Raw genomic sequence first — 279260 nt, 5'->3', positions numbered from 1 at the left:
ATACTTGTATCACATCCTGTGATGCTTCCCTATGTTTTATACTGTTTTATTTTAATCTGTGAGGAATAGAAACTCTATCCTCTATTCTTTTAATTGTTAAGGAATATAAATCTTGGAAGAGCTGAAGTATCTTTCTCTAAGATTCATAGCTAATTACTTTCAAAGTTGGACAACTTTAACCCCAAAATCGAGTCCATTCATTTCTTTATGGCCAGGAAACATTACCTTCTAAAGCAAATATACTAAGCTATACAAAATTATCTTCCTTTAGACCTCTTCAATAGAGAAGATCAATCAAGCCCTCTGGGTGGCCTCTACCTGGAAGGAAGAAGTAAAGGGCTTGGAGAAAAATTTTTGTTCAAAAATTTTTTCCAAATCTTTTCCCCAAACCTTAAGTTTATTTGTGGGAAATGAAAGGAAGAGTGAAATGCTGTGTTGGAATGAGAGCTAATTATGTCTACTCTCTCCTACTCCCACTTTTGCTTTGACCTACAAAGATATATTGCTTGGATTTTTCAGAGACTGTAATTTGCCTTACTGAAGGATCTTCATGCTGCTGGATGTGGGAAACTGTTTAAATAGAAACCAGTCAAAGGAAGTTATTAAGTATTACAAAAAGAAAATGAAGGCATTGATTAAACCTACTAGAGATTATTTGGGAGATAGCCAAATGTCAGAGGCCTGTGAAATAACACCAAGTGGTGTACTGAAAATATTCCTATGTCAATCCTTGCCACATACGGTTTACTCAGTGGCCCCAAAGCACGCAACATGGCTCATCTAAGTAAAGAGCTAGCCAAGATAATCTAATGACTTAAGAATCTAATGACACCATGTACTGTTTCTGATCCTACTTAGTTTTATTTTAACGGGCTTATTTTTATTTTTTCTTGTCTGTAAGTGCAGGCAATGATTCTCTACAATTGCTGGCTGAAATGTTTTTTAAATTATAAATTGAGGTTTATAAATATAGTTTTAAAATATTCTTTCAGCATGGTATTAATCATTACTGTGAACTTTTAGCTAAAGAGGATTGAACAAAAGAGAAATGAATGTTTCAACCACATCATCTAAGAAAATTCTCATCTAACTAAATAATTTTAAGTGAAACATTAAAATAAACTAGGAAGAGCATATTCTTTTGAAGATTTTTGGGACAAGAGCGTCTTAATTCTTTTTCACTATCTTCAACCACCTCCACTGTAAAACCTTCAAAAGAAATATGACTTTGCAGTGACTATTATCATAACCAGTCCTGGTATGACTGAACTAAATCAGTTTATATGTTTTTAAAACATCAATTCTGTCACTGTTGTTTATATTTAAATTTACTTTCCTTTAAAATATAATTTACATATATATTTTGATCTACTGATTTAATAGGGATATATATTTTTTATTTTTAATTATGAGAACAAAGATGCAAAGAAAGAGGACAAGGTAAACTTACAGTGGAAGGACAATCACTCATAACATAATTCTCAGAAGAAGCCCCGTTGCTGATATCTTAACTTTGAACTTTCAGCCAAAGAACATTAAGATAAATAAAACAGAATCCATGTATAATTACATTGTAATAGGGATATATTTCAATTGAAGTCTTTCAATAGCAAAATAATTCCTATCCCTTAGTAATTTTTGATCATTTAAAAAATTAAAACGTTTTGTTTTAGTTTTTAAAGCTTAAATATTTTTACAGACATCTGTTTATTTTTGACATGTAAAATGATAATTTATGGGTAACACACAACTATGTAACCATTAGAAGCATCAGGCAGAAAATAAAAAGGTTAATAGAGAATAGTTTAGAATGTTTATAAATGGCAGCATTGTTGATGAATGATGAGCAAGTTGGTGAATGGAACAAGATATAATATGGGAGGGATATAAGACAGATTGTGGGAGTTCTTATACACTATCAGAAACATTTGAATTGAGGATGCAAATTTTATAGTAAAATCAATTCATATTACACTAGCATTTTTACAGCACTATCATCTATACTGAATACTAAAAACACAAAAACTACAATTACCTGAAGATACTGGACTGTACAGATGTGTGGATAGTTGTGGAAAGATGTCAAGACTTAGATAAGAAGTGGCACAAATTAGGCTTTCTATTTTATAGTTTTTGGTATGAGAGCTGGGCATATTAAATACATAGAGTGTCTAAATCTCTGATTGAAAACATGATATCAGAGAAATAGTTAAGGAAATAAGAGTCTTGCCTTTCAGGCATCCAACCCAAGTTTGGTCCAGAGCACCACATATGTACTCCTGAAAACTACTGAGTCATTCCTAAATACTGACTCAGAAATAGCCCCTAAACACTACTAGATGTAACCATGTACCTAATTATCACCTCCCCAGCAAAGGGAAAAAATGATATATTGGCCTCATTTGTCATAAGAGAGTTTGAAGGAACTATAGTAATTAAAATTTGAAGGTTGATATTCAGTCATTATAGAGCTAGGAAACAAGAGTGGTAGTAAGATTAAAATAGAATTTGTGTATAAGAAATTCATGAATATATTACTCACCCTAAATTACACATACACAGGTCAGAATCAAAACATTCTATGAGGGCTCAATTGAGGAGAAATTGGAGCTTCTTCTACTCAAGAATGCCTCTTAATCTAAAGGTGGCTCACCATTTTTATTTCCAAGAGAATTAGAAGATAATTTTCAGAATAATGAGGGCATGGATTTTGTGAAAACTAACTTTTCCAAAAATTCACTAATCTACTCAATTCAGTTTAAGTAATTATAAGTAATTCCAATCAAATGTTATTTTTGAGAAAGGAGATAGTTACTTGTTGGATTCTCCTATCTTCCTGTACTAGGCTACCTGGCCTCTTCAAAGGGGAGGCTTGTGTATGGAACTCCTGGCTTGTGTGCTGAAATTCCTGAACCCGTTTTTACCCCCTTTCACTGTTTGAATTACTTCCTGTATTAGTGTTTGCTTCCAGACCTGTGTCTTTCCAGGTCCTGGTTTTGGAGCCTGAGGCTACCTTCTCAGATGGTGCCTGAAGAAGCGAATGGTGAAATGTTAATTCCATGATTTCTTAAGTGGATTTTATAAGCCTGGGTTTTTAAGCTTGTGTCTATTGGTTCAAAGTTGTGGCAATAGCTTGTTTTTTGATTCAAGGAACCTGGCTTTCCTCACTCAAACTGATACCTTTTTCACAGTCAAGATAAAAGATTTATGTAGTAATTTATTCTCTGGTGGCTCTGGTAGTGGTTTTCTTTGGGGTTTATTGTTGTTGTTGTTGTTGTTGTTGTTGAAGTTTTTTTTTTTGGAATCTTTTAGTTTGTATGTATGGTGAGCTGCAAAAATGCTGGTGAATACTCAAAACTTGGCATTAAAAGTTTCTGAAGAGCTTTTAATGCTTCTAAAAGGCCTATAAAGCCAAAAATTAGAAAGGCATATACAATGATCACATGTGGTCAAGCCAAAAGCTCTGAGGTTGGTGTTCCACTCCCCCTACTGGCACTAGGCCAAAAGAGTCTTTAATTGTTTCACTTGATTATATTGCTTGCAAAGTAAGAAATTTTTTAAAAATGATATGAACTGGCACAATCAGAAACTGAATCAGAAGGCAGATCTGTAAGATTCTCCCCCATTTTTTCTTCTACCAGGACCAAAGTCACCTTCCGGCTTTTCATGTTGACTTGGCCCTTCACACCTCATATTGGCCAGGCCTGGATAACCCTGGAGTAACAGGGACCAAAATGGCAGATTGGCCTAGGGAAATTAGAGATTGTCTAGAAATAACTGGAATTGCCTTGGCACATACTTGCTTTAGAGTGGGCTAACAAACTAACCTAATATAGCTTGGAAATCAATCAGCAAAGACTTCTTTGAAGGTAGTTATCTCTGCCTTGCCTTGTAACAGTGACATGATACCAGGAGACACATCAGGACATCCTAACTTCAATATAGAATATGTGTTAACAACAATATCTCTAGTTAATAAAACCTGACAGTGAAAATTGTAATTGAGAATCTTTCCTAGGACCTTAAAGAAAGACTTGTGGTTAGTCAAATTAGTATGCCTACAGCCTGTGGTTGGTCTTATGGCAGGATGTTTCCTGGGTAGGAATACCCTATTTTTAAGCCAAAAGTTTTTTCTTTCTATTTTCAACTTTTGCTGTCACCTATGCAAGATATTGCCAACACCTTTATTTTTTAGTTAGAGGCATCTGCCCTTTTCTTAGACCCATGCAATGTGGATTACTTTGTTTTTCTATAACATCAATTGGAGGAGATGTTTAATTAACTGGGTCCTACCCTACTCAGTATTTGTTCTCCGCCTCAGGGTGTGATCTAGTGCTGATTACAGGGTTCTACCTTACTTAGTAATCATTTTCCACCCCAAGGTGTGATCTGGTGTTTATATTACTAGGTTCCTCCTTATCAGTATTCATTCTCCATCCTAGGGTAGGGTCTGGTTCTTGCTAATAAAAAGCAGGATATCAGAAAGGGATTGGATTCTCCAGTCTTCCTCACGAAGCCACCTGCCTCTTAAAATTAGAAGACTTGTGTATTGGAATTCCAGGTTTGCATGTTGGAGTCCTAACCCATTTTTACCCACTTTCACTGTGGAGATTATTTCCCCTGCTTTGTCATTTGCTTCCAGACCAAGGTGTTGACAGGGTCCTAGTTGGAGCCTGAGGTTCCTTCTCAGTTACTGACTCAGAGCTTTGGTTTTTATTTTATTTGGGAAAATATCAGTGGTCCAAAACACCACTAGAGGTAATAGTCATCCTCTACCTTTATTTCCATAATTCCTTTTGCCATTGACTAAAAAGCAAGAGAAAAATCTCCTAGTCAAATGAGTTAGATTATGTGTAAGAGGTCTTTATTGGACCAATACATAATTTATCAAAGTCTACCAATTACAGCTTCTTAGAAAACATAAGGCAATCATCAGGTCTAACTTTTACCATCAGATTAAGCCCCAGCAAATTATTTAAAGATGAGCAAGCGCATAAGGTTTTGGTGTAGAGGACCTTATTAACATCACAAGAGGGCTGATACAGAGCAGAGAAAACCAGCAACAGTATTGACAATTGATAGTCTCAATGCCACAATGCAATGATGCAGTCTCTGGAGTATTGTCACCAGGTGTATGATTCAGGGAACAACTGCAAGGAAAAGGCAGAGAAAGAGAAGGAAATAGAACTACTCTCCCTATAATTTTCTTTTTATAAAGGAAATTATAAAGGCTTTTCTGTTATTTAAAGGCTCTTCCATATCTATTATTATAAGGGCTATTCCATATCTGTTTGATGATAGACTCAATTTGCCTTGAGAAAAATCCATCATGTTCTAAAGCCAAAATCTTTATCTAGAAATAATGTTGGTTGTAAAACTCAGTGTAGTGAGGGGTATTTGAAAATTAAGTAGCAATAAATTGTTCTGAAAAGTTAACATTGTAAAACTTCGGCCATCTAGGTGGAAAAAAATTACTAAAACTATTGATAATGAATTTTGTTTTATACTGAGGCTTAACTTAATTTCCAAATGAATAGTTTCCCTCTGGAACCATATAATTCATTCCCTATTTCTAAGATTATATTGTTAACCCCACTCAAGATTATGTCTTTATATATTATATCTCAGAAGACAAGAAGGCAATATGGCCAAAAGACAGTTTACAAAAGCATTACAAAAAAAAACTAGACTTTCTAGATACTGCTAAAAAAGTTTTAATTAAATTAGAATGCAAGTTAGATATTTTTGTCTTAATATTTCAGCTTTGGTGGGAATGATTTGCTTATAATAAAGACAAATGTTGCTGGTAAAAATAGAACTGTCCCTAGCCAGTTGATTTATGGCAAAAAATAGTACTTTCAAATATTTCTGTGGTCAAGATGTCATAAATAACTCAAGTATCATTTACTGAAATAAAATTTTTTTTGTTATAGTAATCTCTACAATTGAAATATCTACAATTCAAATTACATTAATAACTACTACACAAACCCTACTAGGTACTATGTGTTGCACCTAAATTATTTGGAATTTATAATCACAAGAAAGAGTATAATTTTCACTCCCACCATCCATATGAGAAATCTGAGGCACTGAGACTTGAAGTAACTAGAATTTGAGCGAGATTTTTTGGTCCTAGAACCCATTTTTTTCCACCTCTTTTGAAATCATAGGAAATATTTATTGACCTGTGAATATAATTTTTCCTTGTTCAAAATTATGTTTACATGGTTATTAAGTCTAATCCTACTTATTTGGAATGTAAGGGGACAACATACAGTTTGCTTACAATTTTCTCCTGACTCTGAGCTGAGATATAATTTCTGGTGGTATTCTGGAGACCATATGTGGTGCCAGTGACAGAAATCAAACTTACCACATTCAATTTAAGCACCTTATCATTTCTACTATTTCTGTAGACTGTGACCATATTTTGTTTATTTTGTGGGGAGACTACACTTGGTGATGCTAAAGTCTAACTCCTGATTCTGTCATTAAGAATTATTCCTGGGGCCCGGAGAGATAGCACAGTGGCGTTGGCCTTGCAAGCAGCCGATTCAGGACCAAAAGTGGTTGGTTCGAATCCCCGTGTCCCATATGGTCCCCCGTGCCTGCCAGGAGCTATTTCTGAGCACACAGCCAGGAGTAACCCCTGAGCACCGCCGGGTGTGGCCCAAAAACAAAACAAAACAAAACAAAACAAAAGAATTATTCCTGTCAGGGCTTGAGAAAACATAGATGGTATTAGGAATCAGACCCTGCTGCAAGTCCAAATGCCTTACCTGCTGTACTAGCTCTCCTTGTGCTTTTCTTCTTTCTTTCTTTCTTTCTTTCTTTCTTTCTTTCTTTCTTTCTTTTTTCTTTTCTTCTTTCCTTATCTTTCTTTCTTTCTTTCTTCTTTTTTCTTTTCTTTTTCTTTCCTTTTTTCTTTCCTTCTTTTTCTTTCTTTTTTCTGTTTCTCTTTCTTTCTTTCTTTCTTTCTTCTTTCTTTCTTTTTCTTTTCTCTTTCTTTCTTTCTTTCTTTCTTTCTCTTTCTTTCTTTCTTCTCTCTCTCCTTCCTTCCTTCCTTCCTTCCTTCTTTCTTTCTTTCTTCTTTCTTTCTTTCTTTTTCTTCTTTCTTTCTTTCTTTTCTTTCTTTGTTTTCTTTTTCTTTTTCTTTCTTTCCTCCCTTTCTTTTTCTTTTTTCTTTCTTTCCTTTTCTTTCTTTTTCCTCTTTCTTCTTCCTTCCTTCCTTTCTTTTTTTTTCTTTCTTCACTTAGGTTTTGGGGCCACACCCATTGGTTACTGGTTACATACCCAGGGTTATTTCTGGCTCTGTGCTAACAAATCACTCCTAGCAGACTCAGGGGACCATGTGAGATGCCAGGAATGAAATCTGGGTCTGTCCTGGTTTGGCCACGTGCAAGGCAAATGCCTTATCACTGTACTTTTGCTCCTGCCCCATGCTTTTCTTTCTTAACTCAGCATATTATATGTATTTCTCTGGTCCTTCATAGAGCAAAGAAAAAAATCAGACTATAGTTCAGGAGCAGTGAAGCAATTGAGAAATTTCTCCTATAAAATTCTTTTCTTCAGGCAACTTGTAATGGAACATGCAAGTGTAGTAGGAGAATTATTTCTGAATTGAAATTTTAATCCTGGATCCAAGGAATCAAAGCAATTACTTTTAATTTCTCTAAAATTCTTTTATATTTTTTGTAAGAGAGAATATTAAATTAGCAATGTCTAGGGTCCATGGCCCAAACACCAAAATGCATGCACCAGAAAACAAACTTATAAGAATTATCTCTGAGAACCACCTTCTAAAGTGTCAAGTGTGTGCATGTGACACTGTCTCAGTGAAAAAGAAGCCAGAATATTAGTAACCAGATGAAGCACAGAAGTATTTCATAAAAGCTACCTAAAAGGCTTTTTCTCTGCTGAGCCTGCCTACATCCAAGGACTATAACCTCTTCAGGACCCACACCTAGTAGGATGTCCCCACCCAACGCACATGGGGCCAATTCCTGCCATGATTGGGTACCCAGATTTATAAACCACAGCGGCCTTGCTCTCTACCTTTTCTCTGCTGAGCCTACCTATATCCAAGGACTATAACCTCTTCAGGACCCACACCCAGTAAGATGTCCCCACCCAACACACATGGGGCCAATTCCTGCCATGATTGGGTACCCAGAGACTTATAAACCACAGCGGCCTTGCTCTCTACCTTTTCTCTGCTGAGCCTGCCTACATCCAAGGACTATAACCTTTTCAGGACCCACACCCAGTAGGATGTTCGCACCCAACACACGTGGGGCCAATTCCTGCTGTGATTGTGTACCCAGAGATTTATAAACCACAGCGGCCCTGCTCTCTACCTTTTCTCTGCTGAGCCTGCCTACATCCAAGGACTCTAACCTTTTCAGGACCCACACCCGAAATGCGGCGCTCCACTTCACTTCGCAGCCGCGCTTCTCTTGTAACCCCTGAATTCCATTTCTGCACTTTTTTTTTTTTTGGTTTTTGGGTCACACCCGGCAGTGCTCAGGGGTTATTCCTGGCTCCAGGCTCAGAAATTGCTCCTGGCAGGCACGGGGGACCATATGGGGCACCGGGATTCAAACCGATGACCTCCTGCATGAAAGGCAAACGCCTTACCTCCATGCTATCTCTCCGGCCCCTATTTCTGCACATTTTAAGAAGCAATCACAGCCTTGCCAATGGAGTAATTTTGCAGTACACCCCCATATTTACAGAAATCAAGATGGCTCCTCTAATAATCTAAAAGTAGGAAACAAATAGGTATCCTCTCAAGGTTTAGAGTAGAATTATGGAAAATGTTCATGGAGCTCAAAAAAAAAAAAAAAGCATCGAAAAACTTGACTGGAGCAAAATTAAGCATCAAGAAGATTTGTCAACTGAAATTAGAAATTTTCACACAGAACTAACAGATCAGAAAAACTGAGATTAACAGGACCCTTATTCCTAGCCTGAGGAGTGCTGGGAGGCTTGGCAGGCCCCCAACCGTCCTTGTCTTTTTCCCCTGACTCCAGGCCTTCCCTGGGTGCCAGCTCAGATGGCCAGAAGTGGGTTCAGGTGGACTCTTATTGGTCCTCAGGTTCCCCCCTCCCTCTGTACTCCAGGGGAGAGGTGCATGGGGAGGAGGGCAGGCAGACATCTGGCTTCCAGTTTCTTCTTTGATTCTGGAGACCAGCTCTTGCCAGGTATGGAGTTTGGGGAGGCCCCATACCAGAGCCTTTCTCCCTAGCTGGGGAGTGCTGGGAGACTTGGCAGGCCCCCAGCCGTCCTTGTCTTTTTCCCCTGACTCCAGGCCTTCCCTGGGTGCCAGCTCAGATGGCCAGAAGTGGGTTCAGGTGGACTCTTATTGGTCTTCAGGTTCCCCCCTTCCTCCATACTCCAGGGGGGAGGTGAATGGGGAGGAGGGCGGGCAGACATCTGGCTTCCAGTTTCCTCTTTGATTCTGGAGACCAGCTCTTGCCAGGGATAGCGTTTTTCTCCCCTGGACTTCAGTTTTTCCCTGGGCACTGGTCTAGGTGAACTCTATAGGGGTCTACAGACTTTCCCCCTATCTCTCCCTACACTAATGGTAATGTGCTCTGGGAGGAGGGCAGGCTGTTCTAGCACTGATTTATATTGGGACAGTCAGTGGAAATTTTTTCTCTTTGTTTTCATATTGATAGTATTGTGTGCATATATTCTATATATCCATATTATCCATCTTGTATTGGGACCTTGATACTGCCCTATAAAGCTCATTTCTAATATTTTACTGCCTCAGTCCCAACCCTTACTTCCCCCCATCCTCCCATGTAGGTGCAGCTAATGACATGAAGCTCACCACATAGAATGATAAGTGCAGTTAGAGAAATAACTACACTGAAAACTATCAAAATAATGTGAATGAATGAGGGAAAAGCAAAGCCTGTCTCGAGTACAGGTGTGGGTGGGGTGGGGAGTAGGTAGATCTGGGAAATTGGTGGTGGAATTCTGCACTGGTGAAGGGGGGTGTTCTTTATATGACTGTAATCATACAAATACAATTATATTTGTAATCACGGTGTTTAAATAAAGATAATTTTTTTAAAAAAGCTACCTAAATGATAGGGTCTTGTTTTAGCAGGGGAAGAAAGACAGAGACAATCAGAATACAGGTAGTATTGCTAAAAGTGTCCCTCCTAACATCCACCTTTTCTCTGTGCCCCCAGCCACTTGACGCATGCCCCAGGCTAGACTACTCTTCCTACCTCTTCTGTGCCTCCCCCATTAACTGTGAAACCTCCCAGGACCCATCCTTTCTGAATGTCTTTTATCTAGAAGACTTGGATGTACATATGGTAGAATTAAAGGAGATATTTTTTTAATTTTTATTTTGATCATATTAGCTTACATATCTTTCACAGTAGTATTTTAGGTACATATTAACATTGAATCAGGGGAATACCCATCACCAAATTTGTCCTCCCCCTATTTCCGTTCCCTTCCTGCAACCCATATCCCCCACCATCACCCCCGGGCTGCTAGAGTAGGGGAAATTTTAACTAGTTAACAACTAGTCATAATGAATGCCAAATGTGATATCCAAAGCGAGTCTCTGAGAAACTCCTATAGCACACATTGCAACCCATTAGTGCCTAAACTGCCTGGATGCCCAGAGAATCCCAGTAGGAAGAGCTCTGTGGATGCAGGTGCAGGGTCACCTGACAAATAAGAATCAACAGCTATAAACAACCAGTTTTCCCAGCATGACTTGTACCAACTAATTATAAACCCCACTAATAATAAAAAATTGAAAATAATATAACATCTTTATTGGGTAAATGGCCCATATGTGTGACACACATGCATCAATAGACATAAAGATATAGAGAGTAAAGCACAATAATATGATTACCCCTCACTCTAAACATAAACAATTTTTTCTCAACTTTATGCTAATCCTACTGTCCATATTCTACTTTTACTCAGACATTAGCTAATAGCTCCCTGGGGTGCCAAGGCAGATAAATTTCATAAAATTATCTTTAGCTTATTACTCTTTTTACCATTCTTTATAACTTTTGAGCATCTTCTCTTCTCAAAGAGGACCACATCAACCCAAGAGAAATTTAGGTGTAAGTGGTTATGGTGATGGGGTTAAAGATGCAATTATACATACATGTTTATCTGTCTCATTGCCAATTTCTTTTATAATAACGTATTTGCAGTGTCAAAAGAATAAAAAATGAGCACTTGTATGTAATAAATATCAAATAAAATATTTGACTTTTGATAGTGTAAATAAATTAGATTGATGAAAAATAGCCATAGCAGTAAACAAAGGGCCAGCAACTGAAATGTCTGTATTCAATAGCAGATCTTGTGCATATCTCAAAACTGCTATTATAATGTGCTCAAGCTCACAATGGTGCACCATATATGTCCTACATTTTCTTCCCTCAATTATAATTGCAGGAAAAATGATTTATTTTATTCAACATAAACATTTTCTGGCATGTACAATTGCTTCCTGACACATACCACCAATAAGCAGAATGAATAGCTAATCATTGAATTATTTTGTTCTTTATAACAAGATAACATTGAATTATCTTGTTTGCTATATTGTTCTCTATATAGTTGGGAAAGGATATGGATAGAGGAGAGATTAAAGAGAAAAATAACTAGGGATTATGCTTAGGTGTACACATAGCTAAATATCATTTTAATGCAAAGTGAACAAAACAACTGAAAATAGACTGGGTGAGTTTTTTTAGATTAACTAAAATTGTTTCTATGAAACATCCCAAATTAATACAGTTTTTGTGTAGCATAAAAGAAGGGTCTTTGTGTATAATAGGGGTTATAATATTTGGCCTGGAAAAGGCCATATTTAAATTAAAGAGAAATAATAAAAGCCTTAAAGAAGCAACATTGCCAAATACAGAATAAGCTATGTAATGCTTCTTAGTTTATTCAACTTCATTCTTTTAGTTTCCATGATTTAGTTGACAAACTATTCCATATCACTTTATTTTATTACCCAGAGATTTTAATTCCTAAAATTTTCTTATTTCTAAAATAGGGTGCTAATTGAGTTGTTCATACTAGAACTGGTATGTATTTTAACAGGCTTAAAAACAAGGTAGAGAAAAGAAGAACAGCTGAAAAAAATTGCTCTGCTTCTGTGAATTTTTTAGATCCATATTTTATAAATTAAAGCCATGGAAAACTATCATGATGTCTAAATATTTTAAAAGAAACATTATGCTTCACAGAGGTCATTCTGGCACAGATGTTTGAACTGTTCATGTTTTCCTGAAAAATCCAAGACATCATATCCTTAATGTAATCTTTTTAAGATTTTAAAGTTAATATAATTTTAATTAAGGACAAATCAAATTCAAGCCTGTATTACTTAAATTAACAGCAAGATTTTCTTTCCTATAACTTAAAATTATTTATGCTGTATGGACAAATAAAATAATTTGAAGTAACAGTTACTTGGATCTAACTGCTAAAAGTATTAAGAGGTCAGGAGGAGAAACAATTCTGGCATATGTGCTAATCATGGAATTGATATTGACAAAAACTGCTAAAAGTATTTTCTGAAAAAAAAATTACAGGAAAAAAACCTACACTCCAAATCTTAATGCCCCAGAAAAATTATTTTCTTTTTTGAAATCCCAAACTAATGCCTGAACATTTCTGAATGTCTGCAAAGCAGTATTTATAGACAGGTCTTCTAGATCATGTTACGAATAAATTGACATTTTTGTCTCACCTTATTGGTAGAGGCCTTTGGATTGGTCCTCATACTGCCTTCTAATTAGATGTCTCTCAATTGGTTCCTTTGGTTTACCTGTTTAAAAAAAAGTTTCCTCATTGCCTCATCATCTAGCTTTTTCCCCTCCCTTTGGGGTGGGCTTTGTTTTTTCCCAATAAAAGCTATTCAGGTGGCCTGGAAGGGAAGCTGACATTTTGGCTTGTGGGTGAACAACTTGCACTTAATATTCTGGCCTGCTATGCCTTCCCAAATGTGTGTGGATTATTTCTTGCATCAGAGTTGCTGCCTGACCTGCGTCCTACCGGGACAGGAGCATGGGGGAGCATGGGAATCCCTCTTCTTCTCTGGGGATTGTGGAACGCACAACCCACCATTCAACACCACCTTATAACTATCCAATTCACATCTTCTAAAGTATAAAAACTTGAAATTCATCAACAAAGAATTTATTTACTTGCACATCAATAACATTTTTTATCTCAGATTCTTTCTCAAATTTCTACTTGCATCTAGTAGCCTACTCAAACCCTAAACCCAACATATCCTAAACCTAATAACTTTTCTTTTCTTATACTCTTCTTCCTCTTCAATTTTCCCAAGCTGTTAATGAAATCTTCATCTTTGTAGTTGTTAAGCTGAAAACTATCGGACATCACTGTATAAATTGAAGAAATGAGCGATTCAACCAGAAAAAAGTTTTCCTTTGTCAGAAACAGTGTTTTCCTCAGTAGAGAAAAGCAGTGAGATCAACTTCAACTCTTTCCTACTTTTTAGGAACTTGACAGAATGAAAATACACATGACCATAAATGGCAGTCCTGAAAACTAACTTTGAAAACATACATCCATTATACATGCATTATACATTATACATCCAAACATATATTATAATCTGCTGTCCCTTATAAGTTGGTGGAACAGGAATAGAGTATGGTCTTTTATTTTAGTACTTCTGACCCTTAAAGTTATAAAAGAAATTCTGATACAGATAAAAATAATCAAAATATGGAGATTAACAAACTAAGAAAATGGAAGATATAAAGAAGATAGGAATATAATGAAGAGTTTAAACGACATATCAAGGAATAGGATAATATTATGATTGTTAAAAAAAATGATAAAATGTTAGGAATGAATCCAGGGACAAGAAGGAATGCTGAGGACAGCGAACAATGTAATGGCTGGAGAACAAGAAAATACTGAAAATACTGAACTGTGTATGTGCATTTTTCCTGCACCAACATGGGCTATATTTTGAGAAAAAATTAGCACCATCAGTTTTGTCTCCAACTAGAAGTAATAGGTCTGGATTCTAGGGTCAAATAAAGCAATGAGGCCAGAGAGATTATAGATTGGTTTAAATACTTGCCTTTAAAGAAGGTGACCCAAGTTCAATCCTCAAGTGATCTAATCTATGAATATAGAACCAAAAGTAATCCCTGAGTGCTACTGGATTTGGCCCAACATTCAAAGCAAAGAAAAAATATAAAACAGCATTCTAGATGACTTGATAGTTGGAGCTAGACAAAGTAATGTCACATTTCCTGAATATGAAGATAAGCTCTGAAGTGCCTTGCCCAGCAGCAGCCGATATTTGACAATAATCTAGAAAGTCTGATGGAAAGGGAACTTAACAGGAAATATTTTTCTAAAAAAAAAAGGTCACACAACTTTTCTTTTTGAGTAAGTAGTCCTTGGAATAGTTATAGTAGATTCCACTTTCGTGTGTGTGTGTGTGTGTGTGTGTGTGTGTGTGTGTGTGTGTGTGTGTGTGTGTGGTGTTTGTTTTGTTTCTCTGAAAGGGATTTTGGTCCAAAGTTTTGTGTGTTTGGTTTGGGTTGGTTGGTTGCCTTTCTTTTTTTAATATCTGGTTCTGCCACCCCCTCTATCAGATCGGCTTCCTCCACGGCCACCACTTCTTGAGGCTCCACGGCTTAAACTGCCGTAGGAATCGTGGCAGAGGGTACCCCCTTTCCATGGAAGGGGGCCGCCCTCGGTCTTGTCTGCCAACCCGATTGCGCCCACTTGAGTAGAGATCGCTTCGGCTGCTTGAGTAACTGTCTCGGCTTCCACCATATCCATCCTGTGAGCTGCTGTAATCATCATAGCGACTGCTTCCACCATATGATGGCGGGGCCCTCCTGTGGGTGGAGCACTACGAGAGTTGCCATAACTCTCATAGGAATCTCTCCATCGCTATAGCCTCTGGATGGATAGTCGTCACGGATACTTGAGTGCCCATAGTCCCAGTAGGTGTAGTCCCGAGGTTGTGGCGCTAGTCCCTGGTATACCTGGAGCTCGGGTAATCTCCGCTGGGGTAGCTGTCTTTCACCGAGTAGCCATCATCCCTTGGGGACAGATACACGTCTCTGCGGGAATGGAGGGGTTCTCTCCGAGGGGAACCCCCATAGCTGTCTCTTCCTCAGGACACGGGAGCTCTTCCTCCCATTCCACTGCTGCTGTGAACTGGTCCTGAGGGAGCAGACCTTTTGGGAGGTGGACCATCACGCTTCACTGGAAGTGGCCCTCTGGAAGAGCTCATATTAAAATTCATCATCCATGTGCCCTCCACGTGAGGGTGGCCCCCTAGTTCCTCCACTGCCGCCTCTTCCTCCTCAAAGGCCTCTGGGGGAGCCTCTGCTTCTTGGTGGGGGAGGTGGACCACGTTTTCTACTTTCAAGAGATGGCTTGGTTGCTTGTTCTACCTTGATGGCTTTCCCATCTAAGGACTTCCCTTTCATGGCTCTGGCTGCATCCTTGGCATCTGCGGGGCTTTCAAAGGTGACAAAAGCAAATCCTCTGGACTTGTTTGTTTCACGATCTTTCATCAACAGAGCTTCCACTATCCGTCCATATTTGCCAAACACAGCTTCAAGGGCTTTCTCATTGGTTTCTTTATTCAGCCCACCGATAAAAAGTTTTCCCGGGCTATCGGCTTCAACCATTTTGCCCCTTGGACAAAGAAATCGAGAGGGAGTGGTGCTGGCTTCGCGTTGGTCCCAAGGAGCAGCTGGGTGCTTGCGAGCCACCTAGGCACGAGGGCGCACTGGCAGCTCCAAGACCCGGGAAAAGGAATCCGCAGCCAGCACTACTGGGCAACCTCAAACCACATTTTTTAATTGGAAAATGCCATTAGTTTTATTGGAGAAATGCATTTAACATGAATTTTGTCTTTATTTTTTATTATCTTATTTAATTTCCTACTGTAAGCCTACACTTTCAGTTTTATATCTGGTGCCTCAAGTAAGTATTTTGGTAAAAAAAAAAAAAGGCATGACACAAAGATTTAGCTCTTTTTCTTTCTCTTTCTTCTTTCTTTCTTTCTTTTTTCTTTTTCTTCCTTCCTTCCTTTCTTCTTTCTTTCTTCTTTCTTTCTTTTCTTTTTGGTGGGGAGCAGGCTAACATTGAATCTTGAGTCTCAAATATTCAAATCTAGTGCTCTACTATTAACTCATTTGTCCACCTCAAATCTATTTTTTAACTCGTTAATAGAAAAAATCTATATTTAGATTTTTTTATTCAAAATATCTCTTCTCTGCACCAAAATTGTATAAATCAACATTTATTTTTCTGAACTATGTTTTCTTTATTATCTTGGTCTTTTCTCTGTTTTCTCTATTTTTTTAATTTATTTTTCTCTAGTTTACCTTGGTCTAATATAAACTGATTTTGACACCACTACCAAATGTTTTAATGTGTGTACCTTCAAAATTCATCTAACTTTGTAACTGGGATATAGGACTGCAGGTAGGGTATTTGTCTTGCATGCAGCATACTTGGTTTCAATAACTGGGCTAACGTGAGGCCATATGGATACCAAAAATCAAACCTAGTTTGACCGCATGCAAGAAAAGCAAGCTACCTGCTGTAATATTTCTCTGACCTCCCTGCACATTTTTGAAAACAAGATAGGTCCCTGAGCCTTACGAAAAGTGATCCCTAAGTGTAGAGACAGAAGCAAGCCTGGAGCACCATTGCTGTGCCCCAACCTCCAAAAACTAAACAAATTCACTGCTATTCATTCAGGATACTTCTTCAGTTATTAAGTGCCTAATATATATGCATACATGAGTGTATAGTTATTTTTAAAGCATACAAACTTATAAAAATATTAAAGCAAATAATTTTATGATGCATTTATCAGTCCATTTTAGGCATATCCAGAGAAATAATACTCAAAATGAGCTACCATTGAGCTGGAGCGATAGCAGGTGCATAGGGTATTTATTTACCTTGCATGCAGCTGACCTGGGTTCAATCCCCAGCATTCCATATTGTCCCCAAATCTGCCAGGAGTAATTTCTGAGCATAAAATCAGGAGTAACCTCTGAGTACTGCTGGATGTGGCCCAAATAACAAACCAAAAAAAAGTGAGTTACCATTGCTAGTAAAAATGTTTAATCCACAGTACACATATTTAGCTTTTTTTAAGACCACCCATGTTTAAATATTGTAGAAATAAATGCATATATTGATTCTACTCATTACGTTATTCTATTTGTTATTATTTTTTGGAGGCCATACCTAGAGGTTACTCCTGGCTCTGTGCTCAGAAGTTACTCCTAGCAGGCTCAGAGGGCCATATGGATGCCAGGGATCAAACTCCAGTTTATCCTAGGTCTACCATGTGCAACGCAAATGCCCGATCTATTGTGCTATAGCTCTGGCCCTATCATTACATTATTCTTATAAGCATTAAGTTTATTATTTATGTTAAAAGAGTGTGAAAGCAATATGGACATTTCTCCAAAATCTGGAAATTGAGCTCCCATTCGACTCAGCTATTCCACTCCTAGGGATATACCCTAAGAACACAAGAATACAATACAAAAACCCCTTCCTCACACCTATATTTATTGCAGCAGTATTTATAATAGCCAGGCTCTGGAAACAACCAAGATGCCCTTCAACAGACGAATTGCTAAAGAAACTGTGGTACATATACACAATGGAATATTATGCAGCCATCAGGAGAGATGAAGTCATGAAATTTTCCTGTACGTGGATGTACATGGAATCTATCATACTGAGTGAAATAAGTCAGAGGGGGAGGGAGAGACACAGAATAGTCTCATTCAACTATGGGTTTTAAGAAAAATAAAAGTCATTTTTGCAACAATCTTCAGAGACAATGAGAGGAGGGCTGGAACTTCCAGCTCACTTCATGAAGCTCACCACAAAGAGTGGTGAGTGCAGTTATAGAAATAACTACACAGAGAACCACCATAATCATATGAATGAATGAGGGAACTGGAAAGCCTGTCTGGAGTACAGGTGGGGGTGGGTGGGATGGAGGGAGATTTGGGACATTGGTGGTGGGAATGTTGCACTGGTGAAGGGGGTGTTCTTTACATGACTGAAACCTAATCACAATTATATATGTAATCAAGATATTTAAATAAAGAAAAAATTTAAAAAAGAGTGTAACTCTCAACACCATTTAAAACAATGTATTTCGTGAACAAATCAGATATTCAAATCTTTTAATCACATTTATTTTTTTTTTGCATGTCATAGATCTTGTTTATCAAGTCCTATTTTATTTTGAGTCCCACTTAACTACAGCAGGAATAATTTCAACAAATATATTATCTCTGGCTAACAGTAACCACACAAAATCAGATGTATTTATATTATTTGCCCACTACTCACATGGCATTATTGTGCTAGGAAAATAGCTAGAGTGGTAGAGTCTAGACCAGGGGTCTCAAACTCGCAGCCTGTGGGCCATTTGCGGCCCTCCGTACAACATTTTGTGGCCCTGCCCTAGAGGAATCTTTTTTTGTTTTGTTTTGTTTTAGTTATTTGGGTCACACCCCCCAATGTTCAAGGCTTACTACTGACTTTGCACTCAAGGATCACCCCGACTTTGCCTCCTGTGGCCCCCAGGTAAATTGAGTTTGAGACCCCTAGTCTAGACCTAAAATTAATCCCCAGTAGAAAGTGAACTTGGAAGTGTTCAAGTACTCCCAGTGTAGCCTATATATTTTTTTTAAAAAATATATGGTTGTTGCCTTAGCCCCCATTATAGAGCAACTAATATATTCATTTCCACTCTAGATCACTGACTGACACACGAATCTGAATAAATAGTAGATAAACAAACACTGCATACTGAAAGCAAGTGAATGGAGAGAAATACTTTATTACTCTGGAATTTAGCATCATTTTAACTGTTCATTACTTTGGAATTTGACATCATCTTAGATGTTTTCAAGTTTCCATACATTCTTGGCACTTCATTTATAGTATCTGCACCTTCTTTAGAACCATCCTGTCCCTGAACTTCACCTCCCTGCTCTTCTCCCTGCTCTTACAGCTAGGCTTACCCAAAGGCCTCAAGCCTGTGTTGGAATCTCATAGCCTCATATTATACCATCACTTGCCAGTTGCTAATAGGGACAGATAGTCATCATAGATTAATTTTTGTACTTAATACTCTACCATCTGTAGCCTGAGTTCTTTCTGCTCAATGTTCATGACTAGTCTAATCACATTCATAGGACTTTCTTGACTGAACTCTGCATATGTCCCAGAAAATGAGCCCTCTCTGCTCAATTGTTCAAGATAAGCAGACTAAGTGAATCACATACTATACCTAGTTGTTTTCACACACCCAAATCCACACAAAGCTTTTATAATGACTCTAAAAGTATGTCAGAGCTTAATCTGAAATTTATATTATTCATATGTATAATCTATATATAAGTAAATTTTTGTGATCAAAACTAAATGCTAAGTACTATGTATTAGTGGGAAACAAGAGTTTTGTTTTTTTCTCTAACCTCTAAAAAGGAAAAAATTCCTCACTTTCTGAGAAAACATGTTATATTCATCTGGTTTTCACCCTTGTTCTTTCTCTGAGCTTAATGTTTCACATGTTCATTTTGGTACAATTCCATCTCAATACATCACCAGGAACACATGTGTTCCACTGGGACTTTATTCCCTGGAAGATGTGAATGGTGATGTAGATAACAGCATCACTGGAATTTAGAGGAAGTGATGCAAGAAAGAAAACTGTGGTGAAATAAGCAACTTAAAGCAACTACAATCAATCTTTTTGGAGTAATGTGAATGTGCTGATTCTCACTTCAATGGTAGTCATCAGCTGAAGCTGTCAGCAGAAACATTAATTAAATGGCAGCTGTTCTTTTACCATTTGTAGAGGAGTGGAGCAATGCTAGTTTCAAAATAGACTTCGAAGGATGAGAGCATTTTCAGTTCATAAATGACAAGAAGATCCTGATTGTACTGGGTTTTAAAAATTTATATTTGTAGTGAGAATAAGATGAGAGATGAATAATTGTGTCAAAGGTATGTGTTATACCACTTCATTTAAATAATTTTAATCTTTAAAGATGCACTATGTAAATTGAAACTATTGAGTGCAGCTTCATCTCAATTACATCGTTTAGTCTTAGTACTCTAAAGAAATATATTTTTATTTACACTATTATAAAAACAACATATGGCTATTAAATATGCAAGGAAGAGAAAAGATATAGCATGATTATTATTTTCATCTCCATGTTTTAAAAATTCAAGTCACTAGATTATAGAAATGAGGAAAGGGAAGGAGAGCTATGAAAGAGAGAAAGATCAAACAGGAAGTAACAGGGCCAAGGAGCAGGGGCCTTAGGCACATTGGCAATATATAGGTGTGATATATGAATAAATCACTACAACAGAGCCAATATTGTAACCAGGAGACTCAAAGTAGAACAACTAAACTTATAGATGTACCCATAAAGAAAGCATATGGGGTCTTGGTAGAAAGTTGATATTGGTGGTGAGACTGGTGTTGAAACTTTGAATGCCTGGAATCTATTGAAATAATTTTGTGAATCATCATGCTTAATACAATTTAATTTAAAAAATTTAGGTCAGGAACGGAGCGATAGTACAGCAGGTAAGGTATTTGCTTTGCACACGTCTGACCTGGGTTCAACCCTAGGCATCTCATATAGTCCCCTGAGCTTAACTAGGAGAAATTTGAACACAAAGCCAGGAGTAATTCTTGAGTGTTGATGAGTATTTCCTCAAAACATAAACAAACAAACCTTTGTTTGGGGCCTGAGCGATAGCACAAGGGGAAGGGCATTTATGTACTTTGTACACAGTAACCTAGGTTCAATTCCTAACATTCTAGAAGCTAGAAAGGAGTATAGCACTTATTTTCAATTAAACCAACCCTGCCTCAATCCCCAGCACTGTATATGATTTCCCAGACACCACCTGCAGTTACTACTGAGCACTTCAGGATTTGAACCAACCTTCTCTTTCTCCACTAAAAAATTAAAATCAAGGAAAATCAGGGATCTTTCAACATTCTCTAAGAGCATGAATTGCCACTAATTGGCCCATAATGAGTAACAGTGAAAGCAGCAAGGACCCAGCTCCAGTTTAATTGCTCAGAGAGCACCAAGTCCAGTTGCCTCAAGACCTTTGATACTGAGGGAGGGTGAGTTCTGCTGTATCTCTGCAGCACAGCAGACATATTTGGACTTTTTTCTGCTTGCTTCAGCCTAAGAACTGATTCTGTGTGGCATTCTTTCCTGAGGGCTTCTCTTCCTTGGAGGTGAGTCCATCTGACCACAAAGGGTGGATCCAGAGGAGTGAGGCTGCTCCACTTTGCTTCGCAGTTCACACATCAATCTAGCCAATAAATACCACTACAACACATAGAAAAACCCACAATACAAGCGTGACAATGGGGAAACAATGCAGACCAACACCAGGCATAGAGAATGAAGATGACAACTCTGATGACAGGCAACCACCTAGCTAGTCTCTCAGATATGGAGTTTAAAGAAGAAATATAGAGGATGTTCACAGAACTCAAATAAAGCATAGATTGACTTGAACAGAATACTTATAAGAATCAAGAGAATATGAAGATAGAAATCAGAAAACTCCAAACTAAAATAACAGGTCAAATAACAAGTCTAAAAAAACTCAGTAGACAAATTGAAAAACTCAATGGAAAGCCTCTCCAACAGGATAACAGCAGCTGAGGATAGAATTAGTGAGCTTGAAGATGAGATGCCATAACAACTTCATACAGTAGAAGAGACTGGATACTTAGAGAGAGAAGGACTGCTCATTCACTATCATGATTTCAGAAGAAAATGGTTAAGAGATTAAGAGTACAGGTGAGATATTCAATTTACCTGAACTCAAACCCAAGACCTGTCACTTGCTTTTTGGGATGTCTTGGACAACTCCCTCAGTCTCCTAATCTGTAAAATGTAGTATGTGTAAATGAATGCTTGTGGTACTGATAATACTGAACAATAAAAATATTTCTTAAATATAAGTTATTTTTCTGTTCATTATAATCATAATATAATCTGAGGCTTAAGAGGGTTTTGTAATTTCTAAGTGACATCTCTTTTCTCATACTAGCACTGGCTTGTACATTATGAAGCTGTAGAGTTCCTTAACATACATTAAAATCTTATATAGAACTTTATAAAATAACAAATACTTAGGCACACACCCAGGCAAACTTGAATCAGTACATTAGTACAGGCATCTAATATTTGTTTGCTTGAGGGCCAGACCCAGTAATACTCAGAGGTTACTACTGGCTCTGGACTCAGGAATTACTCTAGAAGTACTCAGGAAATCATATGGGATGGAAAAATTGAACCTGCATCAGCTACATGCAAGGCTAGTGCCCTATCTACTGTAGTATTTTGATAGCCCCCTGAATTTTTGTTGAAGTATACCAGGTGACTCTATCTATAAGGAGTATTAAAAATGACAAGATTTGATGATCTCATACTTTGAAGCTGAGTTTAGAATATAATGGATTCAGACCTCTTCCATTTTCTTCTGGATGCAATAATTTGAGACTCAGAACCTAAGTTCCTCCTTGAGTCAGACCAGACATAAAAGTATCAAGAGTAAGGGCCAGTGGTAGCGCATTTGCCTTGCCAGCAACTAAGCCAAAATGGACAATGGTTTGCATCTTGTCATCCCATATGGCCCCTGTGCCTACCAGGAGCAGTTTCTGAGCACAGAGCCAGGAGTAATCTATGAGTGCCACAGGGTTTGACCCCAAAACAAACAAACAAAAAAGTATCAAGAGAGAAGCCCTTACAGAATGTCTTATATAAGATTTGAATGAATGTGATAAATTATTTATGAATCCCATTTAAAAGGTACTAGTTTCAGAGTACTGTGGAAGTTGTATTGCCAAGAAAACTTAGAATAATTGAATAAGAAAAAATTAAAACTCTTTCAGAAATCAACCATTCAAACCTTTTGTCTCCAAAGAATACATTAACTCCTACTGTTCTTTGACACTACACCTTTTTTATACATAGAGAAAATATGAAAAGGGGGAAATTCTGAGTTTATCATAAGGAAGTTAAAAAAAAGTCATTTCAATAAGACAAAGGCCTTGATAAAAAATAGTACATCTTTATTTTTTATTTGTATTTTATTTTATTTTGGTCTTGGGGTCATATCCAAAAGCGCTCAGTGATCACTTCTGACTTTGCACTTAGAAATTACTATTGACAGGTTAAGAGGATCATAAGGGATGTTGGGGATCAAACCCAGGGCAGCCATGTGCAAGGCAACACCCTTGCCTCTTGTGCTATCACTTTGACCAAAAACAGTTGTACATCTTTGCCTTAATTCCATGCCACAGAACAAAGAGTTCATAGCAGGGATATTGTAGGCCATACACTAAGAAGTATTCTTATGTTTTTCACCATTAATTGGGTGTATATATGCTGGATATGAGCTAAAATGTGTTAGTAAAGTCATGGTTAAACAACTGTTCAAATCTCGGAACAAAATTTCCCAGAAAGTTCAAAACCACATACAATTTATTGTATATTTACTTCACTTAAAATATTTATCTTCCTGAGATATTCAATTCCATCACCACACACATGCCTGGAAAGAGGAATAATTCTGGCCATTGGCAGAATAAAAAGCAAAAGCATTATTTGTTCCATCAAAATTTTACCCTTACTTTTCATATTTTAATTTGGATTATCCCAGAGTTAAATATGATACAAATAAACAGAAACTTAAAGTGTCTGATAATCCAAATAGATAATTATCATAATTAAATAATTCTTTCGGGGAAAGGGATTTAGATCAGAAGTTATTCCTGGCTCTGTACTTATTACTGGCAGTGCTCATTGAACCATATATGGCAAATTAGGGTTGTACCCATAGAAAGCAAGTTCTTTTGTTCCTGTGTTATCTCTCTGGCCCTAATCATAACTCCTGATTAGTAAAGATAAACAAGTTAAACAAAACTTCTCATAGCATTGCTTCATAAAAGCAAACCACTGATGGAAAAGTGTCAATTTTTTAACTGTAAAAATTTCTCTGAGTTTGAGGTTTTGTGAAAGAACACTACTCACTCTCAAATAGACAACTGGTTAACTGAAAAAAATCATTGGGAGTCAATACGGTGCTTCTATAAAATGAGAAATCCAAGAACCTTTGAGAGATGAGAATTCTCCCTTACTCACTCCTCTCACCACTCCCTACCAAAGACATTTTTGAAAAGTGTTGCTACCAATTGCTGTGAAAGTATTTTTTAGGATTCCTTGAATACATTTAATGAACAATGCATTTTATATGTTACAATACAAGAATAAAGCTCTACACTATCAATAGATATAATAGATAAAATCCCCAATGGCACCAAAGGGGCTGACTACCTACAATAATAGTTTTTTTTGTGTGTATGGTTTTTGGGTCACACCCGGCAGTGCTCAGGGATAATTCCTGGCTCCAGGCTCAGAAATTGCTCCTGGCAGGCACGGGGGACCATATGGGGCACCGGGATTTGAACCTATGACCTCCTGCATGAAAGGCAAACGCCTTTCTATCTCTCCGGCTATCTCTCCGGCTCCACAATAATAGTCTTAATAGTTCATAAGAGTAAATGCTCCATGGTTTCCTTCATGTGTAGAATCAACTCAATGATATAGAAATTAATAACCACAGTTTCCCATCAATAATTGTGAAGAATAGCAAATATGATTATTCTACCATGCTATGCCTGGCTCTTCCTCACTAGCCATTGAACCATCTGATTCCTTTTCAGGACCCTGGAGAAGAACTCCAGGTGGCTTGTTGATTGTAAATCTTTGCCCTGGGTAGTTTTCAAATAACAAGGCAACTATTTATTTCATTAAAGCATCTCATGGTCATTCAAGTGGAGGTCTTCCTTGATCAATTGTCGATATTTTATGAAATTTGAACTATATAAAGGCAAATTACTTGGGTTGGAATTGTAAATAGTTCCCTCTGCCTGTCAGCAGTAATTGCTGAGCACAGAGATAGGAGTAGCCTTGAGCAAAGCAAGGTATGGCCTAAAAAACAAACCAAAAAATGAGAATTAAAATCTACCAGTAGGGAACTTTCTGCCTGTAAACCTCATCGTTCTAATAATTAGAGACAAATTGTTTCTCATAGTAACTAACCCTCATCCACTGTTGTAGAAATGTCCAACCTTTGAGGAAAAACACTATAGATGCTTATCAAAAACTAAGATTTGAGTTTCCATATAACTCAGCAATCTTGGGGCCCCAAAATTATATTTGTGCTCCTGTACTCATTGCAATTTTGTTAACAATCACCAAGACCTGGAAACAACCCAAATATCTAAGAACAGATGATACAATAAAAAACCTATATATACAATGACATAGTACTCAGCTATAAGAAAAAATAAAACTCATGAAATTTACTGCTATGTTGAGGTTATCATGCTGAATAAACTCAGTTAGAGGAGAGAGACAGGTACAGAGTGAATTCTCTTATATATGAAACACAGAAACACACAGTAAGTTAACAATAAATTGTCCAAAGCAATAGGATTGAAGAAATGGAATACAGAGCTAAGTTACAGGTCTGTGAGATGGGGTAAGAAAAGGGGTGGACAATAGTAATAAGAAAGAAATGTACATTAAGAAAATAACCCAGGCCGGGAAGGTGGCACTAGAGGTAAGGTGTCTACCTTGCAAGCGCTAGCGTAGGACGGACTGCAGTTCAAATCCCCGGCGTCCCATATGATCCCCCCAAGCCAGGGCGATTTCTGAGCTCATAGCCAAGAGTAACCCCTGAGCGTCAAATGGGTGTGGCCCAAAAAACAAAAAACAAAAAAAAAAAAAAAAGAAAACAACCCCATTCACATTAGTGCCACACAAACTCAAATATCTTGGAATAAACTTGACTAAAAATGTGAAGGAACTATACAAAGAAAACTATAAAACTCTGCTCCAAGAAATAAGAGAGGACATATGGAAATAGAAGCACATACAGTCCTCATAGATTAGTAAGATTAACATCATCAAAATGGCAATACTCCCCAAAGCATTGTACAAATTTAATGTGATCCCTCTAAAGATACCCATGACATTCTTCAAAGAAGTGGATGAGGCACTTTTGAAATTCATTTGGAACAATAAACACCCTCGAATAGCTAAAGCAATCATTGGGAAAAAGAATATGGGAGGAATTACTTTCCCCAACTTTAAACTGTACTACAAAGCAATAGTTATCAAAACAGCATGATATTGGAATAAAGACAGGCCCTCAGATCAGTGGAATGGGCTTGAATACTCATAGAATGTTCCCCAGACATACAATCACCTAATTTTTGATAAAGGAGCAGGAAATCCTAAATGGAGCAGGGAAAGCCTCTTCAACAAGTGGTGTTGGCAAAACTGGCTAGCCACTTGCAAAAAATTGAACTTAGACCCCCAGCTAACATCATGTATGAAGGTTAAATCCAAATGGATTAAAGACCTCGATATCAGACCCAAAACCATAAGATATACAGAACAACATGTAGGTAAAACACTCCAGGACATTGAGACTAAAGGCATCTTTAAAGAAGAAACTGCACTCTCCAAGCAAGTGAAAACAGTGATTAACAGACGGGAATATATTAAATTGAGAAGCTTCTGCACCTCAAAAGAAATAGTGCCCAGTATACAAGAGCCCCCACTGAGTGGGAGAAACTATTTACCCAATACCCATCAGATAAGGGGCTAATCTCCAAAATATACAAGGTACTGACAGAAATTTACAAGAAAAAAAAATCTAATCCCATCAAAAAAATGGGGAGAAGAAATGGACAGACACTTTGACAAAGAAGAAATATAAATGGCCAAAAGACACATGAAAAATGCTCCACATCACTAATCATCAGGGAAATGCAAATCAAAACAACTATGAGGTACCACCTCACGCCCCAGAGATTGGTGCACATCACAAAGAATGAGAACAAGCAGTGTTGGCATGGATGTGGACAGAAGGAACTCTTATCCACTGCTGGTGGGAATGCCGTCTAGTTCAACCTTTATGGAAAGCAATATGGAGATTCCTCCAAAAACTGGAAATCGAGCTCCCATACGACCCAGCTATACCACTCCTAGGAATATACCCTAGAAACACAAAAATACAATATAAAAATCCCTTCCTTACACCTATATTCATTGCAGCACTATTTACCATAGCAAGACTCTGGAAACAGCCAAGATACCCTTCAACAGATGAATGGCTAAAGAAACTATGGTACATATATGCAATGGAATATTATGCAGCTGTCAGGAGTGATGAAGTCATGAAATTTTCCTATACATGGATGTACATGGAATCTATTATGCTGAGTGAAATAAGTCAGAGAGAGAGAGAGACGCAGAATGGTCTCATTCATCTATGGGTTTTAAGAAAAATGAAAGACATTCTTGCAATAATAACTTTCAGACACAAAAGAGAAAAGAGCTGGAAGTTACAGCTCACTTTATGATGCTCACCACAAACAAGGATGAGTTTAGTTAGAGAAATAACTACGTTTTGAACTATCCTAATAATGAGAACGTATGAGGGAAATAGAAAACCTGTCTAGAGTACAGGCGGGGTTTGGGGGGGAGGAGGGAGATTTGGGACATTGGTGATGGGAATGTTGCACTGGTGATGGGTGGTGTTCTTTACATGACTGAAATCCAAACACAATCATGTATGTAACAAGGTTTAAAGAAAAAAAATTTAAAAAAAGAAAAAAAAGAAAAGGGGTAGAGAAGTGGAGTTTGGATGCTGAGGCAGGAGGTATAGAGAGAGAAGAGGAAACCCTGAGAAAATAGTAGATGGAAATGGACACTAGGTTGGCAGATCTGGTGCTGAAATATTGTATTCATTGATAATATTGTAAAATTGTAAATTACTTTTTACTTTTAAAATAAAGATAAATTATTATAAAAGAAAGATAAATTAATAAAATGGTTCTCACAACGTAGTTATGAGAAATAGATTCTATTCTAATATAATTAATTATAATCCATAAAAACTTCTTACCAAATGCCTAGTATGGAATAATCTCCAGTATATGCTAGCTATTATTATCATCATTAACATATACTTCATTATAGATAGACATATAATATATGATGACATATGCTATCATATTTATAGTATTATCATTATATTATAAATGATCTAAAATTGGGTGTTATTGATATGGTCATTAGTAGGCACATATTGTATACTGGAAATGATCTATGGAATAAAATGAATAAAGAAAATTGAAATATGGTTTCTAAAGTTGAGGCACCCTTGAAAAACAAACTGTAGCATATGGCTTTCTCAAAGATAAAACAGGTAACAGAGGGTTTGTTAAACCAAAAGATGATATCTAGGCTGGAGCAGTGGCGCAAGCAGTAGGGCACTTACCTTACATATGCTAAGCTAGGACAGACTGTGTTTCATTCCCTGGTGTCCCATATGGAGCAATTTTTGAGCACATAGCCAGGAGTAACCCCTGAGTGTCACCAGGTGTGGCCCAAAAAAACAAACAAACAAAAAAGATTATATCTATAAGGCAGCACATGAAAGTTAAATTTGTGTGTAAGGTCTTACCCCATCCAAATACCAGGCTGATCTTCAAGCATGTCACTTACTAAACAATGAAACACAAAGTGCCTTAAATATTTTCAGCATTACATCTCAAGACATACAGAATAACTAAAAAAAAAAAAAAAAAAAAAAAAGAACTGAGCTGACAAAACCCTTCCTAGCTTCCCCAATGAGCAAACCATCTTTATTTTTCCATTAGTGAACATCGTCATCACAGTAACTATAAGATCTGTAATCACAGAGTTGGGGTGTCATTTCCTCATGTACACAAACTACAATACTAAAAAAAAAATTATGAACTCAGAAATGCCTTTTCTTTCCTGTTGTGCTGTGGTACAACAGTATTAGAAACAAGACCTAAAATGAATTATATAAGACATAAATATGTGAAAGATATATAAAGAAAAGTTAAGTTTATTTATCTTTCTTTTTTTTTTTTTTTTTTTTTTTTTTTTTGGTTTTTGGGTCACACCCGGCAGTGCTCAGGGGTTATTCCTGGCTCCAGGCTCAGAAACTGCCCCTGGCAGGCACAGGGGACCATATGGGATGCCGGGATTCGAACCGATGACCTCCTGCATGAAAGGCAAACGCCTTACCTCCATGCTATCTCTCCGGCCCCAGTTTATTTATCTTTCTTACTGTATTACCTACCTACTCTGTGTGTCTGTCTTTATTTTTAAAGATCTTTGAAATAAACATGGCAAGTTGGCAGTAATGTAATTGCTTTTGTGATGTCAGAAATCCACTATTTTCAATTAGATTGTTTGACTTTAAAACTTCAGAAAATTATTTTTAAGTAGGCATCTGGCCAACTCTGATATGACATTTATTGTTCTCTTAATAAAATAAGTATAAGATAATTTATTTATTCAAAATAACCTAGGGATATGATAATTGTAATTATTAAAAAATCAGAAAAATATTATTTTCAATAGAGGTCTATAAGGTCTCAAGCCATTTATATTTTGGTGAAGGAGTTTTAAAACAAGAAAGCAAAAACTGAAGAATCCTAAACCTTTAAGTGCTCTGTTAAAGTCAGGTCATTTGAGTTAAATTCTGTATTTGTTCTAAAATTTCTTTTGAGAATGCCTTTCACATATGTGAGAAACATAAATCACATAATACAGTCCATGCTGACATCCTTTACCCAAAAAGGAAAAGCATTTGCAACCTCCTGTTGACATTTTAATTCTGCTGTGGTTTAAATAAGTTCTTAGGGACTAAAGTCCTGGTTAAATTTGTGTCACATCATCTATCAACTGAGAGTTTTTCAAGTACTCCAACCAGCTAGTTAAGAGCTAACTAGGGATGCTCAAGTCATGCTTGGCTTTAGTTCAAGTTCTTCCACATCTTGCTGTCAGAACCTTGAATTCAAACTGCCTTAATTGCTCCCACAGGGAAAGTTGTATGCTTGCAGTCTTTCCTCCCCTTTGATTAACTAAAGAATAGGACTAACCATTTAAGGAAAAAGAAAACATTGCCCTCCATTTATTCTCAAGATTTCTATGTATGTTTTCCCTTAAACCTTCATGTTCTAGGACCAATTAGGTTCCTAATTTTATGTCTTATCTTTTCTTCTTCTTTTTATTCTCTCATTCCTCCCAAAACAAGATTTATTTTTATAGAATGAAAAACACAAATCTCCACCTTATTTATTAGAAAATTGTCTTTACCACTGGGAAAAATAAAGTAAGAAAGACAGGAATAAAATCTAACTATAGCACATAATGTTTATAATCATTAAAGCTACTAAGAAACTTCCCTGTGTTTATTTATTCTTTTCTCACATTAAACATAAAAATAGTAAGCATCCCATAATATATAGGCACAGTTTTATAACATACACTTTTTTATTTGCCTTTGTATATACTTTCATGTTATGCTTAAGAAGAATTAATAGTATTAAAGGTGGTGAATAGTAAGAATTTATTTCCACTAGTTAAGATTCAGTGCTGGTGGGGATGTGGAGAGAAAGGAACTCTTATCCACTGCTGGTGGGAATGCCATCTAGTCCAACCTCTATGGAAAGCGATATGGAGATTCCTCCAAAATCTGGAAATTGAGCTCCCATTCGACTCAGCTATTCCACTCCTAGGGATATACCCTAAGAACACAAGAATACAATTCAAAAACCCCTTCCTCACACCTATATTTATTGCAGCACTATTCACAATAGCCAGGCTCTGGAAACAACCAAGATGCCCTTCAACAGACAAATGGCTAAAGAAACTGTGGTACATATACACAATGGAATATTATGCAGCCGTCAGGAGAGATGAAGTCATGAAATTTTCCTGTACGTGGATGTACATGGAATCTATCATGCTGAATGAAATAAGTCGGAGGGAGAGAGAGAGATGCAGAATAGTCTCACTCAACTATGGGTTTTAAGAAAAATAAAAGTCATTTTTGCAACAATCTTCAGAGACAATGAGAGGAGGGCTGGAACTTCCAGCTCACTTCATGAAGCTCACCACAAAGAGTGGTGAGTGCAGTTATAGAAATAACTATATAGAGAACCACCATAATCATATGAATGAATGAGGGAACTGGAAAGCCTGTCTGGAGTACAGATGGGGGTGGGGTGGGATGGAGGGAGATTTGGGACATTGGTGGTGGGAATGTTGCACTGGTGAAGGGGGTGTTCTTTACATGACCAAAACCTAATCACAATCATATATGTAATCAAGATGTTTAAATAAAGAAAATAAGGGAAAAAAAGATTCACACTAGCATGAGATTACCTTTTTTTGGTCATTTTATTTTTATCTGTTACTAGGTTAGTAAAACAAAAAAAAATGCTGAGAGAAGAAATAAAGAAAAATGAGTTTAATAGCATATCCTTCCATAGAGGAAGATGTCTCTATTGCTATATATTGCCCACTGAAGTTTGCTATTAAAGAGATACCCAAGCACAGTGTATAAACATACTTCATCCACATTGCAAATAGAGAAACCATAGAATAGACTATGTTGTGGGTGATTTCTTAGACTTTTAAGTACAGTTTCTGTAAAACAGCAAATATTGCAGACTGATATTGGCTAGTGTTCAAATTATATCTGCTTAGAGTACCAGCAGCAAAAATATGTCCCAAGAAATAAGGGAGGCACCAAGACCAAGACTACTAAGTAGTAAGCTAGGTACAGAGAGGACCACATATTATTGCAGCCCCGGGGGTGAGGGAGGAGGATATGGGAGGTAGGATGAACACGGAGGTGTAGGGAGGACAAATCGGTGATGGGAACCCCCCTGATTTTATGTAAATATGTACCTATAATATTATTGTCAACAATATGTAAACCACTACAATCAAAATAAAAATTATATTAAAAAATATGTCCCAAACTATGTCCAAAAATAAACAATACATTCCCTCATCTTTTCCTCTGATATTGAACTTGAGTTCATGTTCTGTATTTGGATCCAAGAATACTGTATGTTACAAACATTAAACATCTAACTAACTACATTTGAGGTAAGAAAGCAAAAAGTTAAAGCTTAAAGTTACTGAAAAGTCTACAGGTAACTGTAGGAATTCATTTACTCAATTACTTTCTAAGTGAGTAAATGATCTTGTAAGAAAGATGAATTTTTTTATTCTCACTTTACAGATAAGAAAACTGTGGCACAGTGCCTAATTTGGTCAGTAACATATCTAAATCCAGTTTTGGTAAACCTGCCTAGCTTTATCTGCCTCCTCCCTATCAATAGAGCTTACTTTTATTGTTCTAGTTCAACTTATATGCTATAGAAACTGTTTCATTTTTATCTTTATCATTAACATTATTTATAAAACATTGTTATGAAAATCTATAACCGGGCCGGAGAGATAGCATGGAGGTAAGGCTTTTGCCTTTCATGCAGGAGGTCATTGGTTCAAATCCCAACACCCCATATCGTCCCCTGTGCCTGCCAGGAGCAATTTCTGAGCCTGGAGCCAGGAATAACCCCTAAGCACTGCCGGGTGTGACCCAAAAACCAAAAAAAAACAAAACAAAACAAAAAAACTATAACCATTGCCTTCTGTTTCTCCATAGATCCTTTTGTAGATTTCACTTGCTGGGTAAAGGGCCTTCCCAGCATTACTCTGGGAACCTATGATCACTCCTGGTGAAACCTGTCATGTGATTCTGGCAACACACTGCATCATACCAGGCAGCACTCAGGATTATGCAGTGGGACTCAGGCCCTTATTTTCTTTTAATTATCTTCCCACCATTGCATTTACCTTTTTATTATTGTTATGTATATTTTAAATACATATTTTTTGGTTTTTAAACATTTTTTGTTTTTTTATAGGTTTTAGATATCACATTTCTAAAAGTTGTCACCAACCTTGTTTCTCTTAAACCTTTGTAATAAAGTAATCTCAAGCTAATGCCTCACAATCTATAACAGTGCTTTTTAAAGCCCACCTTTTTATTTTTTTTATTTAAAAATTTTTTTCTTTTGTTTTTTTTTTTGGGCCACACCTGTTTGATGCTCATGGGTTATTCCTTGCTAAGCGCTCAGAAATTGCCCCTGGCTTGAGGGGGATCATATGGGATGCCAGGGGATCGAACTGCGGTCCTTCCTTGGCTAGCGCTTGCAAGGCAGACACCTTACCTCTAGCATCACCTCTCCGGCCCCAAAATCAAATAATTTGTTTTGGTTTGGTTTCTATTTTTTTTGTGGGGGGGTCACACCTGGAGTGCTCAGGGATTACTCCTGGCTCTACTCTCAGAAATCACTCCTGGCAGGCATGGTGGACCATATGGGATGCTGGGATTTGAACCAATGACCTTCTGCATGAAAGGCAAACGCCTTACCTCCATGCTATCTCTCTGGCCCAAAACCCACCTCTTTAAGGAAATTAGATGAGACCATAGTGAAGATATTCATAAACAAATATGCATAAAATATGCATAAACAAGCTCTATTAAATCTTATTTCTTAAGGATCCTGTTTGGTGAAGAAATGCTCATCTTTCCAAAAAAGAAGAAAGAAATATACATTTAGAATTATTTTATTTTATTTTTACTCCTTTTTTTCTTCTCTCCTGCACTCCCCATCCTTGGTTTAGCATTAACTTAAACTTTGTATTTTCTCACTAAGGAATAAGTAAAAACTATGATCAAAACAAAATCATTGCTAAATTAATGTATCAAATTTTTCAAAATTTTTCATTAGGTGAATCTCTGAGAGCTTTTTGTTATTGAGTAGTAGACTAATTATTAATCTTCTTTGCCATCTTATAAAATTTTTCTTTAGTGAACACAAAGAATTGCTTCAAAATCATCCCTTGTGCTTTAGTAAAACTGCATATTTTATGAGAAATTTAAAATGAGAAGGGACTAGAGATATAATACTATGGATAAAGCACTTGCTTTGAATGCATCTGACCTGGCTCCAGCTCTGGCACCCCATATGATTCCCTAGGTTCCACCAGGAGTGATCCCTGAGCACAAGTGAGTATGGTACCTCATAAAAATAAAAATAAAAACTGCCATTCTAAGTATCTAGGGGAAAATGTAACATTGAATATTTAATGACATATTATTAATCCATGATCCATAAGTAAGAGGAACTATTTTAATTAAAAGAAAATACCGGGGCCAGAGAGATAGCATGGAGTTAGGATGTTTGCCTTGCATGCAGAAGGATGGTGGATCCCGGCATCCTATATGGTCCCCCAAGCCTGCTAGGAGGAATTTCTGAGTATAGAGCCAGGAATAACCCCTGAGCACTGCCAGGTGTGACCCAAAAACAAACAAACAAAAAATACCAATGATCAATTCTAAAAATTGAATCTGGTACAGATAGATGATAACATCTATTAATTTATATAACTAGTATTATAGTATTTAGAGGCAAGGTCTAGGGTATCACAAGACATGCATGTGCATATACAGTCTTTAGATAGCCACTTAACTCTTGAGTTAACTTCGTAATCAGGCATATAAGCATAATTATAATTACTTGTACTTTTCCTGAGAATAGTAAAGTTGTGAAATTTTTCCTTGAGAAAAATTTTAGATCATAATCTATTAATTAAGAAACCTAGGACTAATTAAAGGCAAAGTCCCTGCTTCATAAACATAGACTCATATCTTAGCCCCATCTCACATGCACAAAATGTAATCCCAGAGATATTTGGCATGCTTGATGCCACAACAATATATGTGATATCTGACACAACACAGCCACATATGTAAGTACCATAGCCAAGTGTGTTTCACCTCTGGTCAGTGCAAGAAAACAACAGCAACAAGAGAAAGCTAAGAATTTTTTAATCATTAAAAACATGTATAACTGCAGTTATAATTATGTTTTTTAAATAATTTTTAAAAATGGCTAGAAAATGCACTTAGAAATTGCATCTACAGAAATTGTGGCCAGAAATATTAATCAAATATTAATAACATACACAAGACTAAAATTATTAAAATTGAAGATCTTAAGACAAACTTAATACCTTTAATACAATCAGTATCTTTAATAATATAAACTTAATAACTTTAATTTATTTTTGAAGTGACAGAGGCAAACCTTATTCAAATGTGTCCTAATTCTAATAGAGCATTTTACTTGCTAAATACATGAAGAAGGAATTTTTTTATAAGTTACGGTCCAAAAAAATTATTGTACAAAAGACTCTGGTCTGGTCATTAAAATCTATATTGATGTTAACAGTAAAGGAGAGGCAAGCAGGATGAGATAAGCAGAAGGGGAGCATTGAAATATTTACTGTGTACCAAACAGATATATGATCACTAGTAGTAAGCTAGACACAGAGGGGACCACTTCTCTAACAGCCTGGGGGTGCTGGTAGAGGATATGGGTTGCAGGAAGGGAACAGGGTGGAGGGAGGACAAATTTGGTGATGAGAATTCCCCTGATTCAATGTTAATATGTACATAAAATACTACTGTGAAAGATATGTAAGCCAAGATGGTCAAAATATATAAAAATTTAAAAAAAGAAATATTTACGGTGTAAATGTTTAGGAAATGGTTCCAAGTCTGAAATATCTGAAGGACACTGGATAAGTAGTGGAAGCTAAGATTATCAAATTTAAGTATGGTAGGTTTTCAAAATGTCCAGACCAGGTGTTTGGCAGCAACTAGGAGTCCCAGAATATAACTGAAGAACAGAGATACAAGTGTAGCAATTTTTAGTTAAATTCATCCATGGACATGGATGGGCAAGATAACTTGGATGACAATGAGGAGTGGGAAGACAATGCATCCAGAAGGTGAAGAGACTTTATTGAGGTAGACGATAAGGCAATGAAATTTAGTGTTTATTGTGAATAAAAAGGATAGATTCCAAAATAATACAAAAAATATAAATGTAAGTATATGGAAGAACATAATAGTTATCTCAGAAAGCATTTAATGTTTATATATTAGAGTATATAATATAACACGAGCTATTCGTTACTTTTAACTTACAACCATAAGACAATACTCAAGCATTCAATTTATCACGAAATGCACTTTCTACTCAAGATCAAGTGCTATGCTCAGTTATCTTCATATTGTTATGCTGACGCCAAGAGACATGATATGTCTAGAACTAATGGTAGATTTTGGCCTAAAACATACATTTATAAGCCAACAATGTGACCCTTTCTAAGATAAAACTAGAAAAAAATGTAAAGCATTTAGTTCTAACTTTTTTTAAACTCTTATTTTTTTAATATGTTATTGGAACATTATGATTTACAAAGTTCTTCATAGTTGGGTTTCAGGGTCAATTCCACCACCATTGTTGATCACTCTTAAAATTCTTTTAAAACATGAAGCCGAAGTGGTGGCAAAAGTGATAGGGCTTTTGCCTTGCACGCGCTGACCTAAGACAGACTGTGGTTCGATCCTCCAGCGACCAGTATGGTTCCCCAAGCCAAGAGCGATTTCTGAGCACATAGCCAGGAGTAACCACTGAGCGTCATCGGGTGTGGCCCAAAAAACAAACAAACAAGCAAGCAAGCAAAGAACAAAGATACCTCATCTCTATTAAAATACTATTCTTTGATACCAAGTAAACTGAAGCAAATTTGTGTACTTTCTAAATTAATCATATAATTAAAATTATGAAACACATTATATACATAAGCTCAAATTCATTTTTATTAAAATGGGAATATTTATTGAAAAGTTTGGCATGTTCTTATTTGTCAAAAATTTGTTCAAAACACTGTTGTGGTGTCTCACCTTATTTTTTTCCCCATCGTCCCTCAAACCAAGGATGAGAGCCTCTAGAATGACTCTGCTCATAGTCGGCGTAGTAAATTTTTACCCTATTATATTACCTTTCTCTTCCTCAAACAAAACCACATAACTTGAACTTTCTAGTCCCGCCTCCCAATTGGAGGGGCAGTAATGGAGTCACCAAGACCAAACAGTTATAAGGCCACTAAGTAATAAACTCGACACAGAAGAGACCACACATTCTAGCAGCCCCTGGAGGGAAGAGTGGAGGATATGGGAGGCAGGATAGGAGCGGTTGTGGGAGGACAATTCGGTGGTGGGAATTCCCCTGATTCAATGTAAATATGTACCTGGAATATTACTGTGAACGATATCTAAGCCACTATAACTAACATAAAAATTATATTAAAAAAAGAAGACAGTAAGCAACAATAAAAACAGAAGAACAAAAAATTATAGCCAGATGCTTGCTAGCTAAAATAAAAACAAAAGATCTTTATCAGCAAAAAATTTGTTCAAAACAGATCTTGAACAAATTTTTAAGTTGACATAATAAATTCAAATAATTTCTTTTAAAATATGCATCTTTATAATCTTTGATGTACCCCTTAGATTAGAATATTTATTCAAATTATCATGTTCATTTAAAAGAATAATTTTCCTATACTAATCTCACCTAATAATCTTTCTATACTAATCTAGCCTACCTACAGACCACAGGTATCAATAGTATCCATATTACCAATAAAAAAAACATAACTTTTGTTAGTCTCAATGTGAATTGCTCACTCTAAGCAATTCTAATAAAATTACATAGTTGAAAAGGGAGAGACCATAATAACAGATAAAAGGAGAACTTTCTTCTCACTATATTAAACACAGATGCAACATAAAGGATTTTTCCTAATAAATTCTACTTGGATTTTTTTAAATCTAAACCTCTAAAAACTTTAATTTTTTAATCCATCTATGCACAAGTAATGACACCATTTTTTTTAAAAGAACACACAAAATAACATCTCCCTGAATGGTTTATATTCAACAGCAGTAATTCAATACCAGGTATATTTTGTCTAGTCAGAAGCATTTGGAATAACAGAACTAGCACAAGGTGTACTAGTGTAATAAGAGAATTAGGCAAAAGGAGAGGCAGAAAGCAGCAAATCATAAGCACAGCAATTCAAATACCATACAGGATATTACCCTGATTTACCGCACAAGTTACAAAGTTACTTTTATTCATTTAAAGTATTTTGCTCTAAGAAAAAATATTCACGCCATTGAACAGTCATCCTAATTGGGACAAGAGCTATGAAATAGTTTACTGTCATACTTCTGGTACCTTCAGAAGAATGAAAAAAGTACCGAAATGTTTAATGATGGCTATTAAAGCCACAGCAATTTTTGTATTTAAAAGGGGAATCAGGATAATACTGATAATGTTTCTGATTTTTTAAAATCATTCACACTGATTGCTATCAGACCCCAATGTGCTCTGTGATAATAGACTGTAACAGTAGGCATCATAGGAAACAAAAAATTAGAGAAAATAAAAATTTCCTGTGGAAGCAGAAATTTCTTAAAAGAATAAGTAGTTATTTTATCTTACCTGACAGCAGCCCGTTTAACCTCGGTTATGTCCTTTATAAAAGTAGCTTATCCTCTGAAGAACTCAGAGGCTTGTGACACAGCCTAAGAGAGACTGGAGTCCTGGAAAACTATCCAGCCCAAAAGAATACACAGGAAAAAGCTTTTCCCACTTTCTTTCCTAGGACTAGCCAATAGGCTGAAGTCATGCAGGAAACAGAGAGGGGAAAGCAACTTCTTCTCTCTGAAATCCTGATCAGAAATAGTAGGCTGTTGTATATCTCTCCCGCCCAGACTTTTGTTTTAAAGTTTTTTCAACTGTTGCTAGGTGTTGTTGGGTTCTGAGATTAGGTTTCTAGTCTTCGGCTCCCTTCACAGCACTGACAGAGCAATGACTTTGTTGAGGAGCTGAGCTCGCGAGTGCTATATTTAACCAGTGTTCTCAGCAAGTCAAGCCTGTCAACAGCTGAGAAGTTAGGAGTCCGCTTTACTCGGTTCCTGGGCAGCTGGATTATCAGTGGATACAGCTCTGCTCGCCCAATAAACAAAAAAAAAAACTGCAGAGAGACCTGCAGTCCCCTTTAAGAATTTCTGCACATTACAGATAAAAGTATTATTTGAAGCTCTAACTGCAGATTGTGCTTTGGGTCATAGATTTTTAAATCTGAAAGAAAAAACCACAGCAGCATTTGTCTTGGGCAGAGCATTTTACTAATGCAATATTATCCTCATTTAGACTTCTCAGAAAAAAAATTCTGAAAGTTTTCTGAAAATTCTGAAATTGTTCTGGAAAAGTATAGAGGCTTTTAAAGGTGCATCAAACTGTGAGGGAAATTCTCAGCAACAGAACACTTCCAGTTCTGGGGCTTTGTTTGTGTTTTTTTTTTCCTTATTGTGTTACAGTCATAGGCTGATAACCTACTAGGCTGGTCCTGCTTATTATTATACCTAAATGTTCTTAAGATACATTTATAGACATTTATAAATAGATGGATTTGAAATTATATGTTTGAAAGGAATCAAATGAAGAAGGAAAATCTCAGCACTTTCAAGCAAGTTATTTTGTTCAAAGAATAGAGACTGGTCAGAAAAATCAGGCAGAGAACTTGAAGTATCTCTCATTGCAGACAGCATTACCTCATCATTAACCCTCCACACTCCAAACCAGACAAGAGTCATTTTCACCCTGAGCTTCAATATGAAGGATATCTCATATTTTATTTGCTTTACTTAATCACATAAAATAGTATATGTCATAAAATAGGCTCTTTAGAGATTAAGATGGGGTGAGGAATTGTGTAACTAACTCATTGTTGTCCTCTTAATACATATGTGAAATTAAAAATAAGTGAAACATGCTTAAAGAAAAACTACAAAAATAAAAAAGTAAGTAATATGCATACACATAGAAAGATATACACACAAACACACACATGTATCATTTCTGGTTAGTCATGTCTGGTTCTGACAAAAATCCAATCAATGCTATTTTGAAAACTGAGCCCACAAGGAGATCAACGGAGCTTAAAGAACACTCCTCCCCACTGTTAGAGGTAGTATTCAGTGGGCCTTGTGGTGCTAGGGATAAAATTGAACTTAAGGCTCTCAAATGCAAAATATAGGCTTCTGTTTGTTTTGAAATATGTCCTTGGCCCAGAAAAAAGAATAATTGTCATATTAACTGACATGCAGGCAGAAGAGATAGTACATCAGATAAGGTACTTCCTTGCATTCTACTGATTCATGTTCAATCCTGAGCTTTGCTAAAAGTGTTCCTTGATTTTATAGTCAAGAGTAAACCCTGAGTATCACCAGGAAGGACCCAAAGCAAAGAAAAGAAATAAACAAACTAACTTCTAAAACTCTAATGAGTCTTTGAAAAACAATATACTCATGGTCCCTTAAAAAATGAATTCTGGGGGCCGGGAAGGTGGCGCTAGAGGTAAGGTGCCTGCCTTGCAAGCGCTAGCGTAGGATGGACCACGGTTCGATCCCCCAGCGTCCCATATGGTCCCCCCAAGCCAGGGGCGATTTCTGAGCACATAGCCAGGAGTAACCCCTGAGCATTACAGGGTGTGGCCCAAAAACCAAAAAAAAAAAAAAAAAAAAGAATTCTGGTAGAAAGTACAATGGTGTAGCTAGGCTATAAAATGGTTCACCATCACCAGAAAAAGGAGAGTATGGGAGATCATTATTTGAACAACCTTCTCTTCTGTACCATCATATGCATATATATGCAATAGATCTATGTTAAAGACATTTAAGCTAAAATGAGTGGTAGAACCTCACTTGTGGCCAACCCAGGTTGGATCCTCTGGCATCCCATATAGTCCCTCGTACCCCACTAGGAGTAATTCTTGAGCACAGAGCCAGGAGTTAGTTCTGAGTACCACTAAGTGGCCCCAGAAAAAGAAGACTGTAGGAATGTAACATTTCACTTCTCCTAAGTGTTCTTTGGGGGGGGGGGAGGGAGGGACTACCCAGCAGCATTCAGGGGGATTCCTGGTTCTGTGTGCACTCAGAAATTACTCCTGGAATTTGGCAGCCTTAGGGGACCATGTGGAATGCTGAGAATAGAACCTGGGTGGACCCTGTGCAAGGCAAACATCTTATCTGCTGTGCTTTCACTCCAGCCCCCTGAATAAAATAATAATAATAATAATAATAATAATAATAATAATAATAATAATAATAATAATAATAATAATAATAAAAAATAGGGGAGTCAATGCCAGCATGGGGTTAGGCAGGCCTCCGCCATGCCAAAGGCCTTCTTAACCAGGTCTAAGGTGGGGTGTGGGTTTGGGTGACCCCAGCACGTCTCTACTGCCTTGCTCTGGATCTCCAGGGCTTTCCCTGGGCCACATGCCTGGGCAAGCCAGCGAGGTGGGTCCCATGGAGGGACTTGAAGGTTACCCTAGGCTTTTCCACATTCCCCACCCGGCTCCTTAGGGAGGGTCTGGGTGGGGGCTTTGAACTTCCAGCCTCCCAGCTCTTGAAGCACCTCTTTCCTTCCTGGGAGCCGGGAGTCAATGCCAGCATGGGGTTCGGCAGGCCTCCGCCATGGGTTCTGAGAGTTGCTCGGTTGCACTAAAGCAGTCACTGGTAAATTTCTTACCAGTCTATATGTTCAAAACCGTGCAGGGGCTAGTTCCCCCATGCGCACAATATACTTTAATAGTATAAAATAATTATAAAAATAATAATTCTTGAATTATGTTTTTGTGTATGCAGAATGTCCATTTTGTACTCTGCCCTTTCTCACGCCCCTACAAAAGCTCATTTTTCTCTTTAACTCTCTCACCCCCTACCATCATTACTCCACATTTGCCCTTTTTAACTTTAGTACTGCAGAGTCCTAGTCACAGCTCAAAGTGGTGCACTGGAGTTAAACCCCCCCCCCACCAACTATTTCAAAAGGCATAAAATGGACACGTATGTTTTCAACATTTTGTGTGTATTTTCTTTGACAGCTATAGCTCTTGCTGAATATTTTCTTATACAGAGACGATTTACCCATTTTTTATCTTCTCTTTGTGAACTTTTCAATAGGAAATTTGTTAAGAGTCCCTCAGTTTAATGCTTATGTTTGAACCAAGTCACGGGTATTGTTGGACGTGTTCTTACTCCCCTATATGCACCGATAATGCCATGTGGCTTTATTTCTTGTTTGCATAGGCACATTAAAACGGGAAGTACTATACATACAAATAAGTTCTTATCTAATAGAGATAGGAGCACACAAATCTTGTAGTGCAATGGGACCTTACACCCTGAACATTGACTTAATGACCTGGCACAGGCCTCAGAGGAATGGACATTCTCCATTCACCCCTGATCTAGGGAAGCCATCTATGAAACATCCAAGGTTGTCTATAACATCACCTGAAAGCAATCCTCTACCAGGGAAGACCCTACCGCTGCTCTGACATCTATCTACTCAAAAAAGACTTCCCTTAATACTGAGAAGACTTAACATCAACAATGACCAGCTTATTGGACAGGGCTTTCTGCATTGCCCTTTAATTGTGAGGTGAAACTAGAGGATGCTCCACACCAGCCTGACTTTAATGTAGGATATGCAGATTCCAGGATCTTTAATACAGAAACCTGATGCCAACAATAGAGACTGCGTGAAAAATAAAATTGTATTGACACTACAGATAATGACTTGGATTGAACAAACTAGTTTGCCTGGAACCTAGAGTTGGTCTTATGCCAGGAAACTTCAGGGGTAGGGTCTCCTTGTATTTAGGCCAAGGCCTTTCCTTTCCATGTCCCCCATATTTTGGTGGGCCTATGCAAATAATATTTGCCACTCTAACACCATTTACTGTGCTCCTTTGACTCTAAAACTTAAAAATAAAAAAAAAACATCTAAATTTTGATGTTAACTCAAACTAATATGCATGTGCATGAAAATGTAAAAAAAAATACTATGCCTTCAATGTTTAAGGAGTCACAAAAACTTCATGGCTTTAGATTGCTTTGTGTACTGCTAAGAAATGTTATAATGTACTACGATCTGGAGACTTGTGGACAAAGTAATTGTACATGGGTTCTGTTTTATCTTTCTTAATGTTCTTTGACTGTAAGTTCAAAATTTAGGCTTCAGCAAGATTTCTTCTGAGAACTCTGTATATGGGTGATTGTTCTTCCCCTGTAACTTTACCTTATCCTCTTTCTTTGCATCATTGTTATCATAATTAAAAATAAAAAATTTAGAAAAAACAAAATAAAAGAGAAGCATATAAAAAATTTTAAATAACTGAAAGAAAATTATATAGAGATAATAATTATTTCTTCACTGATTATGCTGATATAGTTATTCAATAGAATTGTTTATTTCTTTTAAATAAAAAGCCAGTGCCCCCACAACTATTTTCTTTAATCCTTAAATTTACTGTCCATTATTGATAATATTTAATTTTAAAACAATATGGATATAGAAAACAGTACAGTTTTAATATAATTAAATACTTATAACCTTTGAAGAATAGTATTTAATTGTATTAGGCAAATGTACTTCTTTGACTCATATTCTACAAATAAATTTATCCAATTATAGTTTGATACCTTCCCTTTCATGAAAGATTATTCAGACAAATGCTTTTCCTAGATAATCCACAGAAGTAGTGTCATTAAAAACTATTAGAAATTTATATTTTGCTCTCCTCTTCTTTCTCCCCTCTCCTCTCCTCCCTCCTTTCCCCTCTCTCATCCTCTCCCCTCTCCCCTGTCTCCTCTCCTCTCTCCCCTCTCTCCTCTTCTCTCTCCCCTCTCCTCTCCTCCCTCCTTTCCCCTCTCCCATCCTCTCTCCCCTCTCCCCTCTCTCCTCTCCTCTCTCCTCTTCTCTCTCCCCTCTCCTCTCCTCCCTCCTTTCCCCTCTCTCATCCTCTCCCCTCTCCCGTCTCCTTTCCTCTCTCCCCTCTCTTCTCTTCTCTCCTCTTCTCTCTCCCTTCTCCTCTCCCCACTCCCATCCTGTCCCTCTCCCCTTTTCTCTCCTCTCTCTCCTCTCCCCTCCCCTCTCCCCTCTCTCCTCTCCCCTCTCCTTTCTCCCATCCTCTCACCTCCCCTCTCCTCTCCCCTTCTTCCATTCTCTCTCCTCTCTCCTCTCCCCTCTCTCCTCTCCCCTCTTTCCTCTCTCCTCTCCCCTCCCCTCTCCCCTCTCCTCCTCTCCTCTCCTTTTCCCATCCTCTCACCTCCCCTCTCTCTCCCCTTCTTCCATTCTCTCTCCTCTCTCCTCTCCCCTCTCTCCTCTCCCCTCTTTCCTCTCTCCTCTCCCCTCTTTCCTCTCTCCTCTCCCCTCTCCCCTCCCCTCTCCCCCCTCTCCCCCCTCTCCCATCCTCTCTCCTTTCCCCTTCTCTCCCCTTCCCTCATCCTCCTCTCCTCTCCCCTTCTCTCCCCTTCCCCCTCCTCTCTCCTCTCTCCTCTCCCCTCCCCCTTCTCCATCCTCTTTCTTTCTTCCATCCTCTCCCCTCTCACCTCTCTTCTCTCTCCTCTCCCCTCTCTCCTCTCTCCTCTCCCCTCTCTCCTCCCCTCTCCTCTCCTCCCTCCTTTCCTCTCCTCTCCTCTCCCCTCCCCTCTCTCTCCTCTCCTTTCTCCCCTCTCCCATCCTCTCCCCCTCTCCCCTCTCCTCTTCTCCTCTCTCCTTCCCCCAAAATAAAAAAAAGAGAATGAAAAAAAAACGAAAAAAAAAAGAAATTTATATTTTGTATACAATCAAAAAGGAACTTGTTTCTCAACCTATATTGTTAATGAAAGACTATTCTGCTGCATTCTATTCTCAGTTCAAAGTATGAACATTCTGATAACTTCTGATAAATTGACTGAAGCCTAATTTCCCATCTTCAAGAATGACTCATAAAATATCAAATATAAAATAATATGGATTAATGCTATGCATTAATAGCACTAATGATTATGAATTAATGGGAGAATGCAAGTGAATTAACAAGTAATGTACATTATCTCTCTAGCCATTTTGAAATCAAATGTTAGCACACTGTTCATGTTTAAATTTTTTTATTTTGTTTTTGGGCCACACCCAGCTGTGCTGAAGGGTTATGGCTGGCTCTGGGCTCAGAACTCGCTCTTGGCAGGCTCCGGTGACTATATGGGATGCCAAGGATCAAACCTGGATCCATATCAGCTCAGCAGCATGCAAGCCAAGCACCTTACTGCTGTACTATCACTGCAGTCCTCATGTTTATGATTTTTAAGCAAAATGTTCAATTTTTGAAGTAAAAACATCAACAATTAATGACTTTTTTTGGGGGGCCACACCCAGCAGTGCTCAGGGGTTACTCCTGGCTATCTGCTCAGAAATAGCTCCTGGCAGGCACGGGGGACCATATAGGACGCTGGGATTTGAATCAACCACCTTAGGTCATGGATCGGCTGCTTGCAAAGCAAATGCAGCTGTGATATATCTCCGCCCCATGACGGTTAATATAATAGTGAATATTAAATGAAATTAGGGGGGGCCGGGCAGTGGCGCTAGAGGTAAGGTGCCTGCCTTGCCTGCGCTAGCCTAGGACGGACCGTGGTTCGATCCCCCGGCGTCCCATATGGTCCCCCAAGCCAGGAGTGACTTCTGAGCGCATAGCCAGGAGTAACCCCTGAGCGTCACCGGGTGTGGCCCAAAAACCAAAAAAAAAATAATAATAAATAAAGTTTAAAAATAAATAAATAAATAAATGAAATTAGGGAGGAGCTAGGGGAAATTCCCCACAAATATGCCCTGTTTTTTTTTTGTTTGTTTGTTTGTTTAATGCCTATGTCTGAGATGTGAATATAAGTAGAGGTTGCAAATAATGTTTTCTATTTGTTTCCTACTGAATACCAAATAGCTATAGTGAGTGTTCAATAAATAGGAGTTATTGAATGACCAAATAAAAATGAAAATTATAGGAAAAGCAAAGGAACTATAGTACTCATGAAAAGCTTCTAGGGAGCCAGTATAATAATACAGCAGGTAGGGTGCTTGCCTTGCATATGGCTAGCCTGAATATGATCCTCAGTATGCTATGTGCTCCTCCAAGCACCTACAGGAATAAATCCTAGGCGCCAACCCAGTAATATCCCCCTTAGCATTGAGGGGTATGGCTACCCCCCAAAAAAAGTAAAAAAGAAAAAGTTTGTAGGTTCTTTATATAGAGATGGGTGATGGTGGGTACATACATATGCAATTATATAGGGGTTGGGGACCGGAACTATAGCTTTTCAGTAGGGCATTTGCCTTGCATGTGGCTGACCCAGGACGGGCCTAGATTTGTTCCCAGCATCCCATATGGTCCCCCAATCCAGGAGCCATGTCTGAAAGCATAGCCAGGAGTAACCCATGAATGCCACTGACTGTGGCCCAACCCCCCCCCCAACCAAGAAAAGAAAATGTAGGAGTTAAGAGGTGTGCCTTGGGCCGGAGAGATAGCATGGAGGTAAGGCATTTGCCTTGCATTCAGAAGGACTGTGGTTCGAATCCCAGCATCCTTTATGGTCCCCCGAGCCTGCCAGGAGCGATTTCTGAGCGTAGAGCCAGGAGTAACCCCTGAGCGCTGCCGGGTGTGACCCCCCCAAAAAGGAGGTGTGCCTTGCAAACGGCCCATTCAATTCTGATTTCTAGCATTGTATATGGTCTCCTGAGTACCACCAAACGTGATCCCTGAGCAGAAAGTCAGAAAGAAATCCTGAGCAGCATTGCATGTGGCTAAAACAAAATAAAACCAAACAAAAAAAGATTTAAAAAAATTTTTATACACTTGTCATCGTGATTGGGCTTCAGCTTTAGAAGATCGGACATTGGCCATTCACTCCTAAACCTTGGATCTTATCTATAAAACCAGCATGGTTTTTTTACACCAGCACCAGGAATAGGACTTCTACCAGAGAAGGTCTTAATGCTGCCCTCGCATCAACTTGCTCCAGAGTAGGTTTATATGATGCCCTTCATTGAGTACCAGAGACAAAAAATTATTAGACTTAAAAGAAGATAATACTTTTAAAGGAATATAAACTATTTTAAGAAAGAATATGCACAGTTCTGTATTCTCTTTAAGACAAATACATGATGCCTTGCAATAAATTATTAGCTCTCTACTTTAGAGATTCTAAAACTGCGTTCTGAGAGTATAATTTTGGTCTATGATTTGATAAGCAATTTTAAAATGTTTTGAGCTATGTACTTAGAACCAAAATTTCTCACAGATGTACCCAAACTAAAACAAAACAAAGTAATGTGAAAGGAAGAACAAAATCATTAGTCCTTAGGTAATTATTTGGTATCAAAATAATACTATGTTGCACTTGCCTTAATTAGATTTTACCAATTTAAAAATACCTGTATTTTTTATTAATTTCAATCTCTGTTTTGATTTTATAAAACCTCCCCAAGCACTATTGATTTTACAAACTTTAAGAAATAGTGCTAATACTTGTAATATGTATAATTATTCAATATTACAACAGCTTTTCCATTACAAATATAATAAACATGGTTCACATTTACTCTTATTTATAAAATAATTGAAAATACTATTTCCTAATAAGTTCAGATAAAAAGACAAAAGTACAAGTTTTCTTGCTTTTTGTTTGGTTGGTAAATTGGTTTGGAGCCACATCTGACTATTCTATAACTTACTCCTGGCTCTGAACTCACCCCTGATGGGACTAAGGGGACCATATGGAGTCCTGGGGATTGAACCCAGCTATAAAAGGTAAGAAACCTACCAGCTGTACTGTCTATCCAACCCTGAACAAAAGTTTTAAAAAGTTATGAGAGAACTGGTGAAATAACAAAAAAGCCGGAGCATGTGCCACACATACTTGAGACCCCAAGTTTGATACCAGCATCATATGGCCCCTCCCAACATCATTGGACCTGAGAAGCACAGCCAGGCTGAACCATATCAGGACTGTACAGTCAAGCTAATTAGCACAAGGACTAGCCTGCAAGCCCACCTAACACTGGTTGGTGAAACTCCCTGGCAAAATTATGCTAACAAAATTTCTACAGCTACATGAGCAAAATAAAAATTTAAGTGCAATATTAGACTTTGAAATTTTCATTTTCCCTGTTTATGTACAAAAAGTGGGTTGATAGATTCAGGGATATAGCTCCAAGAGAAGCCTCAAGTTCCATCCTTGTTAACTATTGGTGCCCTGATCACCACTAATTGTAACTTTAGTTTTATTTAAAAAAAAAAAGAGAGAGAAGGTGGCAATAAAATTTAATAACGGGGCCTGGGGAAATAGCATAAAAGCTTGGAGTGCCTGCTTTTTATGTCTATTTGTAATGTGTATAATTTTCTTGGGTTTTTTTGTTTGTTTATTTTGGTTTGGTTTGGTTTGGGTTTTTTTGGCCACACCCGTTTGATGCTCAGGGGTTACTCCTGGCTAAGCACTCAGAAATTTCCCCTGGCTTGGGGGGACCATATGGGACTCGGGGGATCAAACCACAGTCCTTCCTTGGCTAGTGCTTGCAAAGCAGACACCTTACCTCTAGCACCACCTCACCGGCCCCTAATGTGTATAATTTTAAATCCCTGTTGCCCCGCATGCCCTTAGTGTGACCCTAACAGTTCTGTTATTTGAGTATGACAGATAGCTTGTCTGCACTCTCCAGCCACAAGCAATTTCCAGTTACACCATATTCAAGTGTGTTAGCACTACAGTTTGATGTGTACCTCAGTGTTCATCACAGCTAAAAAAAAACTGTGTGAGCATAAAACTGGGAATTGAGGCTAGGCAAGGAGGGAAAGGAACTGTGAGATAACAATGAAGGGATCTGTGAAGTAGCTCTCCAACTGTAAAACAATGACTCTATTACTATTGTAAACTGACACCTTTTTTAAAAACTAAATTAATCACCTCAAAATAAAATTAAAATATGCAAATATTACTGTAAGGAATGTGTGCAACCCTTGGTCATTGTGACAAAAAAATATCAGCAAACTAAAGGTGGAGGAGAAATTTTTTAAGTGAGATAATTTATATTTAAAAGAAACTTAGTCCCAAAAGTAATTGCAGGATCATAATATGTGAATACTGATAGATCACAAGTATCTTTGTTTTAGTAGGTTAAGAAAACATTTTCCTGAATGTATTTCCTGCTTTTTCTCTACTCTAGAGTCACCCCCACACTTTCTCAATACCTAATTCTTAATTGTAATTTTTTTTTTTTTGCAGATGGCAGTTTACGGTTTTATTAGCACAATAACACGTGCCCAAAGACTGTCTACTCAGTTTTCTTTGCTGCGCAGCCTGGCATTGGGATTGGTGACTCTGATGGCCAGCTGGGCCGCTCTTTCCACAATTGCTTTACGGTTCTTGGAGGAGACATTGTGGGCGATCTCAGCACTGTAAGATTTGTTGCACATAAGAAGCACCTCAAGCTCCTTGACGTTGTGTACAAGGAACTTCCGTAAGCCACTAGGGAGCATGTGCTTCGTCTTCTTGTTGCTCCCGTAATCAATGTTGGGCATCAAGATCTGGCCCTTGAATCTTCGGCGTACCCTGTTGTCGATACCTCTGGGCTCCTGCCAGTTTCGCTTAATCTTGACATAGCGGTCAGACTGGTGCCTGATGAACTTCTTGGTCCTCTTCTTGATGATCTTAGGCTTCACAAGAGGTCTGAGGGCCGCCATGACTAGTAAGGAGATGGCAGCCACCTCTGTAGGCAGCGCAGGGGAAGAGCCTTAATTGTAATTCTTAAGTCACTTTTATCAAATTTCAAAAGAATAGGAAGGACATTTACTTTACAAGAATAGACGGGGGCCGGGCGGTGGCGCTGGAGGTAAGGTGCCTGCCTTGCCTGCGCTAGCCTAGGATGGACCGCGGTTCGATCCCCCGGCGTCCCATATGGTCCCCCAAGAAGCCAGGAGCAACTTCTGAGCGCATAGCCAGGAGTAACCCCTGAGTGTCACAGGGTGTGGCCCAAAAACCAAAAAAAAAAAAAAAAAAAAAAAAGAATAGACATAAATTAAAAAAGTAGTAATTGGGAAAATTATACAGAATTATGCATTTTTCTCCACCAAATTTGTATAACATACAACATATATGTCATTTTAGTTAATTCTCTGCCAGAGAGCAAAATGGGAGCTTTCTTAAAAATAGAGGGGTTAACCCAGACATAGTTCTTCACAACAGCTACAGGAACAAAAGCCCACCTGGGACATCCTGAATACTACTCGATCTCCAACATATGCCAGTTCTAATATGAGATCCTGACAACGAGGAAATTGGGAACAAATGGACATAAGAACAGGTTATCCTATCTTACCAACTAATGATAAAACAAAATTGGAAGACTTACCACACTATGGGCTCTGCAAAAGCCAAGAACGTGATCTATAGATGACTGGCTGATAGAACCATGACCAGTCAGTATGTATGCTGGGACCAACAAGAAAGCCCTAGTCTAGGTCTGTTCTACGTCCTGCATAACAAACATGACCTCCAATGTCAGAGTCCTGACTGAGGCAATTGCAACTGAACGGGTCTTCTGGAAACATAACGAAAGATGATATCCCAGGCTCCATCAGAGCTTCAGTGCAAGGACCAAGACCACTAGCCACAGAAGACAGATTAAAATGACATCGAGGAAACAGAACTTCTAAAATCACAAAGAAAGTCATCATCATAAATTCCACTCTTTGACCTGTGCACAGACTGAGATTTAGAGGTCTGTCATTTTCATTCAGATCTGAGCAGAAGTCTTCCATACGGCACAAAAACACCAAGGGGAGAGTAATGAACGTGAAAGGAGTCTATAGATAATCCCATGACAATATATTCCAAGGGTAGGGAAACCCTGTATCTCTTAGGCCAAGGGGATTCCTGTTTCAGATGACCCCAAGATTTACTGTGCCTATGCAAGGGGGGGGGGAGAAGAGACAAAAAAACACTAAATAATCCTTTTTTTATCTAGTTTTGATCGAATTCTTTGTTTTGGGGTAAATATTGAAGTAGTTGTCCATTTTTTAAGTATATATTTACATTTTCTTTCTTCTTTTCTCTTCTTCCTCCTTGCGCCTTGTCATATTTCCTATCTCAAGACCATGGCAACTATGTGGTGCATATTTTTATGGCTGCAGTGCTCACTGAATATCTTATTTGATTCCTCTTTTTGAACTGCTGTGGTGTTTCACCTTCTTCTTTTCCCCATCGTCCCTCAAACCAAGGATGAGAGCCTCTAGAATGACTCTGCTCATAGTCGGCGTAGTCTATTTTTACCCCATTATATTACCTTTCTCTTCCTCAAACAAATCCACATAACTTGATCTTTCTAGTCCCGCCTCCCAACTAGAGGGGGCAATAATGGAGACACCAAGACCAAACAGTTATAAGCCCACTAAGTAATTAACTAGACACAGAGGGGACCACGCATTCCAGCAGCCCCTGGGGGGAAGAGTGGAGGATATGGGAGGCAGGATGGGAGCAGTCGTGGGAGGACAATTTGGTGGTGGGAATTCCCCTGATTCAATGTAAATATGTACCTGGAATATTACTGTGAACGATATGTAAGCCACTACAATTAAAATAAAAATTATGTTTAAAAAAAAGAAAAAAGTGAAGTAAAAAAAAAAAAAGAGGGGTTAAGATATGTAATCCTGGGCCCGGAGAGATAGCACAGCGGCGTTTGCCTTGCAAGCAGCCGATCCAGGACCAAAGGTGGTTGGTTCAAATCCCGGTGTCCCATATGGTCCCCCGTGACTGCCAGGAGCTATTTCTGAGCAGATAGCCAAGAGTAACCCCTGAGCACTGCCGGTGTGGCCCAAAAACCAAAAAAAAAAAAAAAAGATATGTAATCCTGAAGTTAGGTAAGGCTGGTTTTATATTCCATGCATAAAAAAATAATCTGTAAAATTAATAAAAGAATTTAAGAAAGTTAGCAATAGCCCAACACCAGAATCTCAAAGCTTGCTGCAACTTGACTGGGTAGATTATGATATACATAATGTATATGTATAACACAATTTACAAAACTAAATCAATTTGTTCATTTTCCATTTTTGTGTTTTTCCATTTCTATGAGGTAATTAAATAACAAAGTTCAAAACTTTAAAATAAGGTCAGTATGTGACTCAGTGATAGAGCACTTGCATTGAATATGTGAGGACCTGGATTTAAGTCCCAGCACTACATGGTACCCAGAACATCAAGCAGAGAGTATCAGTTAAACACTCAATCCAGATGGCACACACACCCTTAATTATATCATGTGTGAGAATCCTCATCTTTGAAAATCTTTAGAAACATATATAAAGAAAATATTACATCTGGGATTTACTTTGAAACAATTTGATGTGGAAAAAGAAAGAATTGAATCGAAGTAAAAAAAAAGATTAGAACAAAGTTGACAACTAGTGAAGCTGAGAGTGAGCAATGTTATACAAAGCTCACTATTTTAAAACATGCTGTTATTAATAAAAATCTTCACAAATAGTATTTTAGAGTATACAATAAATGTGATTTAATTTTTATGTTAAGATTGTCATCTTAAAATACTTAAAAATATAAATTGAATTTATTTAGTCTTTAATAATTTTTACTTAGTTCAGTAATCATTATTTACAAAACTATAGATAAGTTTTACATTTTATTTGCTTAAAGCATTGTGATTTACAAAGTTATTTATACTTGAGTTTAGAAATACAATGTTTCAGCATGAATCCCACCACCGGTGTCAACCTCCCTCCACCAATGTTCTCAGAGTCAACACATTCTACCACCACCCTGTCCCACTCTAACATCATAACAGGCCTTTTTTAAAGTTTGGTTGATAAATTTGGGTCTTATGATTTTGTTGTTGTAGATTTTGTGATTTGAATATCTATTTCTGTCCTTCCTTAACACCACCAATGCACCCGAGTCTGCTAAACTTCTATTTCCCATTATTTTATATGCCTTTCTCCTCCTCCATTCAATTTCTTTCCTTCTTCTTTCTATACTCTGTGGCCAAGAGGATTCTAGACAATTTCCATTTAAGTCATTGCATTCCTTCATGCATTTATTCTAAATACACATATAATGATATAATCTTGTATTTATTCTTTTTCTCTGGCTTACTTCATTTGACATAATATCTTGCATTTATATCCATTTTGCAGTATGTTTGCATTATTCTCTGTAGTATCCCATTGTATATATGTATCACATCTTCATGACCCATTCATCATTTGACTCCAACTCTTAGTAATTGTACTGAGTGATGTGTTGTGCATATGTTCTTTTGAATTAATTTTTTATTTCCTAAATACCCAAAAGTAAAATTGCTATTTTATAAAACAGCTCTATTTTGAATTTACTGAGAACCTTCCATATTATTTTCCATGTGGGTCAAACCAGACAGTATTTCCACCAGTAGTGGATGAGAGTTCCTATTCTAATAACAGCAATTGCATAAGAGAAGAATATCAAAGGGATCCAAATTTGAGAAGGCAAAGTCAAACTATTTTTATTTACATAATCAGTGAGTGCAGTTAGGGTAGAGAAGGAACCACTATGACAATGATAGTTAGAATGACAAGGATAGTTGATCACTCTGAACAAGAGTGCTAAAAAGGAATAAATGATATATGTATTATATCACTTTATTAAAAATGGACGATACTTCTTTATTAACAATAGTGCAAACCACAATGTCAAAGGGGATAAAGAGAAGAGATAGAGAAGTAAAATGTCTTCAATAAGCAGGCAGGAGAGAGAGTGGGAGAGAACTTGGACAGGGTGGCAGAAAAAGTGCACTATTAAAAACTGGTGTACATTATATGACTGAAACTCAATCATGAACAATTTTGTAACTACAGTGCTTAAGTAAAGTAATTTTATTTTATATTTATATAGCTAGACCAGTTACACAATGGTAAAACAATCTTGGTTTTTGTTTGTTTGTTTAGTTTTGGGGCCACACCTGGCAATACTCAGTGCTGGCTTCTGGCTTAGAGCTTACTCCTAGTAGTGCTTTTGATAGATACTATGACCGTAATGTGGCTTTTAAAAATCTATTAGACTCATCTTCTTAGATAAGAGATGGGAAACTTTTCTTGTCAAGAACTGATAGTAACTGTTTTTCATCTTTTAGGATCGCATGGTATTTGTCATCATGCTTGAGAGTAGAGACAATGTAAATAAAAGTTAGAGCCTCAATAAAAAAATTATTTTAAAAACAATAAAGAAATTATCATTTAATTTAGAAAGGTAGAAACTGTAGAGAGGCAAAATGAAAGCAGTTACTTAAAAATAAAGTAATTTTAAAAATAGCCATAGACATGATTTCTAAATAAATAAAATAAAATCATAGAATACTAAAGTATTTATTAAAATAGAGGGAAATTTTCTGAAAGTTAAGTAAATATAGCAGTACAGGGCTAAAATGTTAGTACAAACTGTAGGATGCTTGCCTTGCATGCAGCAATCCCAGGTTCAATCCCCAGAATCTCGCATGGTCTCTGGTGTACCTTCAGGTGTAATTCCTGAACACGGAACCAGATATGGCTCACCCAGTACCTGATCACCACTGGTGTATGGCCCCCAAACAAACAAAAATAGCATGTACAAATAGAATTAAATGAATTATATGATCATTTTGGAAGATACAAATTAATATAGATGTGCAGAGATATAGATATATACACAATGTAAGTACTAAGATAATTATAACATAGTCCCTATTTTCCAAATGTTTTAAACAGTGTTTTATTTTCAAAACAGGAAGTAAAGTTATTTAAAATCATTTTTTATTTGAGTTATTTCAATGTTTTGTTGAAATAAAAACTTAAAAGGGGGAAACAAAAAATAAAGAAAAATATGTATGCTTGGGAAGACTTAAATTTTTGCTACTATTGAAGAAAATCACAGGTTTGTTTCAAGATAATATGATTATTAAATATAAATAGTTGAAATTTATCTGATGTGAGTCCTGCATTTTATTTTATCAATAGCATTTCACATAATTCTTGCTAATTGTTAAAAGTTTGCCATTTATTATTTCTCAAAATAAATTCAGATTCTTTTACTCTATTCTTTTTCTTTATTTTTTTTAAAACTAATTCTGCATAACATTGTATCATTTTATGTGGTTAAGTGACACTCTCCTGTAACATTTTCCTTCTAAGCCCTAGATTGTGTTTGGCTCTGCCTGGAAATTACTTTTGGAGCCAGGAGAAAATACCTTTCTCATGTACCTGAGAAATGCTTCCTGCCATTGTGCTGATAATTTTAAGGGATAGGAGACAGAGAAACACTGTTTGCACATTCCCAGGAATAGTTAGGAAATGACATCATTGAGTAAAGATATCTTTAAGATATCTTAAAGAGCCCTAGGCGAAAATACTACTCTGGTCTCAAATAGTGAGACCATTTTTATTTTGCTTTGGGAGTGGTTTTTCTAATAAGTTTATCTCCTCAAACCATTTCCTCTTCAAGAGATCATGTAATTTAATCTATACCACACCACCAACACCCCTCCAGATACCACACAGAACACTTTATTGCTGTCTCTGTCATCATAGTTAGAAGATATGAAGGCACTGCCCTTATTGACTTGAGAGGGAAAAGCAGGTTAACAGTACTACTGAGGGCCTGTATGTACTAGTTTTCATACACTAAAATTATTTTGAGTGATTAACACTATTTTCATCACCTGAAATGTGTTACCTGTTATAAACTTTATTTCTAGATCACCCATCTTTTTTTCAAATAATGATTTATTGCTTGGATTTTACATATAATACCAAACTGTTGAAAAACTAAAATTTGTAAAAAAAAAAAAAAATTTAGTGATTAGAAATGGGTTTTTAATTGATGATTTAATTTGTGGTAGTGAAGGAAAAAAGAAATATGAGGGGTTCCAAGATCAAGTTTTACTCCTTTATGTCAAAAAATATTATGTAATTTATTTGTATCTATATGTTCTATCTATATATCTGGAAAACAGATGCATTCTACTGTATATATGACTCCCAGCATTTGTCAAAAAAAAAAAAAAACACACACACATTTAGGCAAGCAAAATATATAAGTTCCATATTAAAACTCTAAGCTTCTAGCTGCTTTCTGATAATAAATAAATTAATGAGAATGAGAAGACAGGCTGTGAAGAAAGAGTTGATAGTGTGCATAATGCTAGTTGACACCTAACAAACGAGACTTGGGCAATATTAAACTATGTTCTGGACACACAATCACACACACAACCACAAATCCCATGTTGCCTTCATGAATTCAATACAAATGTGTTATAGGATTTACATAGCAAGTAGAAAATATTTCCTCAATATAAGGCTAAACAGAAAAGTAATTATTCTCGATTGAGAGCAGTGTTATCACCAACATAAAAATTACAGATACTTTTCAGTTGTCACAAGTGATCTTCTACTGAATCCAGTGAGAAGAGGCCAGGAATGTACCTAAACATCCTACAAAGAACAAAACCATTGCCTAAAATATACACTTAACTGACAAATTTAACAATAGTGCTGAGACTGAAAAATCCTAAGTACACTAAATATATATATATATATATATATATAAAATATACACATTATAATACAGATGAGAACAAACTTTTAGGCATTTTGAGTCTGGAAATAAAAATGAAAAGAGACACAAAAGAGAACTCTAAGAAATACACAGATGCTAAACCAGAGAGATGGTACAGAGAATAAAACCTTTGTTTTGCATGCAGGAGATCTTTGTTCAATCCCTGGTATCCCAGGGCACTGTCAGGAGTGATCCCTGAGCACAGAGCCAGGAGTTATCCCTGAGTAGTTCCAAGTAAACAACGAACACAAACAAGAGTGTTGCCATATCTAAACAAAGAACACAAACAAGTATTGCCATATCTAAACAAAACAAAAAATAAAAAAGTGTTGACATGTCTGCACCAAGCCAGCTCCAAAGACTCGTTCTGTTCTCAAAAGTTACATAAATCAAGCCATAAAAAATTATGGGCACACCTGCCATGCAGCTGAAAGCTAGCAATCTCAAGAAGAGAGAATGGGCCAAGTCCCCACCCTGTTGAAGCCACTCCTGCTACTCCCATAACCCACCATTTCACTTTGCCTGCTTCACCTACAGCACAGTCTCGCACACGGTGTGATGAAGCCAGACTAGCACAAACAGTTGAGCCCAGCACCGCACATAATGGGAGGAAGCCATACAAGCACAGCAAGATGAACACACAATAGAAGGAAGGGAAACAGGTCATAACAGCAATTAAATGCAACTACCCAGCAAAAAAGAGCACATCTCTGCCTGTAATAAAAGGAGGTCAGAATGATGCAGCAGAATGAGGAGGAGGTCAGACCTGTGCACAAAGAAGAGCACTCTATTTCACAGTTGTATATTTCTTCTAGTCAATGAGACATAACAAAAAAACATTTCACAAAACCACTACACTGAAAATGTCACAATATAGAAACAATGCAGAAACTCACAATGCTTGCAAATGAATATGTTAGTTCTAAAGTCCTGACATATACAGAACATCTAGATAGCTTCCCCAATAAAGACTTTAGACAGGAATTGTGGAGAAAGTTTAAAGAATTCAAAGAAACTATGGAATGAACTGAATAAGTATCAAATTAAGACTCAAGAAGATATGAGAGTAGGGCTGGAGCTATAGGACAGTAATAGGGCAATTGCCTTGCCCACAGCTGATTCAGGACAGACCTTGTTTTGATGTCGGGTATTCAATATGGTCCCCTGAGCCAGGACTATTTCTGAGCTCACAGCCAAGAGTAACTTCTGAACGTTACAAAGTGTGGCCCAAAAAGCAAAGAAGAAAGAAGAAAGAAGGAGAAGAAGAAGAAGAGGAAGAAGAAGAAGAAGAAGAAGAAGAAGAAGAAGAAGAAGAAGAAGAAGAAGAAGAAGGAGAAGGAGAAGGAGAAGGAGAAGGAGAAGAAGGAGAAGGAGAAGAAGGAGAAGGAGAAGAAGGAGAAGAAGAAGAAGAAGAAGAAGAAGAAGAAGAAGAAGAAGAAGAAGAAGAAGAAGAAGAAGAAGAAGAAGAAGAAGAAGAAGAAGAAGAAGAAGAAGATATGAGAGTAGAAATTAGAAACGTCAAACAAAAATAACAGTACTGAAAAACTTGGTACAAAAAAATGAAAATGCACTGGAATGCCTCACCAACAGAGTAACAGTTGCAGAGAATAGAATAAGTGAGCAGGAAGATTAGCTCCATAACTCCTCATACCAAAGAAAACTTTGGAAATGACCTTAAAATAAACAGAAGATGGAAAATATATTCTAAACAAATGAACACATGAAAATAGATTTCTGGGATACACTGAATAGAAACAACACAAGAATCATTGGAGTAACAGAGTTCAGAAAAAAATCCTCCTTGAAGAATCAACACTCACAGACATAATTGCTAAGAAGTTCTCAGAGCTGAAGAGTACATGCATCAATTCCTGGATGCCCTAAGTGTAGTAGCTAAAGAGAACCCACCCCCCAAAAAAGCACTCTAAGGCAGATCATAGTCACAATGATACAAAACCACAGATATACAGAGATAGAATAATGAAGCAGCAAGATAAAAAAAGAAAAGAAAAGAAAAGAAAACTACATGCAAAGAGGAATACTTAAGATTGACAGTAGATTTATCACAAGCACTTGGACTTCCAAAAGGGCAGTGGAGGAATAACAGACAAAACTCAATGAAATAAATAACTCAACAAGAAATACTTACCAGTCAGACTTTCAGTCAGATTTGAAGAAAGAATAGATAGCTTCAAGGAAAACAATAGCTCAGAAACTTTACAGACTAAAAACAGCCTTTAAAGAAAGAATGGAAGGATCTACTTTAAGGGCAAGGCAGACCCAACAGAAACACCAAACTCTGACACAAAGAAGACATTAAAATTCATGCAATCATCTTTCTCAAGATCAATAGTACTAAATGTACCCGCTAAGAGGCACAGAGTGGCAAATGGATCAAAAACTTATATCCAAATATTTTGATGCCTACAAGAAAGAAATCTTGTCAGGGAAAAATCACCAAAAGTCAAAGATAAACGCAAGCAAACACGTCCTTAAAATTCAAGCAAACAATCTCCTTAAATGGCTTGGGATGGCCATAATGTCAGGTATCATGGCAGGGACAGATACTTTTGACATAAAATGATTAAAGGACAGAGATTGTATATTTCTTAAAAATCAAAAGGATATATACACCAGGAAGAAATCACAGTCCTAAACATAGATTCACAGAAGGAGGAACCAGTAAATATACTAAAACAATTGCTGACATATTGAATAAAGACATCAATAACAATAAAATAATAGTGAGGAGACTTCAAAACTACCCTGTCACCCCCTTGATAGGTAAACCAGGCTAACACCTAACAAAAATACACTGGCTCTGAAGAAAGAAATAGAAGGTGCCTTAGTGGTGTGTGTGTGTGTGTGGTCTTTCCATCCCCAGAAAACTGGCATACATTATTCTTCCCCAATCACATGGCATATTCTCAAAGGTAGATCACCTGCTGCATCATAAAACATACCTCTAAAAAATCAAGGCGGATAGAAATTTTATAAACTACTTTCTCAAATCATTATGCATCAAAATAGAAGTGAATTACAAACAGACAAAAAAAAAACTTTAACACTGAAAAGTAACTATCTCTCTACGAACAACCAGTGGGTCCAGAGACTAAATGGAAATCAAAAGATTTCTGGAAATAAAAGTAATGGAGACACAAGTTATCAGAATTTGTTGGATATAGCAAAATGATATTAAGAGAAAATGTATTACTTTACAAGCACTCATCAGCAAGGAAGAAGAGGACTACATAATTAATATTATTAATATTATGGCACAGCTTAAAAAATTGATAAAGATCAACAAATTGAACCAAAAATTAGGCATACATGAAAAAATAATAAAGCTGTAGAATAGAAATTAATAAATTGGAAAGCAAAAACTACAAAGGAACAAAAAAAAGAAAAGAAAATGTTCTCTAAATAAATAAATAAATAAATAACTAGACCTTTAGAAAAAACTAAAAAGAGAGAGAGAGAAACTTAATAAACTGACAGAAACAAAAAAAAAAGATTACTACTGATACTAAGGAAATTTAAATAGAAATCAGAGATTACTTTGAGAAACTCTGTGCCACAAAACAAGAGAACCTGGAAGAAATAGATTAAAAATCTTAGACTTCTATAATCTCCCAAGATTTAATCAAGATTATCTGAAATATTTTTAATAGACCTATTACTATTTAGGATATTGAAAGGGTAATCAAAAGGCTTCCCAAAAACAAAAGCCCAGGCCCAGATGGATTCACTAGTAAATTCTTTCAAACCTTTAAAGAAAACCTACTGTCAATCATTTTTAGGTTTTTCCATAAAATTAAAGAAACAGGGACCAGAGCAGTGGCATAGAAGTAGGGCATTTGCCTTGCATGGGGCCGACCCAGGACTGACCTCAGATTCAATACCCAGGGTCCCAGATTGTCCCCCAATCCAGGAGCAATTTCTGAGTGCACAGATAGGAGTAACCCCCTGAACATCACTGAGTTTGCCCCCACCCCCAAAAAAATTAAAGAAACAGAAACTTTCAAATAGTTTTTATGAAGGGTGACAACACCCTGAAACCAAAAGTAGACATAGGTAAAAAAAGAACTCAACAACTGTGATTCCACCCCGGATTTACATGTAACTACCTGCAAGACCCGCCCATTCCTGGGATGGGTCTTGGGGAGCGATACTACATGTAACTTTACCTGCAAAGACCCCCCCATTCCTGGCCTTTGATCGAGGGGATTAGGGGGAATTTGTGAGCATAGAAGTCAGAGGAGAGACCTCCGTACGTGCCAGGGGCCTCTTGCCCCTGCCTTAGGGTAGGGGGGCCCGGAACCTGGGTCACTGACCCCTCTCCCCTTTCCTCTGGATCTCCAGGTGGGTTCTTGGGAGGACCTGATGGGGCACCCTGGGTTTTCCCCACTCCCAGGCCAGCTCCAGAGATTGGCTTAGGGGGTGGAGTTTGATCTGGGGGGTGGTTAGATAGCTACTCAGTTATACTCCAGGCTGTCACTGCAATTTCATACCAGGTCTACATGTTTGCAAAACCATCAGTACCCCCTAGATTTACACTTTCTTTTTTTTTTTTTTTTTTTTTTTTTTTGGTGCCGAAACCCGGGAGAACGAAAGATTTACACTTCTTAACTTCAGTAACACACAGTTCTAATCTCAGACCAAAGACATACAGTGGATCTAACAATCCCAGAACTATTTAGAAGGACATAAATTGAACACATATATCTTTTGAATATTTTATGTGTATTTTCTTTAACAGCTGTAACTCTCTATATATTCTTTCTACCATGATGTTTCTATCACTTGTCGTTCATCTTGTCTCTTCTTTGTAAGCTGTTCAGTAAGGATTGTTGGTGGAATTGTCCCTCAGTTTAATGCCTATGATTGAACTATGTCATGGAAATTGCTGGTCTTGTTCCTATTGCCTCCAGATGGGCCGATAAGCACTTCATAGCATTGATCCTTGTTTGCATAGACACATTAAAAATGGAAAACACAATACATACAGATAAGTTCTTATCTAATAAATCTCAGTACAATGTACCTTACACCCTGAAACATTGATATAATGACCTGGCAGCAGGCCTCAGAGTAGATGGGCATCCTCCATTCACGCCGGAACCAGGCAAGCTATCTACGAAACATCTAAGGTCTTTTATAGCATCAGCTGGAAGAAGTCCTCTACCAGAAAAGGACACTACCAAGGGTCTGACATCGACCTCCTAAAAAGAGACTTCCTTTTACACTGAGAAGACTTGACAACAATGACCTGCTTTTACAGGACATGGTTCTCTCTAGTGCCCCCTTAAGGGTGAGGTGAAACGAGAGGATGCTCTGCACCATCCTGACTGCAATATGGGATATGCAGACTCCAGGATCTTTAATACAGAAGCATGATACCAACAACAGAGACTATGTGAGGAATGGAGGTGTATTGCCACTACAGACGATGACTTGGATTGGACAAACTAGTTTGCCTGGAGCCTAGAGTCAGTCCTGTTCCAGGAAACTATCAGGGGTAGGGTTTTCCTTGTATTTAGACCATAATTTTTCTTTCTATGTCCCTTATATTTTGGTGGGCCTATGCAAACAAATGCCACTCTAACACCATTTTTTACTATGTTCCCTTGACTCCAATCCTTAAGAAAAACAACCCACTAAAACTTTTGAGGTTAACTTAAACTAGTAAGCATGTGCATGGAACTAGATAAATGTACTTTGCCCTCAATGTTTAAGGAGTTACGTAAGTCTAATGTCTTGAGATTATATTGTGTGCTGCTAAGAAATAGTATGTACTACAACTGGGGATTTGATGGACAAAGTAATTGTATTGTACATGGGTTCAGTTTTGTTTTTCTTAATGTTCTTTGGGCTGAAAAGTTCAAGGCTGGGATTATCATCGATGGGACTACCAAGGAATTCTGTTTATGGGTGATTGTGCGTTCCACTGTAACTTTACCCGTGTCCTCTTTCTTTGCATCTTTGTTGTCATAATTAAAATAAATAAAAAGTCAGAGAAAAGATGGCTGAAAGAAGTTAAGACTCAGGGCAAGCTGAAGAATGGCATGTGCTTAAATGGTTATGATATAGGCCACACACATGTGGGCCAGGACCAATAAAGATGGTAATCTCTCTGGGAAGCCTGCCTGGTGAGTGAGTTCTATACCAGCCGCTTTCCTGGACCCAGATACCCACCAGCTGAAGGGGGTTGCAAAGCCTGGATGGCAGAGAAAGGTCCCTCCATGTGTCATCCTAAGCTCATCCTAAGGACTGTAACTCTACAAACAGCAATATCCTTGATGAACACAGATATAAACATCCTTAATAAAATTCTAGCAAATGGGATCCAACAGCTCATCAAGAAGGTCATAGGCCATGACCAAGTAGGATTTATTCCAGAAAAGCAAGAATAATTTAAACAAACACAAGTCAAACAACATATATTAGTTATCACAAAGGAAAAATTAAAATCATATAATCATATCAATAGATGCCATAAAAACATTTGATATGGTTCAATACCCATTTATGATAAATACTCTCAACAAGATGGGAATGGAAGGAACTTTTTTCCAATACAGTCAAGGCCCATTTACCACAAGCCCATTGCAAATGTTATATACAGATGGGGAAAAAACAGAAAGCTTGTGCTTTAAAATCTCACATAAGACAAGGCTGCCTGGTCCTGCCACTTCTATTCAACATAGTATTGGAAATACTTGCCATAGCAATAAAGCAAGGAAAATATATCAAGGGTATCCAGATAGGGAAGTAAGAAATTAACTCTCACTGTTTGCAGATGACATGATACTATAATTAGAAAATCCTAAAAGACTGTTCCAAAAACCCTCTAGTAACTATAGATTTGTATAGCAATAGTGGGCAGGCTACAAAATTAACATCCAAAATACATATATACAAATAATGATAGACAAGATATAGACATTTAGAAAACAATCCCATTCAAATTAGTGCCATGGAAACTCAAGTACATTGGAGTCAACTAAAAGTTGAAAGACCTAGATAAAGAAAACTACAAAACACTGCCTCAAGAAATAAAAGAAAACAAATAAAATGGATACGTATACTCTATTCATGGGTTCAGTTTTGTTTTTCTTAATGTTCTTGGCTGAAGATTCATGGATGGGAGGGTTAACTATTAAAATGACAATATCCCAAAGCATTATACAAATTTAATAGAAAATCCACTAATGATATGCATAACATTTTTCAAAGAAGTGGGATCAAATACTTCTAAACTTCATATGGAGCAATAAGCCTCCACAAATTGTGAAAATAACCTTTAGAAAAAAGATGGAAAGTATCACTTTCCTCAACTTTATATTTTACTACAACATAATACTGATCAAATCTGCATGTTATTGGATCAAAGACAGACTTTCAGATGAATGGAATAGATATGAGTATTCTGAGACAGACCCCTGGCATACAATCAATTAATCTTTGATAATAAGACAAGAAACACAAAGTGGAGCAAGGAAAGCCTCTTCATAAAGTGTTATTGGGACAACTAAGGTTAGTCACATACAAAAGTATACTCAGAGCTTTCTTTTACACCGTGCACACAATCAAATAAAAATGAATTAAAGATCTTATATCATACCTAAAACTATAAGATATATTGAAAAAAGCATAGGCAATACTCTCTATGACATTGATGCTAAATGCATCTTCAAGGAGAAAATATCACTGTATAAGAAAGTGGAAGAAAAGATAAACAAATGGGACTACATCAACTTTCGAAGCTTCTGCACCTCAAATAAAAAAACAAGGGCTATTCACACAATGAGAGAAAGTATTCACCCAATACTTATTATATGAGGGACTAATATCTAATATATACAAGATAGAGACAGAACTCAACAAGAAATAAATCACTTAGCCCCATAAAATTCAAGAAGAAGAAATGAACAGACTTTTCCTCAAATAATAAATACATATGGCCAAAAAGCACATGAAAAATAATTCACATTCCTAATCATCAGGGATATTCAAAGAAAAACAACAATAGGATATTTCAATCCACAGAGACAGACACACATCACAAACAAGAATAACCATTGCATTGTGCAAATGTGGGGTAAAGGGGACTCTCAATCACTGTTGGTGGAATGTCTACTGATCTCACCTTTTTGGAAAACAATATGAGTATTCCTCAAAAAAATCTGAAAATTGAGCTCCTATATGATCCAGCAATACCACTCCTAGAGATATCCCCAGGGACACAAAAATACAATACAAATATGCCCTCTTCACTCTTATGTTCATTGTAGCACTATTTACAATAACCAGAATCTAGAAATAACCCAGGTGCTTGAAAATAAATGAGTGACTAAAGAAACTCTAGAAAATCTACACAAAAGAATACTCGAATTCAGCTGTTAGGAGAAATGAAATAATGAAATTTGCTTAATCATGAGTGTAATTGGAGATTATTATCTTGAGTGAAATGAGTCAGAGGGAGAGGGATAAATAAACATAGAATTGCCTTATTCAACTGTGAGATATAAGAAAAATAAAACGTGTATAGAAAAAATATCCAGATTCAATAGAGATGAGGGCCAGGAGGACCAGCCCATCATATGAAGCTTGCTAAAAAGAGCACTGAGTAGTTAGAGAACTGCACTGACAGTTACCATGACAATGATAGTTGCAACTTATAGTTCTGTACAAGAACTGGGTGCTGAAGTGAGATAAAGTGATATGTAAGGCATCTTCTCATTGATAATAGTCAATGAGACTATTGTCATAATGTCAGAAAAGAAAGAAAGAGAGCGAAAGAAACAGAATACTTGTTCTAAAGTCAGGCAGATGGTGTGAGGGGAGCAAAATGAGAGACATTGGTGGCATGTTAGTTGCACTGGTGAAGGGTGGTGTACATTCTATGACTGAAACACAAGTATGAACATTTCTCATAGCAAGGCTCTCAAATATTAAAATTATTTAAAAACACACAAACATTAATATTAAAAATATAAGTACAGGGGCCAGAGCAATAGCACAGTTTGTAAGCCATTTGCTTTGTACATGGTTGACCTGGGATCTATCCCTGGCATTTCTTATCATCTCCAGAGCCTGCCAAAGCACAGAGCCCATAGAAAACATGAATGTCTCTAGGTGCTGCCCAAATACAAAAAAAAGTTGAAATATTGCCACTTGCAACAACAAAAATGAAACTGAAGAAGTATAACAACAAAATAAAACTGAAAGAAAAATAAATACTGGGTGTTTTATTTATGTGTAGAAAATAAATAAACATATAAAAATAGATAAATAAAACCAAATATACATTTGGGTTTAGATTTAGAGTTAAGGGAAATCAAATAGTCTGTGATGAGAATGTTATTCGTACTTTGGTGGTGAGTAAAATACATTAAAAGAGTTGTACTACTGAAGTATAAGTTGTGTTCTAAAGCAGTGTTGCCTGGATTTTTAAAAAGAAGGGATAAAAATCAGTAATATAAGGACTGAAGCCCATGGCTTAATTCTTACAAAATAAAATAACTAAAGTATAGAATAACTAAAGTAAAACAAAATAAAATAAAAAAATATCTTATCAGTTATTTTCTGATTAGAGTGAGAGTATTTTATGTTACTAAAAAATAAGATTTTTATTTTTAAGAAGGGCACACCTGAAGTGATATTTCTAGCTTTGTGCTCCAGGTTCTCTCTGGTAGTGTTCCATGATGCCAGGGTCAAACTTGGGCTTTCTGCATATTAAGCTATCTCCTCAGTCACAAAATCAAGATGATCAGTACATACTTGACAAATCAGTACATACTTAAACAAGTTTCTTTTGTAAGATTCTGTCAAAATAATTAGCTCTCCAGAGGTCAAGCAAAAACTGACATTAGATCTAAAATTCTGTTGTGAATAAATCTGATTTCATACTTTTATCTTTGAAGGAAGAAAATATATTACTTATCAGTTTTTTATGTAAAAGATTTTCTTACTTTGCTATGTGTCTCAAACCTAAATGCAAGTCATAATGGTTTAGAGTAGAATTAAATGGTTTTCCAGTCATAGGCAGGGATTATTTATAGACCCCAAAGATTTTCCCAAGAGCATTCTAATGAGTTCAATTTTTTATTTATTATGTTTAATACCAAGCAGGAGAAAAAACTGCAACTCATATATATTGGTTTTGTATTTGATTCTGGTAATTTAATTTTAAAATGTTATCTCTACCAATGTCCATGTTTCCAAGAATAAGCAAAAAAGTACACATTACTGAGCAATAAGGAATATTGAAGGACCAACCAACAGGAAGCCAGATGGAGATTGTCTGTAAAAAAAAAAACCTTTACAGACATTATGATTAATAAGCCTAAATAAAATATCTGAAGCCTCTATGAAATGTTAAGAATAAACTATTGGGGCCCGGAGAGACAGCACAGCAGCGTTTGCCTGGCAAGCAGCCGATCCAGGACCAAAGGTAGTTGGTTCGATTCCTGGTGTCCCATATGGTCCCCCGTGCCTGCCAGGAGCTATTTCTGAGCAGACAGCCAGGAGTAACCCCTGAGCATCGCCGGGTGTGGCCCAAAAACAAAACAAAAAAAAGAATCAACTATTGGAGAACAACCGTGCTTCAAAGAGTACCAAAGCAAGTGAAGCACTATTTCATTAGGGGGCAAAAGAACTAAATCTTATACCTCTAATAAATAGTTTAAAAAGTCCAATGAGTTTAGAACATTTTCTATTAATCAAGTCAAACTACTTTTTTTTTTCTTTTTCTTTTTTTTTTTTTTTTTTTTTTGGTTTTTGGTTTTTGGTTTTTAGTTTTTAGTTTTTGGGTCACACCCAGCAGCGCTCAGAGGTTACTCCTGGCTCTATGCTCAGAAGTCACTCCTGGCAGGCTCAGGGGACCATATGGGATGCTGGGAATTGAACCACTGACCTTCTGCATGCAAGACAAATGCCTTACCTCCATGCTATCTCTCTGGCCCCAAACTACTTTTTTTTATTCCTCTAGATTTCCAAGACATCTTCAGCTGAAATTTGTGCTATACAACTGTAAATTCTCAGAAATACAGTGCCATATTGCATATACATATTAGACAAAACATAGGAAATATTTCTTAACATAAAGAAGCGATATGAAAATCTGAAAAGTTTAAAAAAAAATACCTTTGGACTCATCATATGAATGAAAGGTGGCTTAAGAAACTACACAGAGGGACTGAGAGATAGCTCAAGGGACTGAACACATGAAAAGTGCTTTGCATGCACAAGATCCAAGTTCAGTTTCTAATACCATATAGTCCCAGATCACCAACATGCGTAACCAGAAGCATAGATCTAGTATAAGAGGTTTGGCCCACAACACACACATACACATACATATGATTGGGCACAGACAAGTTTGCCTCCTCTCACTACTTTTTTCCAATATAGTTCTGAAAATAGAAGACATAGCTCTTAGGCAAGAAAAAAAAATATATCAAGGGCGTCCAGACAGGAAGAAGAACTCAAGCTCTCACTGTTTGAAGATGACATGATACTGTATTTAAAAAATCCTAAAATTGCTACTAAAAGGCTTCTAGAAACAAAATATTTGTATACCAAAGTGTCATGCTATAAAGTAAGCATACAAGAATTCATGTTTTTATCTGCAAATAACAAAAAAGAAGGTACATTTTAAAAATTCCCATTCATAATTGTGCCTTAGAAAATCAAGTGGGCCGAAGAGATAGCACAGGGGTAGGGCTTTTGCCTAGCACATGGTTGACCCAGGACAGACCTGGGTTTGATTCCCAACATCCCATATGATCCCCTGAGTCTGCCAAAAGTGATTTCTGAGCACTGCCAAGTTTGCCCCCCACCCGAAAAAAGAAAATCAAGAACCTTGAAGTCAACTAAAGAGGTGAAAAACCTATACAAAAAAAACCTACAAAATACTGCTTTAGAAAATAGAAGAGGACACAGGAAATGGAACCTATATCCTACTCATGGTATAGATTTAATAAAATCCTTATAAGAATACCCACATTTTCAAAGAAGTGGATGAAACATTCTTGTAGTTTATTTGGAGAAATAAAAGTTCATGAATAGCTAAAGCAACCCTTGGGAAAACATGATGGGAGGTGTCAATTTCCCCAATTTTAAAATATACTATAAAGCAGTAGTCATTAAACCAGATGGCATTGGAATAAAGATAGACCCTCATATCAATGGAATAGAATTGAATGTTTTGAGACTGAAACCCCAGTATATTCCCCATTATATAATCAATAATCTTTTATAAAGAGCCAAGAAATGCCAAGTGGAGCAAGAAAAGCCTCTTGAACAAGTGTTATTGGAATAACATGCAAAAAAATGAACACATGAACAAAGACCATGCACAAAGGTAAAATCAAAATGAATTAAAGGCCTTGATATTAGACCTTAAACTATAAGGTACGTAGAGGAAAATGCATGCCAAACACTACATGACATTGAAGCTAAAGGCATCTTCAAGAAAAAAAATACCATTGGCCAAGCAAGTGGAAGAAAATTGAACAATTGGGACTGCATTAAACTGAGAAACTTATGCACTTTAGAGGAAGGAAACAGTGAGTAGGAATCAAAGACTAAATGTGATACAATGAATGGAAAATCTATGCACCCAATATCCATCAAATAAAGGGTTAATGTCTAAGCTATATAACTTACTAATAGAACTTAGCAAGATAAAAAAATCTAACCCATCCAAAAATGAAAAGAAATGTACAGATATTTCAAAGAATAATACAGATGGCCAAAAAGAACATAAAAAATGCTCCACACCATTAATCATCAAGAAAATGCAAATCAAAACAGCCATGAGATATCAATTCATATCACAGATATAGTCATATATTCAAAGAACAAGAACAATCAATGCTAGCACGGATTTGTGGAGAAAGGGACTCATTTACTGCTGGTGGTAATGTCAGCTGGTCCACTCTTTTGAAAAAAGCAATATGAATGTCTCACAGAAAACTAGAAATTGAGCTTCCATATAATCGAGCAATACTACTTCTAATATACCCTAGGAACCCAAAAGCATCATACTAGAAAAGCCCTCTGCATTTCTATGTTCATTGCATCACTATTTACAATAGGCAGAATTTGGCTACAACCCAAATTCTTGATAACGGATGAGTAGATAAAGAAATATATCTAAAAAATAGAATAGTATCAGCTCTTAGAAAAAATAAAGTTATGAAATTTTCTTATGCATGAATGGATATAGAGATTATTGTGATGAGTAAAATGAGTCAAAGGGAAAGGGGTCAATATTTATGAGATATCACTTATTTGTGGGGTATAAGATATATGAAAGTTAGTATGTTAATAATATCCAGAGACAATAGAGATGAAGGCCAGGAGGACATGTCCATGGTAGAAAACTTGCCACAATGAGTGGTGAGAGTAGTTAGGGTAGAAAAGGGTCCACTATGACAGAGAATGACTCAGGGGTGGACAACCTAGTAGGCCTGAAGACCAGAGTTGGTCTTATGCCAGAGAACTTCAGGGGTAAGGTCTCCTTGTATTTAGACCAAGCCTTTTCTATTTCCTCCATATTTTGCTAGACCTATGCAAACAACAACAAATGCCACTCTCACACCGTTATTACTGTATTTTTTTTGTTTTTTTTTTGGGGGGGGGGGAGGCCACACCCATTTGACTCTCAGGGGTTACTCCTGGCTAAGCGCTCAGAAATTGCCCCTGGCTTGGGGGAACCATATGGGACTCCGGGGGATCAAACTGCGGTCCTTCCTTGGCTGGCACTTGCAAGGCAGACACCTTACCTCTAGCGCCACTTCACCGACCCCTATTACTGTATTTTTTTAACTCTTATCCTTGAAAAAAAGAAAGAGGGGGCCGGAGAAATGGCATAGAAGTAAGGCGTTTGCCTTTCATGTAGAAGGACAGGGTGGTTCGAATTCCGGCATCCCATATGGTCCCCCGAGCCTGCCAGGGGCGATTTCTGAGCATAGAGCCAGGAGTAGCCCCTGAGAGCTGCCGGATGTGACCACCCCTACCCAAAAAAAGAGAGGAGCTTACTAAACTTTCTGCTAGTGCTTTAGTGAGTTCATTGGTGATTCAATACTTTTCAAAAATATACTTGCTACTGAACTTTTTTTTCTTTTCTTTCTCTTCCATCTCTTTAGTTTTTCCTTCAATTTTCTATTTTTTTAAATCATGTTTCTTTTGGTCTTCCTAACAGGGGTCTTCGATGGCCCGCGGGCCACATATTGTATTTATTCCCATTTTGTTTCTTCACTTCTAAATAAGATATATGCAGTGTGCATAGAAATTTTTCATAATTTTTGTTTTTACTATAATCCGGCCCTCCAACAGTCTGAAGGACAGACTGTTTAAAAAGTTTGAGTACCCCTGTGACCTAAAACATATGTATTATGATCAGTTATGTCAACTATGTGATGCCTTTTTTTTTAAATAAATTTTTAAAAATCTCAATATATGGGTTTGGAGAGATAGCACAGTGGTAGAGCATTTGACTTGCAAGCAGCCAATCAAAGATGAATGGTGGTTTGAATCCCGGCATCCCATATGATCTCCCCTGCCAGGAGCAACTTCTGAGTGCAAACCAGGAGTGTGACCCAAAAACAAACAAACAAAAATATCAATTCAACAGTTTATACTTATCAGTAGACTACCCACACAAATGTACTTAAAGAATTTATTTAAATGGATTGCTATATTTCTTCTTTGAGGGAATGTGTATTAATTTATTATCCCCATTTTTTGATGGGGCTAGAATATGTATCTTGTTATGTTAGCACCTTGTATATTGAATTTTAGTCCCTTATCAGATGGGTTTTGAGTGAATAATTTCTTCCTTTTGTGGGGTGGCCTTTGTATCCTGGTCATTGTTTCCTGTAAGGTACAGAAGTATTCTCAGTTTAACATAGTTTTGTTTGTTAATTTCCGCTTCCAATTGTTTGGAAAGTGATGGTTCTTCCTTGAAGATTCCTTTAGTCTTAATGTCACAGTGTTTTGTCTACGTTTTGTTCAAAATGCCATATAGTTTCAAGTCTTTAATCCATTTTATTTGACCTTTTGCAAGAAGTTAAATAGAGATCTGAGTTTGCTTTTTTGCATGTGGCTGAGCGGTTGTCCTAACAACACATGTTGACTTTCCTTGCTGCATTTTGCATTTCTTGCCCCTTTATCAAAGATTAAATTATTGCATGTCTAGTGCTCATTTACTAAATACTCAAGTTTATGTCATGTTCTATGGATCTCTCCTTACTCCAATACCATGCTGTTTTGATTATTATTGCTTTCTAATACAATTTAAAGTTGGGAAAATAAAGGTAAGAATTTACTATGACAAATGATAGAGGAACTGACCACTTGAGACAAGAAAGAGGCGCTGAAAGAAGATAAAGTAATATTCATGGTGCCTCTTCATTAACATTATTGCAAAGCACATTTTTAAAAGGCAATGATAGAGAGAAATAAAACTTCTTACCAGAAGCCAGTTAGGTGTGGAATATGGAGACATTGGTGGTGGGAAAAGTCCACTGATGAAGGGTAGTGTACATCTATGACAGAAACTCCATCATGAACAATTTTGAAACCGTGGTGTTTAAATAAAGTAATTTTAAAAAATAATAAAATTAGTCATACTAGAAAATAAAGAAATGTATTCTAGTTGATACTATATATTATTATATAATATATATTATTATTATTAAAATAAAAACTGTTGTCATGAAAATAACACAAAATGAAATCAGGAATAAAAAAAAAAAACATAAAATTTCTTTAGTGAAGGAGTTTGAACATAACAGACATGGCAGCACAGTGAGCAGGGCCCTGTTCAGGAAAGGAAGAAACCAGATCAGCCTAAATGAGCATGACCCTGCCCTACCTGCATCAGAATGGACAGACCCCACAGTGACAAATCGGTAAGCTCGACCTTACCAGGAAGGGAGGAAACTAGAAAGGAGTAAAGAGGTGAATAGACCCTAAAGATGATGGCAGAATACCAGACTAGCACAGCAAGGAGAGTGCAACCCTGCCCACAACAGAAGGAGGCCTGAACTGAGCAGCAGGGCAAGAAGAAGGTCAAAGCACTGCAGCTGAGAGAGGCCATGCATTTCTTCTAGTCAGTAAGCCTTAGCAAAACAAAACATCACACTGCAAAGGTCACAATAAAGCAACAACGCAGAACCCCAACATGCTTAGAGAATGTAGATGGTAGTTTTGAATTTCTGACAAGTACTTACATAATGTAACAGCATACTGAAAGATTTAGACATAAAATTTTCAGACAAAACTTATTTTTATGAAGTTATTATATATGAAACTGTAGAGTTCCTAAAATAACTTTAATTCTTTCCCATTTACTTCCTTTTTAATACATGGCAGGGCATAAATTACTAAATTAGGGGTAAAATGAAATGAAAACACAAGACTAGGGAATCTCTAAATATATATCACAGAAGCATTAAGACATTACATAAACAAAAATATGAGAAAGAGGGGCCAGAGCAATGGTGCAGTGGTAGAGCATTTGTTTTGCATGCTGTTGACCCAGGACAGACCATGGTTTGATCCCCCAGCGTCCCATATAATCCCCCAAGCCAGGAATGATTTCTGAAAGCAGAGGCAGGAGTAACCCCTGAGGGTCACTGGGTGTGGCCCAAAAATAAAAAAAATATAAGGAAGAGCAAGAATCGCATTAGTAGGGTTCATGTTGCTGGAAAAAAATGGAGGTGAAACGCAACTTGTGTTCATGTATAAGTAATTTTGTGATGCCATGTCTATTAAAGATACCAGCTAGATTGTTTTCTTTCTATGACTAGCGATATATTTTAGAAGTTGAATAAAGCCACAAAAGGTACTACATCTCATATAAAAGAATAAAAAACATATTACAGAAATAACTAATAACCAGAGGAAACAGAAATAAAGAGCAGAAGAAATAATTTTCAGTAGAAAGTTTGCATGTTGGGTGGGATTGAGAGAGATAGGTCAGGGAAGGGAACACTAAGGCAATGGTGAAAGGGAAAGTACCCACATGGAAGCAGGTTAGGGGAGCAGGAAGGAAACTGGAGATATTGGTGGAGGCAAGTAGAAACTGGTGAAGGGTTTGATATTAAAAAATGTAACACCTTATTACTATATTGTCGGTACTTTCTGGGTCATCAGAGCTGCCATCTTCATTCTCTATGCATGCTAATTTCCTGCATTGTTTTTCCTTTGACACGTTTGTAGTGTGACTTGTGTTGCATGTAGTGGTGGGGTTCATGGGCAAGGCGATGTGCCAACAATGGAGGGATGCAGTGGCTTTTAAAGGCACTAGGCAGGAGATGGTACCACCTTAAGGCTGGGATCGCCTACCAGGCCAGTGAACCTTGATAGCATTAAATTTGCTGAAGTCTTCCTCAGCAGTCTCCCACAGGGATCAGAAAGCCCTTTAGAAATTTACAATTTAGAATTTTAGAATAGAATTTAGAATTTTAGAATAGAATTTAGAATTTTAGAATAGAATTTAGAATTTTAGAATAGAATTTAGAAATTTAAATAAAATTTTAGAATTTAAAATTTTAGAAATTTAGAATTTTAGAATAAAATTTAGAATTTTAGAAATTTAGAATTTTAGAATAGAATTTAGAATATTAGAATTTTATTTTTAATAACATCTTTATTTAAATACCGTGATTACAGACATGATTGTAGTTGGGTTTCAGTCATAAAAAGAACACCCCTCCTTAACCTGTGCAACCTTCCCATCACCAATGCCCCCATTTCCTCCCTACCCCACCCACGCCTGTATTCAAGACAGGCTTTCTACATCCTTCACTCACTAACATTGTTATGATAGTTCTCAGCATAGTTATTTCTCTAATTGCACTCATCACTCTTCGTGATGAGATTCATATCTTGAGCCAGTCCTTCTAGCCCTCTTCTCTGGAAATTATTTCAATGTCTTTTATTTTTCTTAAAACCCATAGATGAGTGAGACTATTCTGTTTCTATCTCTCTCCCTCTGGCTTAAAACTCAGCATAATAGATTCCATATACATCCATGTATAGGAAAATGTCACGACTTCATCTCTCCTGATGGCTGCATAATATTTCACTGTGTGTATGTGTATATAACAATTTTCATAGATTTTATCTTACTAAAATTTTTGTTAATAATTCCACCACCATTTTTCTGCAATAAGCAATATAAAATAAATTATTTTTTGCCTGCTAAGCGGGTAGGTTTAGGAGTGGGTGGGAAACTAGGGATAGAAGGAGTTATGCTGAATTAGCATTAAAACACTAAGTGTCAGAAACAACTGTATTAATATCAACTTTGTAAACTGTGGTGTTTAAATAAAGTAATAAAAAGGGAAAAAAGAAAATTTAACACCTTAAACCTAATCAATCATGAATAACTTTGTAATGTTTTAATTCACAGCAATTCATTAAGAAAAAAAACTGTAGGGGCCAGAGAGATAGGGCGTTTGCCTTGCATGCAGAAGGACGGTGGTTCGAATCCCGGCATCCCATAAGGTTCCCCGAGCCTGGTAAGAGCGATTTCTGAGTGTAGAGCCAGGAGTAACCCCTGCACACTGCCAGGTGTGACTCAAAAAAAAATAAAAATCAACTCCCCCCCAAAAAAGAACTGTATTACAAAAATGTGGCAAATTTCTAGGATTTACAAAAAAAACTTTCTCTTTTTGGTGGGGGGGGTTGTTTTTGGGCCACACCTGGCAGCGCTCAGGGTTTACTCCTGGCTATCTGCTCAGAAATAGAGTCTGGCAGGCACAGGGGACCATATGGGACACCGGGATTCGAACCAACCACCTTAGGTCCTGGATCTTCTGCTTGCAAGGCAAACACTGCTGTTCTATCTCTCCGGCCCCATAAAAAACTTTCCCCTTTTTCCAAAAATAATTGAGTTACCATCAGAAAATTCTCCCCAAACTCCCCTACAATTTGGTTACTATCTCAGGGCAATAATTTATAACTAATTTATTTCCATGTGAGCATGGAGATATCTCCATGTGAGCATGCTACTTAGTTTTAGGCAACAGGCATACTGCTTATCCACTCTTTCCCACCTAGATATAGCATATTCTAGTTTGACCACACTGTGCTCATAGATCACAAATAAAATAAGAAAGTAGGAGAATAAATCCCTAGATCAGACTTACAGATCTGTTCTATTGAACTCTAGATTATTATATGAGAAACTGTTTTTATTAAATGTTTTTTAGGATCAGTTTTTCACAATAATTTAGCCTCGGGACAATAAATCAAAAGATAAAATGCATTATACAGGAAATATTAAATATCTTATAATAATCTTATATTTTAATTATTTTATTTAGATACCTTGGGAACAAAGTTGTTAATAATACATTTGGGGGGTTGGTTACGAAATTGATCATGATTGAGTTATACAGTATACAATACCCTTCACAGTGCAAATATTCTGCCACCAATGTCCACAGTTTCCCTCTCATTCTTCCCTCATGAATTCTATGCTAGTTGTCTCAGTAGAAACCCTTCTCTCTCTTTCTCATCCTTCCTTTAATTTTTCTTTTAGATATTCTGGTTTACAATATTGTTACTTAAGGCATATCATGCATATAACTTTATCTCCTTTCAGCATCCAATTTTTGAACAGAGTGATCATTTCCAACTATCACTATCATAGGGGTTCCTTCTCACTCTACTACATTTCCACGCTATTTGTGGCATGTTTGGGTGGGGTTGTTTTTGTTTTGTTTTGGGACCACACTCTGTGACACTCAGGGGTTACTCCTAGCTATGCGCTCAGAAATCGCTCCTGGCTTGGAGGATCATATGGGACGCTGTGGGATCGAATCACAGTCCATCCTAGGCTAGCCTGAGCAAGGCAGATGCTTTTCGCTCTGCGCCACCTCCAGCCTCTTGTGGCAAGTTTTCTACCATGAATTTGTCCTTCTGGACTTCATCTCTATTGTCTCCATATGTTATTAACATTCTATATATTTTATATCTCAAAAACGAATATGATCATCCTATGTCTACGCTCTCCCTGTGATTCATTTCACTCAGCATAATACTCTCCATACCTATCCATGTATAAGCAAAGTTCATGACTTTATTTTTCCTAACAGATGCATAGTATTCATGTGTAGATGATATATGGGGTTTTTTTCCACTGTTCTTCAGCACATGGGTTGTTTTCAGATTCTAATTATTGTAAATAGTATTGCACTAAACATTGGAGTTCAGAAGCATTGTGTTTGGGGGAATATAGTGTATATTCCTAGGAGTGGTACTGCTGAATCATATGAGCTCAAGTTCTAGTTTTGAAAAATATACATATTTTTTTCGAAAAAGCTGGACCAGTCAACATATCCGCCTACAGATCATTTTTCCACATATTCATGCCAGCACTGTAGTTTTAGTTCTCTGTGAAGTGTGCCAGTCTCTGTTTTGGGACATGATATCTCATTGCTATTTGATTTGCAACTCTTTGTTAACTAATTACATGGAACATTTTTACATGTCTTTTGTTCATGTGAATTTCTTTTTGTTTGTTTGTTTTTTGTTTTTGGGTCACCCCCTGCAGCACTCAGGGGTTACTCCTGGATCAATGCTCAGAAATCATTCCTGGCAGGCTCTGGGAACCAACCATATGGGATGCTGGGATTCAAACCACAGTCCTTCTGCATGCAAGGCAAATGCCCTACCTTCATGCTAACTCTCCAGCCCCATCATGTAAATTTTCTTTATTGAAGAAATATCTGCTCATTTCTTCTTCCAATCTTGGATGGTGTTAGATTTTTTCTTGTTAAGCTCTATCAGTACCTGAGTATAAAATAATAAAGAGGCCCTTTGGATGGAGCTGGATGGTGGTGGATGGTGATGGAGGCCTTTTTCCTCCAGCCCAGGACCACGTATATCCAACTCCTCTCCAGCCGGTGGTCCCCAGCTTCTGGATAACGATGGGTAGAGAACTCACTCACATGGAAGGCTTCAGAAAATAACATATTTATTTGCCCTGCCAACATGTGTGGCCTATATCATAACCATTTACGCTGGATTCCTATTCAGCCCTGCATTGTACCATATCCCTCAGAGCTCTCCTGCTTCCTCCTCCATCCTTCATCCATTCAAATCCCCCTTTGCCCTTCCAACCAAAGACTTTTGTTATCTACCAAAGACCCCTCCCAAAAATGGGGGGTCTATTAGCAGGTAAGGTTACACAGGAGAAATGGGGGGTGGGGTTACATCTGCCCCCCTTTTTTAAAAAATAAAAACAAAAGAGCATAAGTTATTCTTTGTTTTCCAGCTTCTGCCTATAGCCAAAGGCAGATAATATTCCCATAGCCACAGGTTTAAAGTGAAAAATTAGCATATTAGCCTTTTCCAAAAACATAACTTTTCTGCAAAATACACCATACACTGTAGCATGAAATAATTAACGATGGGGCTGGATGGCGGTGGATGGCGATGGATTTCTTTTTGCCATCCCAGGCCACGTGGCTCAGCAACCCCATGAACCGGCGAGTTTCAGGCCCAGGTGAAACGCGAAATCACTCACTCACAGGCAGGCGTCAGGAAGCAACAACTTTATTCATGCCCTATCCACCACATGTGTGTGGCCTACTCATAACCTTTCAAGCATTCAGCCATTCTTGGCTAGCCCTGCGTCTTAACTCACTTCAGCCTTCTTCAGGGCCAAAGGAAACGGCCAAAAGGGCCGAATTCCCTTGGTTCCAGCCTTATCTATCTTTTCCAAGACCCCTCCCAGGAATGGGAGGGTCTTGCAGGTAAGGTTACACCTACTATTCAGTTCCCAAGACCCCTCCCAGAAATGGGTGAGTCTCAGGTACACTACAATACACCTGTAACTTGAAATTTTCTTAATGCTTTATACCAAGCACTATTCTGGAACTTCCTTGTTCCTATTTTTAATGCTATATAACCTTCTTCCTGGAACTTTCATGTTTCTATATCTTTTAATACTATATAACCTTTTTCCTTGAACTTTCATGTTAGTAAATAACCTTTTCCTACACACAATTACAAGATTATTTATACAGAATATACATTTTAAAAACAGGCTAATACATCAAAATACACAGTAAAACAAATTTGCAATTGAGAACATTAACCATGGAATACAATAAAGCACATTTAAATTGGCAAGAAAATGACTTAAATCAAGAGATACACTTGAAACAAAGTTAGATGCAGGCGGTTTGAAATGAAATTTTTTAGTTGGGCTTCACTATTATTTCTCCCCTTTTTTTTTAAATTTTTATACCACTGTAGTGTACCTGAGACCCACCCATTTCTGGGAGGGGTCTTGGGAACTGAATAGTAGGTGTAACCTTACCTGCAAGACCCTCCCATTCCTGGGAGGGGTCTTGGAAAAGATAGATAAGGCTGCAACCGAGGGAATTCGGCCCTTTTGGCCGTTTCCTTTGGCCCTGAAGATGGCTAAAGTGAGTTAAGACGCAGGGCTAGCCAAGAATGGCTGAATGCTTAAAAGGTTATGAGATAGGCCACACACACGTGGTGGCTAGGGCCTAAATAAAGATGATTCTTCCTGACGCCTGCCTGTGAATGAGTGATTACGCCGATCACCTGGGCCTGAAACTCGCCGGTTCATGGGGTTGCTGAGCCACGTGGCCTGGGATGGCAAAAAGAAATCCATCGCCATCCACCGCCATCCAGCCCCATCGTTAATTATTTCATGCTACATAATGGCGCCCAAACTCTGACCTGAATCCTGGACCCAAGAAAACAGCTAATATGGTAAGATTTCTGCGCTTCTGTTTCATTTTGGCTCTTTTCACATGGAGTCAGCCCAAAGGGTTTCACCACATAAAGCCATGTTCAAAGATGGCCGCAACCCCTTCTAGGGGCAAAAGGGCAACTAAAACAAGAAAGGTGGAAGATTGCATCACCTCCAGCCCAGGCCCAGGCCCAGAACTGACACTTCGTTACAAGAAACAAAAACCTCGGCCTGTACAAAAACTGATTAAAAGCTTAACTTGGAAACGGAGGAGAAAAAAGACTGTATTTAAAGTGAACTAATTTTCTGAAAATGACCTTTGGCTTGAATTTGGATTTCAACTTTGAAAACTTCGGACTAAACTTTTACAACTCTAACCATCCAAAAGCGCCCTGTAAAGCTGTGGCCAAAAAGCTGCAGTGGCTGTGGTGCTTCCAAAACTGCAGCCCGGAGGGGGAAAAGCGGCGAAAAGCTCCTATCGGCCCAGAAGCAGGAACGCCTCAGCTCAGCTCAGCTCGGCTCGGCTCGGCTCAACTCTGCTCCAAAAGCGGCAAGCCTGGAATCCACCCTCCAAATCACAAAGCTAAAACAGCGTGATCAAACCGGCTGCGAACCTGGAACTACGGAAGGAAGCCACGTGGTGAGATCAGCGTGGAACAAACCAGCATCTAAACTTATGATTTTAAGTATAGGAACTAAGCGGGTAGTCTTATATTTTACTAATAGTTGGTAATGGAATAAGTTTTAGTTAGTTAGTGGTTAAAAAATAAAAAATAAAGGGAGGTAATACAGCTTAGCCCATTTAAACATCTAATTTCTAACCACCTGCATCTTTGTCTTAGTCATTTTCTTTATAATTTAAATGTGCTTTGTTGTCTTTCATGGTTAATATTTTCAATTGCAAAATGTTTTACTGTATGTATTTTAATGTACTTAGCCTGTTTTTAAAACGTATGTTAAGCATTTATGCTGTAGTACTTGTGTATAGAAAAGGTATAGGAACAAAAGGTTCCCCCAATATAGTTTAAAAGTATAGGAACATAAAAGTTCTAAAATAGTGCTTGGTAAAAAAGCATTAATAGAATTTTAGGTTACAGGTATAAAGTATATTTTGCAAAAATATTATGTTTTTAAAAAGGGCTGGTATATTAATTTTCACTTTATTACGTTGGTGCATAAAAATATTAAGAAAAGGAGGAAATGTAGTGTACCTGAGACCCACCCATTTCTGGGAGGGGTCTTGGGAACTGAATAGTAGGTGTAACCTTACCTGCAAGACCCTCCCATTCCTGGGAGGGGTCTTGGAAAAGATAGATAAGGCTGCAACCGAGGGAATTCGGCCCTTTTGGCCGTTTCCTTTGGCCCTGAAGATGGCTAAAGTGAGTTAAGACGCAGGGCTAGCCAAGAATGGCTGAATGCTTAAAAGGTTATGAGATAGGCCACACACACGTGGTGGCTAGGGCCTAAATAAAGATGATTCTTCCTGATGCCTGCCTGTGAGTGAGTGATTACGCCGATCACCTGGGCCTGAAACTCGCCGGTTCATGGGGTTGCTGAGCCACGTGGCCTGGGATGGCAAAAAGAAATCCATCGCCATCCACCACCATCCAGCCCCATCGTTAATTATTTCATGCTACATACCACTACCTAATTGTATCCCATCACCAACACCAACTGTCCAGACATGTAAAATATGTGGGCTTCCCATTTTATCCCTTCACCTAAAACCATTTATCCAGACACTAGTCTTTTTCCAGGCCACTCACCACATGGCTTACTTCCATGGGGTCCCAGCCCCACAGCTGGGTCCAGGGCTGGATCTGAGCATGCCTGCCACCTCTGGCCACTTTTTTCGCCCTACAAACGGCAGGAGTTGGACCAAAGCGGCTGCATTAGGCGGGGTGGAGCAGTCTTTGCGCGGCTTTTCGCTGAGAGAGATTCACCAGCCGCTTATCCCCTCCAGGCAGAATTTGGAAGTGTAACTCTGTGCCTCTTTGGCCGTGCGTCTGGGTGTTCAAAGCTAAGGTCATCTAAGCCAAAGTCTGAAGTTTAAAAGTTCAAAATTCAAGTTTGATCTGATTCAGAAAATCAATCCATTTAGATAAACTTTTTCTTCCTGGTTCATTTCCAATCAAGGCCCTCCATCAATTTCTGAGGGAAAAGGATTTTCTGCAACCAAGTCTCAGTCCTGGGCCTCGGAAGGAGGTGATCCAAGTTTTCACCTCCCCTGTTTCACTGGCCCTTCTGCCCCCAGAAGGGGTCTCGGCCATCTTTGAAAATGGCTCCATGTGGTGGTCCAAGGTTTTGGGCTCACTTCAACTCAAAAGAGCCAAAATCAAGCACAAGAACAGAAATCTCACCATGATCACTGTCCTTTTGGGTCCAGAGTTTAGATCCATATTCAGGGCGCCATTTGTTGGGTCTCGTTTACTCCTTTGTTGATTGTTTGAGTATCTGCAAAGAACTCCCAGAATGAGAAATTGATTCCCATCCTCTTGTCCCCTTTTGGGGGGAGATCTTAGTATTATTTATCTGCAGCAAATAATCCACACAGACAGGAGGGTTAAGGAGTAAAAGGTTAGGTGAAGAGGGTCCTTTGTCAGCCTGCTGCATGCTCCAGTACCTTACATTATTATTATTGTATTTGATTTGTATTGAGTGAATAGTTTCTGCCATTTCAAGGATAGTTTATGTAACATAGTGACCATTTCCTTTTAGATGCAGCAGCTTCTTTATAATTTCTTTATTTAAACACCATGGTTACAAAAATTTGTTCATAGTTGAGTTTCAGTAATATAATGTACATCATCCTTCACCAGTGTAACTTTCCCACCAACAATGTTTCTTCATTTCCCTTCTTTCCTGTCCCCTGTTTTCAGAACAGACAGTTATTTCTCTTTCACACTATCATTGTTATAGTATTTCTTAATGCAATTATTTCTCTAACTGCTCTCACCTCTGGGGTATGTTTCATATCATGCTGGTCCTTTTGGACCACATCTGGATATTATTAACATACTATCTTTTATTTTTTTAATTCCCAAGATGAAAGAGACTATTCTGTGTTTATCATTCTCACTCTGACTTATTTTACTAAACATAATAGTCTTCATGTCTATCCATGTGTAGGCAAATTTCATGGCTTCATTTTTTAACAGACGCATAGTATTTCATTGTGTATATATAACACAGTTTCTTTAGCCACTCATATGTTGTCAGACACCTGGATTGTTTCCAAATTCTGGCTATTTGTAAGTAGTGCTGCAATGAACAAAAGAGTTAAAATGGCTTTTTTATATTATGTTTTTGTAGTCCTAGGTTATATCCCTAGGAATAGTATTGTTGGGTTCAATTTCCAGTTTTTTGAGGAATCTCCACATTGTTTTGCAGGAAGAATGAAATAGATGAGATTTCCACCAACAGTGAATGAGAGTTCTTTTCTCCCCACATCCATGCCAGCACTGGTTGTTCTTGTTTCTTTGTGATGTGTGCCAGTCTCTGTGGCATGAAATAGCTAGATATTGTTTTGATTTGCTCTTCCTAATTATTAGTCATGTGAAACAATTTTCATGTATTTTTTCCATCTGGATTTCTTCCATAAGGAAATGTCTGTTCCTATATTATCCTCACTTTTCATGGTATTGGATGTTTTTTTTCCTTGTAAGTTCTGTCAGTATCATGCATATCTTAAATATTAGCCCCTTATCTGATGAATATTGGATGAATAGTTTCTCCATTCTGTGGTTGGCATTTGAATCTTAGTCACTGTTTCCTTTGAAGTGCAGAAACTTCTTAGTTTAATGTAGTCACATTTGTTTATCTCTGCTTCCACTTGGTTGGCCAGTGGTATTTTCCTCCTTGAAGATGCCTTTAGTCTCAATGTCATGAATATTTAGCCTACATTTTCTTTGTTATAAAATCTATTGTTTCTATCAACTTTTGGTACAGTCTTTAGGATTTTCTAATTATAATATAACATGTTATCTGCAAACAGTGATAGTTTGACTTCTTATCTTGATACCCTTGATATCTTTTGCTTTCCTAATTGCAATGGCAAGTACTTCTAGTACTATGTTGTATAGAAGTGGCAAGATCAGGCAGACTTGCCTTGTGATAGATTTTAGGGGAAAGGAGTTCTGTTTTTCTCATTGAGTATAATATTTATCATGGGTTTGTGGTAAACGGCCTTGACTATATTGAGAAAAGTTCCTTCCATCCCAGTCTTGTTGAGAGTTTTTATTATGAATTTGTATTGGACCTTATCAAATGCTTTCTCTACACCTACTGATATGATCATATAGTTTTTATTTTTTCTTTTGTTGGTACTACATTGATTGATTTGTATATATTAAACTATCCTTATATCTCTGAGATGAATCCTACTTGGTCATGGTTTATGACCTTTTTTTTTTTTTTTTTGGTTTTTGGGCCACACCCAGCGGTGCTCAGGGATGACACCTGGCTGTCTGCTCAGAAATAGCTCCTGGCAGGCACGGGGGACCATATGGGACATTGGGATTCGAACCAACCACTTTGGTCCTGGATCAGCTGCTTGCAAGGCAAACGCCACTGTGCTATCTCTCCGGGCTCAGTTTATGACCTTTTCATGATATATTTGATCCTCTTTGCTATGATTATTTTGAGAATCTTTGCATCTGTTTTCATCAGGAATATTGGTCTACATTTCTCTTTTTCTGTAGCATTTCACTCTTCTTTTGCTATCAGGGTGATATTAGCTTCACAGAAACTATTTGATATTGTATCAGTTTGTTCAATTTCCTATAAGAACCTAAAATTTATTGACAATAGATCCTCTTGAAAGGTTTGAAAGAATTAGCTAGTGAAAACTTCTAAGTCTAGACTTTTGTTTTAGGAAAGACTTTAATTACCATTTTAATTTCTATACAAGAATAACCTCTTTCTTCCAAATTCTCTTATTTTGTACCAGAGGGTTTCTCAAAGTAATATCTGATTACTTGTTGAATTTCAGTAGTATCTGTAGTAATCTTTTCATTTCTAATTCAGTTTATTAAATTTTGGTCTCTGCTAGTGGTTTATTAATCTTGTTTATTATTTTCCAGAAAACTTTTTTTATATCTTTATTTAAACACCTTGATTACAAATATGATTGTAGTTGGGTTTCAGTCATGTTAAAGAACACCCCCTTTCACCAGTGCAACATTCTCGTAACCAATGTCCCAAATCTCCCTCTTCCCCACCTCCACCCCCACCCCCCGCCTGTATTCTAGACAGGCTTTCTACTTCCCTCATTCATTCATTCACATTATTATGATAGTTCTCAATGTAGTTATTTTTCTAACTGCACTCATCACTCTTTGTGGTGAACTTCATGCAGTGAGCTGGATCTTCCAGCCCTCCTCTCTTTTGTCTCTGAGAATTATTGCAAAAATGCCTTTTATTAGAAAACCAACTCTTGCTTTCATTGATCATTTATATTGTTTTTTATTTCCAATTCATTAATTTCTGCTCTCAAATTTATTATGTCCTTCTGTCTACCTAGGATTTATTATGTTGATCAATTTCCAATTTTTTAAGCTGTACCAATAAGTTATTCATGTCGGCCCCTACTTCCTTCCTGATAATGCTTGCAAAACTATAAATTTTCCTCAAAATACTACTTTTTCTGTGTCCCACAATTTCTGATAATTAGTGTCTTTGTTTTTATTTGTTACCAGGGACTTTTTTATTTCCTTTTTGATGTTGTCTCTGACCTACTGTGTTCAGTAGTGAACTATTTAATTTCCAGGTATTAAAGTTTTCCCTTTATGTCTATTTGCAATTTACTTCTAATTTTAGTGCATATTATTGAGAAGGTTGTTTGTACAATTTTTATCTTCTATGTTATAGAGCTATTTTCTATTGTCTTTTTTTATGCTCTATTGTCAAGCTTGTAGTCTTTTTTAGATATTGACCAATATGTCGTGGAGAAGAAGTTTTATCCAGTTTTCTGGGGGATAGAATAATCCTATATGTATATCTACTAAGCAACTCTCTTTCATTTCTCCCAATTCACCAGTATATTCTTGGTAGGTTTTAGTCTGGTTGTCTTATCAAAAGGTGACAAGGTGGAGTAGAAATCTTTTACTATTATTGTCTTGCTATTGATATCTTCCTTCAAATTTATCAGCAATTATTTTAAATATTTTGCTGGTTGGACACATATATGTTTAGGAATGTGATTTTTCTTATTATACCTATCTATTGATTATTAAGAAAATATTCGTATCTGTCACTTATGACCTTCTTTTAAAAAAAAAAAGCATCATTTTTAGAAACATGTTTGTAGTTGGGTTTCAGTTATTAAAAAAAAGTAGCTCCCTTCACCAGTGCAACATTCCGAACACAATAACCTCATCTCCCTCCTGCCCCATTCACTGTCTATACTCAAGAGAGACCTTATATTTCTTTCATCACTACCATTGTCATGAGAGTTGTTAGTGTAGTAATACCTCCAAATGAACTCACCACTCTTTATGAAAAGCTTATTGTCATGGACTCATCCTTCCAGCCCTCATCCTATGGACTCTGAGTATTATTACAATAATGTCTTTTACTTTTCTTAAAACCCATAGAGGAGGCCTTCATAGTTTTGATAGTTCATGGCATTACTGGTTTGTATAAATATAGTCAAGAAGTTTCCCTCTTTGTAGTGTGGATTTTTCCTCATACTGACAGGAAATCTTAAAAGTCAGCTAGGATACCTCAGAGCTCTCTTAATTGGTGGCCCAAACGGATAATTTTACAGTCTTATTTAGTTTATGCAAAAGAACAAACAAATATTATTCAGCTATTTAGCAAAATTCAAGGTGAAGGTAGAGAGAAGAACTATTTTTGTAGCTGACTGAATTAAATACATTCTAGTGGACTTAACCTAAAACTCACTGCTCTTATGTTATCTATAAGAAAGTATAATTACTGGTTGTACTAGTCTTATCAAAATAAATTAAAAACTATATGCTATAGTTAGTCTGACTAGAATAGTGAGAGCAAGAACTTTGCCAGGGAGATCTTAGGCTGATCAGGACAGTAGGAGAAGTGACTCAGCTGTGCTTTATGTGCTGTAACTGAACTTATTGGGAGTCTTAGGCCTTCTCTTCTCTGTATAGCAACACCTGTATATCATTAGAGAACTTTTCCTGTGACAATCTGGTAACATGTCTAAATACCGATACCTAAAATAAACCAAATACTAAACACAGATGTCTAAATATTCAGGGATCAAGTGTAATGCTATTCTGTTCTCCATTCACAAGATTGTACACTAATGGGAATTTCTTTCAAATACTATGAGACCAATCTCAGAGTTTGTCTTCCTTTTTCAAAGTTATATAATCTTTCATTGGTAAATATTTATTCACTTTTATTAAAGTTGGATATGTACTTTAAAGAAATTCTCAATACACCTACACAATAGTACAAGTCAGCAGTACCTCAACTCACCTACCAGTACTGCATTTTTTCTCTCATATTTTCTTCTATATTTAATTTATTTTATAGTCTCCTATATTTAATTATTTAATTATTAATTGTTTTAATATAAATTATTTTATAATTTATATTAATTATTAATTAGATGTCTAGATAAAATATGCCCATTTTATAATAAATTATTACATTAAAGTATAGAATAATTATTTTACAATTTTGTGGAAAGTAACATTTCATGAAGACCATGTAAAACTTGCAATATGTAGCATAAATTTTGTCTTCATTATTTTCTTATATTTTTGAATCTCCAAAATGATTATATACCACTCTCCTATTGATTACTTATAGATAAAATACATTTTAAAATGTAAATATATGAAAAATTTGTTTTGCCTCTTACAAGTTTGAAATGTATAATGCTATGATGCTTTGGTTCTGTTATTTAATTTATGTGTTGTATTCCAGAGAGATATCTGTTATCCCCAAAACAGAAAGGACATTTACTACTCTGGTGCCTGATAAAATAATATCCTCCTGTTTAATTGATATGATCTTTCTCAGAAGTTAAAATTGCACAACTCAAGTCAATTGCATCATTAAGAACTAAGGTATCGGGGCCGGAGAGATAGCATGGAGGTAAGGCGTTTGCCTTTCATGCAGAAGGTCATTGGTTCAAATCCCAGCATCCCATATGGTCCCCCAAGCCTGCCAGGAGCAATTTCTGAGCATGGATCCAGGAGTAATCCCTGAACACTGCCCAGTGTGACAAAAAAAAAAAAAAAAAAAAAAAAAACTAAAGTATCAAAATGTCACCCTTTCTTATAGGTAGGATCTACAGTACTTTGTCAACCTGAAGAAACTACAGAAGATGGACCTTTGCCCACACCTCCATTAATGATTTCTAAAGTGGTAGAATCTCTAGAAAAAATATGAAACAGGAAGGTCAGCAATGAAGCTGCCAGGGAAATAGAGGCAAGAAGAGCCAGGGTACTTCAACTAGCTAAGGTCTTTGATATCAATTAAGAAATTATACTATACCTATCTATCCCAGTGGGTGGGGAAGATTGTGGTTTCTTCTAGAAATGCTAAGTGTAAAAAAGTTAATACCAAGTATGAGTTAATACCAAGTGTAAAAGGCATTTCTCTTGGACCCAGTATAGGGAGAGCAATAATCTTTTTATTCTCTTCCCTCTAACAGCTATTTAAGTTGCAGGATGAAAAGAAACTACAGAAATAACCTGTCCTTGAGATTGGGAGATACTGGCTCAGAAGAGAAGGATCCTCTGAATATTCAGATGATTCAGCTTCCAAGGCAGAATGCAGACCATCCTGATGTTCCTGCTGACTGTGGTGACTACAAGACAACTGGCAAGAATTTACACCTGATTTGCTTGTGAACTTAGAAATTATATTAATTCTACAATGCCAAGGAATATTCTGGTTTTGTACTATTGAAACTCACCCATCTTTCCCACCTAGACTGATGATGAGCCTGGTAGCAAAGGTCAACCATGTCATGACTGAATATGATTACCTGTTAATAGCAGAAATGTTTCTTGCTATGTTATAGGACATATCTGCCCAATCCCCCGATTACCTGAGATTTATGGTGTGGTTGAGGAAGACCAAAATGTCTCATAAACTGTCAGCCAAATTGGTCTGACTAGTGAGTTTCCTATCTGCTTTTCCACTAATAAACATATACCTATAGGATGTCTTCCCACCAGCTTTCGTGTATTTTTAACTGGCCCAGAATGTATAAAAAAAAAGAGCTTTGAAGAAAAGCAAACTATCTGGGACCTTTGGAAAATTAGGGTAGCAAACTTTGGGTATGATAATCTTAATGACACATTTTTAGGAGGTGTCTAACCCCAGCATAATAGTTGACTGCAGAGAACATTATCAAGACAATGGAGAGTTTATTAGGAACTTTCCTAAGTGGTTGGAAAGTGGCTTTCTTTCCAGGCTGCAGTGTTCCAGCCTGTAGGCACTGATTTCAAGATTTATGATTGTTCTGTTTCATCCCAAGATCAACGTGCCAAAGAAGTAACACTCATGTTTTATACCTAAGAAGCAAAGCTCATAAGTCTAGTCATATACTTTCTACTAACTCCCTTATTCTAGGATGGTTTGCCCAGTTACTTTAGGTTATCTCCTCACCACAATTTGACTAAATTTTTCCCAAGCTTATTTCATTTAGTAACAGCTACTAATATAGTTTTATACAGAAAATGAGGACAACAATCAAAACCATTGAAATTCCTATTGAGGCTTGTTTAAATTTTCCAGATGCTATTCTAATGGGAAGAGCGGAATATCTTAGTATTACTCCATTCCTTGCTTCTTATAACATCTCCTGCAAAAAAAAAATTGTGTTTAACTAATTGTATTGACTCCTCAGTGTCAAATAAGTTTTCAATTTTCATACTGCTAAAATAACTGGCCTATGTTCTGGTCCCTGTAAAAATAGATAATTTTTGATATGATAACTCAGCCATCATAACTGAGCCATCAGACCTAAGAGATTTGTATCAGCCTTTAATTTTAGGGATTCCAGCCTTGATTACCATCTTTACATCTTTGGCTATATCCAGCATAGCTCTAGTTCAGGAAGTAAACAGTGTTTCTCATGTAAACAACCTCTCTAGGAGCATTTCTTTTGCCCTGGTTGAAGAGGAAACAATTGACCAAAAGTTAGAAGCAAAGGTCAATACCCTGGAGGATACTATCATCTGGCTGGGAAATGAAATCAGAACATTAAGACCCAAATGTCCAAGAGATTTCATTATGATTATAAATATCTCTGTGTCTCTCTTATCCCTACAATCAGTCACAACCATGGAATAAAGTGAAAATCCATTTACTGGGTATAAGACATCATAATACTTATCTTTACATAGAAAACAGCTTCGATAGACCATAACAGTTATCAGTAAGTCACACTTAGATATAATTGATATTGATCAGTTGGCTAAAGGAATTTGGACAAATTTACAGCATTTGAAACATGTCAATTGGCTGCATTGTTTAGTTATGGCCAGGATCAGAATGCTGGCTATAATTCTTGGTGCTGGTTGTTTTTTTTTTTTCCCCACTTCTTATCAGATTGATTTTCTCGACAGCTCGGAAGCTTAAAACTGAGATTGCAACTATTCTTCTAGAAAAGAAAAAGAGGAGATACTGCCTCCATAATTTAAGGAAAGTTAAAATCAGAAGGCCATCTGGGCTCCTCCAGCTCAGATGGTCAAGAAAAGACCTCAAAGAAAGATTGCTTCCTTGAAAAATGAAGGTATTATTTCTCAAGTTTAGTAATAGTTGCAAACAATAGTTTCAAATATTTATTTGGCCTAATAAGAATCTTCCTGCTGCTTTGCCAAGTATGTATATAGATGAGCATTTACTTCCAGATGACAAAATTAGTACACACAAATATGGCATTGATTAAATATGCTGGGAAAATCAGCATCAAGAGAAACAAAAATATAACTTTGTAATTCTCAAAGTAAAGTTAGTCTTTTAAAAGATGTTCTGTATCTTTAAACAGTTGCTTACTCAGATAAAAGGAGCTGCCGAATTTGCTAATCTCTTAATTTATATCAGAATTGACATCCAGGGTTGGAGTAAATAACCCTTTGAGATGTTAAAATTTGCATTGGATACCAAAGAAGCCTCTGGCTCAACTCCCATCTGTTTTTTAATTGGAGATTATCATTCAGAAGACTGTTAACCCACACTAAAGGTCTGTGAATTGTCTGTTTTGAAGAAACTTATAAATCAAACAACATGTTTTTACTAACAAGAAAGTACAATTTTTTTAAATTTTTTAAACTTTATTTTTTGATTCATTGATTGATTGTTTCTGGGCCACATCCAGCAGCGTTCAGGAGTCACACCTGGCTCTACACTCAGAAATCGCCCCTAGCAGGCTGGGATACCATATGGGATACCAGGAATCAAACCGTATCCCTCTCAGGTCAGCCTGCATATAAAGAAAATACCCTATCGCTATGCTATCTTTCCAGTCCGGAAAATACAATTATTTAACCTTGGAGGAAATTAGATGTAAGTGGTCTCTCACACATACAATTTATGTTTAAATGCATAGCATTCAATAAACACACAATTATGTTTCACCCCAACAACTGAGTGCGTCTCCATCATTCACCAAACCCTGCACCTACTTTTTGGGGGGACCCAGAGAATTCCCTGAAGTGTTCGAACAAAGAGATCATGGCAATCATTCATTTATGGGATATAAAAATAGTAGATAGTAGAGCAGGGGACAGAGAGATAGCACAACAATAAGGTGTTCGCCTTAAATGTAACAACCCAGGATTGACCTGGTTTGATTCCTGGCATCCCATATGATCCCCAGAACCTGTCAGAAGCGATTTCTGAGTGCCACTGCCAGTGTGGCCCAAAAAAATAAACAAACAAACAAAAGGCAGTACAGCAACATTATCCAGAGACAATAGAAATAATGGTCAGAGGTCCCGTTCAGGGTAGGAAACTTGCCACAAAGAGTGATGAGTACAGTTAAGAGTACAGAAGGGGACTAGTATGACAATGTTAGTTGGAACTGATCACTCTAGGCAAGAACTCAGTGCTGAAAGGGGAGAGAGTAATGTGCAACAACAATTGGACAAAAATAGAGAACACGGTGTCTAAAGAAAAATAAAAAGAGAGAGGGAGAGTAATAGAACGAAGCAAATTGTTTGGCAGGGGCATGTGGGATTTAAGGGAAATGGGGGACATTGATGAAGGGAAGGATGCACTGGTAAAGGATGATGTATATTGTATGACTGAAACCCAATAATGAACAACTATTATACAATGGTGCTTTAATAAAGCAATTAATAAACAAACTAAAAAGTAGAAAAATGACATGGGAGTCCTAATAGGGATTGCATTTAATATGTACCAACTTTTGGGAATTATTGCCATTTAAATGATATTAGTCCTCCCAATCCATGAGCAGTGTGCATTTCCATTTTCATCTGTCCTATTTCTTGAAACAGAGTTTTATGGTTTTCTTTGTATAGGTCTTTTACCTCCTCAGTATGTTGATTCCATGTTCCTTTTTTTCTGAAGAACATTGTGAATGTGATTGTTTTTAATAGTACTTTCTTCTGTTTTATTACTTGTATATAGAAAAGCCATGAGTTTTTGTATATTAATTTTGTAGCCTTGTACTTTACTATACAAATATATTGTTACTAGATGCTTTGTAGTAGATTCTTTAGTATTTTCTGATTATTGTTCCATGTCATCTTCAAAGATTGAGAGCTTTATGTCTTACATTCATGTCTGAATGCCCTTGTTATCTTTTTCTTGTCTAATTGCTATAGCAAGTACTTCTAGTATTAAATTGACTAGAATCTATCAGGGTGGGCAACCTTGTCTTTGTCAAATCTTAGAGAAATAGCATTGAGTTTTCCCCCATTGTGTACAATGTTTGCCGTGGGCTTTTACTAAGTGATTTTTAATATATTGAAGAAAGTTCCTTCAATTCCCTGCTTATTGGGAGTTTTCTTTTCATTAATGGGATCTTATCAAATGCATTCTCTGTATCTATAGTAATTATAGATTACTATTAAAAAGTAATTTTTCTTTTATTTATATGGTGTGTTATATTTATTTACTTGCATATGTTAAATCATACTTGCATGTCAAGAATGAATTCTATTTGGGGTGGTGTATAACATTCTTGACAGATTATTAGATTTTATTTCTAGTATTTTGTTAAAAATCATTTTGGGGGGGTTCTCTGTCTGCTGTTGGTACCAGGGTGATATTTGATTCATAGAAACTTGGAGTGTTTTTGACCTGGGGTGAAAATGGCTCTTAAGTCAAAGAGGGAGCTGCTACTGATCCTTCTGTTTGCATCAGCCTCCTGAGACTGTGTGGCTGGTTAGAGCACAGTGGGAATGGCTGGAGACCTGTTTGTCCTAGATCTTGGCGCTGCTCTCTCCTTCAGGTACACTGACCTATGGTGAAAAGTCCTCCTTGAGTCAAAGAGGAGCCTGCTGCCAGTATCTCCATATGCCCCCAGTTCTTTGGACTGTACAGTTGGCTAATAACAATCAGTTCTACTAAGAAGTAAATTGATTTTTCTTTTAGAATAGAAAATTTTACTAAATGTGTGCAAACAATATGCTAGTTTAAATGTGCTTTTCCTGAAATTACAACTGCCAGTAATAGCATTTTCATCCCTCAGTATTCTTCCAAATTTATGTAGGTATTAACTTAGTATAAAAGAGCTTCTATTCCAGAGAGAAATGACTGTCTCAAATATAAGCAAGGAATGGGGAAGGAAGAAAATGGGGGATGTTGGTGGTGGTCAAGTTGCACTCAATGGTGACAGAGAATGTACATTGTATGGTTGAAACCCAATTACAAACATGTTTGTAACCATGGTGCTTAAATAAAAAATTATTTTAAAAAATAGCTTCTATTATTATGATAAGCCTTTAGCCAACAAGCTATCTTTCTCAAACCTTTGTTGTAATAATTCTATAGTGTGTGCATTGTGCCCTTTAAGTTTTCCTATAGCACTAAATTAGGCACTCTGTGGAGACTGGCTTAATTGTGTACTTTGTTGATTGTCTTCTCTTGCTAATGCGTAATTCTTTTACTTCATTAACTTTCTAAATAAACTTGAAATGTATTTAGTGGGTCTAGTTCTGGAAGAAGCTCAATTTAAATAGCCAGCTACTTCATACTCCTCATCTCAACCTAAAAAGTTTTCCTATATAGCCCTTACTATCAGATAGTATGCTGTTTGAGGAGATGGATAAGGTCACAGAAGTGTTCATGGCTTACTTCTGGCAGACTCAGGTGATAATGTGGATTCCAGTTATCAAACCCAGGTCAACTGCACTAAGCAAAGCAACCTACCCTCTGGATTATCATTTTGGCCACCAGCACTATGCTATTTTTATGGATGAAAAAAATTAAAGTGATAAGATGGTAAGTTGACAAATGTCAATGTCAGGGTCAGAAAAAGTGTTAAGGCACTTGCCTTGCACACAGCTAACCCTGATCCCTGACACTGCAGACAGTTCCCAGAGCACTACGAGGCATGATCTTTCAGCACAGAGCCCTGAACACTGTTGGAAGTATTCTTACAACCCCCCTCTCCAATAACTATATCATTCAGAAGTTTTCTCACCTTCTCCTGAAGAAGTAGAAGACTTCTATTTAAGTATTAATAGATTCTTCAATAGTTGATAATGGAACTTTTATGATTGGAAAATATAGTTCAAGCATGTTAGACATTAATTCCACATTAATCTATAGTATCTGGTTTTTAGAAAATACTCTTGATAACACTTTTTTGTTAATCAAACATTTTTATAGCCTGAATTGTAAAAAGGCAGTTTTAGCAACATAAGGACAAAGATTAATTTAGAACTTTTAAAATTAATTGGATCCTGGAACTGGGGTGATATAGCACAGCAATAGGGTGTTTGCCTTGCACACGGCCTATCTGAGACAGATCCAGATTCAATCCCCAGCATCTCATATAGACCCCTGAGCCTGCCAGAAGCAATTTCTGAGTGCAGAGCCAGGAGTAACCAATGAGCACCACTGGGTGTGGCCCCCCAATATAATTAATCAGATACTTACAAGTGCTAATTCTGTTGACTAAACTTCATCCTTTAAATAGCCTACATGTATTTTATTTAATAGCATCCTAGCTCTACTCACTTTCCTAACAAATCTTGCATAGAGAAAATGATAGAGGTTGAATTACAATCCAGGTATAAATAATTCATAAGGCTCGATGGCTTAAGATTTTTATATTTGGGGCCGGAGAGATAGCATGGAGGTAGAGTGTTTGCCTTGCATGTAGAAGGATCATGGTTCGAATCCCGGCATCCCATATGGTCCCCCGAGCCTGCCAAAAGTGATTTCTGAATGTAAAACCAGGAGCAACCCCTGAGCGCTGCTAGATGTGACCCAAAAACAAAAAGACAAACAAACAAAACAAACAAACAAGAATTTTATATTTGTAATAACAGAATGGGAGAAAATATTTTTCACCGTCCAGCTGATAAAAGGTTAATTTCCAAGACATATCTTAAAAAGAAAAAAATGAGTAGAGGGTATGAACTGCAGCTTCCTCAAAAGAAAATATACAGAGGATGAAAAGATATACCAAGAAAAAAACTCTGCACCACTGATCATTGAGAATGAAAACCTAAACAAGAATAAGGTGCTGGAGCAATAGCACAGTTGGTAGGGCATTCACCTTACATACAAGCATCCTGGGCTCAATCTGCACCATCCCATATGGTTCTCCAAGCATGCCAGGAGTGTTTTTTGAGAGTAGTGCCAGGGGTTACTCCTGAGAGCCACCGGGTATAGCCCAGAAACAAGCACTAAAACAAGAATAAGATATCTTCTCTCACTAGTGAGAGTAGGACATATCACAAAGAATGAAAATAACCGGGGTTGTCATGAATGTGCATAAAAAGCAACTCTCATCCAATATTGGTGGGAATGTCAACTAGATCAACCTTTCTGGAAAATAATATGGATACTTAAGCAAAAGAAAATAAGTAGGAATTGAGCTTTCATATGAGGCAGCAATTCCACTTCTAGACATCCACACCAATGGCCTAAAAATTCTACTCAAAAAAGATATTTGCTCTCCTTTGTTCATTGAAGCTTTATTCACAATAGACAAAATATGGAGCTATCCAAATGTCCAAAAACAAATAACTGAATAAATGAACTATGATACACACACACACACACACACACACACACACACACACACACACACACACACACTGGAATACTGCTCAGCAACAAAAAATATGAAATCATGCAATGAGTCACTATGTGTTACTTTTCCTATGTGAGAGGGTGAGAGGTATATTTATGGTGCCAGATTTGAACCAATTTGGCTATTTATAACCTCTATACTATCTCTCTATTAAATATTTTCTAGTGCAAGAACTCATAAAATAATTATATAAAGTCCTGCAAAAAGAACAATCAAAATCTCAGAAATAGTTTTTCTATCTTTATTATACCAGCAATGAATGCTGTGCATTCTTTTAGATTTTAAGTTGTCAGAAAAAATTCTTATAATTGTTGTCACGCATGATCAATATAATTTTTTCAAATCACATGGAAACATTACAAGATCTTAGAGAAAACAAGTTTTCTGTTTACTTTTCAACACCACTAGATCCAAACATTACATTCCTAAAAGGATATGTAAAGGCACATACATTCAGCCCAAGCAACTGCATTCCTTTCTTAGTCTTAGCTGACATTTGTAGCATGGTATAAGTAAACAAACCCTTAAGGTCCCAAGCTGACATTTGTAGCATAGTATAAGTAAACAAACCCTTAAGGTCCCAGTGCTACTACAGAAACTAATGTCAGTTTGGACAGGTTGGAGAACACTAAAATTCTTTTTTTTTTTAAACCAAGTACACTTTTTATTGCTCCTGGAGTCTGAGGCCTGCTGCTGCAGCCCTGAGGTCTTAGAGAGAGGGTCAGGGTGGGGTGAATTCACTGACCAGAGGTGATGGGGCAGAGGCAGGGTTCAATCAAAGAAGAAAGAGAAAGGAATGATTACAAAGCAATATCTCTCCTACATGGCCCCACTCACTGCTCTGGTCACTCTCCTCACCTCCCCCTACCCACTTGCAACAGTCCAAGTTTTTCCATTTATATCTGGCATGACAGGGGGCTTGTCCAAGGGGCATAGCCAGGTTCAACTGTCATTTAGTGGGGATTATCCAAAGAGTGGAACTAAAACTTAAAAAAAAAAAGAAGAAAAAAAAGATTATTGGAGCCAGGAAGATAGAACAAAGGTACAAAAGTCTGACACACAACTTTGCATTTTTAAGCCCTGTTTTTGATCTCTGGTGCTACATGATTCCCTGGGCACTGCTAGAAGTAAATCCTGAGCACTGAGTCAGGAATAAACCACCCCACAGCATTTCTGGTGTGGTCCTACCACCATGAAACATAACACTGATAAGATTCAGAAATTGTAGTTACTCAGTTTCTACTCATATTGATGTCAGATTTTTATAGGGAACATTACATTACACAAAAACTGAAAAAGAATGCAATCCAAAATAATTTTTAAGCTTCATAGCAGACACAGTTTAGCTATACTCATATAATTTTATTCAGACTGACTACAGTAATAAAATTAAAATATACATATTAGAACATATTCTTGTAATTTGCTAAAGCATATAAAATTTTACATTTTACATACATATAAAATAAAAGAACTTTGCCTGTCTCCAGGAATATATAAATAAGTTTTCATTGGTGCAATGGTTCACATGGCATTTGGGGAGGTTAATTTTGAGGTGGTCACAATTGACAGTGCTCAGGAATTACTCCTTGTTTGGCACTCAGAAATTATGCCTGGTGTCAAACTATGACTTATGGGGTATGAGGGATCAAACCTGGGTTGCTTGCATGTAAAACAAACACCCTACTATCACTCCAGCCCCTCACATGGCATTTTATAAAGCTTACTTAAATAATAAAATATAAAAAATATATACACTAATTGTGTTCCTTCTTAAAATATTTCTGACTAGGGGCATAAAGAAATAATTCAATGTTTGTATACATATATATAGTGTATATATATATATATATATATATATATATGCTCGCAAATCCAGTTCCAAGTGTCATCATTTATCCAGAGAAAATAATGCTAGTCTGGCAGATCTGCTGTCTGTAGTTTCTGAAAATTTCTAGATTTTTGTTTGTTGAGATTTGAGGTTTTGAGATCACACCTGGCAGTGGTTGGGAGCTACTCCCAGCTTAGTTTTCAAAGGGCTTTCCTGATAATTTTCAGGGGACCATGCAATGCTAGGAATCAAGCCTGAATCTTGTGCATACATAATTTTCTCTCCTGTCCCCACACTTTCTGTGTCTAAGTACAACAAAAGTATGCAACTCTCACTAAGCACTGGAACTCAAAAAGGTAAGCAAGCCAGGAAGTGTGACTCTTAACATGTGTGTGTGTGAGTACAGCAACCTTCAATTGTATAGCCCATGACTACCCAGTGTGTATATCCCACACTCAGTGTGTATATCCCACAACTAGAGTATAACTCCCTGTGAGCAGATGTGCAAGTACTGCAGCTACAAGGCAAACTTTGGCAAGCTGCATAGTGAAGAAAGCAAGCACTTCAACTGATATATGACCCCAAAAAGCACCATGGTTAAATGTGTGGGTACCAGAATCAGACATGTGTGTGACCCCAGGTCATTGCAACAACCACAAAAAAAGAAAGGGAAATGAAAAAATTTAAATAAATACTTCCACATATCTAGATAAATTAATATTTAGACCACATTCTTCAGCATATATTTATTTTAATTTCACAATACTTAAAAATTATTTTATGAAAGACCTTAAATTAAGTTTTAAAACAAAGTTAAACAGAACTCCAGTTAAAAAGAACTCCAGCAATAAGAGAGAGCTATTGTGATTATGTTTATTTTTCTAATATCTATGGGTAAAAGGATACAATTTTTCACGTGGTTCTTAAAAATGCTTAGAGGAACTACTCACGTATGGCTCTCTACAGAAATCCCAATCTGACTGAAACTCCAGGTATGCTGGTATTTGGGCTGACATCATCAGGAATTTTTTTAGAGTGAGTGTGGGCACCCTCCCTCTGCTCTTCTTGTATTTCAAGATGCCCTCATAGCCAAAAACACACCCACAAAAGACAGTATCAGCAATAGAGCTTGGAGTTCCTGTTCCAGGCAGTGACATTTGTGACTGCACGACATAGTGCAAATTTTTAATGTTGCCATCCCCATTGAAAGAAAACTATTTAAATGTCAATGTGTATCTGAAGTCACCTAATATTCAGGAAAAAGAAGTAACAGAATAATCAACAAGAACTTATTAAACTTTCTGAGCACAGAGACAGGAGTAACACCTGAACACCACCAGGTATGGCCCGAATACCAAAAAAAAAAAATCAAATATTTCAGAAAAACAAAGTTGAGGGATAGACCTAAACCCAAAATGTAAAATACTAAAGTTTGTCAAAGTTGGATAATGAAGCATAAAATGTTAATTTCCTTTCACTTTTTCTGTTTTAAAATTTCACAATAAAGGCATAAAACAAGAGATTAACTGAATTCTAAAAGAAAATGATATGTTCTCAGGGCTGGAGAGGTAGCACTAGAGGTAAGGTGTCTGCCTTGCAAGCGCTAATCAAGAAAGGACCACGGTTCGATCCCCCAGTATCCCATATGGTCCCCCCCAAACCAATTTCTGAGCGCTTAGCCAGGAGTAACCCCTGAGCATCAAATGGGTGTGGCCCCAAAAAAAAAAGAAAGAAAAGAAAATGATATGTTCTCAATTTAAGAGAAAAATGAGCAATTCAAGTGAAAAACATGCATATATGTAGGGATAGAATTGTTTTGATTTGTGCATTAAAAGGATCATATTAGGTACCTTAAGTGATAGTATTATTTTGGCATGGATCTAAAAGTATTTGAGAGTGTTGTAAAAGACATGGAGAAAAGAGAACTCTTGTATAATTTTAATGGCAATATAAATTTATTTAACAGTACAGTTATTCCTTAAGAAATTAAAAATAGAAATTCCATATGGCCTTATTATTTATCTTCTAGGCATTTACCCAAAAGATATAAAAACAATAATTTGAAAAATATATGCACTTCTATGTTCTTCTCAGCATTATTTCAATACTTGAGATATAAATAACCTAAGTACCTATTGGATAAAATTAAAATAAAAACAGATGTTGTATAGGGTCAGGAATAGTGCAAAGAGCTGCAACTGCATCATCCCCTGAGCACCACAGGAAGTAGCTCCCAAACACTTTACAGGGAGTAGCTCCCAGCACTGCCAGTTTAGCACAGTAGGCAGTGTATTTTCCTTGCACGTGGCTGACCCAGGATCCCATATGATCCCCCGAGCTAGCCAATAGAAATTTCTTTTTTTCTTTTTTTTTTTTTTTTTTTTTTTTTTTGGTTTTTTGGGTCACACCCGGCAGTGCTCAGGGGTTACTCCTGGCTGTCTGCTCAGAAATAGCTCCTGGCAGGCACGGGGGACCATATGGGACACCGGGATTTGAACCAACCACCTTTGGTCCTGGATCAGCTGTTTGCAAGGCAAATGCTGCCGCTGTGCTATCTCTCCGGGCCCAGCCAATAGGAATTTCTAAGTTCAGTCAGGAGCATCTCCTGAGTTCTGCTGGGTACGGCCAAAAAACAGACAAAAAGAAAAAACAGAAAAAATAAAACATGAGATATGCATGCAAAGTGGAATACTGATTATTTTTAAATATAAAATATCATCATTTGTAATAATGGAAAAAAACTAGAGATAATAGGCTTAATAAATATTATTCAGAGAAAGTCAAGCACGTGTGGTTTCACTCATATGATAGACATATGAAATAAAACAAGTAGTCAAATCAAACAAAAATAAGTATTTAAATCATTGGATCCAATCAGAGGTTACCAGAAGGTAGGGGGTGCAAGGTGAGTAAACAAGAAAAGGAATAAATTATTCTGACCCCTATGACAATTTTTAAAGAAACAGATCAAACACTCCCAAAATTCATATGGAGTAATAAATCTCCACAAATAACTAAAGCAATACTTGGGGGGGAAAGATGATAACTTCATTTTCCCCAACTTCAAAGATACTACAAAGCAGTAATCATTAAAACAGCATGGTGTTGGAATAAAGACAGACACTCAGATCAATGGAAAAGACTTAAATATCAATTAATCTTTGATGATGGAGCAAGAAAAATGGAGCAAGGACAGCTTCTTCAACAAATAGCATTGGGAAAACTAGCCAACTAAATGCAAAAAGTGAACTAAGAGTTCTCTTTAACACTGTGCACAAAAGATGAATCAAATTGCAATAAAGACCTTAATAACAGAACTGAAACCATAAAATTCATAGAGGAAAATGTAGGCAGAACACTCCATGACACTGAAGCTAAAGACATCGTCAGGAAGAAACACTGCTGGCCAGGTAAGTGGGAGCAAAACAAACAAATGGGACTACATTAAACTGAGAAGCTTCTGTACCTCAAAATGATGACTAGGATACGAGACCTACCCATAAAATAAAAGAAACTATTTTCCAGTAACCATCTAATAAAGGATTAATATCCATGATATTAAAGGCATTGGTAGAGCTTAGCAAGAAAAAAAAATCTAATCCAAAAGTTAGGAGAAGAAATGAACAGACATTTCCTTAAAAAGAAACTTCACATGGCCAAAACACATAAAAAATGCTCCACATCATTAATTATTAGGTAGCTACAAGTCAAAACTACAATGAGATACCATCTCACATCACAGAGACTAGAAAACATCACAAAGGAAAAACAAAGCTAGAATGGATGCAGGGAGTAAGGGACTCACATTCACTGCTGATGAGGATGTCTACTGGGCCAGACTTAGAAAACAATATTTACATTTCTTAAAATACTAGAAATTGAGTGAGAGCACAGCAGGTAGAGAATTTGCCTTGTATACAACCATCCTGAATTCAATTCCTGGCATCCCATATGGTCCCCAAGCCTGCCAGGAGTGACATTTGAGTGCAGAGCCAGTAGTAATTTCTGAGTGCTGCTGGATGTGGCCCAGAAACAAAAACAAAACTATAAATTGATCCTCCATGTGATCCAGCAATACCACTCCTAGGAATATATCCCAAGGATCCAAAAAAGCACAATATAGAGAAGTCCTCTAAATTCCTTTCTTCATCACAGGGCTATTCACAATAGCCAGTATCTAAATACAATCCAAGTGCTCACAAAAAGATGATTGCAATATCATGAACCTGTTAGGAAAAACAAACTCATAAAATTTGCCTGTATAGGGGCCCGGAGAGATAGCACAGTGGCGTTTGCCTTGCAAGTAGTCGATCCAGGATCAAAGGTGATTGGTTCGAATCCTGGTGTCCCATATGGTCCCCCGTGCCTGCCAGGAGCTATTTCTGAGCAGACAGCCAGGAGTAACCCCTGAGCACCACCAGGTGTGGCCCAAAAACCAAAAAAAAAAAAATTGCATGTATATAGGTAGATATGGAGAGTATTATGCTGAGTGAAATGAGTCAGAAGGAGAGGAATAGACACAGTGTTGGAGGTAGAGGAATAGACATAGAATAATTGCTCTCATTTGTGGAATATAAAAATAGTATGGTAGGGGCCTGTGAGGTGGCGCTAGAGGTAAGCTGTCTGCCTTGCAAGCGCTAGCCAAGGAAGGACCGCGGTTTGATCACCCAGCATCCCATATGGTCCCCCCAAGCCAGGGGCAATTTCTGAGCGCTTAGCCAGGAGTAACCCCTGAGCATCAAATGGGTGTGGCCCCCCAAAAAATAGTATGGTAATAATCTTCAAAGATAATGGAGATGAGGGCTAGGAGGACCAGCCCATGGTAGGAAACTGCACAAATTGTGGGGGAGTACAGTTAAGGCAGAGTGGGGGCCATTATGATGATGATAATTGGAAATAATTGCTCTGGACAAAAATTTGCTGCTGAAAAGAAATAAATGATATGCATGGCACACCTCAGTAACAAAAACTGTAAATTCAAGTGTCTAAAAGGGGGGGGGAGAAAAACATTCATCAATAAGATGTATGCATGCAGCTATTCTTTGCAGTATTCAGTACAATAGCTAAGATTTGGAATCAACCTAGATGTCCAGCAACAGATAAGTGGATCATGAAGATGTGGTACATATATACAATAGAATAATACATAGCTATAAGGAATAAAGCAATCATACAATTTGCAGAAATATGGATGGAACTGAAAGATATTATGTTAAATGAAGTAATCCAGAAGAAGGATAAGCATAGAATAATACAACTTATATGTGGTATTTAGAATAACTACATGAAGAAACACAATGGTCTAATTGGTCATTTTCTTGAATACTACTGGCTCCAGAGTATAGTGAGGAGAAGAAAAGAAACTGAGTGGGTGAAAGAAACACAAATATGAAAGGACAGGGGCCAGGCGACAAGTGGTCTCAGGTGCATTGGTAGTGTTAAAAAAAGACATAACTAAATATCCAAGCCAAAGACAACAACAATGGAATCAAGAAACTCAAAGTTTACTATCAAAACTTAAAATGGGCCTGTTATACTGACAGTCTGGGGGTAATGAGGTGGTATGGGATATACTTGGGGAATATTAGTGGACCCTGGTGGTGGGATTTCCCTGATTCACTATATATCTGAAACCCAACTATGAAAGACTTTGTATATCACAATAGTTTTAATAAAATTAAAATTATAAGGAAAGAAAGAGAATGAGAGAGAGCAAGAGTGAGAGAGAAGAAAAAATTCTGCATTTTAGATAGGTGGGGACAGGGCAGGAGGGAAATTGGGGAAATTGGTGATAGGAAATGTGCAGTGGTGAAGGGTGTTGTACATTGTATAACTAAAACTCAACTATGAATAATTATTTATTTGTGAAAAAAAGTATTATGAACAACATTGTAACCACAGTGTTTAAGTAAAGTAATTTTAAAAAATGAGGCTGAGTACAGAGTACAGGTCTTTTGCCTTGCATGGGACCAACCTAGGTTTGATCTGTAGCACCCATATGGTCCCCTTAGTACTGCCAGTACTAATTCCAGAGTGCAGATCCAGGAGTTAGCTATGGGTACAGCTAGATGTAGCCCCAAATAAAAAAAATAAATGAGGGGCCAGAGTGGTGGCACAAGCGGTAGGGTGTTTGCCTTGCATGCGCTAACCTGGGACAGACGCCGGTTTGATCCCCCAGAGTCCCATATGGTCCCCCAAGTCATAGTCAGGAGAAACCTCAAAGCATCACCAGGGGTGGCCCAAAATCAAAAATAAATAAATAAATAATATTTCCCTGATTTACATTGCATATACCACATAGAATCGCTTATCAAAACTAAATCTAAACAATTTCATTAGAAAGTTAACACCTGAAAGATTTGCCTCATTTCTCCCAAACTTAACCATTTTATTTCTTGAATGACTATTTGAATATAAGTCCTTTCACTGTAATAAATCATAACCATGAGGCAGGAGAACTAGGACAGAGACTAAAGAATTAACTGACTTCAACTCAATCTCCTGCATGACAGAGCCCTTAAAATCCTTGTTTGGAGCCTTGGAGGCCCTTCTAGCCTTCGCAGGTGTGACTTCAGTACTTGGGTGGTGACCTAAATGATCCCTGGTTCTACAGGACCCAAGTAACACCACATTCCCAGACCATCACAATGGACACATAAGAATCATAGGTGTGATCCCTGGGATTTCTGAGGACTACTTTGGTGGCTTCCCCCACAAGTAATCAAATTATATTGACTTTTCTAAATTCTGTACATATTATTAGCAAAGCTTATATTTAAGATGGATCTTGAGGACCCCAGCACAATATTTTAATGTTTCTTTTTAAGATTTTCAATCTCTCGGGGGCCAGAGAGATAGCATGGAGGTAGGGCATTTGCCTCTCATGCAGAAGGATAGTAGTTCAAATCCCAGCATCCCATATGGTTCCCTGAGTTTGCCAGGAGCTATTTCTGAGCTAGGAGTAACTCCTGAGCACTGCCAGGTGTGGCCCAAAAACCGAAAAAAAATTTTTTTTCAATCTCATGATACTTTCAAGATGAGATTCAATTCAAATAAGTCTACGTATTTTTAGAGTCCCATGGAGATAACTAAGTAGAAGAAACTTGCAGCTGGGAGACAGAGATTCATCCCAGAACAACCCTACATATCTAAGTGAAATTTCAGGAGCATTTAGGATTGATTTCCTGAGCCACACAATATGTGATCTCTGGTGAACCACAAGCAAGTGTGTGTCTCCCATTTATTGCAGGAACAACAGAGGGGAAAGGGGGGAAATAAGATAAAATAAAATAATATAACATAATTATTTTAAAATTGTGCATAATGTAGACAAAAACTAAAAGAGAATATGAACAAATATAAAATTCTGGAGGAGTTAAATATTTTTAAATATTTTGTTATTATTGAAATAAAAGTATTTTCTAAAGGTAAGGTGCCTGCCTTGCCTGCGCTAGCCTCGGAGGGACCTCGGTTCGATCCCCCGGCGTCCCATGCCAGGAGCAACTTCTGAGCGCATAGCCAGGAGTAACCCCTGAGCGTCACCGGGTGTGGCCCAAAAACCAAAAACCAAAAAAAAAAAAAAAGAAATAAAAGTATTTTCATACTAAGTCAAGATTTTAAGAATCTAATTTTTATTTAATTTCCTAGTCTCTGGTATTTAATTCAATATTGTATGGAGCTGTTTTTAGGAAGAGTGGCCAAACCCAGCAGTGCTCAGGGCTTATTGCTGGTTCTACACTCAGGCATTAATCCTGGAGTAGTTTGGGGACCTTATGTGGTACAGGAATCCAAACTAAGATGAGTGAAAGGCACTATCCAATATTTTTAATATGAACTTCTGAAGATTAAGATGACTGACTCTCAGACCATCTTTTAGGTGAAATAAACATTATAGCCTCTCTTTGAAACCCAAGTTCCATCAACACAGGATTAGAGAAAAAGAAAATGAAGCAACATAGAGACTTATATAGTGAAGGAAAGAAATTCAAAGGCAAAATTATGCTGTTTGAATACAAACTTGATTTGCTACAAATTGTGAGGTCTTGAGTAATTTCCTTCCCCCTGTCAACTGAATTTCCTCCTTTGTGAAGTGGTATTTGCTTCAGAGAATTATTGCAAAAATAATACCAGGCACTAAGGAGAAACTAAATAAATATTTGGTCTCTTCTCTCACTGAGAGATCTTGAAGCCAAAGAGATAGTAGAGTAAAAGGAGCTTTCCCTCTATACTGCTAACCTGGATTCAATACTGGGCATCCCATATGGACCCTCAAATACTGCCAGGAGTAATCCCTGAGTTCAGAGTAACATTTCTATATGATAGTGAGACCCCCAAAACAAAACAAATCCTCTTCTGTTACTATCTCAAATATTCCATATGTGACTCAACAATTTTTCATTCTTTTTATCCATGTTAATTAGTTTAATATCCTGTTTAAACTAGTTTACACTATTTTTTATTTAAATAACTAACAATTTTAACTATTTAAACTATTCAAGCTAGTTAACTAGTTTAAACTGTGTTACCTTGTTTCAATTTATGATACCATGAGTCTCAAGCTATACATTATTATCTTAATACAAATTTTAGTTTTAATTGAATGTTTTAAGGATTGACAATTATATAAACCACTATTGGTTTTCTTTCCAGTTAGCTAAGTTATAAATCAAAGTCTAAAACTCAATCTCATTCAAGCCCTGTTGCTACTTTTCCAGTTAAAAATTGAATAACATTAGTTAAAAATAAAACTTATCAGAGGCTATTAATGAATCAATAACAAAATAAACATTATAATAGAAATTCTTACCATAGCTACTGTCACTGCTTTCCAAAAACTTCTGGACATTATATTCTGCCAAAGAATTCAAAGGTAGAAACAATTTTAGAAGATTGTTTTCTAAATTGTTAAGTGCACTAGTGCTCAAATTATCTGTCCTTGGTTACTTCAAATGCAAAATAAAATGATAATGCAAATGCAAATATTTTATCCAGTTTACAAAATTTCATTACACACAGCTTATTTGACTTAAATTATGTTTTTCAGTAGGAAGTATTGTCTTACCAAATAAATTACAAGAAGTTCTTTATTTGGTCTGACAGGATATTCAGAGAAAAACAAGTAACAATTTTCATTTACATACTAGTGGGAGTTAGATCTACACTGAGGAGATATTTGTCATACTCAGTACATTTTTGTCATGACTTGTCATACAGAGCCAGTACACAACTCTGATGAAGTAAAAACCATTGTTCCATCCAATGAAGGAGAAAGACATATACTCACATTCCCTTCTAAGAAACAGCCAGACCAATCTTTCTACAACCTAACTTTTCAATTCTAATCAAATTTTTCTTAGGTCCTCTTTTCTTCTGCAGCCTGAAAACTTATCTAACGAATCTTCTTATCAAAAGCAATCCAATAGATGACTAAATTAGTCAATTAGTCATCCTACCTTATTCAGTGCTGGAGATTGTTTTCTTTTGGAGGGTGCACCCAGGGCTTACTCCTGGCTTCAAGCTTAGGCATCTCTCCTAATTGGGCTCAGAAGACCATCTGGGGTGCCTGGGTTGGCCACATGAATGCTAAGTGCCTTACCCATTCTCTCTCTGTCTCTCTCTCTATCTCTCTCTGTCTCTCTCCCCTCCCCCCTCTCTCCCTCTCTCCCTTGCCCACTTGTGTTAATGTTTTACGCCTTCAGTATTATGTTACACTCTAATCAGTTGAGTGCCTCATATGCCTCAAGTGCTGTTTTCAGGTTCCTGCCTGTTATATCTTCCTTCCTGGTTTAGGCAATTTAGTTCCATAGACAGAATCTTAAGATTTGGGAAAACATAATTTGTTTACAAAGGTGTTTATAGTGAAGGGTGGTAAACAATAACATTATATATCATAGTTATAATATCACTTTTTCTTCCATTTTACCTGTGCACTTGTGAATTATCAGAAATACAGATTTAGTTATTTAGATGGATCACATATATTTCTAATTTATATTTAAACTTAATCTATAGTTCTTCCAAGGCTCGTAGAATTCTCAAATTCTTAATATTTCCTAAGTTTTGAGGGTGATAAATGTGTTTCGTTATGTAAATGAGATGACTATGGGGGAAGCAGAAAGGTTCAGGACTAGTTGTCAATAGAATTAATCAGAAGATTGGAGAACATTTATAAACCAAATTTTCTATGGAGAGAAAAATTTCTGGAGATTTTAATTTATTATCAATAGTCAATGATTTATTAAGTTGTGCTTATGTAATGAATTCTCCATAGAAATACTAAGGATGGGCTTCAGAGAGCTTCCTATATATTAAGACTGTAAAGTATCAAGAAGAATTCTATACTTCGAAAGGAGTATGAAAAAAAGGAGCACTTAACCCTGTAATTTTCTTTGTGTATCTCTTCCTTCTGTTCCTGAGTTACATTTTAAGTTACCTGAGTTCTATGAACTTCTCTGGGAGATTAATAGAACATGAAAAATCTATCGGAGTCTATAAGTAGGAATCTGTAACATATAGGTAGCAAATTGTAGTTGTGACTTGCATCTGAAGAAAAGGGCAATCATAGAAGAGAGCAGTTTATCAGTGAATTTTGTTTGCTCCCTAAATGTGTTAGAATTGAATTAAACTCAGACTCTTTTCTTTCAGGGATAAGAATGGGTGGAGCATGTAATGACCAGGGATCCTGGCAGTATTTAAGGACCATATGTGGTGCTGGTAATTAAACCAGGGCTGAATGCTGTGAGACAAGTGTTTTAAACATTATTTTTGCTTTTATTAAAGGTTCAGTTACCATGAGATATAGAGTTAAAATTTTTTTGATAGTTGAGTTTCAGTCATAAATGTTCCAACAACAATCTCTTAACGCGTGTTCACTTCTCACTAAAAATTTTCTCAGTTTCCTTCCCATTACCTCACCCCTACCCCCACCTCTCCACCATCCAGAAGGCCCCAATACAGACACTTTTCTTCTCCTTTTCTCCTTAACCTTTGTTATATATTCCAGGAACTCTTCAAACTCTTGGTACTAAAGAATTGCTTGTTGGCATAGGGAAGACTTCAAATAGAATTTGGGTCTCAAATACTAAAGTTATGACTTCTAAAAGAGAATAAATCATGGTTACCCTTAATTAATAATAACCCTTAATTAATTTTAACAGTTATTAAGGAAGAGAGATGGAGTGAGAGAAAATAAAATATATGTCTCAGAAAAAGTCAGGGGAGAGAGTGGGAGAGAAATAGAAGGAGAAGTAAAATTATCTGCCCCAGAAGCAGTCAGAGGGGATGGTAGCAGGGAAACTAGGGACACTGGTAATGGGAAATGTGCACTGGTAAAGAGTGGTGTGCATTGTATGACTGAAATTCAATCATAAACAATATTATTCTATGCTACTTATAAGTAAATAAATAAATAGGTAAATAAAGTAAAGGTTTTCCTGCTTTCCTAGTGAGGCAGCCAAGAAAGGCCCCTGCGAACATAATCTCTTCAGGGCTCACCACAAGGTAGGCTGCTCTACCCATGAAGGGTGGAGGCTGATTTCTGCCATGTGCTTCAGAACAAAAGGGACAGGATAAAAGGCCACTGCTTTGCTCCTTGCCTAGTGTCCTGCTTCCCTGCATGAGACAAAAAAGGAAGTCCCCAGTGAACATAATCTCTTCAGAGCTCATCACAAGGTAGGCAGTCTTCATTCACAAAGGGGGTGGAGGCTGATTCCTGCCATGTACTAGGGTACAAAAGAAACAGTATAAAAGGCCACCACTTTGATCCCTTCCTGGTTTCTTTCTTTCCTGTGTGAGGCAGCCAAGAACGGCTCCAGCAAACATAAAACATTATCACTTCAGAGCTCATCACAAGATAAACTGACTCAGCCCATGAAGACTGGAGGCTGACTTCTGCAAAGGCCTGGACAAAAAAGGGTCAGAATAAAAGACAGATGTTTAATTCACTGCCTGGGTTTCTGTTTTCCTGTGTGAGACAGCCAGAAAGGCCCTAGCAAACATAAAATATAATCTCTTCAGGGCATATATAAGGTAAGCTGTCTGCCCACAATGGTAGCTGATTCCTGCCATGTGCTTGGGCACAAAAGGGCAGTATAAAAGGCAACTGATTTGCTCCATGCCTTTTTTCCTGCATTTCTGCATGAGGCATCAAAGAAAAGCCCCAGTGAACATAATCTCTTCAGGACTCAACACAAGTTAGGCTCTCTCCATTATGAAGGGTGGAGGCTGATTCCTGCCATGTGCGTGGGCGCAAAGGAAGCAGTATAAAAGGCCAAAATGGTTTTGCTCCCTGTTGGTTACCGTGACTTGACAGTGCAATAGCCTCTCTGCCATTTTCCAGTTTTGCACCTGCAAACTGCCTGTGTGCTGTTTTGCTACAAAGCCCCTGAGCCAGCAGGAAAAAAGCAGCCACAAAAGTAATAAATGACTTCTTAGCCCAGGGGAGAGGAACACAGCCTGGTACCACTCCCAGGAATGAAGCTATACTCCCCTGGCCCGCATTCTTGAGTTAACAAGGTATTCATTATTGTTCCATGCAACATTGTTTTTACAAAGTTAATTCTTAAGAACATTGCCCCACCATAAATCTGTTAAGAGCTTGGGAATGTGGTCAACAGATCCTACCCAGGGTCACAGAGCGTTTCCTGGAAAACTGCTGATCTAGCATGACTTGCAAGTTGTTCAGCCCCCTGCCCCACTGCCCACTTTCCATATTTGGGGAATGATGTTATGTTCTTTGTTCCACCCTACCTGTCCTGTGTTTATACCTTATTTTGAATAATGAAGTGGCCTGCACGCCAAAAGAGTGATTGACATTACCTATGCCTGCCCCTTTTTACCTTGTCTATATAAGAAAATGCAGGGTCACATTAAAACGCCTTTGAACGGATTTTCTGTCTTGGGTCATTTGTTATTAACCTCTCTCAGATTTTTCACAGGTGTGGTTGTGATCTGAGCCTCGCAAAATAAAGGTGCGGCTGTCCGTGAGCCTCTCATCCACTCTCTGCTGGCCGGGCCCCTTCGGGGGGCTTACAGGACACCCGCAGCTCCCTACCTGGTTTCCTGCTTTTCTGCATGAGGCAGCCAAGAAAGGACCCAGCGAGCATAATCTCTTAAGGGCTCATCACAAGGTAGGCTGTCTCTGCCCACAAATGGTGGCGGCTGATTTCTGCCATGTGCGACAGTATAAAGGCTGCTGCTTTGCTCCCTGCCTGGTTTCCTGTTTTCCTGAGTGAGACAAAAAAGAATGACCCCTGAGAACATAGCAAATAATCACTTCAGGGCTCATCACAAGGTAGACTGTCTCCACCCCAAAGGGTGAAGAGTGATTCCTGACTTGTGTTGGACACAAAAGGGACAAGATAAAAGGCCACTGCTTTGTTCCATGTTTGGTTTCCTGCTTTCCTGTGTTAGGGAACCAAGAAATGCCCCAGCAAACATAAAAAATAATCACTTCAGGGTTCATCACAAATTAGGCTGTATCCACCCATGAAGGGGGTGGCTGATTCTTTTGCCATGTGCTTGGCACAAAAGCCATAATATAAAAGGCTGCTGCTTTGCTCCCTGCCTGTTTTCCTGCTTTTCTGTGTGAAGACCAGAAAACATGATCTGTTCAGGGCTCACCGTAAGTCAGGCTGTCTCCATTCACAAAGGGTGGAGCTGATTCCTGCCATGTGCATGAGCACAAAAGAGACAGGATAAAAGGTTGCTGTTTTTCTCCCTGCCTGATTTCCTGCTTTTCTGCATGAGACAGCCAAGAAAGAACCCAGAAAACATAATGTCTTCAGGGCTCATTATAAAGTAGGCTTCTCCACATATGAAGGGTGAAAACTGATTACTGCTCTGTGCTTGAGCACAAAGAAAACAGTATAAAAGGCCACTGATTTGCTCCCTGCTGTTTTCTTGCTTTTCTACATGAGGCAGCCAAGAAAGGACCCAGAGAAGAACACAATCTCTTCAGGCCTTATCACAAAGTAGAATGTCTCTGCCAACAAAGGCTAGTGGTTGATTTTTGCCAGGTGCTTGGGCACAATAAGGACAGTATAAAAGGCCGCTGATTTGCTCCATGCCTGGTTTCTTGTTTTTCTGTGTGAGGCAGCCAAGAAAGGCCCCAGAGAACATAATAGGCTCAGACTCAACACAAGGTAGGCTGTCTTCTTTCACAAAGAGTGGAGGCTGATTCGGCTATGTGCTTGGGCACAAAAGGGACTGTATAAAAGGCCATTAGTTTATTGAGTAAATTAAGTCAGAAGGATAGCGATAGACACAGAATAGCCTCTCTCATCTTTGTGTTTTAAAAATAGAAAAAATCTTTATTGTAATAATACAAAGACTGTCCCATCCTGCAGGACCTGTCAATGGGGGTATAGGAGGATGAAAGAGTGAAAAGAGAGATATGAGAAAATTGAGTAGTCAAGGAAAAATACTGATTCATTAAGGCTTGGACAAGCCTTATATCTCTTTTTTTTTTATATCTCTTGTAAGCAGACAGTTTGTATCATAGCAGGTGTCAGGAGTGCATATCAGGAAATTCCACAGCCAAGGCCAATATGTTTATGCAACAAACACCTGTTACTTGTTTGTTTTATGACCACCTGCACATTCTGTAGCAAGAATATCTTATTTAGGATAAATTTGACCTTCACATGGTTTCTCATAAATAAGTCCTATTATTTGTTCACTTAGTTAACCATTCCATTCCCAGAACCAATAATTTTTACAAGGTTACAATCTTTGTTAAGCTTTTGCAGCAGGCTTAATTAAGTTCACTACAAGAGACTATAGAGTTGAGGTCTGAAAGGTCCAGCCCATGACATGAAGCTTATCACAAAGAGTGGTGAGTTCAATTGGAGAAAGGACTACACTGACAACTCCCATGACAATGGTGGTGAGTGAGAGAAATAGAATGTCTGTCTTGAATGCAGGCAAGGGATAGAAGAGAAGGAAGATGGAGGGCATTGGTGGTGGGAATGTTACACTGGTGAAAGGGGTATTCTTTTTTATATATAACTGAAACAAGAAAACATTAAAAATACTGAAGTTAGTATTTTTCTGAAACTGGAGTAAAAAGTGGCTACTATAAATTAAAAGTGTACAAGGGAGTATTTTATTAAATGCCAAAAAGAGAATTCAGACAAAAGTTCTATAAGAATTTAGAGAGAGTTAATGTATGAAGTATAAGGTAACTGGGTACCACCAGGAGTTTTTCCTGAGTACAAAGTCAGAAATAAGCCCTGAATAATACCAGGTTGCTGTCCCCCAAGAAAAACATTAATACAACTATGAATATTGATCGAATAGGAAGCAAAATTAAAATAATGATACATCCCCAGAAAGTTAGGCAGAATGGCAGTAGAGTACTACTTGTGAAACAGATGCATTATTTTCACACACAGATAAGTGGACCCTGTAGAAAAGAAAATCATCAGGACAGAGAGTTCTTCCAATCACTCAAGTGGGTCTTCACCCAGCAACACATTCCCAAGAAATTGAAGCAGAAAGAGAGAGGCAGTAATGCCCTCTGTGAGACACAGAAGGACCATTTTGCTAAAAGATCAATGCATCCAGAGAAGAGAACACTTTTTCTAGTCAATGCAGTTCTTCTAGCCAATGTGCCACATCGTAACACATAATAAATACATCCAGACTGCAAAGGACATAATAGGAAAACAACACAGAATTCCAGCACAATTCGTGAGTGAAGATGGTTATCTAAAGACTCAACCAGTATAAATCAGCTATATAATCTCTCTGATAAGGACTTCAGAGAGAAAAAGCTGAGGATGTTCAAGGAACTCAAAGAAACCATAGAATAGACAGCCAATAACACTCAAGAGGATATGAGAGTACCTTGTTTATCTTAGATATTAGCTCCTTATCTGATGGGTATTGGGTAAATAGTTTCTTCCGTTCTGTGGGTGGCTTTTGTATCCTAGGCACTATTTCCTTGGAGATGCAAAAGCTTCTCAGTTTAATATAGTCCTATTTGTTTATCTCTGCTTTCACTTGTTTGGACAGTACTGTTTCCTCCTTTAGTCTCAACATCATGGAGTGTTTTACCTACATGTTCTTCTATATAACTTATGGTTCTGGGTCTGATATCAAAGTCTTTAATTCATTTGGATTTGATCTTTTTGCATGGTGTTAGATAGAGGTCTATGTTCACTTTTTTGCAAGTGACTGACCAACACCACTTGTTGAAGAGACTTTCCTTGTTCCATTTTGCATTTCTTGCCCCTTTATCAAAGATTAATTGATTGTATGTCTCAGGTACTGACAGAACTTAACAAGAAAAAATATCTAACCTCATCAAAAAAAAAAAATGGGGAGAGTAAATGAACACTTACTCAAAAAAGAAATACAAATGGCCAAAAGACACATGAAAAAATGCTCCACATCACTAATCATTAGGGAGATGCAAATCAAAACAACAATGAGGTACCATCTCATGCCACAAAGACTGGCACACATCACAAAGAACAAAAACAATCAGTGCTGGTGGAGATGTGGAGAGAAAGGTACTCTCATTCACTGTTGGTAAGAATGCAGTCTAGTCCAGCCTTTATGGAAAATATTATGGCGATTCCTCAAAAAACTAGAAACTGATTTCTCATATGATCCAGCTATACCACTCTGTGGGATTAGGGGATTTGTATACTTCAACTTCAATCAGTATACACATTGTTACTCATTGTATAAAATTAACTTTGAATATAGCACCTTGGAATTGTGTGGAACAGGATGTTATCACCTTCCAGGTGTGACGTTTTCCCTCAGATAAAATGTTTGGTTGGAAAGTAATAAAATCGGGACCGGAGAGATAGCACAGCGGTAGTGCATTTGCATTGCAAGCGCTGACCCAGAACCAATGGTGGTTCGAATCCTGGCATCTATATGGTCCCCGGTGCCTGCCAGGAGTGATTTCTGAGCAGAGAACCAGGAGTAACCCTTGACATCGCCACCCCCCTCAAAAAAGAAAGAAAGAAAGAAGGAAAGAAGGAAGGAAGGAAGGAGGGAGGGAGGGAGGGAGGGAGGGAGAGAGAGAGAGAGAGAGAGAGAGAGAGAGAGAGAGAGAGAGAGAGAAAGAGAGAAAGAGAGAAAGAAAGAAAGAAAGAGAGAGAGAGAGAGAGAGAGAGAGAAAGAAAGAAAGAAAGAAAGAAAGAAAGAAAGAAAGAAAGAAAGAAAGAAAGAAAGAAAGAAAGAAAGAAAGAAAGAAAGAAAGAAAGAAAGAAAGAAAGAAAGAAAGAAAGAAAGAAAGAAAGAGAACCTCTTTCATTTTCGGATCTTCTGGGAGTGGTGGTCTGTGAACAGGCACTAATGTTGGGAACTCTTACAATGCCTTTTCTTTTTTTTTTTTTTTTTTTTTTTTTTTTTTTGGTTTTTGGACCACACCCGGCGGTGCTCAGGGGTTACTCCTGACTGTCTGCTCAGAAATAGCTCCTGGCAGGCACGGGGACCATATGGGACACCGGGATTCGAACCAACTACCTTTGCTCCTGGATCGGCTGCTTGCGAGGCAAACGCCGCTGTGCTATCTCTCTGGCCCGCCTTTTCTCTTTACATGCATGTTTATGTGAATTATTTTCCAGATAGTCATCTGATTCCAGACCCAGGTCTTGCCAGTGTTCCAGGGTTGGAACCCAATGATTTAATTTAATATAATGGAGCCCATAGTAGGGACTCAACTAGAACATGGTGAGATGATTTCATGGCTTTCTGAATGGGTTTTGCCATTTTGGTTTTTTTTTTGTGTGTGTTTGTCTCTTGTTGGTTTGAAGATAGAACTAGGAACATGGAAAATACAGATATTATAATTTTTATGGAAATTTATATATTGGGATTTTTGATATGTTAAAGTATAAAAATTATAAATAAAATGCAGGCAGAAAACTCTGACTTATTACAGAAAATGTCTGATGTACTTTTTTTTACTTTTTTTGGGGGGGGGTTGGGTTTTGGGTTTTGGGTTACACCCGGCGGCACTCAGGGGTTGGTTACTCCTGGCTCTGTGCTCAGAAGTCACTTCTGGCAGGCTCTGGGATGCAGGTGTTCTAACCATATTGGCTACGTACAAGGCAAACGCTTTACCACGGTGCTATCGTTCCGGCCCTGTCTTCTGTACTTTTAAAATACTCTCATTTATCTCAGAAGATGTTTGAGATGTTTTCAATTTTTTCTGAAAGTCAGAAAGAACATAATTTACAGATTTTTTTTTCCAGTCGCAACATATGGTTGGACTGAGAATCCTGAGTCTGGTCCTACACCGCCATCTACCGGCGATAGGCCAGAAGGCACCTTGCTCCAACAGCCAGCATGGTTCAGACAGAAACTATGGAAATGTAGACAGAGAAGCTTCCAAATATTTTGCCTAAAAATTTTTATCTTATATAAGAAATTAACATAGCGCAATCAACTGAGGCAGATGTTATATCTGTAAGCCTATCACCCAAACTCCCTCTACCACAAAGTTCTAGGGAGTGTAGTACAAAACCCTATAACTCTACCACAAACTTTAAGGGGTGCAGTACAGATCCTATTTCTTCCCCCCACAAACCTATATGGAGTGTGGTACAGATCCAATGACTGTCCCCACTTCCAGGGGGAATTGGACAGACCCACCTGTAGGGGAACCCTTCTAGGCACATTGAAGAAAGGTCTAGGAATTAGACAAATTAATGTACTTGAAGCCTGTAGTTGATTTTATGGCAGGAGCTTTGTGGATTGGGACATCCTGTAGTTTTAGGCCAAAAATTTTTGGTTCCTATTTTTCTGCTTTTGCTGCACTTATGCAAAAAATTATGCTATTATTTTTTTAGAGTCATTCATCTTCTCCTTAGTAGTTCCCTTTCCCTTGGAAGTATATTACCTTATGTAACCTCTTATTTATGCACTTTTTCTATAAAGTAAAATAGGGGATTTTATAGAATTATGGGATTTGTCTGTTTATATCTCAATCAGTACACACATTATTACTCGTTGGATAGAATTGTTTTTGAATTTAGCATCTTGGATTGGTGTGGTAACCTAACTATCCCACCTTCCAGGTGTGACATTTTCCCTCAGATAAAATGTCTGGTTGGAAAGGAATAAACCCTCTTTCATTTTCTGGATCTCCTGGGAGTGGCTTGGAGCAGTGGCCAGTGAATAGGAGTGAAAGATAACATGGGGAACTCTTCCAAAGCCTTTTCTCTTTACAAGCGTGTGTGTATGTGAATTGTTTTCCAGACCATCATCTGATTCCAGACCTGTGTCTCACCAGAGTTCCAGGATTGGAACCCAAGGACTTAATTCAATACCACTACAAGGGATATACCTTAGGAACACAAAAACACAATACAAAAATATCTTCTGTACGCCTATATTCATTGCAGCGCTATTTACAATAGCCAGAATCTAGAAACAACCCAGATGCTCCACAACGAATTTTTTTTCTTTTATTGATAGAGTGTACTATGTTAATTGACTTGAGTATGTCATGGATGCCTGAGATATATAAAAAAATAGACAATACACTCCATGACACTGATACTAAAGGCATCTTCAAGAAGGAAACACCACTGTCCAAGCAAGTGAAAGCCAAGACAAATTGGACTTTGACAAACTGTACTACAAAGGAAATAATGACCATGATACAAAGGCTACCCACAGAAGAAACTATTCATCCACTACCCATTAGATGATGTTAATATCTAAGATACATAAGGCTTTCCAAGAAAAACTTACTAAGGAAAAAATAGGTAACCCCATCAAAAATGGGGAGGAGCAATGAAAAAATATTTCCTCGAAGAACAAATACAGATGGCCAAAAGGCACATGAAAAGTGCTCCATATCACTAATCTTCAGAAAGATGCAAATCAAAATAAAAATGAGGTACAGCTCACACACAGAGACTATTTTATCAAAAAAAAAAAAAAAAAAAAAAAAAAAACAAGAATAATTAGTGCATGGTTGTGAGGAGAAAGGGACTCTTCATTCACTGAAGTTGAGAATGCAGGCTTGCCCAACATTTTTAGAAAACAACATGGTAATTCCTCAAAAAAACTTGAGGAAGCTTGAGCTTCCATATGATCCAGCTATAACTCTTAGGGAAATACCCACCAATAACATAAAAACACAATAGAAAAGTACCCTCTGCACTCCTAGTTCATCCAGCACTATTTACAAAGCCAGAATCTGGAGGGGAAAAGGTACCCAACAACAAATGAGTGGCAAAAAATAAACAAAACTGTAATATATCTACACAATAGAATACTATGCTATGTTCAGAGAAAACGATATCATGAAATAGGCTTATACATAGATGGATATGGAGATTATGTTATGCTTAGTGTGATGAGCCAGAGGGAAGGGGATAAACATAAAATAGTCTTACTCATTTGTGAGATATAAGAAAAATAAAAGACATAATGGTAAAATATCCAGAGACAGTTGAGATAAGGATCAGGAGGTCCAGCCTACAGTGGGAATCTTGCCATGAAGAATGGTGAGTCCAGTTGGAGTAGATAATGGTCTACCTAAAAAAAAATGGGGGCTAGTGAGGTGGTGCTAGAGCTAAGGTGTCTGCCTTGCAAGCGCTAGCCAAGGAAGGACCGTGGTTCGATCCCCCGGCATCCCATATGGTCCCCCCAAGCCAGGGGCAATTTCTGAGTGCTTAGTCAGGAGTAATCCCTGAGCATCAAACGAGTGTGGCCCAAAAAAAAAAATGATAGGTGGAATTGATTACTCTAAACAAGAACTCAGGGCTGAAAGGGTGAACAGGGTGAAAGTGGCATGCAGAGAAACACACCATTAACAAAAGTGGAAAACACAGTGTCAAAAGGGAAAGAGAGAGCAAGAGAGAGAAGCAAATTGTTTGCCCCAGAGACAAGTTGTGGGGAGAGAAATGAGAACAGTGGCAGGAAGGATGGACTAATGAATGGTGTCTATGACTAAAACCCAATGATGAATAATTTTGTAACATGCTTAAATAAAGCAACTAATAAAAAAATCTTATATCCTAGAATAAAAAGATACGTTATTATTTACCTTTTCATTCTAACCTCTTTATGAGTGTGGAAATATCATTTTATGAGTGTGCAAGTTTCCAGAAATAATGTATTATTTAATATCATAGATTCAATGTAAGACTATATGTTCTGAGTTAGATATTGATGAAAATACATTTTTTTTATTTTATTGAAACCATTGTGATTTACAAAGTCCTTCATAGTTGGATTTCAGGGCCATTCCCATCAGTATCAACCTTCCTCCACTAATCTTCCCAGAGTGCATCCTATATCATCCCACTTTACCATCTGGCCTGCCAGTATAGCAGGCCCATTTTAAGTTTAGATTATTATAGTTGGGGTTGATTCCATTGTTGTTGACCTTGGCTTGGACACTTAGTTCTGTCCTTTTTAATTTTTCACCAATGCACCTGAGACTACTTGCTCCCCCCTTTTTAGAGAGAGAAATAAATTTTAAATAAATCACCTCTTAGCACTAACTTTTAAATATATAGTGCTTTTTTTTAATAAATTATGCTATTTATTTCAGCATATAAGGGCACCACAACTAGAAGGAGTTTGAACAAGCATTAAGCTGAGCACTGAGAAAGAAAAGGAAGGAAGGAAGGAAGGAAGGAAGGAAGGAAGGAAGGAAGGAAGGAAGGAAGGAAGGAAGGAAGGAAGGAAGGAAGGAGGAAGGAAGGAAGGAAGGAAGGAAGGAAGGAAGGAAGGAAGGAAGGAAGGAAGGAAGGAAGGAAGGAAGGAAGGAAGGAGGCAGAGAGAGCACAGGGTATTAGCCTTGCATTCAGTTGATCCAGAGTTTGATTTTTGGAACCCTGGAATTCTGGACCCCAAGCACCATCAGAATGATCCTGAATGCAGAGGCAAGAATAAACTCTGAACACTATTAGGTGTGGTCCCAAAACAAAGCACAGGGAGGGGAAAGGGCTGAAAATAAGCAAATTATATAAAGTGTCTGGTAATGAATATTTCAAAATTGTAAAACTACTGATTGCATATTAATTAAACTCAATATTAATTCAAGTTTTTAAGTTCAAAATTACTTAGAAATTACATTAAAAAATAAACACTTGGTCTTCTATCCTCTTGCATGAACCTCTTGGGAGTGGGCCGAAAAGAGGCTCCAGCAGAGCACGGCGCTCCACTTCGCTACGGGGCCCTGCGCTCTTTCTAAGAAAAGAACACTATCGACAAGAAGAAAGAATCACACTAAGAACTGTGCTGGATCACTGAAGCCCAGCATTTACCTCTGGACTGTCTTCCATGCTGAGTGCTAGGGCCTAAGATTTGATCCTGTGTAAGGCTTCATCCACGGAGGATTCCCTCCCTTGGAGGCAAGTCGACCATCCAGAAAGGGCAGAACCAGAGGAGTGTGCAGCCTGCATCATTTAGCCAATGAATACCACCACAACACATAGAAAAACCCACAATACAAGTGTGACAATGGGGAAACAACGCAGGCCAGCATCAGACATAGAGAATGAAGATGACAATTCTGATGACCAGATAATGACCAAACAACTAATCAACCTCTCAGATAAGGACTTCAGACAAGCTATATGGAAGATGCTCAAAAAACTCAAAGAAATAATGGATTGAGTTGAACAGAACACTAGTAAGAACCAAGAAAATATGAAGACAGAAATCACAAAACTCCAAACTGAAATAACATGTCAACAGGCCTCAAAAACTCAGTAAACAAAGTGAATGACAAAATGGATAAGCTCTGGGACAGGGTATCAGAAGCTAAAATAGACTTGGTGCTGTGGAAGATGAGATACATAACAATTCCATACAGCGGGAGAGGTTGGAAAAAAACTTAAAGCAAGTGAACAGACAGTGGAAAAATTAGTCAAAGAATGGGAACAGATGAAAATAGAAGTCTATGATAAGCTCAACAGAAACAACTTAAGAATCAATGGAGTCCCAGAGACCCAGGAAGAAAATTTCCAGGAAGAATCAACGGTCAAGAACATCATTAAAGAGAAACTTCCAGAGCTAAAGAATATATGTGATCAAAATCCTGCATGCTCGAAGAGTACCAACCAAAAGAGACCCCAGAAAAACCACCCCAAGACACATCCTAGTCACAATGACGAATCCCACAGATAGAGACAGAATTCTGAAAACAGCAAGATCAAAAGGGGAAATTACATTCAAGCAAGCATCCTTCAGATTTACAGCAGACCTGTCACCAGAAACACTCAATGCCAGAAAGCAGTGGTGGGATATTGTGACAAGACTGAATGAAATGAATGCTTCACCTAGAATACTGTACCCAGCAAAACTCACTTTCCGGTTTGATGAAAGAATACGTGGTTTCACAGACAAAAAACAGCTCAGAAACTTTACAGACTCAAAACCAGTCTTAAGAGAAAAACAGAAAGACCTAATTTAAGACAAGATTAACCAAAAGACACACCAAATTTTGATATAAAGATGGCATTAAATCCCAGGACAACTCTTTCTCTCAACGTCAATGGACTAAATGCACCAGTTAAGAGACACAGAGTGGCTAAATGGATCAAAAAACTCAATCCAACCTTCTGCTGCCTACAAGAAACGCACCTGAATAGTCAGAACAAACATAGACTCAAAATAAAAGGCTGGAGAAAAATTATCCAAGCAAAAAACACCCATAAAAAAGCTGGAGTGGCCATACTAATATCAGATAATGCAAACTTTATACTCAGGAAGGTTGTAAGGAACAAAGATGGACATTTTATATTAATCATGGGGTATGTAGAGCAGGAAGAAATCACTCTCCTAAACATATATGCACCGAATGAGGGGTCAGCAAAATATTTAATACAACTGTTGACAAATCTGAAAAATAATATCAATAACAACACAATAATTGTGGTGGACCTCAACACGGCTTTGTCAACACTGGATAGGTCAACCAGACTGAAACCCAACAAGAATATACTAGACCTGAAAAGAGAAATGGAAGAAAGAGGCCTAGTGGATATATATAGGACACTCCATCCCCAGAAACCTGGATACACATTCTTCTTCAATGTACATGGGACATTCTCCAGGATAGACTATATGCTGGCACATAAAACATACCTCCATAATATCAAGCGGATAGAAATTTTGCAGACTACCTTCACTGACCACAAGACTCTGAAATTATTTGTGAGTTCCAAAGGGATACAGAAGAAAAACTTTAACACCTGAAAGTTAAACAGCCTCATACTCAATAACCAGTGGGTCCGAGATGAAATCAAGGAGGAAATCAAAAGGTTCCTGGAAACAAATGACAATAGACACAAACTATCAGAACTTATGGGACACAGCAAAAGCAGGACTGAGAGGAAAATTTATAGCTTTGCAACCACACATCAGGAAGGAAGAAGGAGCTTACCTGAGTAGCTTAATGACACAGCTAATAGAACTAGAAATTGCTCAACAAAAGGACCCAAAAATAGGGAGACAGAAGGAAATAACAAAGCTGAGAGCAGAAATCAACGAAGTGGAAACCCAAAAAAAACAATCCAAAAGATCAACGAAAGCAGAAGTTGGTTCTTTGAAAAAATAAACAAGATTGATAAACCACTGGCAAAACTAACAGAGAGAGAGAGAGAGAGAGAGAGAGAGAGAAACTTGATAACTCGTATTAGGAATGAAAAAGGAGAGATCACTACTGATATGACAGAGATTCAAAGGGTAATCAGAAACTACTTTGAGAAACTCTATACCACTAAAAATGAGAATCTGGAAGAAATGGACAAATTCTTGGACTCTTATTATCTTCCACGGTTGAAGGAAGAGGATGTTGCATATCTAAACACCCCCATCACCATTAATGAAATTAAAATAGTAATCAAATGTCTGCCCAAAAACAAAAGCCCAGGCCCAGATGGATTCACTAATGAATTCTTTCAAACTTTCTAAGAGGAACTACTACCAATCCTGGCAAGACTCTTTCATAAAATTGAACAAACGGAAACACATCCAAATAGCTTTTATGAAGCCAACATCACCTTGATACCTAAACCAGACAGAGATGCTACAAAAAAAGAAAATTACAGACCAATATCACTGATGAATGCAGATGCAAAGATCCTCAACAAAATCCTGGCAAATAGGATTCAATGCCTCATTAAGAAGATCATCCACTACGATCAAGTAGGTTTCATCCCAGGAATGCAAGGATGGTTTAACATCCGTAAATGTTAAATGTTCCCCAGACATTCAATCACCTAATTTTTGATAAAGGAGCAGGAAATCCTAAATGGAGCAGGGAAAGCCTCTTCAACAAGTGGTGTTGGCACAACTGGATAGCCACTTGCAAAAAATTGAACTTAGACCCCCAGCTAACATCATGTACGAAGGTAAAATCCAAATGGATTAAAGACCTCGATATCAGACCTGAAACCATAAGATATATAGAACAACACATAGGCAAAACACTCCAGGACATTGAGACTACAGGCATATTCAAGGAGAAAACTGCACTCTCCAAGCAAGTGAAAGCAGAGATTAACAGATGGGAATATATTAAGCTGAGAAGCTTCTGCACCTCAAAGGAAATAACGCCCAGGATACAAGAGCCACCCACTGAGTGGGAGAAACTATTCACCCAATACCCATCAGATAAGGGGCTAATTTCCAAAATATACAAGGCACTGGCATAAATTTACAAGGAAAGAACATCTAATCCCATCAAAAAATGGGGATAAGAAATGGACAGACACTTTGACAAAGAAGAAATACAAATGGCCAAAGACACATGAAACAATGCTCCACATCACTAATCATCAAGGAGATGCAAATCAAAACAACTATGTGGTACCACCTCACACCACAGAGAATGGCACACATCACAAAGAATGAGAACAAACAGTGTTGGCGGAGATGTGTAGAGAAAGGAACTCATATCCACTGCTGGTGGGAATGCCGTCTAGTTCAACCTTTATGGAAAGCGATATGGAGATTCCTCCAAAAACTGGAAATCGAGCTCCCATACAACCTAGCTATACCACTCCTAGGAATATACCCTAGGAACACAAAAATACAATACAAAAATCCCTTCCTTACACCTATATTCATTGCAGCACTATTTACCATAGCAAGACTCTGGAAACAGCCAAGATACCCTTCAACAGACGAATGGCTAAAGAAACTGTGGTACATATACACAATGGAATATTATGCAGCTGTCAGGAGAGATGAAGTCATGAAATTTTCCTATACATGGATGTACATGGAATCTATTATGCTGAGTGAAATAAGTCAGAGAGGGAGAGAGAGAAAAGCAGAATGGTCTCACTCATCTATGGGTTTTAAGAAAAATGAAAGACATTTTTGCAATAATAATTTTCAGACACAAAAGAAAAAAGAGCTGGAAGTTACAGCTCACTTCAGGAAGCTCACCACAAAGAGTGATGAGTTTAGTTAGAGAAATAACTACATTTTGAACAGTCCTAATAATGAGAATGTATGAGGGAAATGAAGAGCCTGTTTAGAGTACAGGCGGGGGTCGGGTGGGGAGGAGGGAAATTTTGGACATTGGTGATGGAAATGTTGCACTGGTGATGGGTGGTGTTCTTTACATGACTGAAACCCAAACACAATCATGTATGTAATCAAGGTGTTTAAATAAAATATATATAAATTTTTTTCAAATATTCAACCTAAATAAAGCTTGTAAAAAATATGGCTACAAAATAAAGTATACTAATTTCATTACTATCTTTGAAAATTATTGCAAGGATTAAACAAGTTAATGGAGATTTTTAAAAATCCTGAAAACTTTAAGTTGGCATAGTAAAATGTAGGTAGATGCTGAAACAAAATGTAGGTAGGCCTTCTTTTACAAATTATTTTATTTATTTGACCTACACAAAATGAAAACTGAGAAGTATACTTTGATGGCAAGTTTGACAGTTATCACTGTCAATCTTAGATATTAGTAGCATTGTTCCATTTTAGTTATTGTCACCACTACAACATCATCAAATACAGAGTTTTAGTTAGGCTATAGGTTCAACTTTCTTTTGCCTTTCTTCTTGTGAGGAGTCAGAATTGTATAGAAAGCATAAAAATATTTATGCCTGTTTTAAAAACTTTTATTTTGGTTTTTTTGGGCCCACATCCAGTGATGCTCAGGGGTTACTCCTGGCTATGTGTTCAGAAATTGCTCCTTGATTGGGGGACCATATGGACGCTGGGGATCAATCAAACCCAGATCCGTCCTGGGTGATCCATGTGCAAGGATCACTACCACTACCACTGTGCTATCATTCCGGCCCCATGTTTTAAAAAACTTTTAACGTTGACTACAGTATAATGAATACCATGTTCTTTGGTGGACCAGAAGCAAAATATAACACCAATTATATTTATTTCTGCATGTGACAAAAGATAACTGGTACTAATAGGTCTCCACTGTGATGTAACTACACTTGACTGTAACAATCATGTATATAATCAAGGTGTTTAAATAAAATAAATAAATAAATAAATAAATAAACACTTAAGAGTCACCATGTTCTCAACAGGCCCTAGAAGCGCTCTTTTTTCAAACAAGATATAAACCAAGCCATGAAAAATTATGGGTACACTGAACATGCAGCAGAAAGCTGGTCATCTCAAGAGGAGAGAAAGGGCCAAGCCCCCACCCTGCCCAAGCCATGTCTGTTGTTTTCATCACTCAAAATCATCATTTTGCTGCTTGTCTCACCTGATTACACATTTACAATTCTCTTCATCAACATGACCAAATTTTAGGTATGCCGGTTTGGTAACTGATATCATCAGGGGTTTTAAGAACAATGTGGGCATCCGCCCCCCACCCCAATCCACCTTTTCCATGAGGTCTGGCAACTGAGAACATGCCCTCACAAAAGCCACAGTACCAGTAATAGTGCTTTGAATTGCTGAACAACTCCATTTGTGTTATGCTTTCATCCATCTAGGAACATACCACTTTAACAGAATGGGCAGCTAACAAGAGCCTACTAAATCTTCTATTATTGTATTAATAACTTCATTGGAGATACAATAACTTTCATATATATGCTTGCTTTTCTTTTCCTTTGTTTTTGTTTATGTTTTGTTTTTGGGTTACAGCTGGCAGCGCTCAGGGTTCACTCCTGGCTCCACACTCACAAATTGCTCCTGGCAGGCACGGGGGACTATATGGGTTGCCGGGATTTGAACCACTGTCCTTCTGCATGCAAGGCAAATGCCTTACCTCCATGCTATTTCTCCGGCCCCAGAGCATCTCTTTTTTTACCTAGTATCTAACTTTTTGTTCATAAGTATGTATTATTACTAAACAATCATATTCTTATTACTTAAAGTTTTATAACAAATCTTTGATCCTGAGAAGCAAATCATAAAGAACACTCTGGTGATTAAAATAATAAACTTTAAGAGCAGAAGAAATTAAATAAAGATAAAAAGAATTACGAGGAGAAGAGATAGTTCAACACCCTACAGGGTACTTTCTTTGCATGTGGCTGACCTAGATTTGATCCTTGGCACCTCATACTGTCCCGAGCTTCACCAGGATTGATCTCTGAGCTCAGAGTCAAGATAAATTCTGAGAACTGCCAGGAGTAATCCTTGAGCACAGAGCCAGTAGTGAGCCCTGAGCATTACAAGATGTGGTCCAAAGACAAAAACAAAAAAATAGTAAACTTGGTCTTTTTTTTATTGCCAAACTAATTTATATTTTAGAGTTTGTCTATTTTTTTGGGGGGGGGTTGGGCCACACCCAGTAACGCTCAGGGGTTACTCCTGGCTATGTGCTCAGAAGTTGCTCCTGGCTTGGGGGACCATATGGGACACCGGGGGATCGAACCGCGGTCCGTCCAAGGCTAGCGCAGGCAAGGCAGGCACCTTACCTTCAGCGCCACCGCCCGGCCCCAGAGTTTGTCTATTTTACCCAACTCTTTTACTTACCCCTTTCCTGGCTTTGTTGTTGTTGTTGTTGTTGTTGTTGTTGTTGTTGTAGCAGTGTTCACACACACACACAGGATGCGGGATTCACAGGGAGTGAACACTTGAGTTGTGGGCCTTGACAACTCAGTGACAGCAGGGCCACAAAAGGATAAAATCCAGATCACATTTTTTGTAGTGCCAGGGATGCCAGTGGATTGCAACTATTTTGAATTTAGCACACAGGGCAGTACAAGAAATCAATCTTGTAGCCTCATCACTCATTCTCCCCAGACCTCTTATTTTACCGCAATTTAAAAAAAAATACATTGCATTTTTTGAGCACCAACATGATTATTTTCCCTGCAATATGTCTGGTTGAGTTTCTCTATAACAGACCATTTCCTTTATGTTTGTCAGACCCCAGATACCCGAGGAGTGCTGGCAGATAGAAACCTAACATGGATTAGTAAGAAAAACAAGCTAATTCTATGGAAAGAATTTACAGGGCCTACCACAAATACAGATGACTATTTTCATTAAATGAATTATTTCATAAATATTTCTGATAGTCACTTAGCAATATTTCTATATTTTAAATACTGATATTTAACCCAACAATAATCTCTAATTTATGCCAGAAAGTAGTCTATCATTAGCCTTGAAAGGTTAATTTCCCTGGAGTCTCTTTGGAAAGAGAGGTGTTCAGACCATTCCTATTGAGAAACCATCTCCTGGAACGGTGGGAAAATTCTATTTAGTTTCAGGTATTCTTTCATAAATTCTGTGTGCATTTCTCATGGTAATAGTTTTCCCTTCCAATCTGACCACAAATATAGATTAACCTAAAATATGAGGGGTGCGGTAGGAGGGGGACACATTTTATCTTCTTTGCAAGTCCACAAAGAGCAGTTAAACTCCTAAAACTGGGAGCACCATGTTTTTAACTGACCAAAGACTGTCCTATTGCAATTGAGTAGTGCAATTCTGACACCAAGTGGCAAAGAAAAGTATAAGTATTCTTTATTCCAGACTACTATAGGTGGGCTGGAATGACAGCTTTCCAGGGAGGTTTAAAGTACATTCCTTGTGTGTCTTCATTCCAAATGTGATGCCCAGAACTTCAAGGTCCCCAGAGCATTGCTGGTTGCAGTCATGGAGGCCTATGAACTCTGAAGAGGTGGCCTGGGTAATTCCTGGTACCCACAAAATTTGAACAGCACCACAACCTTGGGCCCTCACATTGAGCCACCAACTCAGTTGGCCTACAATCATTGGAAGGGGTCTGCTTTTGGAAACAATTCCTTCTACAATAGAAGCCATGTCCCTCACTATTTAAAAAAAGTCACTGTGGGATATTTGATAGAAGAAAAAATAATGTATTGAGATCAATGTGAATTACAGGTCTTTCACAGTTGTAATTCAGGTACATAATGACAGTGAATTAGGGCCATTCCCAACACCAGTGCTGACTACCTTTCACCATAGTTCCCAGCATGCCTCCCCTACCTCCACCCTTAGCCCCCTGGACTGCTAGTATAACTGGTCCCTTTTGTATGTAGCTTATTGTAGTTTTGGTCTCATGATTCTATTACGTTGGCTTTGGTTTGGGTATTTAGATTTGACCATTTTTTATTTCCACTCAATGCTCCTGAGACCACTTGGCCCCTGAGACCCATCCAGTTTTTTTTTTTCTCAGTTTGTAGAAAGACATAGAAATATGAGGCAGAACAAGATGATTCATGTTCTATGGTTCTTTAAAAAAAAAAAAAAGGTGGAAGCCCATTTCTAGAAGCTATAAACATAAATAAAAGAAAAAGAAAATAAGGGGGGGAAGATGTGGCTTTTATTTTTTGCATAGGAACAGTAAATGTTGGAAAAATTAGAAAGAAAATTTCCTTGGCCTAAAAGATACAGGGTGTCTACACCCTTGAAGCATATTGTCATAAAACTGACTACAGGCTCTGGACATGTTAGTTGTCAAACCCCAAGTTGTTTGTTTTGTTGTTGTTGTTTTTTATGGTCTCATGAAAAGTTCTGTTCCTTGGAGTTTACTCTTGGTTCTGCACTCAAGGATTACTCCTGGCAGTGCGTGGGGGAGACAATTAAAGCTACCAACAGTCAAATGTAAGGACACTTGTAAGGCAGTGCCCTGTCTGCTGGACTATTTCTATTTCCTGTTCTATTCTTTTTCCTTGAAAAACTAATTGGAATTTTTAATAGAAATTGTGTTCATGAAGGTGGGTATTCTGTTATGACTGAAACCCAACTATAAATATGCTTGTAATCATGGTGTTTAAATAAAGATTTATTAGGGAAAAAAAAAGAAGGAAATGTAGGATGGGCCATATAAGTCTGATTTTAGAAAGCCAGATTTCTTCCCTTCTAAATTAATTAAGATTCTCTTTAAGAAAATCCTAATTTGGGGTCAGAGATAGCACAGTGGTAGGGCATTTGCCTTGTATGCAGCCGATCCAGGATGGACGGTGGTTCGAATCCCGGCATTCCATATGGTCCCCTGGGCCTGCCAGGAGCGATTTCTGAGCATAGAGCCACGAGTGGCCCCTGCGCGCTGCCGGGTGTGACCCAAAAACCAAAAACCAAAAACCAAACAAAACAAAACAAAAAACAAAAAACTGTATTCTAAAGGAAAATCTCATTAATTCTCTTAGATTTATATTTTGAGTTAGTTACTTAGTCATTGCCATTCTATTCCAATAAGTTGTCTAAATATATAAGTGGTTTAACTTTTTTTTTTAATCACTGACTTTTGGTACATGGAACATTTATTTGAGCATGCAAGAAAACCATCCAATATATTAGGAATTCATTAGAAATTCTAATACAGAAATTCCTTTCATCTGATCATGTAGAAATGAATTAATACAGATAATATGAATAGAGAAATATAAAAAGACATCATGTTGAATATTCAATAAGCCATTACTCAGAGACAAAAATTTTCTAATAGCCATTAAAAAGAAAATCAAAGAAAATATAAATTTTAATTTATTATAGTATTGCATCACAACAGAGCTGATAGGAGGCTTCCAATTTACCTAGCAACAGATGGATTACTGGTCATTTATTAAGAATTTGGAAATGCCAAAGGTAAAAAAAATTAGACTGCTGAAGAAATATTTTAAATAAAAAGTAGCTAAATTACCATAGTAAAAACCTTATGGAGAACTATTGTGAATTTAGACAGGACTGACTAAAACCACAGTTAAGAAAGCCAATTATTTTTATAGCGAAAATAAATTTTTCTATTGATAATTCAGATAAAAATTGTAACTAGATAATGCCTTTGCCTTAATAGAAAGAAAAGAGACAGCTGAATGTAACAGCAATCTACACAAAACAAAAAGTAATAAAATGATAAGGAACATCTTTCAGGGCATATTATAAGCATACATAAATATGAGAATATCAAAGATTCTGAAAACAAGAGAAAGCAATTAAAATCTTAAGTTTTTTTTTGCATAAAAAAAGAAATTTTGTTCAATCTGTAGGTGGCTTTAGGTACATGTCCATTTTAATTCTTATTTTTTTAATCTATGAATATAGGATTATTTTTCTATTTATCTATGTCCTATATTTCTTTTTCTTTATTTTTTTAATGTTTTATATTTTTAGTGGAAAGATCTTTGACTTTCTTTGTCAGGTTTATTCCCAGGTAATTTATCATTTGGAGGAGGGAGATGGGTGTAGGCTAATACCAGTTCAGGACTGAGTCCTGGGCCGGAGTGATAGCACAACAGTAAGGCATTTGCCTTGTATGCAGCTGAGCAGGGACAGACCCGGGTTTGATTCCTGGATCCCATATGGTTCCCCAAGCCTACTGGAACAATTTTTGAGTGCAGAGCCAGAAGTAACCCCTGAGTGCCACTGCGTGTGCCCCCACCCCCACTTCCTCAAAAAAAGACTTAGTCTTGGTTCTGTGCTCAGGAACCACTCTGGTGACACACTGGAACTCTAAGCAGTATTGGAGATTGAAACACTATCAACGACATGAAAGTTTACCAAATGTACTATCTCTCTGGCCTCTATTTTACTTTTTATAAAATTTTAAATATATTTCCGTTATCAACTTTTTTTGTTTGTTTGTGGGTCACACTCGGCAGCGCTCAGGGGTTACTCATGGCTCTATGCTCAGAAATAGCTCCTGGCAGGCTCTGGGGACCATATGGGATGTCGGGATTCGAACCACAGTCCTTCTGCATGCAAGGCAAACACTCTACCTCCATGCTATCTCTCCAGCCCGCTGTTATCAAATTTTGAGGAGTCAAGATTGGTTAATGCTCCAATGGTGGAAGCAGAATCAGGTACCACCCTAGGGTGGGGGCAGAATGCCAGGTCACACCCTAGGGTAGGGCACAATCACTGATCAGGGTAGGGTCAGTAACATAATAATCCCATAAAATGTTTACATGCACAACACACCTGGAGTTCTGGATTATTTTTTTAGTTTGGGGGACATATTCAGCAGAGCTTGGGGTTACTAGCATCAGAGCTACTTCCAGCTCAGTGCTTGGAAATCACTCAGAGTGATGCTGGTGTGCCCCTTCAGTACTGGAAATCTACATAGCATTCCCACATGCAAGGCATGCATTCCAGCCCTTTAAGTTAGCTCCCTGGCCCCTTTAAGCTTCATCTGGCAACTTGAGATGGAGGGCACATGCAATGTCAGGTAGTAAAACTCATGAACTCACACATACAAAATATGTGCTCTACCATTTGTGTTATACACTTGATCTCCCTTTTCTTGTTTTGTTTTGTTTTGGGGCCACACCTGGTGATGCTCAGGGGATACTCCTGCCTATGCACTCAAAAATTGCTCCTGGCTTGTAGGATTATATGGGACATCGGGGCATCGAATCATGGTCCGTCCTAGGTCAGCAGCATGCAAGGCAAAGGCCCTACCACTGCGCCACCGCTCCAGCCCCAAGATCCCTTTTTATCTTAAACTTGTATTTTTAGATTTATTTTTAACTTATTTCTTTATTTCTCTCCTTCTTTGTTGTTTGTTGATGCTTCTGCAATGACTAGAAGAAAACTTTTGCCTGTGATCAGATATTTTACTGGTGGTGCTTGAACACACTAGTTTGCAATGCACCATATCTGAACATTTTGTTCTGCCAGAAATCCCAAATGACAGTTATTGAAATTATACTCATAAATGGGGGGGAGGAAGGAAGTTATTCTGGATAATCTAGCTTGAGGTCTTATGCTTATGAGACAGGCATTTTATTGCTGAGTTATCCTCAGGCCTCAGAAATGTTTACTTTCTTTTTCTTGGACTCATGATAGAACTGGAACACTGATATATTTTGAGTTTCATATCCTATCACTTTTGTTTTTGGGTCACATCTGAATCTGTGCTCGGGGATCACTCCTGGCAGTGCTCAGGTGTTCTGGAGATTGAATTTAGGTCAGCAAGGCAAGTACCCTATATACTATTGCTCTGGACCTTTACCACTTAAGAGAACTCATTTTAGTAGCTTTTTGGAATAGGTTAGGGCTTTCTATATATAATGACATGTTGTCCACAAATAACAATGACTATTTTTTTTCAAATTGGAATTTCCTTTATATTTTTGTTTAATTGTTTTGATAAGGACTTTCAAAATTATGTTGCAGATTAGTGATGTTTTGATATCTTAAAGGATAGCTTTTGGTTTTCACCAAAATGAGTATAACACTAACTATAATTTTTATAAATGTATTATGTTGAGATTCTACACACAACATGTGTTCTACACACAATTTACTTTCATTTTTATTAATTTTTAAATTTGGGCCACACCAAATGGTGTTCAGGTTTATTTCTGGCAGTACTCAAGGGACTAAAAGTGGTGCTAAGGAGAGAACTTTGTTCACATTTTGCAAAGCAAACACTCTATTCACTGTAAGTATTCATTTTTTAAGTCATAATACAGTGTTTAAATTTGTTAAAGATCAATGTCAATGAGTGAAGGAAGTAGAAAACCTGTCTCAAATACAGGCGGATGGGAGGAGAAAGATGGAGAACATTGGTGATGGGAATGTTGTACTGTTGAAAGGGGGTGTTTCATTTATGACTGAAACCCAACTACAATCAAGCTTGTAACCATAGTTTTAAATAAAGATATTATTAGGGACCAGACAGATAGCACAGCGGTAAGGCATTTGCCTTAGACACAGGATGGTGGCTTGAATCCCGGCATCCCATATGGTCCCCTGAGCCTGCCAGGAGCGATTTCTGAGCATAGAGCCAGGAGTAACCCCTGAGCGCTGCCGGGTGTGACCCAAGAACAAACAAAAAAAAACAAAAACAGAAAAACAAAAACAAAAAAATATTAAAAATTGTTAAAGATTTTACAGCACATATTGATGTGATCTTGTGTTTTTTATATTAATTAGCATATTACATTATTTGTTTATGTTGGATTGTATTTGCATCAATGGGTTATCCCACTAAATAATTTTGATATTTTACTTTATTTAATTTGCTAAGATTTTTTTAAAAAATGTTTATTTAAACTATTGTGAATCACAAAGTTAATCAAAGTTGGGTTTTCAGAACCAATCTCCCCATCTGTGTCAGCCTCCCCCAGACCAATGTTCCCTGAGTACATCCTATGATCCACCCTCTGTCCCAGCCTATCAGCATAACAAGAATATTTTTAATTTTGGTTGTTAAATTTTGGACCTCATGATTTCATTTTTGTTCACTCTAGTTTAGATATTTAATCCTGTCCCTTTTTTAATTTTGGGACCATACCCAGTGGCACTCAGGGGCTACTCCTGGCTCTGCACTCAGAAATAATTCCTGGCAGGCTCAGTGGACCAAATGAGATGCCAGGGATGGAACCTGAGTAAGCAATATGCAAGGCTTATCTGTCCTTAGTTAATACCATAAATGTACCTGAGTCACCTAGGCCCATCCCCTGTCCTTTCATATTTGTATTTCTCCTCTACTCAATTTCTTTCCTTTCCCTTACTATTTCCCAGGGCCTAGTGTATTCTAGACAACCCCCATTTAAACCATTGAATTTCCTCATGCAATTATTCTAAATACTACATGTGGTGTTAGGGATTGAACTAGGATTATTGACATGCAAGACGTGTGCCTTAACTCCAGTACCCAATCTCTCTTATTCACCTGTTCCTGAGTTATGTCCTGCTTAGGTTAAACTGTCTTTCTGGATAGATATGGCTAATTACTGACAAGATATTTTGTTGTTATTTTTTGTTTAGGGGCCACACCTGTCAGTGCTCAGGAGTTACTCCTGGCTCTGCACTAAGTAATCAAGTGAGACAGTGGCTTGGGGGATAATATGAGATGCTACAAATAAAACTTAGCTGGGTCAGCAACCCAAACACCCTACCAGTTCTGGCCATACTGCTGCCTATAAGAAACACATCTGAGTAGTCGAACAAACATGGTCTAAAAATCAAAGGTTGGGGCCCGGAGAGATAGCACAGCGGCGTTTGCCTTGCAAGCAGCCAATCCAGGACCAAAGGTGGTTGGTTCGAATCCCGGTGTCCCATATGGTCCCCCGTGCCTGCCAGGAGCTATTTCTGAGCAGACAGCCAGGAGTGATCCCTGAGCACTGCCGGGTGTGGCCCAAAAACCAAAAAAAAAAAAAAATCAAAGGTTGGAGGACAATCATCCAAGAAAACAACTCTCTTAAAAAGCTGGAGTGGTCATATTAATATCTGATGACACAAACTTTAGACTTAGAAAGGTTTAAAGGACAAAGATGAAAATTTCATAATAATCAAGGGATATGTACAACAGGAAGAAATCGTACTTCTAGGGGCCAGCAAGGTGGCGCTAGAGATAAGGTGTCTGCCTTGCAAGAGCGAGCCAAGGAAGGACCGCGGTTCAATCCCCCGGTGTCCCATGTGGTCCCATCCAAGCCAGGGGCAATTTCTGAGCGCTAGTCAGGAGTAACCCCTGAGCATCAAATGGGTGTGGCCTGAAAAAAATAAACAAACAAGCAACCACAACAATAACAAAAAAAAAAAGAAATGATACTTCTAAACATATTAACACCAAATGAGAGACCAGCAAACTATTTAATAAAATCGTTTTTATTTATTTTTTGATAACATCTGGCAGTGCTCACAGGTTATTCCAGGCTCTGCACTCAGGAATCAATATTGGCAGTGCTTGGGGGACTATATAGGATGCTGGGGATTGAACCAGGGTCAGCCACATGCAAAGCAAGTGCATTAGCCACTTTATAATCACTGCAGCCCCTAGATCATATATTTTAAAGATGGCCAGGTTTAAAGAACAGCACTTTCAGAAAATACATTCAAATTATTCCCACATTCCTTTGCTATTATCTACTAGTGATAAGACCTGAAAAATTAATAGCCAGAAAACAGGTAATAGGCTGATTCCAGTAAACATGAAAAAAATGACAATTAAGGAAAATATAGCTTTATAACTTTTTTGTAAAATTACTTTATTTAGGGGCCAGAGAGATAGCATGGAGGTAGGGCATTTGCCTTACATGCAGAAGGATGGCATCCCATATGGTCCCACCGAGCCAGCCAGGAGTGATTTCGGAGTGTAGAGCCAGGAGTAACCCCTGAGTGCTGCCGGGTGTAATCCAAAAACAAAAACAAAAAAAGGACAAAAAATACTTTATTTAAATACCATGGTTACAAGGTTGTTCATAATATAGTTGTTTGTGTTTTGTTTTATTTTGGTGGTTTTTTTTTTTTTTTTTTTTTTTTTTGGTTTTTCAGTTCACATCCTTTTGATGCTCAGGAGTTACTCCTGGCTATGCGCTCAGAAATTGCCCCTGGCTTGGGGGGACCATACGGGACACCGGGGGATCGAACTGTGGTCTTTCCTTGGCTAGCGCTTGCTAGGCAGACACCTTACCTCTAGTGCCACCTCGCCGGCCCCTGTTTGTGTTTTTTTTACAATTGCATTGTTCATGATTTTCAGTCATAGAATACACACCACCATTCATCAATGCACATTTCCCACCACCATGTCACCAGTTTCTCTCCTACTGCCTATGTGCCAGACATCTCCCCTTTTTCCTTTTTAGACACTGTAGGTTGCAATATTGATACTGAAGGGGTATCATGCCTACCACTTTATATTCTTTCATCACTCAGTTCTTGTACAGAGTGATAATTTTCAAATATCATAGTCATAGTGGTCCCTTTTATGCCCTAATTGCTCTCCCTTGCTGTTTTTGGCAAGCTTTTTACCATGGATTGGTTCACTTAGCCCTCATCTGTTTGTCTCAGGATACTATTACCAAATTCTCTTACTTTTTATATCCCACAAATGAGTGATTATTCTGTCTAGCCCTCTCTTTCTAACACATTTCAATCAGCATAATGTTCTCCATATCCATCCAAGTATAAGCAAATATCCTGACTTCGTTTTTTTAACAGTTGATAATATTTCATTGTGTATATGTGCCACGGCTGTGTTGGTCTGGATATATTAGAGAATTTATTGGAATTCTCTCAGGAAAGGCTATGTACAGAGTTGGCAAATTACGAATGACAGGAGCCCTATACAGTTGTGTGGGAAAACAATGTTCTCGTTTATTGAACAAATATTGGAGGTATATATGCAGAATTTTTTTGCCAGTTTTTTATAATATGTAAAGAAGCTCCCATTTGTTTCTTTGCAAAGTAAAATATATCCTTTTAGTTAACAGAAGCTTTATCAGAATACACTGTTTGATCTTCAAAACAATTCACATGCCACTTTGTTTGCACACCTTATGAATAGGTATGTTTCAATTAAGAGCTCAGAGGATGAAAAGAGGGTAAATTCTAACATCTCAAATTATTCCTCTCTGGCCAGGCCCTAAGTGTCAAATCTGATGTAGATTAAAGGGTTATAAAGATGCTAGGTTTTCCTATCAAGGTTCCTTTTTACCTGAGAAACAGGTTTTTAAAGGGCTTTTGCAGATAACTAACTTCCTAAAGTCTGACTAAGAAACAGTTTTTAGAAGGGACAATAAAAGAGACAAATTTATTTGAAAGAGTTGCAAATCAGTACCTGGTAAAAGCTTTCTTAACAACGCATTGCTACTTCCAGGTCAAATTTTGCTTGCTATATTTGAAGTAAAAAAATAAAATAGCTAGCAAGTCATTCAGAGTCCTTTAGAGATGTCTCCAAACAAACATTCCTTTTATCTGGGAGAGCAGTCTGCTTAAGGGTATAGACCTTTTAAAAAAATATGAAGATGAAGTTGTTTTTGACTCTTTTTGTGCTGAGTTTTCTAGGTAAAGAGAAATTTAGTTAAGACTATTTGTTGCTTGTTTTAATTACTATATCTGGAGGTGAATGCATAAATATATACATATTTAGTATAGCAGAATGAAGATTCATATTTAGGCCAAATACATGTTTGTAACTAAGCTTGAGAAATATCACCCTATCAGGGAAGTCTGCTCAGCCATCCGCACTAAAGGAGGTCTCTCAGTGGGCCTTCTGATAAGCTTCCCTAAGACAGTGGCAGTGACATACATAGTTAATCTACTTATTTGGTTTTGAGCACTTAAGTTCTGTCCAGAATCTGGCTATGGTGAGTAATGCGATGAACACAGGAATGCAGAGGGCTTTTTTACATTGTCTTTGGGGCTCCTAACATATATTACAGCGAGAGGTATTGCAAGGTCATATTGCTCAATTTCTATTTTGAGGAATATCCATATTGTTTTGTTTTGTTTTTGTTTTTGTTTTTGTTTTTGTGGTTTTTGGGTCACACCCGGCAGTGCTCAGGGGTTATTCCTGGCTCCAGGTTCAGAAATTGCTCCTGGCAGGCATGGGGGACCATATGGGACGCCGGGATTCGAACTGATGACCTCCTGCATGAAAGGCAAACGCCTTACCTCCATATTATCTCTCCGGCCCCTCCATATTGTTTTCTAAAGAGGCCAGACAAATCTATATTCCCATTAGCAGTGAATAAGATTTCCTTTATCTCTGCATCCATGCCAGCACTGTTTGTTCATGTTATTTGTGATCTGTGATGTAGTGTGGAATGATATCTTATTGTTGTTTACATTTGCATCTCCCTAATATAACATGGAACATTTTCATGTGTCTTGTTATCTATATTTCTTCTTTGAGGAAATTCTGTTCAAATCTTCTCCCCATTTTTTGATAGGTTTAGATGTTTTCTTTGGTGCTGTTACTGAAATTATTCATATATTCGTTCTATTGAATTTATCACAAAAGTCTATTGTCATGTTCACTTATTTAGAGAATTTTTTCCATCTTCTGTTTATTTTAAAGCTTCATCTGTTTTATGGAGATGTTAAATAACTCATCCTCAAGTTCACTGATTCTATCAGCAGCAGCTATTACTCTGCTGTTGAGGCCTTCCAGTGAATTTTTTATTTTGCCTACCTAGTTTTTTAGTTCTGCCATTTCTGTTTGGGGTTTTCTCAGTTCTATTCTCATATCCTCAAGTCTTATTGTCTGCCCATTCCATAGTTTCTTTGTTTGTGTTCCTAGGATATATCCCAAGGAATGGTATTGCTGTATTATATGGAAATTCAATTTCTACTTTTCTGAGAAATATGCATATTGTTTTCCAAAAATGCTAGACCAATCTACATTCCCAGCAACAGTAAATGAGAGTCCTTCCCCCCTCCCCCGCATCCATGCCAACACTGGTTGCTCTTCTTATTCTTTGTGATCTGTGTGAGTCTTTGTGATGTGAGATGGTATCTCATTGTTGTTTTGATTTGCATCTCCTTGGTGATTAGTGATGAGGAGTATGGTAAGACTTTTTTTTCTTGCAGAGTTCTACCTGTGCCTTTTAGATCTTAGATGTTTTACCCCTTGTTATATTAGTTATTGGGTAGTTTCTTCCTTTCCGTGGCATATGTTTGTATCCTTATCACCATTTCCTTTGAGGTGTTTCTCAGTTTAATGTAGTCCCAATTATTTATCTTTGCTTACACTTGCTTGGCCCATGGTGTTTCATCTTTAAAGACACCTTTAGTTTCTGTGTCACAGAGTGTTTTGCCTACATTTTCCTCTATGTACCTTATGGTTTCTGGTCTAATGATGTAAGTCTTTAATCCATTTTGATTTGACCTTTGTGAATGGCATTAAATAAGGTTCAGATTTGCTTTTTTGCACATAGTTGACCAGTTTTTTCAACAGCACTTATTGAAGAGACTTTCCTGGTTCTACTTTGTATTTCCTGCCCCTTTATCAAAGATTATTTGATAATCCACCTCAGAATATTCATGTCTCTTCCACTGATCTGAGGGCCTGTCTTTATTCTAGCACCATACTATTTTACGGTTTTATAGTAGAGTTTAAAGTTGAGGTAAGTGATTCCTTCCATCTTTTTTCCCCCAGGGATTATTTTAGCTATTTGTGCACATTTTATTTTTTATAAATTATAGAAGTATTTTATCCACATTAAAATTGTTATGGGTATTCTTTTTTAATAAAATTTAGAGGGCCAGAGAGATAGTGCAGCAGTAGGACATTTGCCTTGCACTTTGCTGACCCAGGATGGACAGGGGTTTGATCCCTCACATCCCATATGGTCCCCAAGCCAGAAGCAATTTCTGGGCACATAGCCAGAAGAAACCCCTGAGCATCACAGGGTGTGGCCCCAAAACAAAAACAAAACAAAATATTTTAAACCTTGTTTACTTATTGATTCATTGATTGATTGATTGTTTCTGGGCCACACCCAGCAGTGCTCAAGGGCTATTCCTAACCCTGCACTCAGAAATCACTCTGGCAGGCTGGGGGACCATACAGAATGCCAGGAATTGAACCGGGTTCCTCCTGGGTCAGCCGCACACAAGGCAAACACACCACCAATGTGCTATCTCTCTGGCCCCTGTTATGGATATTCTTTTTTTTTCTTTTTTTTTTTTTTTTTTTTTTTTGGTTTTTGGGCCACACCCATTTGACGCTCAGGGGTTATCCTGGCTATGCGCTCAGAAATCGCCCCTGGCTTGGGGGGACCATATGGGACGCCGGGGGATCAAACCGCGGTCCGGTCGGTCCTACGCTAGCGTTTGCAAGGCAGACACCTTACCTCTAGCGCCACCTTCCCGGCCCCTTTTTTTTTCTTTTTAAGAATCTTTTTTTTTTTTTTTTTTGGTTTTTCGGGCCACACCCATTTGATGCTCAGGGGTTATTCCTGGCTAAGTGCTCAGAAATTGCCCCTGGCTTGGGGGGACCATATGGGACGCCGGGGGATCGAACCGTGGTCCTTTCCTTGGCTAGCGCTTGCAAGGCAGACACCTTGCCTCTAGCGCCACCTCGCCGGCCCCTTTTTCTTAAGAGGATTGCATTAAACCTGTGTATTGCCTTTTGTTTGTTTGTTTGTTTGTTTTTAAGTCACACCTGCCAGCTCTCAGGGGTTACTCCTGGCTCTATGCTCAGATATCACTTCTGGCAAGCTCAGGGGAACATATGGGATGCCAGGATTCGAACCACTGTCCTTCTGCATGCAAGGCAAATGCCTTAACTCCATGCTATCTCTCCAGCCCCAATATTGCCATTAATCTACCAATCTACCAATCCATGAGCAGGGTATATGTTTCCATTTCCTTGTGCTCTCTTTTATTTCAAAAGCTGTGTTTTGTAATTTTCTTGTATAGATTTTTCACTCTTTAATTAAGTTCTCCAAAGTACTTGACTTTCTGAGGTACAATGTGAATGGAATTATTTTATTTTATTTTATTTGGTTTTGGGGCCACACCCAGCGGTGCTCAGGGGCTACTCCTGGTTCTGCACTCAGAAATTGCTCCTGGCTTGGGGAACCATACGGGACACTGGGGATCATACCCAGGTCTGTCCTGGGTCAGCTGAGTTCAAGGCAAATGCCCTACTGCTTGCTGTGCTATCGCTCTGGCCCCTAGAATTATTTTTAAGTATCTTTCTTCTCTTTATTTTTATATAGAAAGCAATAGTGTTTTGCATATTAATTTTGTAGCCTGACCCTTACCATATAAACCTATTGTTTCCAAAAGCTTTTTTGTGGAGTCTTTAGGATTTTCTAATTATAGTATCATGTCATCTGCAAGAGTGAAAGAATGAGTTATTTGAACATCCTCAATATTTTCTCTCTAAAATCCATATCAGAGAGGCTATTTAAGTAGATGCTAATATTTACGTTTTTAGAATCACCATTCACTAGACATGAAGTTCACTCCTGAGCACCCAGCCTGGAGAAGCCCCCAACACTTTTGACTGTGGTCCCAAAACCAAAACAAATTGGAAATGGTTTGTACACTTGTTTTCACTGAAGTTCAAATTATAATCAACAAGATGTAATAGATAGTCAATTGCCAAACAAATGATGATGTGGTTGTAGAGCCTGTCAGAAGTGATCCCTGAACACAGATCAGGTATGGGCCTAAAAAAGTTTTTAAAAAATAGGGGCCAGAGAGATAGCATGGAGGTAAGATGTTTGCCTTTCATGCAGAAGGACAATGCTTCGAATCCCGGCATCCCATATGGTCCCCTGTGAATGAATGAAAGAAAGAAAGAAAAAAAGAAAGAAGGAAGGAAGGAAGGAAGGAAGGAAGGAAGGAAGGAAGGAAGGAAGGAAGGAAGGAAGGAAGGAAGGAAGGAAGGAAGGAAGGAAGGAAGGAAGGAAGGAGAAAGAAAGAAAGAAAGAAAGAAAGAAAGAAAGAAAGAAAGAAAGAAAGAAAGAAAGAAAGAAAGAAAGAAAGAAAGAAAGAAAGAAAGAAAGAAAGAAAGAAAGAAAGAAAGAAAGAAAGAAAGAAGGAAGGAAACTTATTATCTTGCTTTTCCACAATATGAATACTATCAAAAGAAGCCTGAAAGAGAAAGGCAAAGAGCAGATTTGAGGGCCCGGAGAGATAGCACAGCGGCGTTTGCCTTGCAAGCTGCCGATCCAGGACCAAAGGTGGTTGGTTCGAATCCCGGTGTCCCATATGGTCCCCCGTGCCTGCCAGGAGCTATTTCTGAACAGACAGCCAGGAGTAACCCCTGAGCACCGCCGGGTGTGGCCCAAAAACCAAAAAAAAAAAAAAAAAGAGCAGATTTGAGAGGTTGTATATTAAACAAACAAACAAACAAACAAAAACATCAAAGGAACAATCCTAGTCCAACACAAATCCATACTTTTTTTTTTAACTTATTTACTTTGTGGGAGTGTTCCCTCACCTGGTGGTGCTCAGGAGTTACTCCTGGCTCTGCTCTCAAGAATCACTCCTGGGGGGCCCGGAGAGATAGCACAGCGGCGTTTGCCTTGCAAGCAGCCGATCCAGGACCAAAGGTGGTTGGTTCGAATCCCGGTGTCCCATAAGGTCCCCCGTGCCTGCCAGGAGCTATTTCTGAGCAGACAGCCAGGAGTAACCCCTGAGCATCGCCGGGTGTGGCCCAAAAACCAAAAAAAAAAAAAAAAGAATCACTCCTGGCAGAGAGTGACCAAATGGGATGACACAAATCAAGTTCAGGTCAGTTGCTTGTACTATGGCTCCAAACCTTAACACTTTAAATTTAAAGTTAAATTTAAGGTTGAGATTGTCAAAGGGAGACGGTACAAATAATGGAGGGAATTTGATGGAATGGGCATAATGTGGTGATAGTATACCCCATATGGGAAATCATCTCCCTAATTATCACCCCAAGGTCAGGATAGTCTCTAAGGACAAAAATACCTTAGGTATTAAAATATAAATGGAACAAACAAATGCATCAAGGAAAAAAATGGAATAAGGGTTTGGGGCTTTTATAGAAATAAATGACACCATGGGAAAAAATAGAACAAAAAACTGTTATGACCTACACTAAACTTTAAGGGCATCTGCTGATGAAAATGTAAAATATGTAAAACATCACAGTCTCTGCTCTCACTGTACCCACAGAATTCTAATGTTCTTACAAAGTGTTCTTTATATTTTATTTTATTTTATTTTATTTTACTTTTTTGCTTTTGGGACCACACTTGATGAAGCTCAGGGGTTACTCCTGGCTATACGCTCAGAAATCGCTTCTGGCTGTGGGACCATATGGGACGCCAGGGGTCAAACCTCGGTCTGTTCTCGGTTAGGCAAACACCTACCACTTGCGCAACCGCTTCAGCCCTAACAAAGTGTTCTTAAAGTCTCTGGCAATTCAAACAATAACTCATGTGTTGAAAACAGTGGTGGGGGAGCAATATTGTATTGAAAAAATGGTCAGCCTTTGTGTTCACAGCTGCCCAGGTGTGTGTGTGTGTGTGTGTGTGTGTGTGTGTGTGTGTGTGTGAGAGAGAGAGAGAGAGAGAGAGAGAGAGAGAGAGAGAGAGAGAGAGAGAGAGAGAGAGAGAGAGAGAATTTTATTCTCTATGATACGCCTTCAACCTCCCACCGAACGGAGGTCAAAGGTGCCAATATGATTGGCATTAGACAACCCTAAAACATAAACACATGTTGGATTATAGGGCATTAACCTTGGAAGTGGCTGACTCAGGTTCAATCTGAGCACTCTATATGGTGTTCTGAGATATGGCAAGAGTGAAACATGAAGCACAGAGCTCAAGTCAGGCCTGAATAAGCTGAGTGTGGTTTCAAAATAAAACAAACAAAAACTGTAAACATATTTAGTCTTATAAAGGATAAAATTTTAAAAATATATTTAAAATATTTTATGAACATTTTAAAAGATGTATAGTATTTTGAGGATAAATGTATATAAAATTATAAATTTTAAAATATTAGTTTATGTTTCACTTAAGTATTTAACATTTTAAGCATTAAATTTTTGATTACTAAGTTGTCGGCTTAGTCTTAAAAATCTTAGAGAAGAGTCCTATAAGGGACCGAAGACAGTAGGTAGGGCATCTACATTGCACGAAGCTGACCCAGGTTTGATATTTGGCACCTCATATGGTCCCCCTACCAGGGGTGGCGAACAAGTTCGACACAAAGAGCCAAAATTTTAAACTGTGAGAGTCAGAGAGCCATAGCACGCAGTGACCTGCCAAAACAGACAAGCATTCACACGAAAGCATATAATATTAAACACATATTGCATTTTGCCATTTTGAGTGAGGGTAAAAATCCTGTTCGCCACCCCTGCTAGCCTGTCAGGAGTAATTTCTGAGGCCAGGGCCAGGAGTTAACCCTAAGCACCGCCGGTGTGGACCTAAACAATCAAAAACAACAAACAAACCGGAGTCTTGGCCCGGAGAGATAGCACAGCGGCGTTTGCCTTGCAAGCAGCCGATCCAGGACCAAAGGTGGTTGGTTCGAATCCCGGTGTCCCATATGGTCCCCTGTGCCTGCCAGGTGCTATTTCTGAGCAGACAGCCAGGAGTAACTCCTGAGCATTGGCCGAGTGTGGCCCAAAAACAAAAACAAAAACAAAACAAACCAGAGTCTTAAAAAGTCTTAAGATAAAGGAGATTGGGGCCGGGCGGTGGCGCTGGAGGTAAGGTGCCTGCCTTGCCTGCGCTAGCCTAGGACGGACCGCGGTTCGATCCCCCGGCTCCCATATGGTCCCCCAAGAAGCCAGGAGCAACTTCTGAGCACATAGCCAGGAGTAACCCCTGAGCGTCACAGGGTGTGGCCCAAAAACCAAAAAAAAAAAAAAAAAAAAAAAAGATAAAGGAGATAAAGTGGATAGGGTGCTTACCTTGCACACAGCCAACCCGGGACAGCAAACCCGGGTTCGCTCCCCAGCATCCCACAGGGTCTCCAATAGTGATTCCTCAGTGCAAAGCCTGGAGTAACTCCTAAACACTGCAGGATGTTGCCCCCCCAAAATAAGAAACAAAGTAAAACAAAAAACAGACAAATGACATGGCAAGAGTTGAAAATGACTGACTAAAAGAGAACTGGAACTATAAAGGGAATATTAAAAAGGGAGCAAAAATAATACAATCAACAAATTGAATGTAAAATATTATTGCACAGAACATCTGTGGAAATGAGCTTATAAAAGAAATATTCTCATATAATCATTCATTTTAAAACAAATGCCCTACAGAAACCATAAACAGAGATAAACTGGCCTCAAATTCCATTACTTTTTCGCTGAAGTACAGTTGATTAAAACGTTTTTAGACAGCTCAAATGACTGAATAATTTAAATGCAGGACGCTTGGGTTAATACTGGGTCTGGCAAGCAAGTTCTCCTAAGTACCAATCATTGATGATTCTTTCATATAAGACTCTGAGGTTGCACAGAAAACTGAAGGAATTCTTGATATATGAATTCCTAAATAAGTGTCTATGAACCAAGTTCAAAGTAGCAGATATATTGGTAAATTGCCTGCAAAAACTTAAATGTATGGTATGGTCAACATACCCAAAAGGTTATAAAGATTAAGTTCTGTCACTAGAGTGTAGCAGGTATAGCAGGTAGGGTTCTTGCCTTGCACGCAGCCAAGCTAGGTTTGATTCCAGGCACCCCGTAAGGTCTTCGGAATGCATTAGGAGTAATTCCAGAGCACAGAGCCAGGAGTAGGCCCTGAGCACTGTAATGTGTACCCAGCCTCACATAAAATAAGTCTAAGTTCTGCATTTTTTGCTTCAATGAAGATAGGTTCTAGTGAATTGTTTGGAGTGGAGAATATTAAGAAGGCATTTGGTAATATAACTCTTAAGATATGCGAGAAACTAAGTTAAAGAGTGACTCTGCCTCTATTGTAACTGTAGGAAACACAAAAATAAATAAAATGACATTAACAGATATAGGCATAAAAGTTAAAAAAAAAAAAGGACTATCTTGTAATCTGTTTTAACTTTGTACTTGGAAGCAAGAAATATGTGACAGAGAAATGATTAATGAAGTTTGAATATACTGTGGTAGACATAGTAATTTGAAAACCAAGTAGGAAGGCCTTGGTAGAAATACAAGTTCCCTGTGAGCTGGCAGTAATTAAGTTACCAACCTTTTCTGTTGAATGAAAACATTCAGTAATGTTTACCCTGTCATTTTCAATAAGAAAAGGTGGATAAGAAGACTTAGCAGAGGGGTAGGTTTTAGGAGAGTAGAACAAGGAAAAACCAGGAAAAGGAATCAAGCATATAATCTAGAAAGAATAAATGAGATCATAGAATGTAAACTAGTTGAGAAGAAAAATAGAGTGAAAATGGGAGTTGAGATGTTTAAATTACTGAATGTGGAAAAAGGATCTGACCTTGGAGTTATAATAACTGAGTAAGTAAAAATAAAAAGACAATTGCCACTCTAACACCATTTTTACTGTGCTCCTTTGACTCTAATCCTTAAAAAAAACCACTTAAAATTTGAGGTTAACTTAAGCTAATATGCATGTATATGGAAATGTAAAAAAATACTATGCCTGTAATGTTTAAGGAGTTACGTGAGTTTTATGGCTTTAGATTGCCTTGTGTGCTGTTAAGAAATATTATAATGTGTTACAATCTGGGGACTTGAGGGACAAAGTAATTGTACATGGATTCTGTCTTATATATCTTAATGATCTTTGGCTGAAATTTCAAAGTTAAGATATCAGGAAGGGGACTTCTGAGAATTATGTTATGAGTGATTGTCCTTCCACTGTAACTTTACCTTGCCCTCTTTCTTTGCATCCTTGCTCTCATAATTAAAAATTAAAAAATTAAAAAAAAAAAAGACGACAATGAAGACTTGGCATTGGATTTTGAATTCTTGGTGGTTTTAAATCCTCCCTGTGATGCTCTTTCTGAACTGTCTGGCAGATAGAACACTGTAGAACAGGGGTCCTCAAACTACGGCCTGTGGGCCACATGGAGCCAGCTGAGAACACTTTTTCTGGCCCGCTGGCCCACTGGCCAGCTGCTGCCTGTCATTATATATATATAGGACAGTCATCGGTGGGAGAGGAGGGTGAGGAAATATAGGATCAATATAAGCATTGTTGGAATGGAATAAAGTGTTTCTGGTCATCAACCTGGGATCTGCTCTTTCTTGGTCATTAGCTGGAGGAAACATATCTGTTCCTGAACACACCAGGAGGATGGAAATAGACCCTCACTGGCTGACTGGATTGAAATAGGAGGCAAGAAAATCTTGCTTCTTTTTTCTTTTCTTATTTTTTTGTTTTCTTAATGAAAAATTAGAAGAAAAAAAGGAGCTTTTTATATCAATCTAAATACCTATTCATTAAAGCCTAAATTTTTCTCAATTATAATTTTCTTTTATGTCAGAATTAAATTTTGATCAATATGACAACTAGCATATTAACTGACAGCTAAATGGAATTTGCTAAATTTAAACAATAAAGTCAAGCTAGACTCTTGATAAAAAAAAATGAATGTTTAATACACACATAACAAGATCTCCAGCTACAGAGGTGGGATGTTATCACCCACATCTGAGCTGAAAGTTTTCTGGCACCATAAAAAAACCTTGGGGTGTGTAAATGAGTGAATATGGAGCCTGTAGTTGTCCCCATGACATTATGCTTCAAGGGCAAAGAAACCCTGTATCTCTTAGGTCAAGGGAATTCCCGTCCTTAATTTCCCCAATATTAAGTGTGTCTATGCAAAGAAAAAAAAAAAAAGAAGAAAGAAACACAACCCTTTTTTAAGAAGTTGCTGGTCTGGTTTTTGTTGTTGTGTGTTTGTTTCTTGGTAGCTGATGGTTTTAGTTTTTGGTTTATTCTTTTTTTATTCTTTTTGTACTTCTGTTGTTACTCCCTTGTTTTTTTTTTTGTTTTTTTTTTTTGTCTTGTTTTGTTACCTTTTTCTTTTTTCCCTTTCTTCTTCCAAATGGATATTTACAACACCTAGATAGACTCCTCCCATATCTTTTCTTATATCTCCAATGGAGCCACATTACTGGAATCACCTTGATCAGCATCATAATTGGAGGGAGAAAAGTGGATGATACCAAGACCAGACAGTCGTATGTTCATTTGGTGGAAATAAAAAAATGATCAGACTTGAATACCAAATCCAAAGTCAATGACAACAGAATCAATACCCAATCTACAACAAGCTGTACAAGGGGGGAATAGTTGTACTAGCATTGGGGGGGGTGGTAATGGAGGGAGAAGTGGGATGCATGCTGGGAACAGGGGTGAAGGGAGGACAACACTAATGCCCCTCATTCATTATCACTATGTGACTTAAATATTACTGTGAAATATTTGTAATTCACTTTGACTACAATAAAAATTAAAAAATGAAATTTTTAAGTCAAGAGAACTTGTTTTATTAGTCTGATTACTAATATTCAAAGGCATTATCATAATATCCTTTAGGTAAAAATGTGTACATATAAAGAAGGCTAATTGATCATTTGCAAATTTACAAAAGCATATTCGTATATATACTTAATACATTTAAATTTTAGGAAACTAGTCCTAAATTTGATGTTTTGTGGATCTTGAATCTTGCATAAAGAAATAATTAAATGATCAATTTTCACAATCATATTTATATAATTTCTGAAAATATCTTCAATCTTTTTTTTGTTTTGTTTTTGTCTTTGGGTCACACCTGGCAGCTCTCAAGGGTTACTCCTGGCTCTATGCTCAGAAATAGCGGCTAACAGGCTCAGGGGACCATATGGGATGCCGAGATTCGAACCACTGTCCATCTGCATGCAAGGCAAATGCCCTAGCTCCATGCTATCCCTCCAAGCTATCTCTCCGGCTCCAATGAAAATATCTTTAATCTTATACTTGAATATGGAAATGTCATTCCACTATTATTTGTAGATTCACCAAAAAGTACAGCACACGAAAGAAATTTAGAAACTGCTTAGCTTAATGATTCTCATAGTGCAATTCCTGATTTGAAACACAGGTATGACCAAGGACCTTGTTTTATGAGGGGGAAGGATACAGTTTGGAATTTGGTTCATACCCAGTGGTAAAAGGTAGTGACTGGGGACTAGCAGACTGGAATCCCAGTAGACCACTGGCAAAGCAAGCTCCTTAAGTCTTAGATAGATTATCAGGAAATGTTCTGCCCCACTTCAGACTCACCAAATGAGAAAACTTAGAGGAGTGTGGAATCTAGTGGAATGTGCTTTAACTCTTTCAGATATTTTTGAGATACACTAAAGAGTAAACAACCGGGCCAGAGCAGTGTAGCTAGAGGTAAAGCATCTGCCTTGCAAGCACTAGCCTAGGACAGACCATGGTTCGATCCCCCGGCATTCCATATGGTCCCCAAGCCAGGAGTGATTTCTGAGCACATAGCCAGGAGTAACCCCTGAATATCAATGCAAAAAAAAAAAACAAAATAAAATAAATTAAAATAAAAAATCGTAAAAGGCCATTAGTTTAACCCATGAAATCACTTCTAGAATTTGGGGTTCCAAAGACATCAACTGGATTAAGATAATGGACACTATCTGAATGATTGTTTTAATTCTGGGGTTTGTCCGGTTTTACTTTTCCTTTTTAGTTCTTGGCACAATGAGTGAGACTGGAACTGGGGTCTACTGTATTAAAGCCAAAAACTTAATAATCCCTGTATTATGTTATACTCATGGGTTGTTTTTTTTTTTGTTGTTGTTTGTTTGGTCCTTTTTTGTTGTTTGGGAACACTTGAAAATGTTCCTGGCTCTGTTGTGAGGAATCACTCCTGGGAATGTTTAAGAGCTCTTATATATGGGATGCAGGGAGAGATCCAGGGTAGATAAGGCAAGTGCCCTATCTGCTCTACTTTCCTTCAGGTCAATCCTCCTATGGTTTGCTGTTGTTGTTTTGGTTTTTGGGTCACACCCGGCGGTGCTCAGGGGTTACTCCTGACTCTGTGCTCAGAAATCGCTCCTGACAGGCTCGGGGAGACCATATGGGATACCGGAACGAACCTAGGTCTATCCCAGGTCTGCAGCATGAAAGGCAAATGCCCTACTGCTGTGCTATCTCTCTGGCTCTCCTCTCATGGTATTAAAGACATCTTCGTTTGCCATCTATATGAATCAGTTTCCTATGGCTACTGTAACAAATTACCAATAACTTAACAATGTAATAGACATTTATATTTATCTTATAGTTATGCAAGGTCGGTGATCCAAGGGCTTAGTGGATCGAAGTCAAGGTATAAGTTGCAACTCTCCAGACAGGCCAGAAAGGCAGAATCAATTTCCCTGACCACTTCTGATTTCCTGAGGCCTCTCAAATCCCTATCTTTGGACACCTTTGTCCGGTTTCAAAGCTGCATGAATGTATGTTAAAATCAGATGTACATATTCTAAAAACAACATTCTCAATCAGTACAAATGAATCCAATCACACCCACTTTCTATTCCCATACCTCAGGATCACAATGTCATGATTCCTGAAGAAACTAGTCCAGATACCAACATAGGACCTGGCAATAGTCTCAAGCAAGAAAACAAAAAGATTTTAGATTCACACCACCACCCTGACTAAATCAATATAGACAGCTTATGTCTGGAAATTCTGTTCTAACCCACTGGTCTGAGGCTCTGTCTTTGTACCAGTACCATGCCGTTTTGATCACTATGGCTTTATAGTGTAGCTTCAGGTTAGGTAGCGAGATGCCACCCAACTTCTTGTTTTTTAGTATGTGTTTGGCTATCTTGGGTCTTTTGTGGTTCCAGATGAATTTTATGATTGATTGTTCTAAGTCTTTAAAGAATGATGTCTGAATTTGGATGGGGATTGCATTAACTCTATATAGGAGTTTGGGTAGGATGGTCATTTTGACTATATTGATTCTACCTACCCATGAGCATGGGATGTTCTTCCATTTCCTTAGATCCTCTTCAATTTCTTTCTGAAGTGTTTTGAAGTTTCCCTGGTATAAGTCCTTCACTTCCCTTGTAAGGTTTATCCCTACGTATTTAATGTTTTTTGTTACTATTTTAAATGGAATTGAATTCTTAATCTCTCTCTTCTACTTCATTATTTGTGTAGAGAAATGCTACTGTATTGACTTCGTATCCAGCCACTTTGCTGTATTGGTTAATTATTTCTAGGAGTTTTTCTGTGGACTTTTTAGGATTTTCTATGTATATCATCATATCATCTGCAAAGAGGGATAATTTGAGTTCCTCTTTCCTAATTTGGATTCCTTTGATTCCCTTCTCTTGTCGGATTGCTATTGCTAGGACTTCTAAGATTATATTGAATAAGAGTGGAGAGAGTGGACAGCCTTGCCTAGTTCCTGACCTTAGTGGAAATGTTTTCAGTTTTTCACCCATTGAGGATAATGTTGGCTGTGGGCTTTTCATAGATAGTTGTAACTATCTTGAGAAAAGTTTCTTCTAAGCCTATTTTGCTGAGTGTTTTCAACATGAATGGGTGCTGAATTTTGTCAAACGCCTTCTCTGCATCGATTGATATGATCATGTGGTTTTTGTTTTTCTTGTTGTTGATCTGGTGTATAATGTTGATTGATTTACGTATGTTGAACCAACCTTGCATCCCTGGGATGAAACCCACTTGGTCATGGTGTATAATCTTTCTGATGTAGTGCTGGATTCGGTTTGCTAAAATTTTGTTGAGAATTTTTGCATCTATGTTCATTAGGGAGATTGGTCTGTAGTTTTCTTTCTTGGTGCTGTCCTTGCCATCTTTGGGAATGAGTGTGATATCAGCCTCATAAAAGGAGTTGGGGTGGGTTATTGTCTTTTCTATGGTTTGGAAGAGCCTGTGGATCAATGGTAGTAAGACTTCGAATGTTTGATAGAATTCAACTGTAAAACCATCTGGACCTGGAGTTTTGTTCTTAGGGAGTTTCTTTTTTTTTTTTTTTTTTTTTTTGTGGTTTTTGGGTCACACTTGGCAGTGCTCAGGGGTTACTCCTGGCTTCATGCTCAGAAATTGCTCCTCGGCAGGCACGGGGGGACCATATGGGATGCTGGGATTTGAACCGATGACCTTCTGCATGAAAGGCAAACGCCTTACCTTCCATGCTATCTCTCTGGCCCCTGGGTGTTTCTTAATTACATCTTCGATTTCCTCTGAAGTGATTGGCCTGTTTAGATTTTCTAGATATTTAGATTCCAGTCTTGACAGCTGGTATTTTTCCAAGAATCTGTCGATTTCTGCTAGGTTCTCTAGTCTAATCAAGTAAAGTTGTTCATAATATGACCTCATGATATGTTGTATTTCTTGGGGTTCTGTTGTATTCTCTCCCCTTTCATTTGTGATACTATAAATTTGGGTGATTTCCCTCTTTTTTTTTTTTTTGGTGATTCTTGCCAGTGGTTTGTTTATCTTGTTTATTTTTTCAAAAAAACAACTCCTGGACTCATTGATTTTTTGTTTTGTTTTCTTGGTTTCTATGTTGTTTATTTCTGCTCTGGTTTTTATTATTTCTTGACTTCTTGTTGTGGTTGGATTTCTTTGCTGCAGTTGTTCCAGTTCCTTAAGGTGATCCTTTAAATTGTTGATTTTGTTATTTTCCTCTTTTCTGACATAAGCCTTTATTGCTATGAGTTCCCCCCTAATTACTGTTTTCGCTGTGTCCAACAAGTTTTGACAAGTTGTCTCTTCATTATCGTTTGTCTCAAGGAATCTTTTTATTTCTTCCTTGAGTTGCTCTTTGATCCAACTGTTCTTGAGTAGCATGTTGTTTAATCTCCAGGTGTTTGGTTTTCTCCATTGTTTCTTCTTACAATCAATTTTGACCTCTGTTGCATAGTGATCTGATAGGGTGCTTCTGATGATGATCCTTACACTTGTGGTTTTATATAAGTTAGATTTATATCCTAAGGCAGGGGTCCTCAAACTTTTTAAACAGGGGGCCAGTTCACTGTCCCTCAGACCATTGGAGGGTCTGACTATAGTAAAAACAAAATTATGAATGAATTCTTATGCACACTGTCCTAAGGCATGGTCTATTCTGGAGAAGATTCCATGTGGGCTTGAGAAGAATGTGTATTCTGCTTTTTGGGAGTGGAGGTTCCTATATAAGTCTACTAGCCCTAAATCTTCTAATTTTTCGTTTAGGTCTCTTATTACTTTGCTATTTTTCTGCCTGCTGGATCTATCCAGTGGTGATAGTGGAGTATTGAGATCCCCTACTACTATCACATTTCCCTTCATGTGTTTCTCCAGGTTTGTGAGTAATTGCCTCACATATTTTGCTGAGTCTACATTAGGTGCATAAATGTTGACCAGGGTTAGTACTTCTTGATCTATTGTTCCCCTGATTAGTATGTAGTGACCTTCCTTGTCTCTGATCACTTTCTTGAGGTTGAATGCAATTTGGTCTGATATTAGGATGGCTGTCCCTGCTCTTTTTTGTTTTTCCATTGGCCTGAATAATTGATTTCCATCCTTTTATTCTAAGTCTGTGCCTGTCCTGCATTAGTAGATGTGTTTCTTGCAAGCAGCAGAAGTCCGGTTTATGTTTTTTTAATCCAGTTCTCTAGTATATGTCTTTTAATGGGAGAGTTTAGACCAGTGGTCCTCAAACTATGGCCCGCGGGCCACATATTGTATTTGTATCTGTTTTGTTTCTTCATTGCAAAATAAGATATATGCAGTGTGCATAAGAATTCGTTCATAAGTTTTGTTTTTACTATAGTCAGACCTCCAATGGTCTGAGGGACAGTGAACTGGCCCCCTGTTTAAAAAGTTTGAGGTCCCCTGGTTTAGACCATTAACATTTAGGGAGATTATTGACAGAGAGGGCTGTTGTGTAGTTGTGTTGTGTAGGGTTGTTGTTGCTGTTACAATCGGGGATTTGGATTGTGTAATTTGTCTCTGAGTAGGTCATTTAAGATTGGTTTTGTTTGCGCAAATATTGCTAGATCGTTTTTATTTGAGAATGTTTTTAGTCTTCCTTCCCATATGAATGAGAGCTTTGCTGGGTTTTGGACCCTAGGTTGGAAATTTCTTTCATTCAGTCGTTTAAATATGTCATTCCACTGTCTTCTTGCTTGAATTGTTTCAAATGGGAGATCTGGTTTGATTCTTATGTCCCTTCCTTTGTACTTGAGGGTTTTTTCTCCCTTATGGCTTTTTTTTTGTTTGTTTTTTGTTTTTTATTTTTTGGGCCACACCCGGCGGTGCTCAGGGGTGACTCCTGGCTGTCTACTCAGAAATAGCTCCTGGCAGGCACGGGGGACCATATGGGACACCTGGATTCGAACCAACCACCTTTGGTCCTGAATCGGCTGCTTGCAAGGCAAACACCACTGTGCTATCTCTCCAGGCCCTCCCTTATGGCTTTTAGGAGTTCATCTTTCTCTTTGTTTTTGGCCATTTGGATTACTATATGTCTTGGTGTTGGCTTATTAGGGTCTATTATATTAGGGACTCTTTTTACTTCCTGGAGTTGCATCGAGGTCTTTTTCCAGAGGGTTGGAAAATTTTCTGCTATTATTTCCCTAACCACTTGTAGCCACGTCTTGGAACCAACCTCGATGCCCAACAACAGATGAGTGGATTATTAAGATGTGGTATCTATACACAATGGAATACTACATGGCAGTAAGAAATGATTCAATCACAGACTTTGCAGCAACATGGATGGACTTTGAACATATTATGTTAAACGAAGTAAGTCAGAAGATGAAATATAAACACAGAATGATAGCACTATTCTGAAGCACCTAGAAACTACACCATATATACAACTAATATTCAAAGATCAAATAACAGGACTTAACAGGGTAGAAAATCCGAACACTGAAATAACACACATATACTGGGCAGAAGTGCCCAAAACACATGAAAGAGGAACATCATAAATCTCGACCACACATTAAACCATAAAGAAACCAACAACTGCAGAAACAGCAGCATAGAGTGAATCAGCCTGTTATTGCAAAGGCTCATAATAATCTCTTAGGGATCTTATACAAGGTTACAGGTAAAGAATACCACGGAAAATCACTGACTACAACCGAAGTATTTCAAAATAATATATGTTAATGCCTTAAGCTTAATATATTCAAACTGACCTCTCAGCTTTTCTGTCCACAGGCGTTCTTGGATACAAAGGATGGACAACTTAATATGGCATCTCAGAGCTAAGCCACACGAGATGCCATACCCAGGTTGCGTTACAAAATTGTCTGGACAAAACTTTTAACACACCCTTTATCTCTAGGGCATACCTTCTTTTAGGACCTGAATCGTGTGACCAGCCAGACCACCAAAAGCAGCAACGGTGACCTGAAGACTTATACTAAGGGGCCTACTCATCGAACATACTGAAGTAAAATGACATGCCCTCGCTCTTTTCACCTCTCTACTCACTACTCCCTCTTCCTTCCTTTTTTTTTTATTCCCTATTTAATTTTATTTTCCCCTTTCTTCCTTTCTGCCCCTTCCAAATACTCTCCTCTATACCCCTTCCAGGAATCTGACTACCCCTTCACCCCTCAATCCCATCCAGATTTTCCAATTTATTAAAACTCTTCACCCTCATTTCTTAATCTATTAGGCATCAAGACTGACCTCCTACCCCAACGAACCAGTACCCAGCACCCAAGCGAAGGGACATCCACTCAAACCCACACCTCGTCCCCAGTAGGAAAAGACAACCAACACCCCTACTGACTCATGCTGTGTGACTCTCCCTACCAATTTATCCTAACGTGGACTGTTGCTGGATACCGGACTTAGCCCTAAAAGGACTCCCATTGCAAGAACTTTACACAAGATCCCTCCTTAAATCTTTTACCAATCTCAGGAAGGGCAGGGTGTGCGAGGAAAAGGTGCCTGGGAACCCACACCCCACAAGAAAAATTTCAAAAGGCAATGGGGAAACATATACTTCCATCATAAGTATAAGACCTGTATAACACTACCTCTTTATTTTTTATTTCATTTTACTTAAAATCATTTTTCATTATACATATGTGAGCAAATATATATATTTTAATTTCTATTTTTATGGTTTTTGGGTGTGTGACTTGTTTCTCTGTTCTTTTCACCCCCAAATGCACCAGCAATATAATGAAGCACCAGTTCTTCCTGCAAAGGAACACTAAAATAGGGGAAATCTCACGTATATAAACAAGCTCTTATCTACTAGAGATAGGAACTCGTACTTATTTACAATACAGGGGAATCTCCCACTTTGAAAATATGTCATGTGGATCCATCTTAGACGCCAGAAGATTATACACCGACCATCCAGACCTCAATCCTGAACCCCAGACATAGAATAGACACAGTTCTTCACAACAGCTACAGGAACCAAAGCCCACCTGGGACAGCCTGAATCTACTCAATCTCCAACATGTGCCAATTCTAATATGATATCCTGACAATGAGGAAATTGGGAACAAATGGACATAAGAACAGGTTATCCTACTTTACCAACTAATGATAAAACAAAATCGGAAGACTTACCACACTATGGGCTGTGCAAAAGCCAAGAACGTGATCTACAGATGCCCAGCTGATAGAACCATGACCAGTCAGTATGTATTCTGGGACCAACAAGAAAGCCTTAGTCTAGGGTTTGGTCTAAGTCCTGTACAACAATCATGACCTCCAATTCCAGAGTCCTGACTGAGGCAATTGCAACTGAACGGGTCTTCTGGAAACATAACGAAAGACAATATCCCAGGCTCCATCCGAGTTTCAGCGCAAGGGCCAAGACCACTAACCACAGAAGACAGATTAAAATGACATCGAGGAAACAGAACTTCTAAAATCACAAAGAAAGTCTTCATCATAAGTTCCACTCCTTGACCTGTGCACAGACTGAGACCTCTAGATTTAGAGGTCTGTTTTTATCATCCAGATCGGAGCAGAAGTCTTCCTTACGGCACAAAAACACCAAGGGGAGAGTAAATGAACGCGAAAGGAATCTATAAATGATCCCATGACAATATATTCCAAGGGTAGGGAAACCCTGTATCTCTTAGGCCAAGGGGATTCCCGTTTCAGATGAGCCCAACATTTACTGTGCCTAGGCAGGGGGGAGAAGAGACAAAAAACACTAAATAATCCTTTTTAAAATTTTTTTTTATTTTTTATTATTGTTTTAAATCTAGTTTTGATAGATTTTTGATAGATTTCTTTGTTTTGGGGTAGATATTGAAGTAGTTGTCCATTTTTTAATTATATATTTACTTTTTCTTTCTTCTTTTCTCTTCTTCCTCCTTGCGCCTCGTCATATTTCCTATCTCAAGACCATGGCAACTATGTGGTGCATATTTTTATGGCTGCAGTGCTCACTGGATATCTTATTTGATTCCTCTTTTTGAACTGCTGTGGTGTTTCACCTTCTTCTTTTCCCCATCATCCCTCAAACCAAGGATGAGAGCCTCTAGAATGACTCTGCTCATAGTCGATTTTTACCCCATTATATTACCTTTCTCTTCCTCAAACAAATCCACATAACTTGATCTTTCTAGTCCCACCTCCCAACTAGAGGGGGCAATAATGGAGGCACCAAGACCAAACAGTTATAAGACCACTAAGTAATTAACTAGACATAGAAGGGACCACGCATTCTAGCAACTCCTGTGGGGGAGAGTGGAGGATATGGGAGGCAGGATGGGAGTGGTTGTGGGAGGACAAGTCGGTGGTGGGAATTTCCTTGATTCAATGTAAATATGTACCTGGAATATTACTGTGAACGATATGTAAGCCACTATAATTAAAATAAAAATCATATTTTAAAAAATAAATCAAAATGAAAATATAGACGGGAAGGAAGGGGGGAGAGCTCATTTGTGAGATGTATTTTAAAGTTTTAAACGAAAAAGATATTTTCTGTTTCTGTCTCTCTTAATGGGTCCATTTAAAGCAGCTCATACAGCACAGCTTTTCATTTTGTTCAGAGGAGGGCGGTTTCCGGTGGGCGATTTACCTATTTGGTGTTTTCTATTTCGCAGTTTTATTAACGAGTGCCTTTATTCTTAATCATCAAACAACGCGAGCAGAAAGGAGACGCAGGCTGCGGAGTTTGAAATCTCAGACACAAATCGGACAGCATTATTTTTATTTTATATAATATATTTATATATAACAAATATGTATTTATATATGACAAATATATATAAATATATAAATAAATAATTATTTATATAAAATATATATTTATATATGACAAATATATATAAACATATAATTATTTATATAGCAAATATGCATTTATATATGACAAATATATAAATAAATATATAATTATTTATATATTTATTATATATAAACATAAATATTATATATAAATATAAATATATTATTTGAACCACACCCGTTGACGTTCAGGGGTTACTCTTGGTTATGTGCTCAGAAATCGCTCCAGGCTTTGGGGAGCATATGGGGTTCCGGGGGAATGGAACCTTGGTCCGTCCTAGGCTAGCGCAGACAAGGCAGACGCCTTATCCCTTGCGCCACCATACCGACCCCAGCATTATTGTTTATAATAATAATAATAATAATAATAATAAAGTTCTGTCGCCTAAAGAGCGAGTATGGACGCTTGAGAGAAACTTCCTTCGAAAAGTTGATGAATGAATGAAGCCGTTCCCCACCCACAACCCGTTCGAAACACGGGCTCCAGTTTCCCAAGAAAGTTCAGGCCTCCTGCAAGTGACAGCGCCCCGAACGATCCTCAGTCCTCCGGGGCTGCCCGTCCGTCCGCCCGCCCCCGCGCTGGGTCCGCCCGCCACGGGGCGGCCGAGGGGTCGGGGCTTCCGACGCGACGCGACGCGACGCGACGCGACGCCTCTAGGCCAAAGCAGGGCCGCGGCGACGAGGGGAGCGGGACAGAGCGGCGCTGGGGGCCTCGGATGGTTCCCGGCGGCGGCGAAGGGGCTGCAGTGGCCGAGAAGACCCACCACTGTCCACACGGCCCGTTGATCGAACAGGCCCGGGCTGAGGCTTGAGACCTTGGGCCTGGGCGGGGGAGGCGCAGGGCCGGCGCGGCGGCAGAAGCTGGAGCGCGGAGCCCTCCAGCTCACCCTCGCCCTCCCGGTGGCGCGCGCGGGCGCGGCCATTTTCCGGCCCCCGCGAAAGGAGGCGGCGCGCGCGCGGGGCCTCCCTCGCCGGGCCTCCTTCCGGTCGGTCCGGGGGACAGCGACGCGCCGAGGCGGCTGCCGAGAGGCCGGGGCGGGGCGAGGCCGGGCGGCGTGTGAATGGGCGTCTCGGGCTGCGAGGCGCCAGGCTGGGCTCGTCGTCCCCGCGCGGCCCGAGTGGGGCCTTGAGGAAGCCACGCAGCGGGGCCTGAGCGCCCGAGCCGGCCATTGTGTGCGCCTGCGTGCGCGGCGCGTGCGGCCTTCGCTAAGCGGCGCCTCCCGCCTCGACGACCCCGCGGCGGCTCCCCTGGGTGCGGCGCGACCCCCCCGGGCTCCGCGAGCGTGGCGGCCGCGGCCGTGCGCGCCATGGAATAAGGCGGCGGCGGCGGCGGCGGCGGCGGCGGCGGCGGCGGCGTGGGAGGAGGAGGAAGATGGCGGCCGGCAGGAGCGGCGGCGCCGCCGCGGCGATGACTTTTCTGGAAGGTACAACGCCGCGGCCTCGGCGCTGGGGTGAGAGAGGCCGGGGAAGGACCTCCCGCAGGCGCTCCCCGTGCCCCGACTTGCATGGGGGCCTTGGGGGGGGGGCGGCTTCGGGGACTGACCCGGCGCCGGCTGCGAGGGAGCGCGCCGGGTTCCAGGCCGACTGGGCCGGAATCGCGGCTGTCCGTCCGTCGCGGGGCTCGGGGGCCCTTCGAGAGCACCTGTCCGAGTCACTGACATCGAGGGGGCCCAGGGGTGGTGCGGCGGACCCTCAAAATGGTGCTCGCGAAGACAAATCTCCTGGAGCAGGGATGGGATGGCGCTCGGGGCTGGCCCGGTGTGGCGACCAGGTTCCTACGGCTTCCCCGGTGAAGTGAAGCCGAAGCCGGGCCGGGGGCGAGAGTCCGTCCCCCCCCCCCCCCGGGCCTTGTGCTGGCCGCTCGGCCTGAAATTGTTTGGGAAAGTGCATTGTGTTCAGTGAAACTCCATTGAGACCCCCCTCGGGGGGAAACGGATTAAGAGAAGCCCGGCGCGGGTTTCTTGCTGCTGCAGAAGCCTCCATCTGAAGCGGGAAAGTTGCAGCTTTTCCGTCGCTGTTATCCCCTGGTGGGAAAGAAAGTTCGGCCCTGCCGCTGGGGACACGGCAGGGCCGTTGTCGGCTGTTGGGGAAGGTGGGAGCAGAGGGGGACGACCCTAGCCTCTGGCCGTTCCCGGCATTCGAGCCCAGTTTCATCCGCGGCCCAATGAGAGGCCTGGAAGGCGCCGATTGCTTAGGACTTACTTGGGCTTGGGTTCCCGGCTCGGTGTTTGCCCCGGTATACAATAATTGAGGTGATGCATAGGATGTTTAAGGAAAGCAGCTATTTGCTTGTGCTGGGCTTTTGTTTATATTTTTTTAAACAAGCCTTCACTGACCTTAGCATGACTGCAGAGGGAGTTTTCTCAACGCGATATAAGCGTTGCTTGCTGAGAAATATTTCTGAATGAATAATATATGATGAGTAATGATAAGAAGTTTGGGTATAGTCAGATAGTCATTGGGAGGAATGGACATGCCTAGTTTTACCATTTTATCATGTGCCTGAAACCCCAATCGGAGCCCAATGTGACTGATGAACTAATGGATGTGGGGGGGGTTTAATTTAATTTTCTTAGTTTTCTTTCTTTAAATATAGCGCGGGAAGGGGGAATTGTACTCAGCTATGTAAGTCTGTCTTTGCCCCCCCCCAAAGTGGTGGAGTCTTTATCATAGTCTAGTTTAAAAAGTAGAAAGTATGCAATTTTTTTGAGTTTTTTTCAATCTCCATGCTACTTCGAACAGAATAGATATAGATTGAGCCTTGCTACAGGTGTTGGTACCTGTATTATTTTCTGTTCTGAAAACAGAATCTCAAAAGATGGCTTGCTGATGCATATTCAGAATGTGTGTAAATTTGGGACCTCTTAAGACTGCTGACTTTGGGTTTAGACAGATAATAGAAGGATATAAAATATGAATACAGCCAATAGACACAGAGCTAATAAGACTTTCAGACTTGTTTTTAGTTTTGGATCTCTGACCATGCAGGTGTAATAATATCAAAAGGGAAAGCAAAGATTTCAGTTATCAACATATGACTTCCATATACTTAAGAGATCCTTGGGCCATACAGATAGTACAAAGGTTAAGGCGATTGATTGCCTTGCACACAGCTGGGTCCATTTCCTGGCACTGATATGGTGTCATGAGCACTGTTTGACTGCGCTCAGGGCACTGCTGGATGTGACCTCCCTAATCCCCTAAAAAAAAAAAAAAAAGTAGAATCTTTTTTGTTTGTTTGTTTTGTTTTTGGGGTTTTGGGCCACACCTGGCGGTGTTCAAGGGTTACTCCTGGCTATCTGCTCAGAAATAGCTCCTGGCAGGCACTGGGGACCCTATGGGACGCCGGGATTCGAACCAGTCACCTTAGGTCCTGGGTCGACTGCTTGGAAGGCAAACGCCACTGTGCTATCTCTCTGGCCCCAAAAAGTAGAATCTTAATAAATGGTACTACTTGTATTTTTGTTTATTTTTTCATGATTCTTTGGGTTCCTTACACTTCTGATTTCAGTGCAACTTATTGTTTTTTTTTTTTTTTTTTTTTTTTTTTTTTTTTTTTTTTTTTTTTTTTTGTTTTTTTGGGGGCCACACCCAGTAACGCTCAGGAGGGTTACTCCCTGGCTATGGTGCTCAGAAGTTGCTCCTGGCTTGGGGGACCATATGGGACACCGGGGGATCGAACCGCGGTCCGTCCAAGGTTAGCGCAGGCAAGGCAGGCACCTTACCTTTAGCGCCACCGCCCGGCCCCGCAACTTATTGTTTAACATGTTAAAATGCTTTTAAAATGTTTGCTAGTAGGATCCTCGGATTTAATATTTAAAACCTGTATTTTCTCATTGTCATACTCTAGTCTTAAAACTGAAGTGTTTTCATATTTTTGACATCTTATTCTGGGATAGACACTATCAAGATGAGTATAGTAATACATAGTATTGTTAAATGCTTCATCCAACCTTCATTGACCTGTGTTCATGTAAGAGTTTTTTTAATTAAAAATCCATTTAATCAAAAAAGAGGGCGGCTGAAGTGGTGGCGCAGCAGCAGGGCGTTTGCCTTGCACGTGGCTGACCCAGGACGGACCTCAGTTCGAGACCCCAGTGTTCTATATGGTCCCGCAATCCAGGAGCGATTTCTGAGTGCAAAACCAGGAGTATCCCCTGAGTGTCACCGAGTGTGGCCCAAAAACAAAACAAAACAAAATCCATTTAAAACAGTTTTACTCTATCATGTTTTTTTAGTTTCCTTATTCACCTGTTCAGCTATGTCAACTTGCTTTTTTTGTTTGATTTTTGGGCACACCCAGTCCTGTTCAGGGATTACTTCTGGTACTGCTTGGTGCTTGACAGACTATATGTGGTGCTGGGGATAGAATAGTGTATGATTCCTATTATAACTCTGGCCCTCTGACCTACTTAAAATGTCATCTTCCTCCCATGTTTGTTTATATGCTATTTCTTACTACTTTTTTTTTTTTAAAACAATACCAATTACCATGTTCATTCTCTTCATGTGTTTGAATCCTACTAAAATAGGCTACATTATGATAAATACTATAGAAAAAATACACAAAATGAAGCAAAGGAAGAGCCATTTTATTACTGAATTGGAATCCGGAGAATTCTCTCTAAGGAGGTGACACTAGTTTAGATAGCACCAGACCCTGAGACTGACAGAGAAACTGAGAACTGTAAAGGTAGAGATAGTTTTAACAAAGAGTGATTCTCTTTGTTAAAAAAAAAAAGGAAATCACTATGACTGAGCTAGAGCAAACAAAGGAGAGAGCTATCTGTTCAGAAATAGCTCCTGGCAGGCATGGGGGACTATATGGGATGCCAGAATTCGAACCAACCACCTTAGGTCCTGGGTGGGCTGCTTGCAAGGCAGACACGCTGTGCTATCTCTCTGGCCCCTAAGTCATACTTTTCATTCTGAGGAACAGGAAGAAAGTCACAAAGGATTTGGAAAAGGGGGCGTGTCATTATATGATTTAAAAAGTAACTTTGGCTGAATGTGTGTGAAGTGAATTAAAAGAAACAAGAATAAAATCACAGGCATGAGTTAGAATATTGTAACACTTAAAAAATAGAGGTACTTGGATTAGAATAGTGGCAGTCGTGTTTGGGAAAAGTTTAGTTTTAAAATGTTTGATTCTTGGCCTTAACACATTTGTTTTTTGTTTTCGTTTTGATTTTTTTAATTAAAGAACCTTGGTTTACATAGTTACTGGTAGTTGAGTTGTAGGCATATACTATTTCAATATTTCAACATCAGTATCAACTCCCATTACCAGTGCTCCCAGGCTTTAAGAGTCTACTGAGGAGAGTTGACTAGTAGAGGAATGAGAAGTTGTCTTTTTGTTTTGTTTTGTTTTGTTGCTAGAGGCAGGGGTGCTCAAGGACTACTCCCAGCTTGTTGTTTGTGCTGAGGGGTCCATGTGTGTGTTCACATATCAGGCTCCTGCCCAAGTACTTTGAAGTAGTTTCCCTCCATCCTCCATTTCTGTAACTACTAAGTAAAAACACAACTCATTTCTGACTTGTGAAAAGGCATCTTATTGCATGCTATCACACTATTTGCATAGTTTTCATAGCATTACACTAAAAATGGACCATAGCATCTATGACCTAATTGAATACTTTAAATATTTTAAATATCTTAAAGTTTTCTAATGTAATTTCTTTCCTACCTGTTACAGATAGTAGTTTTGAAAGGATTTATTTTACTTACACAGGGCCCGGAGAGATAGCACAGCGGCGTTTGCCTTGCAAGCAGCCGATCCAGGACCAAAGGTGGTTGGTTCGAATCCCGGTGTTCCATATGGTCCCCCATGCCTGCCAGGAGTAACCCCTGAGCACTGCCGGATGTGACCCGAAAAAACAAAAACAAACAAAAAACAAATAAACAAAAAAAAAAGAAATTCACCTATTTTACTTACATAACTAATTTTTGTTGAGCAATTACATACTGGTGGTACTGTGCTGAGAGGCATCTGTAGAGAATAAATTTCCGGTAGACAAGGAAGTCCAGTGAGATGGATCAATAATCGCATTAATAAAAGTTAAATACTATTTAAGAAGTACAACAAAGAGGGATTATTTGTAATAATTAGAATTTTATAGAATTGTAGGCAATTGGATGGGTCAGTAAAGGAGAATTTAGTGGGGAGAGGAAATAAAATGATAACGTGACATACTTAAGGAATTTTAAGAACTATTGATTGATGTGCTGCCGAGTAGATTGATGTGAATTGTACCCCTAAAATCCAACCATGTAAGGCAATGTTACCTCAGTTTTAAAAAGACTTGAAGGGCAAAAAAGATAGATAGGGGGCCGGAGAGATAGCATGAAGGTATTTGCCTTGCTTGCAGAAGGGTGATGGTTCAAATGCCGGCATCCCATATGGTCTCCCGAGCCAGCCTGGAGTGATTTCTGAGTATAGAGCCAGGAGTAACCCCTGAGCGCTGCCCGGTATGACCCCAAAACCAAAACCAACCAACCAAACAAACAAAAAGATAGAGAGGGGGCCGGGCGGTGGCGCTAGAGGTAAGGTGCCTGCCTTGCCTGCACTAGCCTTGGATGGACCGGTGTCCCATATGGTCCCCCAAGCCAGAGTGACTTGTGAGCGCATAGCCAGGAGTAACCCCTGAGCGTCACGGGTGTGGCCCAAAAAAAAAAAAAAAAAAAAGAGAGGAGTTAAGATGCTAGCTTTTCACCCTGCTGACCTTTGTTTGTTTAGGTTTGTTCATATTCCCAACACCATAGATCATCTTTTAAGCACGACTAGGTTAGTCCTAAACACAGTCAGAAGAACTTGCGTGCCTCTGGGTGTGGGCTGGCTTCCCAATAAAAATTTGGTACGATTTGAATTTTTTAAAGGCATATGTAGCAATATGAATATTGATTTGACTTTGATAAGGGATGTAATTAGGGATTTCTAATACTGGGCAAATTGAAGACTTTTAATTTGGTCATGTTAAATCTTGCTCAGTTTGTTAATTACCTCATTTTTATTTAAAGTTCTAGAAAATTTTCACATTTTAATATTAAAAAGGAAATTAATTTTATCTATACGAACAGATTAATCCACAATTAAAGTCAAAAGTTAATAACCACAGTTACAACTCATTTAACTAATACCCTTGTCACATTATTTGGAATGATGTAATAATAGATGATTCATTTTGTGAACTGCAAGTTATGTTTACTAGCCTCAGCTAAAAAAGACTATGAGTAGGACCAATGAGATTACTCAGTGGGCTGGTTTACATGTTTTGCATGCAGGGGACCTGGGTTTCATATCCAACACTGTATGGTCCCTTGTGAATAACCCCAAAACCAAACGAAAGAAGATCCTTTGTAGAAGATGGGTAATCTGTTTGATAACAATTTGAAATTGAAAGTGCTGTTTCTTTCTTTCAGCACCTAGTTTTTTTTAACTACTTTATGGTTTGTACCAGAACTTTATTATTCCTGAGAATATGGGCTTTTAGTGCTAAACTGACCATTCAAACTGGGATGTTTACACATTTGTCCCATGTTACCAATGACTACCTGTAGGCCATATGAAAAGCTACAGTAAATGGTAAGTGAATAGTAAGTAGACTACAGAGAATGAAGTATGAACTCCGTATTCTGGTTTCCTCCCTCCCTCCCTCCCTCCCTTCCTCCCTCCCTCCCTCCCTCCCTCCCTCCCTCCCTCCCTCCCTCCCTCCCTCCTCCCTCCCTCCCTCCCTCCCTCCCTCCCTCCCTCCCTCCCTCCCTCCCTCCCTCCCTCCCTCTCTCTCTCTCTCTCTCTCTCTCTCTCTCTCTTTCTTTCTTTCTTTCTTTCTTTCTTTCTTTCTTTCTTTCTTTCTTTCTTTCTGTGTGCTTTTTGGGTCACACCCTGCAGCGCTCAGGGGTTACTCCTGGCTTTACCCTCAGAAGTTGCTCCTGGCAGGCTCGGGGGACCATATGGGATGCTGGGATTCAAACCACTGTCCTTCTGCATGCAAGGCAAACGCCTTACATCCATGCTATCTCTCTGGCTCCAGTATTCTGATTTTTATCTTGGGAGTTCAATTATGTGTCACAAAGGAGAAAGGGAGAGAGAAAAGAGGAGAGAGATTGTGCTTCTTCAACTGTGTATCGAAAAGGAAAAAATAGAAAGGGAGAGGGAGGGAGGGAAATAATGTCTGCCCTAGAGGCAGGCAGGTGGAGGACAAGAGGAAAACTGGGGACATTGGTGGTGGGAAATGTACAATGGTGAAGGGTGTTGTGCATTTTGTGAGTTAAAATCAATCATCAACAGCTTTGTAGCTAAATAATAGAAAGGAGATCATACACAAAATAATTAGTAGATTACATAGTATTTCTTAATTAAATCCATTGTAATAAAAGTACAATTTCTAGGTAGTGCAGTATCTATTGCTGCTTGGCCACTATTTGAGTGGGTGAGAAGTTTTTGGTGAACTGCCTTGAAATTCCAAAGGATAATGTTGCTCCTTAAAACCCACAGGTTGAAGATCAGCTATGTAGATATTACCCTAGCTTCTGTTAATTCTGCCTTTCTTCTTTGTCTCTTATTAATACAATTAGTAGGAAATGGAAAGCTAAATGTTCTAGCATTTACTCTTCAGTCCAAATTGGTCTTCCATTCTGGTTATCAAAGGAAAACTTAGTATTGCTGTCTCTTCAACTTAAGTCTGATTATCTTTATCAACATTCATTTACTAGTGTCTTAATTCGCCTTTGTCATATCAGGTTTTTATTGTTCCAGAAGGTTTATCTATTATTTAGTTTTAAAGTTTTGACAGCTCTTGTCTTGTTAAATTACATATTTGTTCTTTGACTTGTTTAATTGTCTCATCTCACTGAAGTCTCCTTCCACCTTGATATCCACTCTTGCTTTTCCTTGCACTACTAGGAACATTTAGAGACACGATAATCACTTCTGATTTTCCGACACCTTAGAATTTGGAAATGCGGGGCCCGGAGAGATAGCACAGCGGTGTTTGCCTTGCAAGCAGCCGATCCAGGACCAGAGGTGGTTGGTTCGAATCCCGGTGTCCCAGATGGTCCCCCGTGCCTGCCAGGAGCTATTTCTGAGCAGACAGCCAGGAGTATCCCCTGAGCACCGCCAGGTGTGGCCCAAAAACCAAAAAAAAAAAAAAAAGAATTTGGAAATGCATCACCTTGAAATCATTGTTTTGGAGATTGTAGGATTGCAGGTAACAACATTTAAGATAAGGTAATAAAACTTTTCAGTTTGGTTTATAGGGAATTTCCAGTTGCATATTACAACACTAAACTGCTAGCTGACTAATGGGTAACAGTGAACAGTGACAGAGATTATATTAAGACTGAGGTATTTATTAACTGATACTTTGCTGAAGAGCTTACCATCTTTTTTTTGGGGGGGGGGCGCCATACCCGTTTGATGCTCAGGGGTTACTCCTGGCTATCAGCTCAGAAATCGCTCCTGGCTTGGGAAGGACCATATGGGATGCCAGGGGATCGAACCACAGTCCGTCCTACGGTAGCACTTGCAAGGCAGACACCTTACCTCTAGCGCCACCTTCCCAGCCCCAGAGCTTACCATCTTAACAAGCAAACCATCATAGTTAATAAGCAGAACTTACATTTATCACATTTCATAAATCCTTTTGCTCTCTTCCTCCCTATTTCCACCCATTATTAATTCATAGGCCTTATAAAAAGTGAGCACATCAAATTTATTTGTACCATACTCACATCTAACCTGTTTGTAACCCTTAGTGAACATAGAGCACATGTAATTTCAATTTCACCAAGGTATTTCCAGACTGATCTCTCAAATGGCTTCACTCACATTGGTTGGTTTTTGTTTTTGTTTTTGTTTTTGATTTTTGGGCCACAATTGGTGCTGCTCAGGGGTTACTCTGGCTATGCGCTCAGAAGTCACTCCTGGCTTGGGATGCCAGGGATTGAACTGTGGTCTGTCCTCGGTTAGCGCATGCAAGGCAAACATCCTACTGCCTGTGCCATTGCTCTGGCCCCTTACTAACAGTTTTTAAGTTTCTATTCATATACATCCTTTCTATTTGATATCCGCTATTTTACAATTTGCCAGATGGGGTAACAGATGGTAATATAAATTTATAATATTTATAATTATAATATGTCTATTTATAACATTTTTTTTACAGTGAAGTTGGAGGGTTTTGGGTTTGGGGGGCCAAACCTGTATCTATGCTTCAGAGTTTCTTTGCTATGAACCCAGGAATTATTCCTAATGGTACTCAGGAGACATATATGGGTTGCCAGGGTTTGAGTTCAGGTTAATTGTGCAAGACAAGTGCCCTATTAGTTATACAACTTCTTTTTTTGTGTGTGTGTGTCTGTGTGTGAGTGTGTTGGTTTTTGGTTTTTGGGTCACACCCGGCAGCGCTCAGAGGTTACTCCTGGCTCTATGCTCAGAAATCGCCCCTGACAGGCATGGGACCATATGGGATGCCGGGATTCGAACCACTGTCCTTCTGCATGAAAGACAAACGCCTTATCTCCATGCTATCTCTCCGGCCCCAGTTATACAAATTCTTTACCTCCAGAGTTAAATATTTTTATAACCATGGTAAAATTATATAATGTTTATTAAGCTTTAAAAATAGTGAGTGCGGGCCTGGAGAGATAGCACAACGGTGTTTGCCTTGCAAGCAGCCGATCCAGGACCAAAGGTGGTTGGTTCAAATCCCAGTGTCCCATATGGTCCCATATGGAGCTACTTCTGAGCAGACAGCCAGGAGTAACCCCAGAGCATCGCCGGGTGTGGCCCCAAAACCAAAAAAAAAAAAAATTAGTGCCAGTATTTTTTCATTACTCTTTGTGAATACCTGTTTCTTTGTACTTGGGATGCATGAGAGGACTAAAAAATACTCTAGTAGGATTTGGGTGTGTTTTCATGTTCTCAGTCCAGGGATTGAACCTAGGTCTCATACATGCAAAGCCCAAATTTTTTTTTTTTTTTTGTGGTTTTTGGGTCACACCGGCAGTGCTCAGGGGTTACTCCTGGCTTCATGCTCAGAAATTGCTCCTGGCAGGCACGGGGGACCATATGGGACGCCGGGATTTGAACGGATGACCTTCTGCATGAAAGGCAAACGCCTTACCTCCATGCTATCTCTCCGGCCCCCAAATATTTTTGTTGGATGGTTTTGTTTTTGTTTTGGGGCCACACCTCGAAGTGCTCAGGGCTTACTCCTGGTTCTTCGCTGAGGCCATGTATCGGGGACCATATGGGATGCTGGGAATCAAACCCTGGTGAGACACTTGGAAGGCAAACTCTGCCTGCTGTATTATCGCTCCAGCTAACACAAGACATGAACTTTTACTATCAAAACACATCCTTGGTGGATGTTTTTGTGGGTTTGTGGGTTTTGTTTTTTGTTGTGTTGTTTTGGGAGCACATCCATCAATTCTCAGGGCATATTTTTGGCACTGCAGAGGAATGATCCCCAACAGGGAAGCGTATGTAATGCCAGAAATTGAACACATAAGTTTTGTTCAACGCAAGTTGCTTGTTCACATCTCAACACATTGCAATTTTCTGTTGCCATTCTACAGTTTTTTGCCGTGATGTGGAGGAGTGTTGGGTTTGGTTCAAATGTGGTGCCAGAAGGGGTCAACTATGCAAGACAAGCCCCTTCTGTTAGTGCTCCTGCTTGCTTGATCCTTTATCACTCATTCTTTTGTTTGGTTAATTCTTGTGTTTTAATTGTTAAGGGCAGCAGGAGAGTGCCAATCAATTACAGACTAGTATAACAACTTGAAATACATCAAATAGTCATGTATTTTATATTTTATTTTTATCAAATAATGAAATATTTTATCAGAAGCCATGTATATAATGAAGAATATCTAAAATTTATAGAGAACTTGTAAAGCAGTGATGGCTAATCTTTTTGAGCCTGAGTGCCCAAACTGCCGCACAAAACCAAAGAATTTCCTCAAAGTGCCAGCAAGTCAATTAAACCTTAATAACAAGATTTTAGTATCTAAAAACTCTTTATAAAGTTGCCTAAACTATGTAACATCATTTTTAAAGATTGAAATCTTTGTATTGTCAGAGAATCAATTTGATTCACAGTCCTTCGGTTTTCATTTCAATTTATTGGCACTTTATAATATTTTAATGATTTATTTAATTTAATGAATTTAGGAAGAATTTGATTCAATTACACAATATATTTTAAATGTATCATTCACATAACATGCCAAATGTATCCTGAGTAAAAAAAAAAAAAGATAAACTTCTTAAAACTGTTAACTGTGTTAAAACTCGGTTTGTATTCCCAAAGAGTCTATACATTTTTTTTGTAAAATTTACAATCAAATTTGAAAATAGTTACATCATTACATTTCTAATAATATGATGTAAAGAAAACAAAAGAGTTTTCAATTAAACGAACCGTTTTTATTGGAAATTCCAGATTGGAATACAACAGGGTTGTGTAAAGTTCCTTTTTTAAATAACATCTTTAAATAATATTTAAATAACTTAGAAAGTGTCTTAACTGCAAACTGAAAACACTGCTTCATGTAAACATATGCATTGGGCATGCTCTGAAAAAAATTAATGTGATTTTTGTTATTGTATGCATGCTGATAACTTGTCAATCCTTGGCTCATAGTGCATTAATTTCAGAGCAACAAATGCAGCACTCATGTCATTTGTTAATCTGTTAGTAGCATCAGATTTTATATGATTCAAAGCCGAAAAACAGCTGCTCACAAGCATAGGATGGCCCAAACAAAGTAAGAAGAGCAATCCCAAGTGCTTTCATGGACTTAAATGGTCTGGCAGAGAATTCTATACTTTTAGGATTTCATTTTCAGAACTGCTAGCAGTGATTTCATTTGTCACCCTTTCACACTCAATATGTTCAGGAGCTGCACACAGGTCATTGAATTTACTTTTCCAGATGGAGCTTTCTTGAAATTCCAGTAGCTCCATTTCCAAATTTTGAATATCCAACTACTGTAAGCAGGAAAGATCAAGATCTTCAAATGTGGACTTTACTGGGGAAGTTATAAATGAAAGGGTTGTCTCCATCTTACGGAACTGAGAAAATCTTTTACTAAAATTCTCCTTTGGCTACAATAGTGGAATACGCTTTGTGGATATCCTAGTGTTGTGGGTTTTTTGTTTTGTTTTGTTTTGTTTTTTGTTTTTTGTTTTTTTTTTAATAACTGTCCACTCTCAAGGTCTTTTTCAAAAACATGCCTTTTTTTTTTTCAAGAACTTTGATGTCACTAAACATGCTTTTCTGCTGTTTCTCCCATGCCCTGTAATTTTTTGTTTATACATTAAAGTGGTTAGTAAAATCTGTAAAGAACATGTGGTTGATAAGCCAGGCCATGTTGTTGAGTTGAGGATAGTCTTTCCCCTTTCGTTCATAAATAGCCTAACTTATTCCAAACAGGCCACAAATCTCTCTATCACTCGTCCTCTGCTCAGCCACTGGATATTATTGTACATCAGTAAAGTGTTATATTGTGCCTGAACCTCATCAAGAAGGGCTTGAAATTGTCGAAAATTAAGAGCAAGCGCCATGATGAAGTTCACCATTTTTGTTACATCTTTGAGGACATCATCAAGTGTTTTTCTGCTTTCTTTGGCACAGAGAGCCTCTTGATCTATTATGCAGTGAAATTGAATCAGTGGATGTTTTGCTTCCTTAGCAAAGAAATGAATAAATCCTGATGTTGTCCCCACCTTGCTAGGTGCTCCATCGCTAGTAAATAAAACCACTTTTTCTGGACTTACGTCTAGTGATGAAAAAGCTTCCATCACAGCATTGTGGATATCTATCCCTTGTGTTCTTCCAGGCAAAGACAGCAGTTTTACCAGCTCTTCTCTCATGATATCACCAGTAGCATAACACAAAATGAGCGCTAATCTTGCATGATTAGTAACATTTGTACTTTGATTTAAGCAAATGGAGTAGTAGGGTGCTTTTTGTAAGTCACAAGTAAGTTGTTGACTAACATTGGCAGCTATTAGCAGAACCCTATTTTTTGCATTATTTCTGCTAAGCGGCATCTCAGAGATGCGCTGCACAATTTTAATCCTTGTTTTGGAAATCATGGAAGAGTGAATTACTCCCAGCAAAATTGCGTTTTTGATAAAATCTCCATCAGAGGGGCTTACCTTTTTTGCCATGCACAGTGAAATTTGAAAGCTGGCAACTGTAAGATGATTAGTTTTTGAAAGATAGTTGCTAAAACTAAGAGACTGGGAGTGATATTTCTTTAATTTTTCTACAAAGAACTCTTCTTTGAGTTAAACCAAGTTCAGCAACACTGTTATGGTTGGTCTCAAAGTGACGTTTGACAGCACTTTCATTACATGTAATACACAATACTTTCCCACTGCGTGCAATCACTCCCTATGTCTCTGTCCAGGCCTCTTGGAATGGTCTTGCATGATATGTTTTTGCTTTTTTTGCTGTACTCATTTTCTTTGTTCAAGACTTCAAGTCTACAAAAAGATAAAATTTGTATAATAAAACAAATCTAATGAAGTGCTGTATACAAATCCGTCTCCATAAAAAATATGTGATTGGGGAATTTTACTAATTATAGACATCCATTTTGGTCAAAAAATATATTGCCCGGGTGAAAACCGGACTTGTGCAACCCTAACCTGAACACCTAGACAAATAGCCAGGTAATTTAATAGGTTTTTAAAAAAGAGCCCAGGTAAGTTTATAATCAACATTAGTATTATTGGTCCAATTAAACTTAGGCAGCACAGGTAGGGCAAAGTAGAAGTTTACCTAATAATAAATGCTGTAGAATGCACATTGCATCTACTGTTTCAAGTCTCCCACCAGGGTGGGAGCTTCTCACAGCCCGGCTGTGGTTCAGCAAGGTACACATTGCCAGGCAGGGCCGGACTGGGACAAAAAATAGGCCCGAGCATTTTAGGTTGAGCAGCCCAATCACGTGTCCTCACGCAGGCCCTGCCCATTGAAGTCTAGGGGAAGGACTAAAATGCAGAAGCACACTTGAGAGGCATGGCCAGCCACTAATAAGTAAGGAGTGGAACAGCCAACACAAGAAGATGTGACATGGGGGAGGGGAGAGAGAGAAGATGGGACATGGAGGGGAGAAGATCCATAAAGACTGCGACTAAAACATCTCTTCTTAATCCTCTGCTGTCACACAAAACTCCCAAAGGAATGCTGAACCCCCAAAGATCCTCCAGAAAACAATGTAATTTAACAGAAGATGCACAGGAAAGATAACCATGTGATATGTTCAAACTTTAATGTTCTATAAAGGCAATGTTATCTTTGAAACAAAAATGACAAGCACTTATCAATAAAATCAAACCACAGGGTCTGTGCTTTTTACAATGAAAAATCCGGATAACAAGAGGCAACTCAGCAATGTCTAACCTTAGTAGAGCTGGAGGTTTATGTGACAGCAGAGGACTAAGAAGAGATGTTTTATTTGTAGTCTTGATGTATTGGAGAAGTGACTGCGATTCCCAAATAAAATGATCTGCAAACTGGATTGATCGCATTAATGACTATACAGCATTGGATTCATCACAATAACAACTAATTAAGACGTGACCTGAGTGTATGGGAAAAGTACTTTTATTTTTCATTATTGGAACCTTTGTTATTTTATTATGATGTTTACAAAAGCACTGTGAAGGGCCACATATACACTTTACTGATTTTTGCTATATTGAGTTTTCCATAAAGTACAGCACAGAGGATTATTATGTTGGTTGTTCACAGAGAGCCCAGCCCTTCTTTCAGCTTACTGAACTTTTCTGTGCAATCATCATAAGCAGCTTTTTAATTTCTTCAAAGTTAGCATGTCCCCCATGGAAGATACAGAGGTTTTTACAGAGGAGCACATTATTAGAGATATTAACATCCCCCCATATCCTCACCTCTTTAGCATGGGAGCACTAGGAACTATTTCTGATTACAGATGTCACATGTGGAGTCATACTACAGTCTCACTGAGACAGACTCAGTGTGACAGACTCAGTGTGAAGCTTCTCTTCCTTCCCCCTCTTCCCCCTCACACACTGCCTGGCTCATAGGCTACTAAGGGGAAGGCTAAACATTTACTCACAGGACTGCAGCCAGCACAGGAGGATGGGCTGCAACCCACCGGAACAATGCCCAGTCCTCCCAATGGCCAGTCTGGCCCTGTTGCCCGGTGAGCTGCAAAGCAGACACTGGCACACTTGCCTCCCGCCGCGAAGCATATCTTGATTGCAGACCTTCCCCCGTGCCAGCTGCAAGGCCTTTGCGTGCCACAGCTGGCACGCATGCTATAGGTTTGCCATCACTGCTACGGGATGGAGAAAGAGTACAGTGAAGGGGGTGCTTACCTTGTGTGTACCTGGCCCAGGTTTGAATTTTAGCATCCAGATAGTCCCTTGAACATTGTGAACTAAAAAGCCAAAAAAACAAATTACAAAGAACTAATAATGCAGGATTAGAAAGTCAAATAATCTGATTGAAAATATACAAAGAACTTTTGAAGAAAAATTTTTTCAGAGAAGAATCAGCTCTTGCCTAATAGATAACAGAAGATGCTGATAAGAGTGTTGGGTTTAGGACCCTTGCGTATTATTTGTGGGATTGGAATTGTATAGGTACTATGGGAACAGTATTTGATTTCCTCAAAAAAAATGCAACTACTGTATGAGTCATATGATTCAGCAACTTCAGTTCTGGATTCTTTTTTTGGGGGGGGTGGCAAACCCAGCAGGACTCAGGGGCTTAGGGGTTACTCCTGGCTCTGCCCTCAGAAATCGCTCCTGGCAGGCTCAGGGCACCAAATGGGATGCTGGTGATTGAACCCAGGTCCACCTGAGTCGGCTGCATGCAAGGCAAATGCCCTGCTACTGTGCTATCTCTCCAGCCCCATTTCTGGATATTTTTTTTTTTTTTGGTTTTTCGGTCCACACCTGTTTGATACTTAGGGGTTACTCCTGGCTAAGTGCTAAGCACTCAGAAATCGCCCCTGGCTTGGGGGGACCATATGGGACGCCGGGGGATCGAACCGTGGTCCTTCCTTGGCTAGCGCTTGCAAGGCAGACACCTTACCTCTAGCGCCACCTCGCCGGCCCTTGGATTATTTCTTAAGGAAACAAGAACTGTTGAATAGATACCTACATGTGTGTGCATTCAGCGTACTTGCACTTTGTTGGATGTCAAACCCAGAACTATACATGTGCAAGGCAAATGTTATACTGTCGCCTCATACTGTTTTTATGAATTTCTTTTCATTTGAAGCATTATTTACAATAGCCAAAACATAAACACATCTAAGAATTCTCTAGACCAATGAAGAAATTTTGTTTTATATAGTCAACAAAATATTATTCAACCTTTCAAATAAAGGAAATCCTGCAGTTGCAACATACATACACCTGAAGGCAATAATTATCTCAAGTGCTGTAAGTCAGAGACAGATACATCCTGTATGATCTTGCTTATATGTAGAATCTTAGCAACCCTCACCAAAATAAAGTCAAAGATCTGATAGATGATTGTGCGAGGTGGAGGCTGGAGGTGGAAGGAATTGGATGAATCTGGTTAAACAGCACAGTTACATGTTAAATTAGTATTGGGGATACATCCCCTACACTATAGTTGGAACTGCTGTGTGGTATTCAAAAATTCTTTAAAAATAAAAAAAACTAAAGGTTTCCATCACAAAGAAAACCCCCCCAAACAGTTTTCTTTTTCATTTTTATATAATAGGAATTAGGTATACTTTCTGTGTAATCACTTCACTAGATATTTTCAATCATTATAGTCTGTATACCTTAAATTTGCACAGCATTGTTTGTCAATTATGTTTTAGTAAAATGTGGGGAAGATGTTTTTTGTCTTTATTTTTTTTTTTAATTGGTAGGTGTGTTTTGAAGCTCATAGTCCCAGGAGCTGCTTCCAGTCAATACTGAATTGTTCAAAGCTAGGACCTAGTTGTGTTGTCTGCTAATCCTCGCTCTTGTGGGTGCCACTCCAGCAATGCCAGGGATAGGGGAGGGAATATGACATGTTGCTGGGGTCAAACTTTGGTTTTTATACATGCCAGGCTTGTGCCCTAGACCCCCGAACTAGTTTCCTTACCCTAGACTTTTTTCCCACGTTATTTTGGTTTGTTCCAAAAGAATTAAAAACTTCTATCAACACTAAAATCTGCACATAGGCATCTATAGCAAAACAAGAAATTTGTATTTTGGAAACGTTTTCATGGTTTATTCACCTGCTGAAGGCTATCTTTGTTACTTTGCTATATGTGTTGAGGTTTTAGTATTGATGAAATTATTCATTTCCTTTGGGACAAACCAAGGTTCACAGGTAACTATATTTAATTTTGTATGCAGCTGCTAAATTGTCATCTGTCATGCAGCTGCTAAACTTATTCTGTTTCCCCTTCTAGTAATGAATGAGACTTTCTGTTGCTCCACATTTCTAACAGCATTTGTTATCAATGTTTCAGCATTTGTTATCAATGTTTCAGCGTTTGTTTGAGCACATATGGTGTGTGTGTGTGTGTGTATGTGTGTGTGTGTGTGTGTGTGTGTGTCTATCTATTTATTAGTTTTATTGGGGCCTTCTGGTTTGGCTCAGTAGCATGAACTTCTAGACTTCTCCCAGTCAATTCCCAGTGGTGCCAGTAACCCAGGCCACCTTGCTGTGCTTGAGGATCTTGATATGTGTATTTGTGTGTGAATTCTTTGGGTTTTTCTTGGGGGGGGGGCATAAAAGACCTATTGTAGTTTTGCATTTATACTTAGGTCTGTGTATTTAGCATTTTTTAAAAGAATATCTGATTGTTCAAGGTACCATTGTTGGAAAGTATCTTTGTATTGCTTGTTTTGTGACTCATTCTGGATTTTCTCCTGTATAGACAATAATATTTGTCTGTTCCTTTACTAATACCATAGTGATTGGATTATCATAGCTTTGCAGTAAATCTAAGGACAGGTAGTATCCTTTTAGATTTTTCTGTTCTTTGGTTGTTGTTTTTTTGTTTTTTGTTTTTTTTTCGGGCCACATCCGTTTGATGTTCAGGGGTTACTCCTGGCTAAGCACTCAGAAATCACTCCTGGGTTGGGGGGACCATATGGGACGCCGGGGGATCGAACCGCTGTCCTTCCTTGGCTAGCGCTTGCAAGGCAGACAACTTACCTCTAGTGCCACCTCGCCAGCCCCGGTTTTTCAGTTCTTAAGTATTGTTTTTGCAATTCTGAATCATTTTCTTGTAAACTTTAGAGTTCATGTTTTGGCATCGATAAAACAATTTGTTCAGGGACCCAGAGCAATGGTGCAAGCCGTGGGGCGGACTGACCATGTTTTGATACCCCGGCGTCCCATATGGTCCCCCTAGCCAGGAGTAACCCCTGAGCGTCACCGGGTGTGGCCCCAAAACCAAAAAAAAAACCCAATTAACTGAGAATTTTATTGCAGTTTTGTTGAATCTGAGAACTGGTACCTTCACATTTTGACAATTTTGAGGCTTTTTAATCTTGAGCATGGAATGTCTCTTTATTTATTTAATTCCTGCTTTTCATTCTTCACAGTTTTGTGATTTTTTTCCTCACATATTAACTTTTTGATAAAGTGTTTCACTTGGGGACATGTTAATATAAAAGTAAATGTAAATAAGCATTTATTTTTGTTTCATTTTGTGGCTTGGTAGTGCTCAGGGATTTCTCCTGGTTCCGCATTTAGGAATTCCGAAGATTTGGGGGACCATATGGGATGCTAGGGACTGAACTGAGGTCTGCTGCTTTGCAAGGCAAATAATTATGGATCTGGCCAAAGTACTGTATTTTTTATTTGGGGCCACACCCAACGGTGCTCAAGACTTGCTTCTGACTATGCTCTCAGGATTTATTCCTGGAAGTATTTAAAGCAGTGTTTTTAAACCTTTTTGTGTAAAAGCACACTTTTTTCATGAAAAAAAAAATCACCAGGCATACCACCATTAGAAAATGTTAAAGAAATTTAACTCTGTATCTATATTGACTGTATATAAAGTAAATCTCTTGAATAGGAATCAAATAAACACAAAAATTATTTTATAATTACTTTATTATAAAATAATCTAATGATTGATCTATTTGTGAGCTGAAGCCACAAGTTACAGATGAAATTGGAATTTTTCCCACACTAGTGTGCCGCAGCACAGTGGTTGAAAAACGCTGATTTAAAGGACCATATGGGATGCTAGGGATCAAGTACAGATCAGCTATGTGCAAGGCAAACATCGTACCCAGTATACTATTCCTCCGGTCCACTCTTGTGGAAAAAAATTTCATAACAATTTACATTCCCACTAGAAATGCACAGACATTTTTTGTTTATTGTTTTTTGTTGTTTGGGGGGAGGGATCTGCATTTAGAAATTACTCCTGGTGAATTTGGGAGACCCTATGGGATGCCAGGGATTGAACCTGGGTCAGCCGCACGAGCAAAGCAAGGCTATTGATCTGGCCCCAAAATGCATAAACTTTTTAGTTTATTGGTATCTTTATCTTTGATTACACTAAATATTTTTGTTTTTGAATTAATAGACATCCTTAGGAACAACAAAACAAACACCTACACTTGTGATTACTGTGATGGTTATTGGGATTGGATGAGGGGGGTTGGTGCTGAGGAGGAAGGGTTTGGTGATGGGAAGTCAGTGAAATATTGGCATGTTGAATCTTTAGATGCATAGTGTTAATAATGGTAAATCAATAAGAGGAGAGAATGGGAAATATATTTTAAAAAGCAACCCGCAAATGAAAAAGTAACTATCTTAGTAGATCTGAATTGTGTTCTATAAGTCTGATTTGACTAATATTTAGTGATAGTGAATTTTAACTCCATGGTTTTAGATACAGGTTATTTTGGTCTGTAGGTTTTGAAAATTCTGGTCTTGGTAAATTTTAAGTTTATAAGTAGGAATCACCTAGCCATTAAGTGGGTGTCACATTGTCTTTTAGTTTACCTTCAGAACCTAGAGCCTAAGACAAGACATGATTATCACATTCTTTTGATGTTGCACCACACACACACACACACACACACACACACACACACACACCTCATAGAATATTTGGAGTGGTGCCACTTAGTTGTACTGATCTCCAGTCTCACCTCTCATCTTGAAGGAATTTCAACCTTGATTTGTGTCATTTGGTTCCAAGATAATTTTTTTGTTGTTGTTTTGGTTTTTGGGTCACACCCAAAAGGACTCAGGGGCTACTCCTGGCTCTTCACTCAGAAATCGCTCCTGGCAGGCTTGGGACCATATGGGATGTCAGTATACTAACCACAGTCCTCCTGCATGCAAGGCAAACGACCGACCTCCATACTATCTCTCCCGCCTTCTAAGATATTTTCAATTTTGTCTCTAGAACGTTTATCTGCCGTTACACTTTCTAGTAGCTTCAGAACATTTTAGCCATGTATTTAAAAACATGTATACAAATACTAATTTTGATCTAGTTTTTTTGAACATTAGTTTCAATTGTTAGCACAGAAAAAGCTTGGTTTGTTTATTTTCAATGTTTATATATAGTTGTCATACATTATAAGTGTTAATTTCTAAAATTTAGGGTTTTTTTTATGTTCTGATTTTCCTCAAAGAAACTAGATGTTTGGTAATAGCCCCCCTTTCAAAAGGGAAACAAATTAAGAGCAAGCAGAACTTGGGAAATCTCAATTTTATGTTATTTTGAAGTTTTATTAAAAATACTTATCTCAGTTTGTTTTTATTTCAGCTTTGTCTAGATCAGAGTCTAAGAGTGATGGAGGTTTTAAAAATAATTGGAGCTTTGATCATGGAGAAGAAAGTGAAGGAGATACAGAAAAAGAGTAAGATTTTTTTCCCTTCAAATATGAGAGTGAAATTTTCTTAGGACAGTTTGTAGTTAATAGAATAGAAATATATTAAATATATTCTTAAAATATTGCACTCATAAAATAGTAGTATTGAGGAAAGAAATAGCAATTCTTTATTACTAAATAGTTGCACTGTTATTTCTTCTTTTGAATTGTATACATACATGCAATACATTAGATAGAAAATAAGCTGTACTACAATTTTCCAATTGGAGAAGTTCCTCATTAAGAAACAATAACAAAAAAATTGTTGAGACAGTGATTTGTAAGGCCATTATTTATCATGAATAAGTGAGCCAGGTGAAGAAGGTCTCTTTGAAGTTATTGGTTTTGGGCTACACCCCATGTTGCTATTTCTCTTGGCTCTGTGCTTAGGGATAACTCCTAGTAGCCTTTTAAGACCTTCTAGGGTGCTAGGGATCTAATTTGAGTTAACTGCAGGCAATTCAAGTGCTCTAAGTGCCCCTACCTGCTGTGCTATTGCTCCAGCCCTCCTGAACTTTACATTAAAGTTTAAGAGCTCTGGAATTTTGTATTAAAGTTTAAGTCACATAGTATCTTCTCCTTCACTATCACTTCCATTTATACCAATTAATTGTAGATTCCCACCAAAGAAAACAGAATCTCTATTAATGATAAGCATTAGTTGCTTATCCAGAAGGAACTTAATTAAGCAAAGTATTTACTTTGTTTACTAAAATTTTAAAATAATAATTCTAAATAGAACTTTTGATTGATGTAAGGTCTGTATTTCAAATTCAACATGACTTTTTATTTCTTGACTTAATGATAGTTTTCCATTGGCCAGAATAAACAAAATCCAGAGAAACAGATAAATATATTTTCTTTCTCTCTCTTTTTTTTTTTTTTTTGGTTTGTTTTTATTTTTGGGCCACACTGGCAGTACTCAGGGATCACTCTTAGAGGGGGATTCAGGGCTCCTTATAGGGAATGAATCTGGTTGGTAATGTGCAAGGCAAGATTTCTACTCTTTGTTCTATTGCTCTGGCCCCATAAACACACTACATTCTATCAAAACTATAGATATGTTTAGAGATTTTATATGAAAAATCATGCAATATATATTGGCTAAATATTGTAGGTTTTTCACTTGTTTAGGCAGTTCTCTTTATATCTTTTGTTGGTGATCTTTTGAATTATAAAGGGTCTATTTCTTGTTTTGTGCTCTGGAGTGACCGATGGTAGTTTTGGGGGAGGGGCCATATGTGATGTTGGAAATTCAAACTGGCTTCACAAGAGTGTAAGACAAGTACCTAAACCCCCATACATCGATCTTGTCCCACGATTAAGATCCGGGTAGAGGGTTTGAGCCACACCCGACAGTGACAAGAATTTAACTCCTGGTTCTATGCTCTTAGGGGGAACCATATGCTGTGCAAAAGTTGACCATGTGCAAGGCAAGCACTTTAAACACTGTACCATTTCTCCAGCCTTGCTAAGATTTCTTTGTCAATTTATGTTTTTTCTTTTATGAGGGTATCAGGGTTTTGAAAACTAGTGCCTCTTGCATGGGAGATATACCTGCTCCTTTTCCTTGTTTGGTTTTTCTGTCATTTTCTCCTAATATCACAATCAAGACAGTTAAGTATATGTTCATTTTTGTCAGGAATAATCAAACTTTGGTCCATTGGTCTGTTTTTGTTAGTTTTATTTAGTTTGTTTTGCTTTTGGGTCATACCCGGCAGCGTTGAGGGGCTACTCCTGACCCTACACTCAAAAATTGCTCCTGGCAGGCTCAAGGGATCATATGAGATGTCGGAATTTGAACCACTGTCCTGCATGCAAGGCAAAGGCCGTACCTCCATGCTATCTCTCTGGCCCCTAGTTTTAATTTTTTTTTTTTTTTTTTTGGTTTTTGGGCCACACCCGGCGGTGCTCAGGGGTTACTCCTGGCTGTCTGCTCAGAAATAGCTCCTGGCAGGCACGGGGGACCATATGGGACACCGGGATTCGAACCAACCACCTTTGGTCCTGGATCAGCTGCTTGCAAGGCAAACGCCGCTGTGCTATCTCTCCGGGCCCCCTAGTTTTAATTTTAAAGAACCACACTTAAAAATCTGGTGTCAGGGCTGGCACGGTGGTAAGGTGGTAAGCCTTGCCAGCGCTAGCCTAGGCCGGACTGCGGTTCGGTCCCCCAAGTCAGGAGCGATGTCTGAGCGCATAGCCAGGAGTAACCTCTGAGCGTCATAGGGTGTGGCCCAAACACCAAAAAAAAAAAATAAAGTCTGGTGTCATATCATATATGTAAGTTGAGTAGCTGATAGAGTTCATATGGCCTGCAGAACGAAATATATTTACTTCTTGACCTGTACGGGGAAAGCTTGCTAATTTTTGAATTTAGGTGAGTAAAGATGATAACGTTTCTGAATTTAATGCATATGTAATCTAATTATTAACTGTTTCTTCCTTACTTTTATATAGTGAGGCAAATCTGCTCAGCGTAGATCAAGATGAGGATTCTGACTCTTCAAAAGGAGAAAAGGCAAGTATTCCTTCTCAAAAATTTTAGGTGTATTAACAAAACAGTACTTTGCAATAAGAATTTTATTTTTAAGGTATATTCCATAGTCTAACCTCCATTCATCTATCATAATATGCTATTTCTTATCTATTTATTCAGAGACATTTTATTGTGCATTTTACAGAAATATATATTGACATCTATTTTATTTAGGCATTTGGTATTGTGCAGGTTTTCTTTCTTTCTTTTTTTTTTTTTTTTTTTTGGTTTGGAGCCATGCCTGGAGGTACTCAAGAGTTACTCCTGCTTCTGCTCTCAGAAATTGCTCCAGGAAGACTCGGAACCATATGGGATGCCAGGACTTGAACCCAAGTAGGCAAGACAAACACCTACCTATGTGCTATCGCTCTGGCTCCAGTATTTTTAATACTTAAAAAAAATTTTGTTTTGTTTTGTTTTGGTCATACCTGGTGGTGCTCAGGGATTACTCATGGCTCTGGTTCAGGAATTACTCCTGGTGAGTCCAAGGGACCATATGAGATGTCCAGGTCATCGTGTGCAGGGAAAATGTCCTACCCACTCTACTATTGCTCCAGCTCCTAATGTTTTTAGTGTATCATATCCTATGACCATCCATAAATGTTAAAAGCATCCTTATCTTTTTCAGAGCATGAATATTTCCAGGCATCTGATTAACCAGCCAGTACCACCATATCTAATGGATATTTATGGTGTCTTTTCTCTTAAAATCATGAGCAAATTAGTATACTGTATAGTTCATTTTTCATATAAGCCTGTATAGAGGGTAAATTTATAAAAGTAGATCTGCTGTATTAGATATATTTCTAATATTTTTAATTTTCAATTATGTCAGCAAATCTCAGTGCTTGTTGTGCAACACTTTACCAAAAGTGTTAACCTTTTGCTGTTTGCAAATGAATGAAAAGGACTCTCATTATAGTTCCAATTTGCATCCCTTTTTTGTGAGTTTGGGCACTTTTTTTCATCATTGTAGTATGGCTACGGTGAGGTTTTGGTCCACACTGGGTGGGGCACAGTATATATTTCAGGATCTGTATTCAGGAGTGCATAGTGGTGCTTAGGGGGATCATATGTGTTCCCAGAGATCTGAACCAAGGTTGTGGCTTTTGTAGCCAAATGCAAGCTGAATGAATGCCTTACCTTCTCTTTTTCTGACCCTAAACGGCTTCTCTTATATGTATCCCCTTCCATTTTAATTGGTAATAGCCTTTGCTTGTTTTTCTATTTAGGTTTTAGAATATTACTGATTCACATGAATTCTATTTCTTTTGATTCTTTTGATTTTCACATTTTGGCATTTCTAGAATTCTAGATATATTTTACAGTGATGGCTTAGTATAGTTTGATTTATTTTTTTTAAATTTGTACATTAATATGAATATTCACAAAACATTTTAAAAGCATTTGGTTTCTAAATTGTGGTATTATAGAAACATAGGCCTGTTGCTGATACTGGCTTTATATAAAATTTGCAGTTTCTTTCCTATTTGATTGGTTTGGTTGGTAATTTTGTGAATTCTGGAAAGGCTATTACCATTTATTTATAAGCAAAAAGCTTAAGCATTCCCATATTTCAGAAGTAAACTACCAAAGGACACCAAACAGGAACATTCTACTTTTACATAGTAAGGGAAACCTAGATTGCTAATATTTAAGTTTTACCCTTAGTCTTTTGTCTTTGCTTTTGTTGTTTATTTCTTATTTAATCTTGGTTTGGAGAGGGGGGGATCTAGATTGTATACAAATTAGAATATGGGCTGGTGATCCCTATCAGTTGTCTTTTTTTTATGACTTTGGGTTTTTGCTTTGGTTCCAAATGGTATAACTTATTAAGATTTGCTATATTTTAGTAAAGCTAATTTCAGAACACAAAATAGATATAATTACTAGTTTATAATTATCTAATATTATATTTCAGACTTAAATGGGAGTTTTTGATGCTAAATCTTTTTATGTCGTCTCCTCTTTTTGGCTCATTTGATAGATCTGTACATTTGATCTGCTGTCATTTGATAGATCTACTTTAAAAAGGGCTTTCCTTTTTAAGTTTTTTTTTCAGATCATGTTGCTTTCAATATTTAATTTCTATCTTTGTAATTTTTTTTTCTTTAAGAATAATATCTTAAGTTTTCCTAATTGGGTCTATTTTCATTAGAACCATTTGGGCCCCTTAGATCTCAGCATATGTAACCTTAACTCTAGGAAGTTCTTATCAGTGATTTCTTTAACTATTGTTACTTTATCACATTTACCTTCAGAAACCCCAATGATAATTTTAAAATTGTTCCTTTTGAACTCATCCCATAGTTCTCTCAGATGATGTTCATTTATTTTCAGACTTTTACACCTTGTGCTGTTTCCTACTGCTTCCTCCTCATCTTGGAGCTTCTCAATCTTTTTTCTTTTAAGAATTTTTATTTTTATATCACTTACCATATTCTTCATTTCTGACTGTAATAGTTTTTATTTTGACTCATATTTTATTTTACTTTGCTGACTCCCCATTCTATCATTACTTTAAACTCAAACTTTTAACATCATCATAGTGTCACTAAAGACATTCATTGTCAGAGGAATTAGTAGTGGTATTTTGTCTTTGGTAATAACTACTTCTGCTCATTGAGCTTGGCAGCAGGCTTCTAATGTGTTTTCTTCCCTTCGGTTTCCTAGTGCTGGTTTGCTGTGCTGGTGATGAGTCTTTATAATTAGATTCTCAAAGATACTGAGGAATTAAACTAGAGCTTGCTCTCTGTCTTCTCTATTTGTTTTCAAAGAATGACTGAAAGGATAACTATAAGCAGATTGTAATCTGAGTAAATCTTTAATTTGTCTGTATTAGTGACATTGTGCCAAAACTGGTATATTTTTATGACATTTTACATATATGAGTTTTAAAACGGGTGTTGACAAATGATATTATGATAATATGTTTATTGATTAAATTTGTGGATTCTTATAGCTGAGTTGTCAATCTGAAATTGTTTCTACGAGTCCTGATATTCCCTGGAAGACATGTGCAAGACGAAACAGGGCTGAGTGTACAAAATCTTTGAAAGGCAACTCAATTGGACTTAACATGTTGAACAACAATAAGAAATTAAGGTACTGATTCTTCAACTATACATTTCTACAGAAAAGTTAAAAGGATTTGACACCAAAAACTGGTTACCTTATGACCTGTCAATAGGATCCATCTTTACTTTTTTCTAGTTTGTAGAGCTGAGAAATAGGGAGGAGCTTAGTGAATTGATTCTTTGAATTGAATTGTCTGAATAGGGTTGATGGTAGTGATCAGTTGGTTTTAAATTAAAATATCACAAGAAAACTTTTAGTAGATTGGGATTTCCTAAAATGAATTTGCTTTCTTCCTTTTTGTTTTTTTGCTTTTCGTTTTTGGGCCACACCTGGTGAGACTCAGGAGTTACTCCTGGCTATGCCCTCAGAAATTGCTCTTGGTTTACGGGACCTTATGGGACACCAGGGGATCTAACTGCAGCTCTGTCCTAGACTAGTGTGTGCAAGGCAAATGCCCTATGGCTTGTGCCACTGCTCTAGCCCCTGAATTTGCTTTCTTATAGTTAATAAAACCTTAATGAATGGTTTGGGGAATATCTTTTTTTTAACTTTATCAATTGAATGATTGTTTTTTGGCCACACCCAGCGGTCACTTCTGGCTCTGTACTCGGAAATTGCCTCTGGCAGGTTGGGGGACCATATGGAATGCTGGGAATCCCCAGGTCAGCCACATTCAAGGCAAATGACCTAAGGTGGTTCTATCTTTCCGGCCCCAGGGAGAATATCTTTGGGGATATTTATCAGGTTATCTCTAAGGGACTTTATAATTTTTTCTTAATTCCCTTTTTTATTTTTTTGGATATAACTTGTGTTTTCTAATGTTTGATGTAGTGAACTAATTTTTGCTTTGGGAGTTTGTTTTGGATTTTTTTTGCAATGCTTTCAAATCTATAAACTAAATAATATATTCTTTATTACTAAGCTAATTCCCTGGCCTTTGAATCACTTAATATGATTGGGTTGGTTTATTTTACAAAAATACAGTTGAAAATAATTGAAATTTTACTTTATTAATATATATTTTAATATAATAATTTAGGAACTAATTTTTGTTTATATTTTGGACCACACCCGTCAGCACTCAGGGTTTACTTTTGGCTCTGTGCTCAGAATTTGTTCCTGACTCGGGGGACCATTTGGGATGCCTGGGATAGAACCTCTGTCCTGGGTCAGCCACATGCAAGGCAAACTCCCTACCACTGTGCTACCACTCCAGCCCAGGAACTAATATTTTTAAAACTTTATATAATTAGTTAATGGCAGAGACTAAGTAGAATTTATGATTCATGACTTTTGACTTATATGAGAATCTTATAATACACTCATAGTTTTATTTGGGTTTGGGGGCCACACCCCTAAACTCAGGGGTCATTCCTAGTAATGCACATCAGACCATATGAAGTACCAATTGGGGTTGGTTACCTTGAAGTCAAGGATATAATCCTATTACCCTGTCTGTACTAGCTCTCTGGCTTAGACGGTCATAGTTTTAAAACTAATTTCTAAATGGAGAGTATGGAAATTGGATATCTAGGGAAAATTCCAGTGTAATACAATTGTATGTTTTGGTTAGGTTTCCATTTGGGGATCATACCAGGTTGTACTTGGGGATATATAGGGACTGAACCAGGTGAGATGCTCATGAGAACATGCCACAGTGGTAATCCTGTACCTTTCTCTGGCCCAAAATTTGGATTCCTGATTTCTGTTCATTTCTATTTATCTTATTTTACAAATTAGTTTAGAAATGTTTTAAAGATGAATTCAGGAAGTAGAACGTCCTCCCTCCCGTGGGAGAGCTAATACAACCAGTGGGTTTATCTACACCTATCCCTTTTTTTTTTACACCTATCTCTTTTTTAAGTGATGAAAATTTGTATGAGCTCAGGTGCTATTTTACATATGTATATGTAATTTCCCTAATCATAGTCTTTGTTTCTTGAATCTGCAGTGAAAACACACAAAATGCATCGTTATATTCTGGAACTGTAGTTCATGGTAGACGTTTTCAACATGCTAATGCACAGACAGTAAAAACAGCAGCCCAAAGGTAAGGGTTCTTCTAATTGCTCTATTTAGTATATACATAGTATTTTCTTTTATAGATACTTTGTTTATTTTTAAACTTTTGGGGGGTAGTCTGGACTTTTTCTGTCTACTATCTCTGTGAAAAAAATGTCAGAATTTTGTTTTATATTTTCTTTAAACCACATTCTGTGGAGTTAAGACACTCTTTCCTTTTATAGTTCACTTAAATAAGATTTTACAATATTGAGCTTTAAAATATTTAATAAAAATCATTAGCTGGCAATTTGGCTATGATGGGTAAAACTACTTAACCTTTTCTTAGGTTTTAGAATTTCAGAATATTCTTATAAATATATTATCATTCTTATACATATTCATATGAATAGCCTTAGTACTAAGGTTCAATTTTCTCATGGATAATGACTTTTAGGTTTCTAATAATGAAAAAGAGTTGGGGAGAACTTAGTCTTCTAAATGGTTTTAGGGCTTTTTATGCAGTTTTGCATGTATATGAAATTTTAGTTCTCAATCAATTTTAGTTTACTTAAATATTTAGGTTCCAGTTAAGTAATTTTTGTATATGCATTTGCATATGAATAGATATTTGTATATATGTTAGATGGTATTCTTAAAATTATTTCAGAATTTTATGCTGAGGTTCACAGCTTTATTCCCTTTTTTTTTGGGAAGATAAAAAAAAAACACTCAACATTCTACCTGGAAATGTACATTCTTTGAGAGAACAAATAGTTTCCTTTTTCCTTTTCCAGTTGCACCTACGGGTCCTAATATCCTCCTACATCCTAGATCAGTCCAGTGCCCCAAAATCAAAACACTATACTGCTATTCATTTAGAAAGTGTGCTGACTTAGAAATCTTTGTTAAGAAAAAATAAACAACAAAAAAGAACTTTTTGTTAAGTTTGCTTTTTACATAGATTTTTTTTAATAACAGATCTTTTTTATTATTATAAACTTTATTTAAACACAATGTTTACAAATACGATTGTAGTTGGGATTCAGTCATTAACAGAACACCCCCCTTCACCAGTGTAACATTCCCACCACCAACGCCCCCCCTTCCCATCCCCTGTCTATTCAAGACAAGCATTTTACTAGTTACTTTTTTTTTAAAGGATAAGAATTAAAAAAAAACAATAATAACGGTGTGAGAGTGGCAATTGTTGTTGTTGCATAGGCCCAGCAAAATATAGGGAAAATTGTAAAAAGAAAACCTTGGCCTAAATACAAGGAGACCTTATTCTTGACGTTTTCTGGCACAAGACTGACTCTGGGCTCCAGGCATACTAGGTTATCCAACCCCTGAGTCATTCTCTCTGGTCTTGGTGAAATTTTTCCGCACATTAGCTGTTGTTGGTGTCAGGTTCCTGTAATTAAAGATTCTAATAACAGATCTTTTACTTAAAAACACTAATCTTATGCTTTAGGGTAAGAAAATATTCTTTGTTTAATGTTATTTTTCACTTAAGATACTTGAGAAATCCAACCAAAAAGACAACTTATTATGCTTTCCAAAAGAATTGCTTTGCCATACAATAAAGTACACATAACAAGGTCTGCCCTCCTTCATGGCACAGTCCAAATAAGTAAGAAAAGGAAAGTGGGTGGGAGAAGAATATACAATGTTTCTCACATACAAATTACATTGATGGCTTCCATTTCTTTTTTTTTTTTTTTTTTTTTTTTTTTGGTTTTTGGGTCACAACCGGCAGTGCTCTGGGGTTACTCCTGGCTGTCTGCTCAGAAATAGCTCCTGGCAGGCACGGGGGACCATATGGGACACCGGGATTCGAACCAACCATCTTTGGTCCTGGATCAGCTGCTTGCAAGGCAAACGCCGCTGTGCTATCTCTCCGGGCCCTGATGGACTCCATTTCTGATTAAGATGTCTTGATATTCTAAAAATGGTTATCTAAATTTAAATACTAGTTTAGAATTTATAATCAAGTGATATATTCTACAACCCAGTTTATTTTTTGCTTTTCAAGTTATTAGTTGGAATTATTTGCATTCTAGCTGTTCACTTCTCATTGGCAATATTATAAAAAACACTCCCAGTCTAGAAATTAATACTTTTCCTTTTTTTAAAAAAATTTTTTATTCTGTGGCTTGATACCTTGCATGTGTATCATTTTTCACCTGTTTGCTTTCTGCTATATAATGGTAAAATACTGTTTCTGTTTTTATTCTTAAATAAAAAATACTGTTAAAGGAAATATATTAGGCCAGGTATTTGACGCTTTGGTACAGTATTTGTATGCATGTACTGTATGCATGAGATTGATTTAATACCTGACACTGATAGGGAAATTAGGAAAAAAAGTGGGGGAGGGCCGGAGCAGTGGTGCAAGCAGTAGGGTGTTTACCTTGCACATGCTAGCCTAGGATAGACTGCTGTTCGATTCTGTCACGGGTGTGGCCCAAAAAAGCAAAAAAAAAAAAAAAAAAAAAAAGGAACAGTTTTCAAGGTCAGAGATTTTGACAGCTAAGTAATAAGCATTTACCTTGAATCTGGTAGTCCCTAGATAAGATCCCAAGACTTAGAAGGAGAGAAGGAGAAAAGGAGAGATAGAAGACCTGGGGGCGGGGGGGGGGGGAGGAGTTGAGGGAAGAAGGAAGGAGGAAAGAATGAAATAGTAAATACTCGTTATGTGAGAAACACATCTTCAAAAACAGAAAGCTTAGATCTGTGCTACCAAATTTTAATTTAATGTAATATAATGTTGACAGTTGTGTGAGTACACTTTTATGTCTTTTCCTCTAATTTTTCTTACTTTCTTAACTCTTAAACAGAAAGGAAATGCCATAACTTGCTATTTGGGAGGAGAAGTGGTTTAACTTATCATACCTGCATTTTTGAATAATTCATATAATTTTTGGTTAAGATATCAGCATATACTTTACATTTTTAGAATGAAAGGAGTGGTTTTAGAATGAAAGATAGATGGTTAAAATATCAGTTCAGAATAGCTTCTATTTGGAAGATAATTAAGATTCCATTTGTGGTGTGGAAAATAAAAAGAACAAGGCCAGAGCAATAGCACAGTGGTAGGACGATTGCTGTGCACATGGCTGATCTAGGATGAACCTAGGCCCCCAAAACAAAACAAAAAAAAGATTCCATTTGGGGGTGTTTATTTATTTTTTTTTTTACTGCTTTCCAAAATATAGATGTTTCAGCTACCAATGGTGATGGCAAAGGATAGTATTAGTTTGGAAAAAATGAGATAGCAAAAACTTGAAACCATCTCCATCCCTAACTTTTTTTTTTTTTTTTTTTTTTGTGGTTTTTGGGTCACACCCGGCAGTGCTCAGGGGTTATTCCTGGCTCCAGGCTCAGAAATTGCTCTTGGCAGGCACGGGGGACCATATGGGACGCGGGGATTCGAACCGATGACCTCCTGCATGAAAATCAAACGCCTTACCTCCATGCTATCTCTCTGGCCCCAATCTTCATTTAATTTTATTATTTTCCTTACTACTGAAAAATTTTAAGAAAGTTTTTTTTAGTGTTGTTTATATGAAACCAAGTTACCATTTAAAAGCAATTTTGCTCTTTATATCACAGTTGTTTCAGTAAAATAAAATAATTTTACCAGGATTTTTTCACATAGTAGAATATATCATAATCTGGATGTTGAGATTTTATAAATTATATTCTGCTTATAGTTCTGCATATTTCTTTTTTCGTTAATACTAGAATATGAATTTATGATAAACAAGGGGAGTTTTTGGTACTTATTCTCTTTGATAATTGATGTTGAAAACATTTTATATTTATATTAACTTTGAGAAGGATAGACCTTTGGATTTTTGTTAGTGCGAGGATTTTATATCTAAGACCTTTTCCCATGTATACCAATCTGTATACTGTCTAAGACTGGTGCAGTTAATTTAAATCTTAAAGACATCTTTTCTTACTTGAAGGCAAATCTGTAACAGAATTGAAATCTGTTAAAATACTGTAACTCATTAAATGTTGGATGGTTAAATAAAGCTTTTTATTATGTTCCATTTTTTCCTTTAGGTGTGTGTAGTGATAAATTTTGTTAACGAAAATTGAGAAGAAATTTATATCTGTAACCAAATTAAATACATATAACATATAGTATATTAAAATTTTTATTACATTAAGGATTTGCTTATTGACTAGCTACTAAAACTACATTTATATTCAAAATGAGGTCTTGCCTCTTACATTTTGTTTCTTTTTTTATGTTTTAAGCACTGTGGACCAAAAGGAAAGGTAAGCGTAATATTAATGAAATTAGAGCATGGATATAGCAGTAAAGTGACAGATTATATGCTTGAAAGAACATCTATTGAATTATTATTTATTATTAAGCTTATCTTAATAAAAATACATTAATAGCATGATATGATATTTGACTTCTATGTGAAGTGTTTTAGGATAAAGCGTAATGTAAACTTTTTCTAGAATAATATATACTTAGAATATTTTTCTCTTAAAGAATATTCTACTGTTTTATAGTGAAGTTGATTTCAGTTACAACATCAAAATCTTTATTTTATGTTTTTATTCATAATATAATGGTGTTTTCCCCTTCAGAGGCGAAATGGAGTTAGAAAAGTATAATTGGGCAAAGTTAAAATGCTAAATAAACATTGACTATTTTCCTATTCTACTCTGATCCAAAATTTGTAACAGAATTTTATGGTCACTATTTTTTGTTATCTTTATAATGATACAGGCACATATCCTTTTGTTAGAAGCATTAAATAATGTAAATATGTAAGCAAGTTTCAAGAACGTAAGGTTTCAATAGTAAAAGGTCTGTGATTGTTCTAAAGCAAATATCCACAATAAGAACTTATCCCCTTGATTTATATGGGGGAGATTCATATGCTTTTCTTATTTTCATGATGTTCTGCAAAGCTTTGAATAAAACCTCTCCTATAAAATAGCATAACAACCCTTTTCTTTTTATAATAATTTTTATTTTGACCAAAGTGGATTACAAATCATTCACAGTAGTATTTTAGGTACATAGTGACATTGAATCAGGGGCATTCCTACCACCAATGTTATCCTCCCTCCACCCCTGTTCCCAGCCTGCATCCAGTATCTCCCTTCCTTTGCCCCCAGGGCTGCTAGTATAAGTGGTCCCTCTGTGTCTAGCTTGTTGTAGATTGGGTATAATTCTTTTGTAGTTGGCTTTGGATTTGATGTTTAAGTCTGATCATTTTTTATTTCTACTCAATGTTCATACTCCTGTTTGATCTTGATGCCCTCCATTATTTTCCCCCTCATTTGTGAGGCAGAACCCTTTTTAAAACCAATAGTTCAATAAAATGATAAGGGTTAAAAGTTTTCTTGATTCTAAATTTTAATTGTATAGTTTCTGTTAACATATAGAAGCAAAGAACGTTGTGATATTTTACACTAGATATACTCCATCTTTTGAGCACCAGTTTCTGAGACATGTACTTTTTGTTTCTGTCTTTGGCCCATACCCATTGGCGTTCAGGGGTTGTTACTCCTGGCTCTACACTCAGAAATCACTCCTGGCATGCTAAGGGGAACATATGGGATGCCAGGAATCGAACTCAGTTCCGTCCCTGGTCAACCACTTGCAAGGCAAACTCCCTATTGCTGTGCTATCTCTCCATCCCTGAGAGAGATAAGTACATTTTACAAAAAATTTAACCATCATTGTATCATCACTAAGAAGGAAGTCACAAGTCTTGTTTACATATATTAAGTGTGCAGATAATCTACCCAACTCTGAAGAATAAAAATAATTTCCCTGTTATTCTTTTCCTGAGTAAATAATTTTTACTAGATTTATATTATATTAACTTAAAATCATTAATGACTACTTTGGAGGTCGTTAATAAAATATATAAGAATCTAGACAGTAAAATGTAATAATCATACATATGAAATACTTGTTTTGTCCAAATCAGATCTTTCCTATTTTTATGAATGATACAGCATTAACCCAAATAATATAAGGATCTTAGTCTCTTTATATTAATCTGTATTGATTTCTTTTTTACTGTTTTGACTTTTTATTTATTTTTTTAAATTTTTAATGAAATGAAAAATTTAATAAATGTTCAATCTGAAAACTTGTTTTGGTGAGAGCATACTACATTTCTTGCAATACCCTGAAATTTGACTTAAACTTTAAACATATGCCATTAATATCAGCTAAAATGTATATGGTTACTATGTATCCAAAGAACAGAGATTAGGGATCATTTCTGTATATTCTTAAAATGAAGTCAAAATAACAATGATATAGTTAGAAGAGTTACCCATGGAACCCCTAAGATTACTGTATCCTTAATCATACATAATGCTTCATATTTTTTATTAGTCTGTAGAATTCCTAATGAAGAATAATTTCTTTTCCCTGAAATGCATTTTAAAATGTTACACATCGTCTGCTCAAATATGTAAAACATCAGAGGCCTTTGGGATAGCACAAATGTATTTAGTTTTTGCCTTTTTTTTTTTTTTTTTTTTTTTTTTTTTAGTTTTTGGGTCACACTTGGCGTTGCTCAGGGGTTACTCCTGGCTGTCTGCTCAGAAATAACTCCTGGAAGGCATGGGGGACCATATGGGACACCGGGATTCGAACCAACCACCTTTGGTCCTGGATCGGCTGCTTGCAAGGCAAACACCGCTGTGTTATCTATCCGGGCCCAGTTTTTGCCTTTTTAATGCATTTTCTATAGGAGAAAAGTGTTTATTGGGTATTCTTCAGCGAATTCAGGATTTCTATGTGTCAGACACTTTTTGAGAAGACAGAAACCCTGTCTTCTTCAACACAACATTCTCATTGGAAATATACTGTAATGAGTCTGAAGATAAAATCTTTATTAGCATTATTGCTAGGCCCTTTCTATCTACTTTCTTCCATTTCTTCCTTAATTCCCATCCTGCTTCTCTCCATCCCATATATGTTGGTGCTCAGGGCTTGCTTACTCTTAGCTCTGCACTCAAGGATCATTCCTGGTGATAATCGGATGCCATCTGAGTTGCCAAGATTCAGACCCAGGGTCAGAGAGATAGCACAGTGGTGGGACCTATGTTTGCCTTGCATGTGGCTGACCCGGGAGGGACCCAGTTCGATTCCTGGCATCCTATATGGTCCCCCAGTCTGCCAGGGACAATTTCTGAGTGCAGAGCCAGGAGTAACCCCTGAGCACTGCTGGGTATGGCCCAAAGACCAAACAATCAAGTTAAAAAAAAAAAAAAAAGATTCAAACCACTAAGAATTGCCAAGATTCAAGCCCAGGTAGGTCACATTTGAGGCAATGGTCTTGCTCAGTGTACTATCTCTATGGTACAGCCCACAAATCATAATTTAAAACAGGGTTGATACCAACTTTTAAGAGATTTGAGGAACAAAGAATATAGTTACATAAAACTGATTTACACTTTTTTTTTTTTCGGGGGGAATCTCTCTTGGTAGACTCGGGACCATATACCCTTTTTCTCCAAAAATAAGACAGTGCCTTATATTAATTTTTGTTCCCAAAGATGCACTAGGTCTTATTTTCAGGGGATTTCTTATTTTTTCATAAAGAAGAATACAGTGCACATTTATTATTAAATGTAAATAAAGAAAATTTATTACCTGTAAACGGTACAGTAGTACGGTAGTTGTCAACGTAAAGCAGACAGGCTGAATCAATCCTACAGACACCAGTTGGGGCTGCCCTAGTAACAAGTTTATGGTAAATTAATTTTCATTGCGAGACAGAGCCTAAGGGGCCCTTATTTTGGGGGGATGCCTTATATTTCACCCAGAAGAAAACCTGTAAGTAGGTCTTATTTTTAGAGGATGTCTCATTTTTCGGGGAAACACTGTAGGACTAGGTATCAAACTCAAAGTTGTCCATGTGCAAGGCAAGCACCCTACCCACTGTACTATAGCTCCAGCCCGTTCATTTATTTTTTATGATTTAAACACATCGTTTAATGATGCAAATCATAAGGAAAAACAAAATATACACAGAAGTAAATATATTTGCAAGATTTTTATTTTAATGAAATGCTATTCCAAGGACCTAATATGAAACAATAACTTTATAGAATACCTTGTACTATTTCATCTGAATGCTTTTGTTTTATTTTGGGGCTACACCTGGCAGTGCTCAAGGGTTATCTGCACCCGCCTTCGCTTCTGCCCTTTAATGGGAGAGGTCTCCGGCCAGCAGTTTTCTCTCAACCAGGACAGAAGGTAGAAGGCGAATACAAATAATTCGCAAGTGTTAAGCTCTTTTGTGAACACCTAGAAAATTAATCCGTAGAAGTTAATAATAAAAGCTCAAGCTGAATTCCTGTCAAGAGGTTTATTGAGAGAACAAGCAGAGTTTTTATAGCCTGCTTCAGTGGGAGGAGCAAAAACACAGGATTGAAACTTAAACCAATCAGATTTGTACAGGTACAACGATTTTTAACCAATGGGAGCAGACACATTTTGATGGCGGGAAGGATAAGGAGAAACCTGGCAGGATGGGGGGAGGGGAAGCAAATCCTTAAACAAATAGATCTTTCTTTTGTGCAAGCAAATAAGGATTACAATTTAAACCTTACAAAAACCTATCTATAACTATGCTTGAGAGCAGTTACAAAAAACAGGTTCCATGGAAGGGTTTAAGGAATTTAGTTAGGCCAGATTCTCTGTGGTGAACTAAATTTATTTGCAGGGTTCTTTTGGCTCAGGGCTATGCAAACTTTTGGCTTGAATCAGGCAGCGGTGAAAAATCCATTCAGAGTTCCATTAAACATGTGGGTGCTCGGTCGCTCACAGTTATCCCTGGCTCTGCACTCAAAAATCACTCTTGGCAGGCTCAGGGACCATATGGGATGCCAGGAATCAAACCCAGGTTCGTCCTCGGTTGGCTGGGTCTAATGTAAACCCTCTAACCCCAGTGCTATGTCTCTGGCCTCAACTTGAAGGCTTTTTGAGGGCTTGGCAGGGATGAGGGCTGGCAAACCTAGCACATTTGGAACTTAACTCCAGTCTTTGAACTCAAGAATCACGCATGGAGGTACAGGGTGGGAAAATATGGGATGCTCAAGATTGAACCCAGGTTGTCATATATAAGATAAGTGCCTTACCTGTTCTACTTTTCTCTTGAATGTTTTATTTTACATCTTTGTCAACAGCAGTTGAATTCAGATCATTAGTCCTTTGGAGTTTTACCTAAAATTAATATGTTTATCATATCAGATAAACTAAGAACAGCTTTTGTATTAGTGATTTCATTTTGTGGTCTGTCTGCCTATCTATGTGGTTTTTTATTTTGGGGAGGTTTTGGGTCACACCTGGCGGCACTCAGATTGCTCCTGGCTCTGCGCTCAAGAAGTGGCTCCTGGCAAGCTCTGGAGACCATATGGGATGCCAGGATTCAAACCACAATCTGTCCTGGATCAGTTTCATGCAAGGCAAATGCCCTACTGTTGGGCTCCCTCTGTGTGTGTGTGTGTGTGTGTGTGTGTGTGTGTGTGTGTGTGTGTGTGTGTGTGTGTTTTGGTTTTTGGTTCACACCCATCAGCTCTGTTTCATGCAAGGCAAATGCCCTACTGCTGGGCTCCGTGTGTGTGTGTGTGTGTGTGTGTGTGTGTGTGTGTGTGTGTGTGTGTGTGTGTGTGTGTGTGTTTTGGTTTTTGGTTCACACCCATCAGCTCTCAGGGGTTTCTCCTGGCTCTATGCTCAATAACAGGCTGGGGGACCATATGGGATGCTGGGATTCAAATCACCGTCCTTCTGCATGCAAGGCAAACGCTTTACCTCCATGCTATCTCTCCAGCCCCCTAATTTTTAATGAATATTTTCCTCTTAGGAATGCTTACTTGCATTTTTTCCGGCTCTATGAAGATCATTATAATTTACCATAATCTTCTATCATTATCCCATATCCATATCTGAATGATATTAATTTTTAAGAGAAGGGATGTTCTGTTTACTAAGCAAATGTAGTTGTGGAAGGTTAATCATTACAGGATTTTAGTCTTTTACTGTGTGCATATATTTGCACAGTGAGGTATGCTTTTTGATTTATTTGCTTTTGTTGTTGATTTGGGGCCATACCCAAAGATGCTCAGGAATTACTGATAGCAGTGCTCAGGGATCACGTGGGGTGTGTGGGATCGAACAGGTCAGCTGCATGCAAGACAAACACCTATACATTCTACTATCGTTTCAACCTCTTAAAATATGACAAAAGTGAATATTTTCTTTTATTATATAGAGAAAATGAAGCTTGTGATACTTATACTGGCATATAAATGAATACTAAGTATTTTATGATATTCGACCCATTGATTTAGAGTTCATTTGGAAGAGTAAATATTTGAGAATAGAGGGGGCCGGAGAGATAGCATGGAGATAAGGCGTTTGCCTTTCATGCAGGAGGTTATCGGTTCGAATCCCGGGGCCCCATATGGTCCTCTGTGCCTGCCAGGAGCAATTTCTGAGCCTGGAGCCAGAAATAACCCCTGAGCACTGCCGGGTGACCCAAAAACCACACACACAAAAAAAAATATTTGAGAATAGCAACAGACTAGCACTATTGGGTACAACAGAGGCCCTGGAACACTACAGGGCTAAGCATCCCTGAGTATGACCCTGGATCTTCAGCACATCTAGGTATGGCCCTCTTTTTTTTTTTTTTTGGTTGTTGTTGTTGTTTTTTGTTTTTGTTTGGGGTCACACCCGGCGGTGCTCAGGGGTTACTCCTGGTTGTGTGCTCAGAAATAGCTCCTGGCAGGCACGGGGGACCATATGGGACACCGGGATTCGAACCAACCACCTTTGGTCCTGGATCGGCTGCTTGCAAGGCAAACACCGCTGTGCTATCTCTCCTGGCCCTCTTTTTTGTTTTTAAAAGATCATAGTCAATGAGGTTAGAGAAGAATAATTTAACATAATAAACATACTGTGAAGAAAACAATGAATAAATAACTAAAAAGAATAGAGATTAGAAGATTCATGTATATTTAGTTTCCACCCTATCCAGTCAGGTTTAAAATGCTTGATGTATTTTTTATATGAACATCAAGTGCCTCCTATGTTCTGTAAGTTGATTAACCAAACAAGATACCTATACCCATACCTCTTTCCTTAAATTTTGATAGACAAAAGCTAGAAATAACAACATTGTAAATTCTTTGGAGTGAAAAGTAGTGTCTTTAGATTACATGCCTAGAGAAATTAGACTATGTAAAGTCAGCCACTGTGTGATCATACAAATGGTTTTTTGCATAGAGAAGAGAATATGCTAGAAATATTAAAGCAAGAATAAGTTTGGCACATTCAAAACATAGACGAGTGTAGGGAGCAAAGAGGAAAATAGTATGAGGTAGATTTAGACCTAGATTTTGAAAGGCTTTTGTATACTGTAGAGCTCTGTTCTCTTTTTTTTTAAATATGCAAAGCATCAATTTACTGGATCCATGAATTGACAGTTATAACTACAGCAGCATACCATTTATTTTAACCTTTTCATACCTGTGGGTTGATATCAGTCCACAGACTGGCAGTTGCAGGCCACTGTTTGAAAGTATGAATTTTGTGAGTGTAGTAGAAGTTTTCAGGACATTTTAGTTAAGCCTTTGAGATTTGTAAAGTCTTTTATGGATTATTTGTATCAGTGCATTCAGTTAATGCTAGTTAGTTCATTTTACAATAGAGATATACTGGAATATCTGTGACTTAAAAACGGAGAAAAATGCAGGAATTGGAGAGATAAAATGAAAAAATAGGGCTGGGAGTTAGTACAGCAATTACGATACCTGCCTAACATGTGCACAAACAGGTTCAATCCTGGCTCCCGAGGACTACTGTTGTAGTCTTGAATAGTGCCGAACACAGTCAGGGTTTCAAGATAATTCATAGTACCAGGGGGCCTGGACAGTACTAGATCCTTAGATCTTCAAGTCCTTATATTGAACCACCATCCCAATTGTCTTTGAATCTGGTGTAGCCCCTGGGCCATTTGATCACCAGTTTGGAATTTCTCCTCTTCATCCCCTTCCCCTCCACCAGCTGAAATAAAAAGACTAAAAGTTTATCCTTTTCTATTTATCTTTTTTTTTTTTTTTGTGGGAGGAGGTGGACAAGAGATGTAGATTTAAAAAAATGTTAAAGATACTGACTAGGGCAATTGTACAGCCTTGCCTTGCTGTCCCCAGCACCCCATATGGTTCCCTGAGCAACTCTGGGTGTGGCAAAAAATTAAATTAACATAAAAAAATGTGTTCATAAGACGAAGTTTTCTTTAGACATTTTAGACCTCGGGCTGGACATCTGGCTCAATGATAGTAAAGTAAGGTTCCTGAATCTCTGCACCTTTTTTTGTTGTTTTTGTTTGGTTTTGGTTTCGTTTTTGGGTCACAACCGGCAGTGCTCAGGGTTACTTCTGGCTCTGTGCTCAGAAATTGATCCTGGCAGGCACAGGGGACCATATGAGATGCCGGGATTTGAACCACCATCATCCTGGATCGGCTGCTTGCAAGGCAAACGCCATACCGGTGTGCTATCTCTGGTCCCAGCACATTTATTTTTGATGTAATTTTATGATGTATTGAGATTCTGTATTTACAATACTGTTGGTGTTTGTCATGTAGATAGTTCTAACAACTATTAACCTTTGTATTCACATCCCTCTCAAGGACCCCAACATCCCTTTTCTTGACTTCCCAACACCCCATAACTATTGTGCTGCAGGCTGTCCTAAGCCGGCAACACAAAGGGAATCACAGGATTCTCTTGGGAAGGTGGTTGCACAGCATCAGCGATGAGATCAGAAATCAGACACTCAAAAGTGAGGTTGAAATTCTGTTTCTCCCTGTTGTTAAAGCAGGACATTTTTACTAAATTTATTGGCAAGGCATCATATTTGCAGACATAACTGCTAGTTCTCACACTACATCAGACAAAATGTATAGGGCAGGGCCCGGAGAGATAGCACAGCGGTGTTTGCCTTGCAAGCAGCCGATCCAGGACCAAAGGTGGTTGGTTCGAATCCCGGTGTCCCATATGGTCCCCCGTGCCTGCCAGGAGCTATTTCTGAGCAGACAGCCAGGAGTAATCCTTGAGCACTGCCGGGTGTGACCAAAAAAAAAAAATGTATAGGACAAGCTGCATGTTTATCTTTATAGACAAGCATATAGGATTCAGCTTCTGTGTTCTGTGCTATCTTGTATGAGACCATTCTTTGTAGTCAGTCATCTGGACCTGCTTGCAAGGTCAGTTTTCAGAGACTGGCGTTTTTATTGTTTTGGCCTTGTTTCAGTTCATGCATTCCGAGCTGAGTCCTGAAATACTAACCCTTAATATAAGTATGTATATGTCACCTCTTATTCATATAATAAATCTCAGCCATGGGATAAAGTAAAAACCCATTTTAGTGTATGGCAACACAGTGATGTCTTTGAACTTTAAATCCTTGTAGCAAGATATAAAGCTGCTTTATGTAAATCCAAATTATATATTAGAGATTGATGAGTTGGCTGCAGATCTAAAACTTTAAATTGTTTGCATAGGCTACACTGGGCAGCAACTGCTGTCTTTTGATCTTAGTAATTGGTATACTGGCTCACTTATTGATGTCTGCCATTAAAGATGTACGTATAGAATTGGCTACCATTCTATCTTAAAAATAAAACATTAAAAATGCCAGGAACTCTGTCCCTGAGACCACAGCTAAAGGAGGGCACCAGGCTTCAGAGGCATTAGTTGCCTGTACCCACAAGGGAGGACACTAGGCACGGAGAGACCTTGGCTCTCCATCCATAAGGGATATGGGGAAACTGATCAGTCTCATTATTTGAGACATAACTTCACTAGTATTTTAAGGACCTATACTTGACCTCTCTTTAAAGAACACTGAGATTTCTGTAAATCCTCTGTCACTGCTGTTGTGTATGCTCAAGCAATTCTTTATTTACAGTCTTACAAAATTATTAGCTTTGCCGATAGCCTAATTGCAGTCATATTAAGTGGGTGGGTTCCTGGGTTGGTGATGGTATGCATACCTAGCCTGCCCAGGTTATTCCTGGCGCTGCATTCAGGGATTACTCCTAGCAGGGCTCCAGAACACACATGTATTTTAAAAAAGGGAAAAACCCTGCATATGCCCCTAAGATGCCCTTTACCTTAGATGACAATTATCTGGCAAGCTTCTCAACTTCTTGATTTGGGATGGTAAAGACTTAAGCAATCACTCAGAATACAAGTTTTGAGTTTTAGGCCAGCTTGGAATTAAACTTTAAGCATTTCTAGAGTGATGAAACAATCAAACCAAGAAATTAGTATCAAGTTTGCTTACCAATCACTTAGTAAAAATTCTTTTAACTGGGGCTGTGTATGTAGAGCCACATGCTGTGCTTTGTTTGAGCCTTTGGGGTTCTAGCTCTGGAACTAAAAATAATTGAAAAGTAGAATTTTTATTTTGCAGGCCACTTCTAATGATAATCAGCCAAAATGTTTAGAGAAAACCTCATCTTGTGAACATGTTTTTTGGGACATGGGTAACAACCAGCAATGCTCAGGACTTATCCCTGGCTCTGTGCTCAGGAGATCACTCTTTGCAGGACTTGGGTGCCCATTTCAGCAGTTCAGTGCTATGGCTCAATAATATAGTGATGCCAGGAACCTCAAGGCTACACTTTGTTCGTGAAGCCATTTGGTGTCAGGAATTGAACATAGGTTAAGAACTAACTGCTATGCTTTCCCTACTTCCTAAATGAAATAGATTTTTTGTTTGTTTGTTTTCTTGTTTGGGGGCTACACCTGACAACTCTTTTGTTACTCTGGGCTCTGCATTCAGAAATCTCTCAGCAGGACAGAGGACTATATGGGATGCTGGAATCGAACCCTGGTTTGTCCTGGGTCATCAGAGTGCAAGGCAAATACCCTACCACTGTGTTATCACTCCGGCCCTAAATGAGATAGATTTTTTTTTTTTTTTCGGTTTTTGGGCCACACCCGGTGGCGCTCGGGTTATTCCTGGCTATCTGCTCAGAAATAGCTCCTGGCAGGCACAAGGGACCATATGGGACACCAGGATTCAAACCAACCACCTTTGGTCCTGGATCGGCTGCTTGCAAGGCAAACGCCGCTGTGCTATCTCTCCGGGCCGGTTTTTTTTTTTTGTTTGTTTGTTTTGTTTTTCAGGCCACACCCGTTTGATGCTCAGGGGTTATTCATGGCTAAGTGCTCAGAAATTGTCCCTGGCTTGGGGGGACCATAAGGGACGAGGGTGATTGAACCGCGGTTGCTATCTTTCCTTGGCTAGCGCTTGCAAGGCAGACACCTTACCTCTAGCGCCACCTCGCCGGCCCGAGATAGATTTTCAAAGAACATAAAAGTTTATGATCGGAAGTTTTTTTCAGTTCTCTTATGGAGTTAATACTGATTTTATATGAAATTCTTACATTGAACTTATATGCTTTTGTTCTTGTAATTTATTTGTTGCGATATTAAAAACTTTTTTTTTGGAGTTAACATTTTTGCATTATATGTAGAGAAATAGCAAATATTGGATACAGATGACCAGTCTGGAGATTTGGCATATATACATAGTCTACTAAATTATATTTTGCCCAGTAAGGGCACAAATATTATATAATGTCTGTGATGTTTGTTCTTTTGGGCAATGCATGATTCAGTGCACTGTTAAATTGCATAGAGCACAGTCTATTAATGTAGAATTTTTATATAGTTATATTTATATACATTTTATATCTTTATATGTGTATACAAATATGACCATATTTATGACAGTTATCATTTTCCTGTTGATCTTTGATATTTTGGACTTTTGTCTATAATTTAAAATGTATATAAATCACAAGTTTTTGGTCTTGACCAAAGGATTATTATCAGACTTTGCTACAGATATGTTGCTTTTAAAGTTGGTGTCTTAATTTTTCCAGAGTATAAAGTTATACTTATTTGTTCCTTATTGCTAGTTTTCTGCTGAACACTTTTTGGTAATTTTGGAATTATCCTCAAGACAAGTATATTTTTAACTTTTTTTTTTTTTTTATAATTGATTTAGTGTTTTGGGTCATGACTGGTGATGCTCAGCGATTGCTCTGTTTTGTGCTTGAGAGTCGCTCCCAGCAGTGTGGTACCAGGGAATTAAACTCAGATTTCCTGCATTCAAAGTATGCTGTCAACTCTGAGCAGTTTCTCTCTGACCCCAGAATTTGATTTTCTTTCTTTCTTTCTTTCTTTCTTTCTTTCTTTCTTTCTTTCTTTCTTTCTTTCTTTCTTTCTTTCTTTCTTTCTTTCTTTCTTTCTTTCTTTCTTTCTTTCTTTCTTTCTTTCTTTCTTTCTTTCTTTCTTTCTTTCTCTCTCTCTTTCTCTCTTTCTCTTTCTTCTTTTCTTTCTTTCTTTCTTTCTTTCTTTCTTTCTTTCTTTCTTTCTTTCTTTCTTTCTTTCTTTCTTTCTTTCTTTCTTTCTTTCTTTCTTTCTTTCTTTCTTTCTCTCTCTCTCTCTTTCTTTCTTTCTTTCTTTCTTTCTGTCTTTCTTTCTCTCTTTCTCTTTCTCTCTCTCCCTCCCTCCCTTCCTTCCCTCCCTCCCTTCCTTCCTTCCCTCCCTCCCTCCCTCCCTCCCTTCCTCCCTCCCTCCCTCCCTTCCTCCCTCCCTCCCTTCCTCCCTCCCTCCCTCCCTTCCTCCCTCCCTCCCTTCTCCTCCCTCTCCCTTCCTTCCTTCCTTCCTTCCTTCCTTTCTTCCTTCCTCCCTTCCTCCCTCCCTCCCTCCCTCCCTCCCTCCCTTCCTTCCTTCCTTCCTCCCTCCCTCCCTCCCTTCCTCCCTCCCTTTCTCCCTTCCTTCCTCCCTTCCTCCCTTCCTTCCTCCCTTCCTCCCTTCCTTCTCCTCTTCTAAGGGTGGTAGCAAAACACCCAAATGAGCCTAGAATTTACTCCTGGCTCTGCGCTTAGGGATCATTTCTGGCAATGCTCAGGGGATCATAATGATGTTCCAGGGATCAAAGCTGGTTCAAACATCTGTAAGGCAAGCTCATCACTTGCTTTACTATATCCAGCCCATTGGAATATTTTTTTAAATAGCCAAAATACTTGCAACAAAATTAGGCAAATTGTATATTGTATATGTTGTGTTGTTATTTATTTAAAAATAAATGTAACAACGAAGTATTATATAATCATTTTGTTTGTTTGGTGTTGGGCACCTGACAACACACCAGTAGATGCTCCTGGATCTGCCCTCAGGTATTTACTACTAGCAGTACTTAGGGAACCATAATGGATGCAGGGATTAAGCACCCTCATGCAAGATGCTTTCCCCACTGTACTATTGCTTCAGCCCCTACAGGTTCCTTTTTTTTTTAAAAAAAAAAAAAAAGATACTTTTTGTAAACTGCTGTGAAAACAGTTCCAAAAGAAAAGGCAATTTTGTAAATCTAATATGAAGGCAATTCAAAACAAAAATTGCCGAAGTTTTGTGCTTTGGGAAATAATACAAGTTACCAAAATTAATACTTTGAAAGATCAATTTGAATTAAGTTCCTATTTGAAAAATCTTGCTGTCAGCAATAAATGGCAATATAAATTATCCATTGTTTTTGAGAGTTTATGCTTTAGACTTTATTTCATAATCCAGTATTTTAAAAGTATATAAGTATTTCTTCAACTTTAACCTTTTGAAAATATTTTTGCTGTTATAATAAAAGCATATAAATTTGATTTCTTTAGGAAAGAATATCCACCTCATTTTCAGAAATTTGGAAATAATCTTGTAAGGTTAAATCGATCACCAGGACTTGGTAAGTATGGATGGCTTTTTATTTGACTGAACTGTAAAGGATTTTGGATAATTATATGCAAAGTGGTCTACTTATAAAACAAATTTTGGAATAGTTCCAGGTATAAAAAGAACATGTGAAAAACCATTCTTTTTTTTTTTTTTTTTGGGGGGGGGGGGTCGCACCCGCCAGTGCTCAGGGGTTACTCCTGGTTCTATGCTCAGAAATCGTTCCTGGAAGGCTAGGGTGGCCATATGGGATGCTGGGATTCAAACCACTGTCCTTCTGCATGCAAGGCAAATGCTCTACCTCCATGCTATCTCTATGGCTCCTGAAAACCATTTTCGTTTTGTTTTGTTTTGGTTTGGTTTGGTTTTTGGGCCACACCCGGCATTGCTCAGGGGTTACTCCTGGCTGTCTGCTCAGAAATAGCTCCTGGCAGGCACGGGAGACCATATGGGACACCGGGATTCGAACCAACCACCTTTGGTCCTGGATCGGCTGCTTGCAAGGCAAACGCCACTGTGCTATCTCCCTGGGCCCTGAAAAACCATTTTCATCATTGATATGAGACGTCAGTTAGTTTGATTTAAAATCAAGTAATGATGACCCAAAGGAGTTGTTTTTTTTTTTTTTTTGCTTCTTGTTTATGATTTAAATAATTGTATTTTTAAATAATATATTTATTTAAGCCCGAGGACTACAAACAAACATGTTTGTATTGGGTTTCATTATTAAAAAATAACACCCTTATAACCAGTACACCATTCCTACCACCAATACCCCTCATCTCCCTCCTCCTCAATCCCCTGCCTATATTCAAAATAGGCGTTCTATTTCTCTCACTTGCTACCATTATCATGACAGTTGTTAGTGTAGTTACTTTTCTAATTATACTCACAATTCTTTGTGGTGAGATTCGTATAGTGAGCCAGTCCATCCAGCCCTCAACTCTATTGTCTCTGGCTGTTATTACAATACTGTCCTTTATTTTTCTTAAATCCCGCCGATGAGTGAGACTATTCTGTGTCTGTCTCTCCCTCTGACTTATTTCACTCAATATAATAATTTCTAAGTTCATCCATATATAGGAAAATTTCATGGCTTCATTTTTCCTGACAGCTGAATTAGTATTCCATTGTGTATATATACCACAGTTTCTTTCATCCGTTGAAGGGCATCTTGATTGTTTCCAGAGTCTGGCTATTGTAAATAGCACTGCAATGAATATAGGTGTGAGGAAGGGATTTTTGAATTTTTGTGTTCCAAGGTTAGATCCTTAGTAGTGGTATAGCTGGATCATATAGGAGCTCAATTTCCAGTTTTTTGAAGAATCTCCATATTGTTTTCCATAAATGCTGGGCTAGACGACATTCCCACCAGCAGTAAATGAGAATTCCTTTCTCTCCACATCCCCATTAGCACTGGTTATTTTTGTTCTTTGTGATGTGTGCCAGTCTCTGTGGCATAAGATGGTACCTCATCGTACGTCATAGTAGTTTTTGTTTGCATCTACCTGATGATTAATGATGTGAAGTATATTTTCATGTGCCTTTTTGCCATTTGTATTCTTTGAGGAAGTGTTTGTTCATTTCTTCTCATTTTTTGATGAGGTTAAATGTTATTTTCTTGTTAAATTCTGTCAGTGTTTTGTATATTTTGGATATTAGCCCCTTATCTGATGGGTGTTAGATGAATAGTTTCTCCCCTTCTGTGGGTGGCTTTTGATCCTAGGCACATTTTCTTTTGAAGTGCAGAAGCTTCTCAGCTTAACATAGTTCCATCTGTTTATCTCTGCTTTCACTTGTTTGGAGAATGCTATTTCCCCCTTGAAGATGCCTTTAGTGTCAATGTCATGGAGTGTTTGATTTTCTTATTCTATATACCTTATGGTTTAGGTCTGATATAAAGATCTGTAATCCATTTGGATTTGGCCTTTGTGCATGGTGTTAGATGGAATCTGATTTCACTTTTTTGCATGTAGCTGACCAGTTTTTTTTCCAGCACCACTTATTGAAGAGGCTTTCCTTGTTCATTTTGCATTTCTTGCCCCTTTATCAAATATTAATTGATTGTATGTTTGGTGAACATTCTCTGAATAATCATGTGTATTTCACTGATCTGAGGGTCTGTCTTTATTCCAAAACCATGCTGTTCTAATGACTATAGCTTTGTAATACAATTTAAAGTTGGGGACAGTGTTGCCTCCCCTATACTTTTCCCCAAGGGTTGCTATAGCTATCCATTGCTGTTTATTGTTCCAAATGAATTTCTGGAATGTTTGATCCAGTTCTTTGAAAAATGTCATGTTTATCTTAGAGGGACTGCAATGAATCTGCACAAAGCTTTGGGCAAGTATAGCTATTTTAATGATGTTATTCTTACCAATCCATGAGCAGGATATGTGTCTTCATTTCCTTATGTCCTCTTTTATTTCTTGAAGCAGGGTTTTGTAGTTTTCTTTTTTCTTTTTTTTTTTTTTTTGTTTTTTTTGTTTTTTTTTTTTTTGGGCCACACCCGTTTGACGCTCAGGGGTTACTCCTGGCTATGCTCTCAGAAATCGCCCCTGGCTTGGGGGGACCATATGGGACACCGGGGGATCGAACCGAGGTCCTTCCTTGGCTAGCGCTTGCAAGGCAGACACCTTACCTCCAGCGCCACCTACCTGGCCCCGTAGTTTTCTTTTTTCTAACATGTATTTTTTTGGTATTTTGGTCACACCTGATAGTGCTCATGGGTTACTCCTGGCTCAGTGCTCAGAAATCATATGGGATGCCGGGATTCGAACCACTGTCATTCTGCATGCAAGGGAAATGCCCTTCTTCCATGCTATCTCTCCTGCCCCGTAGTTTTCTTTCTATAGGTCCTTCATTTCTTTAGTTAAGTTGACTCCAAGGTATTTGAGTTTATGTGCACGAATGTGAATGGAGTGTTTTTTTAGTGTTCATTTCTTCTCTATCATTATTGGTGTATAAGGCCATTTTTGTGTATTAATTTTGTAGCCTGCCACTTTCCTATATGACTCTATTGTTTCTAGAAACTGTGTGGTTTTTTATGTGGGGTCTTCCTGATGAATGCTGAAAATAATCATTCCTATTCAGTGTTCCTCTTAATACTGCTTTTGCTGTGTCCTACACATTCTGATTGTTTATAGACATGGCCTCTGGCTGATTGTGGGCAGGGCAGAGTTTCACATTTCACAGTTGACGCCCTCCCCCTTTTTATTTTTACATTAGAACTGGTATTTTAAAATCTGGGAAGTTTTTTTTGTTTGTATTTTGGGGGGGGTCACACACCTGGCAGCAGTCGGGGGTTACTCCTGGCTCTGTGCTCAGAAATTGCTCCTGGCAGGCTCAGGGGACCATATGGGATGCCGGGATTTGAAAAACCAACCTTCTCCACGCAGAGGCAAAGGCCTTACCTCCATGCTCTCTCTCCTGCCCCAAGAGAACTTTTCTATTAAGTAGGAGATAGCGGGCCCGGAGAGATAGCACAGTGGCATTTGCCTTGCAAGCAGCCGATCCAGGACCAAAGATGGTTGGTTCGAATCCCGGTGTCCCATATGGTCCCCCGTGCCTGCCAGGAGCTATTTCTGAGTAGACAGCCAGGAGTAACCCCTGAGCAACGCCGGGGGTGGCTCAAAAACTAAAAAAAAAAATAAATAAATAAATAAAAAGGAGATATCAACCTATTTTATTTGGCAGGGGGTGAGAAGTTGGGGCCACACATGACTGTACTCAGGACTTAGTCCTAGCTCTTAGCACAGAAATCTGGTGTCTAAGACCAGACAGGGTGCTCAGGATCAAAATAAGTTGGCTGGGCAGTAGTTACCTATAAACCTTTCATAAGCCATTTGTTTATGGTTTGTTATATCTGGACCAGATTTTACTTCTTTTTCTGTTTGTTTATGCTGCAATGTCAAAGTAGTTATTTTTTTTAGTTATCTTAATTTTTTCTAGTGTTTTTATTTTCTTTTTTGTTTTTTGTTTTTGTTGGGGGGGAGCACATATCTGGCAACTAGTTAGTTACTCCTGGCTCTACTACACTCAGGAATTACTTGTACGACTTGTAGATAGATCTTAAATTTTTTAATCCTAATATTAATCTTTTGATGTTTTATTATTTGACTTTTCATAGACTGTTCTTTTTGTTTTGTTTTGTTTTGTTTTGGGTCACACCCGTCGGTGCACAGGGGTTAAGTGGATAGGGGTTACTCCTGGCTCTGTGTTCAGAAAATGCTCCTGGCAGGCTCAGGGGACCATATCGGATGCCAAGATTCGAACTACCATTGGTCCTGAGTCGGCCACTTGCAAGGCAAATACCCTTCCTCTGTGCTATCTCTCAAGCTTTAACTATTATTATTTACTATTTCGTATTTGTTGCCATATCTCCATATCACATGGGTTTCAAGGTTTGATTTTAAATTTCTGATTATCTTTTTCTTTATTCTTTTTTTCAGAACATTATAGATTGCCTTGATAAATTTAGGATACAGTTCTTAAAATAATTTTCCTCATCATAAAAATTTCCAGTTTCTCTCAAGGGTTGGACAACTTACTTCCTCAGTTAATTTTGGTATGATTAAAGAACATGTAACAGATTTAATGAGCTAGTTGTGATGGAGAGGATTATAAGATCAGAAAGAATATAATGTTGGTTTTTAAAGGATTACTTTGGAGAGCTGGAGAGATAGCTTAAGTGTATAAGTCTTTTGCTACTGGGGCATGAGAGAGTAAGGGTACCATACTAGTGTTGTTTTGATCACATATTCTGATTGTAGAACTGTGAATCACTGTTTGTCACATACATGCTTGCCAGGCCTGGGGTTATACTCCTGGCCATGTTCACCCACTTCAGTGTAAGGTGATAGTAGTACTTCTTTTTTGTTTGTTTTGTTTTTAGGCCACACCCGGCAGTGCTCAGGGGTCATTCTGGCATGCTGGGGATTAAACCCAGGTCCATCCCAGATCATCTGCTGTGCTATCACTTCAGCCCCTAATTGTACAATTTTAATTATGCATATCATTGGTGGTCCTGGATATTGACTTACAAGTATCTTACTTGGCTTAGGTCGGCAATACCAAGGATAAAAGCTGAGGCCCTCACACTTGAAAGGCAGGTGCTTTTTAATGCTGACCACCCCAGAACCCTTCCTTGTTTTTCTGTTCAATATTTTTTATTATTTCTGATTGCCTTTAGAATATTTATATATGTGTGACTCAGTGCAGGAATTGCTTTTGTTGCCTTAATAGAAAGAGTAAACTGAAAGGAATATTGGTACACTTGATAATGTGGCCCACATTGTAGATCTGTTGAGTGAAAATGGATAGGAGCAGTCAGGGAAAGACTATTAACTCTGCCTTAAAATTCTGGTTATTCAGGGTTGATTAAGAGGTGAGGGAAGGATATTATGTTGGAATATGTGGTGTTGGGATATTATATGAAACCCTATCATTAACAGTATTGTTCTTTGTTTTATTTTCTCCTTCCTTTAGATCGTATAATGAAAAAAACAGAAGAATCTGATTCACACCTTGAGTCTGAACTTAAAAGAAAAGCAACACAAAAACGTCGGAATCATTCTGTGCCTGCTAACGTGTTTTCATCTTCCAAAAAGAGTTTAACTGATTTAGAGGTTGGTACTCAAATGATTCTATGTTGCAGATCAGATGACATATTTTATTAGTATTAATCTTACTAAATAAATTCTAGTGTTTCTCTTCTCTATTTGATCATTTCTGAGCTATCTAAATATGTTTATTTTTTAAAAGAATTTATTTCTCATATATTTCTTTTTTTTTTTTTTTTTTTGGTTTTTGGGCCACACCCGGTGACGCTCAGGGGTTACTCCTGGCTATGTGCTCAGAAGTTGCTCCTGGCTTGGGGGACCATATGGGACACTGGGGGATCGAACTGCGGTCCGTCCAAGGCTAGCGCAGGCAAGGCAGGCTCCTTACCTTTAGCGCCACCGCCCGGCCCCATATTTCTCATATATTTCAATAATTGCTTCAACCATGACATTTCCTTCCTCCCTTCCTCCCTCTTTCTTTCCTTCCTTCCTTCCTTCCTTCCTTCCTTCCTTCCTTCCTTCCTTCCTTCCTTCCTTCCTTCCTTCCTTCCTTCCTTCCTTCCTTCCTTCCTTCCTTCCTTCCTTCCTTCCTTCCTTCCTTCCTTCCTTCCTTCTTTCTGTCACATCTGGTGTTGCTCTAGAGTTATTCCTGGTTCTGCACACAGATATCGCTCCTGGCAGGCTCAGGGGACCATGTGGGATGCCGGGATTCCAATTTGGGTTTGTCCTATGTTGGCCACATACAAGGCAAATGCCTTACCACAGTGATATTGCTCTGGCCCCAACCATGACATTTTCAAAACAATTTTAAATTTATAGGAACCCTTAATAAAAATAGAAAACCTGTTCACATGTCCTGTTAATTTTTTATATTTGTTTTGCTGTTCTTTCTTTTTCCTACCTTCCCAACTGTGAGGTGTGTATGTGTGTGTATCTGCATTATTTGATTATAGCTGTCATAGTATACCCATTTACACTTGATATTGTAGTATGTTTCCTTTAGGACATATATATATATATATATATATATATATATATAATTAAAAATATTAACAGAAATCCAAATATACCACTTAATTCTTCAGATTTTTTTTGTGGGGGGGGGCATACCCAGTGACGCTCAGGGCTTGCTCCTGACAGGCTTGGGGGATCATATGGGACTCCAGGGATCGAACTGAGGTTCATCCTGGGTCACTCTGTGCAGAGCAAATGCCCTACCTCTGCGCTATTCCTCTGGCCCCAATTCTTCAGGCTTTATTAAGATTTTACAATTAAAAAAAAAGATTTTACAATTTAAAGCCTTAATAGGAATAGGATTCAATTTAGGATCCTGTAACATTTAATTTTCATTATCCATTAGTCTTTAATGTAAAGACTTATTCTTTTAATCTTCCCTTGTCTTGTATCATCTTGATGCTATGGTGAGCATAGGCAACTGTCTGTTTTATGTTTATTTATACTTTGCACTTTTTCTTTTTCTTATAATAAATTTATTTAAATACCTTGGTTTACAAAATTGCTCATAAAAGTTATTTCTGGCACTCAGTGTTCCAATCCCAGAGTTACATTCCTTTCACCATTGTCCTATTTCCCACCATCTCACTGTCCCACTGCCCCGTGGCAATTATGAATAATGTACTGAAGATTGCTTGTTAAAACCAAATGCTAATGGAGTTATTTTTAACAATTGATCAAAAGAAAGTTTTTGAAAATGGTCACGTCATAAAGGAGTCATTATTTAGTTTGAAGGTATACTAAACTTTTTGTTGTTAGTTGAGCATTCTGTCTTTTGTGTTGTTGTTGAGTTTAGGTGGCTTCTATTACCAATTCACATCTAATTTGATTCATTTCTACTAGGATATCAGTATTAACATTATTGCTCAGCCACACAATCCAGGATTTTGAGGATCTGTAGAGTGGGTCAGTGACTGAATGACAGCAGCTCTGGATTATGGGCATGGCTATTGGGGCTTCCAGAATTATGAAAACGTGGAGGAAAGCAGCTTGCCCTTGTTCCAAAAAGATCCCCATAGATTTCAGTCTCTGAAATATCTTAGCTGAAGTTTTGGGTGATTAGGTGTCTCTGTAGAGATTAGTGAAAAATTGCTAAAATTGGGTCATTGGCATGGTGGAGGTTCTGGGAGTGCTGTGCAACTACAGAGGCTTCAAAAGAGCCGGGGACTTTCCCTGTGCCCCTTCTGAAGGCCCCAGTACAATTAGCTGTAGGAGCAGTATGTCCATGAATTTTTGCCTCGTGTATGCTTTGCATTTTTGTTGGTTTGTTTTAGGGGGTCACACCCAGCTATACTCAGGGATTACTCTTGGCTCTGTGCTTAGAAATTGCCCCGGCAGGTTCAGGGGACCATATGTTATGCCGGGAATCAAACCACCTTCGGTCCTGGATCTGCTGCATGCAAGGCAGACCCCTACCACTGTGTTCTCATGCCATGTATTTTTAAAATTCCTCAAAAGCAGTGATTTGTTTCATGATAGCTGATTTTCCTATTATGTTAGTAACTTTTAAGTTTGCTGGGATATATTCTTTGAGATTTTGTCTATTAAATTAATAGCTTTCTTTATATTCTTCGATTAATAAATTACTAAGCTGATTATTCCAGCATCATATGTATAAATATTAATCTAGGTAGTCTTATTTTATTCTATAAGGCTTTCTGTTATCATTATATAATGTTAAAGCTTATTCCCATTTGGCCTATGGAAAGTTCTTCAACCTGGCTCCTGTTTCTTTGGTGGTTGGGAATAAAAGAAGGCCTTAGAGAACACACTACTGATCTCAGGGATCACTTTTCAGAGGACTCAGTGATCATATGCAGCTGGACTTGAATTGGGTTTTGCCTTTTGGAAGACAGGTGTATTATTGCTATACTATCTAGTAACTGCTTCTGTTTCTTATAGATCCTTTCAGTGCATAGAGTTGGGAAATATGAAAAGAATGACAAGACAAGGGAGATAGTAAATGGAATACGGGATTTGTCTTTGGTGCAGTTAATCCTAGTTTTATCTCTGGTACCATGTGTTCACCCAAGCACTTTCAGGAGTGATTCCTGAATCTAGGAGACAGTTTAGAGAGGTGGAGTCATGCTCTACACATGTAAGGCCAATGTTAATCTCCAATACATCCAAATTGCCAGTGCCAGTCACTTAACAGGCACACCTTGCTTGGCTGGGAGTGGCCTCATGACTGCTGGCCTTAAACACTGAAGAGTTTTTAAATATAGAATGACACAGGGCAGGTCTAAAATCTATTCTGGGTCTCTACTAACAAAAGAAAACTAGGGGCCAGAGTGGTAGCTCAGCGGAAAGGGGCTTTGCCTTGCATGTGGCTGACCTGGAATGATCTATCCCTGGTGTCTCATATGGTCCCCCAAGCCAGGAGTGCTTTCTGAGTGCAGAGCCAGGAGTAACTCCTGAGCATCACAGGGTGTGGCCCAAAAACCAAAAACAAACAAACAACTACTAGCAAGAGGGTTAAGAGAAAAGAATGGGGGGCCGGGTAGGTGGCGCTGGAGGTAAGGTGTCTGCCTTGCAAGCGCTAGCCAAGGAAGGACCGCGGTTCGATCCCCCGGTGTCCCATATGGTCCCCCCAAGCCAGGGGCGATTTCTGAGCACATAGCCAGGAGTAACCCCTGAGCGTCAAACGGGTGTGGCCCAAAAACCAAAAAAAAAAAAAAAAAAAAGAGAAAAGAATGGAATCAGACACCTACTAGGGTATTTTGCCTTGCACAAAGCCAACCTAGGTTCAGTCCCCAAGCCTGCCATGAGTGGAATAAACCCGGAGTACTGCAAGGTGTAGGCCCAAACCCAAGACAAACAACAACCAAAAAATGAAAGAATAAAGTTGTATTTGAAGGGTCTAGAGAGATAGTACAGTAGGCAGGAGAATTTGCTTTGCACACAGCTGATCCATATTCAATCCCTGGTACCAGATATGTTTTCTTGAACCTGCCAGGAGCAATTCTTGAGCCAGTAATCCTGAGCACTGCCATGTGCCTCATCACTCCCCCAACCAAAACAAGTATTTATTTGAAGTACTGAACCTATCAGAGGCTAAGTAAGTACTATAGTATAGCATTGAAATTTAAATTTTCAGGTGAATTCAAGGACTTTATTATGTATTAAATGATAACACATACCCAACATATGTATAGAAGCTCCATACAGTTTTTTATGACTATACAGTTTGTTTTCCTACTAAAAAAAATCGATCTTCCTTCTTCCCTCCCTCCCTCCCCCCTTTCTCTTCCATTTCAGTTTGGGGACACACCTAGCAGTGTTTAGGGGTTATTTATGGCTCTACACTCAGAAATGACTCCTGGCAGGCACAGGACCATATGGGATGCCAGGAGTTGAATCCAGGTCTGCATGTACAAGGCAAACACCCTAGCTGCTTTATTATCTCTCCAGCACCAATATCTTGCCATTTTTTAAAATGCAGATTGATTCAGTCTGTATGATTATTATTTATGTGTTGAAACTGGAAGATCATGTGTCATGTAATTGGATTTATTTTATCCTCTTCCTCTTCCCTTTGTGTTGTTGGCAATGACTGGTGATGAAATGGGGTCACTCTCATACTCATCTGAGGAATTCACAAAGAAGTTGTACTTTTTTAGTTCTGCTTATGCATCTGCTAGTAGCATTCTCTGGTCACTGTGGTAGTCATGTGTAATTTCAGTTTGGTGTATATGTATTGCCTACAGTATCTCCCGATACTGTAGCACAGCATAGTTGCCAGGTATTTTAGACTGTTCTTTGTTTATGTGGCAATATTAAGAATTGAATCCCCAACCTTAACACTTAAAAGCGAGGCACTCTGAAGGTGAGACACTGAATCCTGGACTCTAGATTTACTTTGTTTATTAAAATTTTCCACTCAAACAAAAAGAAGGAAATGAGATTTAATCTCCCCCCTCCCAAAATATTCCTCATATAACAATGTTATTATTTGGGTTTTTTGTTTTGTTTTGCTTTGTTTTGGTTTTGGTCTTCGGGTCACACCTGCAGCACTCAGGGGTTACTCATGGCTCTGCACTCAGAAATCACTCCTGGCAGGCACAGGGAACCATATGGGATGCCAGAAATTGAAACGGGACCCTCCCAGGTCGGCCGCATGCAAGGCAAATTCCCTACCCCTATGCTATCTCTCTGTTCCCAACACCCAAGATCTTATCAGAAATTGTAAGAGCAAAATAGCTTATACCTAGACTCCACAAATGACATTAACTTAATTTTCTTTTTTAACATGTTTCTTTGTAATTTACACCTGCTCAAAGAGTGATCAGACGTTCTACTAAATTCACTTTTGCTCTATTTAGACCTTGGTTTTCATTCCTTTTTGTTATCTGGAATAGTTCTTGAATATATAATATGGTATAATAGAAAGGCTTTATTATGGTTTTTATAAGGCAAAGTAAATGTTGTATCCTTTTTTTTCTTTTCTACAAATAAAAAACTAGAGACTAGAACAGTGATATTTGTCCTTTATATTTACTATGAAGTTGTGTTATAAATTTAGATAAAAATTTTATACGGAATGTAAGCACTCGGTTCAGTGAATCGAACTTTATGTAACATATAACTGCAGCCTACCTACTAGTCCTAGTAGTATTAAAATACCATAGTTCTTGATTGTTATCACATTTTATCATTTCATTGTATCAGAAAATTCATTCGGTTTTCCATAACTGAAATCATTAAATTAATATTTAATTGAGCTGTTTTAATTATTTTATTTAAAGCTATTATTTTAAGTTTAAATAATTTGACAAAAAAGTAAAATTGAAAGTGTATCTTCTGTTAGTCATTAATTGTTCTCTCATTTACCTCGTGTTTGAGTAGATATTAAGCTATATAAGATAGGACTTTATATTTTTCCTTAAGATGTGTTAAAGAATTTTGTTCACATGTGTAAGAATATGAGTGAAAAGTTATATTAGCACCACTCAGTTCCATGAACTCTGAGTTAGTCTTCAAGTCACATGATAATTTACTATGAGAAATATTTTCCCTTTTTTTTTCTCTTTTTGGGGTGCTGGGCATTGAGCTTCACATATGTCAGGCAAGATGGATGTCTTAGGGAATATTTATAAATATTATGTAGCCCCTTGTTTAGTTTAATTTGAACTGAATGATATTTGTATTTTCTTCCTAGTATTCTGATAGCAAATTCCAAATAACACGACATATTTGGGATCTTAGGAAGTCATTGTAATATGGTTTGGCAGCCTTGATCCTAAATTTTTGTTCCATTTTATAACGTTAAACTAAAATGCCAAGGTTTTTTGTTTCTTTTCCTCTTTTGGAAGTTAAGGTTTCTGAACAGTATGACTGTTGTGCAAAATGTGGAAAAGAAAAAGAGACCAAATGCCAAAGTTGTGATGTTTTTTTTCTAAGGACTTGCAAGGAAATTGCAGACAAGCCATAAGTTTGAATGAATCTTCTGGACCATTGTTGAGAGCATCAATTCATCAAAATTGTGGAGGACAGAAGTCACATAACACAGGATTACTACCCAGGAAGTTTTATGGCAACAGTGTGGGAAAGGTTCCACTTGATATCATTGTGAATTGTGATGATGGTAGACAAAATTATTTACAGTCTAATGGAAAAGTACTTTTACCTAGGTCAAAACTAGCCAAAATCACTAACTTGAAGGAAAAGAAAAGAAGCCTATCAGATCTGAATGATCCGAGTAAGTATTTTACTTTTATTAGATTGTATTATTCCAATAAATTTTAAATGTGAATAAGGATATTTTTGATAAATGTATTTTTATAGTCTTATATTAGCTTTTTAATGTTTTTTGAATAAGATAGCTAAAATTGTTCAAGTTGTTGAGACTTTGTTCTCGTCTTCATCTTTCATGTTAAAAATAGTCTCCCTAGCCCCTAACCACCCCCACTTTTAAGTCATGTGCCAGTTATTCTCAGCTTTTTACTTTAGCAGGGTTAATTTTCCTGATAGGTAAGTAGCTAGATTTCCTAGCAAAGAGTTGTTTTTGAGGGATAAATAAAATAAAGTGTCTAGCATAGTCTAGTGATTTACATTCCATAGAAATTGAATTTTCTTTGATCTTTTCTTCTCTTTAGACCTATGCATGTATTTTATATGTGGTATTTTGTATATAATGCTCTGTATACAATCTTTTGGCTTTATTACATTCAGTGTCTTAATAAGTCATGATGAGTAACAGCAAAAGAGGAGAAAGATGAAATTTAATATTATGTAAAGTGAGTGCCAAAATCACTCAAATGAGAAAAATTGTGCAAAATATATGTTACTCTTTATTTCAGAGAAGAGGATTTTAAAAATAGTTTTCTTTTTTAAATACATAGAAAAAAGGACCAAAAGCTAAATTAAAAATGTTAGAGCTTAAGAGATAGTATAAGACTTGCCTTATCAGTATGATATCCCCAGCCTGGTATATACCCTGAGCACTGCCAAGTGTGACTCCAAATGTCCCAAAATAATAAAGTGACAACAAGTTTTGAGGTGAAACTCAGATGTTACTCCTGGTTCTGCATTCAGAAATTACTCCTGGTGGTGTCTGGGATCCATAAAAGGTGCCTGGGGCATGCAAGGCAAATGCCTTACCTGCTGTGCTATTTCTTCAGCCCCATATAAAAATTTTTTACATGAATATAAAGCAGAATTAAATAAGAAAACTATAAAAGCAATAAATTAAAAGCAAAGTTAAGTAAAATATAACTATATAGTTGGTGGCTTGGGTACACAAAGTAATTATTTGGTGCTGATTCCTAATTGTTCCTTGAAGTAGTATTTCTAGTCAAAGAGAATAGGAATACAAAAGTGTAAAATAAAGGAAGTAAAATCTTCAAATATGAACATATTATTTTCTCTGAAATGGAAAATATTTTCTAATTTTGTCTATGAAAATAACTTAGAAGCTGCAAATAATTTTAGAATGAAATAAATTCTAGCTCTTTTATTTGCCCCCCTCCCCATTTTTTTTGTAAGAGCACAGTTCCAAGAGGTGTTAAGTGGGACCAGTCTGTCTTCTGGGATAATTACCAGCCAGACATGCATTTGAGAATACAATGATACTTGTGCCCTGTAATGATTGGAAGTGGCCTGTGCCACACTGAGAGCTGCTTAGGAAGCTATGTGGTGTAGGGAATCAAGACCTAGATGGGTTCCCATGAACAATAGCCTTTGTACATTTTCCCAACTCTCCTATATTTTACTTTTGTGGGGAGGCCACATTCAGCAGCCTCAGGTTACTCCTAGCTCTGCACTCAGCTGTCAATCCTGGAAGGCTCAAGGAAACCAACCATCTGGGATGCTGAGAATTTAATCCATGTCAGTGGTGTGCAAGGCAAACATTCTACATGCTGTGTTACTGCTCTGATTTCTATTATACATATTTTTATAGAATTTCTTGTTGAATAATAATAAAGAGTTCCTCTGAGGAATTATTTGACTCCTGTTCTAGAGCATGAATATAGAAAGATAAACTTATGTATATACTAGCAGTCAAAACTACTACTATGCACATTTCAAAAGAATATTGGACCTAAAGTAGAAAGCTTTGCTTTCAGTAATAGCATTGCAGTTGGGTCACAAAAGCCACAGTTTTTATTTACTGAAATATACTTAAAATCAATCTGTTTAGAATTATAAAAATCTCCATATAGAAAATCTCACCATTGTTTAATTTTGGAGGTTTCAAATTACTACTCCACAAACGGATAAGGGGGATACAATTTTTTTTTAACCTCAGAAATATTTCACATTTCATTTTGAATGAAGTTGCTGAGAATATTAGTGCATAGCAGTACATTAGTTTATTTTTTTAATTCATTTAAAAATGGTGCCATATGAAACTTTGCAATCAGCATTCTCTTTTTTTCTTTTTCTTTTTCTTTTTTTTTTTTTTGGTTTTTGGGTTACACCCGGCAGCGCTCAGAGGTTAATCCTGGCTCTGTGCTCAGAAATCGCTCCTGGCAGGCTCTGAGGACCCTATGGGATGCAAACCACCATTCTTCTGCATTCAAGGCAAATGCCCTACTGTTGTGCTATCTCTCTGGCCCCTCCACCCAGTATTCTAATAATAATAATATTATTATTATATGTGTAATATATAATGCTATTTAATAGAATAATAATTATAATATATAGAGCTATATAATATGTTGTCTATTATAATTTAAAACAATATATTACATATTATTAATAATAATATATTATCATAATGTTAAGACCTTAATATTTGATTTTTTGGTTTTGGGGCCATACCTGGTGACACTCAGGTTACTCCTGGCTATGCACTCAGAAAACACTCCTGGCTTGGGGACCATATGGGACGCCAGGGGATCTAACCACAGTTCGTCCTAGGTGAGCGCGCACAAGGCAAATTCTCTACCGCTTACGCCACCGCTCTGGCCCCTGGAAAATGTTGATACCTTTTAATGTTATACAAAAGTGATGCTGTTAATATCATTTAAGTCTTTATTAAATGGGTATTTTTAATATAATTTTAATATTTTAATGGTATTATATGGGAATAAAATACTTATGTAGACTGGTCATTTATTGTCACAAATGAGAGATTGTCATTACTCTCTTGGAGGTTTCAAAGTTGAGGAAAATGAAGTTGCTAAGAGCTAATTAAGTAAATAGTTTGGGTACATTTACCTATTTACCTATTGAGCATAAGCTAATGTAAAAATAAAAGGTTAGATTATTTCTCATAAACAGAGGAAAGTAAGTGGTTCCAAGAACGTTTTTTTAACAATACATTTGTAATAAGTCATGTTTCTGGCTTTGCTTTGTAATAGGTATTTATGCACTATTATATTTATTTTTCTATTGTAACATAAAGTTAATAAGCCCTATTTTGGGGCCGGAGAGATAGCATGGAGGTAAGGCGTTTGCCTCTCATGCAGGAGGTCATCGGTTCGAATCCCGGCGTCCCATATATGGTCCTCCCGTGCCTGCCAGGAGCAATTTCTGAGCCTGGAGCCAGGAATAACCCCTGAGCACTGCCGGGTGTGACCCAAAAACCACAAAAAAAAAAAAAAACAAAAAAAAAACCCTATTTTATAATTTAGGCATCCTTGGCTAAGGAAATTAGTAATGTCTCAAATATGAACTTATGTTCATATTTAAATTAGACTTTTAAAAGATTTTTTGGTTTTAATGTTTTTATATATATTTAATCACTGTTAAATATGTGCTACTAATAAAAAGTTTCGCTTATTTTTTATTTTATTGTGGATGATCAAATGATAAAATGTGTATAGTGTCCTAAGTAGTGACAAATTTTCTATAGAAAAGTGATGTGTAGGTGTTTAGAATGAGTGATTTTCAGGTATTAGAGTGAGGAAGGATACTAATACCTTACAAAGAGGTGTGAAATATGCACCTCTTTTGAATGTAACAATAGACCCTATATTCTGCTCAGGTTACCTCAGATCAAGTGATTTAAGCAACAGAATTTGTTTTCTCATAGGCTAATGTTTGAAAGATTGGAAATCAAGGTACCATCTGAGTTGATTCTGATATGCAGATGACTGCCTGCTAATAGCCTTCCTTTTGTTGATGTGGGTAGGGTGGGGAGAGAGTGAAAGAATGCTACTATTGCAAGTACATTAGCCCTGTCAGATTAAGTCCTCATTTTTATGACCTCATTTAACCATTATTGCTCCCCTTTAAACTGCTGCAAATGTCATCCTTGGGTCCTGAGGGTACATACAGATTTTGAGGTGACTCACATCATTTCATTATACACTAATGTAGACCCATTTATATAGTATATAATGTTGTTTAAATTAGAATTAAAATTCCTTAGATAATGTTTTTTTGTTGTTGTTGTTGTTGTTGTTTGCTTTTATTTTGGGGCCAAATCTGGTGATGCTCAGGGTTTACTCTTCTTCACTCAGGAATTAGTCCTGGCAGTGCTCAGAAGATCGACCATATGAGGGTGTTGAAGATAGAACCCGGATTGGCCACGTGCGGGGCAACTCTTTATAAGCTCTCCAGCCCCTATGATAATTTTTTTTATCATTTGCTTTACAATTATGGATACATTGAGTATAGCCTTCATTAATTATATAATATATAATTACACATATAGTAAAATACTACTATTTGTAAAATTATACCTGTTATGTTATCCAAGCTTTGAAATAAGTTCAGAAACAATAGATAAAAAATTTTGGTGTCCTTGGAAAAGAATTCTGGTATAATACTAGGCTTTTCTTTTAACATGTGTATGTTTAATAAACAATAGTTTATAGATTTACTAAAGTTTAAATTCTGATATGGGTTAATAAACCTTTTCATATAAAATCATCTGTGGGACAGTCTTTAAGTGAACAATATTAGTCACAGTTTTAAATAGAGGAGAACTTGATGCAATTGACTAACAATTGGCCAAATTCCTACTTTCAATTATGTGTTAATCTGGCTTGACCTTCCTTATAATCTGACCTGCTAACTTTTTTTGTTAATAAAATACCACTCAGCAAAAGTTTGACTTTTACCATATGTTTCTGAAATTCGACAACAGAATGTAAAAGACAAACACAGTGGTACTAGGAATGATCCTCACTGGGCATGAATAATGCTCAGAAAACTATGGCATACTGGGAAAAATTGTTCCTATGAAACTCACACCTTTCTGTTTGTTTGTTTTTGGACCATACCCAGCAGCTCTCAATTATTCCTTGCTCTGTGCTCAGAAATTATTCTCTAATTGGCCATATGGGATGTCAGGGATTGAACCAGGTCAGCCACATGCAATGCAAATGCTCTACCTGCTCTGCTAACACTCTGGCCCCCAAATTTATACACTTTTTTCCCCCTTTGTAAGACTGCTAAATTTTGGGGATTTAGCAATCAACATTTCTACTTTTTTGCAGTTTCCATAAGAGAGAAAAAGACAGATGATGAGCAAATAAGTAAAAAAAAATTTTTAATTTAAAAAAATAGGAAGTTTAAGTCAGTTGATATGATCGAGCATGTACTTGCATGCTTTCTTTGGTTAGATTATGAGAAAGTCTTATTTAAGCTAATATGTATAATTGGGAGGTGGGATTTAGCCCACACCCGCCAGTGATCAAAGGTTACTCCTGGCAGGCTTGGGGGATCATAAGAGATGCTGATGAGATTTAAACCTAAGTTAGCTGCATGCAAGGTAAACTTCCCTCTATGCTATCTCTTTGGCTCCTAATCTAATATTTATTGACAACAGAGTAAGGGAAATTAAAATCTAGACTGCAATACTTGTGGGGTTTTTTGTGGGGGGGTTTGTTGGTTTGGTTTAGTTTTTGGGCTACACCCAGTGATGCTCAGGGGTTTCTCCTGGCTCTGTGCTCAGAAATTGCTCCTGGCTTGGGGGACCATTTGGGACTTGGGGGAATCAAACCCTGGTCTGTCCTAGGTCAGCCACATGCAAGGCAAACGCCCTACCCCTGCTCCACCGCTCTGGCCCATGTGGTTTTTGAAGAGAAAGTAAATAGTATTCTAGGACATGGGGAAAGTATCAGAAAGTTGTACAATACTAGAGTGGGGTCATTATAAAGCAGACTGCAAATTAGTACTTGATTTAATTGCTGGTGGGACCAGCTTTGTGGTATTTTGATATAGAGGTGTAATATAAAATTAAATAAGTATAAGGTATATAAAATCAACTTACATTTTGTCCATGTTTATTTACTTACCAAGATATATCAAGCATTATTGGGCAGTGGTCAGAATTTTTCTGAGAAACAATTCGGATTTTAGTGATTTTTTTCTGCCTGAATTAATTTATTTGGTTACTTGGAGTTTCATAGCTATTTAATACTACAAGTTATTTTATGAACAATTTGTATCTATATTACTTAAATACTTTGTACATCTTATCAGGCATGCAGATAAACATTCAGTTCTTGAGCATGTTTAGTGGGTGGTGAATAGTAATGGACTAGAGATTCAGTTTCATATTTGTGTATTTAAAATTTTCATTTTTTATTCTCCAAATTTAACTTAATCAAACAGAATAAGCTATATGTTTATTCATTTTTCATTTCAAATCTGAAGGGGATCCAAAGCAAATTTGTTTATATTTACATTATTAACAGGAATGAAAAATCTTAAGTATTTAACATTTTCTTTATAGTCATTTTATCCAGTGATGATGAGGATGACAATGACAGGACTAACAGAAGAGAGAGCATATCTCCTCAACCTGCTGATTCAGCATGTTCTTCCCCAGCACCATCCACTGGAAAAGTAGAAGCAGCACTAAATGAAAATACCTGTAGAGTAGAGCATGAATTAAGAAGTTTTCCAGCAGATTCAGAATTAAGTACAGTTACATTGCCAAGAAAAGCAAGAATGAAAGACCAGGTACCTTTCACATTTATTCAGATAAAGTCTCCCCTCTGGTATGTAATTCTTTTTTGGAGGGTAATGTGGCAGTTGTCAGTATGAGAAAATAATACTTATAAGTGAGAAAAAAGTATTTATTACATGGGGCTTAAATGAACACTTGAAGGATTATGTAGAACTGCAGTAAGATGCAAGGTCAGAGATAACTCTGCTCAAGAGTTAGGCTACATCCCTTCCTATTTAGTGAGTTGAATTTGATTCCCAGCACCAAATGGCTCCCCAGAACTACTGGTTGTGGCCATGATGTCCTATCTCTTTGTTGCTCCTGTCTCAGGAACAACAGCACAATACAGGCCTGCAGCCCCATGTCAACTTTGCCTAAAATGTTCACATGAAAAATTTTATGTGACATAGAATGTCAGTATGTAATAGATAGAGAAATATTTGTTATACAGAGATTTATAATACCGAGAAGTATTTTATGATATACTAGGAACCCTAAAAATTTGGAAAACAAAAAAAAAAAGTTGGAACAAAAAATAAGAATAGACAAGATTCAGATAACCTCATGGAAAATGCAAATAAGATGAAATATAAATTGAATTCTTAACAAACATTCAAAATTTATGATGGGAAACTAAGTTATTGCCATTTGAAAATGCAATGAAAAGGGGCCGAGCGGTAGCATTGGAGGTAAGGTGCCTGCCTTGCCTGCGCTAGCCTTGGATGAACCGCAGTTCGATCCCCCGGCGTCCCATATGGTCCCCCAAGCCAGGAGTGACTTCTGAGCGCATAGCCAGGAGTTACCCCTGAGCGTCACCGGGTGTGGCCCAAAAACCAAAAAAAAAAAAGAAGAAAATGCAATGGAAAGATTATACTGAAAAGATTTTCAGTGTATGAAGCAAATGACCAAAGCTTTTATTTCCTAAAAGAATCTTCCCCCTTTACTATGTATATCTTGAGAACTGGGGTTGTAGCTCAGTGATACATCACTTCCCCTTGCATGTGGGAAGCACTGAATTCAGTTCCCATTATTGCCAAAATACAAATAAAAAATTTCAGTAAGTATGAATATGATGACCAACAACTGTAAAGAAAATCACACCCATTAATATGGAGATGGTTGAAGAAATAGTTGTTTCATACCATAGATCTTTTCTGCAACCAGACTAAAAATTAGAGTTTATATAAAGGATTAAGATATCTAAATACTGCTGAGTGACAATACCAGCTAGCAAGAATGTTTGAATATTTAATTTTGTAAGAAGAACTTTACTTTTTTTTTTTTTTTTGTATTTTGGGCCATACTCAGCTTATTCCTGGCTCTTAACTCAGGGTAATCCTGACAGGGATTGTGGGCCATATGTGGTGCCAGGGGTTGAGCCTGGGTCGGCCACATTGCAAGGCAAGTGCCCTCCCTACTCACCGTGCTATCTCTTTGGCCCATAATAGAAACCTTTTAAAATAAAATCATAAGTTGTATATGTATGTGTAAATATATATACATATATACATGTTTATAGGAGTATAGGTAAAATAAATGTGCATATATAGAAGCAGAAAAATTGGAAAATATTTTATAAGATTAATAGAAAAAAATGTGTGGACATTTTTATTTATGTTGTCTTGAGCCTCCCAAGAAATGCTACGAGGAACTGGAAACTTTCTGAGAATATTCAGCTATATATGACTCAGTCCAACAAAGTACACTTCTGGGGCCACTAGTTCTACATGCAGTGTCTTTGAGAGTGGAGCAGGAGGGGGTGGCAAGGAGATAGGCATAAGTCCTTGCCGTATGCAAGTGATGTGCTTTTGAACCCAGAGCTTTTTCTCTATCTTTGAATTACTGTATTTAATATGATGTCGAGAATGTTTTTCTAAAATGAACAGATATATTTGGTTAAATCATAAATAATGCATAGACAAATGCAAAATAGAGAACAATAAACAATGTGACAAACTGAGTGTTGATTTTCTATCGATATTTTAATTAAGAGATAAATGGAAGCCATAAAAATGAATAAAGTGGGAATGTCGGAAAGGTAGCAAGATAGAACTGAGAAGATGATTAATGTCTGAAAAAGATACTTTCCATTTATGAAAAACAGGTTTAGTTCCAGTATAGCATAGCATAAATTAGGTCGCTCCCCAATACTGCAGAGCCTGAGCTGGAGCCACTGACCCTGAGCGTTGAAATCTGAAATTTAATTTAATGTCGTGGAGTCTCCCCTGAGCCCTACTTTAGATACCCCCCAAAATATTATTAATGTAGTTAATGTGAAGATGAAAATACATTAGTGAACTATCAGATGGCTGAAATTTTGATCAAAAGCATTTTATCTTGAGTAAAGTTTGGAGGAAAGGAATGTGTACATCTTGACTTGCTGGAGGGCAATTTGGCAGTAAATCTATTTTGAGACTTAATGACAAAATTACTCAGAATAGTATGTCAGATAATGGCTCAGGAAAATGCTCAAGATATCAGATTCTTTCTATGTTAGAATTTGTTATGAGGACTTTCCAGATCGGTACACAAAAACAGTTTTTGTGTTCTTGAGGCATCTCAGGAGGACTACCCAGTTTTCTGACTTCAATCCTCTATAATATATTCAGTTGGAGGAGACATTAAATTATTTATTTACTGTGCTAAGTAAGCTTGTCTTGAAATTTTTTTTAAAAGTTGCTTAGTTTTGGGGCCGGCGAGATAGCATCGAGGTAAGACGTTTGCCTTGCATGCAGAAGGTGGGTGATTCGAATGCCGGCATCCCATATGATCCCCTGAGCCTACCAGGAGCGTGACCAAAACAAACAAACAAAAAGTTGTTTAGTTTTGAAACACACACCTGGCAATACTCTGGAGTTTACTTCTGGTTCTATGCTCACAGATATGTCCTAGTAGTACTGAGGGGATCATATTGGGATTCCAGAACCATACTGAGTTCACCTTCATGCTAGGCAATCACTTTTGTTGCTGTACTATCTTATACCAGGTTGTTTTTTTAAACTTCTGGTATGTTTTAATGACAAAAAAATTAATTGGTTAATAAGACTAAAAGCTATTAACAGGAAAATATATGTGTATATATGTATATATATATCACAGTTTTTTCAGTTTTTTTTTTTTTTTTTACTGTGACAGTCACAAAACTCATTAGAGGGATAATGCGAGTGTTTCTAAAAATTCTGTAGACATTTGTTTTCTCTAAAGATAATTTTATGGGGCCAGGCTAGGTGGCACTAGAGGTAAGGTGTCTGCCTTGCAGGCGCTAGACAAGGAAGGACCACGGTTCGATCCCCCGGCATCCCATATGGTTCCCCCAAGCCAGGGGCGATTTCTGAGTGCTTAGCCAGGAGTAACCCCAGAGCATCAAATGGGTGTGGCCCGAAAAACCAAAAAAAAAAAAGTTAAAGATAATTTTATTCTTATAAATAATAGCTTTATTAAGGTTTTATCAAAGCTTAATTATTTTGCTTTAAATTACATACTTACATTATTTGGACTGGAGCCATAGCTCACTGGTAAGGCATTTGCCTTGCACGTGGCTCACAGGGGGGACCCAGGTTCAAATCCCATAATTTCATATGGTCCTCTAAGTCTGCTAGGAGTGACATCTGAATGTAGAACCAGGAGTAACTCCTGAGCCCCGCTGGGTGTGACCCAAAAATCAAATATATTTATATATATATATATATAATTTTATATATATACATACATTATTTGATTTTATGATTAAGTTGCTTTTGGAAGTGATTAAAAATGAATTTAATGTCAGATAGTTAAAATTTTGAGGGAGGTGTGGAACCTGGACTAAAACTCAAATGGTAGAGGTCATCTTAATGTATGAGGCCTAGACTTTACAGTATATTCCTTCCATTCTCTCTGTTCTCTCCTTTACTCCCTCCCCAGCAAAGCTTAGCATAATCATAGTGGTTTCAGTATTGAACATGGCCCTCAAAATTGGTAGAATTCTTAAAATTATTGTTTGGGGTCATACCTATGCACAGGTTTTAATCTGGCTCTGCACACAAGGATCATCCCTGGTAGTATTTCAAAGCCTATATTGGGTGCTGGGGATCAAACTAAGGTCAGCCACATGCAAGTCAGGCACCTTTCAACTGTTCTATCTCTATGAATTCTATTATTTTCTTTGTTTTTGTTTTTTGGTCACACCTCGCTATGCTCATGACTTACTCCTAGATCTGCTCAGAAACCACTTCTAGCGTGTTCCAGGGACCATACAGGATGCCAGGGATCCAACCCAAGTCAACCACATACAAAGGGAGTACCCTAGATACTGTGCTATCGCTGTGGTCCTAGATCCTAATTTTCTTTAATATAAAGTGGTTTTTATGACACAAGTAGCCATTCTCCTAACATACCTATTTTTGAAAGAATTAATTTAATCCAATTACTACCATTATCAATTTTTATTCATACTGTGCATGAAATATTGTGCTTAATTGATTATTTTCATTAACTTTATATAGTAGATACAGAAGTTTTACAGTTTACAAAATCAAAATTTGAATGTTTTATTTAGGTTATTAAAAGCTCTGATTTGAACCCAGGTAGTCTGGTTACTAGCATACAATTACTGTTATTCAAGAAGTAACTAGATAAATATGGTATTTATCATTGTATGAATCCATTATATTTTATATTTGATAATTAAACTTTTATTTTTGGTCTTAACAATATTTGTAGTTTTGTAACTAAGTGAAAATTTTCTTTGCCTTTTCAGTTTGGTAATTCTGTTATCACTACACCTCTTAAACGTCGCAAAGTGATTTCTCAAGAACCTACACTTGATCCTGTATCTTTAAGCTGCCAAAGTTCTTTTGAAAGTGTAATTTTGAACTGTCGAAGTATCCGAGTCGGAACACTTTTCAGACTATTAATAGAGCCTGTAATTGTAAGTATATTTATTAGCCCTTGTACCATTTATATTATTCAAAATAGTATTGCTTATCTAACGTGTAATATGTTTTAAGTTTAAAGTTAAATAGAATACTCAGTTATTTCAAATTAAGAGGATATAAACAGCTATTAATTACTTCTCATAAAATTAGTGAGTAAAAATTACATTGATGGCATTAACATTCATCACTGGAAGATAATTCTTAGTAAACTTGAAAAGCCTTCAGTGTATATTGCTGTTTTTCCCTCGTGCCAGCTTAAAACATGAAAAAAGCATTTTAAGTAAATAAGATATTAAACAGTCTGTGTAAAGTTCTCTATACTGTATTTCCAAATCTGGGTGACCGGATAAAACTGGGTCGGATCGCTGCTTGAAATAATTCAAACCAGGCTCAAGGGGAAGCACATGTAGTCTGGCGATCTTCTACCTGTATCAAGAGAAAATTGCCTGCCAGAACTATTGAGTACAGATACCACCCCTGAGTAGGAGAGTAAAGGACACAATAAAGACACATAGGTCAGGCTATCCTGAGCCACTTCTGCCCAGGTTTACATGTAAGACAATCTCTGTTTAGGGGTAAAACCAAATTAAAAAAAAAAAAAAAAACAGATACATGGGACCAGAGTGATGGTGTAGCAGTAGGGTGTTTGCCTTGCACGGAGCTGACCCAGGATAGACTGTGGTTCAGTCCCCCAGCATCCCGTGTTGTCCTCTAAGCCAGGAGCGATTTCTGGAGGATGCATAGCCAAAGGTACCCCTGAGAGTCACTGGGTGTGGCCCAAAAGTCCAAAAAAACAAACAGAAAACCAGATACAAAGGAACCATGGATAATCTTTGATTTGGGTAAAATCATATTGTAAACAAATACAAAGAAACCAGGGATAAGCTTTGTAGGGTAAAACAAGGTATAATCTAACAAGTCCAAAGTTTGAAAAGTTATCTTGGAGCAATAAGACTCTTTAAAATAGAATATTGTTCATTAATATAGTAACCATCCTAAAAAAACTGCTTTAGGAATATTAAGTACTTGAAGACAAAACACTTTAGTCTCTTTAATTATACCTGTCACGCTAGTCTACTTATCCTTCTACCTATACCAATTCACATCAAATCTTTTTTTTTTTTGATTTTTGGGCCACACCGGCGGTGCTCAGGCGTTACTCCTAGCTATCTGCTCAGAAATAGCTCCTTGCAGGCACGAGGGACCATATGGGACACCGGGATTCGAACCAACCACCTTAGGTCCTGGATCGGCTGCTTGCAAGGCAAACACCGCTGTGCTATCTCCGGGCCCAAATCTTTTTTTGAACTTTAAATATAATCTCCTTTCTCAACCATCATTTTTATACTTTTATACATTGGTGATTGATTAATCTTCCTACAGCACTGCACTTAGTTTATAAAACTATTTTTTAAATAAATATTTAAACACCATGTTTACAAGCATGTTTGTAGTTGGGATTCAGTCATAAACAGAATACCCCCTTCACCAGTGCAACATTCCCACCACCAATGCCCCTCCTCCACCACCCCTGCCTGTATTAAGGAGAGGCATTCTACTTTTCTCATTCTTTTGCATTGTCATGTTAGTTTTGGTGTAGTTATTACCCAAACAGTATTCACAACTCTTTGTGGGGAGCTTCAAATTGTGAGCTGGTCTTTCCGGCCCTTCCAACCTCTGATCCTTATTACAGTAATGTCTTTCATTTTTCTTAAAATCCATAGATGAGTGAAACTATTTTTTGTCTATCTCTCTCCCTCTGACTTATTTCACTCAACATAATAGATTCCATGTACATCCAAGTATAGGAAAATTTCAAGACTTCATCTCCTCTGATGGCTGTATAATATTCCATTGTGTATATTTACCACAGTATCTTTAGCCATTCATCTGTTGAAGGGCTTCTTGGTTGTTTCCAGTGTCTGGCTGTTGTAAATAGCACTGCAATGAATATAGGTGTGAGGAAGGGATTTTTGTATTGTATTTTGTGTCCCTAGGGTATATCCCTAGGAGTGGAATAAATGAATTATATGGGAGTTCAATTTTTTTAGGAATTTTTTATTTCTGTTTTTTTTTTTTTTTTTTTTTGGTTTTTGGGCCACATCCGTTTGACTCTCAGGGGTTACTCCTGGCTATGTGCTCAGAAATCGCCCCTGGCTTGGGGGGACCATATGGGACTCCGGGGGATCGAACCGCGGTCGGTCCATTCCTTGGCGCGCTTGTAAGGCAGACACCTTACCTCTAGCGCCACCTTCCCGGCCCTTATTTCTGTTTTTTGAGGAATTTTCATTTTGTACTGTTTTCCAAACCACTAGTCCTTAGTCTTAAATAACATATTACTTTTAAAGCTTCAAGCGTAATTTTTACAAGGTATATTTAGTGATGTTCTAGACTTTGCAGTTTTCACTGCTAAATATACTTTATATTTTCTTTTATTAAATAAATTTTAAACTGAACTCTGAAAAGAGTTTTATAGTGTGCATAGCTAGATTCTGTTATTAGTATTTAAGCTTGCTTTTTCTATCATCCCTTTATGTATTAACCAACATTTTATGTGTATTTTCAAGTTCTTTTGAATTCTCAGTTTATTAGGATGATCATTAATTTAGGGTAATCAGATTTGACATTTTCTTCACATTAAAATAGTGTTAGGTTTTTATAACTACTACTAACAGTTGATTGGGGCAACATGTGATTCAGGCAGATCTTCAACATATTGTTCCTTTATCATACTGCCATTATCTGAATTATTGCGTGAAAGCTTATTAAAGAGCAGAATATTTATGTACTTTTAAGTATCTCACCACAGGTTATAAGGAGAAAAAAAATCTTTGTAGGAGGAATATTTCACATGTTGTTTTTCTCTAGTAGTAGGCTAAAATCTAAAGTAGATCATCCTGTTATCCTGTGCTTTGAGATGGATTTTAATGGATAGTATAAGACATCAACTTTGTGCTATATTTGCTGAAAAAAACTTGGTTTAAATTTAAAAGAGGGGAAGACTTGCCTATGATATTATACATTTTGCAGAGCCTAACCGGGGTTCTTCAAAAGTGGATGGAGTCAGGTTTCTGGAATAGATTGGAATAGACAAACTAGGCAAGTGGAATCTTGACCAAAGTATGCATCTGGGAAAAGATGAAATAGCTTTCATTATTATTGAATAATGGAGAAATTGTGAGGATTGTGGGGGATGTTCTAGCTCTGCTGCCACTACCGGGTATGTATGGACAGTGTTTGCGAGACTATTTAGTACCAGGAATGGAATCTGGAACATTGTGTATACAATACTAGAAAAAGTCACTATAGCACTTTGAGCTATCTCCCCATTCTACTGGACAATTCTGAGCAGCTGTGGAATGATTTGCTGAATGAAGTTAGTTGTTTTCTCACATATTGCTTTAGTTGTATAAAATGACTTTGTTATCAGTAGAGGTATGCTGAAGGATTTAGAGATAAAAATTTCTGATGTCTGGGGCTAGAGCATATCACAGTGGGCAGGGCATGCCTTGCATGCAGCTTGCATGAGCACTGTCACATATGACCCAAAAATAACAAAACAAAATAATCCCTGTTGCCCTTTTGCTACTTTCATAAAATGAGAAATGTACATAGAATGATGGCAAGATATTAACAGTTAATGAATCAAAGTAAGGAGTATTCAAGTGTTCATTAGAATAAGCTGAAAACTTTTGCTGAGTTTAGAAGAAATAAACCGATATAAGAAATGCCTGGGGCCAGAGAGATAGTTTGGCAGGTAAGGTACTTTGCATATTACTGACCCAGGTTTGTTCCCCACCTTCCTGTGTGGTTCCCTGAACACCTTAGGAATGATTGGTGAATGCAGAGCCAGGAGTAACACCTGAGCATCTCTTGGTATTGCCCATCCTCTTCCCCCCAAAGAAAGAAAGAAATATTCTAAACTATTTGATTTTTAAAAAACAAGGCTGTCTTCTTTTGCTCCTTTTATTTATTTTTCCTTTGCCATGGATCATAATCCTGATCACCTGTCTTCAGCCTGGGAATATTCTGATCACATTGTCACAGGTATCAGGCCAAGGATTGTGCTTGCTAGGAAAGCCAGCTTAAGGTGCCATCTTTTTGTTTTTGTTTTTGTTTTGGGGTCAGACAGGGCAGCGATCAGGGGTTACTCCTGGCTCTATGCTCAGAAATCCTTACTGGTGGGGCTGAAGAAATAGCACAGCGGTGTTTGCCTGCAAGCAGCTGATCCAGGACCTAAAGTGTGGTTGGTTCGAATCCCGTCGTCCCATATGGTCCCCCATGCCTGCCAGGAGCTATTTCTGAGCAGATAGCCAGGAGTAACCCCTGAGCACAGCCGAGTGTGCCCCCTCCCCCAAAAAAAAAATCCCTACTGGCAGGCTCGGGACCATATGGAATGCCAGGATTCAAACGACCGTCCTTCTGCATGCAAGGCAAACGCCTTATCTCCATGCTATGTCTCCAGCCCAAGGTGCCATCTTTTTGAATCATCTTCCAGGTCCCAAAACTGGCTTTTCTGAAAGTTCTTTGAGGGGAGGATGAATACCTTATCTTACATTTAAGTACATAGTCTAAATCCCAAAAAAAATGTATCATTTAGAATATTTATAGGAAAATCTTTATAAACCTATACTTGGTACTAATTTATCTTACTTTTTTTTTAAGCTTTGTTTAGATTTTATCAAGATACAGCTAGAAGGTAAGCTGTTTTATGTCTTTACTTAAGTTTTATACTAAAGTACTTTATAGTATAGGAATAAATGATTAAATGATAATCTTAATTCCTAAAGATAAATATTTGCAGCATATGTATTTTTAAACATTTTTAATTTTAAATTTAAATTTAAAACATTATATTTTTTAACATAAATTGGTTCTATAATTGTTAAAACATCCAACTTTATAAGTATGCTTCATTAGAACCCTCTTTATTTAAAAAGAAAATGTAGAATGTCCTTTTAAGATGATTAATAGGGTTTTTTTTCCCCTTTGGAAAAATCTCAACCTTCTGGAGTTGGGAAAAGAGAACACATTGTTTTACAGAGTTAAACTTATGTTTAACTTCAACATGTATTTGCTCACAGTGTTCTTTGCTTAGTTTTTGCTTTCTTAAGAATTGATTTCTTTTTGGGGTTCGGATTGATAGCATAGTGGGTAGAGTATTTGCCTTGCACACAGCCAACCTTGTTGTATCCCTGGTATCCCATATCGAAAACCCAAGGCTGCCAGGAGTAATTTCTGAGCACAAAACCAGGAGTAAGCCCTGAGCACCACCAAGTTTGACCCCAAAAAACAAAAAAACAACAACAAAAGAAAAATTGATTCCTTTTCTGTTTCCATGTTTTTCTACAGAACCAGAAAATGATCCTGTAGGGATTACTTTAAATACCTCTGATCTAACTAAATGTGAATGGTGTAATGTTCGAAAATTACCAGTAGTGTTTCTTCGGACAGTACCAGCAGTTTATCAGAAGCTGAGCATGCAGCTACAAATGAATATGGAGGATAAAGTTTGGAATGATTATAAAGGAATAAATAAATTAACAAGTAAGTTATGTAGTATAGACTATAATTGGTTGAATAGAAAAGTTTTCAGATGCTGATAAAAGCTTTAGAATAGATGTGTATTATCTACAATCTTTAAGGGGACTTTGTAAGATAAATACCAAATTCCTCATTGTATAGATAAGGAAAGGACAAAGAAGGGATAGATGGGAAAGGGAAACCTGGGTTTACCCACTAAGAAGGTTAGTGTGGTAAAATTCAAGATATTTGTTTTAATATTGTTTAATTTAGTAAAGTAATTTGTTTAATGCACTATTAAGAGTGTCACTTGTAAATCAGCTATATAAATTAAGAATCCATTAAAAACTTGGCCAGAGGGCCCAAAGAGATTGCATGAGGTAAAGCATTTGCCTTGCATGCAGAAGGACGGTGGTTCGAATCCCGGTGTCCAGAGCCTGCCAGTAGTGATTTCTGAGCATAGAGCCAGGAGTAATCCCTGAGCTCTGCCGGGTGTGACACCCCCCCAAAAAAAATAATTCTTAGCCAGAATAAGAAGGCTTTGTAGACTGGGTTTTCTTCTTTTGGTATAGATATGGTATAGATGTTTGTAACATTATCTAGTTTGTAACAACTCTTTATTCCTTTTATGCATTAGTATGACTGATTATAACATAAATACTTTTTAGCAGCTTTTTCTGCTTTTACTTATCATGAGTAAATTAAAGATACTATTAAAGCAGCAAGAAATCAACTTTAGCAATAGCAGTTTGCAGTTAAATTTGCTAGTTACCACAAGTTTATTAGGCAATTATTTCGTAGTTGACCAAAAAATGTTCATTGATGATACTAAAAATTATATGCATCTTTATATTCTGTTAGATAAAGTTCTATCATATTAGATTTGTTCCTGAGCTGCTGTTTATATAATCTGTTCTGGTTTCTTTTTCTTAATAACTTACATGATTTTGTCAGGTAACACTTTTTTACTAGTCTTTAGGACTTACTGTGTATTTATTACATGCCAAACATTGTTTTGAACATTTATATCAGAATTTCTTCTGATGTTGTTAAATAGTTGCCTGTTACTATTTCTAACATACGTTTACTTATATTTTTTAAGTCATATATATTGATTTCTTTTCAGATTTGGAAGAACAATATATAATTTTAATTTTTCACAATGGCCTTGATCCTCAGGCAAATACAATATTTGAAAATATCATTAATGGCATTGGAATAAAGAATAACGTGTCTAATTTTTTTGCAAAAATCCCCTTTGAAGAAGCTAACAGCAGACTTGTTGCTTGTACGAGAACTTATGAAGAGAGCATCAAAGGAAATTGTGTGCAAAAAGAAAGCAAAATAAAAAATGTAAGTATGATTTTGAACGTTGAAATATTTAAAGTAACAGTTTTGAAAGAAAATATATTTAAAATATGTTATTCATTTCTGAGTTAATCTTTTTAATTCCATTTTAGAATTAATTTGCTTTTATATGTGCTTTATAAACTAATTTGTATCAAAATTTTAATGGTGGGTAAATAAGTTGATAGTACTTGGCTAAAGTCTTGGAAGCAATTTAATATCCTTTTAAAATTATTTTGTCTTTTCTTTTTCTCTGCTTTTCTTTGTATTTCATCTTTTTTCTGTTTCCCATCAGTGAACATAACATGTGCATGCATGCCATGTTTAAGTTGATTGTTAGTTTCTTAAATTTGCTAGTGGTTCTCAGTAATGTCACAGAAAGTCATTTGGGAGGCTGGGAGAGCGCTTAGATGGCAGTAGTATATATTTGGCAGGTCTGAAACCCAGTGTGATCCTTGATACTGCTTAGTGTTCATTACGACGAGGTTGTCTCAGCTATCTGCCTAATCACTGGGCCCAAGCTGCAAGGAAGTGTGTTGCTGGGCCCAAACAGTAAACTGTCTGGTTTGCATGCAGTTTTGCTGTGTAATGTTACAAGTGAATCCTGGACTCCTTAGTTCTGCTTGAGAGACTCCCCATTGGAAAAAATAAAAGAAAGCTGGGTCTCTGATAATATTCTAGTTTATGTCTGACATGTAAATGCATGATTAAAATACTTGAAAAAAACTTGGACCTTTTGTTCCTGATTGTCATCATGAATCTAATTCTAATAAAACTGATTAGATAAGTAACTTTGATGTCATTTGAACCAAAGGCCAAAGTACTATGAAAACACATTCAATGTTAATTTTTAAGTTAAGTTCTGAAGATAATTTAAATCTAAATTTATTTGTACTATGGCAAAGTTTTCTGACCTAACTTACTGAAAATGCTTAAATCTAAGATTTTAGCTTAATATTTCAGTCTGGCTACAATTTGAAATTATGTTACCCAAGGTACAATCTTGATTAAGTTGAGAAAGACCTCAGCAAAGAAAATTATTTACTCACAGTTAGTGGAGATAGGAAAAAACATAAAGAAACAATGGGAACCATTCCCCTTCTTTTCCAAAACTACTCCAGACGAATAAAAAAATGGTCATCTACAGTCAAAGTAGCTGAGATGAACTTAAATTTCACTGGAATTCTTCACCAGTACATTGAAACTGTCAATGTGATCGTTGTTAATTAAAATATATTAAAGTGAGAATCACCAGGGCATATATGCTAGCATTGACTTGTTTAAGGTCCCACCCCTTTTTTTTTTTTTTTTTGATTTGGTTTGGTTTGGTTTGGTTTTTGGGCCACACCCGGTGATGCTCACGGGTTACTCCTGGCTATGTGCTCAGAAATTGCTCCTGGCTTGATAGACCATATATGGGACGTCAGGGGAGTGAACCTCGGTCCATCCTAGGCTAATGTGGAAAAGGCAAGATGCCTTACCATTATGCCACCACTCTGGCCCCTTTTTTTGTTTGTATGTTTTTTGTTTTGAAAGTCCCTTTATTTTGGAGAACTGAAACTCAGTAGGCTTTCCCTGAGCCTCTTCTCATATAACTATTCACTGTTTTTAGGTATGTAGATCTCCACTGCTAGAAGAAAAACACTACTATATCTGTTCCTGGAGTTACTGACATATCTATTTTAATATGTATAGGAGAAATCTTAGGTACTAGAAAGACAGTATTTTATATAGATATGACTGTTTGAAATCTGATGATAATTCATCTCCTACTTTTGCCTGTTTACCTTTTTTGGGAGTGGGAATTTGGGGCCACACCTGGCAGTGCTCAGGGTTTACTCCTAACTCTACACTCAGAAATATTTCCTGGCAGGCTCAGGGCACCATATAGGATGCTGGGATCAGCCACATACAAAGCAACCATCTGACCCACTGTACTCTGTCTCTGGCTCCCAGTATTTCTTATCTTTTGAATTGAAAAGCACTCTTGCCTTACATTTCCTTTTTTTTTTTTTTCAACTTTTGTCTGAGTTTCTTTTATTTATTTGTTTATGTATTTATTTGTTGGGTATTTTTAATATAACATTTTCTTTTTTAAAAAAAATAAAAAATAGGGACAAAAGAAAAGGGGAGCTATTCTTAGTGCTGGCCTGCCTTTATATACCTGATGATTCAGTGCTTAACCTGAAAATGATGTTTGAGGGCACAATGGTGGTGGGAACCTAAAAGGTTTACACCCTTTACTAATGCTTAGTAATGGGGAACCAATGGGCAATGTTTTGCCAAGGGTTGGACATGGAGCTTTGCATATGCCAGGTTTTTGGTCTACAAACCCTATCAACCATATTTCTAGTTCCTATTAGCTCTTTTTATTAAAGTTTCCCAGGTAGAGTGCTTCCCATGTATATAACTGACCAGATGATCCTGGCAGTGAGATCAGCGAGGAGTGATTCCTGATCCCTGAGCATTGCCAGATGTACGCACCCCCCCCCCCCAAGAAACAAAATTCCCAGTTAATTTGTTAATTGATAAATTATTTTTTTTTAACCAGGTGCCCCTTGAATCTAAAATGCAGTTGAAAAGTAAAAAAGAATTTCAGTTTTTTGATGATGATGATGAAGATATTGGAGAGAACCATACCATCTTCATTGGCCCCATAGAAAAGTGAGAGAATTCCTATACATTTGTAGAAGTTTCTTCTGTTTTATAATACTTAAATAATATACCTAAGTATGTATTTATTCACTTTTAATCTTGTTACAGGTTGATTGTATACCCACCACCTCCAGCTAAGGGAGGCATCTCTGTTACTAATGAGGACCTGCACTGTCTAAATGAGGGAGAGTTTTTAAATGATGTTATTATAGACTTTTATTTGAAGTAAGTTAATTTTCTACTAACATTTTAGCAAATCTGTAATGTTTATTAATTTTTATCTTTGTTGCCTAGAGACAAAACTGATTTGACTTTAATCACTGCCACTATATGTGACAGTTATTTAATATCTCCCTACGTTTTCTTTTATTTTAAAATTTCAATAATGATAATGTGAAAAGGATTTTGAAAAATTGGGGGCAGGAGAGAGATGCCCTTACATGTTAGAAACTGGCATTGTGGGCCCGCCACCCCCAGATACTATGGGTTTGATTCTTGGCAGAAGTTCCCTCAACATAAAGGGTATATCGGTAATCACTGGTGTCATTGACTCAGATTCTATGGGAGAAATCATTGTTGTTATTACTGTACCAGTTACCTGGACCTTTAAAAAAGGAGAAGCAATTGCCCAGATAGTAATAGTGCCTTATGTCAAATTTGGGACTTCAGATAAGACTAGAATTGGAGGTTTTGGAAGCACAGATCCAGGTGCTGCTCAAAACCCAATCGTGGCTCTGGTTACTAAATGTAAAGATGAACACCCAATGATCAAACTTCACTTGGAAGGCCAACCCTTTGATGAAATGATAGATACGGGTGCTCAGGTTACCGTAATTTCTGATAAAGAATGGCCAGAAAATTGGCCTCTTCAGGAAATCCCGTATTCCCTAGAAGGAATAGGAGGCCTGAGCTCCTGTCTGTTGAGTATGAGGACTATGCTATTTTACGGCCCAGAAAATCAAAAAGCAATAATCAGACCTCACGTGGGCCCATTTTCACCATCCCTGTGGGGCCGTGACCTACACAAACAGTGGAAAGCAGAATTCCACTTCCCATTAGCTCCAGAAGAGCCCAAACCTTCTTTTGATTTAAAAACCCAAAATTTTTAGTAGGGGCCACTACCACAAAAACACCAGCACCAATAAAAATAAAATGGAAATCTGACGAACCAATTTGGACAGGTCAGTGGCCCCTTAAAACTGATAAATTAAAGGTGCTGACAGAATTAGTGGAGGAACAGCTAAGTTTAGGACATATTGAGCCATCTTTTTCTCAATGGAATTCACCTATATTCACTATAAAAAAGAAATCCGGTAAATGGAGGCTTTTGATGGATCTTAGAGCTATAAATTTATCCATGATACCTATGGGCAAACTGCAGACTGGTTTACCATCGCCTGTAGTTATTCCAAAGGAATGGCCACTAATTATAATTGACCTGAAAGACTGCTTCTACCATATTCCTATCCACAAGGGTAGGGCATTTGCCTTACATACAGCAGATTCAGGATGGACAGTGGTTCGAATCCTGGCATCCCATATGGTCCTCTGAGCCTGCCAGGAGTAATCCCTGAGTGCCACTAGGTGTGACTCAAACCCCCCCCCCCCAAAAAAAAAGGACTGTGAGAAATAATAGATACCAAGTAGTAGAAAAAATTTTTGTTATGTGCAAAATGTTCTTAAGTGATAACTTGTTAAGGATAACTTGTTAGAGTGGGTTGTTTTTCTGTTTTTATTGTTGTTTTGGTTTTTTGAGTCATACCTGACCGCATTGCTTTGTGTTCAGAGATCACTCCTAGTAGATTAGGGAGACCAGATAGAACACCAGGAATCAAACTCAGGTCTCCATATGCAAGACAAGCAAGCACCCTACCCACTATACTTTCACTCTGACCCCTATCACAATGTTTTAAGTCTTTAAATTACTATTCTAAATTAGGAAATAATTTGTTGAGCAAGCCAAGTATATGGTTTCATTCTGTTCAGTAAAAGTTTACCACTACCAGCTTAGTGCCAAGCAGTGTGTTAGATTATGATCTTATAGATGACCAAAAGAAGTGTTCTTAAAAAATGAAAGAAGCATTAATATATAATAACCCCAACACAAAAAGAATGCTTTTTTTTCTATTGTGTGTTTGAGAAGTATGAAGGAATAACATGCTTTCCTGAAAGAACTTATTATCATGATCAACACACACATATAAATGTATATGCAGTATTTACACCTGTGTAACATTTTCTGGTTCATAATTTTAAAGTGGGTGTATATATGAAATAAGATAACTATTGGAATTTTTCAATATTTTTTATTTTTGTTTAAAACTTTTCTAGTTTATTGTTGTAATTGATATTTAGGAACAAAATTTATTAAAAATATTTTCATGGGGCCGGAGAGATAGCATGGAGGTAAGGCATTTGCCTTTTATGCACAAGGTCATTGGTTCGAATCCTGGTGTCCCATATGGTCCCCCGTGCCTGCCAGGAGCAATTTCTGAGCATGAAGCCAGGAGGAACCCCTGAGCACTGCCGGGTGTGACCCAAAAAACACAAAAAAAATTTTTTTTCATGGGGTCGGAGAGAGCATGGAGGTAAGGCATGGAGGTTTGCCTTTCATGCAGAAGGTCATCGGTTCGAATCCCGGCATCCCATATGGTCCCCCATGCCTGCCAGGAGCAATTTCTGAGCATGAAGCCAGGAGTAACCCCTGAGCACTGCCAGGTGTGACCCAAAAACCACACACACACACACACACACACACACACACACAAATATATATATATATATATATATATATATATCCCCCATGGGACCGGCTGGTGGCGCTAGAGGTAAAGCATCTGCCTTGCAAGTACTAGCCTAGGACGGACTGCGATTTGATCCCCCAGCATCTCATATGGTCCCCCCAAGCCAGGAGCAAGTTCTGAGTGCATAGCCAGGATTAACCCTCTGTGTCAATGGGTGTGGCCCAAAAACTATTTTCTTAAGAAAAGTCATCGAGTTTACATGTTTATTTTGACAATCATGTTTACTGTGCATGAAGATTAGTGATTTTCGATAGAGAATTTGCTGTTTCCATATAACACATAATACTCTCCTGGATTGTGGAGTAGAAACAGAAAAGTGTTGCAAATTACAACCAATATAAGTGGCAATATTTTTTAGTCAGTGTGCCAAATACATTGATTTCCTATTTTCACTCATTCTCAGGTAAAAAACTTGGAAATCACTAATTAAATGAGAAATTATTTAAAGAAATGTAATTTACCTTATGTAAGGAGCCAAATTAAAGCACTTAGAAGTAAAGAAGAATTAATGAAATTAAATAACCAGGCATCTTGTTTAACTAGATTCTAGCCAAGGAGAAAAATAGGAATTGAGCAGTGTTTTCTTAATAATGAGACCTGTTATTTTATTACTAAAGATGCGTGAAGTGTATTAGATAGGATGACAAGTTGCTCTTCAAATTTCTAAGATAAAGAAAAAAAATACAAAACAAAGACAAAGCAATGAGTAAATAGTTCTTGCCTGTAGACATACAGAAAGAGACATTATTTTGTAAATGGTAGGGGTTTTTTAAAGTGGATTATAAATCTTTCACAGTAATATTTTAGGTACATAGTGACATTGAGTCAGGGACATTCCCACCACCTATGTTGTCCTCCCTTCACCCTGTTCCCAGCATCCATCCCATATCCCCCTCGTTGCCCCCTGGGCTGCTAGTCTAAGTGGTCCCCTCTGTATCTAGCTTGTTATTGATTGGGTATTGATTCCTTTGTTGGTGGCTTTGAATTTGGTGTTTGAGTCTGATCATTTTTTATTTCTACTCAATGTTCATACGACTAATCTTGGTACTCTCCATTATTTACCCTTCAATTTATGAGGCAGAACAAGATGATTCAAGATGATTCAAGTTATATGTTTCTGTTTGAAGGGAAAAGAGAAAAAGAGGAGGGAATCAAAAATCAAACAAGCAAAAAATGGGAGGAGTCCTTCTAGAGGCTATAAATATCAATTTAAGAGAAGAAAGGGCAAAAGGAAGAACAACATAGCAACAATACCAAAAAAAACCTTATAAAGACCAAAAAAAGCACCACAGCAATAAAGATAACATCCAAACAACAACACAATCTCGAAATAAAAACAAAACAAAGGGAAAAAAAGAAAAAAAACAATACAAAAAATTTTATTTATTTATTTATTTATTTTTGCATAGGCATAGTAAATATTGGGGAGATTAGAAAGGGAATATTCTTGGCCTAATAGATACAGGGTTTCTCTGCCCTTGAAGCATACTGTCATGGAATAACTACAGGCTCCATACATGCACTTTTACTCTCCCCTAGGTCCTTTTGTGGTGTCTGGATATTTGCCATTGGCTTTTGGTAGATGGCCTTCCAAATATTTTTGCGTCATCTCTGTCTGGTTTTGGTATCAGAATGATGTTAGCTTCATAATAACTATTTCTGTTTCTTCAATTTCCTGAAAGTGCCTGAAAAGAATTGGTAGTAGTTCCTTTTGAAAGGTTTGAAAGAATTCATTAGTGATGAATCCATTTGGGCCTGGTCATTTGCTTTTGGGAAGACTTGATTACCATTTTAATTTCCTCAGTTGTGATGAGTTTGTTTAGATATGATAATTCATCCTGGTTTAATTATGGAAATTAAGAGTCCAAGAATTCATTCATTTCTTCCAGGTTCTCACGTTTTGTGGCATAGAATTTTTCAAAGTAGTCTCTGATTACCCTTTGAATCTCTGCAGTATCTGTAGTGATTTCTCTGTTTTCATTTCCTAGCCAGTTTATTACATTTCTCATTCCCTTTCTTTGTAAGTTTTGCTAGTCATTTATCAATCTTGGGGTTTTTTTTGTTTTCAAAGAACCAACTTCCGGATTGTTTCTTGAATTTCCACTTCATTGATTGTACTCTAAGCTTTATTGTTTCCTTCTGATCATTTTTTTGATCATTTTGATCATTTTTGATCATTTTTTTATTTGATAAGCTCTGTTATTAAGTATTTTGTAGGTCCTTTCTTCCTGATGTGTGCCCGCAAAGCTAATAATTTACCTCTGAGTACTGCTTTTGCTGTGTCCCATAAATTCTGATAATTGGTGTCTTTATTGGCTTTTGTTTCATGAGTGTTTTGATATCCTCTTTGATTTCATCTCTGACCCACTGGTTGTTCAGTAGTAAGCTGTTTAAGTTCCAGGTGTTAGAGTTTTTCTTGTGTTTTTCTTTGTAGTTCACTTCTAATTTCAGTGCCTTGTGATCTGACAAGGTAGTCTGTACAATTTCTATCCTCTTGACTTTGAGGAGATAAGTTTTATGGGCCAGCCTAGGTCTATCCTGGAAATGACCTATGTGCATTGGAGAAGATGTGTATCCAGTTTTCTGGGGGTGGGAAGTCCTACATATATCTGTTAGTCTATTTTCTTTCATTTCTCTTTTCAGTGCTAGTGTATTTTTGTTGTGTTCAGCCTGGTTGACAGAATAGTGTTGAGTTCTCTCATTATTATTGTGTTCTATTGATATCTTCTTCCAGATATGGGAACAGTTGGATTAAATGTTTTGTTGGTTCCACATTGGGTGTGTATATGTTTAGGAGTGTGATTTTTTCCTGTTGTACATATCCTTTGATTAGTACGAAATGTCCATCTTTCTCCCTTGTAACTTTTCTGAGTCTAAAGTTTGTACCATTTGATATTAATTTGGCCACTCCAGCTTTAAGGGAATTTTTTGCTTGGATAATTTTCCTACAACCTCTGGTTTTGAGTCCATTATTTGTTATGATTATTCCTATGTGTTTCTTGTAGGTAGCAGAATGTTTGATTCAGCCTATTTTTTTAATTGCAATAGGTTGACTTTATTTTTAAAAATCTTAGATTTTATTTTATGGAAACCATTGTGATCTACAAGGTCTTTCATAGTTGAATTTCAGATATACAGTGAGTTAGGGCCATTCTCACCACCAGTGTCAACCTCCTTAGAGATCCTAGAGAGCATCCAATATCACCATCTTTAACTCCAAGGCCTGCCAGTATAACAGGCCCATATAAATTTATATTGTTAAAGTTTAGGTCTCTTGATTATATTGTAGTTTACTTTGGCTTAGTTATTTAGTTCTGTCCTTATTTTTTTCTCCACCAATGCATCTGAGACCACTTGGCCCCTGGCATCCAGTTTTCCTTTTTCCCTTCTTAATTTTTTAGAAAAATTCAGAAGTATGAGCTAAAACAATGTAATCCTTGTCCCAAGGTTCTATGAAAAAAGGTAGGATCCCCTATTTAAAAGGTTTTAAAAAAGAAAACCAACAAAAGGGGTATGTGGCAGGTTTATTATTTATTTTTGCGTAGGTGCAGCAAAAGTTGGAGAAAATAGAAAGGAAAAACGTTTGGCCTAAGAATAGGGTATCCATACCCATGAAGCATCTTGCCATAAGGCCAACTACAGTCTCTTGTCTTTCTTCAGTGTCTTACTAAAACTACTTCTCAGTCATGATTGTTACAGTCAAGTTAGAGATCTTGGTTTTCCCATAGATCGTATGTTGAAGTCAGGGTGTCATGAAGCATTTTCTGGTTTCAACTCATTGTTAGGTGGTGATGCAGTGAACTCTGCCCTGAAAGCAGGTCCTCAGGGTGTTATATGAACCCATTTTGGAGCAAGTCAGTGCCAAGGCAGCATTAGAGCCTTACACAGCAGAAGTTGGATTCCTTGTGCTTGTGCAGAAAACTATACCAGTTCCAAAGATGGGACCTAAGGTTCAGGGGTGAATGGCCAATGTCAAGTCTAAATCAAATCTCTTTGAGAAATATTCGGGGTGAAAGGCCCCATTGTAATATAAGATTTATGAGTTCCTATCTGTATTAGGTAATAACTTCTTTCTATACATAGGATTTTCCCATTTTACTGAGCCTATGCAAAAACGAATAATGCCACAGGATACTATTGGTGCAGATGGGGTAAAAATAGCAAGCTAAAAAAGCCTTATAACCTGGTTCTAACATGAATTCAGAACCCAAGAGAAACTTATCTACTAGAATTTCCTGTTAAATAAATCCAAAAAAGGGTTGGGGAGAATTACATCTACATAAGGAAATACACAATAGGAATTGTTACCTATTAAGAAAATACATCTAAAGAAATATACATATCCCCTTTGAGTCTTTTAAAATAGTCTGGGATAAAATCTAGAGCACATTTTCAGCATGCAACATGGTCTTGCGGAGTCTAAAAAAATGGCTCTAAGCAGTCATGGATCAGGATATGTCCACGAGCTGGGGGTTTCTCAAAATCTGAATAGTGAGTGAAGAAAGGTGGAAGGAAAGGAGCCACCAAGAGCAAATTAGCAGCAGTGATTGTTAGAAGCAGCTTCTAGGGTGAAGCAAGCAATTTGGGAATCTGTCTTTTTGCCTTGGGAGCTGATTGGCAGCTGGTTGGGGTTGGGGGGAACGTTCCAGTTCCTGAGAAGTTAATAACTGAGGGTAAAAAGGGTTAAATAGGGAAAAATAACAAATCAGGGGCAAGAGAGTAAAAAATAGAAAAGCAGGGCTTGAGAGATAGCATGGGGGTATGGTGTTTGCATCACATGCAGAAGGACCGTGGTTCGAATTTTGGCATCCCAGATAGTCCTCTGAGCCTACCAGGAGCTATTTCTGAGCATAGAGCCAGGAGTAACCCTTGAGCACGGCTGGGTGTGACCCAAAAACCAAAAAAAAAAAGGGGGGGGGGGAAAAGAAACAGAGGGGCCAGAGAGATAGCATGGAGGTAAAGGCGTTTGCCTTGCATGCAGAGGATGGTGGTTCAAATCCCGCCATACCATATGGTCCCCTGTACCTGCCAGGGGCGATTTCTGAGCCTAGAGCCAGGTATAATCCCTGAGCACTGCCAGGTATGACCCAAAAAAAAAAAAAAAGAGAGAGAGAGAGAGAGAGAGAGAGAGGGAGGGATGGAGGGAGGGAAATAAAATAGAAAAGGAGGGGTCAGAGAGATAGCATGGAGGTAAAGCTTTTGCCTTGCATGCAGAAGGATGGTGGTTTGAATCCCGGCATCCCATATGGTCCCCTGAGCCTGCCAGGAGTGATTTCTGAGCATAGAGCCAGGAGTAACCCCTGAGCACTGCCAGGTGTGACCCAAAAAAACAAAAACAACAACAAAAAAAAAAAATAAAGAAAATAGAAAAGGATTTATAAAATGGTAAGCAAGTGGTGGGGGAGAGGAAAGGTTATATATAACAGAGCAGAACTGTATACAACATAGACAGATGTTTTGTACATTACAGACACTAGACTGACATAGAGGTGGCCAACACATAAACTCACACACATATAGACATATATGAGGATTGATCCATAAGTTGCAATTAAAATACTGATCCGGGTGGAATGGGTCAGAATGCTTAAAAAATATAAAGCCGACAAGTTAAATGAAAAGGTTTTCCGTTTCTAGGCAAATCATTATTAGTGAGGGTGAACTCTACTGAAGAAAAGCTTCCTGGTTTAGATTGTGCATAGAGAATTTCATGACAATCATTATTTGAAGTCTAGAATACTAAGAAATATGGTAATGAGCACTGTAAATGGAGTTTACACCATGAAGTATCATCTAACAGGTTTTGAGCATTCAGGTTGAAATCATGATCATTATGATTTAATAGTAAACTAGGTTGAATCAAAAATAAATTATAATAACATTCTCAGTGAATGAACATTGTAGCAGGAGTCACCTTAGATTGACTTTCACTGTGTGAATAAAGTCACATTAAACTAAATGAATATAGTTCAGCAGAGTACCCGGTACAAATTTGGATTGTAGTGATTGAGATGAACATATCTACCTGATCAGAGGTCAAGGGGATGACAGTTGGTACACAGTTTGAGTAGCCCAGGAAAATTTCATTGTGTTACAGAAAAATAGAATATTGATCTTGATGCCAGCCACAGGTCTAATCCAATCCACACTGAGCAGGTGCTTTTGAACTTTTCAAATTGTTTCAAAATACTCTTCATTTCTAAAACCCTGAGTATTTCAAGTATGTTTATTTACTTTTTTGAATAATTTTATTGTGACTAAAGTGAATTAGAAATCTTTCACAGTAACAGTAATATTTAAGGTACATGATGACAATAAATCAGGGCTATTCCCACCACCAGTGTTGTCCTCCCTCCACCCCTATTCCTAGCATGCATATCATATCTCCCTCTATTACCCCACAGCCCCCTGCCTGTCCCTTAGTGTTAACTGTTCCTCTCTGTGTATAGCTTGTTGTAGATTGGGTATCGTTTCTGTTGACATTGACTTTGGGTTTGGTGTTTGAGTGTGATTATTTTTTATTTCCACTCAGTGCTCATACAACTGTTTGGTTTTGGTCTTGGTACCCTCCATTTCCTGCCCCCCTCAATTCATGAGGCAGAACAAGATGATTCATGTTATGTGGTTCTGTTGGAAAACAAAAAAACAAAAAACAAAAACCTGAAGGATTCCTTATGAAGTTTATAAATATCAATTTAAAATAAGGGGAAAAGGAAAAACAAAGACAAAACAAAAAACTAAATCAGCATGTGCCCAAAAAAAGAAAAAGGCACCCCATACTAAAAACAACCACCATCATCTATATAATAACCACGAGAACAATAAATTAAAAAAATTGAAATAAAAAATAAAGAAATAGAAAGAAGAAGAAAAAGAAAGAAATGGTGTGGCAAGGCTTTGTGGTTGGTTGGTTGGTTTGTTTTTGCATAGGTACAGTAAGTGTAGGGGAAATTAGGGAATTCCCTTGGCCTAAGAGATACGGGTTTCTCCACCCTTGAAGCATACCGCCATGGGAAATACTACAGGCTCCATACATGCTCATTTCACACCCCAAGGTCTTTCAATAGTGGTAGGAAACTTTCCGCTCAGTTGTGGATAGCATCAAGCTAGAGATCTTGGTATTTGTGTAGATCATAGCATGAAGGCTAGGATAGTCTTTGTTTAAGGTCTAGAAGTTCTGTTCCATCACTGTTGTAATTAGTCTTTGTAATTAGTGGTCTTAATTTTTGCTCAAATCCTACGACAAAACCTAGGATAGAGTCTTTTAGTACAGTTCCAGAAGTTCTGCTCAGTTGCAGTTGTCAAAGTCCGACCTCTGGAATTAGAGATCTTGGAATTTTTATGAATCCTAGACCAAGGCCTAGGCTAGGATCTTATTGGTCCCACAGTAGGTTCTGCCCAGTCTTGTTCGTCAGTGTCAGTCTTCTGTAGTTAGCGATCTTGGTTTTTGCACAGAGGAAAGGATGAGATGTCTTCTATTTCATCAGACCATTAGGTGATAAAATAGGGCAACCCTGTCTTAGATCAAGTTGTTTCTGTTTCCTCGTGTCAGAATGTCATATAAAAACTGGTGCAAGTTGGTGCCAGAGCGGTATTAAGAATTTCTCAGGTTTGATGCTAATTGGCATTCTATCCTCAAAGACATTTTTGTTATATAGGTCTTGAAGTGTTCTGCCTATGTTTACCTCAATAAATTATAGATTCGGGTCTGATTTCAAGGTCCAATCTATTTTGAGTTGACTTTTGTGTAAGGTGTGAGGTATGGATCAATCTTTAATTTCTTACAGGTAGTTCTCCATTTGTTCCAAAACCATTTGTTGAAGAGACTGTTTTTGTTCCATTTCAAGTTCTTGGCTCTTTTGTCAAATATTAGTGGCCATATGTATATTGGGAGGTATATCTCTGGATATTCTATTCTAACCCACTGGTCTGAAACTCTTTTTTGTTCCAGTACCAGGCTGTTTTTTATAACTATGGCTTTATAGCAGGGGTCTCAAACTCACGGCCTGTGGGCCGTTTGCGGCCTTCCATACAACATTTTGTGGCCTGCGGCCGGCCTTCAAATATCGCAGTATTTGCTATTATTCGCTTACCGAATAATCGCAATAAAAATCGTATTAGTAAGAAAAAAATCGCGGGGCTGGCGAGGTGGCGCTAAAGGCAAGATGTCTGCCTTGCAAGCTCTAGCCAAGGAAGGACTTGCGGTTCTATCTCCCGGCGTCCCATATGGTTCCCCAAGCCAGGAGCAATTTCTGAGTGCTTAGCCAGGAATAACCCCTGAGCATCAAATGGGTGTGGCCCGAAAAACCAAACAAAAAAAATCACATTAAACATTCCCATACCTTGAGCAAGTTCCGTTTGGGGTATGCAAATATTTAATGCAATATTTTTTCTTAGTAATGAGATATTTTTGCGAATACTTTGCGCCTAGCACAGACGTCATTTCTGCTGCTCCTGCCTGCTGTCCCTTGCATTATCGGAGGCCTAAGGGAGAGGAGGGAGAGAAGTTTATTACAAAATTAGATTTTGTCATACCTTCATCATGACTTCATCAAAGTCTGCAGTGAAGAGAAAGATTGATGACAAGCACAGACAAATTCAGGAAAAGTGGGAGATGCAGTATTTCTTTGTTGAGCATCCCCACATGTCTTACTTGCTCAGAGAAAGTTGCAGTGCACAAGGAATACAACTTGAAATGCCATTATTCAACTAAACATGCTGAGGAATGTGCAAAATATCAGTAAATGAGAGAGCCAAGTGGATTGCCAGTCTTAAAGCATGTCTTATGAGGCAACAAAGTTCAAGAAAGCAACCAAAGAGAATGTTGCATCATTCAAAGCTAGTTACATGGTTAGTGAGATGATTGCTAAGGCAGGGAAACCATTCACAGAAGGAGAGTTTGCAAGTATTATCTGTCTGGAAAAGAAAGGTCAGTTTAGCAAAATCAGACTTTCTGTCAACATTGTGGAAGAGCACATTTCTGACATGTCAAGTGACATCATCAACTGTGTGAGAAAGCCAAATGTTTTGATGCATACTCAGTTGCTCTTGACGAGGGCACAGATATAACAGACACTGTGCAGCTCACAATTTATGTCCGTGGTGTTGATTGCAATTTTGAATTGAAAGAGGAGCTGTTCACAATAATTCCAATGCATGGCTAGACCACCGCTAATGAGATATTTCGGCATCTGTGTGATGCCATTGAGAATGCAGGTTTGCCAGGGAAGAGGTTTGTTGGAATAATAACCGATGGAGCAACATCGATGACAGGGAGGAAAAATGGACTGGTGGCACTTGTTCAAAAAAAAAAAAAACTTGAAGAGGGAGGGTGTAGAGAAGGGCATTCCTCTTCATTGCATTATCCATCAGCAGGCCCTTTGCAGTAAATGCCTGCTGTTTGACAATGTGATGTCTGTTGTTGTGAAATGCATCAACCAAATCAGATCCAGGGCTTAGAGCACAGGAGGTTCCGTGCTTTTTTTTTTTTTTTTTTTTTTAGAGGAAATGGAGTCAGAATATGGAGATGTGCTCTATTTCACCATGGTACATTGGCTCAGCAGGGGAAATGTCCTGAAAAGATTTTTTGAGTTGAGAGAAGAAGTGAAAGCCTTCATGGAGAGGAATGGGAATGCTGTTTCTGAGTTGAGTGATCACAAATGGCTCATGGATTTAGCTTTTCTTGTTGACATCACACACAAGCTGAATGTACTAAACATGATGTTACAAGGCCCGGGGCAGCTGCCTATGACAACATGAGAGCTTTCTCCACAAAACTTGTGTTATGGAAATCCCAGCTCTCTCAGACAAACCTTTGCCATTTCCCAGCATGCAAGGAACTTGTGGATGTAGGCATACCATTCAGTGGTGAGAAATATGTTGATGCTATTTTTAAGCTAGAGAAGGAATTTGATCACAGATTTGCAGACTTCAAAAAGCACAAAGCCACTTTCCAAATTTTTGTGGACCCCTTTTCCTTTGATGTGCAATATGCCCCTCCTGTGCTTCAAATGGAGCTCATTGACCTGCAGTGCAACTCTGATCTCAAAGCCAAGTTCAGGGAGATTAATGGAAAAGCAGACATGCATGGGCAATTTTGGAGAGAATTGCCCCCCAGCTTCCCTGAGCTTTCCTGAATGTTCAAGCGCACCCATGTGCCTTTTTGGGAGCACATATTTGTGTGAAAAGTTATTCTCCACATTGAACCTCAGTAAGTCAAAATACAGGTCTAGACTTAATGATGATCATCTTTAAGCCAAGTTGAGGGTCTCAACTGCTTCCTCTCTAAAGCCAAATGTTCAGAATTGTGAGAAGAAGCGCTGTCAAGTCTCTGGAGCAAGGAATAGGCAAAAGATGCCATGTTCAGAAGAACTGTTCATGATCTTCACTCAGTGTTCTATTCATGTTCAGAAGAAATAATTAAAACTTAATAATGACGTTTGAGGACTTTTTTTTTTGTGTGTGAAATCCCTTATGTGGCCCTGCCTCACCCCAACTTTGCCTCCTGCGGCCCCCAGGTAAATTGAGTTTGAGACCCCTCCTTTATAGCAAAGCTTCTGGATGGGAAATGAGATGTCACCCAGCTTCTTGTTTTTTAATATATATTTGGCTAAGCTGGGTCTTTTATGGTTCTATATGAATTTTATAATTGATTGTTCTAAGTCCTTAAAATATAATGTGTGAATTTGGATTGGGATTGCATTGAATCTACATAGAAGTTTAGGTAACATTCATTTTTGACGATGTTGATTCTACCTATCTACGAACATGGGATGTTCTTTTATTTCTTCAATTTCTCCCTGAAGTGTTTTGTAGTTTTCATGGTATAGGTCCTTCACTTCTCTTGTAAGGTTGATTCCTAGGTACATGATATTTTTGGATACTATTTTAAATGGGATTGTCTTCTTACTCTCTTTCTTCTCTACCTCATTGTTTGTTTGTTTGGCTTGTTGGTTTTTGGTATTTGGGTCACATTCAGCAGCGCTCAGGTTACTCCTAGCTCTACGCTCAGAAATCGCTCCTGGCAGGCTCGGGACCATATGGGATGCCGGGATTAGAACCACAGTCCTTCTGCATGCAAGACAAATACCTTACTTCCATGCTATCTCTCTGGCCCCTCTTGTCTGTTTCCTATTGTTAGGACTTCTAAAACTATGTTGAATAAGAGTGGACAGCCTTGCCTACTTTCTGACCTTTCTGCTTTAATTTTCACCATTGAGGATAATGTTGGCTGTGGGCTTTTTATAGATAGCTGTAATTATTTTGAGGAAGATTCTTTCCAGTCCTGATCTATTTGTCAGGATTAAGTTCTCACTTTTTATTGTCTTCTGCTCTTTGTTGTTTCACTGACTAGTGATCACAAGCTTTGTTTTGGTGCTTTCACATTTCTGCTATGATTTTATTCAGAATTTGAACATCAGATTGTGATGTTCATACACTCACCTTTGGTGCTTGTTGGGGGTTTCATACTCCTTTATTTCAGCTCGTATACCGTATTTTCTGGCGTATAAGACAACTTTTGAAATGAAAAAAAGTCAACCGAAAATCAGGGATCGTCTTATATGCTAAGTATATCCCAAAAGACATTTCTACATGCCACTAAAAGAAAATTGTCTGGATATTGCCACGAAACGAATTTTCCAATTTGATCCTGCACCAAATACTGCAAGGCTGCTCAGACAACCTCTCTAACTCAGCCAACCCAAGCAGGCTTTTTATGCATGCAAATTATACAATGTTTTGTACCCGAATCTACACTGTAAAAAGCATGCTCAGATTGGCCAGAGTCAGAGAGGAAGTCTACAATTAGAGGGTCATCTTATACGCCAGAAATACAGTATCTAATTTTTAATTGGCAGTGCTTGCAGTGGGTCCCACCCCTTAGGTTTCAGTGTTTACTCACATCTGGCTATAGTATGAATATAGAAATTACGTATGGTGCCAGAAATCTAGATACCACAGCTTCCAGGTGCAAACAGTAAAAGTAGTGGTACGGTCATCAGTCATTACCCGCAGTAATAATGAGCCATTATAATAATAATAAAGGCCTCTAGACTTATCATAAAGGTTCCATGAATATTACCTCTTGATAACTGGCTCCTTAACCAATTGTGTTGCTTTCAATAATATTGATAAAAGTCACCAATAACCTTTCTCTGTATTTTCATATTCAAATCCTGTTGGAATATGCCATCTTTTGTGATGTGTTTCTTTTACTAAGCATGTTTTAAAGTTCTATGTTTTAGCGTGTATCTATTCTTTTTATCTAAACAATCTTGTGTGAATATAGCACATTATTTTATCATTGGTAAGTTTTTCAGCATTCTTGTCATTCCCACATTTTGGACTACCTATAATTATTATTGGGTCCAGATGTGGAAGGGGTATATCTGCCTGTGTGCAGCCTTTGGTTTGATGATCTGCACCACACATACAAGTAATAACAACAGTACATTTTAATAAATAATGATTAGGCCTTTCAAATCATATTTTATTCATCATCTCATTATTTGAGAATAATCAGTTATTGTTTAGAATGTGATGTAAACTTGAAACTTCAGTTCTAAGGAATATAGATTGGATAGCTATCTGATCACTGCTTCACTTTATTATAAATTTAACCTACCACATTGAAATTTTTTTATTAACTAGATATTTAGTGCTTGAAAAACTGAAGAAAGAAGAAGCTGATCGAATTCATATATTCAGTTCTTTTTTCTATAAACGCCTTAATCAAAGAGAAAGGAGAAATCTTCATGAAACAAGTAATCTATCGTAAGTTAATCCCTTGGAAAATCTTGATGGATGTAATAAATCTCTGAGTAGTAAAAATAATCACTTGTTTTTTAAAAAAAATTTTTTTATAAATTTAATTCTTAATAAAAATGCTTATAATTCGGGGCCTGAGTGATAGCTCAGTGGTAGGGTGTTTGCCTTGCACGCGGCTAACCCAGTACAGACCTGAGTTTGATCCCCAGAGTCCCATAAGGTTCCCCCAAACCAAGAGCGATTTCTTTTTTTTGTTTTTGTTTTTTTATTTTATTTATTTATTTATTTATTTATTTATTTTTGGTTTTTGGGCCACACCCTGTGAGGCTCAGGGGTTACTCCTGGCTATGCGCTCAGAAGTTGCTCCTGGCTTCTTGGGGGACCATATGGGACGCCGGGGGATCGAACCGTGGTCCGTCCTAGGTTAGCGCAGGCAAGGCAGGCACCTTACCTCCAGCGCCACCGCCCGGCCCATTGTTTTTGTTTTTTGTTTTTGGTTCACACCCGGCTGCGCTCAGGGGTTACTCCTGGCTCTATGCTCAGAAATCACTCCTGGCAGGCTCAGGGGACCTTATGGGACTGAAGAAGTTTGTACAGCAGGTTAAATGCTTGCCTTGTAAGCAGTTGACTTGCCTTTGATCCCAGAACCTAATTTGGTAACCTTGACTCCTTTCAAGGGTGACCCATAGGGCAAAGGCATATAAGTAAGACTTGATCAATGCCAGGTTTGGTCCCAAAACAAGGAGAAAATTTGAATCTTTACTTTTGAGTACATACTTTGTGTAGTTCTTTAGACAAGTTAAGGAAATGCTGTTATGTGTTTTAGACCTGAATTACTTTCCTCTTTCTGTAGAAAACTACTTGGCCCTAGTGATTGGTTTTGACCAGTAGACAGTTTATCCTGCTATTTTGCTTAAAAATGGTGCACACTGATCTCAGGTATTATAGTTAATGATCTGTTTTCATTCTGGTTGCTAGAACCATTTCTACAGTACTAAAAACAGAGATCTATTTCACTCTATTTGTGAACAATAAAATTCAATATCTCAGCCTTCCATATTTAGTACTGACCATTTTCATACCTTTCTAGCTCTACTGTTGATGTTCTTTTCCAAACAACCCAGTTCTCTTTTATGTTTGTTTGTTTTGTTTGGGGAATCACACACCCAGTGGTGCTCAGGAGTTAATTCTGTCCCTATTCTCAGTACTTATTTCTGATAGGCTCTAGAGACCATAGAGGATGCTGAGAATCATACCTGGTTTGATGTATGCTAGGCAAATGCTCTACCCCATTATGCTATTGCTCAAACAACTCACTTGTCTTATTCAGTTTGATCTTATTTAGTTTAATCTCTTATTCTGTTTGATCTTTTTTTTGTTTGTTTGGCGGGCTCAGGACTATATGGGATGCTGGAGATCAAACCCTGTTCTACTGCGTGCAAGGCAAGCACTACACTTGCTGTGCTGTAGCTTCGGCCCAACTTTTGATCTTTTATTATATTCATCTTCAGGCTCACCAGTAAAATTCCTGTTTTTCATGTTTGAGACTCTTAGAGGGGAACAGAATAAAATACATTAATCTTAATTTGTATATTGCAATATGTAAAGTGAATTGCAGTAAACACTAAAGGCACTTTATGGTTTGTTGTTTGTATTATAGGATACAGCAAAAGCGACATAGGAGAGTAAAAACATGGACACGACATGTAGATATTTTTGAGAAGGATTTTATTTTTGTACCCCTTAATGAAGCGTAAGTAAAAATTTCTTTTATATTAATATCAAGACAGTATTTAGAAAGTATGTTTATTCATATGTTTAAAACTATTTTCTGAAATATTTCAAATTCATTTATAACTACTATTTTATAAAAATGGCAATTTTTATTGAAACATATAAACATACTAAATTTTATGAACTCTGAGAAGCTCTGTTTTATTGGTGAATGTGAAATAATGTGGGATTTATTATTTGTTTATTGTGATTTGGGGGGGCTATACCCAGTGATGCCTAGGGGTTACTCCTGACTTTGTGTTCAGAAATTGCTCCTGGCTTGGGGACCCTATGCCTGGGATCAATCTGAGGTCCATCCTAGGTCAGCATGCAAGGCAAATGCCCTACCACTGTGCTATTGTTTCGGCCTCAAAATATGTTAAATTTTTAAAGCAATGTTTATTGTATGCAAACATGCTATAGGAAAGTATACTTTAATGGAAAGAAGATTGGATCACATAGAATCTTTATTTTAAAATATTCTATAGGAAATATTTATTTTAAAACATCCTATAGGAAAGAATATACACTAATGGAAAGATAATTGGGTAACATAGAAGATTCCTTATTTTATTTAGGCAAACACCCTACTGCTGCGCTATCACTCCAACCCCAGAAGATTCCTTATTTTAAAACATTTTGGCTCTTAATTAGAAGAAAGATTACCTGAATTTTTGGACACCTTTATTATTTTTTATATGTTTAGTTTTAAATATTATCTTTATTTAAGTGCCATAATCACAAACATGATTGCATTTTGGTTTCAGTTTAAAAAGAACACACTCTTCCCTTCACCAATGCAACATTCCCACCACCAATACCCCCCATTTTCTTCCTCCCCCACCCCTGCCTGTATTCTACTTTCCCTACTCATTAACATGGTCATGTTAGTTGTTAGTGTAGTTATTTTTCTAACTGCAAAGAGGACAAGGTAAAGTTACAGTGAAAGAACAATCGCCCATAAACAGAGTTCTCAGAAGAAATCCCCTTGCTGATGCCTAAATATTGAACCTACAGTCAAAAAAAATTAAGAAAAATAAGGCAGAACCCATGTACGATTACTTTGTCCACAAGTCCCCAGATTGTAGTACATTATAACATTTCTTAGCAGTATACAAAGCAACCTAAAGCCATGAGATTTATGTAAATCCTTAACTTTGAAGGCATTGTATTTTTATATATTCATGCACATACATATTAGTTTAAGTTAACATCAAAAGTTTAAGAGGTTTTTTTTTTAAGGGTTAGTCAAAAGAGCACAGTAAAAACGGTGTTAGAGTGGCAAATATTGTTTGCATAGGCCCTCCAAAATATGGGGTCATAGAAAGGAATAGTTTTGGTCTAAATACAAGGAGACCACTATCCCTGAAGTTTCCTGGCATAAGACCAACTCTAGGCTCCAGGCAAACTAGTTTATTCAATCCAAGTCATTGTCTGTAGTGCCAATACAGTTTTATTTTTCACACAGTCCTATTGTTGGCATCAGGTTTCTGTATTAAAGATCCTGGAATCTGCACATCCTACATTGAAGTCAGGCTGGTGTGGAGTGTCCTCTAGTTTCACCTCACAATTAAGGGGCAATACAGCAAGCCCTGTCCAGTAAGCAGGTCATTGTTCTTGTTAAGTCTTCTCAGTGTTAAGGGAAGTCTCTTTTGAGTAGATGGATGTCAGAGCAGCTGTAGGGTCTTCCCTGGTAGAGGATTGCCTCCAGGTGATGTTATAGACAACCTTGGATGTTTTGTAGATGTCTTCTCTAGATCAGTGGTGAATGGAGAATGCCCATTATTCTGAGACCTGTGCCAGGTCTTTATGTTAAATGGACACTCTTAATAAATTTGTTCACATTCTCAAAAAGCATTTCAGTTGATAATATATTGCCAAATATAATAAAATTTTTAATAGTGTTTTCAGTAGTGTTTTTGTTTTTGTTTTCTATAGTGCACACTGGTTTTTGGCTGTTGTTTGTTTTCCTGGTTTGGAAAAACCAAAGTATGAACCTAATCCTCATTACCATGAAAATGCAGTCTTGCAAAAGTGTTCAACTGTAGAGGACGGTTGTATTTCTTCTTCAGCCAGTGAAATGGACAGTTGTTCACAAAACTCTCCTACTAAACCTGTAATTAAGAAGATGCAAAACAGAAAACATTGCATAGCTGTAATTAATTCAAATGCTGAACAAGAAGAAAGTTACACTCCTTATCAAAGAAGCATATGCAGTGTGAAATGCAGTCTGAAAAAAATAAATCATACTGCAAATGAAAATGAGGAAATGAATAAAGGAGAATCTACATGCCAGAAATTTGTTGATGGGACTAAAAATGAGAATGGCCTACAGAATGAATATTTAAGTTCTATGCACCATACAGGTACGTTTTTAAATGTTTGGAAAGAATTCATAAAATTGGGTGTTCATAATAAAGTAAGATTAAGATTTCAAGGTATTTTCTTTACAGCCACTTAATAGAATGATATCTTAGTGTTCACTTGTTTTAGAAGGATTGAGCATTGATCAGTACATATGTTAGTACTACAACAGTCATTCCCTGTATCCTCTGTGTAATGAATTTTCTTCTCACACCTCTGCAGAGAAGGCATATTTTAAAACTATAGTACACAATCTACATTTTCTGTTTATAAGAACTTGGATTTGTATTTATATTACAGGAAATTGGCTATATTTAGCTTAGCAGTAGTTACAGTCTTAGTCTTAAGGTGAATTAGTTCAATTTTCTCAATTTACAGAAGGTCTAATAAAGATCAAGTGGCCAGAGGCAGAAATTAAAGCTTTCTCCTCCAAAATAGTTGTTCACATTGAAATTAAAGGTCAGTTTCTTACTCTTCATTCTTCATTATTCCCAAAGAGAAGTGGTTGTGTATACTCCATGGAGTCCATTCTGCATTTCTAGCTTTCAACTCAAATATATCAATTTTTTCCAACCCAAAATAAAATATTTCATAAAACCTATTATTTATTTATAGTATATACATTGCAAATGTATATAAAAATAAACTATAAACAAACCTAGTGCAATTTTATTTGTAGGTAAAAGTCAGTATAAAGCATATATGAAATTAGTGAATTCGGAAAGAACCTATCAAAACAAATGTTTAATACAGGCCGATAATTTCATAATCTTGTATTTTATTCAATTAACTGTATGAACTCATTTAAATATTTGACACACAAGGCTACATAAAGCTAAAATTAAATCTGAAGCAGTGGAAAAATTGGCAGATTTAGAATTTAATCAAAAAATATTAAAACTAAAGAAGATAATGCCTTTGTAGCGCTTCTTATAATATAATTTATCATTGGAAAATGGAATAAAAGTAGGTAACTCTCATTGCCCGTTTTTTCCCAGTTTACTTTTCTTGTTTGTTTTTAAGGGGCCACACCTGGTAGTGCTCAGTGGTTACTCCTGGCTTTGCTCTTAGAAATTACTCCTAGCAGCTTGGGGACCATATGGGATGCAATGAATCTAACCAGGTTTGCCATATGCAAGGCAAACACCCTACCTGCTGTGTGCTATAGCTCTGGCCCCCAGATTGAGTATTTTAATGCTTAAGAGGTAATGATTAGTCATGATTTCTAGATTAATTACCATTTTAGTTACTCTGCAGACTTAATTCTCATGCCTTTGTGTATTATCTCAGTTGCAGGTTTGTTTTTTTGTTTGTTTTAACAAAACCCCATCAGTAAGGTGTTGGAGTCATCAACTTATGAGGCTTCCTCTACAGTATGGCATGTGAAAAAAACTGGATATCATTAATAGGAAAATATAAATTAAGACGACAGTGACATATGATTTCCTATCAGTTGAAAGCATGTCTTGAATCAAAAACAATAGCAAATGTTATTAGCAAAGATATGGAAAAATTAGTTAAAATGTAAAATGGTAGTCGGACAATTCATTAGAAAGGTAAACATAGTTTTATATTATGATCTCACATTTCCACTCCTAGAAATATATCCAGAAGAAAAATATATGTCCACTCAAAAACTAGAGAATGAATATTTATAGACTTACTATACATAGTAATAGTAATCAAAGATGTAAAAAAACTTTAAATGATCAACTGACAAATGTACTGTACATACTGAGTAGAATGTGAATTGACACTAAAGAAATCCTAAACATACTGCAATATGGGTAATCCTTGAATAAGTGAAAGTAGTAGAAAAAGTCTATATGAATTTGATTCCATTTGATTTCAATCTCCTAAGGAGTAACATCTAGTATCTGCTTAGGATTAGTTGTGAATGGATTACAAAGAATGTGTGCCAAGGAGAGTGAAAATAATAGGATTCACAGTTTTAGTTTTGGTGCCAGGTATCAAACTCAGTAGTACTTACATAGTACATGCAAAACATGTGTTCTACCACTGAGCTACAACCCTACCCCTTTGTCACGTTTCCTATTTTAAAGTCTTTTAAGCTTCACTGAGGTAACTAATTACATAAATATGTAATAAAATAATGTATGTAATAAAATAGGTGCATAAGGTTTTATTTTGAGGCTTCAAAGTATTTCAAGTTTTTCATTGGTGATAGTAGCACACATGTAAATATGCTAAGAACCTCTATGCTTAAAATCAGTAAATTATAAAACACATGAATTATTTCCATAGAATTTTTAGGTTCCTTTTTCATTTGCTTTTATATGATTTAATGTGATTAAAATAGAAAGTGAACTGAAGTCCTTGATATAAATCATATACACAAAATAGAAAGTCCTATGTTTTTAATCAAGTAGTAGCTAAATTTGAGATGATATCCTCACAATACAAGTGGCAGTTTTGTTGCAACCCAGCATTGAGCAAATTGATTTGTTCATTTTTATAGTCACTTTACTTATGGTTAGCAGTATTTAGCAATAGTTTTTCCATTAAAAATTTCTGTGCTGGGGCCGGGCGGTGGCGCTAAAGGTAAGGTGCCTGCCTTACCTGCGCTAGCCTAGGACGGACCGCGGTTCGATCCCCCGGCATCCCATATGGTCCCCCAAGCCAGGAGCGACTTCTGAGCGCATAGCCAGGAGTAACCCCTGAGCGTCACCGGGTGTGGCCCAAAAACCAAAAAAAAAAAAAAAAAAAAAAAATTTCTGTGCTGCATTTTAGATATAATGCTAAGACCTACCAGACTCCAATATAGGATAACCTAGTTTATATATGTACAAGGAAGCCAAAAATTCATGACTCACATTGTTAACTCTATTAGTCACATCAAACTCACAGTATCCTCTACCTTTACAGTGCTGATTACATTGCTATTTTTAATACATGTATAAATCCTTTGATAATAGTGTCCCAGAATTTGAAAAATGATACATTAGTGTTAGTCTGTGATTTTTTTTTTTTTTTTTTTGTATTTGGTTTTTGGGTCATACCTGGCTGCGCTCAGTGGTTACTCCTGACTCTATGCTCAGGAATTGCTCCTGGCAGGCTCGGGGAACCATATGGGATGCCAGGATTTGAGCCACCGTCCTTCTGCATGCAAGGCAAACACCCAAACTCCATGCTATGTCTCCGGGCCCCACATCATTTTCATCATGTTTTCAAGGGAGTACATTAGAGTACTCTTGAAATGCTTTTACTCATTACAAAGAATGGTTAAGCATCCAGTTTTATATAAATGATGACATAGTAAAATTAGGATAAAAGGAGCTTATTAGTTTTTTTTCATATATCAGTAATTAATTTTTCTTTAGTCATGGAATATAATTGACAAGACTTATGAAGCATTTAGCCAATTAAACCAATTTTAACTATGTTTACTACTGATGTTAGATCATTTGCTATAGTAAATATGTTGAATTATATATTAACATAGAGATTATATTTTTAAGATCACCTGTAAGAAAACAATGTATAGTATCAATATTTTCATATGCTGCATTTCCATTGGGCACCATATGAAACATGTTTTTGGTACATGGAAAAAATATAGATCTAAACTCATTTTCACACAAAAGTATTTTTAAATATTCTCATGGTAACGAAGTTTTTGTTGTTCTATTTTACTTAAAAACTATGAAAGTCGGGCCGGGCGGTGGCGCAAGAGGTAAGGTGCCTGCCTTGCCTGCGCTAGCCTTGGACGGACCGCGGTTCGATCCCCCGGTGTCCCATATGGTCCCCCAAGCCAGGAGCAACTTCTGAGCGCATAGCCAGGAGTAACCCCTGAGCAACAACGGGTGTGGCCCAAAAACCAGGAAAAAAAAAAAAACTATGAAAGTCACAAAGAATGAGAACAAGCAGTGCTGGCGATGATGTGGAGATAAAGGAACTCTTATTCACTGCTGGTGGGAATGCCGTTTAGTCCAACATTTACGGAAAGCAATATGGAGCTTTCTCAAAAAACTGGAAATTGAACTCCCATATGATCTGGCTATATCCTAGGGATATACACTAGGAACACAAAAATACAATTCAAAAATCCCTTCCTCACACCTTTATTCATTGCATCACTATTTATAATAGCCAGACTCTGGAAACAATCAAGATGCCCTTCAACAGATGAATGAATGGCTAAAGAAACTGGTACATATACACAGTGGAATATTATGCAATCATCAGGAGAGATGAAGTCATGAAATTTTCCTATAAATGGATGTACATAGAATCTATTATGATGAGTGAAATAAATCAGAGAGAGAAAGATAGACACAGAATAGTCCCACTAATATATGGGTTTTAAGAAAAATAAAGACCATTTTTGCAATAATTCTCAGACAAAAGAGATGAGGCTGGAAGGTCCAGCTCATGATATGAAGCTCACCACAAAGAGTGGTTAGCGCAGTTAGAGAAATAACTACACTGACAACTATCATAACGATGTGAATAAATGAGGGAAGTAGAAAGCCTGTCTTAGATGGAGGGAGGAGAGATTTGGAACATTGGGGACGGGAATGTTTTCCTGGTGAAGGGGGGTGTTCTTTATATGACTGAAACTCAACTACAATCATATAGTTTAGTTTTTGAAATTTTATTTTATTTTTTTATTTCTATTTTTCTTGATTTTCATTCCTGTTAATTTTTTTTTTTTAATTATGACAACAAAGATGCAAAGAAAGAGGACAGGGTAAAGTTACAGTGGAAGCCCAATCACCCATAAACAAAATTCACGGTATTCCCATCGATGATATCCCAGCCTTGAACTTTCAGCCAAAGAACATTGAGAAAAACAAAACTAAACCCATGTACAATACAATTACTTTGTCCCTCAAATCCCCAGTTGTAGTACATACTATTTCTTAGCAGCACACAATATAATCTAAAGACATTAGACTTATGTAACTCCTTAAACATTGAGGGGAAAGTACATTTCTCTAGTTCCATGCACATGTTTACTAGTTTAAGTTAACCTCAAAAGTTTTTTTTTTTTTTTTTTTTGGTTTTTGGGCCACACCCAGTGACGCTCAGGGGTTACTCCTGGCTATGCGCTCAGAAGTCGCTCCTGGCTTGGGGGACCATATGGGACGCCGGGGGATCGAACCGAGGTCCGTCCGAGGCTAGCGCAGGCAAGGCAGGCACCTTACCTTTAGCGCCACCGCCGGGCCCCTAACCTCAAAAGTTTTAGTGGGTTGTTTTTCTTAAGGATTGGCGTCAAGGGAACTTAGTGAAAAACGGTATTAAAGTGGCATTTGTTTGCATAGGCCCACCAAAACATAAGGGACATGGAAAGACAAATTATGGTCTAAATACAAGGAGACCCTATCCCTGAAGTTTCCTGGCACAGGACTGACTCTAGGCTCCAGGCAAACTAGTTTGTCCAATTCAGGTCATCGTCTTTAGTGGCAATACACCTCCATTCCTCACATAGTCTCTGTTGTTGGTATCATGCTTCTGTATTAAAGATCCTGGAGTCTGCATATCCCATATTGCAGTCAGGATGGTGCAGAGCATGCTCTCATTTCACCTCACACTTAAGGGGCACTAGAGAGAACCATGTCCTGTAGAGCAGGTCATTGTTGTTGTCAAGTCTTCTCAGTGTAAACGGAAGTCTCTTTTTAGGGGGTCGATGTCAGACCCTTGGTAGTGTCTTTCCTGGTAGAGGACTGCTTCCAGCTGTTGCTATAAAAGACCTTGGATGTTTCGTAGATAGCTTGCCTGGTTCCGGTGTGAATGGAGGATGCCCATTCTTCTGAGGCCTGTCCTGTTAAGTTTTATTTGTGATACACTAAGACAGAATTTTGGTATCCTTAGCTAGTTATTATCATAATTAATACTAGACATTTATGCATAACCTTTTTATATAATATTTCTATTGATATAGATGGCTTAAGCAAAATCAGACTAAACTACAGTGATGAATCAGCTGAAGGTAGTAAAATGCTTGAAGAGGAACTCATTGACTTCTCAGAAGATCAGGATAATCAGGTGAAACTTTATAGTTCTGTTTCATTTAATCAAGATTCTTTAATATTCTTTAGGTATTTTTAAGTGATTTATTATGCCTCCTGGAATTATAGCTTATAAGAAAATCAAATTTAGTTTGAATTTATATATTGCCAGTACAAGTGTTTTAGTTATTGATACTGTAGAATATTATCCAACTTAAAAATTTTTTATATAAAATGCCCTTTTGGGCCCGGAAAGATAGCACAGTGGCGTCTGCCTTGCAAGCAGCCGATCCAGGACCTAAGGTGGTTGGTTCGAATCCCGGTGTCCCATATGGTCCCCCGTGCCTGCCAGGAGCTATTTCTGAGCAGACAGCCAGGAGTAACCCCTGAGCATCGCCGGGTGTGGCCCAAAAACAAAAAACAAAAACAAAAACAAAATGCCCTTTTAATTAATTTTAATATAGAACAAATTTTCTGACCTAGCTATTCTTACTGTTTTCTCACCCCCTTTTTTAATATTCCTTTTTAAAAAACCATGTACATTTTATACATTTTTAAGAAATACTTTATAATGCAGGGCTGTGGCGCAAGTGGTAAAGCCTTACCTGCACTAGCTTAGGATGGACCACGGTTTAATCCCTCGGCGTCCCATATGGTTCCCCCAAGCCAGGAGCAATTTCTGAGCTCATAGCCAGGAGTAACTCCTGAGCGTCACCGGGTCTGGCCCCAAAACAAACAAACAAAAAAAAATACTTTATAACTTAAAGAGGACCTCATATTGAAAATTGTTATAAGGCATAAAGAAACCATTTCTTGAATTTTGTATTCTTTCTTGTTAGGACAAATTGAGTTTATCCTGTAGTGAAGATAGCTTGTTTTTTCTTTTATTTCTTTTGATCTACTTATGAGTAAAAATGAATGTCTTTCAGTGGTTGAATATGATTTCAACATATATAGACATTTACTGATTATATTTTGGATTCATTATTAGTACTTATTCTATGTTCTTTTAATATTATAGCTATATGAACTAAGTTAGCTGTATTCTTATTATATTTTCTCTGTTGATTATTTCATAGATAGGATTGCCTTTTATCAAAAGACAAATTTTAACACCTTGTTTTTATAATCAAAATCATCTATAGTAGGAGACAATTCTCTTGTGTAAAATGGGTATTTGGTGTAGTCAAGAAACTTTTCAAAAATTCCTTTGTTTTATATATATATATATATATATATATATATATATATATATATATATATATATATGTTGGAGGAGTTTTTCCCCATTTTTTTGGTCACTTGTGGTGGGCTCGGGGCCATATGCGTTTCTGGTAGTACTTAACCTGCTGCTCTGGGCCAAATCTTAAAAATATTTCTTATTTGAAATGCATCTGTAGTTGTTTACAACACAGATTGAGAAACAAATATCTTAATCTCAGAATATACATTCCATAGACTCTTTCTGTTATTGTTTGGGCAGGGGATGTTACGGGGTTACCATATAGTACTCAGGGCTTACTCTTGGCTCTTTATTCAGGAATTACTCCTGTCTTGGTTTATGGAATCTGGAGTGGCCTGGCTTGGCCTCCTCCAAGGAAAACACCTACCTGCTGTACTTTTGCTCTGGACCCAGATGGAAGTACATTTTATTTTGTGTGTATTGTGCTGAGTATTGAGTCTGTGATCTCACAATTGCAAGCCAAGTAATTAACTGCTTAGCTGTAACCTCACCCACAAATGACTTATTTTGTTTTCCTGTTTTGAGTCACAACCAGCAGGCAGTTCTCACAGGGTTCCTTATAGATCTGAGGATCAAACTTGGTTTGCATATTCCTACATGCAATATATGTAGTCCAGTCTTTTAAGCTCTCTTTTTGTCCAGTAGTCATATATTTCTGTAACTTTTGGTTTCATTTTGAGTGCTTTTTTGGTTTTGATGTTTGCCCAGGTGAGTATTAAAACCAGGTGTTCAAGCAGAGCACTATGACTGAACTAGAATATTCACAGCTGCAAAATTTGAGAGATTCAAAATCATAGTGAAATTGTTTTTCTGTAGACTAGAAATCAGTGATAAATTGTTATACAATAATTACAGCAAAATATGAATTATGTTTATTTAAACAGCTTATTTTTATTAGTATTTGTGAAAGAATTATAGTTAACTAAAGAAATATAGGGTGCCAGAGCAATAGCACAGCAGGTAAGACGTTTTCCTTGCAAATGGCCTGACACAGGTTCAATCTCTGACATCCCATATGGTTCCTGAGCCTGCCAGGTGTAATGCCTGAGCGCTGCTGGGGGTGGCCCAAAAAGGAAAAAAAAAGGAAATACATATATAGTTAATGGGTATGGAGCAACAGCATAGGAGGCAAGGTATTTGTCTTAGACTCCTCCAACCTGGGTTCGATCCCTAGTATCCTTTAATGTCCTCCAACCAGCTAGGAATTATTTTTGAGTACAGATTCAGGACAGGAGTAGCCCGACCACTGCTTCAGATGTGGCCCAATAACTCCCTTGAAAAAAGAAAAGAAATATATAAAGCTAAGACAGCAAGAAAATTTTCTCAAAGTTACATATTTCTATGATTTACTTTATACTGAGAAAGTCATTACATAAAGTTAGGTTTAAGGGGAAATGAACCAAAAAGAAAAATATTTCTGATTTGGAAAAATTACTATGTAAAGAACAATAAATAAAATTTAATGTTTTGTTCTGTTTTTTGTGTTTTTTTTGTGTTTTTTTTTTGGTTTTTGGTCCACACCCGTTTGACGCTCAGGGGTTACTCCTGGCTATGCACTCAGAAATCGCCCCTGGCTTGGGGACCATATGGGACACCGGGGGATTGAGCCGCGGTCCGTCCTAAGATAGCGCTTGCAAGGCAGACACCTTACCTCTAGCGCCACCTTTAGGGCCTGGAGAGATAGCACAGCGGCGTTTGCCTTGCAAGCAGCCGATCCAGGACCAAAGGTGGTTGGTTCGAATCCCGGTGTTCCATATGGTCCCCCGTGCCTGCCAGGAGCTATTTCTGAGCAGACAGCCAGGAGTAACCCCTGAGCACCGCCGGGTGTGGCCCCCCCAAATTTTATTTTTTTGGGTTTTTGGGCCACACCTGGCAGTGCTCAGGGATTACTCCTGGCTGTCTGCTCAGAAATAGCTCCTGGCAGGCACAGGGGACCATATGGGACACCGGGATTCGAACCAACCACCTTTGGTCCTGGACCGGCTGCTTGCAAGGCAAACGCCGCTGTGCTATCTCTCCGGGCCTCCCCCCCCCCCCCGAATTTAATGTTTTGTTGGAGTGATACCTCAGTTTAGAGCCAGGTTTAAGCCCTCTGAACACAGTTTGGTATGGCCTGGTTGGGGGTAGGAGAAGTTGTGCTAGCCAAAAAAAACTTTTTTGGTATACTAAAGCTAGAAGGCCAGAGGGCTTGCACGCAACAACCTAGGTTTGTCCCCCTGACCCCACATACTGCCTTCTGAGCCCTTCAGAAAGACACCTGAGTTTTAGAGCCAGGAGGAAGCCCTGAGAATTGACAGTGAGATCCAAAAACAAAACAAAAATAAAATTAGAAAAGTAGCATTTGATTTGTGATGAATCATTTGTTTATTCTAAATTAAGAACATGTAACAGTTTTTCATAATTGAAACTTCATCAAAATGCTGTGTCCAGATTATTACCTAAGTAGAAAAGATATTTTAACACATTAACAAGAGATTTCCTTGATAGTGTTCTTTCAGATTATTGTCAATCCTAACAGTAGGCTATCTTTCATAGGATGATAGCAGTGATGATGGATTCCTTGCGGATGACAACTGTAATTCAGAAATAGGGCAGTGGCATTTAAAGCCTAACATTTGTAAACAGTAAGTATTAACTACTTATTTTTTTTTATTGTGACTGAAGTGCATTACACAGAATTATTTATGATACGTAGTGACAATGAATGAAGGGCATTCCCATCACCAATGTTGTCTTCCCTCCACTCCTGTTCCCAGCATGTCTCCCATATCTCCCTCCTTTACACACACACACACACACACACACACACACACACCCCAGAATACTAGTGTAGCTGGTCTCTACTTTACAGCTTGTTGTAGATTGGGTATCTATTCTGTCCTTGACTTTGAGTTTTGTGTTCCAGTCTGGTCATTTTTTTATTTTCACTACATGTTCATATGACTGGTCCTGGCATCATCATTTTTCTCCCTCAATTTATGAGGCTGGATTATTTAACTACTTAATTTTTAAACTATATTTTAATTTTGGTATTTTCACAGAAAAAAAAATAAAGTAAACAATTCATTATATAAAGACTTCTTGTCACAAAGGCTTACAGGAGAGGAAAATTGGATTTTATCTATTGCCAGTATTAAGTTAAAGTGAATAGTCATTTTAAATTCTCCATTTGTTAGTTGTATCACATGTAGTTAATCTCCTTAGAGAACTATTTCTTTTGTGTATAGTTATATGAAACAGAAAGGAACATGGAACTGTATAAGATGAGTGATTAAGTTTGAGGTTTAGACTTGTTTCATAGTTACAGTAATAAGGCTCTGGAGTAACTCAGGACTGTCCTAATGAATGATTGGATGTGAACTATAAATTACAATCTATTTTGATTCACAGAAATATATATTCTAAGATGTCTTTGCTCTGAATGTACCTATTTCTAGACTTCGTCTTTTTTGACTTTTGTAAAAAAAATTTATAACAAAGCTGGAGCAATTGCACAGTGGTAGGGTATTTGCCTTGTACACAGCTGACCCAGGACGGACTTGGTTTCGATCCCCGGCATCCCATATGGTCCGCTGGACCCAGAGCAATTTCTGAGTGCATAGCTAGGAGTAACCTCTGAGCATCATCGGGTGTGGCCAAAACAAAAGTATAATGAAACCAGTTGCAGTTAATAGTGTGTAGTTTTGTGTTTATTCTTTCAATATGTTTCAATATGCGTACAAAGCATGCATGTCACTACTTAGCTACATTCTGGGTCCTTAATAATAATTTGAAAAGTGAATTTGTTTGTTTGTTTGTTTTTGGGTCACACCCAGCAGCGCTCAGGGGTTACTCCTGGCTCTATTCTCAGAAATCGCTCCTGGCAGGCTCGGGGGACCATATGGGATGCTGGGATTCAAACCACAGACCATCTGCACGCAAGGCAAACATCTTACCGACATGCTATCTCTCTGGCCCCGAAAAGTGAAATTTTTAATAGTTTTGGGCTACACCCAGAGTGTTCAGGGTTGACTCCTGGCTCTGCCTCTCCTTACAGACTCAGAGGACCACCTATGGTGCCAGAAGTTATTGAGCACAGTTTGACTATGTGCAAGTGTCCTACTACCCACTGTATTTCCTTTGAAAAGTATATTTTATGTATAAAGATTTAGGGACCTTGAATAAGTAAGATTTATTTTAAAAAGTTTGTAACATTTTTAAATTTTTTTTTGTTTTTATTTTTGTTTACCTCTATGCTATCTCTCTGGCCCAAAAGTTTGTAACATTTTAACCAGGAGAATTTAGTTGTAAGCATTTCAGGATTTTTTGCAATAAATTAGGCTGTTTTTGTTTTTAATTGTTTTCTTAAAATATGAAGTTTCATTATATTTATTGAGCTTTCTAAAGTAGTATACTGAAAAAACAGACTACATTTTCAGTGAATGTTATCTATAAAAATAGTGAGACTATTTTTCTTCTACTTTTGGTAAGAATTTCCAAATCTTTGGAGTTGTTTGAACTTCTAAATTCTGAAGTATTTTGTGGAACCAGCTGGAGATTAAACGATACATTTATAGCTAGTTATGACTAAATAAATATATTTTAAGTTAGTATTAAAGCATGGATTTTAGCAATTGGGCATATGTCTATAGGTTTTCCTGAGGCATACGAAAATGCTGAATTTAAATTTTATTCTCCTTATATGAAAATTTTCCTGAAAATATTGCTAAAAATTATATTGGGCATAAATGTTACCACTGATTTTTTGATTTATGTGATATTTGAACCACACCTATGTTGCCAGGAATGAAGTAAAGTAGAGAAGAGCCCTATCCCTTATATTGCAAGGCAAGAGCCCTATCCCCTGTACAGTGGCTCCAGCCCCATAACTTACTGTTAATGCACAGTTTTTTTATACCTCTTTAGCATTATAAAGTCCTAATATTTGGTCATTTCTACTCTGCAGACCTTGTATCCTACTGATGGATTCACTCAGAGGCCCTTCTCGGTCAAATGTTGTAAAAATTCTAAGAGAGTAAGTCCAAAATCATACCTAGCACTTAGTTGTCTTATGGAATGGGGGACTGTATATTTACTTCTGTGTATGTGTGTGTACATTTGTAAACATGTATGTTCTTAATATACACATATTATTGCAGGTATTTAGAAGTGGAATGGGAAGTTAAAAAAGGAAGCAAAAGAAGTTTTTCCAAAGATTTTATGAAAGGCTCTAATCCAAAAGTACCTCAGCAGAACAACTTCAGTGACTGTGGTGTTTATGTATTGCAGTATGTAGAAAGCTTTTTTGAGGTGGGTTTCAGCTTGTTGAATCTGTTAATATAAATACTAAATGGACATTTGACCTCAAAGTAAAATATCAAGAAGCATATATATTTTTTTTTAAGTATCTGAAAATTTTCATTTTGGAATTATTCCAGGAAGAAAATATCTCAAGTTAGACATTTTAAGGTACAAAGAAATATCTATATTTTATCAACTCTTAAGACATTCTTAAGTTCTCATTCTTCATCATAGTCAACACTTCCTTTTACATTGGTTCTTTCCTCTTTTAAGCAATCTCTCCCATGATTTGAACTGTTTGTTGTACCCTTTGTTCTTCATCTTCACAGGTTTATTTTTGTAGAGGTATTCTTACTTAGTTCTTATACATTTAATTCTTTTTTTAATTCTTATAGTTACTATCTGCAGTTCCACAAATCTTCTAATTGGCTTCATCCTCACCATTATTTTAATGTTCCTAACTTACATAGCATAATATGATATTGTTGATCATAACTTCCTCAATACTCTCTCTGACTTTACAGCTAGAAAAGTATGTACATCTCTCACTTAAAATTGTTTATAGTTATCTTGACTACTACTTCATCCACCATTCATTATGCCACAAAGTCTTAAGAATTCTTTGATTTAATATCTTCATTTGACTCTATCCCTGCTGCTTTTAAATCTATTAAATTGGATAGACTATTTCAAACTGCTGCACTTAATTTTTTTTTTTTTTTTTGGTTTTTGGGCCACACCCGGCGGTGCTCAGGGGTTACTCCTGGCTGTCTGCTCAGAAATAGCTCCTGGCAGGCACGGGGGGACCACATGGGACACCGGGATTCGAACCAACCACCTTTGGTCCTAGATCGGCTGCTTGCAAGGCAAACGCCGCTGTGCTATCTCTCCAGGCCCTGCACTTAATATTTTTCAAGGCTTCTCATGCCCCTTCTGATTTTATGATTTTTTGTTTTCACCGGAAACCCAAAGCTAATGTTATTTTGCACTTTAAATCTAAGTGGCTTCCATTTGCTATTGAATTAAAGACTAAAGCCCTTCTTCACAGGGTGCATAATTCTACACTTATACAAGCTTTTCTTTAACTTCATAGTAGTCTCTAAATCTGAATGTCTCTTGAATGTCTCATACTCTTACATTCTTTCTTGCTATAGGCCTTAATACATATTTTCTTACCTGGCATACTCTTCCCTATTGTTTCTTTCATTCCATATTTGGCAAATTCTTATTTACTAGCTGGTTTCAGCTTCACCACTTTTAGAATACCTTGAGGTACTGAACTCTACTTCTCATGTCATTCTTGTATATTCATTGTTTTGCTAGATCATCTATCTAGAAACTAGGTCACCAAGGCATTTTTTGTTTTTAAATAAAAGGCTATGTAGTAAATAATTGAATCTTTGTAGACATGGGGTTCTTTGTGGATGGGAGCTCTCAAGTGGTGCTTGCTCACTGGATTCTGAGAACAACACAGAACAAAACTTAACTGTGTTATACTGATTAGCCCGAAAGTGTTATACTGCTAAGGCCCAGTACTACTGAGAGGCAGTTATTAGGGCTACACTCAAAATATTAGTGAAACCCAGGGAGGATCCCAAATACTATCAAATTCAGGACCCTAATGCATGCAAAGCTTGTGCTCGAGCACTTTGAACTAGTCCTTCATGTTATTGTAGCATAAAAGTATACACAGATAATGTAAATAAGTTAATGTACAGTATTAATAAAACAAATGGTTACTGATTTTGTTGTTCTTAACTATAATGTTTGTAATTGAAAGTATTTTAGTATAATTTTTTGTTGTGTATATTTTTTTATTTTTAGAATCCAATTTTGAATTTTGAAATACCTATGAACTTGACAAACTGGTTTCCTCCCCCAAGAATGAAAACAAAAAGAGAAGAAATTCGAAACATAATTCTGAAGTTGCAGGAATGTCAGAGCAAAGAGAAGAAACAACCTAAAGATATTCATTCAACAGAAACATCTTTAGATGAAAGAACATATCAGTGTGTCAACAATATTTCAGATTGATCTTTCTGATGCTCTTCAGTATTGCCTTCAGAACAGTGACTTTCAATTTGGTTATAGATAGTAAAGAACTGAAGTGCTCACTATTCAGTGATTTAAAAATGTTAATGCTGTATAAATGTCATATAATTAATTTTCAATGGAGTATGTATTAAGTAAAAATTTGTAAATATGTTAATGAGGCCAATTTTTCCAGCATTTATAATTATTTTTTTCACTTGTTAGGAAGTTTTTGTTTTGTATTTTCTGTTAATAGTTCTTAAAATTGCAAACTTCTAAATACAAAATAAAAAGAAAATATTTATAGGAGGAAATGATTAATTTGATATTCTTTAGTGCTTCTGTATCAAATCCCTGTTGGGTGTGTTACATATTTCATGGAAATCTTTTATTATATATGATGGTCTTGTCTTTTACATTTGTTATGATATAAAAATGAGATTAAATCTAAGGTATTTTTAAGGAGAAAAACATCTTAATATGCTTACATGGATAGATTTAACACCTTTTAAATTTTACATTTCATCATGTTGCAAGAACCTCAAAATTTATAAATACTTATAGTCTTACAACAAAGTTATCTAAGAAGAAACAGTATTATGAACAATTCAAAGAAAAAATAGACTTGAATTATACTACTAAATTTATTTATACATTGTCAGTACATTCTGAAGACATCTAAAACTCAGGTTTAAACTATTCTGGTTAATGCAGCTTGAACTCCAAATACCCTATGTTAATTCTATATTATATCTTAAAAGTATGCTATAATCTGTGTGATAGATAATTAATTGGTTAGCAACTTTAATTTGTGAACACAGAAATTTAAATACAAAATTTGCCCTTTATTGCTAGTTTTTCATTGCTTGTTTTGTTCTTATGATTTTGATAAAATTTTAGATTAATTGTACTTGAATTTTTGGTGTAAATTATTTTTACATGTAAAAGTATCTTTTAAGTGATGGTTTTGATGAAAGATGTATAACTCATGTAGGGGGATCAGTCATCTGTTGAAACTATTAGTTATCAAATGAAATGTTATACATTTCTTTAGAATTAACTTTTAAACTTGAAATATATATTTTACAAATTATCATTTGCTTAGTAATGAATATAAGTACACATTTAACAAGATAGTTCAGAATAAAAGATAGTCTATTTTATCATAGCAATTCATCTGGCATTGCCACCAACATTATTTTCCTTGAATTTATTAAAATTCTTTGCTGTGTTGTGAGCAGACGTAGGATGTGGTTAACAACAAACAAAAATTTTTTGAGGTACTTATTAAGGGAAATATTTAGATATAGACTTAAGGATGGTTACCATTAATTGTATCAGTTAAAGCTTTTTTATTCTGAACTGTATTAACATTTTTTATTTCTGAGTACATTTTGAATGTGGTTGAAGGAGGTGTATGTTGAGCCACACTTAAGCAGTGCTCAGGGATTACTCCTGGCCCTGTGCTCAGTTGTCACTCTTAGCAATATTCAGAACATTATGTGGTACAAGGTATTAAACCAGGCAAGTAATGCAAGCTGCTTAATTTCTCCTCATTCTCTCCCTTCCACTCTGATTTGATTTTTTTATTTGGGAGATATTTTAATGAAAAAGAACTTTATTATTTATGAAATATGGAAAAATAGTTTTGGTACTCCCATCAAGCTAAAACAAAAGATGGGAATTAAAAATACATAGCAAGCAACACATAAGGTACAGATATTTGCTTTTCTTGTTTGTTTGGTTTGGGCCACACCCGGTGACACTCAGGTGTTACTCCTGGCTATGTGCTCAGAAATCGCTCCTGGCTTGGGGGACCATATGGAATACGAGGGGATTGAACTGCGACCCTTCCTAGGTCAACATGTATGAGGCAAACACCCTATTGCTTGTGCCACCGCTCTGGCCCCTGCATACTTAATTTTTAATATGCTATTTGACCAATGACAAAATTATTCGGAAATGCTCTTTTAAATTTTAATTTCTAATGATTACATTTTTTGTGTTTAATAAGATAACATTCCTTGGACCAACTCAAGTCAACCAAATTTTGTCATGAAAAATACATATTAATGCTACACTTACAATTCCATTTTTTAAAAACTAACGTCGATGACTTAAAATAATTTTATATACTTATATGTCTTTAGAAACTGCAATGTTTAGGGGCTGGAGAGATAGCATGGAGGTAAGGCGTTTGCCTTTCATGCAAGAGGTCATCGGTTCGAATCCCAGCGTCCCATATGGTCCCCCGTGCCTGCCAGGAGCAATTTCTGAGCATGGAGCCAGGAGTAACCCTGAGCACTGCCGGGTGTGACCCAAAAACCACAAAAAAAAAAAAAAAAAAAAGAAACTGCAATGTTTACTCCTGAAGCTAAACTTGAGAATCTACAGGATATATGCACATTCATTTGATAATCTTGTACTCTGGTACTCTTCTGTAGTTTTAAATGATCATCAGCATTTTTGAATGTGTTATTACTCAAAAGAGGTGAAACAATTTTTAAAGTTGGAGGTTTGTTATTAGACACTGACACTGCATGATGCGTATCTGGTGTCTTAACTAATTAGATAGAGCTGTTGTATTTGTTTTCTTGTTGGATAGAGTAACAGTTGATCATTTTTTTAGAGGAGTTTTAGGTTACTAGCTATAAAATTTGTATGCCTCTTAGCTCTGGGTAGTTTAGGAGAAAGGTGTCACTTAACTAGTTTTCCCCTTTTGATATCAGTATAACAGCTAAAAAATTAATATCATAAATTCACACATACCTAAATCATCCAAGCATAGTAATCTGTGCTTAAGTTTTTCAATTAAATATAGGTTAATTTGTTTAAAAGGACAAAATAATTGTCTAGATTATATGATTTTCATCCATAAAAGTGAAAGTAAAAAAAGTAAAAGTGAACATCTTTTCTTTAAAAAAGACTGATCTTGTGAGCCAGAGAGATTGCCTTTAATTTGCCCTGGCAATGGATATGGACCACATGGAAAACAAAACAATTTTACTATGTAAGATTTTTTGAATATAACAATAAAATAATGTAGAGGAAAAACTCTTGAGGGCCCGGAGAGATAGCACAGCGGCGTTTGCCTTGCAAGCAGCCAATCCAGGACCAAAGGTGGTTGGTTCGAATCCCGGTGTCCCATATGGTCCCCCGTGCCTGCCAGGAGCTATTTCTGAGCAGACTGCCAGGTGTAACCCCTGAGCACCGCCGGGTGTGACCCAAAAACCAAAAAAAAAAAAAAAACTCTTGAAAGATGAAGTTATAGTACAGTGCTATTTGTCTCAAGGGGATAGAAATAACAAGTTGCTTTAAAGACCGCTTTGAGGGGCCAGCGAGGTGGCGCTAGAGGTAAGGTGTCTGCCTTGCAAGCGCTAGCCAAGGAAGGACCGCGGTTTGGGTTTGATCCTCCGGCATCCCATATGGTACCCCCAAGCCAGGGGCAATTTCTGAGCGCTTAGCCAGGAGTAACCCCTGAGCATCAAATGGGTGTGGCCCGAAAAAACAAAAAAAAAAAAGTGAAGACCACTTTTAAGACAAAAAGAAAGGAAAAGTATATAGGACAATTATACTGTGGCTTATGTAATCTACTTTTTTTTTTTTTTTTTTGGTTTTTGGGCCACACCCGGCATTGCTCAGGGGTTACTCCTGGCTATCTGCTCAGAAATAGCTCCTGGCAGGCACGGGGGACCATCTGGGACACCGGGATTCGAACCAACCACCTTTGGTGCTGGATCGGCTGCTTGCAAGGCAAACACCGCTGTGCTATCTCTCCGGGCCCTTATGTAATCAACTTAATACAAAGGGATCATTTAATAAAATAAAGTAATAAAATATTATTGAATTAAGGAAATTCAATACAAAAGAAGCTGAAATACTTTTGGACATTATTATATATTTACAGTTTTCCTACTCTTAGGAAGATAAAAAGGGTTTAGGAAAATTATTCTTTAAAACAAATGTAAGTATAGAGAAAAGGATGGTTGAGAGTAGAAGAAATTTTGCTCTTAGGGAAAAAATAGTCCATCTTTATCTTATTTCAAGGGGAAGTGGGTCAATGGTAGATTCCTTGCCTATGATCCCATCTGTGTATTGCATTAGAGGTGGGAATGAGAGCCTCCCCAGAGATCCTCAAGTTGCCTACCTGTGTGGGCCTGATGACTACTAGCTTGGACCTGACAGTGCAGTGATGCTTGAATTTAGCAATGCTTGGATCTAGTGACAGAACTACACTCAGCAGTGCTTTAGGGACAATACAATTCTGGGGATTGATGCCTTTTGCATATAGTCCCCATCCCTTTGAGAAATTTCCCTCACATTAACACCTTGTTTCTGATAACGTGATATCAAAGAATATGGGCATATCCCTAGACAAGTGTTTCTCAACTGTTTTAATTTAGAGTACTCAGAAAAAATGACCTACAGGCTTATGGTTACCTATTCAGAACATTCAACATTCAAAGCTAAAAGCCTAGCGCTAGTACAGTGCTTGCCTTCCACATAGCCAGGTTGGGTTCCTTTGCTGCCATCCCCCATATATGGTCCCCTAAGTGCAGAGCCAGGAGGAATTCTTGAGTATCACCAGGTGTGTCCCAAAAAACTAATAACATTAAAAAAAGATCTTTAATAGCATTATCACAGTGGTTGAATTGAACTTTATTATGGCTATATAGTAAGGAAGATTATCACAAAATATTTTGTTTCTAAAAATGTGCATCAAAATTATCTGAGTAGTATTTCAAAATACACATGCCTTAGTTTCAACCCTAGTGGTGCTACTCATTTTTACATCCTCAACTCTGATATGCACTTCTGTGACAAAACACTAATTTGAAGCGATTAATAGGTGTCCTTGCCAGTTTAAGCCAGTGGTGCCAAAGATAATAGGACTTTTGTGCATTTTCTTATATGCTTTAAGATGCCTTTTTTCTCATACCCATTAGATTTGCATTAGTTATGAAAATGCTATTATTAAATCTTGAGCAATTATTAGGAAAACTATTCTAAAGACAATTACCAAGTTAAAACTAGTGTCTTACTTTCCAAAGATCCTGCATATATACTAGATAAAACATCAACTATTAATAAGCTTCTGGAATGAATTATTAATTAAATAGTTTGTGAACTCTCAAAGCAGTGGTTATCAGGAGTTATGTGACTACTGTAATCGAAGTTTTATATTTATTTCTGAATTTTTTTTAATACTTAAGTAACATAGTTGGGTTACAGTCATAACCAGAGCAACCCCTTTAGCAGTGTAACATTACCCCCTCCCCCATTCCCATCCCCTGCCTGTATTCGAGACAGGCATTCTACTACAGTTATTTGTTTTTAAGTTCAGTAAGTTGTTTTTTTTTTAAAGGATAAGAGTAAAAAAATATAGTAAAGGTGTGATAGTGGCAATCGCCATTGTTTGCATAGGTCCAGAAAAATGGGGAAAATGGAAAAAAATCCTTGACCTGATTACAAAAAGGCCTCACCACAGAAGTTTATTGGCATAAGACAGACTCTGGGTTCCAGGCATACCAGTCCGTCCAACTCGAGTCATTCTCAAGGTCCCGGTGAAACTTTTTCACACTTTAGCTATTGTTGGTATCAGATTCTTATATTTAAAGACTGGATTCTGTCCATTTCTTTCATCGATGTCAGGCTGATGTGGAGCATCCTCTAGTTTCAGCATACCATTAAATGCAGAGCAATCTGCCCTGCATGCAGACTGTTGCTGAGTCGTCTGGGTGTTGGGAGCACTCTTTGGAGTAAGTCAATGCCAAAGCAGTGGTAGGTCTTCCCTGGTAGAGGCTTGGATCCTGGTAATGTTATAGACATTTGTGGTTGTTTCCATAGATGGTATCCATTGTTCAGGTGTGTGTGGGCGATGCCCATTCTTCCGAGGCCTGAACCAAATCATTATGCCAATGTTCAGGGTAAAAGGCCCAATTACATTAACAAATTTGTGTTCCCATCTCTATTAGATCAGAACTTGTTTGCATATGCATTATTTTCCCATTTTAATGTGCCTATGCAAAAGAGAAGCAATGCCACAAGATATTGTTGGTGCATCTGGGGGCCCACGAATAAAATCCAACATTCCCCATAACTTGGTACAAACATGAAATCTATACAGAGATACTCTTCTACTAGTATTGCTTATAAAACATCTCAAAGGGGGGAAATCAAACAATCAAATAACAAATCCATTGGGCAAAATTGTCACTACATGAGGATATTCGACAAGAGTTATAGATGTTAAGAAAATACATCTGAGATATACAAAGGAGATACACGTGACCCTTTTATGTTTTAGAAATAGTCAAGTGGGAGGGGGGTGTTTCTGAGATACCACTTTGGTCTGTGATTGGACAAGCGAAGAGAGCATGGAGTCATGTCCTCCCCTTGTTGCCTGCTGAAGCTCCCCGAGAGGCTTTTGCTTCCTAATTGCTGGAAGTTGAAAGTTCAGCAGACCCCTCCCAGCTCCTTGCAGGAACAAGGAAGCCTGGGGTCTCTTTTAAATTGCACCTCACTGGATCCCACTTGCTGGGACCCTGAGCAGATGTCCAGGAATAACCCTGGGGATGGGGAGGAAGGAGAGAAGGCTGCATCTTCACCTTATCTTGGCCAAAAACCCTACAGCCTGGAACCTTGCCGTGATGCGTTGCCTACTGAAGCTTCAGACTCCACCAAAAAAATTACTGTAAAAGATATGTAATCTACCTTGGCCAAAACAAAAATCATTAATACAGAAAAATGGTTAAATGTGGGGTAGCAAGAGATGGGAGTGGGGGAGTAAAGGAATAAAACGAGCGCCTGGATGGCGTTCAGATAATTGAGTTGATAGTGAGGAGGAGAAGGTGGAAGAAGAGGGAGACAAGAAGGGAGAATAGGGAAAACAAGACAAAACAAATAAGATTATGGAATTTTAATAGGCTTTTCAAATTGTATTTGAAAGCTAGTTTTCAAAAATAGAATTTGTGGCCAGATGTGTTTGGAAATATTTGAACTTAATTAAGCAGTGTTCTTAAAACATCACGTGCAGAAGATTAAGAGGATATATGAATAGCACACAGATATAAAATAATGTCATTTCCTCCCTTGTCTTCCTTATAAATTAATAGGAACTGAACTTCATTAGATGATGCTCTTGAAATTTGTCTAAGTTTTATTGCTTGTTTTGTTTTGGGTTTTTTTTTTTTTTTACATTTAAAAGATGTAAAGAAGTTACTGAGTTGGGCAAATGACTTGAA

At 37.7% G+C, this 279260-nt stretch overlaps 2 protein-coding genes and 1 pseudogene across 2 annotated transcripts; 1 reads left to right on the top strand and 2 right to left on the bottom strand.

The window, feature by feature from the left end:
• Positions 1 to 14625: 14625 nt before the first annotated feature.
• Positions 14626 to 15848, bottom strand: LOC126013726 (RNA-binding motif protein, X chromosome-like; annotated as a pseudogene).
• A 33259-nt stretch (positions 15849 to 49107) lies between these two features.
• LOC126013788 (60S ribosomal protein L32-like) lies at positions 49108 to 49608 on the bottom strand. Its single transcript, XM_049776993.1, has one exon. The coding sequence runs from the start codon at positions 49587 to 49589 to the stop codon at positions 49185 to 49187; it is 405 nt and encodes a 134-aa protein (XP_049632950.1). The 5' UTR covers positions 49590 to 49608; the 3' UTR covers positions 49108 to 49184.
• A 108875-nt stretch (positions 49609 to 158483) lies between these two features.
• On the top strand, positions 158484 to 272864 carry SENP6 (SUMO specific peptidase 6). Its single transcript, XM_049777009.1, has 24 exons — positions 158484 to 158533; positions 178887 to 178980; positions 181450 to 181510; positions 184491 to 184633; positions 186558 to 186656; positions 190880 to 190900; positions 204362 to 204432; positions 209907 to 210046; positions 216395 to 216692; positions 223125 to 223354; positions 228079 to 228249; positions 232922 to 232955; positions 233609 to 233803; positions 234906 to 235132; positions 237678 to 237790; positions 237890 to 238006; positions 253237 to 253359; positions 255014 to 255106; positions 257065 to 257492; positions 263396 to 263499; positions 267241 to 267329; positions 269651 to 269719; positions 269844 to 269994; positions 271810 to 272864. Exons 1-24 carry the CDS (start codon positions 158518 to 158520, stop codon positions 272017 to 272019), a joined length of 3297 nt encoding a protein of 1098 aa, XP_049632966.1. The 5' UTR covers positions 158484 to 158517; the 3' UTR covers positions 272020 to 272864.
• Positions 272865 to 279260: the final 6396 nt, after the last annotated feature.

This window comes from Suncus etruscus, chromosome 7 (genome assembly GCF_024139225.1).
Source record: "Suncus etruscus isolate mSunEtr1 chromosome 7, mSunEtr1.pri.cur, whole genome shotgun sequence".
Classification (NCBI taxonomy): domain Eukaryota; kingdom Metazoa; phylum Chordata; class Mammalia; order Eulipotyphla; family Soricidae; genus Suncus; species Suncus etruscus.
Note: the sequence above shows the minus strand (reverse complement) of the source record. Positions and strands in the feature narration are given on the sequence as shown.

Coding starts and splice junctions, on each gene's coding strand:
- SENP6 (XM_049777009.1), top strand. Junction 178,981..181,449: donor GAAGGAGATACAGAAAAAGA/GTAAGATTTTTT, acceptor ACTTTTATATAG/TGAGGCAAATCTGCTCAGCG. Junction 253,360..255,013: donor CATGAAACAAGTAATCTATC/GTAAGTTAATCC, acceptor TTTGTATTATAG/GATACAGCAAAAGCGACATA.
- LOC126013788 (XM_049776993.1), bottom strand. CDS start 49,589: ATGGCGGCCCTCAGACCTCTTGTGAAGCCTAAGATCATCAAGAAGAGG.